We start from the raw sequence: 288,358 nt of genomic DNA on the forward strand, positions 1-288,358 counted from the left end.
TTTCTTTGGTTGTTCCCAGGTAAATTTATGTATATCTTTGTGCTGATAAAATCCATTCATTATTTTAAGCTGTAATGTTTCACAAAGATCAATGAGTCGCTCTCCGTTGTTGTTTATTTTGTCTTCACCATATCTTCCTACCACATTGTCTTGTAATTTTTTGCCCACCCGAGCATTGAAATCTCCTAATAGGCATATTTCTTTGGATCGGTTTACATGGGTCAACACGTCAAGCAATTTGTCATAGAATTCATCCTTAACTTTTGTATCAGAATCGTCACTAGGAGCATATACTCCTATTATAACTATCGTCTCCCCATGTTTCTCAAGATCCATCATAATGATCTGCTCGTCTATCTCTTCCCAACTCTTGATATTGTTTTTGAGTTTTGTATGCACGGCTATAGACACACCTCTTTTTGCTCTTAATGATTTTTCAACTCCACTGTATAAATGAATATAGTCGTTGTTGATTTCATTTCCCTTTCCTTTCTTTTTTGTTTCTGTAAGAACGCATATGTCTATTTGTTGTCGTTCTAATTCTTGAAAGACTTCAGTTTCCTTGGTTCTTAGACCTTGTACATTCCATGTGGCCAATCTCATAGTCCTTTTTCGTAGCAGTCGTCGTCTTTTGTTTCCGTCCTTATTCCGAGGCTCTTGATCGAAATTTTTAGCAAATAACTTTTTTCTAGAAGAAGGGGTGCTGGCCCATCGTTCAAACCCCCAGACTTGGAGGACCAGGATTTGTGAAGAGTATGTAGTAGGAGTAAATGTAGTGACCCGTCTGCCCTCGGAAACCTAATAGCCATTCGGGGTCGGAAAAAAAAACGAGAGTTAGCCAAGAGAGGCTGATAGGAAAGATTAAAGACATTTTACTCAAGACAAGTTGAAACAGAGTAAAATGTGAAGGCCCTTATGATCCGCCAGGTGCGTATCATAAGCGTATGAGTATTGATACAATTTGTGTTCCCGCCCACACCTCGGGGTGTTGACTACAGACTGTATGGCTCGTCCAGCATGCCATAGCATGGAGGATAGGGTACACGTCATTTATACAATGTAGATACCCCAGCTCCATGGCCTGACAGATTTAGGCACTTAAAGATTTCAAAAATAATATTTTTTACTTGTGGTTTTAAGCCTTAAAAATCGTGATTTCATGTTTTTTCAATTTAAATTATTTATTACTCAAAAACGGTCAATATTAGAAAAAACTTAAAACAGATCTTATTTGTTCATAATGATCTAAAAAACCTGAAAAAATCAACTTAATGAACCGCGCACTAATTATAAGAAAATAATAGAACAAGGTTTAAACTTAAATTTAGGTGGTTGTTGAATTTAAAAGTAATATTGTTTAGTTGAGTTTGTGAGCCTTGCAAAATCGTAAAAACGATTAAGTTTACAGAAAAATTACAACAGGCCTATCTTGTTCAGAATGATCCAAAAAATAAAAAATAAAAAATTGAGCAGACCAAAAAAATTCATTTTTACAATTTTTTAAAAAAAATTGTTAAAAAAAAAATTGGACAACTTTTCGCCTGGGCCTCTTAAATTTTATTTTGAAGTATCTCATGAAAGTGAACATGTAAAAAAATCTCATTGGAATATTTCTCCGAACGAATTCGAGCTACATAGATGACAGAAAGATTAACAAAACCATTAAAAAATATGTAAATTATCTGAAAGTAATAAAAACATAAAATGTTAAACAAACGATGAAAAAAAGTTGAATAACAGTAAAAATGATGGTCAAATAAGTTGGAATATCTCAAAAATGACATTAAGACAAAAAATATGCAGAAGTACAAAAAGAAATAAAAGGCGAAAAGAGATGTGGAAATTTGACGGATTACCTGAAGATGGAAAAAATAAAGAGACGATTGCGCATATAGGACTGTCTTATAAATGCTACAATTTAAATGCAAAATTCGATAAGATGCTACAAAACGAGATTAAAGTTAAAGAAGATGTCGATTTTATTTAAAAAAGTTGTTTTAGTATACCCCTTTAACTAAAAATGCCATCACTTTTAAAGAATTTTCGTGCCTCACCAAAATAATAAATAGACCATTAAATCCATTATCGTAAAATCTCATAGGAAGCGACGAAAACGATGAATCCTAATAATAATATTAGTGAGAAACGTAATTTTATAATAATAACACAATGGAAGTTCTGGTAGCAATTACGACTAACAAGGAAAGTGTTTTAAATACTTTTTACGTAATAGAGAAAGATTAATTAAGACTAAATAGCGATTGCCTGGTATTAAGTCGACTATGAAGCTCTTATGTCATAATAGTTTTATTGTAAGCGCATAAGCGAAGCTATAATCTTCTAAAACCTCTTAAAATGGTAAAGAAATTATGGTTTGTATAAAACGATGTTTTGTAAGCTAGGTATTGTATGTAGCTTTCATAATAAACTCGCCATCGTCAAATAAATATTAGATGATAATGTTAAATTGTAACATGATATGTATTAAATAGCCAAACGCTAAATAAATAAATAAATCGCAAGGTATGGCTTATGAAACCTATTGTTTTGTATTCAGTTGTTGTGTTTCTGGCATTATTCGTTTTTGAGAGAATACTAAATACTGAGTTAAATCATTTGTTGATTTGCTAAATACGTTAGCTGATTGAAGACCGCCCGGTATCAAAAAATTTTATAAATTTTGCGAGAATTTGGTCGGATCCTACTTTTAATCTTGTGAATTTTTAATAGTACTCGTATACTCGATTTCTTCCATTGTGATATTTAGGCCTTGATCGCTATTCGATTTATGCTTATTTTGTTCACGCTTATCTTCAAATACCATTTTTATTACCTAATTGTTTATTACCCACCTAATTGTTTAATAGGCTGCGCGGCAATTTACTATGTAATTTGTCTTAAGTCCAAGCCCAACAGCAGCTGATTTATGCCAACGACATTATAACCAGTAGCACCGGCAGTTTATATAATATAAAAAAAAAACAAGAAGACAATAAAAATCCACCTAAACAACGCATTTGTCACTAACGAAACAGTGACAAATGTGGCTCGATATTAATCAGCACCCCTCAGAAATAATTTTCGAAGAGTTATAAGGGGAAAACAACGCATGTACCAACAACCTGAGCCTAATCTGATTGTTACCATTACCGCTAAAGTACGAAAGGAAACAGATGGTGTCACAGTAACAATTATGTCGAAATTAAGCCCTCTTTTATGGGAGTCAAGCATGAGCGACTACCGCTTCAAGTTGTCTGAATTAAACCCCCACAGAACAGGGGCGTACGGCTACTCACGACAATACAAATAGAATATTAATGAAAGTATTTGAATTCGAGAGGGTGTTGGTCACTGGCCGGCTTGGGGCTTATTAATTTAATTACTAAAAATGAAAATTTCATTTCTATTCAATACGTGATTTTCCTGTTCGGTGAATTGGATTGTAACTTATGTTGTTTTGTAAGATTAGCATTATAAAAATTTATTCTCCGGTTTTGTATGTCTGTTCTGCCCTACCACATCTCTTAGATAATATTAGTACAGTGCCGTCAGAGTAGTAGAAGTGATTTAAAATAACATTCAATATCTATGTAAAGGAGATATTCCGAGAGAGATTTAAAACCAAACAAAAAGGATCAAAATAATGGCAACGTATATAAAATATATACGACATTATGCTGATGGAATTGTTATAACCGCAAATAATTTAAAGGATTTATAAAAAGTTCTGAATGATATTCCATCAAATCTACCACTTCTTTGTTATTTAAAATCTACACACGAGGAGTTCGACGGTAGGCGAACGCCTATAGAAAGAGAATAAAATCGACAGAGACCGAACACCGTATATGCTCGAATAAGCTGGATGTGGGCTAAAATCATGGTGTAGTTTTCTCATAGGAATCGAGAACTACTACCAATGAAACTATGTCCAGATCAGAGAAATGGATAGCATCAAAAATCATCATTGGATGGCACCAGTAAAACAACTAGCTTGTGATCATAAAAATCTAGATATTCCTTAACAAATAACGGAATGAGACTACTAGATTAAAAGACAATTCTAGACCTAGTCATGATCAAAAGAGTCGTAAGGAAAGAAGTTATCACAAATTGAAATCAGCTCAGACCAGAAGCCAGTCACTGGAACGATGACATCAAGAACAGACTTTCCACGAATAAAATCTGTTGAAAGATGGAAATGAAAAAAAGAAAACGTCAAGAATCAGAAAAAAACTAAATGGGATAAGAGGAAAAAATATCAAGAGATTTAGAATAAAAAGAAAAAGTAGAAAGCTGAGTTAAAGAAGTCGCCAAAAGGATACAATATGCGATGGAGAATAACATGCATAGGAAAAAAACCAACAACAGAGGTATTATTGTACTAGAAGAACTAAAAGAACTAATAAAAGAAGAGAGCAGAACAAGAAGAGCATACCAAAAAACTAGAAGAATGGATTACTAAAACGACGCAGATAGCACAACATCAGAAAAGCAGAATAAAACCATGGTCACATCTAGAGAATGATAAAAATCAAAAAAAGAACAAAAGAAAAACTGCCAACAATCACAGAAAACGAAGGAATATACCACGAAACCCAAGAGAGTGTATTTTACAAAATCAATACTTGTTATACAAACAAACTATCGAAATGGTGAAACAAAACCACAAAACTAAAAATTAATTTACATTAGAGGAAGAAAATGGCATAAACCTAGAAGAAGAAGCAAGAATATTAAGAAAACTCCAAGAAGCAAGTGCTCCAGGATTTCAAAACATTCAGAACATAGTACTAGAAAAGCGACCAAAGACTCTTTAAAAGATTACGAGATCAACGACAAAATACGATTAATACAAACTAAGACCTGCGATTTCTTTTTCTTTTTTATTTGTTATATATAAAATTCTCACTTTACTAAAAGTTGAAATATAATTTTTAACGGCTATTTATGTATAATAACCGTAAACCTTTTTACTTTAAAATGAATTTACTTTACTTATCAACTCCACTAACGATATGTTAAATTGTGGAAAATAATAGGTGGCTTAATAGACACAACACACTTGAAATTGGTATCATTATACACGATTTACGCCAGTGCTGTCACCATGAATATGTATCAGTAAATGAAAAATAAATAGAAAATTTAGTATCGCCACAAAAGTTCACATTACGATGTAAAACAATAAATAACCATATATATTTAAATTAGTATCTTTATAATTAGCTAGGAACCTTCTCATCGCCTGAGTACACTCACTAACACTAGCTCTGATAAACGCCTAAATGCTAATTAAAATTAAAAACTTTATTTTACTTTAATGCTTTGTGAGCACCTATATATTATTCCGATAACGTAGATAAAATATTTGTTACCACACATACAAAAATTGCGAAGTACGATTTTTTTTAAATGTTTACCGATGCCTCAAAATTCATACTGCTGCCTACTATTGTTATGAAGATTCTTATAGTATAACATAGTTAATGATTGTAGTAAACTCACAGGCGAGATCACAGCAATTTGAAAGCCTTAACTTCCTTCATAACGAGTACAATGAAGAGGTGCATTCTCACTACAGATTCGTTAAATGCTTTACCAGAATTATGGCCAATATATATTGAAAAACTTTATTTAACAATCAATAAAAAACAAAAACTAGAAATAATCCAATCATTAAAAAACGTAAACAATCTTCATTTGGATGCAATAGCATACTGAAAGCTGAAGTAATGACAAAGTACATCAACTGTCAAAATATAGGCCGAATAAACTCAAATCGTATAACAATAACTAGAACTGTAATAGTGAAATCCTTATACTGACCTTAAAAATTTGATTAAAATACATTACAAAACTTATAAGAAAATTACTGGGAACCATCAGGAACTAAAATAAACGCATTTTGCCCATAGGTAAATACTTTCTTGAATATCACTACCAATAGAAGACTAAGTCATTTGAGAATTGACCATACTGCTCTAAAACACATTTATTATTATTATTTAAAAAAGATACACGCTGACCTTAAAATCACACTGACGGAAAATATTCCACCAGTGATAAATTATTTAAAACATTATCATTAGGGCTCTACAGCTCTTCGTGGGTTTTGGCCTGCTGAGCTTTCATAAGGATAATGTTTTTACAGAAATAGGTTGTTAGCACATAACTACCTGTAATTTGGTGGACCATTTCTTCTGCTCTTGTCAGTCCTGACCGTGTTTCCCACTGGGATTGGTTACTGTGCCTTTCACAGGTTTGCTCAGGTTACTGGGGTTAATCGCGTGGAGGTGAGAGTCGGAATTGAGTAAGAGAGGTTAGTAACGCCAACAGGATACTGCGTCATATTTTGTGTATCACTAACTACTCCATTTGGACGCCATTGTAGGTACATGGGATTTAGTAGAATAACTATACTTTGTTTTACTGTGATATTTCTGTTTTAAAACGCATTGATGACGAGGCTGTTGATCTCACACGCAACCTATTGAGTTCAGCCCTACCTTGCTTACTAGCTTTTTCCATGCTTTTCAGTTTTTTAATCGTCTCATGTTATTTTCTTTTAGTCAAAATTTTCTATTGTTTCTTTTTAGAACCTGCTAGCAGCAGTGTATTATTTGTTTTAATATATTACTAATGCATCGATCTTTACATTATTTCCCAATTGCAATTTATATTTATTCTTCATTAATTATTTTAATTATTGGAAGCAACGGAAATACTCCAGACTCAGACAACGATTCAAAACCAAGCAAAAGGTTTAAAAAAACCGAACACATATAGAGAATATAAATTATTATGTTCATGACATTGAAGAAGTCTTACACGTAAGAGTGTGGAGTAAGTTACTGCGCTTACAAGAAAAAGAGTACAAATTGCCTGTATTCAACAGTCTAGGTGGAAAGGACAAAGGGCGAAATAACTAGGTGAAGGATACAAGTTGTGATATCTAAGGAAAAGTATCACTAGAAATGAAGTTGGTATAATTACTGATAGTGAAATGGAAGATAACGTAGTAAAAGTTGTAAGAACGAGTGATAGAATAATTTCAGTGAATATTGTACCTAATAAAGAAGTATTGAATGTTGTGTGTGTATACTTCTCAAACAGGGCTGGGCGATAATGAAAGAAAACCTTTCTATGATCAATTAGAAGGCATATTAAGTGATATTCTATTTGATCAGAAAATTATAATAGGAGAATATTTTACTGCATATGTGGGCCAATCCAAGATAGGATATGAATCAATACATAGAGGACTAGGATTTGGAACTTGAAATAAAGCTGGAGACGACATGCATTAGCAACAGCACTAGATACTAGCTGGCTATTGTTAACACATTCTTTGTGTTAAGAGAGAAACTCAACTTGTTACATACAAAAGTGAACAAAATCAACTCCAAATAGAATATTTTATAAAAAAGATGATATAGTGTGAGGATATGTGTAATAGAGACTGATAAATTTTATGTGAAGATAGGATTTCACCAAAACTTAGCGCTTATTTATTCTCATGTGTTCTAAATCAAATAACAGCGAAACTATAGGGTAATATTACATGATACTTAATGTATGCTGATGATGTAGTAATAATAGGAAATAGCAAAAGCGACAAAACTGGAACAGTGAAGACAAGCTCTTTAGGAAAAAAGTTTAAAACTTAGTATGGCAAAAACAGAAAAGCTAAAGAAAAAATTCTATTAAATAGCCATAAGATCAGCTATGATGTACTGAACTGAATGTTGGGCAGTTAAAAAGAAAAAGGAACAACGATTGCATATGGCGGAAATGAGAATGCTTAGATGGATCAGTAGAGAGGCAAAAAATAATAAAATTGGGAATAGAGACGTTAATCACCTAATATGAAGAATTGCTCATCTGCGGGTTACTGAAAGTAGTAGGGTTGGACAACAAAAAAGACCTGGGGGAGACGTTTAGACAGGACATATCAGTAAAGGGTATTATTATTGATATGACCCAAGATAGAAACTTATGGAGAAATATAACTACGGAAGCCGACCCCGCATATGGATAATGGCAAAGAGACTGATAATTGAAGGAAGTTAGGGGAATAACTTCTGAGTAATAGCGACACACCAGGAAAATTATTTTGTCTAAAAATTAATACATATTAATAAACCAAAGCTTATGATCATTAGCATAGAACAAGATAAGCAGTCGCAAATTACAAAAGCCAATATCCAATACTATCCAAAATAATATTGGATAGTAAAACCTGTTAAAACAGTTGAAAAGTTCAAATATCTTTGCACTTGTCATTTAACTTACTTTTCACAGTATTTTTCCTTTCAATTTATTCATTAGTTAATATCTTTGCACTTGTCATTTAACTTACTTTTCAGAGTATTTTTCCTTTCAATTTATTGATTTGTTCATGGGTGTGTATAAAACATGTGACAGTATAAAATTGTCGCTAATGATTGTTACCATTTTTATTGATCGTTTGTTAATGAACCAAATCTATTAATTCCGTTAACTTAAATCTATCTATCTATCTATACAGCCCTTTCTGTCCAATTTTGGACATAGACCTCCTCTTCCTTCTTCCACGTCTCTCTATTGTAGGCAGTTTGTATCCACCTCGAGCCTGCGTGTTTCTTCAAGTTATCTGACCATCTCATTTGTGGCCTTCCTCTTTTTTGTTTGTAAGTATATGGTCTCCAGTGTATAATCATCTTATTCCATCTGTCGTCTTTCTGTCTTATGGTATGTCCAGCGAACTTCTACTTAAGTTTTGCTATCTGCGTTAATACATCGGTCACTTTTGTTTTGTTGCTGATCCAAGTATTTCTTTTCTTGTCTGATAGCCTGATGTTCAGCATTTGTCTATCCATGGCTCTTTGAGTCTTTGCTATTTTTTTCCATGTTTTCCTTTGTAAACGTCCAAGTTTGAGAACCGTAGGTGAGAACAGGAAGTATACATTGGTTGAAGACCAATGTTTTTTCTTGTTTTTAAATATTGGGGGTATTTTCTATTTTTTAGTATATAGGAAAGTTTTCCGAAGGACACCCAAGCCAACCGTATCCTTCTCTTTATTTCTCCGGTCTGATTTTCTTTATTTAATTTAATTAGTTGTCCCAAGTATACATATTCTTTTACTCGTTCTATAGTTGTTTGTGCAATTGTAATTATTAATTCTTCTGTTTGTTGTTTTATCTGTTATTAATATAATGTGGTCTGCATACCTCATGTGATTCAAGTATTGTCCATTTATGTTAATACCCCGTTTTTCCCATTGTAATTTCCTCATAACTTAAATCTATTGTAGTTAAATCTTTGAGTTTAGGCAACTATTTCTAATCGGACATGTCATATGTGTTTTATACATTAATATAATTTGTGTGCGATATCCGGAACGAGTCTTCCTTGTGGTGAGAAACTTTTAGTTTGATATGCGCTACTTGGAGAAGTCGTCGCTAGTTGACGGGGAACAGGCTCATTTTGAAGGCTGTTAACAAAATTGTACGCTTATGACCTATTCAGGCTAGAGGAAGAATATTCTTTGGATCAAATCATTTTTTGGTGAAATTTTCTATTCCAGTTTGGAGTTGAAGTTTTGAGAATTGGTTGTGGTAATTTATTTTTTTGAGAATTGTTGTGGTGAATAGTTTTTATTGGATTGGAAAAACCGAATTGGTCGGATTCAAATACCAGAAAGCGTTTAGGTATTGAGTATTGCCTATTGTACGAGAAAAAATTGGGCTATGAAGGACAAAATAAAACCCTATGTGAGATGGGACACAGGGTTTTGGTAAAGGATGCCGTTTTGATACCAGGTGTTGTAGAACCATCTACACTTCTATGGACCCCTATCCAGGCTGCATGTAGATGATATGGACATCTGGGGAGGAAATGTGTTTTAAGTTGTATTTCTGGAATTCATGTTTTATTTGAACTATTTTGAAATTATTTAGAGGTTACATTGGAGGATGAACTGAGGGTCTATTAATTGTTTTTTTTAACAAATGTTAATTTATATTACTTTTTTTATTTAGTTTATTTAGTAATATTTGGGGTTAGTTTTAATTTTCTTTATTTTTAATTTTATGATGCTATGTTATATTTGATACAAAAATACACCACATTTAGAATTGTAATGGGGCAAAGGAAGAAATTTTTGCATCACTATACCATGTTTGAATATATTTAAATTTTTACATACTGTGTGTTCACATCTTGTACTTGCGTACGCTATGGGCCCATCGCTTACCGCCGCGTTACTAAGTTCGTATGTTTTTGTTATAGGAAGATCTTTCAGTCTTTGTTTACTAAGGTTAATTTTAACAATCTGCAAAAGTTGAAATACCTTTGTTAATTATTTGTATTGCTTTTAAAGTTTGTATTTAACATATGGGAGGAGAATATCAATTTTAACGTATCACTTTAAGATAATTTTGTTTAAGATATTTTAATTTTAGAAATTGATTAAAGTAATTTTATTATTTATTTGATATTTATGTTTCAATTATATTAAATTTAAATTATATTAAAATATTTCAATAAATTATTATGTTTGCTCCTAACGCTACCTGCTAACGTATTAAGGCCAATTCGCTGAGCTCGGAAATATTTTGAAATATTCATAGCTGGAACCTACAAACCAAAAATTCCTATCTGTCACTATTAACAGCTTAAATCTTAAACAAGGAAAGAGATGGAATTGACCGAAGCCTAAATTGGCACCAACCGGCACCAAAAAAGTTGCCAGGTCATATTTTATTTATTCAGTAAATTGAGAATAATGAATATATATCAATAAATAGATTTTTTTTTAATTTATAATTGAACACTGACATAATGATCACTTTTTGAACATGATTTTATCGTTACATAGTTTTTAGTAGATCCATATAGTGTTTCAGTAAATCAGTAAATTTAAGTTGAAATCGGTAGATCTACTGAAAAATCAGTAGAACTGGTAACCCGCGAGAGGTAATATTGGGCAACGTACAGTCACAAAACATGGCGGTCACATCGAAACTGGCTTCACGTTTCGAAGGTTTATTAAATGAACGTTACCAGTACTCTCTATTTCCTTATCTAAGGCTTAAATAAACTTCCATTGCAGACTTCTTTAATTGAAAAAAGAAAAATTATTAGAAATAGTGGGAGTGTATACTAAACCCATAAAAGTTTCCGAGTATCTATTAAAAAAATATGTTTGTTGTTATAATTTAACATATTGTAGTAAATATTTATATTATTCACGCTGTTTATTTTGTTTAGTGTAGTTCTATTAAAACATAAATAATTTATAATAACTTTAAACTTTTACATATGGAACTTTCCAACATTGTCGAATTTTAATAAGCAAAAATTACTACTGCACAAATATGCCTGGCATAACAGCGTCGATTGTTGGAAAATTACTACATATTACATATTTGCTTTCTACAATATATTGGTTAATGTTAAAGTAACGCCACCTGTTAACGTATAAACAAAGCATACGTTATTTACTTATGACAACCCTGCCAAATTCAGACGACATATAAATAAAAAGATATAAATAAATATTATTTGATAGTAAATTTAATTAATATATAGACTAAATAATATGTTTAAAAATAATAATTGTATTTATATGAAATGATTTTAAAACGAGAATTATTATAAAAATTTAAATTGATGATTCAATGTTGTTATTAATCGGATGACATTTATGACCTTTAAATTTTTACAATCGTTTCGAATCGACTCTTTTATTGACAGATTGTCTTTTAATTTTTTACTTCTTATTTATTAAAAACGGGCTCGCTACATGTTTTGCTTTTATATGAATACAAATGATAATTCCACTAATAGGTATCCAAAACCTGTTCCTTCCTCGGATATGATTGCCAAAGTCTAGAAAAACAGTAGCACAAGAACAGCAAGGTGTTAGGCCGGAAGATCATGCACCGACTATAATGAGGAAAGTGCTGGAGAAATCATTAAAATAAAACAAACCGCTACATGTATGTTTTGTGGACCTTAAGAATGCATTTGACAGGGTCAAATTAAAGGACGTTATTCACTGATTATACGCAAGAGAGATACCTATAGGAATAATCAAAATGATCGAAAATATCTACCAATATAACACAATAAAAGTAAAAATAGAGGAAGAACTAACTTATCCTATTGAAGCTGGGATATAGGATAAGGACCCAGGGAGATTTCCTGGGTTCTTTATTGTTCAACTTGATTATAAATGAAATAATAAAAAAAGTAAAAACTAAAAAAGGATAACAAATGGAAGAAAAACAACTTAAACAACAAATAACAGCAAATTTACTAAGATGTAAATTGGAAATGGAAGAGTGTAAATATATAGGCATCACATTATCTAGCTACCGAAAACTTATAACATAAGTGAAAGATCATGTAAATACAAACAGGGATTCCGAGTGTGTACTTGAACGAGGTAACATCGTATCAGTGTTTTGCTCCGAGTTTTAGTGTTTTTGTGAAACCAAACAACTACTTTTAAATACTAGTAAGACCAGACTTTACCGTATGTATCGATAAGGCTAATTGCATGTTTTTTTTGGAACGATTAGTTAATTAGCAAATTAGTAATTTCTTCAATAACTGGGTCAGCTACCAGTGGCGTAGGCCTACCTAATATGTATTTTTGGAAGAAAATACATAAAACCTAACTAAATTTAACATATAAATAAATTTCTCGTCTACCTTTGACTACAAGGGTACCGATAACAAATACAGTTCTCACATCAGATCCTTACAGTTCACAACTTGTCAAGATGTCACAAAATATTCAGCATAATTCTACTTCAACTTCCTCATATGCAACTGCAACCAAATCAACTACCAGATCAACTTTTCCAAAGAGGGATCAAGCCATAGTACTGCATGCCGATGAAAATCTAAAATTGTTCGATTACGTCAAGGCAGTAGGTGACGCTATTGGTCCCAAACAAATCCTATTCGCATCCAGAATATCTAATAACAGAATTTGTTTATATTTAACTAATTCAGAACTCGTCGACAAACTTCTAAAATCCCATCCGACTTTGACAGTAGGAAACTCTGTGATGAATGTTCGCAGGCTAGTCTCTCCCACAAAAAGAATAATAATATCCAATATATCTCCATGTATACCACACGACCTTGCAGAAAATGCTATAAAAGAACTTGGGCTCCAACTGGCCTCCCCCGTCTCATTTTTAAGAGCAGGTATCCCCGGCGATGAATATTCGCACATCATGAGCTTTAGAAGGCAAGTATATGTTTTTACCTCTGATGACAATTTCAATCTGCAAACTTCATTAGTTATCCCATTCGAAGGTAATGAAAACAAAATATTTTTGTCCACAGACAAAATGGAATGCTACATATGCAAGAAGTCAGGGCATATTACCTCAAATTGTCCCAATCCTCCACCTAATTATATAACATCCCAGCCTCAGCCGTTAATATCAACCCAGATAATAGATCCCTTACAACCACAGTCTTCTATACAACCCGCAACATCACCACATATGTCTGATTCAGAACCAAACAATTCCATAATGACTAAAACGCCCACACATAAACGTGGCCACTCTGAAATCGAGAGTACAAGTGAGCAGACTGATATTCCCGATAACATCTCGGTCGCAAATCCGTCCGAGGACAACATTATGCCTCCCCCTAGTAGAGACATTAAGAAACCAAAAAAGAAACCCAGAACAAGTTCACCATCAGAACGTTACCTTTCCGATTTAACAAAAGACGCTATCAAAGAATCCTTTAAGCAAACCTCAGAATCACTTGTTATTCCTCTAGAAAACTTGATAGCCTTTGTCGAAAACACTTTCGGCTGTAGTGACCCCTACGCTGAAGCTCTTAAGTTTACAGAAAATGTATCAGGGTTAATTTCTAACATTCAAGCATTATACCCAACTTGTCAGGAGAGGTCTATCAAAAACAGGCTAACCCGTCTAACTAAAAAACTGATAAAAGCCTTAGGCACTGATCCAGATGAACCCGAAAGTACGCCCAGTTCAAATCTTTCCATCGATTCTAACGAAGATAACTACAATTCTGACAGCTCACAACCATCCCAATCCTCTCAATTCAGCTCCTATTAATACTAACACTATGCTAAGTCTAATTCAATGGAACTGCGATGGCTTTTACCCCAGGCTAGAATATTTACAAAAACTTATATCGGACTGCTCGCCCAAGTTTATCTGTCTTCAAGAAACCAATTTCACCAAAGATCACAACCCCTACCTAAAAAATTACACTAGCTACAACTTCCTAAGACCCACACACCTACGAGCAAGTGGCGGTTCATCTATTTTTGTTTCCAACGATATCTTCCATCAAGAGTTTGACTTACACACAAGCCTAGAAGCGATTGCGATAACCGCATGGTGTCCCAACAAGATAGTTATTTGTTCTATATACATTCCTCCAAACTTCAACTTATTTAGATCAGAATTAAGCGACCTCATAAAACAACTGCCAAACCCTTTCATCTTAGTTGGGGACTTTAACGCTCACAGCACAACATGGGGTTCCTAGCGCACCTTTGGGAGAGGTAAACACATCGAAGATATCATAAGCAACTCTAACAGTAACCTCTTGAATACAGGGAGCCCCACATATTTCCACATCCAGTCTGGAACCTCTTCTTGCATAGATCTAAGTTTTTGCGATCCTGGAACCGCTCCTCTGCTTCAGTGGCAAACACTAGATAGCTTATATGATAGCAATCACTACCCCATTTTAATCTCAAGTCATATACCCGAAAATTCGGAAGTTATAAATAAATGGAAAATTGCCCAGGCAAATTGGAGGTTATTCAGTGACACTCTTGAAGACCTTTCAAACCAAATTATTTTTAAGGAAAACATCGACGCTGCCGTAGAGCAATTTACAAATTGCATTCTAACTGCGGCCAACCAATGTATAGGTAAATGCACCATAAATCCCTCAAGAAAGGCCGTCCCATGGTGGAACGACTCCTGTAAACTCGCAATAAAAGAATACAAAAAGGCCCTTAATAGATATCGCAAAACTCGTAGCATCGAAGATCTTATTCATTTTAAGAAAATGCGTGCAAAATCCAAACGAATTCTGAAGGAAAGCAAAAAAGAATCCTGGAAAAAATTCGTTAACAGCATAACTTCAGATACCCCTCCCGCTCAAGTGTGGACAAAAATTAAACAAATGAGAGGTTTAAAAACATATCGTAAAATATCCGCAATAACAGATGGAGATAATATCATTACAAATGATAACCAAATAACCGAAACGCTAGCCAAATACTTTCAAAACAAAACTAAGTCTGAACTCTCCATTTCGTACCCCACAAACCACTCACCACCTAACCCTATTCAAACCAATCCAATAAACCTCGCCTTCACAGAAGTAGAGTTAAAGTTGGCAATCTCATCAATAAAAAACTCATCTGCAGGTCCTGATGACATCCCGTCTATCTTTCTCAAACATCTACAGGCAGAAACCCTCTTGAAGCTACTTGCGCTCTACAATAAGATATGGTTCAGCCAAAGCTTTCCAAGTCTTTGGCGACAGTCGCTTATCATACCGATCAAGAAAAATGACTCATCTTCTAACTTTGCCAGTGCCTACAGGCCAATCTCACTAACATGCACAATGTGCAAACTACTAGAAAAGATGATAAATAAACGTTTGCTTTGGTTTCTTGAAGAAAATAATCTTATAGATGCAGCACAGTCGGGATTCAGACCCAATCGAAGTACGATGGATAACCTGGTACTTCTCCATACAGAAATAACCCAAGCTATAGCAAATAAGAATAAAGTCATCACAGTTGCCTTAGACTTAGAAAGCGCCTTTGACACAATAAACAGAGCTGTCATTATTAGAAAACTTGAGCAACTCAATTTAACGGGTAATATTATCACCTTTACAAACAATTTCCTACAAGAGAGATCTTTCAAAGTAGTTACAAACGGGAAAACATCTACATCACATATCTCACAAAATGGAGTACCCCAAGGCTCAGTTCTCAGCCCCACACTATTTCTTCTTAGCATTAACGATATAAACTCTCTTGTTCTCCCTCCAATAAAATACTCAATATATGCAGATGATCTTGTTCTCTATTGCCAAGGTAAAGTTACAAGGAGCACATGCTCTTTACTCCAAAACACTCTTAACAATCTTCATAACTGGTCTACTAAAATTGGAGTTAAATTTTCATCTGGAAAATCTAAAGTTATAAACTTCTCTAGAAGACATCACACTCACCCTCCTCTACTTCACCTAAATGGCTCTCCTCTTCAAGTTGTTGATAAACACAAATTCCTAGGAGTAATATTCGATAAAAGACTCACATGGAGAGATCAGATACAGAATACAAAAACAAACTGCCTAAATAGAATCAACATCTTAAAAACTCTAGCTCATCATCAATGGGGGGCAGAAGAGAAAGTCCTCTTAAGAATTTACAGAACATTGATCCGCTCTAGGTTGGATTACGGAAGCATTCTTTACATATCTGCTTCCGATACTCACCTTAAAAGTCTGAATACAGTTCACAACACTTCTTTACGCATTAGCCTCGGCGCCTTTAAATCAAGTCCTTCTGAAAGTCTTTATATCAAATCCTCAGAACCTCCACTTTTTATAAGACGGCAGCGTTTACTTCTGTCTTACTTCTCTAGAATTTCTGCTAATCCAAAAAACCCAGTAATTAAACTAATTAATACTCCCCACTCTGTCCCAGATAATAGTCACCCTCGAGCACATTCTCTATCACAAATTTTAAAAAGTTTGCTAAAAGACACAGATCTAAAACTCACAACTCCGTTTACTACGTCCAGAATTCCCTCGTGGACCAAAAAGCTACCTACTGTCCTTACCAGCTTGAACCGATACAAAAAAGAAGAAACGCCCAGAACTCTCTTGGTGCAAGCATTTAAGGAACTTATACAGACACAGCGTTATGACAAAATTCTCTACACAGATGCCTCCAAAGAAAAACAGGCCGTCGGTTGTGCTGTCAGTACCTCAAATACAACAGTAGCATCATATCGGCTTTCTCCCAGATGCAGTATACATACAGCCGAACTGTATGGAATACTCAAGGCATTAGACTCGCCCATTGCTAATGAGAAATCATTAGCAATATGCACCGATTCTCTCTCCGCCATTGACTCAATCAGAAATATATACTCCATACATCCCATTGTACAGTGCATCCACAGTATCTGCCAAGAGCAGTCAAAGAATAGTGTTTCAGTAACTATCATCTGGATACCATCCCATGTTGGTATCAATGGAAATGAGAACGCTGATCATGCAGCAAAACTGGCCTGCTCCTTAGAAAATATGGAAAACATACAACTTCACCAAGACCTAAAGGCCAGTATCAAGAACAACGTACTAAGCACTTGGCAAACACACTGGAATGTGCAAAATACTAAACTACGCACAATTCAACCAACTGTTACCTCCATCACCATGCCACAAATGAGCAGAAAAGACAATATTATTATCAGAAGGCTCAGAATAGGTCACACTCGTCTTACTCATGGATATCTGATGTCGTCTGAAAACCATCCTCGCTGTGAACATTGTAATGAGTCCTTAACCGTCCAGCACATATTACTAGAATGCGTCCACTACAAACCTCAAAGAGACTACTACAACTTTCAAAATAATTTAAGTGATCTACTTGGTTCTACAAACATGTACAGTGCCATAATTCGTTTCCTAAAAAACTGTCACCTTTACTACTTAGTGTAATAAAATTATATTAAGATGTTATTAATGTATGCTAACTTGTATATACAGGGTGGTCCTTAAGTAATTGTACAAACAGAAACCGTAGATTCTGCACTTTAAAATATTACGATTTAAGCCAACTTGCTTTAATAAAATGTTGATATTAAGAAAGATACAGGATGTTAAAGTGGAAATTTAAAATTTTGTTTTTCGCTATAACTTTTACGTTTGTAAATATTTTTGGACAAAAATTTACAGTTGGATGCTTTTGAGTAGGATTAATTATAATTTTATACTTACTTTAATGTAACTAATAGAGGGCGCCACATATGCCACATGTGTGGCATAATTTTGCGCTTAACTTTTTTGCTCTTTAAGTTAGCTCTATTTGTGTTAAAAAATATTAAAGATACATTATTTTTACAAAGAAAAGGTATACTTGTTAGTAACCTGAAAATTTAACCGTTTTCGAGATAAATGCATTTTATAAGTCAGCTGCACAATAATTCTTAGTTTGATATTTTTGCGGTAAAGCACTGAATACCTGTAGATAAGCATAATTCATAGTTTATTCTTATTAAAACAACTCAAAGATGATAATGTAATATCACAAAATGCTTTGTTATATGTGCTAAATGTCTTATTGAAGAAAATATATTTAATCTTCTTTAGGTGCCGTGTCCGTATTCAGACGTTGGCCGTCATCATTTTTACAATTTCCCTTTGCTATCGCTTTTTAAGTTTCTATAATGGCCTTGTATTACTTTTTCTCTATTGTAAAATGCTAAAAACCCAAAATATGTGGTTTATGCAAGATGGTACACAACCACATTCTAGAGGGAAGGCAGATAGAACATACTTAAATACATCTTTTCGTTGGATTGGTCGTGATAGTCATATTTCTTGGCAATGTGGTGAGATATTGATATAATTATTTAATTCATAAAAAATCCGAAAAGAATACTTATTATTAATTGGGTAAATTGTTTATCCATTTTTATTAGGACAAATAGAAACTAGAGCACAGGTATTATAGCACAGGTATAGAATAACACATATGTGTCCTGTTTCATAATACTTTTGCTATAAATCTAACCTGAAAGACTCAGCATTTTTACAAAAACATCATCGTTGTCCTAATAACCGATATTCTTATAAATATAGTAAACACACAGGCAATTTAGTTCAGCATACTATTAGTTTGTTAGTAAATCACAATAGTCCATTTGTTCGAGATGTAATTATAGTTACTCGTAAGCTGTAACGTAATCATATAAATAAGTAATATCATCGATATATTCATCCATTATACATTATAGCCACCACGTAGCCCCGAATTTAATCTGCTTGATTTTGGTGTATGGGGCGCATTAAAACAACGTGTCTATAATAATCCCATAAAAATTAGCTACCAACTATGGGAAGAAATAATTACTGCAGCAGTTTCTTTAGAACCAATGATGCTATTTAATATGAGACGATCTTTTATGGAACATATTGATAAATGAATTAAAGAAAATGGTGGATATATCGAACACTTACTTTGACAAAAAGTTGTGTTATTTAGTTTAACTATTTTTTAATTTGGTTTGTAAACAAAATGTTTTGATATTATTCTCTTATTTTGTCAAATCCTATTATTAATTATCCTGCTGATATATTTATTTTATTTAATATTTCGTTAACTATTTACTTTAGTTAAAGGTATTTTATACCAAAATTCAGAAGTATTAATGTTTTTGTCTATTTTTTCTTCGTTGCCTGGAGTAATTGCCTTAGATCAGAATTATGCAGCTGATTTTTAAAATGCGATTATCTCGAAAACTGTTGAGTTTCGAAGTTATTAACAAGTATACCTTTTTTTTGTTAAAATAATGTATCTTTAATATTTTTTATCCCAAATACAAGTAACCTAAAGAGCAAAAAAGTTAAGTGCAAATTTATACCACATATGTGGCATAAGTGGCGCCCTCTATCAGTTACATCAAAGTGTGCATCAAATTATAATTCCTCATATTTAAAAGTATCCAGTTGTAAATTTTCATACATAAATGTTTACAAACATAAAAGTTATAGCGAAAAATTAAATTTTAATTTTGAACTTTAACACGCTGTATTTTTCTTAATATCAACATTTTATTAAAGCAATTTGGCTTAAATCGTAATATTTTAAAGTGTAGAATCTACTGTTTCTTTTTGTACAATTACTTAAGGACCACCCTGTATAAACAGATTGTATATGTATGTAAACATAAACATATTGTAATAAACTTGTACCAGTGTCAATGGCCCATAGTTGCCGAGACACTTTAATTTAAAATAAAAATAAAAAAAAAAAAAAAAAAAAAAATTACAAACAGGGCTGTAGGTTGCCTGAATAAAACAATATGGAGAAATAAAAATTTTGGGAAAGAAATGCAATATTTACAAAACAGTCATCAGACCAACAATGACATACGCGGCAGGAACATTACCTGACACAGAGAGGACAAAAATAATGTTAAAAACAGCAGAGATGAAAACAGTTAGAAAAATTTATAGTAAAACAATTGATAGTAATTGATAACAAGGTGTAGAACATCGAGGACTGGATAAGAAATAGAAGAGTAGAATGGAATGATCATATAAGCCCAATAAAAACAATTAGAGCAGTAAAGGCAAGAGAGGGTTCCCCAATAGTAAGACGATCAGTAGAAAAACCACGAAAACGATGAAACAACTTACTGAAGGCACATTGAGAAACAGACAGAGTCCTGACAAAAACCTGAATGACAATGAAACATCTTCACAATAGAACCACTAAATCTTTGTATCGTCAAAAAAGACAAAAGATAAGGCCTAAAAAATCTAACACATAATTGTGGTAGATCTCAATAATTTAGCCCTAGAGTTAGCCTTAGCTTGTAGAGTATAAATCGGTGAAAGTGTTTTTCCATCAGAATAACGCACGTCCTCAAATATTTTACCTCTATGGTCTAAATCGATTAATTGTATTTGTAATTAGTAGCCAAATGGCCCTATTTAGTTCCCAGCGAAGATAATCTCTAAACCTGAAATATTGACTGGCAATAAAAGATTTTTTTCCTCATTTCGTGATAATTTTGAGTACTAGTGTTTGTTGACCTACAATGGATGCATTATTTAAAAAATAATATTTTTTATCGAAAGAAAAAACATCAGTAATTTTTTTTTTATATACGCCACTAGAAAACGCCGAAATAGTCTAAAATACGTTTTAAATAACAATTATATGAGACATATTTAAATTTAGAAGAGTTTAAACAAACATTTAACAAACATCACAATCGAAAAGTCTAATTTGTTGTATCAGTGCATATGCTAATTAAAATTAAAAGCTTTGTTTAGGTTTTATGGTGCTTGGACACGAATATTTTCGTTATCTGTGCAGGATATCCTAAATGGTCATTTTCCCAGTGGTTGCCGTTGAAGGTGAGAGAGAAAGTGGTGTCTTATCTTTAGTGCTTATCTCATTCTCCCCTATTTACTGGTTAAATTATTATGTTGGCAGCGCTGCGTTGTTCCCTCAAATGCGGCATTAGCCGGTGGTGCTGAGCCAGCCAAAAAGGTGCAAATGTATACATTGGCGTAGGTTAATTAATGATTGTAATTTTAGTTATTTGAATTACAAAAGAATAACAAAGAGCTACATTCTTTAACATAGTATGGTATACAATAAAATTAGTGAGACACTTTTCTGGAAGCTACATAAATGTATCAAAAAATATATTAAAGAAATTTTATTATACTATACACTCTGGGCCAAAATTAACCGGCCACCTTAAAAACGGGTAATTTTTGATTTCTTATATCTCCTAAACCTGTTGTCCGATTTAAGTGATTTTTTTAATATGTTATAGCCTTATTCCTTGACAATATCTCTATAATAATATTGTTGCTAAACAGGTAAATTTTCATTGTATACCGGCTGTACGAATCAAACTGTTTTTTTCTTAATGTTTGCATCACCCTGTGGAATATTCTAGCATTTGTAGAATACTTAAATTAAATCGTAACTATAGCCTCATGCTTTCTCAACATTTTGTTTTTGGATTGATTGGCTTATGTTGGATAATACAAAAGTTAGGTGCTTTAACAACTAGACATGTTTTTTATCAATTTTTATCTCCGCGGAAGAGAAAAAATAATCTTTTTGAAAAAAAGTTATTTGTTACAGTAAAAATCCAATGAATAAAATCTTCAAATAAAATTCAAATTAACAATATTTTGGAAATCAAAGTCGAATTGAAAAAAAAATTTGGGTATCAATAATGGGTGTTGCCGCCTCTAGCCCTTAGGACTTCTTGGAGCCAGTTTGGCAATCCATTTATGATATCCTGGATATCAGATTGGGGGATATTGTGCCACTCATCTACCGCAGCTGTCTTCAGCTCTTCAAAGGATGCAGGGGCTGGTACTCTTGCTCTTACCCGTCTTTTGAGGTTATCCCAGATAGCTCAATTGGGTTAAGATCGGGACTCTGTGCTGGCCATGGTAGAACTTGAATCCCGACCTCATTAAGGTACTCACGGGTAGATCTTGCTGTATGGCAACGTGAATTTGTCATGCATTAGTCTGAAGTTATCACCAATGAATGGTGCAAAAGGCATGACATGGTCTTGGAGAACTTCTTGCACGTATACTTGGGCATTCACGCTACCTCTACCGAACACAACAAGATCAGTATGCGCTTCGTAAGAAATACTTCTCCAAATCATTATTGACCCTCCTCGGTAAGTCACTGTTTCGGTTATAGCGCATGCAGCAAACCTTTCATTTTGACGCCTATAGACACGTTGGAGTCCATCTTGACCTTTTAGGGCTATTCTGCTCTCATCTGAGAACAGTATATTCTTCCATTCCGCCATAGTTCAGTTAGCATATTCTCGCGCAAAATGAAGTCTAGCCCTATGGTGTTGTGGGAGCAGTTGTGGTTAATCGTTTGTCTACTCACACTAACGTTTCTCACCTCAAGAAGAGACCTACGAGCTTCAGGAGCGGTGCAAAAGCAAATTCTCAATACTTTAGTGACAATGAAGCGGTTATCTCGAACTGCAGTGCATCGTTTTCGGCCTTGACCTGGCCTGCGGTTGTACGATCCTGTCTCCCGAAATCTTCTGATGGCATCTTGTACCGTAGTTCTTTGTACATCGAGTATACTAGCGATATGACGTTGACTGTAACTAGCATCAACTAAAGCCACTGTCCTAGCAAAATCAGTTGGAACGAGGGTAAAAAATACATACATACAACAATCAGTTTATAACGTTGTTCGCCGTTTTCTGATTTCCAGTTTTAATTGGTTTCGGTCATTCAGAAGGTATTCTTCTATGCCTCTCGCTTTTATATCCTTGTTGACTCCTTCACTTTAACTTAATCTCTCTTCTGAAGTCTGAACTTCTTTCATCTTCCCTGCGATGTGCAGTGAAATACTTTTTTGGGATTATAGTGTCATCCATTCTTTGTACTTGCCCGCACCAGCTTAGTTGGTTGATTCTGATGTCCTCTGTTTTTCTATGTTTAACGCTGATGATTTCTTGAATTCCCTCGTTTTTTACTCTTTGCACACACACAAACACACAAGCACACACACAAAATCAGAATATTTCTTAATATAAACATATTACCGTAAGTGTAATCAAGAGTAAAATCCATTTGTATTGTAAATGAAAACTGGGTTAATTGCTCCGAGGCGATTTTCACGCGTCGAGCGTTATTCAACTAAATTTACATATTTCCGCAAACTTTTTTCCCAAATTGCAGTAGTATCAGTGTTTAATGCTTCCTGCCTTGTTTCTAAAATAGCTGCATTACTTTTACCGTTACATCTAATACAGTTATCGTAGTAAGTTTTGCATATTCCTCAAATATGTTCAATGGGATTATCATAACCAATGTTAAGGGGGCAGTCTTAACAAAGTATGTCCAAAACTATGTAATCTCGTCTATTATAAATATTTTTGGTTTTTCATTCATTTTGGTCAACTCCATCTGCTACAATCTGAAGAAATGAAATATTTTCATTCGTTAAACATTCTTGTATTTCATGTACTGTCCTGAAAATTGTTAATTGCTTATTTAAAATTTTCAAATAGTATGAGGCATTACCCAAAACTATAACAGATGGTTCGGGTAAACTTGGAAGCAGTTTTTCTTTTAACCATTCCACAAGCACCTCCGTATTTATGTTATAGTGATAATCAGCCGATTTTTATTTTGACGAAAACACAAGATCCGCTCTATAAATAAAATCATGTTTTCCACCCTCATTCAATATAATATGTCTCTTTTCCATTAGTATCGGTATATTTTACGGATTTTATACTCTCGTCCTGCCAAATCGGTTTTATTCCACCTTTAGTAAAAATCCAAGTTTCGTCTAAATAAACAAATTAAGCGTGTTCTTTTTAAAAATTATTATAATTTCCTAAAAACTTGATTTTTTTTTATTTTTTTATAAACGACTCTGGCTTTCTCACATAGGACTTTTCTATTGTCTTCAATTTTGAACCAAAATCCAATCGGTTTTAAAACTTTCCAGAGATTTACCTTGGAAATTTTAAATGTATTTCTGTCTTTAAACTTTTTTAATACCGGCTCTATAGGAACAGGTTGTTTCTTTTCACGCGTTTTATATATAATATCTCGAATTTTAGGAATTTACGAATTTACCTCAGGAAGATTGTAGTCGTATGATGTGGTCTAGGTTTATATTGTGCGACCTCTACATCACTATTTTTACATTTTCCGTTTTTCAGATCTGACATGAGTTTTGCCTTACTAATACACAATACATCACACACACGTTTATATACAAATTTAACTAGTCGCAAAGGACCTCCACTGGCTTTTTCAGAAGTAAAATAAGCGTTCAAATAAAGTGCTTGATTTATATCTAAAACACGTCTCTCCATTTTCGCTGTCAATACACAAACAAACTCTTTCCAATCACAAGTACTACTATGACAAACTTATTAGGGTAACATTAATTTGCAACCAGTTTGGCAGTATCGCTTAAGTAAGGTAGCAGTTTCTCCAAATAGTCAAAAACCCAAGTATAGGCTGTGAGAGATTCAATAAATATCTAAACTCTAAAACTAAACTGCTCGACAAACATTTCCGCGTAAAATGTGCAATGCCCATGAATTATATCAAAAGGATTTACTGTTAACAACTTCTTAATACTACTGTAAAAAAAGTTTATACAGGGATTTTTTTAATTCAATTTAGAAATTACTTGTTTAATATTTTCATTAATAGTTAACTACTAATAGTTAAAAAATATGTTTAATAAAATCATAAGATTGGGACAAATATTTGAAGAATTGAGAACGAGTATTTTGATCCCACTGTTTAAGAAATGTGAAATGACAACTTCAGTAATTATGAGAAATAAATCTCTAATTAGGAAAATAATTGTGAAATCCATATAGTATACCAGCCTGCATGTGCTTCGTAAATTTAGAAAAGGCATTTGACAATATGTAACTATCAGATATTAAAGATGTACTACTTAGTGAAGTATAATATTCAATTTCATATTGGATATTATGAAAAATAAGTAAAAATAAAAAATAAATTGCAAATTAAGCAGTCCTAATAGGGGAGCGTGACAACGACTTTCAGAGGATACTTCATAATTTACATAAGTTCAACATGGAGGCTAAGGAGGCTTAGACGTAACTATTAAGAAAACGAAATAATATAAAAAATGGATTTAAAATATATTTGATAGCTTGATGTTTTCTTTATCAAAATAATTAATAAAACAATGAAAAATGTGTTTTTATCCACCAAAAAAAAAAAATATTTTCACTAAAATACAAAAAAATTTAATTTCGGCCTATGTTGAAAAATTAGTGGTAAATCCGGCCTAATGGTGATTTACTGGTGTAATTTGATTAATGGTGTTCTTCTGCTACTCCTAGAAAATGTTTCTTCTCGCAAACTACAATGACGTAGTCACCTAGTTCGTAGTCGCCCACCCTTTAAATCCATAGAATAATTAGCTTTCAGTTTTCTAGTTCTTTCACCTGTTTTTCTCCCAGAACGAACATTTTTGTTTAAAACTTTGTTTTTTTTTATTTGCTCTATCTATTTCTCCTCTTTGTTTTTCTTCATTTTCTATGTTAAGGTTTAATTTCATAGCTTATGAAAATTTTAATTTTTTCTGTTCTCTTGCCATTAGATTCTGCATTTTTCTTCGTGATGTTAGATGCTTTTTTTCTTTTTCTTTAAGTTTTTGTTTCTTCCTTGCTTTCTTTTCATTTTTTTTTCAGCTTTTACTCTTCTCTGGTACTTGCAAAATAAAATGCATTTTAAATGGCGTTGGAAAATTTGGAGGAGTGACAAAATAGTATTCAGCAGAATTTATGGTAGATTGATTTTCAAAATAAGTTCAGAAATCATGATTTATTTTGCTGCATGTAGCTGTGATAGATCGGAATATAGCAACATCAAGCGGCTGCATGATATGTATGGAATTTCTAACCAGTGCTACCAAAACAATTCCATTTTCGGTCAACCATTTATTAAAATAGTTTGCGAAATACTCATAAAACGTTTCTGTATTCATCCATCTACTTTCATTGTATCCGATACCCCAACCTATTGGCATAGTTGGAACTAAATGTTTTGGTAGCCTTGTATAGGGAATCAAAAACCATTGGTGGTGGGATATCTCCACTAGCGGATATGGTTGCTAATACGGTCAGACATTCTCTTTCGACGTTAGCAGTTCTATTATATACAGTTTTAGACCCTTTTTTAACTAAAACTTGTTTGTAATGTGAAGCCATGAAAAAGGTTGTCTCGTTGCAGTCAAATATATATTCGGCTTGGATCTTTAAACACATATGTCATGCCATTTTGACTAAAATAAACATATACTTTCTTGAACAAATTTCTTATCCTTCCTCTGTAACGAAGGAACGGCTAGCTGTCAGATTTTGCGATACACGAGTTCTTACTTCCGGATGCTGGATTAGAAAATGTTAGTTCCATCTATATCCAGAAATTTCATTCTTAAATGGATTGGCTCACTTTAGATTTTTATTTAGCACTGCTACGGTGTTAATAAGCTGATCGCGTGTCACACGAAAACTCGCGACAGCCAAAAACAATATCTATTTTACGATTAGTTTTTTCTCATCACTAGTTAAAACTGATTGTCAATATTTTCGGACACTTACTTTTGCATTCTTTTATCTTTTAATGTACTTTTTGGTATACAATATATCTTGGATGCTATATAGGCAGACATGCTAGTTTTCATGTCATTTAGGGTCCGATCCAGCAGATCTTGTAAATATTTTTTTCTTTGCATTGGCTTAGGATTTTTAGTTCTGGCCATGATTCTAGAAAAAAAATTAAATGTGAATAATTGAGTGTTTCTTTGTAGATACCATATCAGGCTTAATTTGGGTTAGGCCGAAATTAGAGCACATGTGAAATATAATAAAATCTAATACCACATAGAATAAAATAAAATTATTTTAATGTTTTTATGTAATTAATTAATTGTCATATTATATATTTTAACTTGAGTAAGTTACAAAATTTTTTTTTTTTGGTATCAAATTCGAAATATTTTCAATTTTCTACTATTAGAAATAACCACATGACTTTCATAGTTGTAACTATGAAACTTCCTTTTTTGCTTTTATAGAAAAAAAGTATGGGACGGAATTTGATAGTACGTTTTTGTTAATATTTTTTTAAAAGAATATATTACTTTTATTTGATACTTTTTTATATTAAATACCAAAAAGTTGAATTGAAAAAAACCACAAACATTCGTTATTATGACCCATTGGACCGAAATTAGATAAGTTACTAAAACTGTGCCCTAATACCTACCGGTCTAATCTCTTTTTGTAAATTCTACCTTGTTTTGGCTTAAAAACTAAAGTGTTTTATAACAAATACAACTATTAACCATTTCTAATGAACAAACTGCTGCCTCTAGGTGAAAAATTTTGTGTAATAATTAGCAAGCAAATATTGTGACCAAAGAATTTCTCAATGCTTACCTAAAAAATTTAGGAGTGACGACCTCTCTGGAACTGATTTCGTTCCTTGATTAAATCAAACTGACTAAAACAAAAGCTAGAACATGTCACCCGAACCATTTATACATAAAAAATAGTCTAACAAATTTCTGGCTAGGATAAACACGCGCCGTAGTATTAAGTTTATAGAATTATATAGACCGTTAATAGATAGTTTTACTTTAATGCAAAGAAAAAGAAAAACTAGTAAAACATTGCAAAAAACGAAAATACCAAAAGATGAATTTACCTATTGAGTAACATCATGTAAAGATAAAAAGTTAATAAAATTAAAAACTAATTAATAAATCAATATGTAAACGATCTAACAGATAGCTAAACTTCTGAATATTTGCTATAAAAAAATAAACAGACCAGTACAACAGATCCCGCCAGTTCGACAACAGGTGATCAAAAATAATATTAAGTCTAAAAAGGCTCCTAGATTGGACTTAACAACAGAAAAAACACTACAGAAATTACCTATGTAAAGACCAACGTAAAGCTCGCAAACCTCATAAATGCAGCCATCAAGCTACAATGTGAAGCTTGATGGCTCGTATAGTACCAATAGAAAGGAAAACAGCTCACTAATTTAACCAGTATGATCTATAAATATAGAGCTGTAATAGTAAGAAAACCACTGCTTCCCTCCTAAGAGCCCAAAATCGAACATCAAACAATATAATCAACACTCCGTGATATATGTCTAACAAAACCGACATCGGGAACTCCAGATGAAAACAATTAAAGAAAAAATAAAGAAATTTACAAAGGATCACGAAGGTCGACTTCAAACCCATATACACCTTTCTAACTCATTTAATAAGTATCAGCTTATACTCAAACCCAGCTGCATCAGTGAATTAGCCAAATCCGGGTACAAGTAAAATCATTACCAATTAGCAAAAATGCACTCGTAGATAGCACATATTAATCACCACAATAAAACCAGAATTTTAAAATAGACCAGGTGAGATTTTCAAACTGATCACTGGCCTACTTGCACCCCGTGGCAGGTAAAGAAAGAATAACCCAAATCCAGATATATTAAAGGCAAAAGTTAGCTGGTATTTGGAAATTCCTCTAAATTCTATTGATACTTAATACCTATCTCCAAGTATATGAAAAGAAAAATTTCTCCTTATTTGCTCTTGTTTCTTCAACATGGATAGTGAACTGATCATTATGAAGGCTACAGTAAAACATCCTGCATCATGTTAGGGTTTAAATCTAAACACAAATGTATGACAATATTGTTCATTAAACTTAGTTTAGAAATGAATAGATCTACTTTTCTGTAGCATCTTTTTCGATAAAAATACAAATTGGTAGAACCAAACATTTTTTTTTCTAGGTCTAATAAGTGGATCAATTTTTTATAGTTAAATAAAGCAATTCTTCACTGCAACATACCTAGTGATCTAGATTAAAATGAATTAATCTTAGAACATCATCATCATCAACAGCCGTTTTGAGTCCACTGCTGGACATAGGCCTCCCGTAAATAATTCCAATGCATTCTATCTTGAGCACCCTGAATCCAGTCGTGCTGATTGCGCTTGATGTCATCTGACCACCTTGTTGGAGGACGTCCTCGATTACGATAAGCATCGTGTCTAATTCTCCATTCCAGAATTTTTTTCTTCCACCTTCCATTTTTTAATCTGGCAACATGCCCCGCCCAGTTCCATTTCAATGTTGTAATCCTTTGAACTGTGTCAGTAATTACAGTTTTTCTCCTAATTATTGTATTTGATACTCTGTCTCTGAGGGATATATTCAGAATTGACCTCTCCATCGCTCTCTGTGAGACTTGTATTTTACTGATTATTTTTCTGGTAAGAGTCAATGTTTCTGCTCCATACGTTAGAACTGGGAGTACACATTGATCAAGGACCTTCCTTTTTAAGCACATGGGAATATCTGATCTAAAGACTTCTCTCAGTTTTTCGTAAGCCGCCCATGCCAGTCCTATTCTCCTGTTCAGCTCCGTTGTTTGATTATCTCTTAGACCTTAGAAATATAAATCTTAGAACACCGGTACACAATAGGATCGAAGGAGCGTTGCTCAGACCGGATAGATTATAAGGGGAGTCGATTTTAGAGGTAAAAATGTTTGGAAGAAAATATATTAAACAACAAGAAAAAGAAATTAAGGAAGAAAACAGCTCTTCAAAAAAGAAAGTGCGCCACTGTTTTTAAATGTTTGAAGCACAAAAAAACAAAAATAAGATATACACAAATCAAAGGGAAACAATACAAATATCATTAAAATCAAAGGTAAAATTCACTATATACCTATGAACTTTATTCAAAAATACTAAAATCATAAATATCGCTAAATAGACATAGACATTCAGGTAAAATATTCAAAGAAAATAAATAAATATCGTATGAGACATATCAGATATTGATAAAGTTATTATCATAACACATGACAGATATCGTATTGATCTCCTTAGTGAACTACCTACTAAGTCCATTCTTTAATGGATTAACTGTGTTGAAAAAATAGAAAATAAAAACAATATTCTATTAAAGGACATATGGCTTGGACAGGCTATACCAACCGGATTTGTGGTACATTATGAAAAGGTAAAAATATGTAAAAAATTATTAAAATTTTAAATCTAAAGCAGAGTTTAGAAACCGTTTACAAAAGTATGTTTGTAAAAAAGTAAAGTAAAGTAGTAAAAAATAGAAAATAAAAACAATATTCTATTAAAGGACATATGGCTTGGACAGGCTATACCAACCGGATTTGTGGTACATTATGAAAAGGTAAAAATATGTAAAAAATTATTAAAATTTTAAATCTAAAGCAGAGTTTAGAAACCGTTTACAAAAGTATGTTTGTACACTTCTATAATTACTTTACCTACGAAAAATATACGTGGAACACAATCACGCAAACGACCTCCAAAAACTAAGCCGTCATGTCATCAGCAACTCCTGCAAGAGGAAGCTCAAGAGGACTTATCGGAGAATCCATCAAAAATTGTCAATAGGAGATTTCAATTTCTTTCAAAGAACACCAGACAACAACGGACATATTTTGCATTCGAAGAAATTAAGAATTAATCGTTTGCCTTTTATACCACCTGCACCGAAAGATATTGGGGAAGCGCACCAAGCAATCCGACAGATTACAGATAATTCTGAAGATGGACCGCGATGAATGTTTGGTGTTGCACAACGATTTCCAACAAAATATTATTATTTTTGGCAGTCTTAAGAATTTTGATATAGATTTTCAAGATTAAACTAAAATTTACGATTCCCAAGGATTATTAATTTTTCACTTTATGATGTAGCCATTAAATTTGTTATACTTTTGAAATAGTTCCAGTGACACATTGATGAAAAAATATTTGGTTTGTGTTAACCATACCTAATTAAATATTATATTCTTTTTTAACTATTTATAACGTTTAAACCTAATATTTCTTAATTCATCGCCACCACTGAAGTTAAATCGAATAAATACTGATCATTCAAGAGCCATATTGTTCTCACTTCCCTACTAATTTAGATGTTTATCTCATTTTTACTATTTTATAGAAAAGATTTTAATAATCTTTTATTTTTTTATCTAATTAATCTGTGTTGATATATTCATAATTTGTATATCAAAACAAAGTGCTAGGATTAAATAGGAAATAAATAGTATCATAATGAATTTATTAAAACAGGAAAACAGCGCTAACAGCATAACGCAAAACTAATAGAATAGAACAGCACAATAACACAGTTTATTTCTCTTCTCCTCCAGCTTCATTATGTAACCAATGAAAAGACCTTAAAGCATAAAACTGTTTTCCTAAATACTCAATCTAACAAAATCCCTTTCAAAGTCCTGCCCATAAAATAAATACACGAAGACGACATCTAACCGCCTCGCGCACTGATTGGTGGACCAATTAGGACTTCTCACCCTTCCATTGGCGTGGCGCCGGTGGAAGGGATGAAAGCGCAAGTGGGAGAGACAACATGGCTGATTTACTGTCGGCGTATTCACTGAATCAAACGCTTTAGGTTAGTTTAGCAGTTACAGTTCCTTTGGAGAGTGGATGTAGCGCTGTGCACGAACACCTGTTGTTAACATTCTTACTTTACTAACGTCATTATCAGTGATAGTGAATGCGCCGGTAAACGTCCGAACTTAAAATAAACGATTTTTTTCTTAAAGTAGTGCTTAAACTTTTTACGACGTATTTTATTCCTATCAAAGTGTTGGGTGTGGGAGAAAAAGTGCTTGGCATGACAGTACAGGACGATTCGAAGGTCATGCCTCAGACAGCAGCTACTAGATCTCGATTTATGATAACGGACATCTTGAGTGGACCTGCTGATGGGGCTGCGATTATCAGGGGCCGATCTCCGAGTCCCGGTCCTAGGGACCTCTCGCTACACTCGAATCCCATACACGATAGTGATACGGATAGCTCCGGACATCCTGATAACTCTAGTATTTGTTCAAACGGTAAGTCTATCTTTTATAAACACTGTATAGGCATAATTTTGAAATTATTTATAAAATAGAGCAAATTATAAAAAACTTTTGAAAAAGTTTAACCATGTTGAAACATTTGCTTAAATGAACAACGCATTATGGAAAGTGTGGGCATTTAATTTTTGAGCATTCTGTTGTTTCCTCTACTCTCATTTTGGTCTGTTTCAGTAGCCGAATTCATAGGATTCCTTCTTCCGCTCTTCTGGTCATTGTGCTTACATTTGATATGCCGCAACACTTATGTCTATGAACACTGTTTAGTATGAAATCTTTCACAGTCAGGAATCTAGTAGTTCTTTTGCATATTAGTTTTTTTAAGATCTTTCTATTTGTAACGTGGTTTACTCATCAAATTCTAAGCAACCTTTAAGCGAGCTACTCTCATTTCCGCACAGCAAGATGATTTGCTATCAGTAGCATTTTATGACTCAGATTTGAAGATTTAAGGCAACTTCACGCCGGAGGAGGTACTAATAATCAAATTGATTAGAGTTAATATAAGAATAGATTTTACAACATAATGTAAATGATCTATTCCATAATTTTGTTTTGTGACTTTGGCTTACGGTTTTGCATAGAATAAACCCGAAAATACAGGAGGAAATAAATTTTTTCATATAAAATTCTCACAGAAACTTTGAGAAAAACAAACAATGAGTTCTTATAATATACACACACATTTATTCAAGGTATATACAATTAGGGCACTTTTGATGCGAAATTAATAATAAATCAAAAGTATTTTACAAATTATTATTGAAATACCTATTTGATTGCTTTAAACAACTGCCCAATATGATTAACTTTATCGATGACAATCACGGTGAAAAAGTTTTCAAATAACATTGAAAATAATTTTACACAATAATAAAGATTAATGAATATACGTATGGAATTTATGGTATTGCATGAAAATGGAAAGTAGATTTTATACTGTCATTTTTAAACTTACTGTTGCAGTTGATGGATTGGATGTGCTTAATCTAAAATAGCCAGATACCTAATCAGAATATTGCTGTCTAGATTGCAATAGGAATAAAAACCTTTAAATTGTAAACTATTTATATTGGATATGTTAATACTATAAACAGATAACAATTTGTCATTGTTTATCATACAGCAATTTTCTTTTTTCTACAGGTATTATATTTATATGTAAACACAAATTAGACTACTTTAGTTTTATTTTTCTTTTTTAAAGCTTGTTATTCTCTGATTTTGCTTCAGTTTTTTTATATTTTTATTTTATAAGTTATTCTAGAACTCATTGTTAGTGACTTTTATGCTTCTGAGTTTTAATGACTTTTGAAACTCTGTGTGCTAACAGTTGTTTAAGATCTTGAAGTATCTACATAAAAAAGAGGTAAAAGCCATTATCAATTTTTATAAAACAGTTACTTAGGCATATGAACTTTCAAAATCGAAGAAATAAAAGCATATGAGATATTTATTAAATACTATTTACAAACTTATAATACAACTATACCTATGAACATATTAATGTGTGGTCAGTATCACTATCACTATCGTCTGCTAAATAATCAATTGCAATACTTTGAAAATGATCAAGATAGAAATTTTTAACTTTTTTTATAAGTTCAATTGCATTTTGCCAGATGCTACGATTAATATTTTTTATTTCTTCTTCTTGATGTGCCTATCCGTTACGAATATTGGCGATCATCATGGCAATCTTTATATTATCTACAGCAGTGCGGAAAAGCTGTACAGATCTTGTATTGAACCAGATTCTAAGGTTCTTTAACCAAGATGTTCGTCTTCTTCCTGGACTTTTTTATTTCACTATTCATACATTGAATTATAGAAGCGCTTTTTTATAGACTAGGATTTCAAATTTGCAATTTATCTTTTGCGTATATGATTCTTCAAAAGAAATATCATTATCGAACATCTAATTCTGAATAGTAACTTTAGTATGATTGGCAAAAGTGCCATTATATAATTGTCTATAAATACGCATTGTGCATACCAATTAAACTTTTTAGTGGTATATTTTTGGTATTAATTTATTTTTAAACCAGTTTTCAAATATCTCAGTGGTTGTGTCTTGGTGATAATCGACTCGAAATTCACTAGTCTTTTTGACAGATAAATACAAAGCGTTTGGAACCCATCCATCTACTTATCCGGCGTGGAATATCGTTACGCATTTTCCTTTATTGGAAGATGCTTTTGTTGCACAGTGTTCGATATTGTCAAATCAACCTTTTGATGGAGTGTCGAACCACGTCTCATTTATTAGTATAAATATTTAATTTGTTTTCTTTCCGGTCTGTTTGCGTTTAATATTTCATTCGTCAAATGCGTAGACGATGAGATTCCATAACTATCTTTTTTTTCTATGGATGAGATTCCATACTAAAATATTTCGGAAAGAAGGAATTTAAATGGGTATTACAACTTTTTGTTCGCGGGCAATTATATTCCTAGAGATTTTGAAAATTTATCTTACAATAACTACAGTATTTACAGCGGACACTGCCCACTGTAAAATAGCATTTGTATAAAATCGGTAATGTAGTAAGAGCAACAAGAAGATCCGTCAATAAGTCATATATTTTCTGATCTAATGTTCTGTTTTCGTAAAAAATATAGCACTGAAACAGATAATAGGTTTTTTTATGATTCAAGATGTTTTGAACTGTGACATAGATGTAGAAAGTACAGAGAAGATTCTTTGGATCGAAGCGTGGAAAAATCTATTATCTTTTTTATCTTTTTTCTTTATTATTATGCATTTTTTTCTTGGGTCTCCTGATACCTAAAATAATTGTTACCAATACAAGTGGAATTTTTTTAAAAACGGATTCTGAATTGAAAATAAAAATTATAATAATATTATTATTTTGTAAATTATTCAAATAATAAGATTAGCAGAGGACTGAAAGACGGAAATAATTTGTAGAGTTGCATCCAAGAATTTTACACAAATCATTATAAAAAATATAAATATTAACATAACATTTTAAATTTAACATAATCTGCTACTTTACTGTCCTAGTTATTCCCAATGGTTCACCTTCAAATCTAATAGTTATTGTTGCAGGTTTCACTGTTGTGGCCAGGTTCGCTACCCAAATTTAAACTGACATTTATATATTTATCACTATCACAGAAGTTCGAAAGGTTTGGTGAGTTTGAGCCTGCGGACTATAAGGTCTTGATTATCTAGCAGTTCTAACACTTCCCTGTTTGTATGGTTACGGAGTCGGTTTTTGTCACCCTTAACAATCTTCTTTATCTCTTCTTTAATAATTGTTACTATAAGGAGTTCATAATGTAGATTATATTGCGGATATACTACGGAGGGTTGACTATGTTCCATAGTGGTCGATTTTGGACGGGCTTACCATCTTTGAAGGCAAGCATAGTTACTCTCATTAGTACAGCCCTATATCTGTAGACCATTTGACCACTGGTTTAACCATTTGTTTGTAAACTAATACTTTGTTTTGGATTGTAACTTGTAAGCTTATACCTAATAGCCAATATAACTTCTTATAGTTCCAATCCAAATGTAGTTATAGGTATTTAACTGTTTTCTTGAACGGAACGATTTTATTATTTAGTCTAACTGGGTAATTAGTTATTTTTTTGTTTGTAAAATCGATATGGATAAATTTTCCTTCATTTATTTTTACGCGCCGTTTATTTTTCCAAGTGCTTATCTTGCTTACTGCATTTTGGAAATACCTTATAGATGTTTCTTCGAATGTTTTGCCGACTTTTAGTATTGCAGTGTCGTCTAAACATGTAGCCCGTATAACAGGGACGTCATAGGTATATAAATATATTATGGGCCCCAGAACACTACTCCGTGAAATTTCTGCTTTGATTGGTCGTAGTTCTGAATATTAGCCTCCTGTTTTGTTTTAAAAAATCTGTTTTTCAAATATGACTGTATTGGCTATACCTATATAGTAGATGGAAAAGATATCTTTTGAGTTTTAGTAACAAGTATTTGTGCCACAGTTTATCGAATACTTTTGATATGTCTAGAAAAATAGCTAAGCATATTTTTATTCTCTTTTATAGGTCTCTATAATATTTGGTATGCGATGTATTTGTTCTATTAGAGGTCACATTCAAAAGTGATGAATAAGATTTGAAGAAGAGATTTAATCAATATTTTAGATCAGTATTATTTCCCCGTTGTTTAATTTTTAAACAAAATCACTTAGATAACTGTATGTCTATTGGCGCTTTAGCTGATTTATAAGTAAAATATTTTATTCAAACAATTAAAAACATTACCGTAGATACAATATAGTGATTAACTTTTAATTTTAACAAACGCTTTTTTTATTACCTAGATGTATATTTTAAAGTGTACAATAATTTTGCAATTTGTTAAAAAAGTTTTTTAATCTATACGATTCTGTTGCATTTATCAAATATCTATTTTTACGTATTTGTATTTTTTAGTGTTCTTTTGTTTTCCATTTTTTCTCTAGAATGTAGTAACTACATTATATAGTTTTTTAGACTTTATAACTTTTGTTATATACTTTGTCGTCTAGGCTTAGTTGTTTTGGTTTTAGTTGATTTTCAATTCAATTTCGTTTCTAAATGAATTCTTTATTTCTTTAAATTAAGCCTGTCGATTGGTCGATTCTTTTATACGGATCCAAAACGAAGATATTGAAACGAGATAATATAAATAAGTTAACATGCATTTGTTGCTACAGAGGCGCATGTTAAGAATCAGCCAAACTAGTATAATGAATGCCGAAGTGCTAAGAAAAATTAACACCCTTAGGTTACTGGAAAAAGCAAATTAAAACAAGGAAAAAAGCTCACAACAAAATATGAATAGATAACTACATAAGATAGACAAGAAATGAAACTTGGGCAATCGTGGATAAGAAATTTAATGAACTTGACAAACACCAATGAAAACAACATCATACGTATACCCCAAAACAGAGAAGAAATTCCATTTTTTCTTTTCCTGGTTTATTCTCAGACTAATTTTAGCGGTTTTTGCGCCTGTTCACCTTCCTTGAAATTTTTTGCAGCTCTTTTTTCTGTTGTTATCATTGTTAAAGCGAACTCTATACACTTATGGTAATGTTTAAAAATTGTTTCTATTGTTTATATCTTGCATCCTCTAATTGTTAATTTTAGTGTTAGGTTAAACAGTTTTTTGTTGTTTCTAATGTTATATTTACTAATTAGATAAGATATATATCTGGCCTTGTATTGTACAGGTTGTGTATTATTTAATCGTTGCCGTGTTTATCAAATACCAGTGATCCTAGATGTTTATATTTTTAAGAGATCTTTACTACTGATCTATCTTCTATATTTTTAACTTCATAATGTTTTGTCAAACCAAGGTATATTATCTTGCTTTATCAAGAATATTTTTTGTTTTTAACTAATTTGTCCCAATTCTGCAAATATAATTTTGCTGGTGACAAAAAACTTTACATCGAAGCAAGAGTCTTATTATAAGCCTTTAAGCTGAACTCTTAATAGAGCATTTTAGCATTGTTTTTAAAACATACTTTATAGATGATGTTTGCATTAAATCATTGGTATCTACAATAAAGAATTATGTAATGTGCAGCAAGAAAATATAGTTAAAATACAACAAATTCATGGAAATATAAATGTTGAAAGATGCTTCAATTTAAGTAGGGAATGGAAATTGGCCGAGCCAAGATAGCGTCCATCTAGAAATAATGAAAAGCTATGGTATGATCCTAGCAGTAATATAGAAGAGGACTTAAAATAACAAATTTCATATGGAAATGATCAGAAATAAATACACATAAACCAGTATATGGAAAGACGAAAGAAAGAGGAGAGGTCCAAGTCCAAAGATTAATTTTCTGAAAAGATATAAAGTTTCGTTTAGAGTTATAGAGTTTTATTTGTTCAGTATATCAAGAAACAAATAATATAAATTTAAAACCGCAATAAAGCCAGGATTTGAACATGGACCTGGAACAATTTGCAAACTCATCACTGGCCTGCCTGCATCCTGTGGCAGGTAAATTCGGGACACTGTCCATCAGATTTTTGATGAATTCTGTCATAATAAATAAATTGGTAATTATCTCAAATGTAAAAATGACCGTCAATGATACCATGAACTGTAAAACATGTAGAAAATTGACTTTTTTCCAATTCTATGCAATGACTGTTTAACTTTGACTGTTTTTCAGATATTATCAGGTCTACAAAATTGCCATTGTTTCCTAAAAAAGTCAAGTAACAGCAAAACGATAAATCTTATACCGAATGTATGCTCAACACAGTACCCCTAGAATTCAATAAGAAATAGAAAAATACTATGAAAATCAAACACCGGAGTTGATATAAATAAATCAATTAGATTTTAAAGCAATATGCTTAAAATAATTTCTGAATTTAATAGACTACCACTTAAACAAGAAGTGTAACAGGTAACAGGCGATCTTCCGCATTAGAAACGAGCGCTTTAAGGCAAAAATGCTGGTGATGAGTTTGGCTATTTAAGATGATTAGTTTACAGGTCTGCAAAAGGTACCGGTGGGGGTATAAAGTGATTAGTTCGTACACGTTCGAATATTCTAGCCATCTAGATGGTGTACGTTGTAATTTAAATAGTTTTCTTTGATAAAATAGAAAAAAAATAGACATGTACATTAAAATTATTTACATTGATGATTTAATGTTAAACACTAATTAAAAAATTGCATTTATTCTTATTATATATAAAAATTAAATACACAGATAAGAGATAATGAAATATATTATAAAAGTTATGAAACAATTTTTTCATTTTTTTAAGTTTTAGTTTTTCTCTTTAGAATAAAAAGGTAATTAGATAAATGTAAAGGATAGGAAACCAAATATAAACAATAATGTAAAAGCAAATTATTGGTATACCTTATTTGATGATTATTAACAGTATAGGCATTATTACGACACAAATGATATCCCATTTTAATGTTATAAAGCACTACCATAAACAATACAACATTTAAACTTAAAGCTATTTGCCAACTACTACATGATCTATCAATAATTTTTAGTAAGTGTATATTCTAGCGATTTATTTACAGCTTGGCCGTTCTTGACACCCCTCATGCGATTATTTTTTATATTTTAGAAGTCTTCATTTAAACACTTGGACACTTTTTCTTTTGTCTTCTTTGTGGGACCTAATTAAAAATTGCGTTTGATATTCGTGTGGCATTCTCTTCATGTGGTCGTACCAGAACAGTTGTTTTGCTTGTATTCTGTTTAGTAATGTCGTTCCCATTCTATTCCGAATTTCTTCATGTCTGTTTAATAATACAACTTAATAACTTCTTCTTCTTCTAGTGCCGATTCCACTAATGACCATTAACCACTAATGACCAATACCCTTTGCAAATTCGTCTTTATCTTCTGCTATCTTAAATTTTCTTAAAAGTGTCTGTTTGTTTAATCCGGTCCAGTAGCGAATGTTTTTCAGTCAAGATATTTGTCGTCTAACTTAATAACATCTTCTGTAAAATCCTGTTTCAACTGAATTAATTTTTCTTTTATTCCCAGTATGTTACAGTACTTTCTACAAACGAACTGAACAACTTTTTCTTCATTTGATTTGACTAACTTTTATTCCATACTAAGAAATATAACTTTCTTGTTACAGCTTTATCCCTTTCTATTTTATTTTGTATATCCGCATTATTCTTTCTATTTTCATTTAACTGAAATACTAAGTATCGTAACATTGTGTTCTAATGTGTCCCTGTATCGGTTTTCATTTCCTTTGTTTCATGTTTTTCTATTGTGAGATAATAGATTTTTAAGCAATAATTTTCAGTTTAATTCTTCAAGTAGTTTCATTATTATGTAGTTTACATCGTCCTTATCTTCAGCAATGACAATCTGTTTGTCCGGAAATAAAAGAGTGTAGATTTGTCTGATCTTAATTAGAATTCGCATTGGATTGTATTTCATTGTCGATTATTTCAGTGCAGCATTGAAGTATATTTTGAAGAATTGGTGGCATGCAGCAACCTTGTCTTAGCACTTTGTTAACTGAAAACATTTCTGAGCATCCATTTCGTGTTTGTACATAGCTAAAGCTGCTTTAGTGTGACATTTTTCTGTTTCATGGCAAGCAATACCTTCAATATTCCAGCAACCAGCTGGTTGCTTTCGAAGCATTGCGATCGAGTTTTGGGCAATTTTAAAAATGTTTGTGAGTGTTAAGGAGCTAGCCCAGCGTACCAAGCTCCAACCTGAAGAGCTAGGTAATTTTTCGTCAAGGTTTTCTTCCTCTAGAAAGATTTTCTTTTCTGCAGCTTTAGAGTTATATCTACCCTTGATTTAATTTCAGAATTTTCTTTCTTCTCTACGACCAGAGAGCTTAATCTCCATTATTCTGCCTTACTCCTTTACTGTGCTTGAAAACATGACATGGAAATTGGCAAAGGATTATAAGACATGTCATAGAAGGGGAATTAAATTCTAGAAACTCAATATGATAATAGAAGAAACAATAGACCCAACTATAATTTCTTTAGAAAATAACGAATGTAGAGGAGAACGATATATAGATTTAGGTATGTAATAAATGTATATATGTATGTAAATTACTATTTCTTTATCTACAAGAATGAAAAATCCGAATAATTTTTTGACACTTGGCTGCTAATAAAATTGTGAATATGTGAATATACACTAAAAATGTACAATGTTATTTGCATGTTATTTTTTAAATAAACCCACATATCTACCTTCTTTAAATCTAAATCAAGGCTAAATTTATATTCAAATAAAAATAATATTGCCATTTATAACAAGCAACTAATTGGTAATTTGTTTTTGTATGAAGGATAAATAAATCATTTAAATACTTGTATATACTATTAATTTTTTGTTGTTTGTATTGTTAAAACTAGTGTGAGATTTACACCCGTTAAATATTTAAATAATTTGAAATATTTTGTGAGTTTTGTAACCATTTTTATTTCTTGACTTACAAAAACAATAAAAAAAGACATAAAATTGATAGAGAATATATCGTTCGACCATAAAGACAGAAGAATCGACTACCAATAGGGAATACATAATCGTTATTCTTCTACTATTAGGTCTAGATTTGGATGAATTTTCTCCATTATTTTCTATTCTTTACAGTGTATGTTGCTTCTTGTAAAGATTTAGCTTTATTTTGTAATATGTCTAATATATCGCTGCTCCACTCTTTTATTGGTCTGCCCCTTCCGTTTTTTTTTTTGTATATTGGTTTAGCTTCCTAAACTTTTTCCACTTGCCTGTTACCGTCTATCCATATTATATGACCGAACCATATTAATTTTTCTTTATTATTGTGTTAAGCAATGATTTATTTTCGAGTATGTATGTCTTTCTTGCTACTAACGATCTTCTAGGTTATTTCATATCTGCTGCTCGTATCGTACTCTGTCGTCTTCTGCGTAAAATCCAGTTTTCTGTTCCGTATGTCAACGTTGGCCTATATATTGTTTCGTATGTTATCATTAGCATTTTGGTTTTTCTTGATTTTTCTTTGTTGTTGATACATAAAGGTCGTATTTTTTTGCTTCTGAGTTCCATTTTTCTAGATTGTACTTCAGTTTTCCTGCTGTTTAGGTGAATAGTACTATGTCATGCAATTTTTTTTTATTTTCCATCAGTATTTTTAAAGATAATGTACACTTCTTTTTTTCTTTAGGGCTTTTTTATTACTTATTGCATGGTGAATAAATTTTTTGGGTGTTACGTCTCTATATTTCTGATGTTTTTTGTATTTTCCTTTTTGTACTTTGGTACAATAACTGCATTTAACTATTCTCTATTTTAGGCAATTTTTTTTCCAAATTAGATTTATGATGTATAAGAATCTTCTCTTTGCTTTTTCGTCTATATATTTCAGGACTAACTTCATTACTCCCAGGAGCTTTCCTAGTCTTTATCTTTCCTTCTTTCTTTATGGTTTCTGTTTTCTCAGTTTTTTCTTCTGATCTGCTAATTTCGTTATTTTCATTTTCCTTTGCTTTTTCTTCCTCTCCGTTTAACAGTTGTTCGAAATGTTCGCTCCATATTTTCAATATATCGTTGTCGTCGTTTAATATTATTTTATTTTTGGCCATTATTTGTCTCAGCTTTATTTCTTTGTTGCTTCGTAGATTTTTCAGTGTTCTATAAAACAATTTTACACATTCTTTACTGTTTTCTTTCAATTTTTCTCGGAATTTGTCCCAGCTTTTCTGTTTCTCATTTTTGACCATTATTTTAACTTTTATTCTCTGGATTTTTACTTCTTTATTCATCATGATATCCGTTCCTTTTTTTAATTATTTCTTGTGATTTCACATAGTTACTAGTTTTGCTGTATTTATCATAGCATTTCAAAATATTTCCCATTCTTCATAATATTTCTCTCATTTCTCCTTCTTTGTTTATTTTTTTCTCTAATTTCTTCTTGTATCTGATTTTCGTTGTTGCTTTAGTTTGTATGTTATTCTAGTCCACTGTACTTTTTATTTCTATTCTTTTGCTATCAAATGTAGTTTCTAGTAAGTAGTAGTCACTGCCCATTTCATAGCTTCTTCTCACCCTTACGTCTCTTATCCAGTTCCTCTCTGTTTTTTGAACTACAGTATAGAGAATAATTTTTTGTCGGTTTCTTGATATGACTTCCCTTGTGATCTTATGCATTTTATTGAAAATGTGTAAGCATGATCATCATGTTGCTGTCTAAATAGAATTCAAGTAATTCTAAACCAATATTAAAAAGGCGGTTTTATCTAGAACCAGTAAACTGGTGGCACTAAAAAGCTTTTGCTGTCAGTTTTTATACTTAAAATAACAATGGCCTTTTTTTTATTGTGTTTAATTCATTTTTAGGTTCTTTATAAATTACTTGGCCTTTTAAACAGCCAGATTTCTCTAACCCAAACTTTTTCGATAATATTAACGATATTATTAACAATAATATTGAAAAAAAGGTTAACTTAATCACGCGTGAATAGAAACACAAACACAACCGATAATGACCCTCATAAAAATTGTCCATTATATAAATAAACGCCAAATTTAACTTTCATTTGAGAAATTAATGAATTTAGAAAAAAAAATGTTTGAACATCCACTGAACGTTTCCTCTATTTATATAATGCTTGCGTGATTTGAACAAAGCAAAGGAAGTCCAGATTCTGCATTTTCAACGTATAAATTGTATAATACAATCAACATTTTATGGTCCGCGTGCGATCATTTCCACGTTTTATATATTCCAATTATATTTTTAATAGTCAAATTGGTTATAGTGAATACACTGATTTTAATTAACTACACTGTAAAAAGCGTACTTATGCGATTGATAAATGTAGGACAGTGTACATCAGATTGCTATGATTCCATATTCCGTCGCAAAGTTGTATTCTACAATAGGTATAATGCGCGTAAGAAACTTAAACCATAGGAAACAAATGCAAACTTTAACATTTTAACAATGAATAAATAAAGATCTATTTTAATTTGACAATTAACAAGATGGAACAAACGACTATGTTTAAAAATGCCGTGTGAATGTCAAAGGTTTTATTTTGATATAATGACATGAACATTAAATGTTAGATAGTTCATATAATAAAGATAAATTGCAATAAAGAGATTCCAGAAAATGATAGTTCACAAAATAGGTCAAATCACTGATAAAAATTCGTAATAAATTATAAAGAATCACCTGAAGGAAACCCAAAAAATGCGATATTGAAGCGCTTCTTTTGCTTCCATTGCTGTTTTTATTTGTCTGTTACACTGTAATTTAGGGCGTCCTTTTTTCCTCCTTCTATTTGGTTTTCGTTTTCAGCCGTCCCAGAGCAATTTTCGATTTTCTTGTTTTGTTTCTTGCTTTCTTCGTATGCTTCTAAAGCAGCAAACGAAAAGTGAATAAGCGAAATATGGGAAAGCTTTAAGGCAATAGCACTGATGATAAATGTTCACAAAAGAAATAAAATATTGGTAATTAGCATGATTGAAGCGAACTGTCATTTCGAGTTACTCACAAAGCGAGTTAGTGAAATGCGCTGGACAAATACTGGACACTGCACCATTAAAGATAATGAATTATACTAATCTGGATGTACGGATGAGCATCAAGGTGTAGGAATTATAATATAAAAAATTATATATACATAAATGAAACACTGATGTTAATTCGCTAAATACGCATTAGTTAACTTAATATTCCACTACGCACCTAGTGCAGATAAATCCGATGAAATAATTCAAGGATTCTATAAGCACCTGGATGATATAATTCATGAAACAAACAACCACAACTTGAACTTATTTATGAGTGATTTTAATGACAAAATTAAAGAATTTAATTAGAAGATACGACCTCAGAAAACTAAAGAAAATGGAAATAACTAAAGAAATTAAAAAAGCATTGCTGTACGAATAAGAAACATAAATATTACAGATTATATCAATGCAACAGTGTCCGAATTGACACAGAATCTAGAAAAAGTGAGTTTGCTATATCTGAAGAAAGAAGCAGCTATAAAAACAAGAAATGGATGACCAATGACATATTAGCCTTGATGGGCATGAAGAGCAATGTAGAGAAATTAAACCGCTGCTGGAGGAAAATTATGATACTTTTAACTTGCATCATCATCATCATCATTATGGCTTTACAACCTTGTTTGGGTCCTAGTCTTATTAAGAATTTCTCTCCAGTGGTCTCTATCCATCGCCTTCCTCCGCCAAGCGCACGTATTTCCATATTTATCATATCTTCATCGATGTTATCAAGGAACCTCTTCTTCTCTGAGCGATGGGTTTATCAAGAAGTTTTTTTTATCTAGGTCGTTTTGTTAATCCACATTACATGTCCTACCCACCTCAGACGTCTACGATATCTAGTTCCTGATATATTATATAAAGTTCGAAGTTATATCGTCTTCTTTATTGTTGTTCATCGCCCCATAGATTCGCCTTACTACGTTTCTTTCGAAATATGTTAGAATCAGATCTCTGAACCATATGTTAGAACTGGACGTAGAGTTTTACCTCTGTATTTCTCGATATAATTGAGGATTTAAGAAGACGATTGAGCCCAAAACAGCACCTGTTCGCCGTGCAAATTCTGCGGTTTAACCTCCATAAAAAGGTAATGCAGCTGTATTTTACACACATAGAACAGTTGGATGCTTAACTGATGACAACGGTAAAACAATTATAGATAAACACACAAAAATAAACTCCACAAGGAATCTACGTTCCTGTATTTGGCTGTATACCATATATTAAAAAATTAATTAAAATCCTTTGTAAAAGGTATATATTTAAAAACCCCACAGCCCGTTTGGGTTTTTAAAAATAAACATTTGAAACAAGACATACAGAATCTTTTTGTTGATTCTAAGAGTGAAGGCTGTTCTGATAACACCCGAGTCAATATTATTTAAAAGAGGGGATAACGTTTATAGTTACAAAAAAGCTTAAAGTTTGTAAGCTCAGGCCCCAATGAGATTTATGCAAAACTGCTAAAGCTGCTTGATGATGAAGGAATCAAACATATTACCCATATTTTCAAATATCTCTCAAGTTGGGCACAGGTCAACATTTATAACCTTGCCTAAAAATCCAAAGACAAAAAAAATGTGTGAAGACACACATTTTTTTTTGTATTCTATCATTTCTATTCTTTCTCTTCTATTTTTTGATATTATTTTTAATTATTCTAGTGATGTTTGTTTAACTTTTCCCGCCTCTACTACTTGCTGTATCAATTTTTTTTGGCCTGCCTTTTTTCCTTTATACGATATTCTTTGCTTTATGAACTTTACTTGTATTTCTGTTGGGTGGCATCCTCATCAGATGTCAATACCAGTTCATATGCCTTTTTGCTATTTTATTCGTTATTGGTTCTTGGTTGGCCATTCCCCTAATAGTCTCGTTGCTTAATCTCATTTCGTCTTTGCAACTAATTTTCTTTGGCATCAGTATTGAACAAGTAATGGAAATAAAATACCTGGGAATTACACTGTCCAGCTATGGAGACCTGCACAAAGAAGTGGGAGATCGAGTACAAAAAGCAAATAGACTGGCAGGATGCCTTAATAACACTATATGGCGAAACAGACACATTGACACTGAGGTGAAGTCAAGAATTTATAAAACCAGTGTAAGACCAATAATGACATACGCCTCAGAAATAAGACCCGTCACCACCACAACGCAAAGACTACTGGAAACGGCAGAGATGAGAGTACTCAGAAGAAACAGGAAATACGCTGTAGTGAAGTGAAGTGAAGACATTAAAAGAATATGTAACGAACAGTGTATAAATGAATGGACACAAAATAGAAAAAAGAATGGAATAACCACATAAGCAGAATGGAGGAAACCCGTGTCGTCAAAATAGCAAGAGATAAGTCACCAATGGGCAGAAGAAATATCGGACGACCGCGCAAAAGATGGAGTGACAACCTTTCATAGAGGTATTAATCCGCCAATGAACAAGCAGAATTGCTTATAAAGAGGAAAAAGAAGAAGAAGAAGAACCATCTTTCTTAGATGTGTCATCTCCATTACATTTATCCTGCCCTTATGTTATTCCAGAATTGTCCAGTTTTCACTTGTATAGAGCACAGTCGTTATCACGATTGTGTTATATATTTTTATACTTGTCTCTCGTGTAAGTTCCCTCTTTTTCCAGTAGTTTTTACATTTTATCTTTATTTCCTTCTCTGTCGCTAATTATCTTACTTTCTACTCTTCTTACATTTTACTCGTTAATTTCCATTTCTATTTCTTCTATTTGTTCTACCCATATATTCATTAGTTTCTATATTTGATTCTCGTAATCTGCTATTAATACTATGTCGTCCGTATACATTAAGGACTCCATTGTTACCGGTTATAATCTGTGGTATCCGATTATTGTCTGTAGTTGATTGGTTCTTACTCTAGTATTTCTTATCAATTCATTCATTACTATTACTATTATAAATAGTAAGAATCTCTTTGTTTAATCCCTCTCTTTCAATTAAATTCTTCCGATCTTGCCCCTGTTATTTGTACTCTTCCTTTTACCTCTTTATAAGTACTTTATATAATTTTTATTAATTTATTTGGTACATTTATTTTCCTTAAGCATTTCCCTATACTTTGTCTTTCTAGCGTATACAATGCTGCTATAAGGGCTATGAATGCTAATACTAGTTTTCTCCCCGTGTCTATGCTTCTTTCAATTTGGTTACTTATGATATATATGCCGTTTGTTCTTCTCCCAGTTCTATTTCAACTTCTTGTCTTCTTGTGTATATGTTAAATTATACCGATGACAGACATATTGCTCTATAATTGTCGCAGTTTACATGTTTGCCTTTTTTGTATATTAGCACGATGATATTGTTCTTTCAGTCTTTAGGGATTGTTTGTTTTTCCCACGCCTCTTTATATATTTTCCATAGCCCGGTTATTCCTTCTCCTCCCATTAATTTACCATGTCCGGTTCAATTTCATCATCTTCACCTACCTTTCCCATTTTAATGTTTGATAATACTATTACTTTTTCTCTACTTATTTACTATAGCCCTATGTTTTATTCGCCTTCATTTATTACACTGCCTTTCTTTATTACTTCAGTATCACATTTTTTCTCATAATGTTCTTTTCATACCCTAGCTATTTGTTCTGGATTTATTTAGATTTGCTTTGACGTATATCTTACTGCGTTTATTTACTTTAGTTTTCCACCCTTCATGTGTCGTATTGTCGCCCAAAAGTTTCTATTATCTGTACCATATCCTTCTTGTAGTTCTACTCCATGGTTTTGCTTTTGCTAGTGTAACTGTCTTTTTTTACCAATCGTCTCTGCCTATAGTATTTTTCTTTATCTTCTTCTAATCCCGTTTTGATGTATTTTTCTAAGCCATTTTCTTCTTTTTTATTTCTGCCTTTACTTCATTATTCCACCATCTTTTCAACTGTTTGTTACATTTTTTGATTCCACCCACTTCAGTTGCTGTTTTCTTTCACACTTCACTGTAAGTATTCCATCTTTCTTCCATTGTCCATGTTTCTTTTTGGTTAAAAATCATACACAGGAAACTACATAAACTAATAGAAACACAACTGAGTCGATCTCGCAATTTGGTTTAATGGAACCACCACGTGCAAGGGATACCCTATTCGCTATCCCAGTACTGTTCCAATGCTACAGAGATGTACATACAGACATACATAAATACTTCATATATTACAAAAAGGCGTTCGACAGCATTAAACATCAAAAATTAAAAGAATTTTTTAAAAGAGTAGGCGTACCAGTTCTGGAGCACCAAATCATTAAAAATCTATATTGGAATCAGTGGAAATAGATGTAGATGTTAAAGAGTGGAATTTTTAGAAACTATGGAGGTTCAACGCGAAGTACGACAAGGGTGTATTTTGTCACCATTACTATTTAATATACACTAAATTATTTGTTTTCTTATTCTTCTTTGTGATCTAAATATAGCCACAACCGCAGTATACTTAAATATCTTTGAATTGGCTCTATAATTTTTTAATTGTTATTATGTAGTTTATTATCGATATCCATTCTCGAGGGTTCTGTGTGTATTCATTTGTTCTTTGTTATTATTTGTTATTTATTTATTCCTACTACGTTTTCTAAAATTATATCTTATATAAATAAATCGTCGTTGATATATTTCCATCTTTTTGCAATTAATGACAAGACCCCCTGAAGCGTCCTGTTAAAATGTAGGCTACGATGATTCCATCACTTTGAAAGTCAAATGCCAAAAATTATCGCATTGTTATTAACGTCAGTAAATATACCATTAAATATTTAGTTTTTTAACTATAACGACTACATTTTAAATACCCGAAAAAATAACTAGCGATAATAAAAATGCTAAACAGCCAACGATAACACCTTATTCTAAAACACTTACTTCTATATTCAACTAAAGAGAACTAATAAATTCCTTAAAATAATGTCTCTAATGTATGCACAGACGTTTGTTATGTAAAATTCCACCTGATTATGATGATTTACGGCCCCGATTTATTCAATTAGAGTTGTATTATTTTATGGGCGTTAGTTACGAAATTGTTCTATTTAAAATAAATGGTAGAAATTCAAATTAGCAACCAAGCAACTGCTTAAAGTTACAGATAATGAGTACTGTGGAACTTTTTACATTGTACATATAATTAAAAATAGGAAATTTGTGTAAAGGAATTAAAACTGAAATAACTGTCATAACAAATTGTACACTATTGTTATTGGAGAATTAATCTAAGTATATCTAAATAATAACCTACAAGACAGGTCTCTTGCTCTTTTTTTTTTTCATATTCAGCGATTTTTTTGTAAAAATTAATAGGCATCTATCAGCTATTGTGAAAGAATTATTAAAAAACTGAAATCGATCAATAAAACCTTTTTGGTTGATAATATAGATTGCATAGAGCTCAAACACAACCCCAACGAATTCCATTTCAATTACTGTGAAATACCTCATACACCTGAAAAAGTTATGAATCCCATTTTCAAATCAGTTCCCACAAATAGGCATCTTTCCCGGTAATATCGCATGAAAAGTTTATTGTTTGCCTTTAAGGTTATGCTTTCGCGTGATATGACGTACCATTATAACTGTATTAAATATTTACTCGTCTAATGGTAGTCTTTTGGTCGTGTTGATCCAAATCATCGTGAACAACCTTAATCGAATCTTGAATAAATTATAACCTGTTTGATTTGTGTTTGTTTGCCAACTGTGTTTGCTTTGTTCATTCAATACTCTTTACTTGACGAATCAATAATTCAATAATACACCTTCAATCAAATCAACAAGGTGAAAACATTAATAACATCATCACTTAATAGGTGGAAAGTAAATAGCGACGCGACGATACGAGGTTCAATCGAACTTTTGCAGATAATATGAAATAATTAAACGATATCACATTTAAACGTGTTATTGGACAACTACTAAATAATGACATAATCAAACATTTTGTGGGAGATTTGTCAAAATGATCCGAATCCGAAGAGAACAACATATTTATCTAGGTATAGCTTGTTTCAAATGCAATGGAAATCAGTTTCACGAAATATTTTATCGTATTGACAACAGAAACAGCTATGCAGTGGCATTACAAGATTAAACAAAAGATATTTTATATTTAAAACGGTAAAATATTGTATTACTCACTTAAACAATAAATGAAATGTGATTTTTTTTTTATTTAAAGAAACAAAGTCGCATCCACCCAAAGATTATTAGCGACATTCCTGTAACATTTGTAATAATATTAAATTTAACATTTGTAACAATCAATCATTGTAACAATTAATTACAATTTGTGAACAATTGAACATTTGTAACAATTAATTAAGTTAAATTTTGTGTAACATATTTATACCTTTTAAGTAACCTAATAAATTGTTTGGAACTAAACTTTTGTTGAGGAGTGCTTTCAGGTTATTTGGCAAATTGTAAGACTGTCTTTGATTTACATATTTAGGACAGTCTATCAAGAAGTGCTTTATACTGTATACTGTATTGCATGTTTCGCATTTTGGAGGTTCACTATTTGAGAAGAGATGGGCAGGTGTATACTTGCAGTGTCCAAGTCGTAAACGTGTAATAATAGTTTGGCATCTTCTACTTCTGGCTGTGGACTTCTATGAAAAAATATCACTTTTGATGGTTCTGAGTTTTGAACTAGAGTCATTCCACTCCCGATTCCACGTACGTAACACCTCTGTTTCTGATGCGTCACTGGTGATAGCTTTACGCGCACTAGTATCTTCTTCTTCATTCCCTTCTATGCCTATATTAGATGGTATCCATAGGAAGTGGACTGTTCTAAAATTTTCTTGAGCTTTTATTAATTCGGCCCTGATAATTTTCTCAATGGGGTGTTTAGGGTATACATTTTGCATAGCTTTGACTGCGCTGAGAGAGTCAGAAAGGACTAGACAACGAAAACAGTCATATTGGTTGGAGTTATATTTTTTTAGGGGATTCAGATTAGTTTCCTGTAGGCATATTACATCAGGAGATTGTTCACCAATTAGATGATGGAGCAAAGCAAGGCGATGGAAAAAACCATCAACATTCCACTGAAGCAGAGACTTGAATTTAATGTTGGCTTAACTGAGATGTGTCACTTTCCGCTTCCGATGCCTCACTGTTAATATAAGTATGGATTTTTTTTCTTATGGACGTGAATTTACGTTTTATGGATCTTTCCTTTAAATGGGGATAAACTTGACTGCGCATATGGGACACAGCTGGTAGGTCTGTGGTATATTCTTGAATTGTGGTTATAGGATCTGTTGACCCCGTGATATTCATTAGGAGCATGTTAACTTGATCAACGTTTAGAGGGAAAGGTAGAGGGTGATTTTCTATAAAGTTTTTAGCAGGGTCAAGTAAGAGAGAAAATGAGCATTCAGAAGTGCTTGCTGAACTAATTTTAGCTTTTTTAGATTTTGCTTAGACTTTAGGTGGTGGAAAAATGTTACCTTGTTTTAAAGATGGATCTGCTTCAGGTGAGGAAGATAATATCTTCCATGCTCCAAAGGAGGACGACTTTGTTCAACACTTAGAACCAGCCGACTCTAAGCAATATTATTATACTTACAGTACATATGTTCCTTTTATGTGAAATCCTGTAACATCGACCTTGTGTCAATATATTTTTACAATTAACTGTATCCAAAAACGGACCAAACTGACTGGACTGGACCAAACAGTTTTGAAGATTTTTAATCCTTTTGAAAAAAATTTAAATATTTTTAATAAAATATACATCAGAAGTCTTTACTTCTCTGTAAGTATATGACTTTCTTCGATTACAATTTTATTATCTCTACATCATTCCAATATAATGATTTGTAAAAAATCTGTATAATATAATCTTATTATACTATAAAAATTAAGAGAAAATGTGTTCACACACCATTCCTTAGCATACCGAGCGTGATATATATCTAAATCGTTCAGGTTACGTCAGCTTGTGAGCAAAATGTGTCGTAAACAGTGCGGAAGCAGACCAATTTGGATCATTCCGTCTTGACACGGTATTTCGTGATTAAGGTCCCACAAAATTATTACAATTAACTACTGTGTTTTTATTTAAGTTTCGTGGTCCGTTTGGATATCATTAGTGGAGTGGTCGACATTATTTTCTTTGTTGAAAAGTTGAAATTGATTTAATAATATTGCCGTGAGGTGTTGTGGCAACTATAATTTTAAAAAAGTCACTTAGAGTTGCGACGTAAAGAAACTGTATTTGAGTATATAATGTTTATAATTAAAATGGGAATTTATTTCCTGAATGACTTCTTCTTTAAATGCCGTCTCCTAATCGGAGGTTGGATATCATTATCACTATTTTTATTCTATTTACTGCTGCTCTGAAGAATTCCATTGAACTGTATTCAAACCCTTCTTTAAATTTTTCAACCATAACACTCTCCTTCTTCCTTCTCTTGTCTTTCTCTGTATTGTCAATCTTAGCATTTTATATTGCTGTCTCCTAATTACATGTCCCAGATATTGCAACTTTCTTTTTTATTATGTTTATTATTCTTTATTCTTTGCTCATTTCTCGAAATACTCTGGTCTTTGTTTTCTTCTGTGTCCATGCTATTCTAAAAACCTTTTGCAACACCATATTTCAAGTAAGTGTAGGAGGTAACTTATTAATGTGCTCTTACTTCAGTGTCTAGCTTTTACGTCCATATTGTAGTATCTAAAGCACGTAACATCTTGGAGGTCTTACGTTCAGTTCTAATATTATAAGGTCGTTATTGCAGATAATTGTTTTCATTTTTACAAAAGTATTCCTTCCTATTTCTGTTTTGACTCATATTTCTGTTTGATCATTATTTTTAGAAATGCAGGTTCCTCGGTATTTGTATTTTTTAATCCTTTATATCGGTATATCTCCAAATCTCCCTTCTTTATTATTTTCATATATTTAGTATTTTTCATATTAATTTTTAGTCCTTATTGTTCACAGTACGGTTGGTATATTTAGTAGTAGTTGGAATTGTTCAGCAGACCTTGCCATAATCACGGTGTCATCTGCTTATCTTATGTTGTTAATAGTTCTTCCGTTAATTATTATTCTTTCATTTTCAGATAGTAATGCTGCTTCCAAAATGACTCACTCTATACATTCAATAGTATTGGAGACATAATACATCCCGGCCTAACTCTTCTCGTGATTTTATTTTTTGAAATATGTTATCTATTACAATTTGTGCTCTTTGATTCCAGTAAAGGTTTGTTATCATTCTTAAGCCTCTTTAGTTTAAATGACATTCACTGGTAATTTCAACGTGACATCACATGGTATTTAAATATTGCTGAGTAAGAAATACTAAACGGAAAAAGAACCATAAAGTCAGACTCGTAAAGAAATAGTTTAAATACAGAATATATTAATTTATCTAGAACATTAATTTAACAGTGTAGAGCTAGAGCAACACAGACGAAATTGAAGAAATGAGAAATTGTTTTGAGTCACAGAAAAATTGCAAACAAAACTGAAAGGTGTATAATATTGCTTGGAGGGAATATAGGGAAAACGACAAAAAGACTAGTATTTCTTTAGAGCAAGTTCTTATAGGTAAGCATGAGCAAGTGAAGTAGAGATTGAAATGTATTATATGTGAATTATATTTTCCGCTGTCTCTGTACTACTTTTCTATAAAATTTAGTGGTTATATCAACTCTTCACTACCACTTCTTCGCCCTCACTATCATTTCAAAGTTTAGGCAATTGTTTTCAGTTCTTCTCTCAATTATTTTTTTGTTATTTATGCTTCATTTATGTTGTTTCCGTTTTGTTCTGCAATTTTTTAGTTCCATGTTAATCTACTAGATATTCAGTTTTTGTTTTATGTCTTCATTTCTCTGTCTATGAGCCATTCTCTCTTTTAAGAGACCTCATTTTGGTAACTTTAATTCGAAAATAATCTACTTGTATGATGATGATAATCAAAGTTTTTCATTGTGTCGCTTCTTGTCCATACATGGTTTTTTTTGCTTATTTCCTTTCCCCTCTAACTCTTTCACACATTATGCCAGTTCATATTAAGACTTTTTTTTTAATCTATTTTATTTTTAACTTTTAATATTAGTAGTTTTCTTCGAAAACTCAATTTATAAAATTAATATCACTCAAAATAACAATTCACAATTAGTTATGAAAAGACTAATTGTGTTATTATTTTCAGCGTTCATCACCTACAATCAAAAGGAAGCTAATAATCTAACCATTACAAATGAAAAAAATTACAAATCGCTCCGGTCTGTCCTTTTCAAACAACACACACTATATTATTTTTAACGAGCTACCATTTTTAAATCGTAATTGTTCTAGATGTGAAATGGTACTCACTTCCTTGTGAAAAAGTACCAATGCGAACAATAAATTTTTTAAAATGAAATTAATTGGCGCTTGACACCAAGATAACCCGAAATTAGTCTATGTCACATTTAGACTCGAGCTAATTAGATACGGGAAGGTTAATAAAGGCATTAATGAGCGCATTGTGACAGAGGCGGTGCGGCGAAAAGGTGAAACTGGTAATTTTATATGAAAATATTAAACAACTGATTTAATAGTGTTTACTGATAGACTATAATATAGCGAGATTATTTAAAACGGAATGGTACTAGTATGTGTTATGTTATGAATATGCTATTATTATTAGCCCAATGGAGACTCTTAATATGGTTCTGCAAACATTCATATTTTGTCTTTTTGGCATTTCGATTTAAAAAGATACAGCCTACTTCTTTAAAAGATATCAGTGCATTTTAAAGAAGGCTAAAAGGTAATTCTAAAAATGAATCTCAGTAAATAGAAGAACATGATAAACATATATGAAAATCCCTCGACAGCAATCAGTCCAAATATAACAGAAAAAGGTAATCCTTGTGTGGAATAACTTACAAAACTAAAGAATGGAAGTAGAATGACAGAACTAAAATGCGAATGCTATTGACTTGGTCAATATTATACTGCCTATCGATAAAAGGTATTCACAATATCATAAAATGGAAAACCTTAATGTATTTATAGTTACTGTCCACACTTATGGTTCAAAACTCTTCACAAAATCAGTAGAAAGAGAAACGTAGCATATAATACTTTAAGAATGAAAAAATTAATAGATATTAGTGATCAAAATTAGTGAAGATGCAGATGAAAGGGGTAAAATTACCCAAAAATTCGTTCGTAAGTTACACTATTCGACAAATGGATATTAAATGCAATAAATAGATGTATATTATATTGATTAAATAGAAAAATTCCCATTTTAAGAAATAGGCTAGTACCAGAAATACTTAACAGTGGAACAGATGATGACTATATCCAAAAATGAATAGATCAAGTTTCAACAACAGGAAATGTATGTTGGTCATATATGAAATCAAGGTAATAACAAAATTAAAGTACGTTAAAATGTTTTAATGGAAACATTTTTAATGTGTTTTCCTTATTATGTAAAATGAATACTTATTTATTTATTCCTTTTTATATACACTGTGCTTATTTCTTATCAATATGGAAATACAAATGGTCATAGCTCGTTAAATACCTCATGAGACGTACAACCTCATATTGGAAGAATAGGTATTATGGAAAAAATCTAAAGATTAGAAAATATATTGAGTGACCTATTTAAACAATTTTATGTTTGCTTTATCACGTAGATATTAATCACCCTGTAGAATGCGGCAGATTTTCCAAGCTGTGGAGAATATTATTCCCTGCATTTTTTTAAATAACTTTTTTGGATATTCTGCACCATAATGGTCGCAATAAAAACTCACCCTGTATATATCGACCATATTTTTCACGATCTCTACTGAAACATTTCTAACGTGCTGGAAATAATGATACATCTTTTGCTTGAATTTATATCAAAATTATTATTTATTTATATGAATAGGCAATTTATACAATTTATTTTAATTTTATTATATTATTGATATATGTACTTATTTAAAATTGCAAAAATTGCATATAATGAGGATAAAAATTATGGTTATTTCATAACCTGTGGATTTACAAATGCATTTTTATATCATTCGCGTTAATTTATTTATTTTATTTATGAATATTAGTATATGAAAATGAGAAGAGAGAAAAAGTCAACAACGCAGTCATAATAATAGGATACTTGAGGGATGTTATATAGAGGTATAAATATATGAGCCAAGAAAGCAAAAACAAAAGCTGAAACGTCGCTTACAAAAAGATTGATAAGAACCAAAATTAAAGTATTAAGAACAATAAAATGAATTAGACTTTAGACATAAAATAAGGATTAGCGATAGTTAAGAGAAACTGGAGTCCGGGATGTGGTGAGATGGACACGAGCTGAGATAATATAATAAACCGGACCATGTCCTATAAGAAGAAGAAGACAAGAAGGTATATGAAGAAGAATATTAACATTGTGGTTCTTATATAAATAATTAAGATGAATTAAGTCAGCTCCTAAAAATTACAAAAGGGTTGCCAAAAAGAAAGAAGCTGAAGCAAAAGATTAAGCAAAAAATTCATGCCATTAACTTGATATATAGCAGTATAAGGACGATACGGAAACTAGTAAAACATAGAGCAAAAAAAGCACAAGATGATAAACTATTAGATTTATTCGAAAAATTTTATCGAAAAAAATATCAAAAAATGATGGATGGAATACTTTGACAGTTTATTCAACGACAGTAATTTCAATTGTAACAAAAATAACAAATAAGGAATTGGTTCTAGCAATAAAAAAGACAAAAAAGATGCAGTTGGCTGTGACCGACGGTAAGAAAATGGTTATAATATTTTTATTTCCAAAAAGTTTTGTATTTTCTGCAAGTATTGGCAAATACACATATGTGTAAAAGTTTGGAATATTGTAATATTTCATCTTTTTATTGATTTTTATATATAAAATCATCTGAATAGTTAAACATCATTTTGTTTCAATTATCAACAATACTGAATAAATCTCAAAACCAGATAAACGATATGCAAAAAAAATATTTATTTTCTTGGAGTGAAAAACTTACAATGTACAACTTACATTTAAAAATAAATTAGTATAGAAAAAAATAATTTTTAATAAAACTAATAATAAGTATTTCCTCCATTGGCCTGTATGCAAGCCTGTAGGCGATTTGGCATGCTGCCGATTAACTGGTTGAGCTGGGCTTGTGGAATTCTCTTCCATTCTTCACGAGCAGCATCTTTAAGTTCTCAAAGTGTAATAGGGGGATTGTTTCGCTTCTTGATGCGTGTTTTGAGAATGTCCCAAGCATGTTCAATAATGTTCATGTCGGGGGAATTCGAGGGCCACTGTAATGTAGATATTCCTTCTTCTTCAAGAAAATTTTGTACTGCTGATGTTCGATGAGGAGGTGCGTTGTCATGCATAAACACAAATTCATCACCTACTGCCCCTCGGAATAGACGTACGACAGTATTTAAAACTTCCTTGATGTATACAGCACCAGTGACTCTTCTCTCCAGAACCAGCAGTGACGTCCGTGTACCACTCATAATACCACCCACACCATAATACTGCCATCTTCAAATGGGACACGCGGTTTAGCTGTTTCTAGTGAGGCTTGTCATCCTGGGGCCCTCCAAACCAGTGTTCTTCGCGAATCAGATACCAAGTCAATTTTTGACTCATCAGAGAACATCACGTTATTCCAGTTAGGATCACGATGCGCCATTTCTCTAGCCCATTGCAACCTTCCTATTTTGTGTTGGTAGGTTAGTTAAAGAACACGTAGCGGTCTTCTACGATACAAATTTACCGCATTTAGTCTGCGTGTTATTGTTTGCCGTGAAATATTCAGTCCTTGAAGCCTAGAAATTTCTCTGGATATACCACTTGTAGATTCCAGACGATTTCTACGAGCTATAAATGTTATTTGCCGGTCTTGTGCTGCTGTTGTACATCGATTTCTACCACTTCTGAGACCATCCTTGACTTCATTTTTACCTTGGAGTTTTTTTTTAATTTTCGATACAGCACTCTGAGTAACATCAGCAATATTCACGATATGACTTTGACTAAAGTCCTGTTGTAACAAAGCAATTACTCTGAATCTGTCAAAATGAGATATCACGTTTCTAGACATTTTTAAACGGCTCAATTAAAATTTAAACAAAGACGCAAATAATGTGTAAATACGCTAATCAGTTGAATGTGACCAAAATCATACAAAACGATTCAAATTTTTTATTATTTTCATTTAAAAACCCTCTAGAATGAACCTCAACAACAGTTTTAAAACCACCGTAGGCGTAGATATATTATTTGTACGTATTCCAAACTTTTGGACATGTGTGTATTTCTATTTATACAAAATCACGTATTATAGTCAACAATATGGGCTCAATATAAACGTAACCTCATCCGCCTTTAACCGGATGGCTGCCTTCTTCAAGAGCCACAACCTCTCTCTTGGTATAAAAGTAAGAATACTGATCCCGTGGACTGATTTACAAATGAGGAGGTCCTCAGAAGAATGAAGAAGAACCGAGAAGTATTGAATACCTCCAAATCTCGAAAGTTACAATACTTCGGACACATTATATGAAATGAATCCAGATATGCCCCCTACAAACCATCCTGCTAGGAAAATATTTGAAGAGCTAGGTGCAGGAAGAAAAAGAACATCCTAGTTAAAAAACCTCAGAACCTGGTTCAACACAACATCTGTGCAGCTTTCCGCGCTGTTGCGGATAAGATAAAATTGTCATGATCATCGCCAACATTAGTCATGGATACGCACATCAAGAAGAATATTTGATATTCAGATACGATAAATATTAAAAAGTTTACTCTAAATCTTAGATCGGTCTCCTTCTAATAATCTTTATTATCTAAAGCATTTCCAAATGTATATATATATATATATATATATATATTAAATTAAATATTATAAAAATTACGAAATATTCATTTTCATAAGATACTTAAAAGCATATTATAGAGAATATAGTAGAGAAACTAGTTGTATATTTTACCGTAATTTACATAATCGCTGCAATTTGATAGTTTCATTTTACGAACTTGCAAAATTGTATGTTCTTTAAACAGCAGTAGATCTTTAATGTTTTATGTCATAAATTTTCACATAATTAAACATCCACTATAAGTTTTTGTAGTGCTTGTTTACGATTACAGTTCTGATTTGGTTCATTCATTTTCTAGTTACCCGCATTGTGATTTTTGAAGAAACTTCATAACTTATATCACGTTGTAACTCTAGCTTATTTTTTGCTTTCTTGACGTTTTTAGCTCAGTAAAAAGTGGTGTGCAATCTGAACAGATGTTTTTCTTTGTTAAGCCCTATTGCGGACCCGTTACATTTTTCTGTAGGTTGAGATTAAGTGAAGCAAACGTGATTTAACTAATTTTATTTTAATTCGAAAGATTTATTTAATTGCAAATATCACAAATTCTTATTAAATTAATAGATATCGCTTACAATTCACACTGATAACGCTTACAAAACAAATTGCTAATACTAATGCCCACAGGCGGCTTTAGCGGGCTTATAAATGAAAACAAATGTTCTAGAAATAGTTAGAGAATGTACATGTCCGCATTGATAGAAACGGTTTGTTCAATACTCCAGCGTTAAAGAGAGAATTTTGAACTTTGAAAAGGCAGGGCCGCAATTAGGGACCCAACAATATGATTCCTGATATTACTGTAGTATGGTTAAAGACTCGTCATGAATATTTTCGGTATATTCTGTCGGAAAATAACTAGGGATATGTCTCCTAAAGAGAGTTTTATAAGATCAAAAAAGCTTTCATAGTGTCCTAATATCGGCATTGATTTAACTACTTCTTCATCCAAATCTTACTTACTTACTTAGTCCTAAGCCTTTCTACCGTTAGGTGTAAGGCTGGTGGGGTTAAGATTTGCACTGTTGTCTCCATGCTATCCGGTCTTGTGTTAGATTTCGTGCACTTTCCCATGTCAATCCTTTCTTCTCAACTTCTTTTCTGATTTCGTCTACCCACCTAACTCTTGGTCTTCCTCGTTTGTTTTTCCCTTGCATTCTCGTTTCAAACACTCGTTTTGTTAATCTTTCATTCGACATTCTACACACGTGTCCGAACCATCTTAGTTGCCCCTCTACTATTTTTTCGTTTATTGGTTCTAGTTTTAGGTTTTGTCTGATTGTTTCGTTTCGTATTTTGTCTGTCCTCTTTCTGTTTGCTATTTTCCTCAGGAACCTCATTTCCATAGCATTGACTCGAGATTTTTGTCTCCCAGTCAATGTCCATGACTCGCTATTATACATGATTGTAGGTCTAACTACTGATTTAACGACTGCCGTTTTTACCTTCTTCGGTATTTCTTTTTTTCCCAAAAATGTTGTTTTCATAGTGTTAAATAAGCTTCCTGTTCGTCCCATTCTCTCATTTATTTCCATGTCTTGTTTACCGTTTGATTCAATTATTGCTCCTAGGTATTTAAAATGTTCCACTTGTTCTAGTTGTTTTCCGTTTAATTGTATTGCGTGTGTCTTTCTCTTATTTGAAATTATCATTGTTTTTGTTTTCTCTGTATTTATTTTCATATTTATGTTTGACAGTTCTTCTTCTAGGATTTCAAGGTTGTTCTGAAGGTCTTCTCTGTTTTCTGCTATCAAAACCATGTCGTCTGCGAATAGAAGCTCTGATAGTTGAGTCTGTTTCATTTGCCAGTATCCTAATATTAGTTTTCTCATTCTTCTCTTGGCTTTCTTTATTGCTGTATCCAGTACCACTGAGAACAGCAGTGGGCTCAACACGCATCCCTGTTTGAGGCCTTGACTTGTAGTAAATTCTTCGGATTCCTCGTTGTTGGTTCTCACCGTATTTGTATTATTATTGTACATATCCTTTATTATATCAATTGTTATCCTGTCAACTCCTCTTTCCTTTAATGTCCTCCATACGTCCTTTCTTTGTATTCTGTCAAACGCCTTTTCCAGATCAATAAAGCATATATGTATTTCTCTATTTTTATTGATTACTTTCTCACTTATTTGTCTTATTGTGAATATGTGGTCTTGCGTGCTTCTGTCCTTCCTGAATCCACATTGTGTATCTTCCATAGTTGGTTCTATTTGGGTTTTTATTCTTGTTTCTATTATTCTTGCGAATACCTTCCCAGGAATACTTGATATAGTAATACCTCGGTAATTATTACAGTTTCTCTTGTCGCCCTTTTTGTGTATTGGTAGTATAATGTCTTTCTTCCAGTCCTGTGGTATTTCTGCTCTTTTTATGATATCATTCATTAGTTCTTTCATGCTGTCCACTCCCTCTATTCCCATGAATTTTATCATTTCCGGGGTGATATCATCCTTGCCTGGTGCTTTGCCTAATTTAACTCTTTCAATTGCCTTTTCTAGTTCCTCTGTTGTTATGGGTTCTACTTTTTGTTCTTCATTAATTTCTTGTATCTCCACTATGTTGTCTACGTCTGTATGAGTTAGCTCTTTGAAATGTTCTCTCCATCTTTCCATTATTTGGTTTTCTTCTGTTATTACCTTTCCATTCTTGTCTTTTATATTCGGCATCATGTGTTCTTTCTTTTGTCTGAGCTGTTTTAATGCGCCATAGAAGAGTTTTTGGTTTTCTCTATAATTATTTGTCATTTTTAGTCCAAACTTTTCCCATGACCTTTCTTTTTCTGCTTTTACAGCTATTTTAACCTCTTTTCTTTTTTCTTTATATGCCTCATAATCTTCAGGGCGCTTTGTACTTAGATATCTCTTCCATTTTTCTTTTTTGTTCTTTACTTTCCTTCGTATTTCGTCCGTCCACCATTCAGTTCTCCTCATGCTATTATTTGCTATTTTTGTCTTCCCGCAAGTTTCCTCAGCAGCTATGATTAAGCTGGTCTTGAGATTTTCCCACTTTTCCTCTATACTAGCAGTTTTTGCCCTACCTTTCAAAATATTGTCTAATTTTTCTTGGAATATCTGCTTATATCTTTCTTCTTTTAATTTGTAGCTTTTTACTTTTTCATTTACTACCTTTCTCCTCTTTTCTTCATTTTCTTTTGCTGTTCTCATTCTCATTATTACTAGATGATGATCACTGCCAATCTCTGAGCCTCTTTTGACTTTCGTGTCTTGTACTCCTTTCCATTTGTTGCTACTTACCAAAAAGTAATCTATGATTGATTTTTCATTTCTACTTTCTTGTACTCTCGTGTATTTGTGTACTTTTTTATGTTTAAATTTTGTATTTGTTATAACAAGTTTATTCTCCATACATATTTCTATTATTCTTTCGCCATTTTTGTTTAGTATTTCTTCTCCTTCTTTTCCCATGCATTCCTCAATTCCATTGTTATTATTTCCGACTCTACCGTTTAGATCTCCCATTACAATTATATTTTCTTCCCCATTGTCAATTTGCATTTGGAGCTCCTCGAAAAATTTATCCTTCTCTTCCTTTTTTGCATCTTCATTTACTCCGTAGGCTGTTATTATTGTCCATATTTCCTCGTCTATCAGTTTCATTTTCAGCGATAATATTCTCTGGTTAACATATGTTTCTTCTATAACGTATTGTAGACTATTCGGTGCAATTATTATCCCTACGCCTTCTTTTGCTCTCTCCTTTGCATCAGCTCCTACCCAAAATAACCAATATCCTTTGTGTATCCTCTTAAAACCTCTTCCTTTCATTTTCGTTTCCGTTATTCCTAATATTTCTATTTTTTGTCTGATCATTTCTTCTACAAGTTCTACCTCTTTTCCATTGATGCTTCTTACGTTCCATGTTCCCATTTTTATCTCTCCTTTTTTCTGCGGTATATCTTTCATCTTCTTTCTATTCTCATCCTTGTTTACCTTTGCATCGTGCTTTTTCCTATCGTTATTCCTATTCGTCGCCCTGGTCGTCATTGTCAGATCCTTTCCGTTGCTTTGGTCGTTATCAATGTTCCTCGTGTGGGTGTAGTTTTCTAGTTTTTTGGATGTTTTTCAAGTTCCTTTTTTATTTTGTTCCATCTCCATTCTTCTTGGTTTACTAACACCTTGTTGTAACCAATTTTGACGTCTTTGCCTTTCTCTTTTTCGTTTTTTGCAAAATTTCTTAGGTGTTTCTGCTTTTCTTTCTCTTCTCTGGTCAAGTCATCATTGATGAATACTTTCTCTCCTACGACGTTTTTTAGTTTATATTTTTTTGCCATAATCTCGTGTTTTTCCTCTTCATTTCTTAGTTTTATTACGCATGTATTCTCGCCTATTTTTTTTACTGTTGTAGGTGTAATATCAATTTGAAGATGTTTATTAAAAAGTCCGTTTATTCTTTCTTTTAGGCTGCTTGGTTCATTTGTATCCATTTTTAGACCATTTATTACAATGTTGTTTTTTCTTCTATTTTTTTCGATTATTTCGACTGCTTTTTTCATTTCTTGTAACTCTCTCCTTATTTCTGAATTCTCTTTTCTTATATCCTGATTTTCTTTTTTTAATTGTTCGTTTTCTACTGTCAGTTTTAGTAGAGCTTCGTTTGTTTTGTTTTGTTGGTCTTTAATTTCTCTTATTTCAGTTTTTATTTCTTTCTGTTCTTGCTTCATATCTTTTTGAGTTGTGTTCATTTCTTTCATCATTATTAATAACTGGTCTAATTTCTCAGATTCAGTTGTTTGGCGTTTTGTAGGAGTTCTTGGTGTTTTTTTGCTGTTTACAAAAAAATCTATATTTTCTCCTTTTCTTTTTCTTCCTTCATCTGTAGAGTATTCGTCGCTGTCCATTCTTACAATATTTTCTTTGGCCTTTTCTTGTTATTTCACTGTTTATCTCCTTCCCTGTCCTACACCGCGAAAAGAGTCGTCGACCAGTCAACCCGTCGAATCTCCGACCCTTATCGGTGTTTATATGTGGGTCACTTCTACCGAGTTACTTTTCGTTGTAAGTCCCGTTTTCCGAGTTTTCTTACAGCCGAAAATTAAAACGATATTTATTCACCAACGCCACTTTGCCGTCGATTTTAGTGTGTGGACATCTTTGTTATAGCGAACCGTAATTACTGTTTGGCACAAAAAGTTACAATATAAAAAGTTAATATGTTACTTTAACTTTAAACAATAATTTAAGAATTTTAAACTTTTCTCTTAATTTAAATTATTTTCCCTATTATCCCTATTATTTAAATTTAAATTAATTGTTATTATAAATATTTACCTTAGGTTTGTTGTCTTAACTATTTTTTTATACTCAGCCTTGTTTCCAGTTTTTGTATAAGTACCAAACTCGTAGCCCATTACCGTAAACAAACTGACACCAGTTTTTATTAACTATATGCACAACTATTTATGGTTTTCGATTTACTTTTATCACAAGATACTTTAGTCACTATTTTTGTCCAGAATCTAATGTTTTCTCTAATTATATGTTTAATTAAACCACTTTAAATGCAATTTTTCCAAGAGCGATGTTCACATCGACCGTGCCTAGAATCACCTTCTCTCATCCAAATCTTTTGTGATATATTTTCCACTTTACCTTTTTAACGTTGAATTCTCTCTTAAAAAGGATCTCTTTTAGAACTTACTGCAGCTATCTTACAAATATTGGATCTATTTTCTGGGGAACGGGTCTTTAACGTTTATAATTATTATATTTTTGCGCTCGAAATATATTATCATGGTTTTAATCGTAATAGAACTAAAAAAATGTGTATTCAAATAAAGATATTTGACTGTGGTGAAATACAAAATCGTGAGGATTATCTTGGATCTAATTACAGCTCATAACAAGGGTAAGCTGCAAAATATTGGTAATATAATATTTGAAGAAAAATTCAATCTAGTGTACTTTCAGTAATTCAAGAAGCAAATCTAAAAATATGACAAACTATCTTAATAGTTAATTACAGTTTGAAATATTCTATAACTAGGTGGAAGTAACAATTCATAGAAAATTTCCTGTAAGCAATAAATCAAAGATGCATCTTTTATCTGAAGACTTACTTGAGTGTGCAGAACACGAGATGTATTATAAGTAGTAAAAATTTCATAGAAGAGTTAACTTTCTATCCTGAAAAGAGGAGGTGTACAAAGATTGAAAGGAAGAAGAACATATTGTAACCTAAAACGTTTAAATAAAGACCTTTTACATGACAGGCTACAAATTGCATATATTAAATAGCATATTATTCAATATACGCTGTTTAAAACACCTATGCCCTTATGTGTGTTTTTCTTTCTGATATTTTGATAGGTATTAATGCTATAAGAAAAATTTCATTCTTAAAAGATATGATTTTAAGCGTAAATAGATATTACCGAGTAAAATTAAAGATCCCCGCCCATGTTTATCGGCCGGCTCATTAATAAGGCTCTGATTCTTCACATCGCTCACAATATATACGATAATTACGACCAGGTTTAACACAATAGCCACAGTTTTATTGTTGGAGTTGACTTTTAATTAAACTAATTTTTAGTAGATTCACACACGGTCGCTTGATGAATTTGTTACCGTTTTTATATTCTAACGATATATTGTTTCTAATATACTTAATACGACCGACAGTTATTTACCTCAAATTGGCCCGATCTCCAATTAGTTTCTCTGACAAAAAAAAGGTATATGTGGTAAATTTGCTGGCATTAGTATCATCATATTTTAACAATGATTAACATTTTGCAATATGTCCGCTCGGGCAATATTTGTCACGGGTTCATAACAGCGTGAAGATTGCTTAATATGACCATTACTATAAAACAATGAAATTAGTGTAATAAAGAAGTTATAGCTGTTACTAAAGTACTCTGTATTTCAGTATGTTATTCAGTCCGGTTTTAAAAATTTTCTTTCCAAAATGCAATCAATATAATAAAAAATAGAAGATTTGCCCAATTAATATTTCTTTTAGCCTTGAGACATTGGTTATACGTAAACTCATCACCAATTAGCATATATGCACTCACAGATAGTACTATTGCATTTAAAAGAATAAGTCAAAATTCAAATATAATACCAAGGTTGGGGACTTGAGGACACTTTCCACTATAACCGGAAATATCACATGTTTAAAAATATTTTCATTAAAAAGTTCACTATCAAAAACCTATGCAGCTAAATTTTCAGATTTCAAATCTGTTTAGATTGGCCGGTACGACTAGTAATCTACTCACCGAGAGACACCCGATATAAATATATTAAATTTTAAAGAAATTTGCTTAAAATTATTTCTAAATTTAATAGATTAACACTTAGACAAGAAGTGCAATAGGTAACAGGCAATCTTCCGGACTAGAAACCAGCAACTAGTTTAAAAATTGGGAAATTAGGGGCAAAAATGCTGATGATGAGTTTACCTATCTGCGGTGATGACTTTATGGGTCTCCAAAGGATATAGGTGATCCGTTTGATATATTTCGGTGGGTCTAATAATTTTATGGGGGGCTATAAAGTGATGAGTTCGTACACGTTCGAGACATTCGATGTTAAGTATAAACATACTCCATTTTTCACTATCTCATATTGTGTGCATCCGTGTCTGTGCCTTGTAGATTACTTATACATTTCATCTGTGGTTTTAAGTGATATGTTTGTGTGATTACCTAACTTTTACATCTATATAACAGAGTAGATATGACAATTGTCCTATAAATTTTTTAAGATTGTCATTTATTGAAAAATTGACGTGAAGTGAAGTTTCTTATCAATTATGTTGTATTTATGTATAATAGATATTTGTTAAATTTATCTGTCCTTTGCTCTTGTTTGTGTTACCTCGTACATCGCAATAGGTTCATCAATAACGAAGATGCTGTGTAGTGTCCTTTTGGTAGTTGCCTTGTTTGTTTCTTTTATTTTAATATAATTGTTATCCCCTCCCCTTTTATTTAACAAACCAAACGCTCCAATCAGACTAATAACAACGGATATATAATGTAATGCCCTTTTGTCAATGCCAATGTGTATGTTTTTTCTATCTCAACATTTTTGGTATCCCCTCTTCTTTCCAAGGATGTATCGTATGTCACTATCTGACGAACTATTTTACCAAAAATGACCAGAATGAACCTGAGAAATTTTTTCAAATTTCCCGAGATCTTGGGAAAAGTTAAATTTCTCCCAAACTCTAATGTATTGGCTCCTACGAAAAGCGCTGTTGTCAATTTTTAAAAAATGTGCGTTTTTCAGAAGATCTGAAGAAAAAGTATTACTTTGAGGCCGTACTGTCCTAGTCCCTTTACTTGAGTTATTGTTTTTGACTTAAGCTGCATTTGTATTGGGTTGTGTTGACTCAACAAAAACCCCATTTTAGGGTATAATGGTTTAATTTTACTGATCTTTGCTCACCGATATCTAGATCTTTATTGACGAAAAAAATGTTTTGACCATAGCTTAGCTACCAGGTCTTATGACATGTGCTTCTGACTCACAGTAGCGTTCGCTATTTAATTACAACTATTAAAACAATAAATTTACGTGAGCTTTTGATGCTAAACAGTGACTATAATTTCGAAACCATGCAACAATTCCTCTCATTAATAAATATGACAAATACCACAAACATAATTAAAAAAAAACAAATAAACCAAAAAATAACGCTAATAACCAGAAATTTTTATAAACTAATCAAATACTTTAGAACCCACTGTCTTACAATAGAAGCAAACATATACGAAACTTTATTTTTTTTTAATTCCATTGTATAGATCTAATTTGAGCACAAATGAAAACACTTTTTACACTGATACTTTTAATATTCGGAAGAAAAGTCTTCAGAAAAATGTTATGACTAAATAAACGTGAACGACGTTGATATAACTTTTAACTATACAATAAGTGCCAAGAAATAGTTGAAATCAAAGATATAATGGCTGCAAAAAAATTTGACAATTTTCGTGGAGTCAACAAGACATCTAGTCAGACAAATAGAAGCCAACCTGCAACTGATTGGTAAACTTGAGCAAATTTGGGATAAAGAGATTGTTTACTAAAAGATTCCTTACAAGCTGTAAGAAATAGTACCACATGCAGAAATAAGCTTATAAAAAAGTCTAGGCTGAAGATATAAAATTTTTTTAAGTTTAATTCTGAATTTGTATTCATTGAGTCACCTTGCAGTCATTTCTTATCTTACTTGAGATAACTTACGTTTTCTTTGTTAGGGTATTTATAATAAGTATACAAATTACAGACGTACTCACGAGCTGCAAGTAAAAGTTAAACTTAAACACATTATAATTCTTAAATAAAGAATTGGAAAGTGTTATGACTTTATAATAGCAACCATTACAATCTTTTTAACATTCCTTCTTTCTCACAGCGCCAATTTACATAAACATCGTTTGATAAATTTGAATTATGTATGCTTAAAAATTATATATGTATGTGCACATTAAGTGAATGTGGATTTTTGTTTCGTAACAGTTAATTGTGTTTTGTTTTAAGGAAGTTTTGCATCTATTAACAATCGTTAACAGTTCTTCAGTTAAATAAAGTTATTTGAACTGCAAAGAAAGTGTATTTCATGAGTTAGAAAATAGTGAACATAGAATATAAGCAAATTAACAGCATTTTAAATAACAAAATCTGAGAATAAATAAATGACGATGACAGAAATGACGATACAGAAAATTTGACAGGGGATTAAACTAACATAGTTAAAGTGTATGATCATTTCCAACAATGCTGTAGTGAAAAATGGTATCAAAAAGAGCAAAAGATAACATTAGTAATATTTGTAGACTTTTTGTATTTGAAAGATAGGAACATGGAAGAAGACACTCAGAATCTACTTAGGGAAACGAGTCATTGATACTTGGAAATAAAAAAAAAGAAATACTAGCGTTGTATGAGAACCATTTAATAAAATTACAAATATAATTTTCAACAGGTTAAAAGTTAAATTGTTCGTAAGACCTTTAATTTAAATCGCTTTTAAAATTGTAGCAACCGTGTTTGATAATTCGGTTCAAATGGGGCGACAAACTGTCATCTACGTCTTAACGTCTTCCTGAGGTGTCCATTATCGTATTAAAACATCAAAAGTGTTCCACAATGAGAGCGAAATCGCTTTTTAAAAACCAGTAGTGATTTTTCTGGTCCGGAGAGTATCACAAAAGAGCTCTGTCAACTTTGATTGGATTAGAGAGTGAGAGCTACCTCTCTCTAAAAGTTAATCTGCTTATCTCAACGTATTTAGTTGTTGGTGACTTCAAAAGTCAATTTAACACCGGTGAGATAGGTCTAATTAAAATATTTTATAAATATATTCAGGAAATTTGCATTTCTTCGTTAATATCTTATATGGTTGTTTATAGGTCGCTTAGTATAAAGGCAAATACAGAAGGTAAACTAGATTTAAATGTTATATAAAGATACATGACCACATTGTTTATTAGAGATGATTGGCTATTGACATTTGGACAATGTTTGAAAGTTATTTTTTCTGTTGGTGGTCAATTCTTTCTTAACGATTTATCCATTATTCTGTATTTGGGTAATTATATCGAACATTTAGAAACAAGTAATGATACAATCCAAGAAATATTATTTAATCCAGTCGTTTATTTCTCTTATTACACCTTTCTTGCATATTGGTCTATTTTGTATAGCACTTGGTTTGTGTGTAAATTTTAGTTACAAATTATAATAAAGAATACACTATAACTCTTGTTATGGTGTATTTTATATGTTAAACTTCTTTATTGATGATTCGTATCGTTAGCGATAACTCTTGTCTTCCCTTGGTCTACATTCCAATAACCTCTTTGTCCATGACGTCCATTTCAATGACGTCAGTCACCTTGGTTCTTCCTGACCTCTTCATTTTTTATTTTGTCTCGCAGAGTTATCCCTAACATAGTTCCCTCTTCTCTGTGTGACTATCAGTTTGGTAGCCGAGGCTTTGGTTAAAGTAAGTGTTTCTGCTCCGTATGTCAACGCTGGGAGGACGCATTGATCAAACACTTTTCTCCTCAGGTACGTGGGTAGCTCACTTTTAAAAGTTTCTCTCAGTTTTCTATATGCTGCCACGCAAGACTGATTCTTCTCTTCAGTTCATGGGTCTGATTATCCCTAACAATCATTGTTTGATGTCCTAGGTATTTATTTATCTACGAGTTCTACTTCTTGCACACCATTAGTGATGTTCTGATTGTTTACCAAATTTGTCATTATTTTTATTTTCAAGATGTTTATATTTAAACCTACATTATCTGTAGCCACAACGAGTTTCCGTACCGTCTCCCTTGCCACTCCTTGATGCTCAGCTATTATGACTGTATCATCGGCGAAACGTAAGTTGTTTAAATAGTCTTCATCTATTTTTATTCCCTTTGTCAGTCAATCCAAATTCTCAAAAGCATGGTGCCAGCACAGTATTAAAAAATTTAGGTGACGTTGGGTCTCCTTGTCTAACCCCCCGCTCTATGTGATTACTATTAGAATATAATTTGACAGTGGTTATTGCCTCTTTGTCCATGACGTCCATTTCGATGACGGCAGTTACCTTGGTTCTTCTTCTGACCTCTACGTTTTTTATTTTGTCTCCCAGAGTTATTCCTAACATAGTTTCCTCTTCTCTGTGTGACTATCAGTTTGGTAGCCGAGGCTTTGGTTAAAGTAAGTGTTTCTGCTCCGTATGACAACACTGGGAGAACGCATCGATCAAATACTTTTCTCTTCAGGCACGTGGGTAGCTCACTTTTAAAAGTTTCTCTCAGTTTTCTATATGCTGCCCACGCAAGTCTGATTCATCTCTTCAGTTTATGGGTCTGATTATCCCTGCCAATCATAGTTTGATGTCCTAAGTATTTATTTATCTACGAGTTCTACTTCTTGCCTACCAATAGTGATGTTCTGGTTGGGTACCAAATTTGTCAATATTTTTATTTTCGTGATGTTTATATTTAAACCTACATTTTTTGTAGCCACAACGAGTTCCTGTACCGTCTCCTTTGCCACTCCTAGATCCTCAGCTTTTATGACTATATCGTCGCCGAAACGTAAGTTGTTTAGATATTCTTTATCTATTTTTATTCCCTTCGTCAGCCAATCCAAATTCTTAAAAGCATGTTTCAGCACAGTATTAAAAAGTTTAGGTATGCGATTACTATAAGTCTGTAATTTGACAGTGGTTGTAGTTGGTTGAAATATTGTATATTAATTTTATATACCTAAAATTTAGCCTGTATTCTTTAAGCGCCCATAGTATTTTGCTTAGCTCAACTTTGTCAAAGGCTTTGTGAAAATTTACAAATATTAGCATTCGAGATTTATTGTATTTCACTACTTTCTCTATTAAGGTATTATGATATTAGGGAAGAAAACATTAAAAATAAGAGAAACAAATACTAAACATATTCAAACCAAAGAAGTTATGCTTGTCAATTATGTAAACCACATAGACGATCTCTAATAGACCAAGAACTGGCATGTAACGATATAATTGAAACTTAAAATGATGGAATTATACAGAAGAGAACAAATGCAACTGTGGCAAAATACGAAACCACAAACACCTATGGTTTTCACGGACTTTAGCGGATACATATTGGCAGTGAAGAAGTGATCAGACAGAAAAAGTAAGTAAGTAATACTAAAATGGACTTTACGTATCGTTAAAATATCCTTCTTCTTCTTCTATACTCCTAGATTGCGGTATTTGGTTCCTATTTTAGTAGTTGGTTTGTTTTTATTGATTTCGTTTCATCTGACTTCATTTTAGTCGTAATATTTACAGTTGTGTGCATATTTTTGATTACTGTAATAAAAGTGGAATTGGGTAAGCTTTTTTTCATAATTTCAGATGGTGTGTGCCTCTTGATCCGGACATAGCTATAGTTAATAGTTTCTCAAATATGGCTTAACTTGTGAAAAATTTTGAAGTTATTTTATGGAATATATTCAATAGACCAACATCCCTATAATTTTCGTAGTTGCTCGCCGCAGGATTTTTTAAACAGTGATATAAACTTCTGCCGTTTGCCGTTCTGCCAAATGTAGCAAGATTATATAATAAAAATATATAATAAATATATAATAAAAATTTCATATTATAATTGGTATATTTTTGATATTGTGATGGCTTCTATAAGTTCTTGTACTGTTATATGATCAATTATATATGAAGATTGTTCTTCTAAGTCCTCCTCTATAGTATTTCTATCGTTATACTTATTCTATTCAAATGTTTTTCATTACGTAAAAAAATGTGCCTTCATTTTGTTTGCTTGTAAATTTTTAGATGATTACTGATGTATTTACTTTAAAATCGCTATTGCTTCGTTTCGACCTTCTCAGTGTATTAATTTGCCTTCCTTTATTTTATTGTGCTTAAGTTAAGCTCGTTTAAGTTTAAATTATTATCACTCAAATCTGATACATATGGTCTGGAAACTATTAACACAAATAATCCTGTTAATAAATAAAAAGGTATAATTTTGTTATACCTACAAAACGTAATCCATTATTTTCTAAACTTTTCACGTCTACTTGATTGTAGCCCTTCCTCTCTAACAAAAGAGATAATAGAACGGAAATATGTAGTCTTCTATTGCTTAAAAACTCCAATGAAAGAACTACTATTTGTGTTAATTACATACTCGTTACTGACCAATTTCCAATTCCTTCCAGAAAATAAGCTCCTTTATATTCGAGGCACATTATTAAGCCATTTACAAAAGGCTTTCCATTTTAAGGAAACTAAACTAATTTGAAGGTAAACTAAGGGGTGTGAACACACATTGTAGACTCGAGTAATTTTATTAGAAATCCCAAGATTAACGTCAAACTCTACAACAAAGGGGTTAAGCTTGGCTGCCTTCGCTCATAGATCGATTTCAGCTTGTATTGTTGAGACCTTTCAAAAGGATTTGCTGTAGTTGAATCGCTGAAAAGAAAACTAACAAATGCATTTTCGGCGATTTTTATAGGCGTCGGATACAACAAATACGTCGTTTAGCGGCGAGTTCAACGTTCCACTACGAACAAATGGATTTTAAAACATTGTTCTTAAAGCATTGTATATTTATATACATTTTTTATGTATACTGGATTTATTGTCAAGTTTTATATTCATTTATATTAAAACAATTACAGCGAAATATGATGAAAGAAAAATTAAGCTAAAAAAGATTGAAATAACAACTTCTGGAATACGAGCATTATAATCATAAATGGGAGAACAATAAGCAGAGTTATGTATAATAAAAGTTGCGAAACCAGATGTAAATAGTAACGTTTAGAATGTAACGAAAATTAGACATGAATGTAAAATTAACAAAAGAGAAAGTTTTTTCTTGGAATTTAAGTTAGACGAAGAATTCCAGGTTTACAGACACTCATCCACGACGGCTCTTAGGTGTCTTAGGTGTTTTGAAGGACACAGCGGCGAGCTTTTAGAAGTGAGTCTACATAAATATCTCTAAATGAGGGATACTAAGATCACAAAGAAAGTAAAAAAGTAAATCGTACAAACTGAAAGAAAACTAGATAAAAAATAGAATTAATAAACAGGAAAAAAAAGGTGTCACCTTATATTATTTATTTGCTGTCCATGAGAAGGTAAATTTAGTAGAGATAAAAACAATACAAAGTGGTCTACCTACTAGCTCTATTTAATACTGGCTAAATCATAAAATCTCATTTTAAGTGGACATATCAAATTTAATTTAATAATCGAAATGTCTATTACAAAATGATACCTTCAAACATTATATCTTTACAAAAATTTAAATCTGGTTTCTCAGATGACCTGGTGAAATATTTGGTTACAAAAGACTCTCAATATTACAAGTAACTTTAAAAATATTAAAAAAATGAAAATAAATAACAAAAATTTAGAAATAACCTAGTCATGTTCATGATTATATTTATAAAAATTTATAAGCATTTATTTTTACGTTACTAGACATACCAAAAAAAAAAATAAAAAAATAAAAAAGTACTTCAATTACACTGATATAAATATTTTTACCGCTGCACATTAAAAAAAAAACTTTACTTTTGCATTTATTTGATAATTTTCTCTAGCAGAGTTATCAAAAGAGTTTTGATAAAATGTTTGTTAGTCAATATTATTTCTTGAAAAAGGCATGGATATTCTACAGAAACGTCGAAAAAGTTAATAAGTTAATAATATCTTTGTATCATAGACAATTTTTTTATGAACCTAAGCTCAAAAAATTCTACTAAAAAATATTTATTAAGGTTAATTGTTTCTTAGCAAATATCAAGGAAAAAAACGTTTACCTGTTCTCGACTAACGACTTCTTGATAAACAAAATATAAAGAAGTAACGGTCTGTTTTGTCTGGTATCGGTGGCAAAGCTCTTGGGAAGTTTAGAATGTGAATTAGGCAGGGTATATTGTTAGATTTGTTTATCGAGAACAAAAATTGAAAATTTGACAGTCACTTTTTGAGAACTGGGTATTTTGTGTGATTTTGAAGGATTTGAACATGATTGGTTGAAAGGAGACTGGGGAAGGAGATTTTTAAATTGACTTAGACTTGGAAGACAAGAAGTTGCTTATCTGTTGTTGATATTTGAAAGAAGAACATCCTAACAACAGAACACCCTAAGAACATCTAACAAGTAAACTAGTGCCGGCAGTTTTAACGGTGTAAAAGTAATTTAGTTAGAAGGATGGTAGCAGTGTTTGCAGTATTTGAGTTTTGCAGTATTTGTAAGTACAAATAAGTTAATTAATCATCGGTAAAACAACAGACAAGAATATTTTCACAGCCAAAAGAGATAGGGATGATTATAAGAGATTTGACCTAGATTTTTAGATAAAGGAAGGATTTTCCCAATAAGAGAGTTTTGAGGATAAAACATTTATATATAGGATATATATATATATATATATATATATATATATATATATATATATATATATATATATATAATACGAATACGAATACGAATTAAATTAATTTAAATTTCAAATATATTTCAAAATAATACATACGTATATATATATATATATATATATATATATATATATATATATATATATATATATATATATATATATATCACAAACACAAAAATAAATAGTATATATATTATATTGTATCCACAAAACTTTAGTTGTTCACATATCCATTTTGATGTACCTATATAAAGTTTAGCGTAAGCAGTTTCCCTGACTTCCCTAGGGAACAACTAAAGGAAGAGAAAGCGGAGGGTCACAGAAAGGTCGCAGAGGTGGCTTCCCCCTTCTCCATAAGGTCGTCTAAATCTAACAAACTTACCCACTTTGCCAAAGCATGCTACTCACGTTTCCGTCGCAAGATGGATTCGCTATCAACTTTATTTTTCAGTTTCGGCGTTTTTTAGAACTTAACACTGGGCAGTTACCGAAAAAAACTTCGATGAAGTTGTATAGTTGGTAGTATATAGGATTTTTGTTGTTAAATTTGTTTGACGTGGACGAATAATATGTATAACGAAGAGAAAAAAAATATGGTTCAATTAAAACATTCATTAATATTTTATGATGATTTTAGTAGCTATTGGTCGTTTAAGATCTAGTAGTGACTTAAAAAAAATACTCTAAGATTACTAAAAACTGCTAATTCGTTGCTACCTTTATATTGTTTTTATTTTCTTTATTCACTTTGGAAAAAGAAATGCTTTGTTATCCTTTAAAATCTTTTGGTTCATTATTTCTAAGTGTTATAATCAAACCTTTATTTTGCCATGTTGGCAATAATTTTCACACAAGACAAATCTAAAACTTAGTTAATCATAACATCTAATGGTGTTAAGGGTAACAACTATCGAGATTCTAGTTTCGTTAAAGTAAGTAAGTAGGGAAATCTTATTAAGCATTCTTTTCCTAGCAAAGTTATGTTAATACTCACAAATCAAACATCTTTCAAATTTTTACTCGGTAATTACCCCCTTAACCCACAAATAAACCGTATTTTTTTAAGGACCTTTCATCGACGTAAATTGGTCTAAAAATCGGTTCAAAACAAGTTATATCGACATATATAATGGGTCTTATATAACATGAAGAGGTCATGGAATGATCAACATTTCGGGGTGAGTCATCCTCAAGAACGGCTATTCGGAATCGTTTAAGGTAAGCTGGCCGTCGTCGGCCGCCAGAGGGTATTTGGCATTTCGGTGCCAGTTAACACCAAGACACACTTATAATAAATTCCAACCGCTCAAATTTGTAGCTTAGAGCCGTTAACAGTTTGTTTGCGTGTCGACGACCATCATTTGAATATCGCTCGGAATCAAACATAAATAGAACGAGCGTTTTGTTACGTCGAGAGATCTTTGGAATTCAAAAAGTCCGATTTTATTAATACACAACTCAAATTAAGATGTTATCGTTTGAGCGTAGAGCACGGGTTTACGTGTACACACTCTCTTTTTCGATCTCGTTAATTTCGAATTTGTAATTTGGACACGCTGATTGCTAATCGATATTTTTATTGCTCTAATCTTTTGGCACACGAATTTAAGGAGTTGTTTTAATAAACAGTTACTAACAGATAATTTCAAAATAAAATTTTAAAGTTTAGACCTAAAGTATTCTATTCAATATATAATTTAGCTCTCAGAATTGATCTTGGTGTTTCTCGAATATTCCCAATAAATAAACTTAAAATAGAAAAAATCCATTCCCACAACATAAACTCATCTTCAACACATGCCATATTCCATATCTGTTGAATGAAATAAACTTTCTTTTTTTCTTGACAAACAACCTTTACCATTTTTTCTCTTGGATATTGAATGCAATTAATTTTCTGAGCCAGAAGTTTTTCACGGTGCCAACACTACCTTAATTAAAAACTCTCTAAATTAATTTAGATTTATAATGTACCATACATAGTGAATGAAATTACTAATAAGTAATATAGTAAACTTAGAATATTAATACACTATGTGAATCGAAGGCACTGATGCTCAGTCCTGGTAGATAAACAAAACAATAAAAAGAAGAGAGAGAATAATAATAAAACATTCCGATTTAAACATGTTTAAAATAGAGACTGCACGCAAATGTTATTTAAATAACATCAAATAATGATAATTATGGAATAGGTATTGTTTAAGTTTTAAAAAAGTTTTAAATATTAAACGCTATATTATAAATAAATCCAGTCTGATATATTAGTAATTAGATTTTTTAATACACCACTTAGTGGTGGAAATATAGGAATTGAGGAGTGCCTAGCCCCGTATTAGGAATTCCGGCCCAATGTTGAGATTGGAAACCTTGGTCCAAACTGAGATAAGGACATGATCCTGTATAAGGACGACCGTCTCTAACTAGGATGAACTATGATGAGAATGTTCTCCGTTCTAGTATGAACTAGAATGAAAGTGATCTCCGTCCTAAGATGAAGTAGGATGAAACTGGAACACTAATTTAATAAAAAAATTTAAAAATCAAATATGTAGAAGGTATAAAAACAAAGAAAAAATGGGTACAAAAATCTTCCCTTTTTAAATAGATCTGGAACAGACGTAGAATCGTCATTCATATCTTGATAGCAATACGAAAAATGAAAAGAATTGAAAAGGTATGGTAAAGGGTATTTTTATACTAAAGTACGTAAATGGATAAGGTACCTTTAACTATCGCTTTAAGGTGGTTGAAATAATTCGAACTCTCCTAACGGGATCAGTAGGTTTTTGTTTTTGGCGGTATTTTTGGCGGAACACTTCTAGGTGTTGAAAATATAACGGAAATTTTAGTAAAATGGCATAAAATAATTTCTTCAAAAATAGAATTTTAGAAAACATTAAAAAAATATTAAGTGTTTTATAACATTTAGTAGAATAAACGACAATTAAATGGATCCAAATTATTAGACGAACTATGCTCAGCACTGGTTATTTTTATTTTAAATTTAAATCTCATGATATTTATTTCCATCGGATACCACCACTCAATGTCTTGGATGATGTTTTAAGCGCTATCACAGAAATACTTCTATAATATCCCAAATATTCAATAGAAAAGATGATACAATGAGAACTTCTATATGTTTAATATATAGAGAAACAAATAAAATTGAAATTGGTTCCATCACATATTTGCGTTAACAAAACGTTACAAGTAGCAAGCTGTGTTGAAAGTGCCATGCAATATTATTTCGGGATTTAAGTCGAAAGTGACGTGTCGATCAGAATAACCGATCGCAATCGCAATTCAAATTTAGGACTAAGATAAGAACCCACAATCCTCATCTGTAAGTAGTGCTACTGCGTGTATGACACATCAAGCTAAAAGATTCGTATGTATTCTTAAATATGGAACCTAAAGTGAACTATAGACTATTGACTTAAACATCAGATATAGTCAACAGAGATGTTGCCAGTGTTCCCAGCAATCAATTTAGTTTGCTCCAGCTCGTTTGGATATTGTCTTCCATCTCTTCTGAGAACACGCCACCAGAACAGATAAAAAGTTCAGAACATAAAATTTCCTAAATCTGGTAAATATAATATACTGGTTAAAAAAATCAAAGTCGTTGGAAGAATAAAGAAAATCTAATACCACCCATACAAGAGGCAATCTGAATTTAAAAGATTTTTACCAAAGACACCTAAATTTATATCTGGAACAAAAATCTACGAAACTGTCTACGAAATCTGTCAATTGTGAGTTGTAATAAATTATATTAAAAGTAAACAAATACAAGATCTAACATACTAGATATAAAATAGTGAGATATATAATCTTAGCAGTAAGGTACAAGAAATTCGGCTCCTACGTACACTCCAGCTTACAATTTTTATATTAAATAAATATGAATGATAATGACGACTGACCAAATAATAAATAAAGAGATTAATTGACTTCTCCCGAAATTAATTGAAGTTGATCGTCGTACAATGCACAATAAAAATTCATTAAAGTATGTAGGTGGTCCTTAGCACCGAACATCCACTCGAGCCGTTCTCTTATCTAAGTGACGTCCATGTCGTAGCTCAAATCGATTTAAAATTAAATCGTTGTCAGAGATAAAGGACAGACCACGATTGTGTAGAGGTCTCCTATCTTAATGTTCCGTTATCAAAGTGTTTATTTCAATTAAGTATTTTGCGATGTCTCTACACCCACCAGGCCAACGGACAGTGTTGTTCTTCAGAATGTCGCTTGTCGAGAAGGTGCGTTTGTGGAAGAAGAGGGGTTTAGTACCCGATACAGCAATATTTTATTTATATTTTTGTTCGAAAACTTGATAAGTTATTTTATCAATACTAAGATTCTTTAAATAGTTAAAAAATAATTCTTTGTTATCACATCATATTTATTTTGTAAAATACAAACTAAAAACCACTTTTAGGAGTAAAAATATAATATTCTTTTAAAGGATATAACTATTATAGATATACTTAATGGTTGTATGATCCGTTGTGAGGTAAAATGGCACAAGCTTTCTAGATCATATTTTTTGGGTGAATCAGCCCTTTTTGCTTATTTTTGTCTAGTTTCTCAGTATCATCCTCTAATTCCTGTCCTGTATGGGTCTTCTTCAACCTCTTTTGACTATTTTAAACCCGATTAATTTTTTCCTTGGATTAGCTTAAATCATTGTCTATGTCACTGCTGTAGTGCTGTATATCTTGCTTGCCAGATATGATCTAGCTGTCTAATTTAATTTGATTTTAGTTTATTTTGGTCACAGTGTCTTCTTTTATTCTTAGGTCTTCGTCATATTTTTTAACCATTGTTATTGTCTCAGGTGCCTATAATAATATTGGTCTATGTATTGTATTGTTTAAATTTATTTTAGTTTTTTAGTCGTTTATTTAAAATTTTCTACTTCTTGGAACTCTATATTTCTTTTTTTAATTTGTACTTCTCTTGGTTTTTCCCTTACGTTATTATTTTATATTTTGTATTTTATTGATATAATTCAAGTCCCATTGTCCCTCCTTTATATAATTCTTCTTGCATTTATTAAAGTAATTTTTTGTTCTTTATGATTATAGTAATACCTTCTTTATAGGCAATTATTTAACTACCTCTCTTTTTCTTTATTTAGAAGCACCTCCTTGTTTTACCCTTTTATTTATTTTGAATTTATCATTGTCCCCTCGTTGCGTATTTATACTGACTTTAGTTGTTCTGACTGTCATTTTTAGTAATTTTTTTTAGTTTCTGTTAGATTTTAAATTTTTTTACTGTTATAATTAATTGTTTTCTTTTGATTAGGTCAAATACTTCTTGTTTTAAATCAATTATTAGATACTATCAATGTAATCGATTTCACTTTAATTGGTAAGTAAAAATAAAGATCTTAAGACAAGAGTGAAAAACGTTAATAATTTATAAAGAACAAATCTTTATTTTACCTTTTAAATTTTTCCGTTGAATTTAACACAAAAATTATTAAAACTATTAAAAATATGATTGTCCAACCTCCAACAACTTTAGTAAATCAAGCAGTATCTTGTAATACTTATCCTAAAATCCACAAGGAAACTGAATTCCTGTAGTTGGCTCATACAATGTATCACAACAAAAAATTATTAAAAAAATTCCTTTATAAAAGGTATATTAATATAAAAACCCGTATATAAATATCACTTTTATAAAGGAATTTTTGAAATAAAAATTTTTTACTTATCCTAAAGTTTTCAAAACTGCAAAGATAATACCTCTGGTTAAGAATAAAGGCTTTATTGATAATTACAACAATTATCGACCCATATCTTTGTTGCCTATCGTTTCAAAAGTTTAGGAACGAATTCTGCTAAGAAAACTTCCTTATTATAATTTTGGTAGTGATGGTATTCAATAATTGATTCGTACTTGTCACATTGTGACCAGCATGTTCAATTCAACCAGTTTGATTCTCAAAAACAATCTCTTGTGTATGGAGTCCCTAAAGGCTCGGTTTTGGGTCCGACATTATTTTGTGATTTATATTAATGACCTACTATACTCTCAAAATGAGGAAATTAACCCTGTGTTATTTGCTGGTGACATTACTTTCTATTTACTGAATCACCGTATCACCCTTCTGAAGTTGAAACTCTTGATTACCAAACGTCTGAAAAAAGTTATTCAAATGGTTCTAATCTTCTCTCTTCAAACAACTCTACAACATAAAGTGTTAGTTTCACTTTAAAAAAACTGACATTGGACAAATTGCCAATAGTATGCAACCGAGGCGAAATTTCTGCGGGTACACTTGGATGCATGATTTACCTAGGAACACATAGTAAGTAATTTATCAAAAAAGCTTTCCCGACAACTTTTCCGTTTCAAAAATCTTGTACAAATGACTTCCAGGGAAACTATTATAATAGCTTGTCATATCAATAAGTGTTTGGACAACAATGAATGTGTATTCGTATTATCTTTGGGCTCGGTTATAGAGCAGATTGAAGAAACTACTTTACAGCTTTTAAAATTTTAAATTTACCTTGTGTATGTATTATGCAGTATCAGTTGCACATTAAATAAAATCTTAGTAGATTAGTACAATCCTCATGTAAATTTTCACTATTATCTCACAAGAAACAACAGTAATATTGTACCAGAATTTGACAGCCTTGGAGAGATCCAAAAATAGTTTCAGTAGTATTTATTTAGCCATTAAGTTTTATAAAATAAAAGTTTTATTTTAAAATCCTTTATAAAAGGTATATAATTGAAAATACCTGTTCGGGCTACATCACAACAAAACGTTGTCGGTTTAAAAAGTCCATCATTAGTGCATTTACCAGGTGTACATGAGTCGAGCCACTAAATATTTGGATAAAAACCCTTAAAATGGTACAAAATTTGTTGTTTATTACATCTTTTTTAATAATTTAGTGTGATGTTAAAGTTTTTAATATATACCCCATATGGCAACGTAAGACTGCCAAATTTGGGAGTTGCTGACCCTATAACGATGTCTCTGTGTGGGCTCTGGACGGCAACTCTAGAACCTGTCTAGAGCTAGTTATAAAGGATTTTTAAATAAAACTTCCTTGTAGATTTTATAATATAGTGCCAGCTAGAAAAAAAGGTCTTACGTGTTATCAATTCAGAGCAAAAAATTAAAATATTTCTTATAATAAATGCATTTTTTTCATTTGAGGAGAATTTCTCTTCCAATTTTAATCTGTTTTGATAGTTATCTGTCTGTTATTTTTGTTAATACACTTAGTTTTGTTTTATATTTATATTTTTCGATACATATTTGACTGTTAACTACTTAATTTATATTTATATTTGACTTGTAAATGTACTTTTTTATTATTATTGCCAATAAACTATCTATTTTGTAAACAATGGCACACATATCTCGTGTAAATTTTGTAAAGTTCCTTCGATCCATAGTTAGCTAAATAAATTATTTTGGAAAATTTTGCATTTGGGACTACCTACAACAATAAAAAAAATAGTAAGTGACAATACTCTTTCAATCTGAACTTTTTGAATTGTCCTTTTCTTGGCCATCGAATTATAGTCTAGCAGTTTTCTTTTCTACTGCTTTTAGTGGCTTCTAAAGAAACTTTAAACTAAATTTTAAAGATTCCATTTGTCGAAGATCAGCTTTGTGTTTTACTTTTTGCGAAAGTCCTAACGTTGTTAAGTAGATATCAACTATAGGTGAATCAAAGCTAAACACAAGATATATACAGCTATATACTTTTCACTTTTGAGTTCTCGTCAATGGACTGATACTGTAATTCGTGGCTTGTGATTATGTTTTATTATTTCATTAATAAAATGTAGTACAATTTATGCATTGGAAGTTAAATGAAGTTTTGTATCAATAAAATGGACTGTGAAGAAGTGTATCTTATTTCGCTATCCAGAAGAAAACAGGCTTCCAAAAAAAAAACTGTTGAATGCAATAATGAAGGGGAAGAGACCTGTTGGAAGACGGAGAAAGCTATGGGAGGATTATGAGGATGAGGTCGCCAGAAATTTCCTTGGGAGTCGATGGTTTTCTTGGATGAGAACGGCTACACCGTAACAAATGAAGAGGTATGCTGAGGGAGGACAAGGCTCGAATTGGGCTGTAAAGTATTTACATATGATGTAAAACATCAAAATAATTGAATTTAAAAAAAATGTAGCAAAACTAAATATCTCATATTAATAGTTATAATCGTTTATCCATTGGTATTAAACGTGTTAGTACGACACTGCTAAAATGCACAACTAATTGAAAGTAAATTTATCTTTAATATCACAAGCCTTAAATTCGAGAGAATATAAAATGCAAATAACGTTCGATGCCATCATAAAAAATGAAATAAACGATGTTCTACAACGATTTCTTAAGTGGTTTGTGAGATACGGTAATTGAAAATAAAGTTATGACGTGTTATAAAACTAGTATAATTGCCGCATTACGATAATTGTACTTAAACGCAAAATCGTGTCCAGCTAATTGTTTTTGACATTTGTTATATCCCTTCGAAGAATTTCAGACTGCTAATTTAAAACAGTGTAAGGACGGTTAATAAAGATAACAATATTTGTTACTTATTTCGCAGTTGTGCTTCCTATAGATATTCGTATCGTTTGTAGGTCGTCAAAGTAACAAAGATGTTGAAAATTGTATTAGCACATTTTGTCTTATCTATTGCTGCTCTAAACAATTAGGTAAAAGTAGTTTTGGTCCATGATCATATATCCTTTAATCAGAGTATTTCTTCGTCTTCCCAGTACCTTCAACCTACTAAAGTTTCTTCAATAATGAGTTCTGTATCTGATTTCTTATATTATGAAAGCATTTGAGTACTCCAGTTTTCAAATATATATCTAGTTTACGACAGTATAACACCTTTGCTGATAACCATATCTGTAATTCATACCAGTATGCCATAGTAAGTATTATCTGATAGTTTCATAATATAAATGTACGTGTAGTGATTACGACAGAAGAAAATATACTAAAAACAAGCACAAATCTTACAAAACTGTTCAAAATACCTTGATATAATCTTTATTACAATTGTTTATTAAGTATAATAATAATAGGCACATCAAGACTGGTAGACTTTGGCTTCATTGACCATTCTCCACCATTCCTTCTTATCCATTACTTTTATCCTCCAATTTCTTACGTAGAGTCTTTTTAGATCATTCTCCAACTTGTTCTGGGTCGACCTTTTCTCTAACGTCATTTTTTTTGTACTTGATAAAAGTATTTTCGGTAATCTACCCACTGGCATCCTCTGTATCTGTTCGAGCCATCTTAGTCATTGGGTTCTTATTACTCCTAGTATTGCTTGGCTCTCCATATAACTCTCCCAGATCTTTGTTTGTCTTTCGGATTCAAATTCCATTCTCAATTTTTCCTCCAAATATTTTCCTTAGTCCTTGTCTTTTCCATTTTTGCACCATTACTTGTTTTTTATTTAGTAACCTATTTAATGCAAAAACACCCTTGTCGTTCGCTTTTATTGGTCTATTTTGGATTTCTTCTTCTAGATTTGGTTTTTGTGTTGGAATTACTCCTAGATATTCGAACCTCTCAATCTATCCTTAAATCTATATGTGTTATTAGTTGTTTATACTGTAAAATTCTTTCCTCTTACATATTCTTGGTCTGTAAATTTTACGTATTTCTTTTTATGTCAATAATATATAGTCTTTTTATATCTTTTTATAGCTTTTTTTCTTATTTTTTTAGTTTTCCCTATCACTTTCCTGTTTGCTTCTCGCTACTATTGCTATATCATTAGCAAACGCCAGCCAGTCATTGATGCTTTTTTATACTGTATAATAATTCCTTTTATATTTAAATTGACTTCCTGCAGCAAGTTTTCCAGGAGGAGACTAAAGAGAATAGATGAAAGTGAAATAGATTTTTAACTTCTTCTCTAGTGGGAGGATATTCTTCCTTAGTATCTTAGTTTACTTCCAGATTTTCTTGTCCATTTAGCAAATGCTCGAAATATTTCTTCCATCTGTTTAAAATGCCTTTTCCCTTCATTAGTCTTTTTCCTTTTTGATCACTTATAAGTAGAGGTTTAACATTCTTTCTTTATGTTTTTTGACTTTTGATACAGATGCCTTTAACCATTGCAAATTCGTCTCTATCTTCTACTTTTCTTAAGAGCGTCTGTGTGTTTAACCCGGTCCAGTCGCGAATGTTTTTCAGCCAGGATATTTGTCTTCTACCAGAACCCCTTTTTTCTTTGATTTTACCCTTCATAATCGGCTGCAACAACTCGTACTTATCATTTCTAAGTATGTGCCCCAAATATGCTGTTTTTCGCCTTTTAATGGTGGTCAAAAGTTTTCTGTCTCTTCCCATTCTGTCTAACACCATTTCGTTCGTAATATGATCGGTCCATGGTATCTTCAAAATTCTTCTAAAAAGCCATATCTCAAAAGCTTCTAGTTTTCTCATTAAGTCAACATTAACAGTACAGGCTTCGACGCCATAAAGAAGAATCGAGTGGATATAACATTTTACCATCCGATCTCGGATTTGCAGATTGAGTCTTTAGTTACTCAGAAATTTCCTCATCTTCAAAAGGCTGCTCTTGATTGCTCTATTCTTAAGCGAATTTCTGATTTCGGATTCAGATCTTCCGTAATCCAGACTCCTAAGTATTTCATTTTGTCCACTTGCTCTTACTGATAAGATGATTGTATCTTTACGATACAATCTTTATATTTGCCATTTTCCTGTATTTCTTACAAGAGTTTTTTATTATATCATCTTTTCTTTTTTCTTAATTGTTTTTTTTAGTTATTTCTTACTTTCACCATCTTTTGATCCTAATTTCGGCATTCTTAGTTTTAATTTACTTTGTTTTTCTAATTCTTTTCTACGTTCGTCCTCTCTTAATTCCTCCCACTTTTTTTCTGGATTTTTTTATTCTTTCGTTTTGTCCATTTACTCTTTAAATGCTTGTTTGCATTTTTTTTTATTTTCTATCATTAACCTTGCAGCGCTCTTAATTCTTCGTTTTTCTGTGTTTAAGTTCTTCAGAACTCGGATGATTTGTTTAACAATCAGATTATTTTCTTTTGCGAAGTCTATTAGCAAGTGGCCATTATTATTTGTTCTCTGGTGTAAACTGTCAACTTGTCGTAAGGTTTGCGTTTGCTTGCACTAATATCACTTTCACATTGTATTTAGGTATCTTACCATATGCTTTATCCAAATCACTGTAAATGTCCCATTTCATTTCTGCACTTTTTCTCTGATAGTGTGTGTATCTGAAAAGTGAGATCTTTTGAAATATACCTCTTATTACTAGAATACATAATCTTTCTAAAATTGCTTTAAAATCAACAATTAACTCCTTTAATTTTTTGTGTATTAGGAAGCCTCTTCCCAACATTCTATTTGTACCACAAAAATAACATAAAATATCGTTTACTATTTTAAGTGCAATTTGCCGTATTTTATCTGTTAGTTTTTTAACTATCTTTGCTTATTTTTTCCAGTCTGCCTTTTTCTCGATTTCATTTACATATTTTATTGTCGATAAACATCTTTTGAAATCCAATCTTAACATGCTGTCCTTTTGTTCCTTTGTCTTTTGCATAGTTAATACTATTTAAATGATGAAGAGGTTGTCAATGTGAGTCCACAATACTAGTGTATAGAAGAAAACGAAATCCTCACAATAAGTAAGTTTTTTATTGTTGTAGAATTTTAAGGCTACTGTCTCGAGGCTTACAATTTATTCCCTATGATCAGGCTACAAGTACACAGGTCTTTGTTTCAATAAAAACTAAAAACTAAAAACATTTAAAAAAGAGTTTCAAAATTGAATTAATCAAGAAAACAACTGTACCCCAATTAAGTAAGAGAGTTGGTATATATACTGCTAATTAAATGTAAAAATAATTTAGTGAGAAAATTGACATAATAATAATTATTATAATATTGATACAAGTATTTTAAAACATGTAAATGTCTTGATCACGACAGTAGAATAATTGCCCGGTGGAAAATAACAGTGCAACCAACACCTTGTCACTTTTGAACGGTTAAAGAAAAAATTGTAGTTTGTAAGCGTATCATCCGACAATTTTGTAATTTTGAGTGTAGTCTTAACATGAGGCATAGTGAAAATGAAAACATTTCGACTTCCTGGTTCGAACTGAAGACACGCTAATAACAGATACGGTTTCAGAATTACACAGTGAGTTGACAAAGAGTTAGGCACCAACCACTCACATAATATCAGAGTAAAGACGCAGGAATAACCGGCAGGCTAAGAGGATATCAGCGGCGTGTTAGGTGAAAATTGTATTTTTTATTAAAAAAAGTGAGAATATAGAATAATTGGAAAGAGAGAAATCTTTATACAGATAAAAACGACAAATAAAAATATTCACAAATAATCGACATTACGAATTACAGGACATATTAGCAGAAAAATAAGGAAATAAGGCAAGGACTGAGTATCAACCTGATATTCAGACAATAACAAAATAAAAGAAGACAAAAAAAGAAAATCGAAAAAACGCTTAAAAATATCATAAATGAACTATAAAATGAAAAACGAGCTTTATTAAATAAAAAATAAGGAGATAAAATAGAGATCGTAGTTTGAGTCATACTAAGTAATCATATTATTTGCGCCTACAGTGGCTTCATTTGGCAGGCCGTGTATTTAAGATCCGGAAGAAGAGGCTTAAAAATAGAGGTTAAAATTAAAAATGCATAGGAAGACACTTAATGGAAGACCAAGGAAACGATGGATAGATAATATGAATGAGAACACAAGAAATCTCCTTGACAGTCGATCGTGGAGTAGAATGGCTACAGACCGTGACGCATGGAGAGGTCTGCTGAGGAACGCCAGGGCTTGAATTGAGCTGTAGGATAGACGGAATATTTTCGAAATATCGGCATCATTTCCCTGTTCTAGAATTTAATCTACTAGCTAGGATATTATAGTCCTTTTGAATTGCTTGACATAGGAGTATTACTAATTAAGAAAAATTTTTGTGCCCAATTACTGTTGCAAATGTTTAAAAATATCAGTTTTGGGTTGCAATCGCTTTAGTAATGCTAAATTTGTTTTTTAGATAAATGTTAACATTATAATTACTTTAAATCAATTATTCCCATTCATATTCAATTGCTGACAAACTTAAAAATGTTATGGCCTATAAAATCATCTAACCATGAAATATGTAGAAATATGTAAACTCAAAAATACATAATCGTCAAACCATATTCACACAAAGATCTTGTTGGTACTATATTTGGTAATTTGCTTATAAGACGTAGGAAGATCACGTATGATTAAAGTAAAATAAAAATTATATTCATTACAGAACTCTAAAACAATATAACTGCTAGAACGTATTTAGTGGAGTGGTACTTTATGTTTTCGTAGACAATTCGTAGCCTTCAAAAGGTGTTTCTCGCCCAAAAAGTACCACCATTATATCCAAATGTTCTTTAACTGGCACATGTCCAGTAAGGAAGCTTGTTGTGACTTATTCTTGATTGTTTTCCTCAGTATTCCAGAGATATTAGCATATATTTGTATTATGTAATTCTCTAAATAGGAATTTATTTATTCGACCAAAAATTTTCTATCTTTTGTCCGTGTGAAAATCTTTCTCTTATATAGAAACTTGATTCGAATCAGCCATAAATTTGGATATACTTGCTTTACATTTAAGGCTTATTCTTCAGTTTGCTTATGCACATGAAAAATATTACAAGGAAGAACATCGCACTCAAAAACAAATACAAAAATATACTATCGAATAATCAACATAAATAGCATAACACCAACTAAAATATACTCTGAAGCAGATATTTTATTCAATTTTAATCCCATGCTCTCAAAAATAAGAGTGAAACTAAAAAACTAAAATAAAATGTCATACAAAAAATGGTTAATATAATTAAACTATGAAATACAGAAATAAACTGATGTAAACCAGAAAGCTATATTGCCATAGTTGCTATATACAACACATAATATCACCAAAAGTTTGATAGATTATAATGTCTAAATTATATTTACGCTTTTCCGAATTTTGTAAAGAACATAAAAAATAATGGATATCAAACAAATTATAAATTTTGATGAAAAAAAGAACAAGAAATAACAACAAAGAAAAACCAAACAACAAATAACTATAAAAGTAAATCCACCCGAAAAAATATGCAGCTAATGAAAAATGGGAAACATGTGATTAATTTGAACAGTCACAAAACATAGATGACACATTTAATCCTTACAAGGAGAAGAACTGTGTAATAGAAACAACACTTTGTAGATAGGACATATAAAGAGAAATATGAGAATAAAATTTAGAGAAATTATGTAGAACAACTGTTTAAACAATTAATGTGATGACTAAGTAATTAATATATGAATATTAAGATGGGACCAGAAATAACAAGTGAACAAGAGGAACAGACGATAAAGAAACCAAGCATAATATTTTAAGCATGAATAATCACAACATACGGTTCTGAAACACAATTACGAATTCATTTTTTAAAGTACTTGATTGTTATTATTATTTTGAGAGCATGATTAGCTTATAGTTCTATGGAACTGTTCCAAGTGACAGCCTCTATAATTACAATTTTCGTAAAAAAGCTAATGTTCGTATTGAAGATAACGCTTAAATAAAAATAGCGGTGGAGAGGGACAACATACTTCTTCTTCTTAAGGTGTCGTGCATTTCTGCGTAGGCGTCCACCGTACATCGTCTTGTCAGGTGAGATGTTAAATAGCCAGGATTAAATAATTCTTAGCATTTCGTAGCTGTGGATTCCTGTCCATTGTCGAATATTGCGCAGCCATGACATTTTTTTACGTCCCAGACCTCTCCTACCCTCTATCTCTCCCTTAAGTATGCAGTCTTCTTACTTTTTACATAACTAAAAAGTTCCCTATCCTGTAAGCCCGCTCTTCTGAGTACTTCCGCTTCTTCTGACCCTGTCCGTCCATGATATTCTAAGCGACGACATACGAGTCATGAAAAAGATATGTTTCAAATTTGGAATGGTGTTTACACGTCATATTAAAAGGATTAATTTATAATTCGATGACAGATCCTTTTATATAAAGGACTGTTAGCAATCTGCGAAATAGGTCGAATAACAGCGAAACTTCAGGATAACATTCCCAGATCCTCAACGTATACTGATAATGTAATAGGAAAGATTGAAAAGGAAATAACTTTGAAATTCTGAGAATTACTGAGCTGTCAGTTCCTGGAGCCAGTAGAAGACCAAAGAATACCTGGTGGGTAGGACGCTTAGAAAAGATACATCTGCGATTAATATTGATACAAACGAAGAAGGTAACTTACAGAGACATGTTATTAGAAAACCCCAAAAAAAAGAATCGATTTTTCCCCTAAATTTGCCTAGCCGGCAAATTGGGCAAGACGTCATCTAAAACTTTCTTGCACACCTATAAAACTTTCATTAGACCTATCATCGAGTACAAAGCATGCATCTACGCCTCTCTAGACCTACGAAATTAATGCCATCATGGCTACCGAAAAAAAAAAAATCCACATATTCTGCATGAGGTGGAGCAGGCTATACCCATCAACACACATACACACACTGGCAAACATAACACCTATTAAGGACAGAATCCTATCCCTCAGTAGGAGGTATGTTCTTCGAACCATCGCAGGCTCGAATAACCGAGCAAACCAAATATTAAAGACACCTTGCAATCGCCGAGGGCAAATACTCACCAGGCTTCCTCAAAAAAAGTTCCGTTTCCTCCAGCTAAACTTCTCCACAACACTGGAAATGAACTCCCTGATGAGTATTTTGAAATCTTAGAATCAACTCCCATCAAATATCGCAGCTAACTACTGCATGCCAAAAATGCCGATTAAGAGCCATTCCTGTTGTATGGCTGGTAACCCCTGAAAGTACCTTCTCCCATACCTCCATTACTGCGAAAAAAAAGGAGTACCTCTTCCTTGAAGAAGCAAAAAGCTTAAACAAGGTTAAAACTCTGGAACCAATGAAAAAAGTCTAGTCATGATTTTATTACTTGGTTTTCATTTTAATCATTTATCATTTCAAGATTTCTTTGTTTTTGCACATTCTGATTTTTCTTTAAAGAATACCAACTTTAAAAAGACCACATCATCTCCAACCTATATAGTTCGGTGTATAAGCCATACATTTAAACAAACAATGAAATAAAAGATCGAAGTTACTTGCTGATATACGCAAAGTAGGTATATTCTTTTATAAATAAAAAAACGAAAGATACGTCACTGTGGATAAATTATATATCTCGAGGCAATAGAATAGTCAGTTGGTAAACATTTATACGAATAGTTAACGATGCGAAAAATGTGCCGGGTTAATACCGCATTTTCATATGAAATTGCTTCGAAAATTACAGGATGGACGATTTAGATACTAAAGTCGTACTTATTTGCTATTACCTTTTGAAAAAAGCGTAATCTAAATGTCATTATCTGTTTATATGTGATACACGATTTTTTTGTTCGCCCGTATATACGGTGTAATTCATATTTAATGAATTAGGAAAAAATGCCAGCATGTGCTTCAAATTATATATGTAGCCATTCCGGGAATGATTCTGTATTAGTTTTCATTAACGACTCGACCGGTAATACAATAATACTAATAGGTGTATTAATGACATTATCCTGCATAGTCTTTTTTTCGCTTGTAGTGTATTTATATTGATACTTTTTACTTTTGTATTAAACAACATACACTTAGATACTGTCGATACTAACAAAAGCCATACATACGATAATTAAATATTAACCTTATTACCTTTAAGTATAAAATTAGGAACAAAATATAATTTAACAAAAAGCGATATTCCAACAAATATCCCAAAAAAATTTCCAGATAAACTAATAAAATCTGCTTAGCTTATGAGAGTCAAAAAAAGTCGTGAAAGAACGTCAACACTCATATTATTTCACATCTGCCAAGGTGTATAAAATAGAAGAAGCTTAGCAGTATTACTGATAAAAGCAATAAAATAAAATAAAAATAAAAACAACGAAAGTAAGTTGCAAAAGGGTAAACAGATTTTTAGGGAACAGGAATTACGAAAAAGAATAAAACTAATATCTCGTCAGATATAAAGCTTTCGATATGCATTCGCTTGACTGTCGAATGGTTTAGCAGACGATGGTTCAGGCCCTGGTCCTTGTCAGAAAAACAAAAAGGCTTACCTAGTACTTCAAATTTCTAAGTGAATCTGCTACTTAAATTCATAAGATAGTCAGATCAAGAGGCAAATTAGAAAATAATGGATGGATATATAAAATAATACATATAATGTGGTATTTTTATTTCGATTTCAACATCGGATTACAAAATTCTATTTGTTGGATTTTGAAGTATAAATCGGAAAAATAAATAAAATACGATATGTCTGTTAACAGATAACAAGAATATCATTGTAGAACCCGGATAGTGTCGTCAAGAATACAGACAGAATGTACTACAGCAAAAAATGTAAGTTTTGGCGGTTGCGTTATGCTATGGGATGTAATTAATTGAAGATAAGGTTGATCTAAGAATAACATGCTTGCAGACCATGCTTTATCTTCTTTTATCCTTTGGCTTTAGTGGGTATGATGATTTCGTACTAATGCATGATAATACTAGTGCACATGCCGCAAGAACAGTAGCCTAGTGTGTTGAGGCTGTTGATATTGAGATTAGGGTTTGGCAAGCAAAGACGAGAAAAAAAGACGAGAACGAAACTTATCTCCTAATTCGATTGCAGAATTACGGGTTGCTGCAAAGGAAAATGAGTTCGAATTCTGCAAATAACCATTTAAGAACTTCTGAGGAACATGCTTACAAGGGAATGGGGCTATTGTGACAATAAATCCACAGTTTACCTACTACAGCTTTTATTTTAAGGTCTTTTTTTCTGCGTAAAAAGTACAAAAGATAGTGATTTGCAAGGATCAACTGTAGATGTATTGCCGGAATAAAAAATTATTCCTTACATCGTCCAATAGCTTCCAGCAAGCTTGAATTTGCATTTAAGAGAAGTCTGCTAACTTCTTCTTGCTTCATAGACACACACACACATATATATATATATATATATATATATATATATATATATATATATATATATATATATATATTATATATATATTATTATATTATATTATTATATATATATATATATATATATATATATATATATATATACATTCTTTTTATTTCCACAATTTCAAATAGTTTATATCTAGCGATCTGACCACAGACTTTTTTTAAACTTTTTCCCTTTGCCATGTTTCTTGTATTTTGGATTCCAATTTAATCATTTATCACATGTAGCATTTTTAATATTGCGTAGTAGTAGCATAGTCAGAGAAAAGATCCATAGAAAGAAAGGAATAGAAAGAAAAATAATATTGGGGCTAAGAAACATCTGACAGGGCTAAATTTTGAACAACTAATGAGAACAGCTGAAAACAGAGAACCCCCATTTAGGAGAGGACACTTTAGGAAGAAGAATGATTCTGAAATAATGATTTTTTATTCTTTAATATTGTGATGGGCACCATATGTTCGATTTATTGTTTAAACTAATAGAAACATTGTTAAATACTTTAATATTTGAACGTGAATCTAAAATATTTCTAATTTCCCACAAGAGTAACGACTGATAACCACATCACTTTACTTAATTTTTATTACAAAACAATTTGGTTTAATCTGGATGTATTACCCATAAAATTTCAATAGATTGGAATTGGTGATAGTAGATTTATTTAAAGGTGTTGAAGTAATTTATTGAATAGCTCTCACAGTAAACACCTGTTTCTTTATTAAGCCAGAGGCGTGTGGGTATTTAATTTTAATATGAAACAGTCAACGACAGAGTTAAAATTATCGATGTATTAATTAGAATGATAGTTAATACTTTGTATAATAAAATTGAGCAACTTTAGAAATTAGGTTCTAAACTGAACGAATAATTTATTTACAATACATAAAAACGACTACATCTAAACTATGAAATGTTTGAAGTTGTAAAACTAAGTTAATCTTCCTGTAATAAAAGATTGGTTATCAGATAGTTCTGATTAACAAATCAAAATTTAACAGTTAAAAGAAAAATACACCTCTAAACCGTTTTATACATTTTTAATCGTTTGGCATTTTCTTAGTTTAACACGATATTTGGAATCATATACCCCTTTTATAAACCTTGGGTGGATAGAGTTCGAAACGATGACGTCCGTAAGAGAGCCGGCGTGGAAAGAGAACTCTTTAAATTAATTAAAAAACGCAAGATTGGTTACCTTGAGCACATATTGAGAGGAGCAAAATATGAAATATCACAGTTAATCCTACAAGGGAAGATCGAAGGTAGGAGAGGAGCTGGCCGCAAACAATTATCCTGGTTAAGAAATATTAATGAATTATGCATGTTAAGAAGAAGAAGAACCCCTTTTATATGTAGTCTCAAGTCTGTAAAATGATTAATAATAATACAATTAACGAGAATTTAAAAGGCTAATTTGTAAGCAGTTTTTTCAGTTTGCCATATTATATATTTATACTATACTAACTCTCAAAAAAGAAACTAATTTGGTATACATAGTTTAGTAGATACCTGTGCTTGCCCTACAGTGACAATATTTTAGCTTTGGAGAGCTAAAATGTTTTCCAACTGCTATTTTTAGATTAATTGACGAGATAAGTAAACAGGTCATAGATGTACATCAAGGAATTATATTATTTTATAGTGATTTAGTTATTATAATCATTACTATTTTAAGGGGAATAAGCCACATTTAAAGGTTAAAGTAAGTTAATTGAATTTTCAATTTCCACTTCGGAAATCGTTCTCAAAATACAACTTTTTTTTTTTGAAAATTGAAACGTTAATAAACTTACTTAAACCTTCAATTGTGGTTTATTAAAAATAGTAAATACTTTAAAATGCCACAAGAAAATAGCTTCAGAACAATATTGTAATCATTCTTTCAATATTTCTAATACCGTTGACAGTATGGATGAAACGTCACAACGGGATATAAAAAATCAACTGTTTATACAGTATTAAAAGAAAAAAATCGGTTGGTATAACGACCCAAACCAAGGCCAAGAAGACCAAAATTATTAAAAGTCAAGCTGGATGATTGTTTTAAAATGCTATTCGTAGGATAGTACATTCGTTTTTTTTTAACAAACAAATACAATATAAGTATATACCGATCAGGAGAACCAAACTTTGGAAACTTTTACATGAATTACACTTCAAGTACGAAAATTTGGTAGTCAGTTAATGCCTATCAAATCCGAAGAAATTGTGTGTTGAAGGTGAAAGTACCTACAAAAAAGCATTAAAGAAGGGCATTCTGTAGGAAGAGTTTGGAAACATAAAATCATAAAAGTAGCTCAAAAAGCATGTCTGCAGGGACATTCAGCTGCTTGAAAAGAACCAACTGGTAAGGGTCAACGGCTCATTGTTACCCATATTGGTAGTGTAAATAGATTTCTCACGAAGGATTACTTCTTTTGAGTTGAAGGAAGCTTGTAATTATCAGGAAGAGATAAACAGACATGTGCTTAAAGAATATTTCAAACAAATGATTACATGTATACGTAAACATTCAGTTATGAAAATAAATATATATCTAAAACCCAGATAATAAATCTTGTAGTCAGAGAAGATGTATCATAGGAAAAAGATCCATACACCCGGTAATGGCCTATAAATACCTAGGTGACGAGATTCGCGTTATCGGTTATCTTTTCACGATGAAAAGATAACTAAACCTTTGAGCTTCTCTCTAGTATAAGACTGGTTTGGGCAGCATAAACCACATTTTCAAATTGTCCAACATACCAATATGTCTTAAGAAAAACCTTTAATCAGTGTGTTTTGCCAGTATTAACTTACGAAGCGGAAAAGTTGACTATGAAAAAAGAACAGTGGAAACGATCCGTGTGGCTCAAAGGGCGATGGAGCGTGTTATGTTAGGCGTTTCAATACGAGAAAAGATCCCAAACCACCAGCTAAGTCGAAGATCAGAAGTGGCTAATGCTGTAGAGAGAATACCAACACTGCAGTGGAACTGGGTAGGTCACGTGGCTCGAATGCAGATGGACAAAGCGGATACTGGTATGGAGACCAAGACATGATGCCTACCGAAACATAGGTCGACAATCGTTGGACTGACGATCTAAAACGTTGCCACAGCAATTAGATAGAAGAAGCACAAGATCAAAACAGATCGAAAATTATAAGGGAGATTTATGTCCAGCAGTGGACAAGCGAAGATTAAATGATGATAATGATTCATTTATTGTGATGGACAATACAAGTTAGCAGTCCAGATTGGATAAATGAATGAAAATGAAATGAAATGAAATTTCAACGTATTTTATATGTTATTAGCTCAAAATCTATATTATTGTAACACTTAAGAAAACTATCAGAATTTTTATTTATCATCATCATAAGTCATCAGTGTTAACAGTATTTATAAATTTTGAGACAATTGTTAATCGCAGAATCTAAGTGACCTTTATTTTAATGTGGATGGTTAAATACAGATCACCTTCACTTTTAGTTCCGGTATAGACTTCGTTCTTCAACACAGTTCTAAATTATTAGTATTACCAGTTGTTTAAAATCACAAATTTATGTCAGTTCTATATTGCTAACTTGGTAGTAATACAGAAATCAATATTAAAGGCGGTACTAATAGTATCATCCCACAATGAGTACTTTACTATTATTCGTTAATGTAAAGACGGCATTGGTTTGTTACTAATTGATTTTTAAGTAGGTACTTCCGTTTTAGTTTTACATTTGATTTGAAACACTGTAAAAAAGGTATAACCTTATGATTCACCAATAATTTATTGGACGTGAGTATTTTGAAGGTTTGGTCTGTACATTTTTAATTTTTCATAGTAGTTGAATTTATAAAATAATAAATTTTTAGAAAGGTGTAACGCAGTATTTTTAATTTACTATTACTATTACTAATACTACTATTTGTAATACTTGGTTTTAATTTGCGAAGTAAAGACAAGATTAAGTGATAGAGTGCATATACGCAAAATAATAGCTATGAACAAAACTTAGGATTACATATGACATTTATCGATTTTAAACGGGCATAAGACTCAATAAACCAGAGGATGCTATATGAGAATATTAGAAATGCAAGACAAGGTTATAAGGCTATTGAAAATGACGCTTAGCAACACGAGAAATAGAGAAAAATGGAAGAAAGCTTTTCAAGGCAGTTCACATTGAATAGAGGTTTAAAACGAAGGTATCCGCTATCCACGAATTTTTTCAACCTGGTACTAGAACAGATCGTAACAAGATCAAATATGAGCACATTGACCATATTCACTGACAAAGAACTGTTCACAGCGTATGTGGATAGTGTAGTGAAACTAGCGACAACGATAAAACATCTAGACAAAGTTTTCCAGAAATTTAAAGATACAGACTAACAATAAACCGAACAAACACGCAATATATGGAAATGAGAGAAGACATAATTAATCACAGCAAATATATTAAAATGAAAGTATAGGGGGCGGTCTATAATTTTGAAAAAGTAACAGAATTTGAATATTTACGAATACTTAACCATAACGAACACGGGAAAAGAAGGAAGAGATAGGCAAAAGATTAATGAAGTAAAACAGAGCGGTAGGGTCACTAAATTCAATATTGAAAGCAAAAAATTCGCCAAGAACGAGTCTGACATTATAGACAGTAATAAATGGCCCACTGTCATGTATGCCAGTAAAACGTTGATCATGAACCAGCTGGAAGAAAACAAATAATCTGTGAAATAAATATGCTCAGAAAAATTTTGGGACTAATACAGGCTGCAGAGAATATTTGGAGAAGACAAATAAATAAAGAAATACTAAGGATGTATGGAAAACTAACAATTACAACAAAAATACGGGACCAAAGAGTTTAATGGAGTGGCCGTATTAAACAAATGCCAGAGAATCGAAATGTTAAAAGAATACTGAAGGAGAGAGAAATGGGGAAAAAGAAGAAAATGCCCACGGAAGCAGTAAAGCAAGACTTAATAGAAATAGGCATGAAAGTTTAGAGAGAAAAAGCAAGAGACCTTAACAAGTGGAGTGATAATAAAGCGCAAATAGGGACTAAAGAATACGCATATTTTTTTAAAGAATCAACTAAAAAATGATAAACGACAATACAATTACGACTAAGATATCGTGACAAGGTAATTTCTCTTTTATTATGATTTCCTTGTAAGTTGAGGCAAAAATAAAAGCTTTTTCGTCCGAGATATTGTTCTTTAATCACACAAAACCTTCCGTTTTGGGGCGCTTATGTGACGGACTAACTAGACGACATTTTTGGCATACGAATGGCCTATTAAACAGCGTTGGAATGACGGGTTGACCTCATCAAAACTAAATTACAAATAGTACATTATTGACTATCTAGCTATAAAATTTAACAGCCATGATGTTCGATATAAGTGCTGTTTATTGACACGACGATATTTTATTGCGGCTTTTTACAAAATTTTATTGCCTAATGCTTATGGATGTCTTTATAAACCGTAAAATGATAGTTTTTAATGGATTCGTAATCGTAGAAACGAATTAAATATAGAAATTATCTGTTTGTGTGTGTGTAATACTTTTGCCGATCTGGGCATTCAAAATTTTGGACCGGTAAAGATTACTAATTTGACACGAACACAGTTGGTCACTGTATTATCAATATAAAATGCTCACTTCGAACAAAATTTTAACAAACAATAATAATGACAAAACTTTTCCAAACATAACAAGAGACAAATTGTTGAAAATTTTACAGGAATTAGACATCGTTTGGGAGAAGAAAGTTCGTGTATTTAGAGAAATGGGAAATTTGTTGGGAGAGACGATATTTAAGATGAATTCGAAAACTGGGAAGAGAAAGGCACCAATATTTTATATCTAGATGAAACATGCATTACTGAAGGTAATTTTGTAAGTAAAGTGTATCAAGCAAGATAAATAGGTTACAAATGCTCGTCAGAAGTTTACTGAAAATTTGCTTACTGGATTAAAAAAATTTCCAGCTTTGTTTAAAGTAAATAGTCCTATAAAAAGATCGTTATAATTTTCTATTATGCAAACTGGTCTATCATGCATTTCCAAATATAATATAAATAACAAGAGGTTTGAAACTTAGTTACAACCTGTTTGGTGACACATTAAAGAAAAATTGCTGGTTCATCAAATTGACTAGTTACAATAAATGTCCTTTTAAAAATAAATTTGTTTGAAAAGTTCTTTTATAAAGGGTATACCCTTAATATTAAAACCCTATCAGGCTACATCCAAAGAAGTTTTCGGAATAACTATTCCATCATCAGTGCTAAAGTGGTAATACTTATTTCAGGATAGCCCTGATGATGGAATAGTTATTCCGAACACCTTTTGTGTTGTAGCCCGATAGGGTTTTTATATAAATATACCTTTTATAAATGAATTTTTTAAATAAAAAATTTTTTTGATACGTAGTATTCAGCCAACTACAGGAATTTAGTTTCCTTGTGGACATTTTTTACTTAATTAGATGGCTTTGGTAAAGACCAATTAGCCAGACAATTTAACTATAATAATTTAATTTACCTTTAATTGAAAACTTATCCTTTTTTACACTTACAATGGTTAAAGTATTAGTAGTGTAAAAATTGATGTGTGAGCAATTTTTCTTTTGTTTTTTTTCTTGTTTAATTTTTAATTATATTTTAATATGTATAATTTAGTTTTTTATTTCTATTTTTTTGTTCTTTTTTGTTGTTTTTGTTTTTTATTTTTTTTTTAATTTTTTTTATGTTTTGGTGATGTTTCGGTCCTTACATTACTGTTTAAATCAAAATTGTAACCTATACTCACTCAATTGAAAGTATTTAGCTAGTCTTAATTACTAACTTCTATTACAATCATTCGTTAAGTGTCAATAAAACGTTTTATTTTCTGCCAAAGCTTTTTTATCGTAAATGAATACGTAATTTGCTAATTACACTCACGGCAGTAAAATTCCAATTAGATATAGTTGATGAACTGACACACATAAATTTTATGTTAGATAAAAAAAGTGATTAATTTGGAATTCACTTATATCGTTTCACGTTTAACTAGGCAACTGTGATTCTATAAATGAAAAGATTTCTTGGAAATTGAAAAGAATAGATCATAAAAATGTGGGTCCTTCCGCATGTTCTTGCTTATGTTAAAGTTGAGCAGGTAAATCACTTAACAGAATAACCCAATTCGAAGCAGTATACGATAGATTAAAATTCAAATCAGTAAGTAAAAAAATCCAAATTAAAAGAAGTTATTTCTTAAGAAAGATACCTCTTAAACTTATGTGGCAGGTACTAATAAACCTTATTCAACATCAGGTATTCTTCCATGTAGTTTGACACACACGAAGAGGTTTATTTCAGAAATTTGTTCCAAACTGTCAAAATTACTACTACGTTGAGTAACACTGGACAAAAAGTTTAAACCCTTAAAAGGATTTTTTTTGTCTTTTTTTTTTTTGACGCACATTTCTTTAAAACCGGCCATCTACCGAATAAAAGTTTTCGCCCTTTAAAAATGTTTTATATAGTTAATTTAGACTATATTTGGTAAACAACCAACGCCTCATAAGCCTCATTCGCATCGTAAAATGCCTCTGGGAGATCATAAGTAAATCTGGGCGCAATGTTACAGCTGACAATTGTTTTAGCAATGTTTCCCTACTGCAATACTTAGCTGCGACTCATGGTCTGTCGTATATTGGAACTTAAAAAGAAAAGAACTTTTAAAGAAAAATAAGTAGCGAATCCCTCAGGAACTAAAAATCGTTAAAAATATGTAAATTTGTTCTAGTCTTTTTGTCTATAGAAAAGAATTAACACTTGTTTGGTATGTTCCTAAAAACAAAAGTGACAAAAATAATATTTTACTGATATTCAGCAACATTTGGTTAGTTGAAAATTGTTAATTTTTATAATCAGTCCAACATTGAGGTTGATGTGGTGGATAAAATGTATACACAGAGTTGCTAGAAATGCCAGAAGATAGCTCATGATTCTATTTTTTTCTATGCATAATGTTGCAAGCAAAAATTCACAGGTCATTTATTTTACTAACGCAAAGGAAGCTGTTTCACGACGCAAGTTTCTAAAGCATCTCGGTATAGAGTTGATTCGTAAACATCTCTAACGAAGATCAAAAATCAGCTTACCACTTTTAATATCAAATCGAATAAAAGAAGTTCTATTAAAATTTTATCACACCGTCGAACCAGAAAATGATACAGTAATGCTAAAAAGAATAATACAAGGAAATGGTGCAGATCTTGCTTATTCGTTAAGGTACGCTATTCACGATATAACATGATATTCCAGTTGTCCATTTGCTCACAACATTCAGGGTATAGACATTCCGAAAAATAAGAACAGTCTCTGTCGGATAGCAATGATGAGTTGTGAAATAGGAAAAACTAAAATAGGAATCTAGAGTAATATTAAAATTAGCCGATAACTTTAACAAAACTCTTCTTAAATGTTGAATATGTTCAATGTGAGTCAATTTTAATTTAGGTAAAGACGAATTATTAAAAAAGATTTACAATTAATTTATTCTGCCACGGACGACCGTTTACGCATACTACAATTTATTATTCATCCTCAGGTCTCAGGTACAGCAAAATTAAATCATCATCATGCAACCTCTTCTGTCCACTGCTGGACATAGGTCTCTCCCATTTTTCGCCACTCTTCGCGGTTCTGTGCTTCTTGTTGCCATTTCTTGGATATTCGTCCAATGTCGTCCATCCAGCGTGTTGGTGGTCGTCCTCTACTGCGTTTGTCTTCTCTTGGACGCCAGTCAATTAAAATTAAATGCTGAAATTAAAATAACCAGTATTAGGGTGCTGTCTGGTACAAAATATATGACAATTTTATTAATATTATATTTGTACAGTTTTAATGGTGTATCTTTTTAATTCAATAAGTTTTACTTACATGCCAATACAAGGAATGTTCTTAAATGTATCTGAAACTATACTTAAACCTCTGTTATGAAAAGCAGTTCAGATCTTTACAAATTAAATTACGACTGAGAGATACGACGCGAGCACCTTTGTGTGAAACAATAACGCGGATGTAATAATAAATGAGATGTCAGTATCTTATACTAATATGATGACGTGCTGTATTATCCAAATTTTCTACGGACTGGAAATATACGTTAAATAAGATTCAAATCTATCAATTTTAAGGCACATTTAGTTTATTTAAATTACGTTATTTAAATATTTCGGGACTTAAATATTTAAATAGAAGCAGACTTCGGAAGGTCCAATAAATGACAAAAATTCTTAAAGAAAAAAACTGGACATGTAAAAAACAAAGTAGAAGAAATCGAGATTGTTATATCATCCTATTTGAGGCAAATAAGATCTAGAACGTTACAATGATATTCAAAGTTCTAACTCGAGTTCTAACTTACTTACTTACGGACAAAAATCGATATCAAAACAAAACAAGTAGTTTATATAGAAGAAAAAAAACGTTTTAAAAACACAATTTAATTATATAACTCTTAAATCAGTTCCAGAAATAACTCAAAAATATAATAACCATAAATCAACAACTTCATAAATCGTTGAACGAGATAATATCGAATGTTTACCAATAACAATTTCCCAATTGAATGTACGATCCCTGTCACCAGCTACAAAGGATTTATTTTCCATTATCAACGGCAACCGGCTAAAGTATTTTCTGGAACTATTCAAAAGCTCAACTTATTCCATTACCAACAACTAAGTGCGCCTTTATTCGAGCTTTTACTGTTGAAAGGCTCTCATTAACAAATTTATAATTGAAAATGTTTCCCATTGAAGCTTTCCAACGGCGAACAACACCATTCGAATACTGATTAATAGCCCTTTTATCGATCAGAATGACTGAACCTTCATGGAAAATTGACGATATTTGAAGAAGTAAACACAATTTAGTTTGGTTATGTTGAGTAATAGAATTTGTCTCGCCTTTCCATTATTATTGATATGTTTCGTTTCAATGAGTTAATGACGGTGTTTACACTTATTATTATTTTTACAGATTTTCTTTGTCTTCTTTTCGATTGTGACACGTGAAAGCTACATAAATCAAATCAATATTAAATTATAATAGAAAATACGAGGTTCAAAATAAAAAACGCTAAATTAATTTAAAATGAAATGAAACAATCACAGAACGCATTAAACGAAAAGGCTAACCTGACGCAGGAAAATATCACAGAAAAAATGTTATAATAGGTGAAACGTATAAAAAACCAAAGACTAAAACCAAATAAATATTGACAGCATCATAAAGTGTGAAATAAAGCAATACAATGATGAATGCAAATCAATCAATATACACAAATAACAATATTTTTGCAAATAATCAGCTGATAATCCAAAGTAAGAAGTATTCACTTCAATAGCAATAGTTACGGGCAGTGCCAGTTCTTATTCAAAATGAAAGAAACCATTACCTAATAATAACTAGAAAAAGAAAGATCTCTTAGAGTACCTGACAGTAACTTTTTTTTTGGCCTAGGCGTTAGCCACTCAACCAGTCTCAACAATTTCATTAAAGAAAAAAAATACAAAAAAGAGTGCTATGGCATTAAAAATTAAAATAAATATCATTACAGGTAGGATATAGACGTGGTCATGCACTTCTTGTCTAGAGACCCATCAATACATTACATTTAGACAAACTATAAGATAGATATACTTATAGATGAACAGACTAGGCTACGGTTAGGAGGTAAAAACAATTAGGATAAAACGGACGAGAGTATTTCAATTAGGATTAAAGTTTAATTTTACTTTCACTGATAAATTTTCCACTCAAGTACTTCTACATCAAGAAAAATTCTACATCTTTAAACAGTGCCTTGAAAAACTGTTTCATTAAGCCTAACTTGATGTCTAGAGATAGAAGGAGAATCTTTTTTGGATCTACCAAAGTTTTGTACTAAATGTTCTTCTCGCCAGCTGTTAATACATTTCTTATGGGCCATTGTTTTGTGGACCAGTGTTCATCTTTTGCTCTACTGTAAATTTGTAAATCTCTTTTTTAAAGAGTCTATAAATAGCCTCCAATCATCCTTATTATACTTAATAACAAACTCATTCATTAGACCACCAATATCATTACAGTAGGCCAAATCCCCTTTTTGCCTAAGAAACTGAGCAAAATGTTGAACTTTATACCTGTACTTGTAAATAGATGTACCAGGCGACAACAAATTCTTTTCTTTTAATCTTGAGTCAAGCAATTATGATTTTTCCTTTGTTAAACCCAAATCTACCACTAAGTCATCTAACTTAGCTTGTGTAAACAACTGTGGTTGTAAATTTTCTGCAGGACACTGAAATTTACCATCACTTTCTAGACCACTTTCATCAGATTCTGATTCACTAGTATTTTTGTTACACTAGTATACACTAGTACTTTGTTAAACCCAAATCTACCACTAAGTCATCTAACTTAGCTTGTGTAAACAACTGTGGTTGTAAATTTTCTGCAGGACACTGAAATTTACCATCACTTCCTAGACCACTTTCATCAGATTCTGATTCACTAGTATTTCAAATGTCATAAATACGTAGGAAAGGCTCACGGACTGGCAGTTTAGGTCCATGATCTACCAGACGGATAGCAGAGGGTAGGTTAAGATAAACAATCACTTTCTTATTTTTGAAGTTATAACAATCATTCGAATGATGTTTTTGCTCTCACCATTCCATAGGCACTGCAAATCTGAAAGCTTTTTTTCTTTCTTCGACCACTTTCCATAAATTCTCAACACAAACATAAACATTGTGAGGAGCCCAACCTTTATTTTGATCACCAATTTTCACACAAAAATATGCAAAATACACCTTTTTACAAAGTCAGTAATGTTTCTCTAATATTTTTTAATAACAAAATTACCACATATGTAACAAAATGTATTTGGACAGTTTTTACAACCGCGGCTAGACATATTTAAAAGCGTATGAGTCAAACACTGAAAAGTGAGGTAATGTTTGTTAGAATAAAGGAACGATACAGCTGTTAATGAAGAGGAAGAAGAACAAAGAGTGTTGTACAATTCATTAACAGTACTACCACCCAAGTAACATTAGATTTCTCTGCTCTTTGAAAATACTAAAATGTAATTATGCAATTTTAGATGTTAAATTGTGAAAGAATGGTGAATGATATAGCATTTTTAATATCATTTTCGGACAGCACACTAAAATACATGAGATAGAGGTAATTTTATTAAAAAAGTTTTTTCATCGTTCACCTTCGTTATAGATGTGTAAAACGTATTTTGCGCACTCAAAGAAACTGTGATATGTCTCCTACTTTCTAATTTTTATAATTTTTGCTAGATGTAAAGGGAAACATGCGGATCCAAACTTCATTCTGAATAAAGTTCTTCAAGATGCATACTATATAATTGTTAAACCAATATATATTTGAAACGTTAACTGTTGCAGTTGATGAATACTGGAAATTTGGATTGTTTGCAGATTGCCATGGTTAACTCCATTGATTTTTAACAATGTGTTTAATGGTATTAACTAAATCAAATATACAAAACTTATGGTCATTTCAAATACCATATTCAATGACTTTTTTAGCCAAACCATCAACATATTCAGTATGTGTTACTCATATGTGAGCCTTAACCAATAAAAAAGTTACTCTTCTTTAATTTTTATGAATTTCAAAAAAGATTTTTTATGTAGGATATAATTTTTTTGAATTGTTATTAGGAAAATTCATAATTTGAGTAGCAAGAAAAACAGAAAGTGAGTCTGAAATAATTATTGGAGATCTATCTTCAGATTTTTTAAAATATTGTAGTGCCTTATAAATTTCTATAGCTTCTGCACTGAAAATAGTAACTCAAGTTGAGTTTAGTGAGGAAATAGGGGAGAAATAAGTAATATAATTAACTAGAAAGGAGTTTATATACTTAAAAATTCTCTTAAAAATATTGATTTTGTTACGATTCAAAGTAGAAACATATAGAAATAGCTAATTAACAATGCAGAGCTCGAATAAAGATACAAAACGCAATGAACTACATTTTTTGACGCAATCAACATATCATAGTTGTCTTTCTAAAGACATAATAACTTAGTCTTGTTATTTTATACTGAATCTAAAACTCTTAAATTGTTTTACAGTTAAATGAAGCTGTAACATATGTACTTTATGCGCAAAACTTGCTAATTTGGTATATCAACCTCGCATTTCATACGAAACAAACATCTCGTTCATACGCAAAAATCTTTCGTATATGTATATAAATATATCGAGAGTAGGTGGTGGACGGTTGTCCTGTCGGTTGTTGAATATAAGTGTAACGATAATATACAGTTATTAGTTACTTAAAGTGAAGCCAAAGTAATTGTTTCGCTGTAATTTATGGTAAGCTCTAAACTGGTATCCAGGCGTTTTTCTAGTGCTATTAGCATTTATGTTCTAATTAATGGGATTATCGCGTTAAATGAAAAATTATAAACGTTTATTTTATGTAAAAGGTAAAATGATAATTAATTGGTCTTGCCAGTATAAAGTACTAAAGTGGTTAGATATACGATCTTTATTTATTCGGAAATCAATAAAAGCCATGATAGTTTAAAGTCCATAAAATATCAATGAGATAAACGTACGAGATCAACGATAGAACAAGTAGCTGGATTTAATTTCTTTATTAATCACAGCTACCTACAGAAAAGTCTGATAAAGTTTCTATGTTTCTTGGTGCAAACGACAAACTAAAAAATTAAATCAAACATATATTATAGTCAGTTTCGTTTTTACTTGATGGTATTTCAAATTAAACGTTAAATACACAATTTTCAGGTTTTTATTATTTCTGACGAAAATACACAAATTAGAATTTTCATAATGTAACGTGATATGACATTTTTGTTCAAATAAATTCACGATTAAGCGCAACTTTTTATCTGTCGACGCCATCGTCGAGGCGTAAAGCGCGTCCTCATTACGACCGCTACGCCAGGGCGCGCCGCTGCAACAGAGCGTCGCGTTCTCTCCTGCTGTTCTCCCTTCCACCATCCGATTGGTCCGCAGCTTCCGGCGTCCGTTTTTCATCCCCTAACGCTCCCCATTAACCGGCGTCGACGTCCAGACGACTAAAACAATGGCCGGGGTAATCAATTTACTCCCACGAATTGCGATTAGCCGTACCGTCAGAACTATTTATAGATTAAGCTTTTAAAAGGGATTAGAAACCTAAAAGGCTTGTTACTTTTTATAAATTGTTGAAATTATAAAAATTGCTTACTGAAATGATTGACGTGCTATGCCCAAAAAGAAAATTTTGAGAACAATAACTATGGGAGTGAGGATGAGGAATTGTTTATTGAAAAACAGACAGCGATATTATCCTACTTTATTTATTATTATTTATTTATTTAACTACTTTAAACAAAAAAAACATCGTTCGTCATACGTGTCAGTTTTTATAAGGAAAAAACAAGTTAGATATACTATAACAGACTTAAGAAAGAAACAAAGGGTCACCATATAACACTGAGATAGAAAAAAGAAAAGTACTGGGACGAATACTAGCTCCTATAAATGAGAACAACAGGAGATGAATCAGATACAATAAAATTATGAAATATATACTTAATATATATATAAAGAACCAACTTTATGTTGGTATGTCCGCTTACAGCCTTTTAATGGACAGGCCATGTCTTTAGAATGGAAGAAAACAGACTTAAGAAAAAATCTGTTGAATGTACAAATAAAGAGGAAGGCCGAGAAAGACATGGGAGAATAATGTGATTAAGAACGCAAGAAATCTCCTTAGCAAGATTTTCTGAGGGAGGCCAGGCCTCGAATTGGTCTCTAGAATCATAGGATGGATACGTGGGAGATAACATAAAAAACAATAGCAAACAAACGAAATTGTACATCTCATGGAGGAAAGGCGAAAAAATAAAACCAACAAGACAAAATACAAAGAAGTGAACCGTGAAATTAAGAGAAAAATTAGAGAAGCCAAAGAGAACTGGGTTCTAAACAGCTGCAAGAAAATAGAAGAATATAATAGAAAGTACGATAGCTTTAACATGCATAAAAAGATCAAGGAAATAACAGGTAAAAAAGTGAAACAAGCATCCATAGTAAAGGACAAAAAAGGTAAAATAATTACAGATTTAAATGAAAAACTGGCAAGATGGACAGAATACATTGAACTTTTTGCAGACGAAAGACCAGAAATAGCAGCGGCAGAACCTACAGACGAGACAACAGGGCCTGAAATCCTAAAAAGCGAGGTAGAATATGCTATAAGGAACACAAAAGGGGTAAAGCTGCAGGACCAGATAAAATTCCTGTAGAATTGTTGAAACTAATAGACGACGACGCACTTGAAATAATGGTGAACCTCTTTAACACAATTTATAGAACAGGCATCATACCAAAGAACTGGCTCTCCTCTACTTTTGTCACAATCCCGAAGACGGATAACGCCAGAGAGTGTTCAGACCACAGAACTATAGCATTAATGAGCCACACACTAAAAGTATTTTTAAAAATAATTCACAAAAGAATATTTAATAAATTAGAAGAGGACATAAGCGCCACACAGTTTGGATTCAGAGGTGGACTAAGAACACAGGAAGCATTGTTTGGTCTGAGTGTGTTAATGCAAAGATGTTTGGATATAAACCAAGACCTCTACGTAGGTTTCATAGATTTTGAGAAGGCCTTCGATAAAGTCAGACACCAAAAGCTGTATGAAATCCTAAGAAGCAAAAACATCGACAGTCGCGACATTAACATCATATCCAGGTTGTACTGGGGACAAACAGCAAAAATTAAAGTTGATAATGAGTTAACCGAAGAAATTGAGATTCGTCGAGGTGTGCGTCAGGGTTGTGTGCTTTCTCTATTCAAGCATTGCATTTAAGAAGAATTTTGTTATTTTCTCAAATATAAACTTTCAAAAAAAATTATGATCAGGGGTATTATGTCGTCAGGGAAAACTTAGTGGTAGGGAAGACTAAGTGCATCAATTATACTCTCGAATTCTATATTGCAACAAGAAATATCTTCTTCTTTTTATTTTATATAAGCAATTTAGCTTGTTCATTGGCGGATTATTGCTGCTTGGTAATGATTCTCTTAATAACTTCTTTTACCACTTCTACTGTTTCCAGTATTTTTTTTGGCAGTGGCAGGTCTTGTTTCTGATACGTACATTATTATTAGGCTTATACTGACCTTATAAATTCTTGATTCCATTTCATAGTTAATGTGTCGGTTGCGCCATATAGTATTATTAAAGCATGCTGCTTATCTATTTGGTCTTTGTACTTGATTTCATCGACTTCCAGTTTGCATCGCATTTGTTCTTTACTAATTACTATTGTTTTAGTTTTCTGAATTAAAATCATGATGATAAATTCTTTTGCTAGTGTATTTAATCTGTGAATTAGTCTTTGAAAGTTATCTTTATTTTGGCCTATCAATATCGCTTCGTTTAAGTAACAAAGAATTTTAATTTCATTATTCCCCATTCTTTTATTGACGCTCTTTATGATTTCATCCATGATTAGATTGAACAGCAGAGCTGAATACCCTTGTCTTATTTCATTGCCTGAATCTATAGGTTCTGTAAGTTGTCCATCTATTCCGGTTTTCATCTTAATGTTTTGATAGACGTTTTCAATTATTTTTATAATATCTAGCGGGATCTCTTTATTATACAAGAGATGCATTAAATCTTTAGGTCTTTCTTTGTCAAATACCTTCTTCAAGTCAATTAAACATAGTAATGTGGGTCTATTGTATTCTAATGCTTTCTCTGCTATCTGTTTTATGACCAATATTGCATCTGTAAATAACTGCTTTAGATAGTCAATTCATGCAGCATCCTTTTGGGTGTGTTTTGAGTCTATTAATTTCTTTACCTTCGCTCTTACCCATCTTATCTTCTTTTCTTCTTATGTCGCTACAGCCCAAGTCGGGTCCTAGCCTCTCCCAGCATCCGCCTCCAAGCGTCCCTTTCCTTGGCTGCTCTGCTTTAATATATCCCTTTGATCTCTCATAAAGCGCCATATTTTTTTTGTAAATCATAAAAATCATGCACCAGTTCTTCTGAGAAGCTTATTAAATCACTACCTTTCCTTTCTTTTGGAATAATCATATTTTTTGTCTATATGATTTTTATCTATATAATTTTACTATTTTGATAGCGTCTATTTTTTATTTCCAAGAATATGTTACTTGTTTATTGTCTTAAATTGACATTCATTTCTCCTTGATAGACCCATTGGCCAGAGAAGAAGCGGAAAACTCGGAACAATGTTCCTTGATAACATTGATGAATACATAAATATGGACCCACACAGGGTTGTAAAGCCAGATTCAGATTAATGATGATGAATGACATATATTCTCACTAATAAATCTATTTTCGCTAGCTCAGATTTTAGACATACCTCTTGGCGTAATAACTCAAATTTCTGATCCTGAAATGAAGAGGACCAATAGTGATATAAGCTATGGAAAATAGAACAAATACAACAGAAATAGAACGAGTATTTGGAACTTTAGAAAATTGCTCGTAGAGAATAATGTCTCAGAAAACATTAAGGGATAGAATATCAATTGTCCAAAGAAAGCATCCCTGTAAAATACTGGCGATATAAACCTGTTTAAATAGTATAACTGATAGCAAATGAATAGCAGTGCTAAATTCTTTTCTGAAACCAACTCTAGAATATTTTAAGAAGCTTTGTTGGATAATATTTTTTCAGATCCAATCTATAACATCTTGTAATGTAGAAACATGCTTTTTATCATTTTTGTAGAAGTATAAACTTAGATTCCCCTTGTATATGAACTCTTTTTGTTATACAAACTACTCAATAAAGTCCTTAAAAACATCACCAACAAAACACCTCTACATCACTGACACATAAAACCAATTTCTAGAAAACGTTTACTTAATAATACTCAAGCTTATTAGAACGTTTTCTTGAAATACAAAAAAGAGGAAATGTGTATTGCAGATGTCCGTAACGAATTGCTGTTTTAAAGTACAATAAAATAATTGACCACTAGTTTCACCATTATTAGCCATTTCTAACTAATGGATCTCCAAAGTGCTGAAATTAAAATGGTTGGTTTAACAAGAATAACGCGGCCATCTGTTCTTTCGCTGAGCAAGCAATTTATATCAATGTTTTGGAAAATAAGGGGCTTATTAATAGAATTAATATAATAGATTTGATAGAATTTTAAATACTCTAATATACAGTAAACCTAATAAATAAATAATCAACAATCACACTGGCTAAATTGGAGGGATATTTTGAAAAATCCTCAAATGAAAATACGGCAGAAAAAATCTATACTAAAAACTAGATAAACATTTGCCAAATTTTCTTAAACGTAAAAACTATGATGAATTACTTTTGTTTGTAATGTTATGTTTACTATGTTTTTATTGTTCCAGGTCAAAACGGCGACGATTCCTTATCTTCAAAAAACGGTGCAATAAGTAAAAAGCAAAGAAAAGCGCGTACGGCTTTCACGGATCTTCAATTACAAACGTTAGAAAAAAGTTTCGAACGACAGAAATACCTCAGTGTGCAAGATAGGATGGAATTAGCGGCAAAACTTAGTTTAACAGATACGCAAGTGAAAACGTGGTACCAAAATCGACGGTAAGCTAAGTTTTTTTTATACTAAATTAGGTGATGAAAACCGGCAATTTTAACATTCTTATATTTGTTAAATGATATTAATAACTTGTGCAATGTAATTGAATTAGTTGCTAGTTTAAAAGTGTTGTGGCAAATTAGAGTTAAACGATAATTTTGTAAGGTAGGCTTTCGTATTTACGTAGTTATTTATATTCTTTCAATTATAGTATTTGCGATTGTACTAGCCTAAGTCGTCCCTGCATAGAACTAAATTGTGTATAGTACAAACGCACCCAGGCCTGCAAGCATTTCGCAAGCAACCTAACTAGCTAATATCTTTAGAAGCATTTGAATTACCCGAAGGGTGTAATTGCGAATAGGAAATTATATATTTATTAAATTGTAGTTATTTTATAATTTGCCGCATTGTGAATTTATAAATACACGTTTTTAATATGCGAGGAAGCACAATACAACGACGGGCTATTAAGTTGTTAACGTAATTTATAGATATAGTAAACAGATTATTTTAAATATAGTCTGGTTTGGCTAATACGTTTAGAGATAAATACAGTCCATTCCAGGCAAAACAGCCTTCTAGAGTAGGTCAGGAATTGTATAAAATCGCGCAATAGGTACTTTAACTTTGACTTTATGAAGTGTCAATTAACCTCTGCTCACACTAATTCTACTGTCGCAAATTTTTATATGGGTATGACAGATTTAAAAGTCTTACGATTACGTATACACCTCTATTAAGTACGATGTTTTAACACTTAAAACGATCCTCAATTTAGGAAAAACTATATTATATATTATTATGTAGAAGCTTTTATTAGGTTCCTTAGTTTTAAATTCGTGAAGAATCTTGACACCGAACAATATCACTCCTTAACTCTTGAAACAAATATTGAAGCAAAACTACGAATTAAGTACATTCATTTGGGTTTAGAAATAAGCACTAAAATCAAGCTCACAGTTAATGTTGCGGTTACGCCATAAGTGTTATTGAGGCAACCTGTTAATAAATTTGCTATTTGTACTTGATTTTTTACTTCTTTTTCAACGTCTTCATAGCTGGACAATTTAATCCTTGTGTACTTTATTTCTGTTACTTGTTTAATACTAAGTCCATCGACTTTCAGTTTATATCTTATTGCTTCTTTACTAATTACTATTGTTCTAGTTTTATGAGCTGAAATCGCTATGTTAAATTCTTTTGCTCTAATATAAAATCTATGAACTAGTCTTTGAAGGTTATTTTCATTTTGGGCTATCAATATTGCATCGTATTCGTAACAGAGAATTTTAATTTCATTGTTCCCACTCTGCATCCTCTTCCTTTCCTCTTCCTTATTCCAGTATCTCTATCTATAGGTTCTGTAAGTTGTCCATCTAATCCGACTTCCATCTTTCGGTTTTGACGGTTGTTTTAAATTGTTTTTATAAAATTCAGCTAGTTCTCTTTATTATACAAGAAATGTATTACATTTTTAAGTCTTTATCTGCCAAATCTCTTCTTTAAGTGGATAAAGCATAGAAAACTCGCCTATTGTATTCTAACGCATTCTCTGTTCTCTGTTTTATGACGTATTTTTAAGTATATTTAAGTTTCAGAGTAGTATTTGAGAAACCTAGAACAAAACATGCAAAACATCTTAACGGAAAAGAAGCCGGAACTGTCCACACAATACAGGATGGTCATTGCAAAACTGGATAATGAAAAATAGAGGAGGTGGAAAGAAACGAATACAAGACAGTAAAGGTAAACAAACTCAAGATAAAAAAAGCGAGAACTTTACTAAAATGAAACTAACCAAAGATTGATACGAGTAGAGAGCCAAAAATAAACATGGACTATGCAAGAAAGATAGAATAAAAATCCACAAGGAAACTAGGAAACACTAATGTTTGTATTTTGGGAAGGATTTCCGAAGTGGAAATTGAAACGTCAATAAAAGTACTTTAACCTTTAATTGTGGCTTATTCCCATTTAAATAGTAATTACTTAGAACAATATTAAAAAAAAAAGAATTTAAAAAAAAATGTTGTCCATTTCAAAGGAGGTTAATTATCAGACCACCTAGTAATCAATACATATCTGCTTATAGAGAAGAAACTAGACATGACATTAAAAGAGCGTTTAAAAAAACACGCTTGACTCATTATCTTTACTACTTTAGTAGCAGTTCCATGACTTTTTTGTACTTTACGCTTATTTTTTAGTAAATCTAATTTCGTTATAACATTAGTTTGGCGAATCGATATATTTTCCTTTATTTTTTGCTACCAGTAAATAAAGGATAATGAACGTTAATATCGAAGATAGAAACCTATTAGTAATAAGTACTTCAGATATGTTAGTCGAATTGAACACGCCAATGTACGGACATGATTTAAGATCAGCCGGCATTGATGAATGAGAAACGTAGACAAAAAACGTTTTCTTCGCCGACCTGGCCAACTCTAATTATTTTGATCCGATTTAAATACATTGAGACTGTCTAAGTTAATTATTTCTAATTGCGTCGATCAATTTAACTTGCAAATTAGGTTTAACGTTGCCTTCTTAACACGAATTACGGTTTTGTGTTAGAGATGCGTTGCAATTTAGAAGACTGTTATTTTGTAACTACTACACCTAGTAAACCTCTGTAACGAGGTGGATTTTTTTAGTAATTGCTATTGTGACGGAATAGAAAAATAAAGACACGAGAAGATAAATATAAAATAATAATTTATGCAAAATAATACTGTTAACTGCTATAAAGTATAGTTTTATCTGGGGTCTAACACGTGACGAAATCGTTGAAATGGTAACAGAAACCGAACACTGACAGATATATACTGGGTGGTCCAATAAGCCAATCTCTCAGCTATATATCCGAAACTATTCATGTTATAACTTTAGAAGAAAAAATTCCTTAGTAAAAGTGGCCAAGAGGAATGGCTGGAAATAACTTTCAAGTTTCTGGGTTAACCGCTAGGGGGCGTAACCTGTCAAGAAAACTTTGAAAACCAGTTTTTTGGCAAATATGGCCAAGTGTTAAATAAATAAACTAGAAAGAAGCCTAAATTCTGCACAAAGTTTATTAAGTACCATTTTTGGTAGTGCCACTTTTGCTAAGGAATTTTTTATCCTAAAGTTATAACATGAATAGTTTCTGATATATAGCCGAGAGATCGGCTTATTGGACCACCCGGTACATGTGCCCGGTCTACCCCTACTGATACATTAGCAAAAGGATCAGAAACCAATGAGCATATTAACAATCAGACGACTAAAATTATACCATATATAAGTGCCTTTGTAATCGACGATATTAGCAGATTTGAATTAAATTTTTCTAAATATTCTAAATACACAAATCAATTTGGTTAATTTTTTCTTCAATCGAACTAAAACTTACTCAACCAGTGAATTATTCATCCCTTGTAGCTTGTTTAATTAGGAACGTATATGATCTAGTGGCCAGTTTCGTAGTAAAATCAAAATGCGAAATATGATGTTAATTTAATTGTTTTTTTCTGATGAGTATTAAACATACGTACATACACAACAGTTATTGGAACAAAATTATGGAATAAAAAATTTTAGAAATGTGGAAAGTGTAAGGAATAGAAATGAATGGTGGAATAAAGAAAGAGAATATCTCTTAAGGAAGAAAACAGATATGTATATTAAATGGTTAACAATAAAGGGCGTTTAGTATTTGCTACAGTACAATAGCTTAAATATTAAAGTAAAAAAACGTTAAAAAAAGTCAATAATGATACGTGAAATACAGCGATGGCAACGTAAAATTTTTTTTAGGTAAAGCAAGAAGTTAAGATGCCTGAAATATAATTAGAGTTAGTAGAACAGCGAATAAAGAAGGCAATAGGTTGAATTTAATTCGCAGGAAATTTGGGTAGAATATTATGGAAAACGCTGACAGATAATCCGGTAGAATTTTAAGATATTTACTACCATAAATGCCTTGTTTGCCACCTCGAAAAAACTGAATAAGTACCAGAAGCAATTAAAAAACACGCCAATGGTATGAAAAATGGGAAGACTCCAGGACCGGAAGAATACCCATAAAACTGATTGAATATGGTCCTAACAAACTATTTCAGCTATTGGTTTAAACTTTTAAATTATTTTTAAGAGGCGAAAAGTTACCTCCAGAATGAAAAACTGCATGCCTATATCAGCAATCTATACAAACAAAAGGCGCAGAAAGAATTGTAGGAAGTACGGATGTCTTAGTGTAACCAACTTAATCTGTAGGATATATGTACAAGAATATAAATCAAAGCCGAACTAAAGATTGTGAAGAAGACGGTCAAGATTTGAGTTCTTTGGTACAATACTCTGGTAAATGTATTGGGATGTGTTTAAATCGTATGACAATTTTAACATTATTTATTTAGAAGTTCTCTACAAATAGAATCTCATGACGTTTGATATAAAATAATTACGGAATCAGGAATTTAACAGTTTAGAATTTCTTATTGACTTCCCTATGGCCAGTTTGACTATTTATCACTCGATACAAGAGTATATAATATTTGTTTGCTATTTCGATCAATATAATTTTATAATTAGAATTCCTTCCAGAGCAAAATCAAAGTTCGTCCATCTCTATTTTCTGTGTAGTTTTTCATTAATTAACAAGACTGAGTCTCAAGAAGTTCTTGATGGAAGGTTTTTGCAACTAACATAAACACCTACTCTTCAGCATAACGGGACCATCTTACAAAGTGTTTGTATGTTTGGATTGATAAAAAACCGTGAAATGGAATGTTAGTAATTATATCCGTTTTATATTTTATTAATTAGTAATAAAATGATAATTTGTCGATTACATTCAGAACTAAGTCGAATGTATATTGAAAATAAACCAGAAATAAATAAGATAAAATAAACGAGGAATATTTCTTAATTGAGGCAGTCTACGTGAGAAGGGCACATAGGACAACAGTAGATTTTGAGAAAAACTACTTTGAAATTATTACTACGCATTAAAACTATTTATCTAGAAAGCCATATTCTAAGTATGACATCGATAAAAATAAAGCTTACGATTAAAAATAAGGAAATACAAAAAGCTGTTATGTGCCCTTTTTAGATAGATCAGGGGAATTTTGATTGAAATTAATTTGCATGTAAAGAAAAAGAAGCATTATAAAATTCAACATTTCATATTTAATAAAGTTTACATCTTCTTCATTTAGGAATCTGAAAATGCTTGTAAAATCTTCAACTTTCTTCTGGTTCACCTCTGGTCTGGGACATTTAGTTGTATTGATAGTGTGAAACTGTTGTACTCCTTGTTTTCAAATAAATTCTGTACAGTTCAAAATTTTCTGTATAACTTCGGGAAGTTGAAATGCCGCCGCTACAATCATATTTTATAATAACGTACTTCATAATTTTGAAGGGAACTTTGTTTCTGGACACAGGTTTAGGCAAGAAAAAAGGTTTAAGGAAAGAATCCCAATCTTGAAGAAGGTTACTGTTCATTTTTACTTCAAATGGCGCAGGATTTTTCCTGCATGTCACCATAGCAGTAAGGTATGGCTTAGGACTTCCTATTACTTCAGCTTTGTTAATAGTCTTGTTGATCAAACCAAAATTTCTGTCACATTGGGAAAAGCTGTGGCCTCTAACCGGCAACAGTTGTATGCAGTTACTTGGAATACTCTTGCAAACCACGATAAAAATTTTGAAACAGTTAAATTTCGGTTTTGTCCTCCTGCGGCATCAGATAACAACACAATAGTTTTAATGGTAGAAAATTTACTTATCTGTATTTTAATACAATCAAATAAACAAGATACCACAGAATTAGGATCCTTCTTTCCATCAAACTCAGTAAATGTATAGCAATAACTAGAGTCGTCGTTAAAAACATGAATGTTAAAACAGTACAACCAAAACATTCTTTTGTAAAATTGGGTATTGACATTTAGCTTTGGTATTGGGAAATTTTGACAATAGTCGAACTCCAAAACCAGATGCGAGGAGTTTTCTTCTTTGGATTTAGCAATACACATATCACGCAGTTTTTTTCTATTATTTGCTTTCCTTTTGTGGATTTCAAAAAAAGGCATACATGGGTCTTTATCATTGACATTTAGCTTGATCTTACATTCTTGGCAATAATCGCATACATCTGTTTTAGGTTTGCGAACAGAATAGGAAAACTTAGTTTTAAAGTACTGATAATATGTTTTATAAGACATCTTGAGAGTTTCCTTTTTACTTTCTTTGAAAAAGACATGGAACAACCCATACAATGATTTTATATTTAACAAAGTGTTGTCAAAATATTGCAAATTACTCTTGTTTCTACAGTAATGACTTTCATCATGGGGTATACTAGCCAAGTAATCCCCCATTAACACAACAACGTCATCTAAAATGTTTCTGGGCCTATTCAAATGTTTTCCTCTTTTTTCTTCAAATGAATCTCCCAACAAGATCTTTTTTTGAATAATCCGTATGCGTTTTATTGAAATTTAAAACGAGTCCAAAATAAACTTGCGACACACTAAACCAGTGTTTCCTCTTATAGACATACGATAGGCTCAGGTGTGATCTCTTGGTTTTTTTGGGTTAAGAGATTTCCTTTTACTTTTGGAATCTTTAGCCAGGTCCATACAGCTAGATAACTGGATATCTTGGAGACTTTTGTTCTGGCAGTTGTAAAAGCAATCAAAAAGCTCTACTTGAAAATCAAGAGGCAGATTTTTGTGGCATTTGTTATGGCAGCAGTCAGTAACTAAATTGAATGACTTGGAACTAACCTTCTTTCCTGACACAGATACGTATTCTTTGCCTTGAACACGCCTTAATTTATTGGTTTTGTTTCTTTTTGTTTTATTGTTTCTTATTTTTCTGTTTATGGATCACTTTCCCCTTCCTCTTCCCATCAGAACTATTAACTAATTTAACGTCACTATAATATATTAATATTATATGACACATGACAAGTGATCGAAACAAATGAGAAGCGATAAATATCCCTCCTATACAAAACACCTGCAGAAATCGTTTATTAACAATCACATATATCTGAAAAAACATCCAACCTCATTTTTAAAGATAAATAAATGAAAATTATATCATTGTAAAGGGGAAAACATGGCGGACCTAAATAGCCATTCTGCGTAAAAAGGGCACATAAGCCTATGTGCCCTTCTCACGTCGACCGCCTCAATATTTGTATTTCTGTTTTTTTTTTATACAGAAAGTTATAAAAAATATATATTTTTTGGCAATTTAAAATCAAATTGTTAACTCTTTCTTCTGCCTTAATATGTTTTTTTAAAACGTGCATGCTCATACTCCTAGATACATCGTTCAATACCTAAACTACTACTCCTACCCTATTTCCCTTAATTATCACCTTTAACGACCATTTTAATGCTTTAAAATACTAGACGATAATAACAGATTAAAAGTACAAAATTTATTATTTCTCTATTACCCTAATGCATCAAGATAGCGTGATTTGAGGCATTTCAAGACGGTGCAGCGTTAGCCGCAACGTGGCGCAATTGAAAGCCACCGTCGGAAGTGTTTAAAGTCCCTTATCTCGACTTAGTAATGTATGTTAAACTGCCCCTAAGTGCTGGCAAATTGTTCTTAAAATTCTGAACAACCTGGAGGTTCATTTAGGCGAGGTCATGCGATTCGTAATTTATTCAAATCGTTAAAACAACGTCGTGTTTTACGATGATAACAAGGAAAGCTGTTAAACAATATTATAGTTGCACCAAAAACTATGTTTAATATAATAGAAACTTTTTCAATACAACATTTACTGTCATGCGTCAAGAAAATTGTGTCATCTGTCATCTGTCATGTTTTGATCACTATCACATAATTTGTGTTATAAAACAGTTACTGTATCTTAATGTCTATTTTTTGCTTTATTATAAAAATAGCTTATAAAAATATTCACTGCAAACATTTTGGTTATTAGTTATTGTTATAAAAGGGTAGTTAAACTGAATTATCTATTCTCTTCTCTTGGGAATAAGCCACAATTTTACTTTAAAATAAGTTTATTTTAACGTTTTGATTTCCACTTTGGAAATCTTTCTTAAAATACAAAACGTTTTGTATTTTGAGAACGATTTCCGAAGTAAAAAATTAAAACATGAAAATAAACTTATTTTAAAGTAAAATTGTGGCTTACTCCCAATAAAAATAGTAAATTGTAATAAAATACCAGAATAAAATAGCTTCAGATCAATATACCTACAAAACATACATCTCGTTATACATGCATACCTCATCAATGAAAAAAAAACCGATGCAGAACAAAATGGAAATAAGATTTAAAAAAAAATGAATGAAAATTGAGACACTGATCAAATAATAAATTGAACAGCAGGACGTCCATTGTAAAAGTCATTTGAAAAGATAAATTAAAAACCAAGAAACTCCTGGATACTCCTGCAATTTGGGAAAAAAGTGTAAAGAAATGTAAAAAGGTAATAGAAGAATATTAACCCAGTCGTCATTTACAATCCAAATGAAGATACCGATGATAATGATTATGAGTATGAATCTAATTCTTAAATATATACACTTTACGGCAATATGTTTTTATTTTCTCATTAAGAAAAATTTGGAAAGTTATTATTATTCTATCAGTAAATACTTATCACTACAATTTAGAAACAATAGAATTTATAATTTTCTTCTGCTTTTGCACTAATAATTATTATATATTTCACTAAATGAATGTAAACGTAGAAATCACAATCATAGAATTCTACAAACGTAGAATTCAAGTATGAACTACCAAATGAATTTTCAATCTTTTCAGCGGAATCAATAAATTATACTTGAAGCTCTAAAATATGTTAGAAACACCTGCAATAGACATATTTTGATTCTGTCAGATTGCCTTTCAGTTTTGCAGAGCATAAAAAACATTGAATTGCCCTTAACATTTAGCAACCCCTACATATTTGAAATAAAAGATCGATTGTATCATTTATCATCGACTGGAGTCAACATAAAATTTATTTGGGTCAAAGAACATATTGGTCTCAAACATAATGAATATGTAGATCATTTAACTAAAATGAGTGTAACAACTGACTCTACGTTGAAATGTATGCTTAATACATCAGATGTTACTACGATTTTCAAAAAAAAATCAGCAACTTAGATGGAAAGAGCAATGGAAACATTACTGTTCTACAAACCATAAAACGTATACCTCTTTACAACCAATTATACCTCAAACAACCTGGTTTCAGAATTTCAAAGCTCCTCGTAAACATATTACTACTATAAACCGAATACGCTTTGGACATGCATGCTACCCATGCCATTTATTTAAAATAAAAGTCATCGATGATGATAGTTGCAAACATTGCGGTAAGCTAGGTGACCTCGATCACATCTTCTTTAAATGTCCTAAGTTTATTCAGCATTCAAACTCCCTGTATACAAAATTAACTAAATGCAATACATACGCTCCATATAATATACAGTCCTTATTAGCCATAGGTTCTGTTTTCTGTAACAATATATAATTTAATTATAGAATTTTTGTCAGACACATGCATAGCTTTATAAATCTGGTACTCGTTCATGAAAACTTTTATGAGCGTGTATAGGGTTAGACTTGTACCCTTTGTTTATCCTATATGTAACAATACCTTATCCGTGGTCCAGTATTGTTTGTCTGTTAAAATAAATGTCTTGACGGACCTCTAGACGAGAAGCGAGTGTCCTTGTATTTTCCTTCGACGTGTTCTTCTATTAATTATTCGTCTATTTCGTTTTAGGAATATCGCTGTGCATTTGTCTGAGAGAAATAATCTGTACTTATGTGTATATACTTTCTCAAGGAATATATTATAACTTTTCAAGACTGGCTGAATGACGAAAGTCTATGCCACAAAAAAAATGAATGTAAAATATATTATCAGTTAAAACCGTGTTTTTGTTTTTCTTCGACAGTGCTCCTAATACTGACAGAAGTTGTTATTAATTTTCTCACCATGGCGGACCGCTTAAGTCAAAGCAGTCTTCTATTTACAATCGTCATATCACCAACATTTAAAAATGTTTTAGTTTTTCTTTATCTTTGCAAATTTGGTCGATCTATGTTGATATTTATTATGAAAGAAATTTATTAGATGCATTCCAATAATAATTTTCCACATTTTCCATTTACAGTTTATAACGGGAATGACTCGGCCAAGAAAAAATATTCCGATCATAAAACGCACTTTATGACTGTTATTGTTAAAAACATGATTGATGACATTCACCGAGAACACGATCCTCAATCCTGTCCTGATTTCAAGTACGTTAATACGTTAAATATCATTAAAGACCACTTTAGATATTAGAATCGGTTCAAGAGGAGGTAGTCCGTTCAACCGCAACACAATTCTCATAATAAATCTTTTTCAATTGACAAATAACTAAACCAAATTACTTGCACTACAAGATGTAGTCGAGTGTGATAAATACGGTGGTGAACCCCATAGAATAATAACAAAGCCGTAATATCTGTCGCATTAGAGGTAATTTTACATGACATTGCCACACGCATTTATTAATACATATATAAGTATAATCACATTAAACTATTTTATCTGTCCCTGTCTGGCTTGTTCTCAAGATCCAACTGTATTTGTCGGCAATGGCCTATTAAGCTAATTAAAATGATAAATCTACGTAAGAGAAGAATCATTAAATAAAGTATAGCATTAAATTCTTCAGTTTCTAAATGTATAAATACTAAATAAAGAAAAGTCATTTTACGGATCAGTGGAAGGTTTCTGAAAATAATTTAAATGCAATATAAATAAACATAAACAAGTGTAGTAAAAATCTACCAAATACCAAAAAGTCAGTAAGACAAAATTGTAGTCTGCTACGAATTTCACAATCCTAATATTAAGCTTTTATACTTCGAATCGATTGTTGTTCATTTCCAAATACAATCAGCATAAATCTCCATTTCGTATGAGAACTTTTCCATTCGAGAAATTACCCAGTATTTACAATTCCATTTTGAAAATTTACATCGCTTATGCAAGCCGCCTCTAACTACAAATTTCAGTAAACGAAGAAATGCGGATAAGATCTCCATATTTCGTGATTCAAACTTTATTGTAGTCAGTGCAGTAACCAAATACATAAGTGTTTTATTTTATTGATCCAGAGTTTGTGTATAGAGCCATTAATATGAGTATTTTTCGGTATATTAATAGAAACCCATAATAAAACAGTGTTTCCAAAAGTAAACTGGTATTTTCACTATGTATTATGCCTTTTGTGGACAGAATCTGCTATTGATTATATTACAATATTACATCCATTTGTTCGTAATCGCTAAGTGCTATTAATATTAATTCGGATCTGTAAGCTGGAATTGAAAATATGAAAATTCTATGAACAGTCAGGGCTTGATATGGCTGCGACCATAGATATATAATACAAATAGACTAACTGCGGCAATATAGTCGTGTTTCCCCAGTGCGACAGAGAAAACTGACGTAAAGCAGTCCTTGCATCTCTGTTTTATTGGCCAGATTTATCGACCACATGACCTTCTTTTTGGTCATTTAGGTCACGTAGTCGATAAACCTGACAACTTAGAAAGAGATGCAAGGAATGCTTTGCGTCGGTTTTCTCTGTCGAAGTAGGGAAACGTGACTGTATTGCAGCGATCATTTTATTTGTAGTGCATATATGTCTATGGCTGCGACATATTCGGAAGTTAGAAAACAAAAAGAAATTAGGAAAAAGGTTATATAAAAACCAATAGAAACAAAAAACTACCAAACAGATAAAAGCTATTACGTATTCAGAGGCCAAACTCTAAGAGTATTTATTACCTACATTAATTTTTCTATAATGATTCTCATTTCAACGTAGATGTGATCTAGCCAAGATTGCTCTTGGGAAGATGACCAAAATATGGAAAGACCTCAATATTTCAAAAACCCTAAAAATTAGAAGGGGCAACTACTTAATATTTCCAGTACTAACGTATAGATGCGAATATTGGACGGTACCGTAGGCTCTACTGAAATTTTCTGCTGGAGAAGAATGTTAAGACTTTCCTGGACCTACCAAGGAACAAATCATTCTATTCTAAGATAACTAAAGGTCAGTAAGAGACTCTTCGGCAACGTCCAACTGCAGCAATTAAAATATCTTGGACATGTCATGAGGTCAAACATAGACAATATAGAGAAACTTATGATTCAGCGGAAGGTAGAAGGCTAAAGACCACGTGGAAGATCTACAACAAGATAGATAAAATGATCAGAGACAGAAATCGGTGGAAAAGGATCGTACACGATATGAAGACGACAACTACACTCCCATCAGGAGGTCAAGACTAAAGAAAGACGTAACTTTTGTCCCATATTTTTGATTTTGCGATCTATACCTAATGTCATTAGCTTAATTTTGTTTTTCTTGGTCATTAAATTCATATTATGCGTCGCACACTGCAAAACGCATCTTGAATTTGGGGGTTTTGCATTAAAGAAATTAAATCACCTATGTATATCTATATTGGAGTTAATTTAATAACTATTGTGGCTAGGTTATTTAAATCTGAATCTATTAAAGTTTTCTATATGGTTCTATATATATTTTCTATATTCTTATTGTATTTAAAGCCTCACAGTATTTATTTTGACATTGTTACCTCTACCAATATCTTCAATTTGACAGGAGTTCCAAATTGCTCGATTGCTTTTAGGACTAACTAAAAATAACAAATTACTTATTTAGTTATAAGTATTTAGAGAAATATTGACAACTAATTCCACAAGATTAAACACACAATTCTCTCCGCAGAGATTTTTATATGATTAAAATAATAATTTGATGTGTGATCCACTATTCAAGCATTATTTGAAACCAAGTGACTTACTTTACAGCCTCTTAAATATACAAAGAAAGCTACAAACGGAGTTTACAACACGTAAAATTTGATAAAATGAAACTACTAGTCACAGAGAAGCATATAGGGTAAAGGTGGCACGAACATTTCAAAGTAGTGCTAAATGCAGACACATGTATTAAAGATCAAAAGCAAACCAATCTCGAGACTACTACATATATTAAAAAAGGTTCAAGAGATCAAACAACACTAGAAGACGTCATTAGTGTAGATAAGCAGATTAAAGAAGGAGGAAGCAGCAGGCTCAGATAATATTACATCGTAAATGATGAAATGCATGCCAGAAGCCGAAGTAACACTACTGCATAAAATTATAAATTTAGCCTGGAAAGCCGTATTCTTAAAGACTAGACATTTGCGGATATTTTACCAATATACAAGAAAAACGATATAAAGAAATGCTCGAATTACAGAGGCTTATCTATTCTGAGCAGAGTATACAAAGTATATAAGATAATTCTAAAATAATAGATAATCAATGCGGCTTCAGACTAAGAAGAGGTACAACATATTTTATGTTCACAGTACGACAGCTAGCAGAAAAAGCACTACGTAAGATTAATAAACTAGACATTGGTTTTGTAGATCTTGAAAAAACCTTTGACTCAGTATCATGTCAGATACTAAGAGCTATACAGAAGAGAGGGCGATTGATAACAAGCACTCCTAGCTTTCAAAAGTATATTTCTGCACAGGAAATGTGACCAGAATGAACAACCAAAAATCGAAAGAATTTGTTACAAAAATGGGTGTTAGACAAGAAAGCGTACTAACTACTCTCTTATTTGTTACATTAATAAATCAAATAGCCAAAGACACACAAAATATTTATATCTGAATTAATCAACGCTGATGATTTAGGTATTGTGGCAAATAGCCTAAAAATACCTACAAAAAAGTTTGAAATTTTGGAATAAAAGTTTTAATAAATACAAAATTACAATCAACCTGAAGACTGAAGAAAGTGATGTTAGATCAAAAACAGATTAAACAAGCTGAAAATTTCAAAAATTTGGGCTCGATTGTGAATGCGAAGGCAAAAATGGAACCAGAAATCAACAACAGAATAACGAATGCGACTTAAGTTTACTACGCATTACACAAGGCGTTTATTCAAAGACAGGAGATCAGTATCTGCAATAAAATAAAAAAAAAATAACATTGTATACGTGCCCGTGCTATTATACGGCTCGGAAACTTGGACTTTAAGTGACATAGACAAAAGTAAGATACAAGCGTGTGAAATTCAGTACCTAAGAGCAGTTTTGAGAGTGACGAGAAGCGATAGATTAAGAAACGATTTTATACGGGGACAATGTAATGTTATATAGGTCTTAGACAAAGTTGAATAAAGACAACTTGCATGGTTCGGTCATATGGTCCATGTGTATAATAATAGAAAAGTGAAGAAAGTATGGCAAGAGGCGAGGAAGCGGTTGAAGCGGAGTCGGTGGCAAAGAACCACGACATCTGGAGAGGCTTCTACTCAAAAACCTCGAATGGCTTGCATCCGTAAAGGTAAACAGGGCTTAAGGATTAAGTACGTAAAATTTTATGGAGGTCATAATAATATCACAATTTCTACTTAGTCTTATACATTTATGAGTAGATCAAGTGATATAAGCTTTTTGGCAGCTTTTTGTAACCCATTAAGAAACACAAATATAGTGGCAGAGACTAATAGGTTTTATGGAAGCCGTTTTTATGGATTCTTGGAATCCTTCTTTAATATTTGGTATGTTGCTAGTGATTTTTCTTCTAGCTCTAGCGTGACTTTCTTGTGTCAACATTCTAACCTGGTTGAATTATAAATTTATGTGTAGCAATTATTTTACCGTGAACTCTAGACCAAAAACTATTTAACTGTATTTAATATTATATACTAATATGTGTTTAATTTAAAATACCTTAAATGGCAAATGTACGCCACTGACACATAATTACAAATTTCAGTAAACGAAGAAACAAAGATAAAATCTCCATATTTCGTGATCAAAATCTTATTGCGTTCCTACCCCTTGTTAAAACAAATGTATGATTTATCACGACGTTTAACCCGTATTTGCCTTTATGGTAAGGTAGATTTTCACTTGGAAGTGGAATTTCATGCGATGTCTAACAATTACGACTAATTTCCACTGTTACGTCTCTAAAATATACGTTTATCCGTCATGTTCGAGGTGTACTAGGTCATGCCTTTCCCAGCACGAAAAGCATGTTAAAAAAATGAAAAGAAAAGATTGGAATGAATCGGTGAGTGCGGGCGAATGGAGATACCCAATGGTGATAGCGTTCGACCATCTTATTGTGCTTTTTGATAATTTATGCCTCCATTTTGAACGCTTATGCATATTGCCCACATATTATTTTAATCTCGATGCAATTTTCATAAACCAAATTGAAATAAAAAAAATAGAGATAGTTGGTTTTTGATACTAGTGGAAAATTTCTCATATTTATTATTTTGTTTACAAAAGTAGTTTGCCAAATTCAAGACTATTAACACTCTTAAAACACTAATATATAAAAACAGCGCATCTCCTCCCCTTAATCAAAAGGTACTCAGTAGCCGACATCCGTACATCAAAATGATCTTTTTTTTCCCGAAGGCGCAGCCATTGTTTAAAATCATTTAGTCACCTAATCGTGATTCGAAAAGTGCTGACGCATTTCTGGGGCGCCGTCAAACAATTAACGCGCCAACTACTGAGCCGCCCCTGTCTGTTAGTATTATGCCGATCTCGTAGGGAATTATCGAGAAAATTACCTCCCTGATCATAATTATTGTCTCGTGTTAATCGTCGACGATTGCCGACAGATTAAAGATGCCGATAGATCAATTGTCTGTTGTTTGATGTGGAGCTAGGAGAGAGTAAAACACTTGTTTGATTTTGAAAGATATACGGCACATACACTGGACGCAAACTCATCGCCTATGAAGAAATATTTTTTTATAGAGTGACCCTAAATTCAAACAAGTTTTTTTTATAAAAAATCAGTTATCTCGTTATCAATATTTTGTTTATGTTACTCACACCCATAATCAAGTTATTTTTAAGCTTAGGCTGCCTGTATTTTGTTGTTTGTAAGAGGTTCAAAAAGTGTTGTTTATTAGAGTATTTTTGTAATAATTTTTTGTAAGCGCGAAATTTATCTTCTATGTATTTCCTTCTTCATATTGTCTGTTATCATGCCAATTCTGCACTAGAACCTGTTACTCAGAACAGTTGAATAGAACTGCAAACGAACCATTCCCTAAGGTTTCTTAACTAAGAATTCTCTTTCTTATTCTGCGTTTTTATCTCCAAGATTTCCCTGAATAATCACTTGTAATAATTGATATTTGCTTCCGCTTGTAACATGTCTCAGCTATTGTAATTTTCTCAGTTTAATGATCAATACGATCTCTTTTTATTTGTTCATCCTGTCCAGTACTGCTTAGGTATCTAGGAAACTAAAACATATTCCGTTAAAATAATCTTTGAAATCAGAAGTTATTTCTTTTTTTCATCCAGCAGACAAAGTTCCTGTAAACTTATCAAACTTTTCTTACAAACTGTCCTTCATTAATAAACGCCATGTTTCTTCCAGATAAAAAATATTCGTGTCTCCACTTCTTTTCGTTCCTCGAAGGTTCTTTAATAGACCAGGCGGTATCTTTTTTGGGGTAGGTAAATCGTATGTTCCTATTTTTTACTTTAATCACATCAAAATATTATAAGAAATGATAATTTCACTACGCTTAATTTTTTATTAAACAATTTGTGAAAAAAATTAGAAAAAGTCATTTTTTTTTGTTTTTTATGTTGCTATATCTCGGCAGCTGTGCATTTTAGTAAATTTTTTTAAAGGCAAAAAAGTTTTGCAAATAAATTTCCTATAAGATAGAATTTATTACAAAGTGAATAAATAATTGTTATTATTGCCAAATTAGCAAAAGCTTATAAAGCCACATAGAACCTTCAGAAACTCTTTTTAATCTCTTTAAAAAAACAATACACAAAATTTCAGCAATATCGATCAAGTAGTTTTCGTAAAATAATTTTGCAATCTAAATTTTAGAAAAAAAGATATTAATTTTCCGAATTTCAAATTTTTTTTAAGTACTTGAATGTTTATTGACGTATAAAAAATCATTTAAACTTTCAAATGCAATTCGAATAATTCAAGTTTGGTAAATAGGAGAGCCTAGGGAATTTTTTAAACAACTACAATTTTTAAGCTAACAAACAAATAGAATACCAATTTCAATTAAGATTTCTTTTCAAACTTATTAGCAGAGTGGTTTATTTTTATTTTAGAAAGATGATGAAGCTCAAAAAAAAAGAATCGCCTTAAGAAATATAACATAATAATAAAAGGTTTAGAATATTAGATTATAATAGATTTTACAATTGTGGCTTATAAAATTATTTAATTTTTATTTTTTTGTATATATTTATATTTAACACAAATAAATCTATATGAATATTACTTTTTTTGCATTTATAGAGTTTAAAAAATTACTTATTAAGTAATCGATTTGGGATTTATTAAATTAATTTTTTATTGAATATTTTTTTCTCAAATTTTATTTATAAAATTATTAACTAATTAAAATTAATATTTAGTGGTGAATATATTTAGATTAATTGATAAAAAATACTAAAGTTTACATTGATATTGTAACCTTAACGAACGAAGAAAAAATGAAAAAATGACGTAATTTTACAAGTAGGACCCCAGTTTAAAAAAAAATATTAAAATTTGCGGGTTAGGATAATTAAAATTTTTAAGAGCATCGCTATTTTAAACGCATGATTTCATTTTTGAGATGGCTGAACCTGCAATTCCCAGCACTGCCTCTCGTCGACTTTTCTGTATTTTTAAAGTTTTAAATCAACATTTTAACCAGGATGCAGGGAAAAAAAGTCGAAAATTTATATCTACCAAGTACTTGGCACAAGAAAGATATTTGTTGTGCACTAACTATGATTGTAAATGCCGATCAACATCAAATCATAACTTATGAACTATTTGACCAATCTTAATTTTTTTTTCAATACGCGTCCTTCGCTGAACTTTCGATATTAGTTTAGAAAATTTGTTAAATGTTGAAATGAAATGTTAATTGAAAATTGAAAACGTTGTTCTAAATTTTTATGAACTAAAAAATTGTAGAGTTGTTTAAAAAATTCCCTAGGCTCTTCTACTCAACGGATTACAATGATTCGAATTTTATTTGAAAGCTTGAATGCCCTTTTATATGTAAAAAATTTCAAGTATTTAAAATTTTTATTTTTTGGTTATGCCTACTTTTAAAAAATAATTTTTTTTCAAAAATGTAGATTTCAAAATTATTGTGCAAAACGGCTTGATCAATTTTACTGAAGTGCTGTTTTTTTTTATATTAAAAAGATATTTTGGGTAAATTTTGAAGGTTCTGTGTGACTTTTCCTCCTTCTAAGTACCTTCCCTGTTGATGTTGGCGATCAATATGGCAAATTTCTCTCTGTTCTGGGCTTGATGAATTAATTAATTTCCTTTTGTGTGGGTCCAATCTCTGATGTTTCGTAGCCAAGATTTTTGCTTGGCAAGTTTTGCTAATTTTGCAATATTAATAATTATTTTTTTAGTTGTAATTAATTCTAGATTGAAGGAAATTTAGTTGCAATGTTGCAAAATTTTTTTGATTTTACAACATTTTTGTAAAATTAGCTGCCAACATAAGAGCAACGAAAAGAAGAGAAAATAAATCGATTTATCTAGTTTTTTTCACAAATTGTTTAATAAAACATTTAGCCCACGTATTGAAATAATTGTTTATAATTATAATTCAAACCGATTAGCAAAAAATAGGATCATGCATATTATTTTCACAAAAAAGGGTGTTTTAGAACAGATACCGCCTGGGCTATAATGTTTATCTGACGATTTTTAATTTCATCGTATTATTTTTACGGTAGTTATTTATATAAAATGCTGACTTTTATACAAAATACCTAATACTTTCAACTCGAGTCTTCCTTTTTAAAGCGTTTGATTTGCTGCATATCTGTACCTATTATCCATTTATGTTCTTCACCTGACTGTAACTAATTCGACACAAAATCAACGAATAAACCAAAACAGCCCATTGTGTTGAGCACTTAGATGGACGTAGTAACCGTATACATCGCATTGCCCAGTGTTGTTTATTTTCATAAATTCATTTTAAATGAAAAGGCTAATGGTTAAAATCAGTGGTAGCGAAATAATAATTTTTGAAATTTTACTTAATAAAATATATTTTCCTGTCACAAGAATATTGATCTTGGTGTTTTACTACTCACGTAAACATATTTTTATCCATGCTAAACATTTAGTTATATTATAGTTGGCACACAATGGTCCAAACCGCAACAGCTAAACTGATTAAAATATGAAAAGACCGAATAATAACAAGGAATACTAAGCTCAGATTGGTCATTGCCCTCATTGCTATGGATACTCAAAAAAATCGATAGGAATAAGATCGAAGCCTTCGAAATGTAGGTCTATAGAAGAATTCTACGCATGTAGAATATACGAATAAACGAGTATACCCAATTTAATTCGGTAACATGGCTAGAAGAACGGGAACCATGGAACTATTGGTAGTAGAAGGAAAGGTGGAAGGCCTAAGACCAAGAGGAAGATCTTCAACACGATGGGCACCCTAATCAAAACTCTGGTGCGAAAATCCCTACATGAAGCCGTCCATATGGCACAGGATAGCAGCCAATAGAGGCAGCATCATCATCATCATCATCATCAATGGCGCTACAACTCTTCGTGAGTCTTTGCATGTTTTTCGGTCCTGTGCCAGTAATTCCCATTGTCTCACTCCCATTTTCTCTAGATCTTCTTTGACTTCATCGTTCCACCTTTTTCTAGGCCGCCCTACAGACCTTCTTCCTTAGCCGCTAAAGGCCGCCCTTATTGGCCTTTATATATCTGACTAGATTTTCTTTTCCGAATAGAGACTCTAGCTCGTTATTGTATCTGCCCCTCCATTCGTTTGTCACGCTGTCTCTGCAAGGGCCTTATATCATTCGAAGAATTTTACGTTCCCACACCAGCAATTTATTTATTTCTCTTTTTGTTAGCGTCCATGTTTCGCTTCCATACGCGACTGCTGGTCGTATTATGGTCTTATATATCCGGATTTTTGTATCTCGTGAAAGAAGTTTTGACTTCATTAGATGTTGCATTGCAAAGAAAGATCTGTTTCCTGCCATTATTCTCGTTTCAACTTCTCGCTCTAATTTGTTGTCATTTGTGATTGTTGCTCTTAGATATTTAAATTCTTTAACCACTTCGAAGTTGTGATCATTTATAGTAATGTTTTGCCTTAATCACCGTCGTTTTGGTTTTAAGACGACCATGTATTTTGTTTTGTCTTCATTTATTTTTAGACCGATGTTTAATGCAGCTTCTTCAAAGCTCGAGAAAATATCCATAATTTCTAATGTTGATTGTGCTACTGCGTCTACGTCATCGGCAAAGGCGAGTATGATTTTTGCTCCCCGAGCAGTTATGTCTGGTTTGATTTTTGGATATGATATAATGGAGGCAGCAAGCCAATAATATTCAGAGTCTTACCACGCCCTGACAAGGGCTCAAGGAATGAGAAGGATCATAGTTGATCTTTGTGACAGTTGTATAAAATTTTCCTTTCAATTTCATTTGGATTCTTCTCTTTGTAGTTTGCTGCGTTCAACTCCAGTCACATGGGAAGTATTGGCTGAAATAAACACAGTCATAAAATCGAAAACAACTCGATTTGTCGAAGGTTAATTGTCTGCAAATAATTTATGTATATATTGAGTCCATCTTTCTAATTTGTTTTAAGGTTTCTGATTATTTTTCCATCACTGTCTTCTCCTGGCTTTTATAAACTATTGTTTGACTATAAAAGTTTTTTTCTTTAAAGCAATGCCCATACTTATACCCTCGGGGAAAAAAGTTATGCGGCATAAAAAAATTGAGTGTGTTCCTGTTTCTTTGGCTTCGTTTTTTAAATATATTTTTTTCAAAAACAATTATTTTTAGCTTTAAAAGGTGACATTTCGATACGAAATTTTATTTTGAATAACTGTTTTGTAGATGTATATGGTTCAAAAAGTGCTTATAATTCACCCCAATGCACAAATTCACCTCTTTTTTAAAAACTCATCCCTTTAAATGGTAGCACTTCGCGTTTTTGGGGGTCCATATGAAACAATAAAATCCCTTTAACATTGTAGTTACTTTCTAATGTACATAATAATAGCCTAATGGTATAATTAACCCGTGTTCCTTGTCCCTAAGAGCAATTGAAAAATTAGATAAGAAAGCAAAGAGAATAGGGCTAAACCAGCACAAAACAAAATACATGACGATAGGGAAGGACGACACACTCAGAAATATTTAATAACGCAGAACCATAAATTTGAAACTGTATCCACCTCTAGCTACTTGGGAGTAACAATATGGAAAACCAGAAAAGAGAGAACAGAAGAAAGAATTCTGAAAGGCAAAAAATATAGAAACCTTCTGAGAAGCAAGACTCTAAGCAAGAAAACAAAGATGGAGGCTTTAATAAGACCTGTTGTTATATATGGGATAGAAACAACGACGTCTAACAGGAAAAAGGAAGGTCACCTTCTGAAAGAAAAATACTGAGAACGGTAGTGGGCCCCAATGTAACAAGAGAGGGAGAAAGAAGAATGAAAAGAAATGCTGAAATTGAAGAAGAATTAAACAGAGAATCGTTAGGACATATACAGAGACGCTCACACTCAGATATGCTGGGAAGTATAACTAACTGGACACCACTATGGCCCAGGTGACTCACAGCAAGCTATAAATGACATAGAGGAATAATCTACCTCACCCAAGAATAGAATTTTGAACGCCATGGTGTTAGCTATAATCCATAGGAATTGTAAAGCTTAATGAATGAAAGAATTTATAATATGTTTATTATTCGTTGACTGTTCGATATATTTATAGTTAAAAAGGTTCCGATACTTCGGTTCTCTTCTTTAAAAAAATATTTTGTTAATTTTAGTCGGTACGCTACTGTAAAATCTCGACCGGATATGATATTTTAGTTTTATAATAATTATCCCAAGTACTTCCTGCAGAGCAAATTATGAGAAGCGTTTTTACTGAAATAAATTGTTTGGTTAATAGTGAATCGCCTCGCTGGAACGTAACATCAGAAGGTGATGAGCTAATTAATCGTTTATACGTTAATTCTTGCACTTTGCTAGATAATCCCGTAGAATTATGCAAAAAAAACAAATTATGTGTAATTAAAAACAGTTTTAGTCCATAATAACGTAATTTTTGTTTAAATATTAAGTATTTTTAACATATTAATGTGTTCAGTTATTTATTCTACGAATATCTCTTGAGCCGAATGAGATTTTTTTTTAATATTTTTCGTAAATTATGTTTAAAACTCAACCGACAAGAAAAATATTTTCCACTCCAACAAGTTGAGTCGATTCGAGATTAATACACAGATTACACGATCATAAAAACGATTTCTTCATTGTTCGATGTCGAATCAATTTTTTGTGCGGTTGATCAACGGCACGGCAACTGATTAAAAGGCGTTTACATACCCACGTAACGCTTCGACTGTTTAATAATATTCCTTTAAGGTTTAAATACTTCGGCAAATGTTTATATTGTACCTTAAAAAGTTCACCGAGCCTAATGTGACCAATAGCTTTTAAGGAGCCATGAGAATTATCCTTTTGTTGTACGATACAATAGCTTGCTTCTCAGTGGTGTAGAATGTTTCGGTTAAAGTTATTGAGTTATTGATGAATTTTTCTCCATTTATTTTAACAATATATTCCTTCCAATGGAACAATAAGTCAACTGTATGTCTATTGTAGTAACATGTACTGCATAATGGCCATGTAGGGAGAACTTCCAATGAATTGAATGAAACAAGATAAATGCCATTAAAAATTGCTACGACAAAAAAGCTCAAAAGCAAGTAAAGCGGCGGAATCTCTTAATGACACAATCTGGAAGAAAAAACACCTAAGGCAAGACACAAAAACAAGACTCTATAAAGCAGCAATTAGACCTATATTAACATACACTGCGGAGACAAGACCTAACACATCTAAAACGTGAAGACTACTAAAAACAACAGAGATGAAAATACTTAGAGACGAATATCAGGAAAAAGTTTGTTGGATAGGGAGAGAAGCAAAAACATAAGAAGAGCAATGTAGAAGACATAAATGGATGGGTGACAAAACAGAAACAGGAATGGAACGAACACATTAGTAGAATGGAAGAGGATAGGATAGTACGAATAGCACGAGATAAGTCACCAAATGAACGAAGAAGTATTGACAGATCAAGAAAAAGATGGTGCGATAATTTAAACAATTTAGGAGGCTAATATTAAAGAAGAAACATGCTTTAAAGCCTACTTACAAGAAGGAAGAAGAAGAAGAATTAAAGATTGCTTAATATCTATAATAATCTAATCTTTAAATCTAGTTATTAAGCCTGCTTGTTTAGTGTTTATACCGCTTTAGTTTGCGCACATCACCACTAACATCGAACAGCCCGCTTGCTGGGATGGACACATAGTCTACTTGTATTTTCTGCTGAAGTTGGAAGTTTGTTCCCTGATAGTAGTAACTTTTAGGTTTCTTCCTATCATTTCATTGGGAACGCACCAGGAAGCATTCGATACCATTCATAGAAGTTTATATTGAAATCTATGAAGTTATAATTACTGGCTGTACCTAGTAAGTCCACACGGATTTTATTATAAATTTGTAGATAAGCATTTTGTTTTTTGTTGTTAGTTGCGATTTTCTGCCAATCGTCTAGTAGAGTTTACGTAGGTTGAGTCCACGTTGTTTCCTTTTGGTACAGACGTGTTTTTGCCAAATCAATGTTGTATCCAAATATATACTTAGATATTTTGTAGAGTCTGCTTGTATTAGTTGATAATCATTTACATGAACTTTAAATTTGTCGAAAGTCGAATTGTGAATGTCACATCACACGATTTCGCTTTATTTGCTTTGATTTGAATTTCTAGTCCAGAGTCCAAAGTTGTCTCTTGTCAGGTGTATTTGTTGTGGAGGCTGCTTGATTTTTCATGTTTCACGCCAAAGAGAATAAAACCTATTGCTTCTGTTGGTGTTACACTTCCCAGGTAGGTTTTTATAGTTTGGTTTTTTATCGCTTGTAAAAGTGATTTTTGTTCTGATATGGGTTTAATATAGTTTCTTTTATTTGTAAGAATTCTGGATTTTTGCCATTTTCTAAGAAATCTTTTTTTCTGCGATTTTTCTCTGAAATTGGGTTTTAATCCTTATATGTATTGTTATTCATAGATGGAGTTTGCATACTAAGCAGCTGTTTGGATTCTGAATGTAATGTTTTCTAATGTCACTTGTATATCATATTGTGATTGAACGGAAACATTTTGTGTTTTTGTTGAATAAATGTGGATCTTTCGATTTTTGCACTATCTCAGCGAAGTAGGTTAACAGAATTGAAGAATGATCTAATGAAATATCAAAGCTGGATTCTATTTTTAGATGTAATACCCTTTGTGATAAAAAGGTCAATAAATTTTTTTAGGATCTGAAGGCCAGTGAGCAGGTTCACCTGTTGCTATTGAGCTTAAGTTGTTGTTGGTGATAGTGAACAACAGTTCTCTACCTTTTATGATTGTCAATCGGGATTCCTATAGTGGATTTTTTAAAACCAAAAAATACACTACTTGTATAGTGTAGTGTAGCAATGATAAAAGAAAAATTGATACTATGGACTTAGCTAAACACTTGATATAAGCTTTTTGTACATCTACAGATAAAATCTGTGACGATAAAAACAGAAAAACATCTCTTCTCCCTTGCCCGTTGCGTATTTAAGTCTAAGTTATGTTCTCGCTGTGTTTTCACTTGTATATTCAGAGGTGAATTATCTTAGGACAAGTTAAAAGTGGCTCATCAAATAAATAGTAAAAATCACACTGTAATCGACAAATCTACCTAGCTGTATTTTTAATTGAGTAATATTTCAAACCCATTGCAAACTAGACGTCGTACGCCTGTGACGTCGGCGAGACTAGTGGAAGCCCGTAGCAAAAAGTCTATTTATTTTAAATATCAGTTATTCAAACTAAATGACACATCATTTTTCAAGTTTCACGGTAACTTTATTCACTATCAACAAAAACACACAGAACGTTCAACTACACAAATAGACTATGAAATGGATCTGATCGAACAATTTTTAATGTTAGTTACACTTTACAAAAACTTGAGTATTTTCTTAGAACCGGAGGAGCAGCCTCGATAGTTATTTTTGACATTGTATTGTACATAAATTGAGTAAAAGACATATAGATGTATATTCATGAATATATATCAGAAAATTGAAATCATTATCATTAATAAACGCAGCAGGATAAGGTAGAGTATTATTTGGTTAGCGGTAAAATCACGGCTCTAAAAAAACAGATCTAAAAGAGGGAAGATAAGAATTTATACAAGGTACCAAAGAGGGAAGCAAAGCGCGTTCTAGCTACTGCTAAGGATAGATCGTCAGCACAGCTTTATGAAGAGTTGGAAACAGCGGAAGAGATGAAAGGTTATACAGCATTGTTAAAGCAAGGGGCGATATCCAAGAACTTGGATCACGTGCAGCAGATTAAGAGTGCTAATGGAAGAGGTTGAGGACGGTATAACTACTTTAGAAAGTGGCTAAATGAAAAAAACCAGTGGAAAGACATATGATGAGGGACGCCATATTAGAATGTAATGCCAAGGATAACGTAAGATGAGGTTGTAAAGACTTTAAATAGGATCCAAAATATCTAAGCTGTAGAACTTGATGAAATACCTGTTGAGGTTTGGAAGGTTCTATAAGAGGAAGGGGTTGATGTGTTGTGGCAAATGCTTAGTAGAATATATGAGGAAGAAAGTATGCATAAAGAGAGACCGTGGCATTATCACTGTATAAAGATAAAACGGAGATTCAGGATTGTAAGAACTATAGAGGGGTAAAGTTAATGTAACGAAAGACGATGAACGAACGTTAAGAAGGAAGACATCGATAGGAGAAGAACAGTTTGGGTTTGTGCCAGGAAAAAGGACAACGGAAACCTTATTTGCTTTGAGACAGTTGATGCGGTAAGAAGAAAAGAGAGTTACATTTGGTAGTTCTAGAGTACTAATCTTAAGAAGGCACACGACCAGTGGCGGAACTAGACACTTCCAATGAAGTATCAACCAGAAGATATAAAAAAGATTAAACCCAAACTACATAAAAAATATAAATAATATTTTTATTCAAATAAAAGGCAGATATCGAACACAGTTTTTTATTAAATCTTGCCTAAGTACTTTCGATCCTAGAGCATCTTCAGGGGCATCTGAAATAAGCCAAGAAACATTTTTTAATGTTTTAATGTTTATGACATTTAGCAAATTGTTGCATAGCCTATAATTTTGACGAAGTAAGTCTAAAACCTTATACTCAAATTTTTTTTAACAACCATCAACTTCGAGTTTGTTTGAAGTTAATTTATTTTCCTTCAGTTAAAAAAACGTTTCTTGGCTTATTTTAGATCTAGCGAAAGTACTTGGGCAAGATTTAATAAAAAAAACTGTGATCGATATATCCCTTTTATTTGATTAAAGTTTATTTATTCGAGCATTCAACCATATATCACTATATAGATAATAGGTTTTTATTTTTTTACCATATTGGGGGGGTGCGAATTCCCTTTTTTCCTCAGAGTATATACTTCTGCATACGAGACAGTTTCTAGATATATACTCAGAGACCCATAGTTCTCGTTAGACCTAAGGCTCGTAAAAGATATATATAAGGGAGCCTGCACCAAAAAAAGAATTGTATCGGATTGACCGAAAGTTTACCAGTGACGGTTGGTTTGCATCAAGACCGTTCACTGAGTACCTAGATTTGTAATCTTGTTATGGATGTACTGAGAGAGGTAAGGAAGGGGAATTCTTAGTTAATACTCTTGGCGGATGATATCGTGATAATGGAGAAAAGTAAAAAAATGTTGAAGGAGAAGTTGGAGGGTTGGAGAAGGGCTATTGAAGTGGGAGGACTTAAGGTTAGCAGGTCGAGAACGGAATATATGTGTTTGGGAGGAAGAGGAATGGTTGGAAACAAGTAGAAGACAGGAAGACAAGTAGAAGAATTTAAATACATTCGCTCCTACATAATAGAAAATGGAACACCAGATTGAGAAATTGCCCACAGCATAAAAGCTGGTTGGTTTTACTGAAAGCAAATGAGCGGAGTACTCTGTGATCTAAAAATCGGGAGAGGCCTGTAAGGAATGATATACAAAAGTGTGGTGTAGCCTGCGTTGGTGTACGGCAGTAAAGTATTGTCCGTAAAGAGAGAAAAGAAGATGAAAGGAGCTGCACTGAAGGTGGATTTTGAAAAAGGCTAGAAGGAACAAGATCAAGAATGACGTGGTTAGAAAAAGAGCTGAGGTAACTGCAGTCTCAAAAAAAGGTTAAGAACAAATAGCTCAATGTATTGTTCACATTAGACAAAGAAATGAGAACTCTGTGGGAAGATGGATAGAGCTTGTAGAAATTGGGGGAAAGGGAGGTAGAAAAAAAACTGAAAAGATGAAAGGACTGTATTACAGAGGACTTAAGGAAGAGAGAGGTTTCAAGGAAGAAGATGCGATAGACAAGCGTTTCCAGATGATTTGTAAACTGGATTAAAATTTCCATCTGAGAAAGTCATCGATTGATTTTCATTTATATTGGATAAGACTACCATGAAGAAATAACTTCTAACATTATTTTGCCAAAAATTTACATCTAAATCTAAAACTGCCAGTTATATTTTAGGTTGTACTGCACCTATTAGAAATTTTTCATATTATTTTTATATATCTTCGTGCAAAACTGGGCAACAAGATATCGATATTTATTTTTTTTTTGCTTTAACCAGTCGTAAAGACCGTTTTAATCTCGAGTCTAGTAATCTTTGTAAGTTGCTAAGACTTTCTTTGATGATAAGTTATTCGACAATATCCGAAGAAATGGTTTATTTCCTCTAAAACGTCAAAATTTAAAAATTTACGCGAATACAATAGATCAATAATCGATAATCAACGTCTTCACGGTTATACAACCATGACGAATGCGTATGGCTACAAGGCAAAAGACTACCGGTGAAATTTGCATTCTGAATAGGAGCTAAAAAATCATTAGAATTTTGATTTACGACGTACATTCAGAAGAATAATTTATATTTCTAGTGGGGGGCTGAAAGGGTGCACAATAGGGGTGCAAACAACGGTTTGCCGCAAAGTGCCCGCTAATGCTTTTGTATATTTGTTACAGTGGCGTATTTTCATATATTATTAACCTTTGAAAAATAGAAATCACGTCTAAAGGTAGTCTTCTAGTATTTAAATGAATAGATAAGTACAATTGACAAAATATTTTTGGAATGTTGTAAATGCAAAACAACTCAGGTAACAATGAATAATATAATACCTTATTTTAACAAATCCCAAGCCAATTTACTCCTCTTACTAGTTGAGATTACCTAAGGATGAAAAACTGTACCATCCGATAAGATATTTAATGCATATGGTGTATCATGTTGCAGTATACGGGACTCAGACATGTATCAGAAACAACTTCAATATAATAAAGTTCCAGAGAAGTACAAGTGCCTGGGAATTAATACTACTTCTTCTTATTGTGCATATTCATTTAGATGTTTGTGATCAATATGACTCTCTTAGCAGCTTTTCAGAATTGTTTGGTTGTAAAACGTATTAGAACGAATTGAACCATTTTCTCAGCTTCTGGAGCCAAACAATTCTTCTTTTTCTTGCACGCTTATCTGAACAAGGTATATATCTGTTCAATGAATTTCCACCTTTTTATCTACCACTTGATGACATATATTTTCTACTGATTCATGCTGTTTCTTACATTCAGTTGCATAAAATGCCTGGACAGCCAAAGGTAAGATGTTGGACATATACACCTTATTATTAGCATTTTCTATTCCTTTAGTTATGTAATAATTATAAATCCTCTCCAAAAAATAAATTCTAGCCATATACTCCAGGTCTTCCTTGTGTTGGGCAATAACTACCTGGTCATCTGCATAGTGCAACGTGTAAAACGTTTCAACCCCAATAGACAGCCCCATCCCTTTACACTTCTTTTCCAGTGCCAGAGTGCTTCGTCGATATATATATATATATATATATATATATATATATATATATATATTATTGTGATATTTAAAGTCTTGGTGCGCCAAGCAATAATTAGCTAATTAATTTTTTTGATTAATTAAAATTATTTAAATGATATGATTATGACTCTATCACAATTTTTAATTCTTTTATCTCAGGGTTAAATTCGTGCTTCAATATCTATGCTATTACATGTGAAAGGTAAGGTCCAGAGAATACCGGAATAATAAAAAACACATATGATCTAACACTATATATTGAAATAAAAATAATGAAATAATTCACACTCAAAAGTTTTCAATAAACAAATCTCATATAAGGATTCTCAAAATTTTGTTCTCCGTACGTGAACAATCAAAATTTATGGTACAAACAATATTAATTGAAATCTCAAAATTCCGAACTATTCTAACTCTTCTAATCAAAATATTTATATCCTTTCTAAATTAAGTGTAAAAATTGTGTTATCAATAAAAGAACAAACTGCAGAAAACAAACTATCTCTCTCTAATGATGAGTGGTCCAAATCCTTGTTCCTTGTAGACTATATTATCTCCTCTCAACCGCCCCCTATGTAATCAGCAATCTTACACAGATTGTTGCAAGTATATCGTCCTTAATGATCTCCTTCAAAAGCACAAATCATTCAAATTATGATAGCCTTTCTCCTCTCGATAAACTAAATCTCTCGTTGGCCCGAGTGAAAAATGACTCTTGGAATATCTTCTCTTTACGATAAACTGAATCTCTCGTTGGCCTGAACAGTGACTCTTGGAATATAAGTAGAGAAATATGACTTACAATATTTTGCTTCTTCAGCTTCTGCCAGATACACTAACTCCACAAAAACTCACTAACATTCAACACTACTGCTTGCTACATTTCAGGAACCGCCAGAGAACAATCACTGTTCCTCTCACAGACTTGGAAACCAACTGATTATATCTTTTCTCTCTCCCCAATCTCGCTAAACTCGCTCCTACATACTTATCCCACCTTTTTCAATCTCCGCCAATCAAAACTCGTCACAATTCCCCCATTTTTTCATTTCGATAACAAACAAATTTTTACCTATAATTATAAATTTCCTAACTTATTTACAAATAATATTTTTCTATAAATCTTAAAAACTAACAAAAACCTCTTTCTATAATCCCTTCTATTGTCTTTAATCACTGCATTAATGGATTTTGAAAAACCCCGTTCAATTCTTTGGCTTTCACTTAAACTTATGCGGGTCACTCAAGTATAACAAAGAAATGATTGATGTAAAGCTTACATTGTGTTTAGTACAGGTAATTCAAGAAATTAATAACTCTCCTTCTTCGAAATGTTTGTTGGATATTATCCTACTTATCTGAATTATTTTAATGTTATTGAATTTTGAAATATTTTAAACAAACCAATATTTTTCTCGATTTTACATATCATAACAATATATATATATATATATATATATATATATATATATATATATATATATATATATATATATATATATATTGAATAGTATGGGAGATAAACAACAACCTTGCTTCAGTCCTTTTGTTACCTGAAAACCATTAGAAACCTTATTTCCTATTTTAACTTTTGATATTTTGTTGATAGCAGAAACAACTTCAATATAATAAAGTTCCAGAGAAGTACAAGTGCCTGGGAATTAATACTACTTCTCCTTATTGTGCATATTCATTTAGATGTTTGTGATCAATATGACTCTCTTAGCAGCTTTTCAGAATTGTTTGGTTGTAAAACGTATTAGAACGAATTGAACCATTTTCTCAGCTTCTGGAGCCAAACAATTCTTCTTTTTCTGGCACGCTTATCTGAACAAGGTATATATCTGTTCAATGAATTTCCACCTTTTTATCTACCACTTGATGACATATATTTTCTACTGATTCATGCTGTTTCTTACATTCAGTTGCATAAAATGCCTGGACAGCCAAAGGTAAGATGTTGGACATATACACCTTATTATTAGCATTTTCTATTCCTTTAGTTATGTAATAATTATAAATCCTCTCCAAAAAATAAATTCCTCTTGACTTTACTATTTACTTAGGCAAAAATTTTCGTTGTTTTTGTAGACTCTACTATATTAATATAACACTTATAACATCATCACCAAAAAGTCCTTTATAATTTGTCAAATATAACCAACTGACCGTAACATTCGTCATCAAATCACAGCCACACGCGTTTTTGACATTAAGAATGTGCCGGTCGCCTTCGCCTTTCGCGTCGTTAAAAACAATTTAACATTTTTTTGTGTTGTTTTGCATTTAGTACATTTCTCTATGAATATTTTAACACAGAACCCACTTTCAACATTAATTATTTTAATGTAGTTTCATTACGTTTAACGCGTCTAGGTTTCGCTCAGTATATTAATTAATAATTGTTGATGATGGCGACAAATTACGTCGACACAAAACATAATTATTTTATTAAGTGATGCAATTTTAAATAATTGACTTATTATAGATTATTAATGGAACTTATATTAAAAAAATAATAAAGAGAGAATTAGAATAAATTGCCATCTTCAATATTTGTTTTGTTATTACTCCAGTCGTAGAGACGAAAATACCACTGAACCTCTAAAAATCGTACAAACAAGCTGAATTTGCATGAGAATGTCAATTTTGGGACCCCAAAAAAGATACAAAAAGTTTACCACTCCTACTCACGGACTTTCCCCAAAAAAACCTCTTTTAGGGGGGAGGAATGAAAAAAATCGATTTATTAATAATGTGTACCCCGCACATTAGAAAAAAGTAGAAAATAATGTTTAAAATAAAAAATGTAGCATGCAAGAATTAAAACTGGATCATGCAAGAATTAAAACTATTGGAGGAAAAATGGAAGTTGATAATACGATACTAGACAACATACCTAAAAAAGCAGTTGTGTGACTGAGGGAAGGATGTCGTTAAAGGTTTGAAAATGGACACCAACACAAATTAAAAAAACGAAGAAGACCGCGAAAAAAAAATTCAATTTAAACATTTGCACTGAAATGAAAAGTTGAAGTCTTTACGAGGAAGACTGGAATGACAGAAAACGATGGCGTCTGGAATGCGAGAAGAACAAGTCAAAATATCCAATTCGCGCGTAAATAAGTTTGTACGAGTAGTTATCAGTATCTACTAACTTCCAGAAGAAAAATATCCATAAAAACGTAAGAAATACGTCCTAATCTTAAAAAAATGGGCAACAGATCACTAATGCCAGAAAGTATCCGGGGAGAACTCTGACTCAGATCATTATATTGTGGGAGCAAAACTGCCGCAGAAAATCTCGACAGTGGCAAAAGGCACAAATAATTGACTTAAAAATCGAATGTTGAAGTATTCAACAATCCAATAAAGAAACAAGAAGGGAACAAATAATTGTCTTAAAAAATGAAATGTTCAATAACTGTTGATTCAAGAATCCAACAAATCAACAATAATACCATATTTATATATATATATATATATATATATATATATATATACATATATATATATATACATATATATATATATATATATATATATATATATATATATATATATATATATATATATATATATATATATATATCTATACATATATATATAGTATATATATATACAAAGTAATTGTAGAGCCCATTCTTACATATGGAGCAGAATGTTGGCAAATGACAGTAAAAGGAAAGAAAAAAGTTGACACGGTTGAAATGGACTACCTAAGAAGAGCTTGCCGTATATCAAGAGTAGAACGTATACCTAATTCTGAAATTAGAAGAAAAACAGATAGAGTACATACAACTTCTGAAAGAATAGAAACTAGACAGTTAATATGGTATGGACACGTACAGAGGATGGACGACAACAGATGGCCAAAAAGAGCTATGAAATACAATCCAAGTAATAGAAGGAAACGAGGAAGACCAGCCAAGTCTTGGATACAAGGTGTTATGGAAACCATGAAAGACAGAGCCATTGATGAAGACACCTGGAGAGATAGAAAAAGATGGCGATCGAAATGCGGGAAGTGGCAGAAGCTGTAGGATCCCCGCTTATATATATATATATATATATATATATATATATATATATATATATATATATATATATATTGTTATGATATGTAAAATCAAGAAAAATATTGGTTTGTTTAAAAATATTTCAAAATTCAAAAACATTAAAATAATTCAGATAAGTAGGATAATATCCAACAAACATTTCGGAGAAGGAAAGTTATTAAATCCTTGAATTACCTGTACCAAACAAAATGTAAGCTTTACATCAATCATTTCTTTGTTATACTTAAGTGACCCGCATAAGTTTAAGGGAAAGCCAAAGAATAGAACGGGGTTTTTCAAAATCCATTAATGCAGTGATTAAAGACAATAGAAGGGATTATAGAAAGAGGTTTTTGTTAGTTTTTAAGATTTATAGAAAAATATTATTTGTAAATAAGTTTTAGGAAATTTATAATTATAGGTAAAAATTTGTTTGTTATCGAAATGAAGAAATGGGGGAATTGTGACGAGTTGTGATTGGCGGAGATTGAAAAAGGTGGGATAAGTGTGTGGGAGAAAGTTTAGCGAGATTGAGGAGAGAGAAAAGATAGTTCAGTTGGTTTCCAAGTCTTCAAGAAAGAACAGTGTTTGTTCTCTGTCGGTTCCCGAAATGTAGCAAGCAGTAGTGTTGAATGTTAGTGAGTTTTTGTGGAGTTAGTGTATCTGACAGAAGCTGAAACAACAAAATATTGTAAGTCATATTTCTCTACTTATATTCCAAGAGTCACTGTTCAGGCCAACGAGAGATTCAGTTTATCGTAAAGAGAAGATATTCCAAGAGTCATTTTTTCACTCGGGCCAACGAGAGATTCAGTTTATCGAGAGGAGAAAAGGCTATCATAATTTGAATGATTTGTGCTTTTGAAGGAGATCATTAAGGACGATATACTTGCAACAATCGGTGTAAGATTGCTGATTACATAGGGAGCGGTTGAGAGGAGATAATACAGTCTATAAGGAACAAGGATTTGGACCACTCATCATCAGAGAGAGATATTTTGTTTTCTGCAGTTTTTTCTTTTATTGATAACACAATTTTTACACTTAATTTAGAAAGGATATAAATATTTTGATTAGGAGAGTTAGAATAGTTCGGAATTTTGAGATTTCAATTAATATTGTTTGTACCATTTAATTTGATTATTCTCGTATGTAGAACAAAATTTTTGAGAATCATTATATGAGATTTGTTTATTGAAAACTTTTGAGTGTGAGTTAGTTCATTATTTTTATTTCAATATATAGTGTTAGATCATATGTGTTTTTTATTATTCCGGTATTCTCTGGACCTTACCTTTCACATGTAATAGCATAGATATTGAAGCACGAATTTAACCCTGAGATAAAAGAATTAAAAATTGTGATAGAGTCATAATCATATCATTTAAATAATTTTAATTAATCAAAAAAATTAATTAGCTAATTATTGCTTGGCGCACCAAGACTTTAAATATCACAATAACTGGCTTCCAAAACGTGGGGCTTGAAAATATCGCAGCTTTACATTTGAAGGAAGGGAAAGAGATCTGGAATAAGTACAGGTGATCCAGAGATAAAAACATATAACATTGAGGGAATTTGAATTTGAAAGTATTTTGACAATTTTTTCCAGGGAATAGAAATTTGATTTATTGATTGATCGTAGTTAGTGGATATTTATTGCTATTGAATTATTTAATTTATTTTCTTTACCAATCGTACATTTGATATTTATTTTGAATTATTTGAATTTTACTGATTGCATATTTGATATTTGTCGTGAAAATTTAATACATTTGGGGAGAAATATTGTCGTGTTCTGAAACATATAGAGTGTTGTAAAATTTCACATTTGGCGGGGACAAAAACAATAACAAAAAGTAACAACATGTCTGTCACAAGGAGGCAAAGTAAAATGCAGGAAAGGAAGGAGGATAACAGAGAAGATGAAACAATTTTGGAAGAAGTATCGGATAATGAAGGAAATGTGACAATAGTTGAGGAGAAAAAAGAACTATCAGGAATAGATAAAATATTACAACTAATGCAACTCCAGTCACAAAAAATGGATAGAAATCAACAAGAAACATCACTAAAAATGGAGGAAACAAAACAAACAATGGATAGAAATCAACAAGAAACATCACTAAAAATGGAGGAAACAAAACAAACAATAGAAGAAAACCAACGGGAAACAAAACAAACAATGAGCAATATAGAGCAGCGTCTGGAAAACTATGAACAGGAAATTAGAGGATGTGTTGAGGGGATAAAGAAAGAACTGATACAACAAATAGAAGAGATTAATGAAATTAAAAATGATATGAAAGAAAAAGAAATGAGAAATAGAAGACAACATGACCAATATAATGGACCGGAAAGAAGGTATTCATCAAATTATGACCAGAGAAACCGACATCCCAGATCAACAAACGAATATAGGCCGAGAAATTACAATAATTACAATAGACAACAAAATTACGATAACAGGAATGACACACAACAGAGAACATATGAAAATCACAACAGGAATAGAGATGCACAAAATCCTTCGAATAGGAATACTAACGAACAAAGGGACGATAGAAATAACCAGAGCTTCCAACAACAAAATAGAAGGGAGATGAATCATGTAGCAATAGGAAACGACAGACAAATTTCTAATTCTAATCTAATATTTTTAGATGCATTTATAAAACATAAAGCGATTAAAATTGTGATTGATTCGGGATCGGAGATATCGCTAATCAATAAAAAACTAGTAAAAGAATTAAATTTGGACAGATTTGTGTATAAGATTCCTAGGGTTGATTTAGTGGGTGCAAACAATAAAAATTTGACGACAGTAAACGAAGGCTTGGGAGTACAGATAAGAGTGGGAAACAAATTCCATATTATGAAATGTGTGGTGATTGAAGATTTAAATCATGATATGATAGCGGGAATTGATGAATTGAGGAAAAAAGATATCACCATAAATTTTGCGGAAAATAAAATGGAAATCAGAGCAGAACCAGACAACACAGGAGAAGAAAAGCAAACAGATAGGAAAACAAATTCTGGAAGGATCAATGCACAGGAAAAACACAAAGAAATCGATATGACTGTAGAGAATAAACCGAAAGTACAAGAACAAGATCTAACAGAAGAGAAAAAGAGAAGGAAGAAAAAGAAGAAGAGTTCGAAAAGAAAGCAGGAAAATAAGATGGAGACCAGAGAAAAACAGGAAATAGAAGGTACAGAAGAATTGTCGGCAACCGACGATAAAACAGAATGGAAGCAGGAAGAAAAAGAAAGTATCATCAGAGAAATGAAAGGAATAGAAACATGGTGCTCGGAATACCAAAGGGAATTAGAGGATAAAAGGAAAACAGAAGAAAAAATGGCACTAATGGACGAGAATCCAGAATTGTGTGAAGAAGTATTATGGACAGTGAACACATATGAACAAAAGGAGGATGAAAGAAAAATAAATTGTGGAGAAAACATAGAGAAGATTTTAAGAAACCATGGAGATCTTGTTAATAAAGTAAACCGAGTGGCTAAAAATTATGAACTTTCTTTGAAGGGAAAATACTTGGAAAAATTTAAAACGAAAATATATCCAATCCCGTATAAAGACAGGCAATATACGGGGTATTTTAACATTCACGACATTTATCAGTATCATGAATAGATTTAATAACATAGTGAAATGATTTGATCCTGAAAAACTTTTGTCATTTTAAAATTTAACAAAGAGTTTTCGGCAGATCAAATGGCGGGGATTTGTTATGATATGTAAAATCAAGAAAAATATTGGTTTGTTTAAAAATATTTCAAAATTCAAAAACATTAAAATAATTCAGATAAGTAGGATAATATCCAACAAACATTTCGGAGAAGGAAAGTTATTAAATCCTTGAATTACCTGTACCAAACAAAATGTAAGCTTTACATCAATCATTTCTTTGTTATACTTAAGTGACCCGCATAAGTTTAAGGGAAAGCCAAAGAATAGAACGGGGTTTTTCAAAATCCATTAATGCAGTGATTAAAGACAATAGAAGGGATTATAGAAAGAGGTTTTTGTTAGTTTTTAAGATTTATAGAAAAATATTATTTGTAAATAAGTTTTAGGAAATTTATAATTATAGGTAAAAATTTGTTTGTTATCGAAATGAAGAAATGGGGGAATTGTGACGAGTTGTGATTGGCGGAGATTGAAAAAGGTGGGATAAGTGTGTGGGAGAAAGTTTAGCGAGATTGGGGAGAGAGAAAAGATAGTTCAGTTGGTTTCCAAGTCTTCAAGAAAGAACAGTGTTTGTTCTCTGTCGGTTCCCGAAATGTAGCAAGCAGTAGTGTTGAATGTTAGTGAGTTTTTGTGGAGTTAGTGTATCTGACAGAAGCTGAAACAACAAAATATTGTAAGTCATATTTCTCTACTTATATTCCAAGAGTCACTGTTCAGGCCAACGAGAGATTCAGTTTATCGTAAAGAGAAGATATTCCAAGAGTCATTTTTTCACTCGGGCCAACGAGAGATTCAGTTTATCGAGAGGAGAAAAGGCTATCATAATTTGAATGATTTGTGCTTTTGAAGGAGATCATTAAGGACGATATACTTGCAACAATCGGTGTAAGATTGCTGATTACATAGGGAGCGGTTGAGAGGAGATAATACAGTCTATAAGGAACAAGGATTTGGACCACTCATCATCAGAGAGAGATATTTTGTTTTCTGCAGTTTTTTCTTTTATTGATAACACAATTTTTACACTTAATTTAGAAAGGATATAAATATTTTGATTAGGAGAGTTAGAATAGTTCGGAATTTTGAGATTTCAATTAATATTGTTTGTACCATTTAATTTGATTATTCTCGTATGTAGAACTAAATTTTTGAGAATCATTATATGAGATTTGTTTATTGAAAACTTTTGAGTGTGAGTTAGTTCATTATTTTTATTTCAATATATAGTGTTAGATCATATGTGTTTTTTATTATTCCGGTATTCTCTGGACCTTACCTTTCACATGTAATAGCATAGATATTGAAGCACGAATTTAACCCTGAGATAAAAGAATTAAAAATTGTGATAGAGTCATAATCATATCATTTAAATAATTTTAATTAATCAAAAAAATTAATTAGCTAATTATTGCTTGGCGCACCAAGACTTTAAATATCACAATAATATATATATATATATATATATATATATATCCCGTTCATAGCGTAATCTGACTTTGGGTTCCCGTTCGCCAAGCCTGTCTATTCTGCCAGTCTTCTTCAGATAGATTTCTTGCTGACATTGCTTTTGAAATTCCTTGCATCCATGTTGTTGGTGGTCGTCCTCGTTTTCTTTTCTCTGGTGGTATCCATTCTAATATTTTTTTTTGGTAGTCTTTCTTCCCCCATACGTTTAACATGTTTGTACCATGTTAATTATTGTTTTTTGATGGGTTCTAAAATTGATCTTTGTACATTCATTTGATTCCTTATGTCCTCATTTCTCATATGTTCTAATCTAGACTTTCCCGTTGCTCTCCTCCAAAAATCCATTTCAACTGCCAATAGGTTACCTTTAAGTTTTTGTGATAACTGCCATACTTCTGAGCCATAGACGATTACTGGTTTCAATATGGTATTATATATTCTTTTTTTCGTTCCCGGTCTTATATTTTTCTGCCATAGTACTGAATTCAATGCACCTATAACTCGTTGACCTTTGGTTATTCTGCCTTTTATGGCTTCATCAGTTCTTCCTGTCTTTGTTAGTTTTACCCCCAAATATATACATTGATCGCATTTCTTAATTTTCTCGTCTTCTAAGTCGAGGTCATCTGCAGTATTTTCTCCTCCTATGCAAAGATATTACGTTTTTTGTAAATTTACTTCGAGTCCCCATTTTTAGTACTCTTGCATTAGTTTTCTAGCAATATACTCCAGGTCCTCCTTGTCTTGGGCAATAACTACCTGGTAGTCTGCATAGTGCAACGTGTATAACGTTTCATCCCCAATAGACAGACCCTTTCCTTTACACTTCTTTTTCCAGTGCTTCGTCGATATATATATTGAATAGTAGAAACAACCTTGCTTCAGTCCTTTTGTTACCTGAAAACCATTAGAAACCTTATTTCCTATTTTAACTTTTGATATTGTGTTGTTATATAGATCTTTAATAGCGTCGATTAGTGGAACGCTGATACTGGTTTTCTGGAATACTTCCCACAATTTCGCAACAGGCACGGTGTCATATGCTTTTGTTAAATCTACTAAAAGTAAATGCACTTCTCGAGATCTCAGTGTTCTTTTCTCGAGTATTTGGGATAAGCAGAAAATACTATCTATTGTGGATTGTCCTGCTCCGATAGTTATTGCAGTCTTCCTTATTTCCTTTTTTATGGATAGATGTAATCCATCCTTCTTTCCACCTTTGTGGCACTGGTTCTCCGTGCAAGTGCCTATTGAAAACTTCTGTTAGTATCTCTAATACACTCGCGATCATAAAATCCGGGTCACCTTGAAACTCACCTATATTTCATTTTTAACGAGCTTTATCGTAAATAATAATAACACAAATACAAACTAATGCATGTTTCTGAGAATTGTTGAGGTTTCCTTTGTAACAAAGAATTCCAATAGTGCCAATTTCGCGGTAAAGTGCACACTTCCCAAAATGAACGCTACCTGTAACTCCGCTTGTTTTAAATGTCTCGTTTGTACTTCGACTTTCTGTTCAAATGCAACGGACAAACGTTTATTATTGCCACCATTAGTGTTTATTAGTGCCATTATTAGTGTTTATTTTTTGACAAAAATGCCTTTGACTGTTGTTGAAACGGCACAAATTGTTGCACTTGTGGAAGACGGTCACACTCAACGGCAAGTCGCAAGAACTGTTGGCGTAAGCCTTTCTATGGTTTAACGAGTGATTCAACGCTTTCAGAAGGCAAGTTCGCTAACCAGGCGACCTGGCTCTGAACGAAGAAGAACGCCCAAGGCACTAGATGACCGTTTCCTTGTGTTTCAGGCTTTACGAAACCGGATCTCAACTGCGGTTATGCATCAAAATCGTCTAGAGGAAGTACGAAATCGCAATTTTAGTGTTGCAGTCAGAAGAAGACTTCGTTCTTCTTGACTATCTTCTCGGGTAATGGCTAGAGGACCGCCACTTCGCCGGGTGCCTCGAGTTGCACGACTAGCTTTTCCTCGACAATACGCGCATTGGAGAATTAACGATTGTAGCAAAGTGTTATTCTCAGATGAATCCCGTTTCTGCCTAACTGGATCCGATGGACGTGTAAGAGTTTGGAGGAGAACCGGTGAACGATTTTCACAAGCTTGCATTGCTCCAAGAATGCCATTTGGTGGAGGCTCGGTCATGGCTTGAGGAGGTATATCTTCCGACTTCCACACAGAGTTACCCTTCATCGAAAATGGGTCCCTAACTGCACGAAGGTACATTACGGAGATTCCGGAAGAACATGTTATGCCTAACATGGCAGGGCTTGGAGAAAACGCCGTTTTTATGCAAGACAACGTGCGACCGCACGTTGCCAGGATCAGTATGTAATACTTGGACGAAGTTGGAATTACCAGCCAGCTAGGTCTCCGGACCTGAATCCCATCGAACATCTCTGGGACGATTTGAGAAAACGTATTAAAACCCATACACCTCCTCCTAACAACGGACAGGAGCTTAAGGATCTGTTAGTGAGAGAGTGGAATAACATACCACAACATGTCATCCGGAGAAAAATTGAGAGTATGCCCCGTCGTCTGCAAGAAGTTATTATAGCAAGGGGAGGCAATACACGATATTGGTCATTGAAATTTCACTGATTTTTTACCACGTTCTGTATTTTCCATTTTTTTTTGTATGTCTGTTTTATCAACAATTTGATTTGTTTTCTGTTTTTTTCAATAAAAACAATAAAAAACCATTTTTTTTTCTTTCAAAACAAACATTGATGACAAATAAAAAATACATTAGCCAAAAAAAAGGTTATTACTGCACCAGAGGCAAAAGTATTTAAGAAACTTTAAATTTTCAAGATGACCCGGATTTTATGATCGCGAGTGTAGTTTGTTGGTTCCATTTTTTATTAACTCTGCATATATCCCCTCTGGATCCGGAGCACGTCCATTTTTCAACAATGATACAGCTTTTTTAGTTTCTTCGATGTTAATAATTGTTGGTGGCTCTCCTTGAAGCAGAACTTCATGTTGTTCTATGTTTTTGTATTCCGCTCTTTCTTCTCTATGGAGTGTATGGCTATTTGTTCTGTTTTGTTGGATCTGATGTTTTTTATAAACCTCCAGGATTCTCTTGATTTGCGGCCGCCAATGTACGGATCTAATTCCTGACATTTTCTCTCCCAGCTTAGATTTTTTGACTCTATTATCGTGGATTTAAATTTATTTACCATTTCTCTATATTCTCTTTTGTGTTCTTGATCCTTTGTTCCCAGCCATCTGTGATATACTTTTTGCTTTTGTTCTTTCATTTCCTGTAGTTCATCATTCCACCAATTCCACAATAATGCCAACATGTTCTTTAAATAAAAATTAAGAACTACAGAAATAGTTTTCAATTAAATATGATTTTAATCACACACAGCCAAGGGTCCACTTGACTTGACTGTACAGTATAAGAAGTGCGAAAGTAAATTGCTCTAGTACTGAAAATATAAAACAAGTAATTTCTAAATTGAATTAAAAAAATCATTTTGGGTATGATCTTTTTTTACAGCATTAATAAGAAGTTAAATCCTTTCGATATTGTTCATGCGCGCTGCACATTTTACGCGGAAATGCTTATTTGCCTAGCAGTTTTACCTTTTTTTACCCAACAAAGAGAGTTCCATACTAATAAGATTATGAAAAGACTTTTGAAACATATTTTGATTATATATTTATCCGCAAAATATTTGTTACAACCAGATTACTTATTTCTTAGAAATTAATGTGGTTCTAATCAATGACCTCTAAAAGATTAACAAAATTGCAGATATTTATTGAATACATAATCTGTACTTACTTAGGGTTTTGACCATTCGGAGAAAATGATAGCAATAATCCCAAACCAGTTGTAAATTATTGCAATTAATGCAATTAGTCCCACCATTGGTCTACCATTTTACCACCATTTCAGTTTGAACTTCCACAAGTGTTTTTGATAAGAGTTGATATAACTCGAAACACGTATGGAACAATGGTGAAAATCGAATTGAAATGAAATGCAATATTTTACTTTAATTTTAACGTATTTTCTCTACGTAATGAGTGAAAAGATAGTTTTTTCAAAGGTAAACTGTAGATGCATGTAGGAATAAAAGGTTATTCCTATTATTGTTCAATAGCCTCTAGTAAAAGGCTTTGAATTTGCCGTTCACCTAATTCGCTTTCGAAGAGAGGTCTCCCGACTTCTTGTTGCTTCGTATAGATGTCGTTATTAGCGTACCGGAAATGTTATTTTTATTATAGCGGCCATATACTAGACTGCAATTTATTTAAATTTGAACTTCCACAAGTGTTACTGATAAGAGTTGTTATAACTCAAAACACGTGTAGAACAATGGTGAAATTCGAACTGAAGTGAAATGCAATCGCTTTACTTTCATCATATATATATATATATATATATATATATATATATATATATATATATATATATATATATATATATATATATATATATACGCTTCCCAAATATTGATTGGCAAAAAAGGTTTTTCTTGTGTATGTATTTAACATGATACAACTGAAAATTGTTATCTCAACATTTTTTCGAATTTTTAAAACAAATAACAAATACTAAATTACAAACAGAAAAGGAGAAGAAATAAAAATATTGAGTGAAATTTTAATACCGAAATCAGCAAAAAGTTGTATTGACACGTTCAATTATATAGTGTTTTTAAAACTTTAAATAGATTATTTTTACCTCTCAGTCTTTTAACAAAAGGAACGTTTTCGGTAATTATAAGTTGCTCACCACCCTCCCCATACATAGCACTCGAAATCCCCAATTAACCTAACGACCACCTTCTTTTCGGCGGATATTCAAAAAACAAAGTGTTCCCCAAATCGGTCACAAGACACTTTAAGACGATGATCCGGCACTTTTAGTAAAACCCATACTTTTTTTCGTATTATTGATTTAGGTAAATTAAAAACCACTTTTACAAAATAACCGTTTTGGATACTAATACTTGATAGTGCTTAGTCATTATTCAAACTCGAAATTAGTTTAGAAAATTGGGTTTTGGCGTCTAAAAGTAAATGCCGTCTAGAAAAAAATTTCACAGTTGTCGATATGGTTTGTTAGTTGGATAAACGAGATGTTCATGCTTTAAGAAAGAGCTTTAATCTGTTTAGATTCCATTGTTTTTGTTCGTAAAAAGTATTTAGTCTATAGATTGATTTAGATGGAATGATTTTACCGTTTGAAATGGTTTGATAGTCAATAGAATATCGAGTATTGAGGAACAGTGTAACCACAATAGAAGTTTAACAATTTTAATAACTTCAAAGACCGTATAATAATTTCTCCTGATGAACGGATTTTGTTTCATGTTAATCTATAAAGGTGATACTAAAAAAAATATTAAGTGCGAATCAAAAGGAATAAATAGATACATAACTTTCGCAAGATAAGACTTCATAGCAAATTCAATAAGAATTAAAGAAATACTTTAAAACGTAAAAAAAGTTGAAAAGAAATACAAACTAAGAAAAGAAGGCAAACAGTTAGTGAGCAGACGTGTACGAACTCATCACTTTATAGCCCCCCATAAAATTATTTCCTCCGAGATATAGTAAACTGATCATCTGTATCCTTTAAAGATCCCTAAACTAATCACCAGCATTTTTGCCACAAGGCGCTGGTTTCTAATGCGGAAGATTGCCTGTTACCTGTTACACTTCTTGTTCACATGATAATCTATTACATTATTTAGAAATTATTTCAAGCTGGGTGCTTTAAAGTTTAAGTGATATATTTATATCGGGTGTCTCACCACGAGTGGTCTACTAGACGTATCTGCCAGTCTTATCTATATTCAGCTGCATAGGTTTTTGATAGTAAACTCTTTAATGAAAATATTTTTGAGCATATACTATTTCCGGTTATATCCTCAATATCGTTATTTTACTTGCATTTGGACTTGGGTTATCCTTTAAAATTATTAAACCTTAGATTTCTGTCAGCATTTTATGGTTTATGTGCCTACCAAGGGATACAGGTAGGCAAGTGATCAGTTTGCAAATCTCTCCAGGTCTACTTAAAAATCGGTGGTTTTATGGCAGTGATGAGTGCATTTATGCTAACTGATGATGAGTTGTGTATCTTTTAATAAATAAGGTAAACAAAAGATGCAGAGGCTTCTTAATACAAATATTCGACAGATTATAAATCACAAAAGTTGATGCTGCTGCAAATAAATTATGATTAGTATGCTATATTTAAAAATAAATGTCAATTGATAACTCCATCGAGTACAGCGCGCCAAGATGATGCAAATACTAAAAGAAGCAGGAATTAACAACCAAGATCTGAAAATAATTAGAAATCTTTACTGGAATTAGACAGCAAATCTCAGAGTTGAAGGTGAACTATGTGAAAATCATGCATGGTGTAAGGCAAGGCTGTATTTTGTCTCCTCTAATCTTCAATCTGTACTCTGAAAAAATATTCACACTCTGCAGAAAACTGGAAGCATTTGAGATGTGACTATATCGGAGAATACTTAAGATCCCGTGGACTGACCAAATCACAAATGAGGAGCTCCTCAGAAGAATGAATAAGAACTGAGAGGTACTGACCACCATCAAATCTCGAAAGTTACAATTTTTCGGACATATTATGCGAAATGAATCCAGATATGCTTTCTTTCAAGCCATCCTGCAAGGAAAAATATTTGGAAAACGAGGTCCAGGAAGAAAAAGAACATCTTGGTTAAAGAACCTCAGAATCTGGTTCAATACGACATTTGTGCAGCTTTTCCGCGTTACTGCAGATAAGATAAAGATTGCCATGATGATCGCAAACATTCGTAACGGATAGGCACATCAAAAAGACAGAATAACGCCATGATTGATAGGCTAGATAACGATAGATTAGAAAAATGTTGACAGCAGAATGGCATTGTTTTAGTTGTAGTGTTTGGCTTCATCTTTTTTTAAATACATCTTTTGGAGTTTTAAAAACAATTACAAGATACATATTTGTGACCACTTTTTGACTGGCAACCTATTATCAACATATTCTCCTAATTTTAAATGTATCTAAAAAATGTAAGTTGTTATGAACGTAGTGATCCTGCAGTGGGATCTTTTATTATAGTAATAATATCATAAACATGCAATAGTAATATCATAACAGTGTTTGTATTTTACAATTTGCAATTTACTTCAGTAGAATAATCTAATAGCAACATCGTTTTTTGTTACAGGACGAAATGGAAACGACAAACAGCGGTTGGTCTAGAACTTTTAGCAGAAGCCGGCAATTATGCAGCTTTCCAAAGACTGTACGGTGCTCCCGCATACGGCTGCTGGTACCCTCCACAAACAGCCGGTCCCACCGCCGCTCCCAGCGCGGCGGACCTCTACTACAGACAAGCAGCAGCTGCCGCTGCTGCCACCTTACAAAAACCACTACCATACAGGCTCTATCCACCCACCATGGGACTAGGAATACCTGGACCAAGCGCACACATAGGTAAATGATTCATCTATATGTATACTATAAGTATAATCAAGGGACGTAATTAGGGGATAAAATGTGATGAATTAGTGATTCATTAGGAAAACAAACAACACCTAATGTTCTGTATTGCAAAGCTGCATGAAAAAAAAAATAAGGAAGATAAACACCTACATAGACAAAAACAATAAGAAGTCACATGAACCAAAGGAAAAAGATAAAAAGAAACAGAAGAGAATGAAACAATTTGCTTTACTGCGATTCTGCATATGTTTTATGATGATAGGATGACTCAGCATATCTAATACTTCTAAACTTGTCAATCAGCGCATACATTTAGTACATATATACCTAAATCAATATGCCATTCTCTTCGGATTAGACTGAACCTCTGCTATGACCGGTCCTATAACTTTTTGCCCATTGTTAGATGAAATTTTGGATATGGAGTTACGACATTATCCCTTTATTCAAACCCAAATAAGTTCAAATTTTTAAATTTTCTGTAACTGGTTTTTAACATTATGTCGAACATTAGCAGCTGTATCAAAAAAATGTCTTATCAATAATTTTCAAACGTATTACACTCTACTGCATTTGTGTTTTTTTTGTATAAAATTCAAACCTCTTAGCTTAAAAAAGTCCGTTTTGTTTCAGGTTCTTTAGCAGCTAGCAGCTCGTTAAGTACACTTAGCAGTTACTATTCGAGCCCGACGCCGGAAGGACCTTCACCGAGATCTCCCAGTCCAGACACGCCGCTGGACCCTGGTTCTCCGGGTACGGTAGGCCGGAGGTCACCTTCGGAAGATGAAGATACGATTCATGTCTGAAGATGATCGCGCAAAATTTAAATTGTGATATAACGTGTACTATAATAGCTGAACTCTTGTTAATTTATTTTTGGCGCTTTTCAGTGTTGTGTGGCTTCGCGATTGTAATATCTCTTACTGAGAATAAAAAAAAATGGATCCTTTAAGGAAATTTAACAAAAAAGATCAAAAAAAGTCTATATGTGACGTTTACTGATCAGTGATAGGATCTTTTTTAATTATTAATAATACATTAATGAATTCGGGTTGAAGTTATACCTACTAATAAATAGATAAATGTTGCATCAAAAAACTCAGGATACGATTGCTATCACATAGTATTAATACTAGATTAATACATTACTACATAAATATAAATAGTATTACCTGCAACAGTTATTTAAGTTTATTAATTTTTTCTTAGATAAAAGTGATCTTAAGTTCATCAATCGTTATAGTATTTACTCAGTTATTCCGAATTTTAATGAAGGTGAGGCGTGAATATGTTAAGATGAACTTTGATAATTAAAAAAAACTTTGACTACTGATCACTAATATCACAAATTAATCTTTATTGACAGTTTTAGCAAAATTGTTGTCGTGTAAAGTTGCAGTACGAGGTGTTAATTTCGCGGAGCTGTGTTGTGTAGAATCCTAAGCAGATTCTGAATGGACGAAATTTTGTAATTATTAGAGAAAATGTCGTCGTCTATTGTATAAAATGTTTTAATCAGTGGCCAGTGTAAATGAAGGAGAATGTTCAATATTACTCAGCATTGACTAATTAATTAAAATTTTCAATCCTATTTTTATTAAGCGGTGATTTTAATAACCGTAGAAACATTTAATAAACTAATTACCATAAACGATTAATTTTAATGAAAAACTAGGTTTATTAATACAGCTCATTAATTTGATAAATGTTTCAAAGTACTTCCTTGGGAGCGTTCATGTTAATGAGTAATATATTACAAGTTTTTGTTTAATAGATAATAATGAATAACAATATTAACGTTTTAAAATTATTTTCCTTTGTGCAACTATTTTTTTTACTATATTTTTGTGTATAGAACTTTTTGTCTACAGAGAAATGTGGGACGTAGGAAGATTTCCTGGTTGCGAAATTTAAGGGAGTGGTATGGCAATAAATAAAGTAAAGATAGCCGTGATGATCGCCAACATCCGGAACGGATAGGCACTTTAAGAAGAAGAAGGTATGGGTGCAGTTCAATACAGTTGTTCAGACCTACAGCCAACAAAGTAAAGATTGTTGTGATGGTAGCCAACCTCCGATAGGAGACGGTACTGCAAGAAGAAGAAAAATAACATTTTGTTTCTTCTTTACAAGGGTTATGCATTTGTTGCGTTTTCTGATATCAAAATTTGACAAGCGTCCATTATCAACCATCATCAGCAACCATTTCTTCAACAAGCGTTCTACACTTCTTTAATTCTTCTTTTTAACGTCTGTCTTCTTTCGAAGGCTGGCAATCAATCATGATTATCTGAACTCTGTTCACTGCTGCTCTTAAAACCTGGTTAGAGGACCAACTAAACCAATGCTTTCCTAAAATCTTTCCAGCACGATATTCTGCAGAAGCCGGTATTTTGTTTCTTTCATTACCTAGCCAAAGTATTGTAGATTTCGTATCTTATTTCATTATTTACTTTTATTTCTTTTGAAAGTCTTCGCAAGACTTCTGTATTCGTGACTCTTGTCTACGTAAGATATTCTTAGGATTTTTCTGTAAAGCCACATCTCGAAAATATCTACTTTTCTTATCATCACTTTAGTCAGAGTGGCTGCAAGCTTTATTGCAAAAAATTGTTTCATTTTCATAAATGAGTTACGGGTTATTTCAATTCTCATTTATTAAAGTAACAAGATATTTATAAACACGTCCGATATTTTTGCCATCATTAATATAATGGGCATTATTAGTTGGTTTCTTGGTAACGATGTAAAATTTGGTTTTATTCAGGTTTATACTTAAGCCATAATATAAGCTTGCCGTATAAACTTTTTGGACTATTCTCTGCAAATCTTCAATGTTCTTTGCTATTAACACGGTATCATCTGCATACCTAACAATATGTTAAAACCTTCAAATTTTATAAAGCATTTTGAAACAGATAGTTTGCAAAAACTGACCCATTTACACAGTATACAGTGTGCCCTTAAAGTATGGGATTATTTTCTAATAAATAAATATATTTAAAAAATACTATAACACATCAATTTTTACAATTTACAACAGAAGATTGTACATGATGATACACACTAATGTACACTCCCGTCATCTAAATGTTTTTAAATAGATCTGGTGGAATTTTTAAATTATTTTTAAAAAGCCGATTCCCACAAAGCTGATAGACATAATTTGCAATATACCCTCCTAGAAAATAAATTGTTTGTTATTTTTTTTAATTCTTCAATATTTTCTGGTTTAGTTTTGTAAACAATATTTTTTACATGTCATCACAAAAAATATTCGATGAGGTCTGACGACCTGACTGGCCATTTAATGTATCCAACTGTTGAAACCATAAACTTTCATCAACGTTCAAGATGACTTATACTGGGGAATATATGTATTAAAGTTGGTACCAAATGCTTCCTTATATAAACTGACCCGTATACGTTGCCTTAAAAAAAAATAAGGTCCAATAATTTTATTTCTTATAATTTCAGCCTATAGGCTACCCTTTTGATAATGATGATGTTCACGCATCCATTGGGGATTTTCTTTTGCCCAGTACGACCAATTCTGACGGTTGACTTCGCCATGCAAAGCAAATAATATATGCTGTGAACTTTGGTAGCAGTTATTTAATATTGTTGCATAAAATTCTATTTGTCTATTTTAATTGTCATTGTTTAATTCTTGTACAAGTTTAATTTTAAGGGGATGCTATTTCTGCCATTCTGCCATTTTTATCTGGTAAGACCAAGATCACGACTCGTTTCAAAAGGAGGTAAAATATTTATCTTATTTGTATCAGTTGCAGAGGAACGCCTTGGTTGTATTTTTGTACCTCGAAATTTATTTTCAATCTTACTTACAGTTGATTACGTTATGGGTCTTTTTGGATATTTATTATTAAATAAATTACGTATTTTAATTTGAGTACGCACTCTGTCACCATAACTAATCATCTAAGTATTTCAGTTTTCTACTTTACTCTTAAACTTTTACTGAACTTTAATAACAATGACAAACAACTATCCAATTAATTTTTTTGCAGTAAATAAGAAATATTATTTTGTTGACCCATAACTTGCAAATTCTGTATTACACCTTATGTAAGGTACTTTCTGTGAATCAGCTCGTTAAGAATAAACCAAAACAAAGTAAAAAAGGAACTCCCAGTTTTCCCACTAAAAAAATTATATCAAATACAGGGTATTGCATTTAAAAATAATGACGCTGATGACATCACATCAGTACGTATGACTCTGCGTAAAGTTTTATTTTAAAACTGCAGAGAATTTAAATTAAAAATTAACATGTTTTAGGATTTTCTTGAAAATATATTTTATTTTATTTTAAATAAATTTGTGTTTTAAAAAATAATAAATTTATTTTATACGTACCCACACAGTGTATACTGTAATTTATAGTAGTAGATTTTATTAAACAAATAATATAGAACCTATAAATTCATCGTTTATTAAAATATCATGATATAAAACTAGAAATGATTGAAAATTTTGTCACGGTTCATGCTGTGTAGTAAAAGAACGTCCGATATGTATGTGTAGCCACAACTGTGTATTATAAAACCCGTACGGAGTACGCGTACTAATTTGTAAATGGTTTTAAAATGATTGCACTTTTGTTGTAATCGGTACTTCTTTTCCTTTTTGTTTCTTTCGGCTCAATGAGTATGTTTATTCATGTTAAAATTAGAAAATAGAAAATAAAGGATTTTAAGTTTTTATTACCACTTCATGTTTTATTGCAATTTCCTTCTCCATTTAATACTGACTTTAACAAAAAAGTTGACAAAAGCTTTTTGTGGAGGCTGGGTGAAATAGAACTTAAGACCGAACAAGAATCTATCAAGTCAAAGGTACCAGGCAGGGAATGGAATCTACAAATTAATAGATAGAATTCAAACGATGGAAAATGAGAAAGAAAATTTACGGAGTGACTACAATAAGAAGAGGAAGAAAGAGAGTAATATATATATATATATATATATATATATATATATATATATATATATATATATATATATATTATACTAATATAATAATTTTGGCAAAAATATTTTACACAACTCTACATAACATGACGAAGATATAAATACAATATTAAATGACAGCGGAAAATTTATTCAAGTGATTTATTTCGTAGAATTGGAAGAAACAATAATTAAAAGGAAGATACAGAAAACAAGCAGAAACGATTATATTGATCCAAATATGATAAAATAATATTTAAGAAGAAGAGAAAAAATGCAAGATTATAGAGCTGTCTGCCTGTCATCTGATGTATTTAATTTAGATAACATAATATGATAGAACAAAGATTTAATATAAGATAGAAAATACAGAAAAAAAAAAATAAAAATAGGAGAGGAAATATATTTGTGAAACATTTGTATGTACGAGAGCAGCGTTTGATTCCATAAAAATAGACTGACAGATAAATTGCGATCAATAGAGACAAACAGAGAACTTCTAAGAAAAGAAACTAATTTGGTATGCATATTTTAGTGCCTGTGCTTACCCCACAATGGCAATATTGCAGCTTTAGCTTCCATCTTGTCATCCATTTAGGTAAAAAATTGTGGTCATCACCCGTATATCCTAAAATGTTTTCTAAATGAACGTTTTAGTTAAGTTTAAGTTTAGCTTTAGAATAATGAACGAAGAGGTAAGTAAACAGATCATAGATGTACATCAAGGAATTACATTAATTTGTTGGGTTTCGTTTATTACGATCAGAATAATTTTTTGTTTTTATATAAAACAAAAAGTCGCATCCTCCCGAAGGATATTAGAGACATTACGAATACAGTATATTTAAATGAGATTAACAGTACTTAATATTATAATAATAGTCTCCCGTTTTATACCGCTTCGCGGCTTTGGGAGTATAGCAGGGTAGTCTGCTATAACTAGGGCCTACGGTATACAAGGAAGGTAACATGGCCAGTGCTACGCTCAACTGCCTATTATTACCCCTGGTTTTACCCAAGGTACTCATTTTATTCAGGCTGAGTCGACAGTACTTAATAATGAATATGATTAAATTTTATTCAACATATTTATACTAGATAGATACCCTATTAGTTTTCTGTAGTCAGAATTATTTCCAAGTACCGTTTGAAAAATATTCAGGATACCATATACACGTATTTTAATTGCATATTTAGGACAGTCAATTACGAAATAGTCTATACTGTCTACGTCACACGTCATTGAACACTTTGGAGATTCGCTGTTTGAGAATCGGTGTGCGTGTGTATACCTACTATGGCCCAGTCTGAGACATGTTAGGATTACTTGAGATCTTCTGCTTGTTGCTGTTGATTGCCACGGTGAAATGCTACTCTTAATCTGTTTTAGTTTAGAAACCGAATTTTGCTCCTCCCATTTCCAAGCACTTAACACTTTATTTTAAAAAAAAAAGACTTTTAAATCACTTGTCATACTCTGATATTCGACCTCTGATTCATCGTTACCGATAACATCACGAATACTTACATCCGTTTTTGATGCATAGGTAAATATTTGAAACCAACCTTTATACTGCTGGTTAAAGATAAGGTTCAGTTCTTCTTTAAAGATTGCTTGATTTATTTGATCCTTAATATTTAAGCTTAATGATACATTGAGTTTCGGTTCCCCAATAGTCCATGGAGGCCAGTTGTCAGAGTTTACAGGAAAACCTTTTGGAAATTGAATATTTATTTCAGAACAGTACAATCGAATTCTTTTATAGTAAGGTTTTGGGATGTGAGACCTATTATTAAAGTAGTTCAAGTACTTATCGTCGAAGGTATTGTCATACAAAGGTTTGCTTGAATCTGAGGCAATCGATAGTGTTAAATACATTCTTCGGTAGAGCAGGGGTGGTTCACTGGCTTCACTAAGTAAGCTTTTGATAGGAGTTGTCCGGAATGCTTCAAGAGCAATTCTACAGTGTCAAGCTTTTTAAGTGTTGTTGTTGAGGCTGAGGCATAAGCAATTGGGCCGTAATCTATTTTAGACCGTATTAACGTTCGATATACTCTCAATAGATGAGCTTGATTTGATCCCAAATTTCTGTTAGCCAGTGTTTTTAATAAATTTAGTCTTTTATGACATTCGGATACAGTCTATTTTATATACTCTTGCCACGACAGTTTTTGATGAAACCACGTGCCCAGAAATTTTGCGGATGGTTTAACTACCACTGTGAAGTTATACAACTTCAATGTTGGATATACTTGTGGAGGTTTTTTGGTGAAGGATACTGCTTGGTACCAAAAATTCGAAACCAGTACTGGCTGACCATTCTTCTAACTGGATAAGCATTGATTGCAATGTATCTGTTATTAATTTGATGTTTTTACCTTTGATGCACACAAGAAGATTGTCTGTGAATAATTCAACTTTCAGGAGTTTCGGTAGATTATGAATGCTATTATTTATTGCTACTAGCAACAAGTGGAATTCCATTTTCTTCAGCATGTTCCTGAAAGTGGGAATTATTTATCCTTACTCGAAATGATTTACTGGGTAACAAATTTTTAATAAAATTAAGGCATTTTCCGCGTATATTCCATAAATGTAATTTTTTGATGATATCAAATTTTCAACACGTGTTAAATGCTCGTTTTAAATCAAAAAGTATTGCAGTGCAAGATTGTTTTGTGGCTAGCGCTTCGTGGATGTCACTTTCCCAGTCCAAGATATTATCAATTTCAGAGTGATTGGGTCTAACTCCGTTTTGTTATGATAATAAGTGATTAGATGTGTTTATCATCCACATGAGTCTATGGTTTACCATTTTCTCCATTAACTTGCTTGTAAAACATGTTAGGCTAATTGGCCTATAAGAGTCAGATTCTAGACTTGATTTTTGTGATCTTAAAAAGTGATCAGAATAATTTTGTGCAGTAAATTTTAAGCGAATAAAGATATTTAACAATATAATAGTGTGATTTTTGTAATAGTTAATAGTGAGTGATTTTATCTACTAATGAATCTGCTTGTGATTATAGACAAATCAAAAAATGAAAGTTTGACCATTTATCATATAACCAAAAGACTGTTATTATACTAAATGTCTACAATTATTTTCGGCAACAAAGTCTTTCCCATTCCCATACCGTTGACAATCTACTTGAAATGTCGTCTACACAAGGGGATATGGAAATCAACTGTTTATAAAGTGTTAAAACAAGAAAAATCGGATGGTGTAACTTCACTTAAGGCGAGACCAGGAAGACCAAAATTATTAAAAGTCGAGCTGGATAATTTTTAAAAAATGTCATTCGTACTAACTTTAAATAAAATTTTACCGATGATCCTGATTTTCCCACAATAAGTAGAACCAAACTGTGGAAATTTTACATGAATTACACTTCAAATTCAAAAATTTGGTAGACAGGCAATGCTTATCGAATCCGAAGAAATTGTATGTTATAGACGAGAGCACCTATAAAAAATAAGAAAACATAGGACAGACAACAAGAGTATTAACTATTTAGATGAAACTTGGATTAATAAAAGGCTTTCTGTAGGAAGAATTTGGAAAGATAAACTCATAAAAATAGCTCAAGAGGCATTTCGACAAGGACATTCAACTAGTCTAAAGAAACCAACCGGTAAGAATCAACGACTCGTAGTTACTCATATTGGTAGTTTAAATGAATTTCTCGCGTATTGTTTACTATTGTTCAAATGAAGAAAATCTGTTACTATCACGACAAGATTAACGCAGATGTCTTTAATGAATATTTTTCCAAATGATTGCATTTATACCTAAACATTCAGTTATTGTGATGGACAATCCAAGTTACCACTCCAGATTAGATAAACGTTTACCAACTATGCAATGGAAGAAAAATGAAATTGCAACGTGTTTCATATTGTAATGTATTTAAATAAATAATACGAGTGGTTCTAATTTATGTAAATCTATTTATTTTTAAGCTCACAGTACGATAATATCTTATCAGCCCACTCCTAATAAGAGCGCTCCCATATAAATACTAAAAGTATTATTCCAGAATCATCTGGAGCAGTCTACCTCTATTTCTGCCTGCGTGAACGTCTCGCTCAGTACCATGGTCGCTACTCTGATGTATGTGTTATCATTCGAAGTGATGCAACCGTTATATGGGGTTTGTTATTTCGTTACAAATTTGTGCCACTCAAAAAACTGTCAGCTCTTTGATCTGTTTCCGTCTCATAACTGTCACTACCATGGCTTATCAGTTTTATAAATTTTCAAAAATTTGTTGACCAAAGAACGTTTTCGTATAAGTGGCCTTTATTTTGATGTGAATGTTTTTATAAATCGTCTTCACTTGTAGTTTCGTTATAGTCCTCGTCCGCTAATGGCGCTAATACAGTGCCGGATTATTGGTGTGATTACCAGTTGTTTTAAATCATAAATGCATGCCTCTTTTATAGTGCTAACTTGGTAGTAATAGATGGAATCAATAATAAAGGCGGTACTTATAGTATCATGCCACCAGGAGTGTTGTACTATTATTTTAATTCTTTAGAGTAAAGACAGTGGAATTGGTTTGTTTGTTTGTTACTAATTAATTTTTAAGTACTTTATTTTTATGTTTAGATTTGATTGGACACACTTCTTCTAGGTAGGACCTTATGATTCATCAAGAATTTATTGGACGTGTGCATTTTGAAGGTTTGGTCAGTACATTTTTTTGTTTTTTTTTTGTAGTAAATGAACTTATAAAGTAATAAATTCTTAGATAGGAGTAGAGATAGGAGATTTAATTTGAGAAATATGGATTAGAATAAGGGGTAAAATACAGGACATATACAAATACATTATTATATTAAGACACTCATAATCAGACTTTTTAAGTCTACTTCTAATAATTTTTTAAACGCCATTGCGACACATCTTTACACCTCTTCACGGATCAAGGAAACACCACTTGACTATAGCAACATGTGCAATATTAGTTGGCATGCTTCTTGAATTAAGATGTGTAAATTGAAATAACGTTAATTTATTCCTATTGGTCAAATTTTCTTCCGATAACTGACATTCTTGGCATGGGAACAAATTGCAAGTCGTGAGAACTTTATCAAATTATATTATGGATCATATTATTGATAGTAGAATAGAGTCTATTGTAATTTCTTTTACATCGGAAGATAAATCATCTGAAATAGAATATGAGCAAGTATAACTATAACCTGTAGCTCAGAATTAGATTTCCCCTTAGGAAATTTTTTGAAGTTATACTTCTATACGCGCGTTCGACGTTGGAAATTTGTACGGGAGTGAATCGGCAAAATTATTACATAGGTAAGATATAGGTAAGAAACAGACAGAAGATATATTTTCTCCCTCTTTCTCTCTTGAGAAAAAGATGTTCCTTTTGTAAATATATTTAATATTTATTAATATTATTATTATTATAATATTAATATTTTTATCATGGTAAATTAAACATATGAGTAAGTAAGTTATGTATATTGTCATTTTTAAATACTTATGAACATTGCATTTTAATTTGTATTGTATTATTATATTGGATTATGTTGCAGTGTATTGTATTGTATTGTATTGTATTTTTATACTGATAACAAAATAAACAATGAACTTTACTGCGGAGTATGTGTAAACATTTTTTTGCATTCAACTCCTTTCATACATATATGAAAATAAAAATATTTAATCTGACATCAAAAGAAAAGGAAATACAGAAAGAAATAGATAACAGTAAAGAAATAAAGTAAAGAAAAATAGACCGAAAGGCTATAGGCTATAAGAAGTTGATTCTGAACGAGAAGAAATGGATATAGGATAAAGAAAATAGTAAAACTGACAAAAAACTAGTAGAAGAAAAGCAACTGAGAATGTATCATACCGAAACGGCAGGGAAAAGGTATACGACTATGGAAAACGAAAAATAAGCACAAAAGAAAGAAAACAATCCATAGAAATAATAAAAATTGGAACATGGAATGTAAGAAGTGCTTATGAATAGGGAGCTTAAAGAAACTTAAATCAAATAATGAAAAAATATACAACAGATATCCTTGTCCTGCAAGAAACGAAACAACTAGGAAATAAAATAATAAAAATAGAAAAGAGTTTAAGAATGGGTGAAAAATAGATAGTTTGGTGTGAGTTTCATTGTATCCAAAAAAGTACACAAAGCTGTTTTCAAGCAATATCAGATCCAATATGTTACCTGAGAGTAAGAGGAAAGTTCAGAAAGATAAGTGTCATTGACGTTCATGCGCCCTCTAAAGATAAAGATTAAAAAATCAAAACAGTATGCTACTGAAAAGCTAGGCACGCTAATAGAGAATATACAGAAATACTATTTGCAAATAATCATTGGAGACATAAATGCAAAAGTTGGAAAAGAGGAAATAAATGGAAAAATAACGGGGGGACGAAATTTGCATAAAGAATTAAATGAAAATTGAAAAAATTTAATCGAAATTGCTATAGAAAACAAAACGAAAATAGCTAGTATAAGTTTTGATCTTAAAGACATTTATAAGGTAACATGGACTTCCCCCAATGGAAAAATAAAAGATCAGATAGATCATGTCGTAATAGAAACATGATAAAGCAATAGTCAGGAGGTAGATATTAACAGTGACCATACACTAGTAATAGCAAAATTAAAACAAGAATTACCAATAATTTCAAAAACTGTTAAAGATAAATTAAATTATTAACCAGAGCACATTTAAGAGTGATAAGTAGTAAACACACTAATGGAAGAAATAAATCAAAATATAGAGACTCCAGTCAAGCAAAAAATAGAAGAAGAATCCTCCTCCTCCTAAGTGCCTTCTCTGTTGAGGTTGGCAATCAATATGGCAAATTTCTTTCTGTTCTGAGCTTAATGAATTAATTAATTTTCTCTTGTGTGGGTCCATTCTCTGATGTTTCACAGCGAAGATGTTTTCCTTCTACTATTTTCTATTTTCTATTTCTATGCCCCTTTTACCTTCAATCTTGCCTTCTAATATTACCTGGAGCTGCTCAAATTCCCTATGGCGCATTATGTGTCCTAGATATGACGTCTTTCCAATTTTGATAGTATTGACCAGATGAGGGCGTGTGTTCATTGCTCTCAGTACTTCTTCATTCGTAGTTCTGCTGATGCAGCTTATTCTTAGCATTCGGCGGTACATCCACATTTCAAATGAATTTAATTTGTTAACGTCATACTGTTTTAATGTCCAGGTCTCACAGTCATATAGTAATGGAGACCACACATAATACTTTAGTGTTCTCTTTAGTGTTCTAGAAGAAGAATGGCAGACCATAAAAACATTCATGTCGGAGGTAGCAAAAAAGTATATAGAAAGAGTACATATAAAGAGACGTCAAGATTGGTTTATATGGTCAAGACGAACAAATAAAGAAATGATAAGGATATATAGAAAATGAATAATTATGTCAAAAATACGAACCCAGCGAGCTAAATAAGCTTATGACCAAGCTACAGGCCTTATAGGTTCTGGCTTCCAAAAACTTGGGTATTTTCTTCCACTTTTTCCGGTTTCTTCCTTTTTCTTTCCATTCTCTAACCCTTATTTCTGACTAGTCGTCTTGCTTGACTGCTTACAACCATTTTTTTATCTAGACATCCTCTTCTTTTTCCCCATTTTTCCCTCCTTCAGTTTTGTTTTAACGTTTCGGTTATTATTAGTTTTTAATACATCCTTATTATTTATTTTTTTGTTGGTCTTCTTCAAATATTTTCTGTCGTCTGTATTTCTCTGAAGATTTTTTTGAGCACCTGTCTTTCCTAGATTTCTACTTTGGTTTAATTCTGCTGATTCATAACATACATCACCGTGAGCATGATTACTATCTCGTAGACTCGCAGATTAGCTATTTTTGACATATTTTTTCCTTTCCTTTCAATCTTTTGTCTATTTTTCCTTCTTTTACCCTCCTGTTCTTTATAGTTACTTCTAAGTATTCAAATTCTGTCACTTTTCCAAAACCATAGACAGGTTCCTTAAATTTTAATATATTTACTATCATTTGTTACGTTTTTGTTTGATATATTGTTATTTCCTATCTTTTCGTTTGTTCTTCAAGTTTCTGAAAAACTTTTCCTAGTTGATTTTTCGTTCTCGTTACCACATCATCCGCGTACTATGCTATGCACTGTTTCTTGCTATTGAAAATAGTCCTGGTTTGTGCACATTTTTAATCCTTTTACGATTTGTTTTAATAGTGGGTTGAATCAATTAGTTGATAGCAGATCTCCTTGTTTTAAATCCCTATTCACTGTGAACTGCCTTGAAAAGCTTTTTCTGCCACTGTCACCCTATTTCTCGTATTCCTAAGCGTCATTCTCACAAGCCTTATAAGCTTTTCTGGTGTTTCTAATCTTCCTGTACCTTTATATAGCATCCTTCTCTTTATGGAGTCGTATGCCTGTTTAAAATCAATAAATATCATATTTTATGTTATTCTAAGTTTTGTTCATAGCTATTATTTTGTCTAAAACCTCCTTAGTGTTCACCGATACCTTTGTTTTCATATTTCATTGGGAACCATGTTGCATACAAAGGCTTTGGCAAGCTTTATTGGTCCTCCCGTAAAATGCAAGGGACGCAATACACTCAAACTTTGCTGTAACTAGTTTGTGTAGGATACTATGGACAGATTCTGCACTCATACAAAATGCTCTGATTGAAAGTCGACTATTTCTTTAATGCAGCCTTCCACATGTGCTACGTCTTGTGGAAGGCTGGATGCAGTATTGATGCAGTACTGAATGTATCCGGTCGTGGTTTATCATTTACTCTCTTAGCTTATCTTCGGCATTATCTTTTCCACTCTTAAATTTTCAACACCATTCCTTGACATCTGGATACGAAAAACTTACTGTTTCAATAAACTGCTTGCATTCGCATATAAATTTGTATTGGGTTCAGACCTTCAGCATACAAAAATTGAATGACCGCACGCTGCGCTGAATATATTTGGACGGATTTTTAGCAATAAATGCCTTTTTTAAGTCACAATAGGTACCTACTTAAAATTGCAGTCAAATATAAATTATGATCAGTGTGACGTTTACAAACATTAGAAACGTCATTTGATTGATTACAATTAATGCTTCCAAGGCTAACCTGACTTATATCATTGCTTAGAGGTAATGGATTTTGACAAGAGCTGTGAGTCATGCCGATGCAGTATACATAGTATACAAGTTTACCTGTTATTTACAAGGTCATATGGTCATATTTACAATGGAAGAATTTGGGTCTGGTAGTATCATTACAGACTTTGATGTGCTGTCAATAAAAATATATACAAATAATATAGATACATCAGTAGACTACATTCAAAATTCATTTAAATCTCTCTTTTTTAATAATTTTTTTAAGCACCCCATTTGATAAACACTGTTCTAGTATTTAGGTAAAATTTTTAGATCCGTTTTATTATTAAACTTAAATAGATTTAAAAGAAAAGAAAAACTAGTGCAGGTAGAAAATGAACCACGTTGTCTTGTCCCTGATTAAATCTTCCACACCTTTTACTTAAGTTTGGTAACAATTGCCTTTTAAAAGACGATAAAAGTACTACCACAAGGCCAATACTCTAGTACGAATAAAATAAACTACCTACTTTTAATTACTAGTTTATAGGATATAAAATTTCGATTTATTTTCTGAATATTTACTTTTACGACCGCGATCACAGTTCGTTAAATAAATTGACGATAAAAAATCCATTTAAAGAATAAAATAAAATGTCAAATGTCGATAAAAGCGATAAACTCGGGCATATATAAATAGGTAATCTTTTAAGTGTGAAAGAGGTTGATGAAATAATTTGTCAATCGATACATTGTATATTCAAAATTAAATGTTTTATTGCGGGATTTAAGCTTTGATTGATTTAAATTGGCGTGTCCATTGACAAAAAATTTCCAAATAGCGGACGACGTTGTAAATTATAATCGAAACGTGTTAGTACTATTATGTAAAATACACTTTTTTATCTGATAGAATGTTGGTTTAGATAGTTTTGTATGAGAAATTCTAAGATGATTGTTTTATTTTTTTTAAATAAAGAAAAAATATCATACAAAGGTTCCAAATCAAGTATTAGATTCATAAAGCAACTTCAGTTGTAAGGATTTGCATTAAAACGTTAAAGAAATAGTTGAAGAGGTATTGAGAATGATGTGAGCATATTAATTTTTTCCCGAATATTGGTTTCTAAACATTTCTAATCCTTCTAATAATAATAATAATAATTTAATTTGTTGTAGTTATATACAAAGCTAGAAGTTTGAAAGGTAAAGATACCAAACACACAACAAATTGAAAATGACAAACACTTTCTTTAGTCCCAAAGACATTTTTATAAATACACTTGAAGTACTCGAAGATAAATTTCGAGGATGGATTAAATTTGCTTCGACTGTATCAAACCATACATTTACGGTACAGATCACTTCATCATTAGTTGAAATTTTTCCCCTAAAGTCTTCTTTGAGTAATGGGAATAGCCTGTAATCACTAGGGACCAAATCTGTAGAATATGGAGGGAGCTCCACGATCTGGAAAACTGAATGGCAGCCGTTACAACCAACTATTAGCGTGCTGGTGCGTTTTCCTGATGAATGTTCTGTAGTAGCTCCTTTTCTTAAATTGTCAATCAAGAATATACTTTGCGTATTATATAATACTATAACCATAACCTGATTGGCTGACACGACAGCTCTTAACTCGGGAGGTGGGGCTTCCAATTGCTTTCTATGCTTTCACAACCTGCTCTAAAGTTTTGTTTCTTGATCATAATGGTGTATTCATGTTTCGTCCATTGTCACGTAACGACCAATAAAGTTCTCCCTATTTCTTTAAAACATGTACAAACGCCGTTAACAAGTGTCATTGTCAATACATCCTATCAATATTTTCTTCATAGTTAAAATATTGGATGTAGTATTTCAAACTACATAAAATGAAAAGCTTGTTTCCTCGACGATTTTACGCAAAGCAATTCTTAGATAATATCAAGGAATTTTCAGCCATATTCTACGATTGTGACGGTTATTGAGGGATCTTCTCTATGTTTATATTCACAGATATCTCTTCCACACTTAAACCAGCGACATCACCTTTTCACTTCGTACGACACAGACTCAAAACATCGGTGTTAAATCGATATGGATTTCTTTTGGGGATGATGACTGTTTTTCAGCAAAAATTTAATCACACTTTTGCTCTTTTTCATTCGTTTTAACACTGAGGCACACTTAGACTAATATACTTGAGCGCTGTAATATTATTGATGCGTCGCGTCACCTAGGGTGAATTATAGGGGTCATTCGTATAGTTTATTTTTATGAACGAGAGAGTAATTAGCATAATTTTAACTGGTAGCTCCGACCACTCCATGGGCGTGCTCAAGATTAATTGAAAAATTACTTTGAATAATTGTAAAAAATAAATGAATTATTTCAGTGTTATAAAGTGTTATTTGTATGTAAACAAAAGTGACCTCTTTTATCACACAGTATATTAGAACTGACTGGCCTACATTAAAAAGGGTTTTAAAAAATTCACATTTTTTTTAATTTTTAAAAATTACAAAAGAGAAAAAGAGTTTTTAAAACCGTCTAAGGTATGTTAAATAGATGAATAAAAATATTAATATAAAACTTACAGCTACTTGTTACAAATCCAAATCAGATTCAGAAGATGAACTTTCAGAACCAAGATTTATAATAACTGGCTCGATCATTTTATCAGTAATATTGTCCAGCTTCCACATTTTTTCCTCTTCTTTAATAGTGTGATTTACTGCCTTTTCCCAGTTTTCAGGTTTTACATTATTTACGGCCTCCAAAAACAACTGTTTAACATCATGAATTTTAAAAGTGGTATTTTTTCTTGAAACTTCACTCTTTATCTGTGCCCATACCAGTTCAATCGGGTTTAATTCACAATGATATGGTGGGGATCTAAGTACTGTCATTCCACGATTTTTGGCAATTTCATCAATGTCGTATTTTTTAAATTTTTCTTTATGAAGGGCACACAACGAATAAAGTTTCTTTCTTATAGATCCGGGATGGTAAGTAATATTTTTTGAACTCAGCCAATTCTGCAAGTCTTTTTTTAACCACTTGGTTGTGGGCAGTCCTTCTATAAGTCTGGAGTGACAACTTGGATTATCCATTACTATTACACAGTTCTTAGGAAGAAGATCTATCATTTGTTCGAACCATTCTTGAAAGACATCAGCGTTCATGTCTTCATGGTAGTCACCGGTACGAGTTGATTTAAAAGTTAATAAACCACCTTCAACAAAACCGTCTGAACTGCCAATGTGTACTATTATCAGCCTGCGTCCCTTTCCTGATGGTGGGTTTAAACCAGTAGATAAGTTATTTACAAAAGCGTGCCTTTGACTTGTAACAGTTTCATCCTGCCAAAATTTATTTGGTGTATGACCCTCGTTGATCCATGATTCATCAAGATAAAATATTTTTCTTTTTTGGTTTCTCATTTCCTTTATGGTTCTTAGAAAATGTCTTCTCCATATGACAATATCGCTTCTTTCTAATAAAATAGACTTTCTGGGATTCTTTTTCCAGCGGAAGCCTATTTCTTTTAAAAGTTTCCATAACGTACTTCGACTAATTTCTGGGTAATCCTTATCATCTCGAACTGAGACAAGAACTTTATCCAATGTTGGAAATTCTTGTCTAAAGAAGAATTCATGCACTTTCCGTCGAAGTCCTTCTTGAAAATGATATTCTATTTGAAATTTTGGTTTCCCTGGAGCATTACGTGGAATTTGGAAACTACCACATTTCTCTTCTTTAATAACTCTGTAAATCGTAGATTTTACAACACCAAGTGTACTGCTAACTAACTCAACGGTCTCATCAACACTTTCACATAAACGTTTGTCTGTAAATGATTTAAAACAATTAAATATTAATGTTTTTTCATTAACTGTTAGAGGACCAATTTTTCGGCGTTTACACGGCACTTCCAAATTTTCCATAACACTAGTATACACAATAAACTGCACCTTGCAACTGAAGTACCTACTTTTAGTGAACTGTTAAGAATTTTGAATACGCCACTTGGACCTTCCTACAAAATGGAAAAACCCACTATCACATTTTCTGTGGAATAAGTTTAGAAGGTAATTATCTAGTCAATTACTGTCGTAGATTCCCGGAATTAAAGAATTAAATGTTTGATTGTTGAAACCCTTACTTCGTGGAATGCACTCATTTCAGATAAAATAAAACGTTTTATTTTATCTAAAGAATTAAACTTTATTTTGCAAATAGGTAGGTACTTATTAAACTTTAATTGGTTATATATATATATATCCAATAAAATAAACATCTTACATTTCTTGCAAATTCATTAGTACCTGTTAACCTCCATCACTCCGACACTGGCAACCTTATTTAGGGATTAGTAACCCTCACAACTATTGTATTCTATTCTGCTCCAACCTTTATACCTGGTGGTCATACTCAATTTAAAATTGTTTTCCTATATACTTCTGTAAACTTGTTGACAAATATCTGTTTTTTATTGAGTCACCCGTATCAACAGTTTAGGGATTTGCATACATAATTTATTGTTTTATTACTCTCTCATACATAAAAATACACTATAGTAATAGTAAATAAACAAATAAAAAATTACATATCCAAGTAAAATATACTCTAGTATACCATGGAAATGACATGAAATGACATGACATTTCGACCAATATCTATTCAAATATAGAATCGATGGAACAAGACTAAAAATTTAATATTACTCAGAGAGTAAAATGTTTATTAATATTCATCAAGTATATTTTTACAGACCATCATCTTGTAAACGCACAAACCTCTTTCTCATTAGCAACACATTCTGAGAATCTAGTAGATCTGTATTACCGAGAAATTTGTGAGAAAAGGTACAATATAAATAATAGTTTAAAAGATGAGTCGAATCAAGCGGCTATAGAAGACTTAGAAGGGAGAACTAATACTAGATGGAAGGAATACAAAAGAATATTGGAGTAAAAATATTAGAGTAAAGATAGCAGAGAAGAAACAAGCACATAACATATGTCTAATTACAAAAGACACAAAAATCGGAAATACCACACAAGATGCTCTAAAGAGTATAAAAAGCAGTTTAAGGCAAAATATAAGTGGCCATAAGTGGACAAGGTAAGCAGGTGATCAAAAAACTAAATTTCATGCTGTGCAACACACAAATTAGATACGATACAAAAATCGGAATCTACAAGACCATAGTCGAAAGCATTACAACTTGCTTGCAACAGAAACTAAGGTCTAGCAAATGGCAGAATGTTTAAAAAAAAAGAAGCTACTGCCAATGGAAATGGGGTTTTGGAGACGTCCTTTTAGGCCAACGCTTTACGACAAAGACATGAATGACAGGCGGTCAAAAAAAAATAGAGTGGAAAACAATACAGAGCAGAAGAAGAGGATGCCCGAGAAAGACATGGAAAGGGGACATCAGACAAGCTATGAGCGAATGGCATTTGCAGAATGTGTCTGTCGAGATAGAATAAATTTGAAATACATATATACCATTTGATACTAGAAGTTTTTCTCTTCACTGTAAGTTTATGTTTTCAATTTTCAGTGTATACTAGTTTCATTTTGAGTGTATACTAGTTCGCTCCCGCGGTCAGATTTTAATACCCCACAGAAAAGGGGCATAGGTAAATTCGCTCCGGCCATATATTTCTAAGAAAAGATATTTGAATAATGGCTTCTCAAACTTTGTATTTACCTATTAATACAACACTACCATCATTGTTTAAAAGAGAATGTGTCTTTTTTAAACAATGCTACTATATAACACTACTTCTTAATTAAAAAAATATTCAAATTATAATGATAATATCACTTAAGTATTATGATGTTAGAGCTCATATTCCTTTGTTCAATATTTGATTGGGTTTTTCCGTATCAGAAGTTGCAATTGATATATTTCTTTGAGAAGATTGGTAGGTATAACTGTATCCAGAAATTTAGTGTCTCATTATAAGAGTTATTTTAATAACAGCTGTAAAACTGAATAATCCCTTGTAAATACCCTATTGTTGTATAATTATCACAGCTACCAAAGCTGCCAGGACCGGCATAATAGCCAAGCATAGCACGACTATATATAGGTATATATAATCAGATCAAATATTATCATTCAAGCATAATGTCAAAGAACTCTTTTTATAAACATACAAATTTCCCATAATTATTGTTATTAATCATTATTTTAAGTCTCAACGAAGAAAATGTTTTGTGTGTGTTTTGTGTTTTATTGGCACTAGTTTTCACACTGACCAGTCAATTTCATAATGATTTTTTTAGACTATAACTTATCACTAACTCAGGGGAGTACTGTGTAGTGTCTGTGTTAAGTAAATGTCTTGTTACTTTAGTAAAGTCGACTTCATTCTCAAAAGAGACGCTAATTGTATCTGAACGTCTGAGGTCCCTTCGGTGAGTACCGATTTACTCGTTTTAAAAGGTTCATATTTATTCATGTTGACTTGTTATGTTTGTTTTTCGTTTCATGTCTGAAAAAGTTGGCAAAAAATGGGAAATATTCTTTATTAATAATTTTACGAAAAAAAATTATTCTTCATTAAAGGTTATGCATCACATAGAAATCATTAACAGATAATCTTATAAAATGTTAAGTGGTCGATAGGAAAAATCAAAATTATTAATTAATACTGAAGAGGAAAGTGATTTTAAATTTAGATATGCAAGAAAATGTAATTTTAAAATGTTTGTAGCTATTAAAAATTATGTCCAAGTTTAGATTCATGGCTTTCTAATAATTAAATAATACATTTAAAGTAAAAAGTAAATAAAAAAATACTTTTGCATTTGTTGATTTTGTATATTGAATAAGGTAAAGTAGAAATAAAATTAAAAATTAATGCATCTAGGTACTGATACATCATTAAAAAGGCCATGAATATAAATTTAAAAATAATTTTTAAATCCTACAACCAAATTAAAATAACATTTTATGCTGCACCTAAATTTAAAAGCACTTCACTTTTAAGCATAAATCAATATTTTTGATTTTCGGTGTATACCACTTAAACTTTTATAAATTTGATTATTGATTATTGATTTCTATGAAATGCAGAAATGTTTATGAAGAATAGTTTTTTTCATGAAATTAATAATAAAGAAATTTCCCATTTGTTGCCAACTTTTTCAGACATACTTTATACCTTACTAACAATTAAAACACTTCTTTCCTTACATGAAGTATAAAATATAATCATATTTAGCTATATGTATATATCTACATTAATTCATTTTAATTTTCACTTCACCATTTTATTATTTCACTTGCAATTTTTTTAACAAAACAAAAATTGTTTATGACTTTCAAAATTTGGATATATTTAATAAATAATCGAGACAGAAAATATAATAATTAATTAATTCTAATACTCCATCAGTTTATGTATTTTTTCCCTTAATTATCTAGATATTTATTTAAATTAAATATGTAATGTAAATGACAAATAAAATATAAAATTCGTTAAGCCGGCTCTTTTTACTATTTACCTGAAGAGGCAAATCCCTTTATGGCTTCGACTTTATCAGCGGGATACTTTTAAATTCTGCATAAGTCAGTTCTTATAATTGTGAATGAAGTATAATTAGTAGTCTACCTGAAATTTTATGATAAGAAATAGGGGTGGTACGAATCTTAACATTATTACTTTAGTTTCAGGTTGAATGTCGTTATACCTAGTTCATGATGGAGAAATCTGAAATAAGTGAAATGTTAAGTGATAAGGGCAAGTCAATGTTAGTTAATAACAAATACAAGTATAAATTCCATAAAATGCTATGGCTAATGAATAATATCAAACGTTGGCAGTGTGTAGAAAGAAGTTGCAAAGCATTTGTTAAAACTTTAAATATTTGTACAATAACAGTGTAATCGAATGTAGTCATAACCATACCCATGAAAGTTTATCAAAAACAGTGTTAAACCGGCAAAAATTAAGTAATAGTGTTAAGCGAAAGGCAATGGATGATTTGTGTGAAAAACCATTGAAGTTGATACACATCGAAATTAAACAAACAGGCACTAAAAGTCTTACTGTAAAAGATGTAAATTTGATTAGAAAAAAATATTTATACTTATTGGCAGAAAACAAGTTATTCCCAAAATTCCGAAGTGCGCGCAGGAAGTACATGACTCGTTAAAACTTATATTTGTTTAATTTTGTGATTGTAGAGAATATCCCATATTATGTTAGTTTTTACACTTGTATTGCTTTCTTATAATACCTATATTTTGGAATAGGCACAAAAATTATTTCAGTAATTTTTAAAAACAATTCAAAATTTCTAATATAACTTCTAAATCAATCACTAACATTTTTCAAAATACATAACAGTAATGAGCGCGCTAATAACCGACAAAATAACGCAAAAGATGGAAAACATATTAAGTTGTGAGATAAATAGAAATGAAACTAGTGGAAATGGGAAATTTAGCGATAGAACCTATAATTTACGTTTCATTTATTGTTTCCCACCTTTAGACGTAAGAGTTTGGAAACTACCGCTGTGACAGTGACAGTTTTAGTTGACATCCTCATACGTCTAAAGGTGGGAAACAGTGAATAGAATATAAATTTATAGGTTTCTATCGCTAAATTTCTCATCTCTACTAGTTTTATCTCTTTTATTTTACAACTTCATATGTTTTCCATCGTTTGCGTTATTGTGCCGGTTATTAGCGCGCTTATCACCGTATTTATATAAATATGTAACTACCAATATTTGATGTAATTTCTAATATAAAATACAAAAATCGCAGTACCTATTTTCTTGGTGTTAATTTTCCTAGAACTTAATAGATAAATACTTAATTTGCTTGACCACGAGAGCGAACTAGGTTATGGTTTTCGGAGCGAACTAGTATGTAATTAAGAGGGTTTTTTGACCTTGGGAGCGAACTAGTGTGCTCCGTTTATTTTTTGTTTTTTTTTATTATTAGGCCATTCACAAAAGCAAAACAAAGGACTTTGTTATGTATTTCTTATTTTAAGTAGTCTATTGGTTATTCCTAGTGGTGTACTAAACTGTACGAACACACTACTGGAACAGTGAAAGTGCTTAACATACTCTCAAACGAATTCCATCCATAACAAGGTATCAGACAATGATGTATACTGTCTCCACAATTATTTAATATATATATATATATATATATATATATATATATATATATATATATATATATATATATATATATATATATATATTGGAAGCATATTATGAGAACAGCGCTTAAGGGATGGGAAAAGGGCATCTCAATAAATGGCCGAAAAATAAACAACCTACGTTTTGCAGACGACACAGCTCTTCTTGCAAACAGTCAAGAAGAGCTCTACTAATGAGTTTGATTAACTGCTTAATATTCCCAATACTGACATACGAATGTTAACCTTGGACCCTACGACAAGCCGAAAGAAGAAAGATAGACGCCACTGAAATGTTCTGTTAGAGAAGAATGTTAGGAATTCCGTGGACCGACCACAGGACAAATATTTTAATTTTAAATAACCTAAAAGTCAGCAAATGGCTATCCAGAAAAGTCCATCCCCAACAATTGAAATAGTTTGGACAAATTATGAGAGCAGACAAAAAAACATGGAAATACTTTTTATCAAGGGAAAGGTAGAAAGCCGAAAATCACGAGAAAGATCTCCAACAAGATGGATCGATCAAGTTACAGGAATGTGCAAAAGACCCATTCATGAGATAAAAGGAATGACCAGAGACAGAGATCTTTGAAGAAGGAGAATACACATCACGATGACCACTACACTCCGTCCGGGGGCCAAGATTGAAGAGAGAGATAATAAAGAGTGATATTCTGAATCCTTTTGTCTTAGTTTTTGACATATTTCAAATTCATTAGACTAAATGTTTTCCATTCGATTTTCCTTTTTATTTTTTCTGAAGTTAGCCTTACTAATAACTCAGACGAAAAAAAAACATTAATGCGTTTTAATCAATACCTGAACATTATTCTACAAAACCAGATATGAGCTCGGTTCTTATTTTTTGCAGGAAAAATTTTAGTTTGATTAACATAGAGAATTTGAAATTTCGTAAAGTACTCTGAAATAACTCAATGTATAGTATTTATCTAATGTTTAACCTTATGAAAATTCAATACATCAACCATCACTTTACAAAAAATGTTTTAATAACTCAATAAATAAATAACTACAAACAACATAAAGCTTCAAATAAAAAACCAGTTAATAACTACAAATATTATTAATCGGTTTTTATCTGGATCTAAATGTCGATGTAATTAGCAACATTCTTCCGCTAAATGCATATTTTCTATCCTATATAGGCAGGTCTGTTTTCTTTTTTCTGTCCTTATTCGGTCTTAATGTCCGAGGAGTAACAGTCAATTAAGTTGACGCGACAAAATAAATTAACGACATACCATCGAACGTCCACAATATTAAATATTTCTCGATATCTGCAATTAAATGCAAATTTTGTTTTAATTAAACTACGAGGGTTGATTTTTACCAGAAAAAGGTTTAATAAGGGAAATATAGTGGAAAATAAAATAAGCTGGAACATGAAAGGGAGTCCTAATACAATTTTGAGAAAATATGGCCAGTTTTATTTGAGATACTGCTAGTGAAATACTTGGAGGAAACACCTCAGGAAATAAATTTGGGGCTAAGGAGACAAGAACAGTGGCAAGAAAATAGGCCAGATATAGATCTTCAAAACTATACGGTCGCCAAAATGGACGCGTATACAAAAAATATATACGATCAACTGGATACCAGGGATGAGTGAAATGAGGGATGAGATATAAACACCCAAACCTAAAGCAAAGATGACTAAAGATTTTATATCCGGAATATATCCGAGACAAAAATAATATAATATTAATTTATGGGAAGGATGTCAAAAAGCAATAAAAAGAGTACTTTGACAGTTTATTTAACAAAGAAATTTACAGAAAACCTCTTGAACTAACGTAGAAAAAATAGCAATGGTAAACAAAATAACAAACAGCGAAAATTGGCCAGAAACTCTAAAAAATAAAGAAATATAAAGTATTTGTACCAAATTATAGCCCTGGGGAATAAAACGAGGCATTTATTTCGCTAGAAATCTAAATGAAATACATTTGACAAAATCAAATCTACTAATTTTATTTTGCTTTAATTCGGCTATTTTGTGATCAACAAATTTTTGACGGTCTTTTCGGTACACTTTTTTTGGTTTCACAGAACTTCGTATTTTTATAAGTTTCAATTTGAATATATTTTAAAACTTCTAAAAATTGAAATATATTAGGGTGCGGATTGTAAAATAACTAATTAAATTTAGAATGGAAACTTTCACAGGCATTGGTTGTACGCTCAAGTGATGAACTGTTTTCCGCCAACATCTCAGGAGGGAAGTCTGCCTCTTCAGAAATATAGTTGTCCACCAAGTAGTCAGCAAATTGTTGTACGGCTTGGTGTTGTGCTGGTAATATTTCACTATTCACCAAAGTCTAAAGAAAAACACCCACCTACTTCTAATGGATCTAAGAAAGGTAGACCAAACATATATATATATATATATATATATATATATATATATATATATATATATATATGTAAAAGATAAATTCTTTTAGCGAAAGCCGCTATCGCTTTATTAAATTAAATGGCCAAATATATGGATTAGGAGGACAAATTCGTTAAACTTCCCGTGCTCGAATCGGTATCAATAAAGTGTTATGATCATTTCGGCATATCCCAGCCTCATCAGACACTTGGGCTGATACAAATTCAAACTCGGAACGTCCAACGAATGTCTCCCAAAATTTCACTACAACAGTAGTTAGCTTACAAAGGCGCCACCTGCTTTGGCGGCCGTGAACGAAAACGATATGATAATATCGTTTTCTGTATCCTTTGCGCTATGCGAAATGTGTAAAAGATAAAATTTTTTAGCGAAAGCCGCTATCGCTTTATTAAATTAAATGGCCAAATATATGGCCTAGGAGGAACCAAATGCCAACGGCACATAGTGTTCATTTTCTAGTCCGTGAACTTTAAGTAGTTGAATAAAAAATTTAGTGCTGTATTTAAAAGTTCCATCAACATAAATTGTTTTTAATTTACTTAAAAATGTTAAGTTAGATACACAAGAAAAAGCAACAAATTTTTTTACCGGATCATTTTTCAATAAAAATTGTTCTTTTTGGTTGGTTGTCACTTCCACGGAGTTTAACGCGTCATGTACTTCCTGCGCGCACTTCGGAATTTTGGGAATAACTTGCCATTATAAATATTTTTTCTAATCAAATGTACATCTTTGTTTAATTTCGCTGTGTATGAACTTCAATGGTTTTTCACACAAATCATCCATTGCCTTCCACTTAACACTATTACTTAATTTTTGGCGGTTTAACACTGTTTTTGATAAACTTTCATGGGTATGGTTATGACTACATTCGACTACACTGTTACAAATATCTAAAGTTTTAACAAATGCTTTGCAATTTCTTTCTACACACTGCCAACGTTTGATATTATTAGCAAGCATTTTATGGAAGTTATACTTGTAATTGTCAATAACTAACATTGACTTGCCCTTTTCACTTAATATTTCACTTATTTAAGATTTCTCCATCATGAACTAGGTATAACGACATTCAAACTGAAACTGAAGTAATAATGTTAAGATTCGCACCACCCCTATTTCTTTATATATATATATATATATATATATATATATATATATATATATATATATATATATATATATATATATATATATATATATATATATATATATATATATATATATATATATATATATATATATATATATATATATATATATTATAAAATTTCAGGTAGACTACTAATTAGAATCTACCTACCAATCTTTTCAAGAAGTATATATATTGCAACTTCTGATACGGAAAAACCCAATCAAATATTGAACAAGGGAATATGAGCTCTAACATCATAATACTTTAGTGATATTATCGTTATAATTTTAATATTTTTTTAAGTAAGAAGTAGTGTTATATAGTAGCATTGTTTAAAGAAGACTCATTATTTTTTAAACAATGATGGTAGTGTTGTATTAATAGGTAAATACAAAGTTTGAGAAGACATTATTCAAATATCTTTTCTAAGAAATATATGGCCGGAGCGAATTTACCTATGCCCCTTTTCTGTGGGGTATTAACATCTGACCGCGGGAGCGAACTAGTATACACCCAAAGATTCAGCTTATTTGTATGACTGAGGTCAAATCTCTGATGGCTGGAGAGACTTAGGAACTTTGCAATTCTCTTTATAATTTAACTTAGTGTCCCTCGTATCTTCTTATAAAAAAATGAGCTTGTAGGGAAACGTTTATATTAATATTAAGCCGGACATCACAAATTAACAATCCCAATTCATGTACACTGACGAAATAATTAATATAAAAATTCATAAATACATAATATTTACGTGCCAGCTATATTGCAATAATTGCGCAACGGCGACTGCAATGTTATAATCACTAATTAATAAGATAGTTCCGGATTCCGATATTACCCCAAAACACGATCACGGTCCACAGCTGCCCGTCATTTACATTAAAATCGATAGCAATCAACAAACAGATCGGTTCGAATCTAGGTTTAAGTTAAAAGCGTCTCCTTACGTGTACGTAATGAGAGCAGCCGAATCAATTATGGGATTAAACACGGAACAATTTTTAAAAGTAGAGAAGTGGGATCCTTAAAAAACAAAGCCGATCTTACATATATTGCAGTTAAATGACAATGACAAATTATGTGCAATCTTGTTTCTTTTTTCTCGAGAGCCGACAGGTAAATACCAAAATTAGTTTATGGCCCCACGGAAATATTTTTGTTATCAGGTTGTCTTCCTCTGTGACGTTAGACGTCTAAAAAATATTTCCCCCACCGTATCCTAAGTATAAAAAAAAAATAATACCACTTAACAGGTGGTAGCAGAATGGACTAAAGACTATGACTTCCGGTTCTAGAAAAAACTGGCATGTGACAGAAAAAGTGGTGATCCAAGACAAAATCGAAGAGTAATAAACTAATTTGAGCCACATACATCACCGGGTCCGGACAGGATTTATCTATTGATTCTACAGAAAGGAAACGATTTTCTGAACAAAAAATAATGTGTAATAGTACAGGCTAGCTAAGCACTAGGACTATGTCAAAAGCATAAGGTGACCATGAGGTTTCCAGATATAGGCCTTAAGTACCTTCTGAGATAATTAATTGACCACCAGAGAGTGATAAGAAAAAATAAACTCTCAACACCGCCCGCAGTGTTATAACTGGATCACAGACGGTCTCAAACTTCAGAAGGGTTGGGTATATAAATATTAATTAATGGTAAAATTAAAAAAAATACTATTCCACATAAAGAATTTTGTATTGTAGGCAGAGATTTGTTTTTGAAGTTTGTGTTGTAGGCAGAGATGTTTGCAATTTTGCAGTATGTATGAAAAACTAACATGGGGGATTTCAAAAAATACTAAGATACCAAGCACATAATATAGCCAAGAAGCCATGGGTACTTTTATAAGCCCTAAGGTAAATTCTAATAGGCGACTACCAAAGCGGATTCAGACCGGGAAGGTCGACCATAGACCAGATATTCGTCCTAAGCCAAGTGTTGGAAAAAAACTGGGAATTCAACCGCGATGTACACCAAATCTTCGTGGACTTTAAACAAGCTTATGATTCTGTTCGAGAAGTAGAGAAGCTTTTTGGGAGACCATGATAGAAATGGGAGTACCTGGAAAGCTGGTACGATTAGCACTCATTGACACCGGGCTTAGACAAGGAGATCCTCTCGCCCCCCTGCTATTTAATTTTGCACTGGAACATGCGGTAAGGAAAGCTCAACCACAACTAACAAACGGTTTTGCCGTTTTAGAGCAAAGGATAAAAAATACTATTAGCGTTTTGCGGATGACGTGGACACAATTGCACAATCCTCCAGAGATGCAAAAGAAGTTTTCACCCTATTCAAAAACGGAGCCAAGGAAATTGGTCTGAAGGACAACGAGGACAAAACCAAGTACATGGTGGTCACGGAGAACCCAAGACCAAGAGTTAGACAAAACGTAGCAATCAATGAATACAACTTTGAAGTCGTCAAAGAATTCAAGTACCTGGGAGCGATCATAACATCTGAAAATAAATATGAAAAGGACGTGGCAGCCAGGATCATTGCAGGAAGTAGAGCATATTACTCGTTAATGACCGTACTTAAATCAAAAATACTCTCAATACCAGCAAAAATAAGAGTGTACAAGACAATAATTCGTCCCACAATAACGTATGAAAGCGAGACATGGACTCTGAACCAGCGGGAAACGACAAAATTACTGGTACTGGAAAGAAAGATACTGCGGACTATCTATGGGCCTTGCAGAGAAGAGACAATAGGAGAATGGGGAAGAAGACACAATAATGAACTCCAGACAGTATATGGAGATGAAAACATAGTACGGTACATTAGAGCAAACCGAATAAGATGGGCGGGTCACGTACTAAGATCGAGTGACGAAAGACTCCTGAACGCCACATTCTGGGAAAGGCCCGATGGCAGAAGGTCAGTTGGTCGCCCAAGAAAAAGATGGAAGGACGCAGTAGCCAGTGATCTACGCAAAATGGCAATACAGCAATTATAAATGGCTGCATCTCGACCAACAGAGAGGAACTCGATAGACAAGCGATACATAACAGTACCACACTAGTATGAGTTTCAAGTTATCAAGAATACACAGCAATGAATGAGCTGATGCATTTTCCAAAAAAACTATCAGCTAAAAAATATTTCGGTCCACAGCCGTCCACTTAAGTGCCAAAAAGCATTGTCTGCGAATGAAAGCCTAGATCCAAAGGTAACATAGTTGTCACTGGGAAAATAATCCGGTAAAACACATGGCGAAGTTTATATTATACGGACATGTCCTAATAGGGCTAAAATATTGAGGAACACAAGCAGAAATCAGCTCAGAATCATAACGGTTTACCTTACTGGACATGCGTTAGCTAAAGACACCAGCATACAATAGGACTGTTTCATGGAAACTTAAGCTGCAGACTCTGTAGCAAAGAACCTAAAACAATCAACCATATCTTGCATGACTACGAGGCATTAGATCGCAGGCAGAAAACACTTTTTGGAGACTACAAAGTGACTCCAAAAATATAAAATGGTACCCACTCACTAGATCTGTTCAATTTGATACAAAATTCCAGAATACTGGAATGGGTATCATAAAGGAATGGAATATATGGAAGAAGCCAAGTGACGGAAGTGCGACTGATTTAAAACAGACGGCCTACATCAAAAAAATTTATTGGAAAATTAAAAAATAGCAATGAAGTTGTCTAATAATTCTACAGAGTAAAAAAATTTAAGGTAAAACATTGGTTTCTACCTGGCTAACATCCAATTTTTTTTGCAATAGTTTTAAATATAAAGGTACTTTACTACGTATTGCATATATTAAAATATATAAAATTTATTTGCCCATAAAAGAAACTGCTGCAAATCCATAGGATAATGTGGAATTTACAACGAATGGTACTTGATTGCTACAAGTAAAACCAGGTCCATTTTCATTCCAGCATGTGGACTGTGCATTGTTCTCTTTTGTACTGTAGGTTTTACTGTTCTTTTTACATGATCGAACAGGTATGCCATTTTTAGTGTGTACAATACCATCCCAGCTGCAGGAAACTCCGCAACAATTCCAGTAACGGGTGGTTACCGCATCTCCAGAGAGGCCTCCTGATACCGAAATAATTTCTGGAGAGGGTTTCTTTGAGGAAGCTCCAGCTTAAAAAATTATAAATTTATTAAAAATTCAATGGTAAATAATTTTTGGTACAGTGTTATGTTTATTAAATAAAAACTACACTGGTATTTGGACAGGCAATGACGAATAGGCAGGCACCTAGCCTGACAAATTCTTATCCATCTTCACTTTAAATATTAGGCACTTATTCGTTTTTCCAGCAGCAAACTTCTTTTTTTATTTTTAACACTTCTTCTTCGTTTCTGTTTATAATATTTTTTTGTCGCAATTAGTACAAAACTAATAATTCTGAATATTAGGATTAAAGGTCAAGACAGACAGAAATCTAAATCTTAACTGAAATAATTGATCATGGAAGACGTTGGCGCTTCTTAGTGATAATATTTTATATAAATTATCAGATTGTTTAGGTATCTTCATTATTAGTTGATCAAATTACTGTAACATTTGAGATCAGAAAACTTTTAAATAATTTTTAAATTCTTCCTCATTGGTATATGTCATAAAATCCGTTCTGCAAATATTAAAACATTTTAAATAATTAATAAAAAAACTTATTTCGCAACAAAACTCTATAAAGAATAAAATTATACAAGAACTTGGCTGCGTAATTTAATGAATAACATAAGAAAATAAACCACAAGGTGTAAAATTCGTCCGGCCAGAAAACAGCAACAGCCTTATTGACTGTAACCACATTTGTTCCAAAACTATCGATTACGACCACACGAATGCTATGAACGTTTTCTAATTAGAACTCCCATTTTTACATTGTAAACCATATCACGCACGATCTAGCAGACATCAAACATATGTTGCTACCAGTCATCTTCGTGTGACCGACTCGGTAGTTACTATAACTGGTAGCAGCATGAATAAACAAAATTGCTCGGCTTCGATTGCGCCTTCAGTGGCTTCGACACAGAAAAAATAACCGACGAATTAGCGTTCTATCATGCAATCTAATAGATCAACTAAAAGCTTTGTATTTATCGGCGGTTCAGAGGATGCACTCTTACCACGAATCACTGGAACGGTTGATAAAATCTTTAAATAAACACAATGTAAAAAAGATTTTTTTGGAAGAAACTTGATTTGTAGGAAAAGTCAATATGTGTTGATTGACAAATTAATAAATATGCTCAATTTTTTGCTCAAAAATGTAATTTAATATGACATAAAAAATCAAAAGTGAATTTGCCTTTTTAGAATTGTGCAAATGAATTTCGAATAAAAGTTATTGGAGATATTCTGTTAGTAACTCTGAAATAAAACTCGAATTGTTTTGTCTAATTTTCACAACGAATAAGTCGAAATCCCATGGTCATCAATAAAAGTCCAGTTCACGCTAGAATTGAAGGATAATAATCAACTACCATGTTGGACGTGTTAATAACCAAGCATCAAGATACTTCGATGTACCATTTATCACAACTTACGACTAACTTCTTCTTCAAGTGCCATCTCCGCGGCGGAGGTCGGCAATCATCATAGCTATTCGGACTTTTGAGACGGCTGCTCTAAAAAGTTCATTTGATGTACATCCGTACCAAGCTCGCAGGTTGCGCATCCATGACATTCTACGCCTTCCTATGCTTCTTTTTCTTTGGATCTTTCCCTGCATAATCAGTTGGAGCAATTTGTATTTCTCTCCACGTGTAATGTGTCAGAAATATTCCAATTTTCTTATTTTAATTGTACTTAAAATTTCTATTTCTTTATTCATCCTTCTCAAAACTTCTTTGTTTGTGACGTGTTCTGTCCACGATATTTTCAGAATTCTTCTATACACTCACAACTCGAATGATTCCAGTTTTTTCATTGATGTCGCATTCAAGGTCCAAGATTCCATTCCATAAAACAACGTCGAAAAAACATAGCATCTCGCCAACCTAACTCTTAGTTCCAATTTTTCTCATTTTGTTGAATTTTGCTCTAGCCTTTTCTATTTTGATTTTGATCTCATGAATATAATCAATTGTGGAGTTAATCATTGTTCCCAGATATGCATATTTGTCCACTTTTTCGACGTTGGTTCCGTTTATTATTAGTATTATCCATTATTAGTATGAATTAAATAAATAAAATATTAATCAAACGTTTGTCCATATTAATCTCTAAATTATAAAGACACTTCGCCACTTTAGCATGGTAAGAACATTTGGGGTCAAACGTAAAAATAAAAGTGAAGTCTGCTGGATAAATGCCCACACATCTAATTCTTCTTCTTATAGTACCGTGCACCTATAGTGCGTTGGCGAATTATCTTAAGGCCAGACGTGTGTCTTTTGCGGCATGCAAAAGATCGCCAGTGTTATTTATGCCTGTCCAGTTTGGCCTACTCCTTGGCTTCTCTTGGCTTCAATCTTTCCCTGGATGATTAGTTGAGGAATTGCGTATTTTTTTCCTCTCAGAATATGGCAGAGGCATCCAATTTTTCGTACCTTGATCAAATTGAGTAGTTCTCTCTCAGTATTTGCCTTTCTTAAGACTTTCTCGTTTCCCACCCTATCTGTCCATGTTATGCGGAACATACTTTTCGAATCCATCTAATATGCATTTCGAGGCCATCTAATATGCAAATAAAAAAATTGTCCAAATTATATTATAGATATAATTATAGATATTTTTAATTATTACTACCAATTGTATGTCCTTATTTGTTACCGGGGGGGGGGGCTATCACTTGTTAAGTAGATGCCGTTGTACAGAATACCTGAAAAGAATTGGTTGGAAATATTTGGTAAAAGTACGCCTCTTTATACGAGGCAATTTAATATAATGAATTAATCTGCAGCCCTGTTTTTTTTTGATTTTGTTATATAATTCTTCAAGCAGCACTTCTAACTATGTTTGAAGGTACTTTAGAGATAGAGATTGCTTATTTTAGGGTCTTATTTCTCTTATTTCAGTTTCTTGACAACATTCTCAAAAAACTGATTGAACAGTTCTTATATAATGGTTTGCATATCTTAAGTTTCGTTTAAATGTAAAAACAAAGGGCCTACGGAAATATGATAAATAATTGTAGCAAAGAAAATACTCATATATTCGATACATAAACGACAAACTGGTACAGCGAGATCCAACTGAATCCATAGAAAAAACTGGAGAAAGTTAACTTAACTTATTATCAATACCTAGTTGTTAAGCATATTAGGTATCAATTAAGATCGACTAAATAACCTTAAGTCAATTCTCTTTACGATTTTATATACGGTTTATTTATCCATATGTTTTCTTTTGTTTTGGCGCCAAATCACTGCATGCGATGTACGTTTATCTTAAAAAATTTGATACAGACTCACCTCCCTTGTTGCACACATTCATAAATTGCGCATTTCGACTTTCCCGCCCTAAAGTTCCGTCCACTTGAGCAGTTTTCTCACGAGGAACGAAGCGATCCGATTGAGGTGTAATATTACCACAAAATAATATGAGTAGAGTAGACAAACAAGTGGACACGAAACACCTGAGATATGAGCATGAAAACGGTCACCAGGGAGGTCCTGTCGATCACTCTCATTCTGCTCGTGTGCAAAATTTAATCGTGCTGTGTTTGACTACGATTATGCTCCTGTCATCGTATCTTATCCAATGCTTTCGCTACACGGTTCAAGTAACAAATTAATTAGTATTATATTTAGTATTATAGGTATCGTTTGACAAAAGCTTTTAGGATTTCAAATTTGCATTGTTCTAATTATGCAGTTAGATGGATTATCACTTACTCTTATGACAGAAATTTAGTTTGTATTATTGATATTTTTACTGCATAGCACACATTCACTTTAATTTAAATAGATCACTTTGGTTTTCAAAGGAACAAAGTTATACGTAAAAATAAAATCGCTATAATTAATATCCAAAAAATTTAAATGATAAAATTTGCGAACTTTTTTTTAAGCATAAAGTTAATTGTATTTCTTATTTTCCATATTTTAATTACTATCATTTAACGTGTTACGTAATTTTTCCTTTTAATACAATAAGGATAAAATTACAGTGAACTTTTTTCTGAATTCCATTTTGATGATTTTATTTACAGCATTAATTATTGCTCCCTTTAGATCCTTAAAACTATGGTTTAAATTTGATTCGTTAAGTGTTTTAAGGTAGCCCCATAAAAAAATTGTTAAATCGGGTGATGAAGGTGGAAAAAATATGGGTCCATACCGTACTATTCGTCATTTAGAAAAATACCCAACCATCCATCTTTTTATCGGCAAAATCGAATGTTACTAATGTTAGTTATTCGATCTGGTTAAACAGCACAACAAGCATTTATCTTTTTAGCAAACTGACTATTACGTTGAATTATCTAATAAGGAGTTTAACTAGTCCACTATTAACGGGTTTGAATAAAATAGTTCCATTTATCGTGAACGTTGCTTCATCAGAAAATAAAACATTGCGTAAATTTTTCATCAATAATTGCACAAAAATAAAGCCTCGGATCAAGCCTAATAATTTTCGATTTGGATGGTGAACTTTGTTTTTCCAGAATATTTTCTGTAAATAGTTCTTGCAAAAACCAACTTCCCCTGCTTTCAAAACAAGAAAGGATCATACAAGTATATGTTACTGAAATATACACACCGAAAAAGACCACGGAAAAGCTGGAGCGAAGGCGTTGATAAAGAAATAAAAGAGAATGACCTGGAAGATGACATATAAAAAACGGAGAGGAATGGGGATTAGGAATCACACGATGTAATCGTTTTAATGCCTAATTTAAAGCCGGAAAATGCTGAAGAAATCAGTCTGTCGATAACTACTTTACAACTTCCGCTGTTATTTATCGTCCCCATTTCTTAAAAATGTTTTGAAATTACGTGACCTAATTTAATGTAAATTGTAAAAATTAAACCATACCTTTTTAATTTAGAAACACAAAGCTCTTATATAAAAAGAAAACATAGCATTAGGTCATTAAAATTAGCGAATTGAATTCTTACGTGTCTACTGAATGATTTAATTAAAGTACTTGCAAGGATTTTATTGAATCTATTCAAATAGATTGGGAGACATTTCAGCTAATGGCACAGCTCAGTGTAGATAAACGACAAAATGCAATGGCGTACACAAAATTAATAGAAAAAATATCAAGATTTATGGAGATCTAATGAAATTTTTACGTTCATTGATGAAAATTGCATCCTACACTTCTTCTATTTAATATTCGTTTGGTTAGTCGTTTTCATTTATTCTGGTTTTATGCTCTGTTTTCATTTTTCTGTCTATTAATTTTTTTCATTACCCTAAGAAATGTGGTTTCGCAAGCTTTGATTTTAAGTTTATCTCTTTGCTTCATTACCCAGTTTCCACATTCATATTACTGAATAGGAACGACTAATATCTTATATAGTTTTATGACTATATTGTGTTTTGTCTTATTCTTCTCTTCGATTATCATCATCATTATTTTTTCCTTTACTCCCATGCTGCCTGTGTTTTTCTAATCATATATTTCCTAAGTTTTAACATTTTATGAATATAAGCCAAGACCAAACTCTCTTTGGGAAAGATTGACTAAATAAGGATAGTGGGTAGTGACATATTTACTAAAAATGAATAAGTATATCTTGTTTTCTAACTTATCCCAGTCCTTTCCGTGCATCTCGAAAACTACCAATTATTCTTTTATGTTATGTTGTATCATAATCAGGTATTTTAAGTTATATCAGGTGGATCTGGGCTGTGATTTCTCAGAGGCAGATAGCTCCGTACCGAAACGGTTGTTGCGTTCAGATTCAGATGTCTGCATATCGTGATTGCCCCCAGGAAGGAGTTTTGCCTTCCATGCTGTGGTGCTTGGTGGTTGATGGTTCAGCGACTGTACGAACAAGGTATATATGCGCCAGCCTACGAAGATGATTTAGTTGTACTAGTTACGGGGCTCTTTCCGAGAACGGTACACGAGGTCACTCAGGTGAACTTCGGGCTCGTTGAAGAATGGTGCCAGGAGCCATCACTCAGGTTTAATCCTGAGAAGACTGCTGTGAGTCTGTGCACTCGGAGAAGGGTCATCGAACATACCAGAGAGCTTACTTTCTATGGTAAAGCTTTATCGGTTTCCAAGTCAGTGAAGTTCCTAGGAGTAATCCTGAATTCTAAATTTCCCTGGAAGGAACATCTCGACGCCAAGGTAGCTGCAGCTTTCTAGGCGTGGAAAAGAGTTTTCGGGGCCAAATAAGGTACGCATCCAAGAATTCTACATTGGCTGTACCAAGCCTTTACTGGCGTATGCGGTCATTGTGTGGAGGCCCAGCGGTTGGCAGACTGGTTACAGTTAAGGCCCAGCGGTTGGCATGTATTGGCAACTGAGAAGCCATGACGACCACTCCCATAGAGGCCTTTAGGGCTCTGCTGGATTTATCTTCTCTACATCTGATTGTAGAGGATGAAGCCATGATCGCAGCTTATCATCTTAACTGCTCTAATTACTGGTTGGGAATGAATGGGCAAATGTGTTATTGTGACATTTGGGGATAGGCTCTCGATTGTTGTCCTAAGCTCTCTATGATACAGGATAGCATGACGCCCCAATTTGAATTCTCATATTTCTTTTTTGTTCAATTTCCCGATCGAGATCAGTGAATGAAAAAAGAACCTGCACAAATTCGTCTAAGGAGCTCACCTGGTTTACGAATGAGCCCAAAATGGACAAGCGCGGAGGTGATGGAATCGGATGGAATGGTAGCAGAATCGGATTTGAATCTGGCTAGGTTCTCGAGTCCCATGCATCAGTCTTTCAGGCCGAGATCTTTGCGATCTTGGTATGTGCTTATGAGATAATAGGGCTTGCTCAGGCACGACCATCTCTATCTGTTTTGACAGTCAAGTACCGCTTAAAGACTTTGTAAACTTCCAAAGTGATCTTTAAGCTGGTTCTTAAATGTAAAGGAGCACTTGCTGTGATAATATTGACACATGTCTAATCTTCGTAAAGAGTCTTACTTTCGACCATACTTGCATAATAATAACATGGATAACAAAACCATTACAAATTATCATTACAAATATATCAATTCTTAGACCAAAACAATTTTACCACAAATCAGTCGACACAATTTGGAGCTATTTCGTAAATTGTTAAAATAAATATTTATTTAGAATATAGTTATAAAAACTTTGATAATAATGATCTGTTTCTCGTTTCCAGTTTGTTTCGTTTCAGTTACCATTTTTTGATTCTAAGGTTCACGTTACGTGACAAGTCTATCACTATATATAGAAATAAATACATAGGAAACATATGTGGCAAAAACGTCATGAATAGGTAAACAATGAGATTGATTTTAAGAAGAGGCTGTGATATAAGGGCAATAGATATTATTGATGACACATAACAGGTAAACTCAACGAGTTTACAAAGAGCAAAAGCCAATAATAACTATCCTAATCTTCAACCAATTTCTCTGTTTTCCTTCATCTTATTTTGAAAGTACTTTTATTAGGCTCCTTTTTTTGGGCTGTATTTTACTGGTTGTTTCCATTGTTCTAATTATTATTTTATGCATCTTCTGTCTTTTTCTTGCCTATTGTTGTTGTTACTTGTCCTTTGCCTTGGTTTTTTAGCGATGTATTTTAAATGCTGATTATTTTTTAGTGCTTATGTTATGTACAAAAATAAGCCGTGGTTTTAAGACTAAGAGGCAACTTATCAAATTAAATTCTGAAAAGTACTAATATACGTACAAATGTGAGTTACTGCAACATTTCTAAATATACCAGTAGCCTAGAAAAATATCGCTTTAACAAAATAAATATCCAATGTGTGCTTTTTTGCTTGTATTATTCTATTCTTGTCTTTTGCAGGTCCATTTCCAAAATTATCTTTACATCGTTTAGTCTGTCTGACCAACTGTAAGTTTCTGTCAGTTTATTACGTAGTACTAATAAAATTCTTTTTTAATCCAATTTCATTTTGTATATCTTATGTATCTCATTATTCTGTTTTCTGTGTGTTATCTTTATTTATCAATAATTAGTGACCTTGTGTTTATCTTCAAACACATAGTTAAATTTGTTTATTGAATTTGAACTAACAGTTCGGATTATTTTCGTTTTCTGCTGGAATAACTATTAAAACCTTCCGACAAAAAGAGAGCTATAGAGTCCAATAGAAATTTGTCAAAATTTATTTTAAATAACGTGAGAAAAAGGCAATATTCCTGGTCTAAGGTTCCAATAGTAATCTTTATTAGATAATAAAGAAAATGCAATATCTCTGGTCTAAGCTTTTAATAGTAATTTCTATTAAATAATAACTCTCTTGCAATATTTCCTTTAAATTTTACGTTTTCACAGTGCATTTAAGTTGATTTTCTGAATAAATTGCATAGTTTCGTTTATTAGTTTCCCCGCCTATGTTCTTAGAAGGTAATTAACTGAGAAAGGTGACATTAATTAATGAACGCGCGTCATTTCTAAAGCGTCGTCCGCCATATTCCCTACAGAGGGCGGCCAGATCCCCGGCTTTAATTTATAATACACCCACTTAATACTCTATAATTTACCAAAACCTGGCAAATAATTAATAAAGCTTAGCATGCCTTTATAGAAGGGGTGACATGTTTTAATAAATTGATTTTTATTGTGTTTTGTCAATAAATTCATTAAGGACTTAATGCGCCAAGTCACGGTAAGTTTTAGTATAAAAGCGCTTTTATGGGGCTCGTCTTTTGGAATTTGGAATTGATACGGGGTTGGGTAACATGGGGGTAATTATCTACGGTATTTTTTAATTTGTGACAATCATCCAAGAACATGAAAGTATTGCAAAACATGTGCGTTTACATGCACCAGAACTATTTCTAATAAGAGTAAAGTCATGTATGTACACTACATAGGTAGTATTTTCTTAGTTAGATGTGTATGGTTTATAAGATTTGCCATTTTTAATATAATCTTGTATTTCTATTCAATAAGTTTAACATATATATATATATATATATATATATATATATATATATATATATACAGTGTGACCCATTTAGATTGGAAACATCTCTGTAAAATTTGAAGTTGTTAACCGATTTTAACCAAATTTTTTTTTAGTGTCATGTAATAAAAGGTCTATTGCGGGAAAAAATATGAAATATTTAGTTAAATTTTAAGGGCAGTCTACGATACTTTTTCTTCGTCGAAAATGGAGAATTTGTATTAGCGATTTTTTTATTAAAAAAATTTCTACGCCACTGGATTTAGAGTGGCTTCAAATAGCTATGACAAAAATTTCATTAAAATATATTTATTAATAACGAAGTTATAACAACTTAAAATTTTAAAACTCACTAAGCTACGAGTCAAAAAAGGACACCCTCTATCAACAGATAACCATAAAACTAATTATTTTTCAAATAATTTTAATAATAAACCACTACTAGACAAAAGAATGTTTAAAATAGCATAAAAATTTAATGCAAGTAACGCACTTACATTAATATTAACTTTACATGCTACAACTTTAATCTCAGTTGCCATGACAACGATATTACTGTTTGACATTATTTGTGCCATACAACTTTCAGTGCTAGCATAAATTTATGCATAATATCTGCAACAATATTTACTTCAAATTATTTTAATAATATTTTGTGTCATGGCTGCAAGATTAAGTTTGAGAGAAAAAATTGAAATTATACGTCTTTTGGGAGATAATGATAGAAGTGCCAGGGAAGTTTGTACAATATTTAATGGCAGACATGTGGATCGTCCTAATATTAGCTGCGGTACGGTAAACAAAATAAATAGAATACTTAATAAATATGGTGTAGTATCAAAACTAATTTTAAAAAATAACCCGTTACAAAGAAGAAGAGGAAATGATCAAATCATTTTAGATCATTTCAGAAATAACCCTAATGCCAATTTAAGCAATGCCAGTTTATATTTGAATGTGCCTCGAGAGAATATTCGGCGATGTCTTAAGGTAAATAATATTAAACCTTTCAAACCAAAATTCTTACACACATTACAAGAAGGCGACGAAGCAAAACGTTTAGAATATTGTTTATGAGCCCAAGGGAAATATTTAAACAATATAAATTTTCTAAAAAACGTGTTGTTTACCGACGAAGCCACTTTCACTACAAATGGAGTAGTATCATCACAGAATTGTCGCTATCGGAGAGCAGATAATCCCCATTGGGTAGTAAACTGTAAAAGCCAGTATTCTCAAAAAATCAATGTCTGGTGTGGTATACTGAACGAGCGAGTTATTGGTCCTTTCTGTTTTGAAGAAAACTTGAACTCACAGAACTTTTTAGAATTTTTAAACACCGACTTGTGGGATGCTATTCATGAGCTCCCAATTAATGAACGATTAAATTTGTATATCCAGTTAGATGGGTGTACTGTTCATTACGCCAGAACCGTGAAGCAATGGCTAAATGAAAATTTTCCGAACCGTTGGATAGGCCGGGATAGTCTGTTGATAGATTGGCCACCCAGATCTCCAGATCTCACAATTTTAGACTTCTTTCTCTGGAGAGTTTTCAAACAAAAAGTTTACCAAACCCGTGCAAGAGACGTAAACGAACTTCGTGCAAGAATTCGACAGGCATGTGCAGAAATTACTCCCCAACAACTGAGAAATGTAATTAGAAATATTCATAAACGCTACGACAAATGTATCCAATTAGATGGTGGATTGGTAGAAGCAACTAAGATTTAACCTAAAATTATGTTTCTATGTTTCTGTTAATACAGAGTGTTTTTTTAACGTTAATACAGAGTGTTTTTTTCTTAGTGAGTTTTAAAATTTTAAGTTGTCATAAGTTTGTTATTAATAAATATATCTTAATGAAATTTTTGTCATAGCTATTTGAAGCCACTCTCAATCCAGTGGCGTAGAAATTTTTTTAATAAAAAAATCGCTAATACAAATTCTTTATTTTCGACGAAGAAAAAGTATCGTAGAATGCCCTGAAAATTTAACTAAAAATTTCATATTTTGTCCCGCAATAGACCTTTTATTACATGACATTAAAAAAAAAATTTGGTTAAAATCGGTTAACAACTTCAAATTTTATAGAGGTGTTTCCAATCTAAATGGGTCACACTGTATATATATATATATATATATATATATATATATATATATATATATATATATATATATATATATATAGTACTCGTACTCGTATAAGTGCACTCGTAAGTAAATGGGATGTTTTCGGTCAATTTGGAGATTAAAAAGACAAGAGTTGTGCTACTTTATCTATTTAATAAAGACGTTTCGCCCACTGTTTAATGAGCATTATCAGTTCATCTAAAAGAGTGTTATTAGCGATACATCTAATATGAGAAACAATTAAGTAAATGACCTTACCTTTAAAAGATCTGTAGCGTTAAAATGGTACTAATGTGAAGACACATCAAAAAGACAAACATAAAAATTAATCTAATAAATACATCAGCAAAAAAAACACAGAAACACAGAACGCCGGAAGATGCCCAATTTACGTAATTTTATATTAATTTTTTTAATTTAACTTTTGACAACATTGATTTATTATAAAATCTATCAAAAAATGTATTTGTCAATTTTGAAATGTTATATTAACAACGGCACGGCTAGGGTTCTTGACTGTTATAACCATATCATGCAAAATGAAGTATTTGAAAGCTCGAATGTCAGAACTGAGAATCAGCTGGTGAGATTGAAGGAAAAGTTTTGTAGATGCCAACATAAAGATTATGATATAATAAAAGAAACTGAAGAAGAAACCAATAATTAAAGTAGAATACGGAAGAATCAATTTTGTAGTATTAGTGCATGGTAAATTTGGCTTAAGTTGCTGATATCAGTTCTATTATTGAATGCATTAGGTTGTTTCAAAATATGACACATCTCCATAAACTGTCTCTTATTAAGGTTACTTAATATTAATAATTTCTCATATTTATGACATTTATGGAGATGTGTCATATTATAAATATGACACATCTCCATAAACTGTCTCTTATTAAGGTTACTTTAGATTAATAATTTCTCATATTTAGGACATTTATGGGATGTGTCATATTATAAATATGACACATCTCCATAAACTGTCTCTTATTAAGGTTACTTAATATTAATAATTTCTCATACTTATGACATTTATGGAGATGTGTCATATTATAAATATGACACACAAAAATACCAAACTTGAGCCAGTTGCCAAAATCATTTACCTTGGATAGCAATTAAATTGTAACGCAGAAAGCCACGGCAAAATTAGATCCAGAATAGAGCAGGCTAGAGCGGCTTTTAGAAGGATGTCCAATTTGTTATGTAACAGAGACCTAAAATTGGCATTGAGGATCCACCTACTTCGCTGCTACGTGTTTTTGGTCTTACTTTATGGTGTCGAGTCCTGGACTGTGAATAAAATCGATCTAAATCGCCTTGAGGCTTTCGAAATGTGGTGCTGTAGAAGAATTTTAAAAGTTTCCTGGGTGGAAAAGATTCGAAACTCCACAATACTAGAACCTCTTAGCAAGACTACTGAGATCATAAAAACCATCAAGCAAAGAAAGCTGGAGTATTTCTTACATGTAATGAGAGATCCCAGATATAGGTTGCAACAAAATATCATGCAGGGAAAAATAGCAGGCAAACGCAGTCCAGGACGAAGAACCTCATGGTTGCAGAACTTGCGATATTGGCATGGTGTTGATACAAGCATGGTGGCAGTGAATAAAATTAAGATAGCTATGATGGTAACCAACGTTCTGAAAGGACATGGTACCTGAAGAAGAAGAAGTTTAGAAACATCATAAAGACAACAAAGACACAATACTTCGGCCATATAATTACCATTTACTTCGTTTTATAATACAAGAAAAAGTGGAAGGAAAGAAATGGATTGGTTAAAAGAAACTTTCATGACTGCGTAATATTAGACAATTGTGTGGTACCACAGTAGAAGAATTATTTCTCAGGAAATTGTAAACATGATGATGGCCAATGTCTGAATACGGACACAGCACCTAAAGAAGAAGACGAAATCTTTTTTCCCTATCGAAAAGAATTTTAGAATGATTTTCACCACACACATTTATTTCTAATAATTGGCTTTCGCCTTTTATCAGCCAGTCCTGTACTAACGTTCCTCCCAAGTAATACACCGCTTCCTCGGTTTTAATTCGAAAACAATTATCGGGTTCAACGAGTGTGGAAGTAACAATTACGAAAATTAATTTTCATTTAAAAGTGCCTTAATGTATTATATGAGAAAAAAAGGCGATACCGAACGAAGATAAGCCGACAATTAATATAATATTTCGAGATGGACCGATAACAATCTCAATTAATTCCATTGTATCATAGTTGTATGGGCAATTATTTAAACGTTACTTTTTAAAATATGCACAGATAAAGTGGTAGCATAATTGTGCGCTTCTTCATTTAAATAATTGCAGATAAGGAATACTCACTTTTCATTATAAAAGAACGCAGCGGCTGCTACCTCCTCTACGTTTACGGTTTACTGTACCGTTTACGGATTCACACTGAATTGTTCGACGTAATATACCGTTACTGTTATTTGAACTTTGTACAAAAACTATCGAAAGGGGCGATTAAAAATTTATAAAGCTGTCTCTTCTTACTCCTATTGATTCCAGAAAATGGGAGATTTTAAACAACGCACTCGCACATGTGAGAATTTTTAAGAATAAGCAAACGGTAGAGAAAAAGATATGATGGATGATCAATGAAATTCTTGAACTCATGAAAAAAGGTACAAACGCACAAAAAAAAAATACCTAAAATATATTTCACAAATTTGCGACTGTTTTGGATTATCGCAAAAACACTCGACAGCAAATGGGCCACTCTACTGTACAGCAGAAGAAGTAGGAAAGTAAATTGCTCTAGTAATAAAAATATGAAGCAAGTAATTTCTAAATTAAATTAAAAAAATTTTTCAATAACCTTTTGTACAGTATTACACTCTTTTGATATAATTCATGTGTACTGCACATTTTACGAGGAAATATTTGTTTGCCTAGCAGTTTTACCTTTTTTAACTTTAGGTTAGATATTACCTTATTACCCAGAATTTAATGTGGTTCTAATCAGTGAACTCTGAAAGATTAACATAAGCGTAGTTATTTATTTAACCCTTATAGCCTTTACGTGTATTTTTGACCATTCTGAGAAACTGATAACGTACTTTTGCGATACTCCCAAACCGGTTGCACATTAATGGTACCCTAATAGGTTTGGCATAGTAGTAAGTGTGATTGAAAAGAGTTTGTTTATGTTAGCAGCGAAAATGACGAGAAGTATTTTAGATATAAATCAAATAATATTTAATTTACTCCTTTACTAGGATCGACTCTAATTAGATCCTAAGTGTGGATCTAATTCTTGTTTACACTATAAGGTATATGTTTTCATTTTCTCATTAAGAAAAATTTTAAGTGTTGTCATTATTTTATCAGTAAATACTAACCAATAAAATTAAGAAACAATAAAATTTGTAATTTTTGCACTAATAATTGTATATTTCTTTAAATGATTTTAAAATATGTTATCGATTAAAACCGTATTTTTGCTTCTCTTCGACAGTGCTTTAAGTATTGAGAGAATTTGCTATTAACTTTCTCAGTATAGCGGACCGTTTAAGTCAAAGTTGTCATTCCTAATCTAAAATAGTCCCAAATTCGTGAAATATATAATATTTAGTATAAAACTATATAAGTTTTATAAAACATTTAGTATAAAAATTGACTATGGTTTTTTATCTAGTTATAATATAATAAAATATTTAATTTTTATAACATTAATCACTGTCTTCAGCCATGTCTTCACCCAAAACTAAAGAAGGGTAATTTTTACATTATCGCCAGAACATGAGAGACTGAAAAAAAAACTACCTTTTCAGCAACCGCAAGTTGCGTCATATCCTTTTTTGCAATTACAAAATATCATTCAAAGAAGTTTATATGGTGCAGGATTTCTTTGCATTTTTTTATTTTTTTTTTTGGTTGCAATGTGATTGCGATGTTTTTTATTAACTGTTCCTGCTATCTCTCATTTATTTCCAATTGGTTGGATGAAAATTTTTATCACCGAGTCAAATATGAATTTGTAAATAAACTCTTTTGAGGTGTTTATTTAAAATAATAATATTATTTTGCTGTAGCTTGAATGAATGACTTATAACGTATCTACCCAAGATATACTTAAAAGTCTTTAATTTGATTATTTTATTTAAGAATATCTCTTCTCTGCAGGCCCACAAAGTATTGCTATCGTGTAGTATCTGCTGGATTCTAAAACATTCTCTACTCCTAAGCTACTGTTTGTGTAATCTACTTCAAAGCCTTATGATGAGTAAATAACAGAGTGAACATGAACATTTTTATTTATTGTCTACTGAATGGTTAATTGCGCTAGTAAATCGTTAGCTTCTTCTCTATAGCATTTAATATACTGTTTTTAAATTCTTCCATAAGATATTTTATAAATCTTTTTTTATTTTCATAATTTGATTAAGAAATTTCTGGGCCAACAAAGACTGGCATTCCTTTCGTAAATTCATATTGTTTATAACATACTGGGATACGAGTGTATATGTATATTATTAAGATACTTACTTAAATATATTCACAAATGCTTTAAAATACACAAAGATTATCGATAGAGTTCTGGATAAAGAGATCGAAGTTTCGACGTTAAAAATAGAGACTGCACATATATTGAAGGTCTTTGATCCATAGAAAAATACCGAAATAATCTGGGTAGATTGAGTTACGGGGTTCAAAGGAGTAGTGAGGCGCAATATAAGATGTTGCTTCCAGATAACATCTCTAGCCTCTCCTACTCAATTCCTATCCTCACCTCCAAGAAGTGTGATCTTGATCACACGGGTGAACCCCGGTAAACCTGAGCAACCCTATTGGAGATTGGGTAGCCAACCCCAATGGAAGGTAGGGTCAGCGCGGACGAGGAAGGGAGAAAGCATAGCTTGTTCAGAAGCTATAGCCAGCAGCCCTGGCACTGGACTCGGGTGCAATAGGCCGATAACCTGTTCACCTTAAACTCAGATATCACGAATTCTACGAACAATGAACTAACCGGACGGACCAACGGACAACGACCAAAGCTACGGAATAAGGACTTAATGATGGATTTGCGACTGGGAACCTGGAATGTCCAAACCATGCTGCAGGCAGGCAAAATGCAAAGTATTGCACAGGAACTATTGAAGTACGAAGTAGACATAGCAGCTCTCCAAGAAATCAGATTTAAAGGGCATGGTTGCATAAATAAAAAAGAATACAGTATGTACTACTGTGGAGCAGAAAGACAAGGAGACTTTGGAGTGGGTTTTATGGTAAACCATAAATGCCGCAGGTCAGTATTGGGTTTTACTCCAGTTAATGAAAGAATATGCAAAATACGTCTAAGGGGAAAATTTCATAATGTTACAATTATTAATATCCATGCCCCAACAGAAGCAGCAGATGAACTAGTAACCGACCAATTCTATGACCAACTACAAGTAGAATGTGAAAACGCACAGAAGAGAGATGCAGTTATAGTTCTGGGTGATATGAACGCGAAGCTGGGAAAAGAGAAAATATATGCAGAATCCTTTGGTAAGCATAGTTTACATGATATTACCAGCAACAACGGTATGAGAGTGGCACAGTTGGCAATGGCAAACAAACTAAGAGTTGTTAGTACGTGTTTTCCTCATAAAAATATTCATAAAGGAACCTGGATGATACCTGGTACTAACAAATTTAATCAAATTGATCACATATTAATATCTAAGCGGTGGGCAACCTCCGTAACAGATGTTAGAACATATAGAGGCGCAAATTGCGATTCGGACCATTTCTTGGTTATATCGAAGATAAAACAAAGAATATCAATGGTAAGGAAAGAGAAAGGCGCCAAACAAAGAAAATGGAATACATATATGTTTAAAAATCCTAAAAAGAAGAATGATTACCAGCAGAAAATAAAAGTAATATTAAATGAAAGAGGAGAACAAAACAACATTGAAGAAGAATGGAATATCATCAAAACGACAATTACAAATATGGCAAAGGAAACATTAGGTGAAACTTCAAGCCAAAGAAACGAGGAATGGTTTGACCAAGATTGCCAACAAGTAATAAATAGCAAAAATATAGCTAGACAGAAATGTCTACAAAGGGATTCTCGATCGAATAGAAAGGCATATGAAGAACTCAGAAAAGATGCAAAGAAAATATGCAGAAGGAAAAAGAGAGAAATGTTGAATAGAAAAATACAACAAATTACAGATTATAATAACAGAAGAGAGGCTAGAAAATTTTACAAGGAAATCAAGCAATGCCCCCAATGATACATAACAAGATCAACAGTCTACAAGGACAAAAATGGGGCAATTATCAGCGAGAAAGAGGAAATAATAAAAAGGTGGAAGGAGCATTTTCAAGAGCTGTTAAACCCAGAAAAAGAACAAAACGAAGATGAAGAGATAATTCATCACACAGCAGAACAACTAGTTGAGCAACCAACATTGGAAAAAACGATAAACGTCATAAAACTTCTAAAAAATAACAAAGCACCTGGCACAGATGGAATAACTGCAGAACTGATAAAGAATTGTGGACATGCGCTATGGAGGCGTATCCATAAACTAATCGACCGCATATGGACACTAGAAGTCATCCCAGAAGATTGGAAAGTGGGAATCATACTTCCTATGTACAAAGGGGGAGACAAACGACTCTGCAAAAATTATAGGGGCATAACAGTTTTAAATGTCATCTACAAGATATTATCAGGAATTATATATAGCCGCCTGGAATCGTTTTCGGAGGAGATTATTGGTGAATACCAATGTGGCTTCAGACCAAAGAGGTCAACTATAAACCAAATACATATGTTAAGAGGTATACATGAAAAATGTGTTGAATATAACATACCTATTTACAACTTGTATATCGATTTCAAACAGGCGTTTGATGGAGTAGATCGACAAAAGATGTTAAAGCAACTATCTATGTTAGGGATACCCAATAAGTTGGTTAAACTTATACGAATGACTCTGGAGGGTTCCAAACCTATGGTGAGAATAGATGGAGATATGACGCAGGCCTTTGATATTGAAAATGGAGTTAGACAAGGTGATGCCTTATCAACAACACTTTTTAATCTAACTTTAGAAGCTGCTGTTAGAAAACTGGATATAAACGGCTGTATTAATACCAGATCAATGCAAATATGCGCATATGCGGATGATGTTGCCATAATAAGCCGCAACAAAAGGGTATTAAGCGAAAAAGTTATAGAACTGAAACGAGAAGCTGCTACGTTTGGTCTATATATAAATGAAAGCAAAACAAAATATATGGAGTGCACAAAATCGAATGAACATGAGAATCTGAAGGTAGACAACCATACCTACAAATATGCCTCCACTTTTCCCTACCTAGGCTCAATAATAAATGACAACAACAACATCAGTCAAGAAATACAAGCACGGATTCTTAGCGGTAATAAGTGCTTTTATGCATACAAAGACTTAATGAAAAGTAAGTTACTGAATCGTAAGTCTAAGCTGAGAATCTACAAAACAGTAATTAGACCAGTGGTCACATATGGATGTGAAACGTGGACCCTCTCAACCACTGATGAAAATCAACTGAGAATATTTGAGCGCAAAATACTAAGGAAGATATTTGGACCAACCCAATGCAGCGATAGTTCGTGGAGAATTAAAATGAACCACGAGCTGGATGAACTAATGCAGAGCGCAGATATTGTCAGATTTGTAAAATCACAAAGACTAAACTGGCTTGGTCACCTAGAAAGAATGCCAGATAATCGAGCTGTAAAAGTAGTCCAGAGATGGAAGCCCCAAGGAAACAGAAGAAGAGGAAGGCCCCGTAAAAGATGGATAGACGACGTAGAGAGGGATCTTAAAACCATGAACATCAGGCAGTGGCGAAGGAAAGTATCCGACAGGGCAGAATGGAAGAACATTGTTAAGCAGGCCAAGACTCACAAAGGGTTGTAGCGCCATTAGAAGAAGAAGAAGAAGATTGAGTTACGAAAATCAAGGTGTTGAGGAAGAATGCAAAGAAAAAACCTTGGAGATGACATATCAAGAAGAAAAAGAAAACTACCTAAACAAACATCTTTGAAGAACAAGTATCATCAACACAATTTCATTTTATGAAAGAGGTGATAGACTCTCTGCACTATAGTATAAAATAAATTTACAAGGACGAAATAAGATTTCGAATAGTTTATTTTAATAAAAATGATAAAAATTAAATTGATATTAACTTGCAATATAGTTACTTACCTAAAAAAGTATGATATCATCACACAAAATTCATCATACAAATTTGACATATCTGAAAGTTTATTGTTCAAATCTTAGCGAACTTTTAAGGTTTCTAATCCACCCATTCCCGCTATTAGTATACCCGATAAGTAATTTGTGTAACCAACTATAATATTGTACCTTGTCAAAGATATAAGGTAACGTTAAAAAAAAGAGGAATAAAAAAGAAATACCGGAAACCCGACATCAACCAGATTGATATAATAGAATTTACTCATAAGTTAGCAGTAATTCAATCCCGGATTATTTAACGAGCTAGTTAACAAACGACAAACAATGGTGAGGAAACTTTTCAACGTCAACCGCAAAATATCGAACAGGCAAAAGGGCTTCAAACCACATCCTAAGCCTAACATGCAGAGACACACTTGGGCGTAGAGGTGAGGCACAACAGTTATAGAAGGGAGTTATATTTATTTCTTCCATGCACCTAGTATTCGCATTATTCCATTATGTAATATACTGTAACTATAACTTCAAAGTTAAGTCAATAAAGAAAACAAAAGAAAAACTGTCCTAGCTAATGACTATTTTTATGTTTATTATCATTAGCGACGGCTTTAACGGTGCTTGTAAAGATAAAACTCATCATAGATTAAATAAAAACACCGATATGCTTAAAAACTTTTAGTTCTCGGTTAGTTTTTTTAACTTTTTTTGTTCACTTCAACTGTTATTTCCATTCGTTTTGTTCCCACTCGACTAAATCTACCTGTTTTTATTTTTTATCATCCTCTTCTTTATTTATTTTCTTTGACATCTGTAACAATTATTCGAAACATCTTACTTTCTACGCCCCAATTTTTTGTGTTATTTGAAATCGCTTATCATTCGTTATCCTTATTTATCAACTCGTGATTAAATTTGCATTTAACATTTCGCAATTATTTTCATCACTTGTTTTATATTGCAAAAAATCTTAACAGTAGTCCAACGGATTGAACAAAAAATAAAAGCGAATTAAAATACATTCCCTAATGCTTAAAGTGATGTGGTATTAATAGATAATGCTGAAATAAAATTAGGGCATAAACTGGAAAATAGGAGACAGACCCTTAAAAAAAACTTTAATAGAAAAAAACATAGTCATTTAAAGATGAAATTCCTACTACAAACAAAATTGATAAATGGACTTGGTAATAACTATTTGGGATCTATATTACAGAGTATTGGTGAAATCGATGAATTTGTATCCAATATAATTAGACAGAGGTCAACAAGTCAATAGAGGGTTTTGTCCCAATCTCAGAAAGAGTGATGCTACTACAAATAAGGACATTACACACAAAACACAAAACAAAATTTGATCCGATTATATGCGCCAACGATGGATGCAACAGAAGATGAAGTAGAAACATTCTACCAGCAAATTGAAGATCTGCAAGAGAAGAGCTGGAACAATAATGGGAGATCAAGGACTAGGGAAACGTAATAATAGAGAAGATCGTCTAATACTATTCTGCCAAGAACTAGGTCTAATAATCACAAACACGTCCTTTAAATTACCTATGAGACGGTTATATACATGGCACTCATCAGCAGATAAACCGGAAAAAGTGGTAAGAAACCAAATCGATTATATTATAATGATTAAAGAGAGATATCGTAACATCATCAAATCAGTTAAAACATATCCAGGAGCAGATGTCACATCAGATCATAACCCACTAATTGCTAATATCACGCTTAAGCTTAAACGTATTAGAAAAGCCCAAAGAACTTCAAAATTAGATGTTAGAAAACTAAAAGAAGCTGATATAAAAAACAAACTCCAACAGAATATATACGAAAACTTTGATAAATTAGATACTAACACCTACGAGATAAACCAACAATGGGAAACATTCAAAACTGCTTCCTTATTCCATGCAAAGGGATATTAAAAGAACCGATAAGAAAGAGAGATAACTGAACGACCGAAGAAATACTCGTCAGGATGGATCAAAGAAGACAAGCCAAGAACAAAGACAGTCACAATTACAAAATCATTAACAATGAAATCAGAAAAATGGTAAGAGAGGCAAAACAAACTTACTATGAGGAAAAATGTAAAGAGATATAAGATATTCAGAACAAATACGACCTATTCAACCTACATAAAAAGGTAAAAGAAATGACAGGGCTGCAAAAAGGAAACCAGATAAAATGGAAATACTATGATAACGACTGACATAAAGCTAAAACGATGGAAAGAATATATGGAAAAGCTCCTCGGCGACAAAAGAGGAAACCCACAAGACATATCTTTCGAGGACAGAGAAACAAGTAGAGAAATTACAAAGGAAGAAATATTGTATGCACTTAAGAACACCAGACCCGCAAAGAGCCCGGGGCCAGATCAACTGCCTATTGATGTCCTTAAACTAATAGAAAATGAGTACATAGATATCCTCTTAAAGCTCTTGGAAAATGAAAGCTTAATAAAATTTATCAGTCGGGTGACATACCCAATGAATGGTTTACCTCAACATTTATTTGTCTCCCAAAAAAAAATGCTAGAGAATGCACCGACCACCGCACCATAAGCCTAATGTCTCACACACTTAAAATGTTTTAAAAGATCATCCATAAACGCATTTACCAATTGATACGTAGGTACCCGTGAAGCTCTCTTTGCATTCAACGTACTCATTCAGAGATGCTTGGATATTAACCAAGATATGTACGTCTATTTCATAGATTACAACAAGGCTTTCGATAAAGTTTGCCACAAAGAGATAATGGACGTCCTCAAAGCAAAACGATTACAATACAATGAGCTTCGAATTATAACAAATCTTTATTATAAACAGCAGGCACACATACGCATTAATGAATACACATCAGAAGAGTTCGAAGTTAAAAGAGGAGTGCGACAGGGGTGTGTATTGTCACCACTACTGTACAATGCATACTCTGAAGAGATTATGAAAAAAGCTCTTGAGGGAGAAACAGCAGGAATAAAGGTCAATGGAATACCAATTAAAAACAATAGATATGGGGACGATACTATCATAATAGCAAACAATCTCCAAGACCAATAATGAAAGCCTGACAATTAAACTTTAGAACAAGTTGAAAACTACAATTATCTTGGTACAATAATTAATCACACAAACGATTACTCTAAAGAAATCAAAGTTCGAATAGAGAAAGCACGAACAAACTTTAATAAAATGAGAAAGAGAACTTTGTGCAAGAGAACTGAAATTAACTTGAGAGTTATGCTGGCAAGATGTTATATTTTCTTGACTCTGCTTTACGGAATAAAAGCATGGACACTTAACGCATCGACTACTAAAAAGTTGGAAGCATTTGAACTGTGGATGTATAGAAGAATCCTGAAGATATCACGGACCGAGCATGTAACAAACAACGAAGTCATGAGAAGAGTCAAGAAAAAATTGAAAATATTGGAAACCATCAAGACACAAAAGCTGCAATATCTGTGGCATGTTATGCGTAATGAAACAACATACTTCAGTTAATTATACAAGGGAAAATCCAGGGCAAGAGAAGTGTAGGAAGGAGAAGAATCTCATGGTTGCGTAACTTGAGTGAATGGTACGGATGCACATTAATCGAACTATTCAGAGCGGAAGCATCTAAGATCAAAATAGCCATGATGATTGCCAACCTCCGTCGCGGCACGTAAAGAAGAAGATATTTAGAAAGCGATGTATGAAGTGAAAAAGGGTAGTGGTGTATTAAATTTAAAAACTTTACTAAGACTAGAACAATGAAAGAAACAACAAATGCATATGGCTAAAAGAAAAATACTTTGATGTAGGGTGAGTGGAGTGACAATAAAGAATAAAATTAAAAATGTATATATTAGGGGCTGCCAAGGAGTGGCACCAATTGATGCGTATATAAGAGAGCAGAAGTCCAGATGGTTGGATTTAGATGTCAAAATGATATAATCATTCAAACCGTAAAAATGGCTGTGTTATACGTTATTGGGAGGAGTAGGAGAGAAAATAGTAGGGAAGAAAACTAAAAGAAAACGTGGTATAAGCTTGCAAAGTACATTTATGTGAAAGTGATAGATATTGGTATGATCTAAGATACAAAATTGAATGAAGAAATGTAATTAGTGAATCCAACCCCGCATGAGAATAAAGGCAAAGAGAATTATGGTTTGTTTTCTGCTTGTTATTTGTAAAACTCTAGACACTCAGGTCACATTTTTACTACTTTTTTAGACTTTGATATCTTCCTTATTTAAAACCATAGTGCTAAACATTTTCTGTAAATATTGTTAGTTTTCCCTTATTAAATTTGTTACCAAATTAATTCTAAAATAGTTAAAGAGCAACCAGTTGTTCGTAACCAGATTTACTAAAATTGCGTCAATATTAAACAGTTAACAATTATTTTAAAATATGTATTTGCCCGTAACAATTCAACGTCGACAATCATAGTAGCCGCGTGTCGGCGTTCAACTGTTCAATTAATAAAGTGGCGACCGGCGGCGTCCACCGTGGTCCAAAACTAAAGTCGACTTTGGCAGGTGCGTTCCGTTTACGGCTCGTCGAACACATTGTTACTATTGTAGTCACTCGTTACTCGTTGGTTGTTATTATTAATTTGCATTGTGGATACTAATTACATGGAAAAAGCGAGTGGCTGTTCCGTTCCGTTCGTATAGTGATAAAATAGAGGTGTGTATTTTCCATATGTTAATTTGGCGGTATCACTGGTAACAGGTACTGCGATTTGTAATGTACAATTACAATAAAAGCGCTACTGAACGAATATTGTTTATTTTAAAACATTTAAGTAGTTTTAAGAGTATATGAGATCATTACTATCATTAGCTGGTGGACGACTATTTCTGGGCCTTGTTCCATGGTGCTGTCCATGTCTTTGCTTTTTTTTCAATTGGTAATTTTTAAGAATTTTAGGTAATATACTAATTGTTCCACATATTTACGAAGAAAAGATAGTGGCAAAGAGTTACATGAAAGGTACATTGCAATGCTTTGTGCCCTCCAAATTTAAAATCTGGCAGGACCCTGGACTACCTAGCCTTTCGGCATACGTCCATTAACGAAACCTCTGCCCCTAAGAGTCCGACACCAAAGTGAAGGTGCCATGCCACGTATGCTAAAAACGTTTCGTGGGGCTCCACCTTCCCCGTAGTACCTGTGTTGCGAGTACCTCACCTACCCGTTATCCCACCCCCGGGCGGATAGGTTTGGCAGGCGGAGGAATTTCCACCTCGCACGTAGACAGGTCGCCGCCGAGGATATCTCCTCTACCACTCTTGGATCTCCCGGTGGGTACGTGCCGGGGCACCCACACCACGCCTGACATAAGGCCAGGAGAGGTATGTACGGGCCCAGCTCGTTCAACCTCACTAGGCTCTTTTGGAATGGGAGTAGAGTGGTCCCACGAGAGTCTCGACTCGGATACTAGGATTGTAGACCGGTGACCGTGTCGCCAAAGCGACCGTGTGCGTTTCTACAAACCCGACACCTCAAGAGACGGCTCTCCACCTTCCGATTCCTACCCATTAGTCGCCTCTTACGACAGGCAGGGCTTTCCGCTATCCGGCCGTATTCTTATCTCCGCGAGACCGGACGGAGACATGAAAGGTACAGTCTCGAAGTTATTTGACTTTTTAAAAAGGGTCAGGCTGGGGGACCACAATAGATCTGTGAAAATCGCAGTGGAATACACTAAAAGCCACATCATTAAATATCTTTATATCTCTGAATTTGTGCTTTTCCTTTAAAATTTTTTCACCAGTTCCTGTCTTATTATTTTTTTATTATGATTGCATTTATGACAATCATGACATCTTTTAAGACATTTATATAAAAAATATCCATCAATGTAGACTAGTCTATTCATCTCTATTAAGTTTAAATTATGGTACTCATTCTACAACATTTTATATCCATTGTATATTATAATAATTATTTAGCAAAAGTCACTGTAGGAAAGATGACCAAAATATGAAAGGACCCTCCGAAAAGCGAAAAGAAGAAGGATAGCGCCACTGAAATGTTCTGCTGGAGAAAAATGTTACGAATTCCATGGACCGAACACAGGACAAATGATTCAATTTGAAATGAGCTGAAAGTCAGCAAACGGCTATCCTGCAAAGTCCATCTCAAACAATTAAAATACTTTGGACATGTTATGAGAGCAGACACAGAAAACATGGAATGGAATATACAGTATCCTCAGTATCACTCGACACTGAGGAGTAGGCAGATTGAGACCTCAGTGCCGAGAGACAGTTCTTGCAATATAGAAATACTGGTACGTCTCGAGTGAGGGGAGTAGGCAGATTGAGACCCCGAACTCGAACCGAACCGTATCACTCTTGATAATGGTTCCAAAATGGGTGCCGAAACGTCGAGTTTTAAATTCTCAACGTGGTTCTTCCCGAGAACTCAGTAATTTATATATATATATATATATATATATATATATATATATATATATATATATATATATATATATATTTCTCCCTGTTTTAACTCGTTTTATCTCGCTTTCTTTGAGGGATTATATAGGATTTAGATCGTATTATAGCGCCCTATCAGTAATTTTTATAAAAAGGTTCATTAAATCTAATGGTTGTTTTATACAGAGGATCCACAATACAATCATTAACACCGAATATCTGGGTAAAGATTAATCTGGGAAATAATACTATGACGGGGATTTTACTGAAAAAAATGATGCTTTTGTAAGAAAGAATTTAAAATTATATACTAAGTGTTTTTTTAAGTTGAAGATAAACGAAGATTACACAACATATACTAATCGTTATTTTGGCACATTCCAAATTCTAATATTATTTCTTGATGTTTTTGTAATATTTGCCATTTCTAGGTGTAGTTTTTCATCGTTTGATATAATTGTACTCAGATACTTGGTAAACTATCACCAGCTCTATGCCCTTTCTGTCCTTTACAGGACACTCGGATTTTGTATCATATCTTTTGCTACTTATGTCCTATTGTTGTCTTGCATTTGCTAATGTTTACTTCTAACTTCATTTTATCCATTTCTTTTGTCCATACATCAGTTAGTCGTTACATCTGCAACATACTGTCTCCTATAGATACCACGTCGCCCACATACAGTAATTTTGCTATCTTTACTGGTGTTGTCTAGAAGTTGTTTATTTTTGTTTTAATATTTTTAAATAGTTTATCAATAATTATTTTTCCAATTGTATGCCCCAGTTCATCCGCCCTTTCTGTCCTTTACAGGACACTCGTATTTTGTATCATATCTTTTGCTACTTATGTCCTATTTTCGTTTTCTTGCATTTGCTAATGTTTATTTCTAACTTTATTTTGTCTATTTCTCCTGTCCATACATCAGTTAGTCGTTACATCTGCAACATACTGTCTCCTATAAATACCACGTCGCCCACATACAGTAATTTTGCTATCTTAACTGGTATTGTCTTGAAGTTGTTAATTTATGTTTTAATATTTTTAAATAGTTTATTAATAATTATTCTTCCCATTTTATGCCCAAATTCATCCTAAATTCTCGTGATTTGCTGTCCCTCATTTGTACTTTCCCCAATACTCTTTTATTTATGCTTCTAATTTCCTGTTATAATTTTCTCCGTACTCCTAGCTTCTGCATATTGTTTCTCATTATTTTTCAATCTTCTAAATTGAACGCAACGTTAAGGTCTATAAAGGTAATAATATTATGTATGTTGTTTCCCCGATCATTATATTTTTTTCTGTTATATTTCGTAGTATGTTATCAACAACTGTTTCTCTTTTCACTCTAAACACTGTTTGCCTTCTTGTTTTTCTTCTCCCTTTGTTCTTAGACTTCTTTTTATGATTTTTGTGTAAATCTTGAACATGAACACTACTGATGACAGGCATAAATTGTAGCATTTGCTTTTTCCTTGATATATATTTTAAAATCCCCTCGTATAAATTGAAATCCCCTCATATATGTATTAAAATGACGAAGAATGTTTTCCATGTTTTTCTGTTCCTATCGTACGAGTTAAAACCCAAATAGTATTTCGTTCTTTTTACGTCGCCGAAGTTAATGTAAACCATTTTAAAGTTTTTTTATATCACGGACGCAAATTCCTTGGTATTTTCTTTGATCGAACCGCTTTTAGGATATTCTGCATTTCAAATAAATATTTCAGTTTATATGTTTTATTTATGCTAAGTTAAGCGAATGAATTTAAAAGATTATTAGAACACTCTCGCTACGGCGGCTGTCGGTTAGAGTCGCTTATAGTGTTAGTCAATATGTTTCTTCGAATTTGACAGTTTTCTGTTTTGTTCCTTTTCATGGAAAATGTGTAGCAGTTTATTCAGTTTAATCGTTCAGTAGCAGTTTAAGTGAGGTTTGGAATAATCGTTATTTCCATCCTCGTTTTGTTTCTCCCTGGTTGTCATCTCAGGCTTTTTGCATTTTGGAGATGAATTTGTTCATGTTCAGAGATTTCCCATCCAGTTCTACCCCCAGAAAATTTAAGAGATTCAGTTCCCGACCCCAGACATTATGCAGACTGAAATTTAGTGAAATTTAAGGTAATTTTTTGTGTTAAATTTAAAAGTCAAGATAGACATTTTTTTTAATAATAATTGCTTTTATACAATTTAAATTTTGATAATTAATATTGTAGATCTTATGACAGCTAGTTTTATCATTTTTGACATTAGCTTGTTTTGTTTTTAAAAAAGGATAATCTTTATGAATAGTTTTATTTAAAAAAATAATTCTTTACTTGTAATAATTTTTTATGTGCCACAGTTTATAGCCAGTAACATTTTTAAGTTTTTGTAGCATCTCTCGAGTTTATAAAAGGATAATGACATGTAAGTTTTCTTTGTTTTTTTGGTATCTTTATTTTTGTAACTGTTTTTGGTGAGACACAATAAATGTTTAATTTATTTCTCTGAACCATTTTGTATTTCTAATAATTATTTCAATAGTTACAACTAGTTGTTGTAATCGTTATAATTTGGCACCTCGAAGCGGCGTACATTTTAAATTGCTAGAGGTCCTTCCTGTTTATTTTATTTGTCCATTTGTCCCAGGAGATTTATGCCAGTACCCTTTTGTTTCATTTTTGTAGTTGCCCCAATCCAACCCCATTGCCATTCAACTTATCCACGACCCAGCTCTCCAAACAAACCCTGAGTACCGTTCGCACAGTTTCGTTTATTTTGCTTGCCTTATCTCCAGCCCCAGTAGTTTCTGTCCCAGTTTTCACACCCCCTATAATTATACCCTATGTGGTAGGCAAAATATTACGTTAGAACATTTCTATAGTTTCCGCACATGGCTACTTCTCCTTTCTTGTGTATTGGGATTAGTAAGTTGTTACTATTATTTTATAAAGTTTTATTGACAAAATTGTGTTAACATTATATTTAATTTAGCTACACAAGAACATGAAAAGCTATGTAAGTACATAATATGTACCCTTCAAAGAAATTTTTATAAAGCAATCGACGAAGTTGAAGAAACATTGTTGCTCACACCTAAAAAAAAAGTGATCTTGATTAAAGACCACAAATTCACACGATCATCAAACAAAAGTACCCGATCAACCGGTAATACCCGTTAGTCGCGTCGAGCCAACAAATCCTTGCTCATAATCGCCGCACGGCTACAGTCTGGCCGTAAATGGCACAAATCAGACATGATCGACAGGATAACTGATATTGATATTAAAACAGAGATGGATTATTGTTTTTAAAAAGATTATAGCCTTTAGACAATGAAATGCCTAGTCTGATGAATTTTTATAATTGTGTGTAAAAATGTAGTTGGCACATGAAATAGATAAAATTTTTAAATGCAATTTTTTCTTGTTCTATTCTGTACTACTTAATACATATGGATGTTACTACTTTGTAGAGTTCTTATGCTCTTTTTTCACTGGTTGTGCATCTTTCTCTATTCTAGGTAGCTGGTACTGCATTCACCTAATTTGTGTCTAGTATTGTCTCCAATATGTTAGTTCATCCGGTTGTTGATCCTCCTTTTTCTCTGCTTTTGGTTCTCCCTGGCATCTCCATATTGTCGGCACCGTTGATACGACCAGACAAGTTTAAGGGGACACCGTGAATTGTTAATCTTCTCAAGGAATCATATAATATTAATTTTTGTAGTATTTTGTTCTGAAATTATTTTTCTGCTTTCAATGTTATTGCTATTTTTAGTTATTGTAAGGATTATTTAATAAACAACGGAGAGACCAGTGGTGAATATAATTATTAATTTTCAAAGCTTCTTTAAATATTAAGTAGTAAATTTCAGTATACATGGGAAAAAATTTACAGAACACTGAAGAACAAGATAAAAAAACGACACAATGATAAATCTTCATAAAACAATATCCACATCTATCATGCATGTCGACTTCTTCAAGACCTTCAGAGCTCTTGTGCATGAGTTGGCCTTAAAATTAACTTTTCTAAAACACCAATGACCAACTTTGTACTGGCCACAAACATTTCAGCTAATGGCATGCAAATTGAACAAATGTACCTATAACTATCTGATCCTAAGCTGTTTACTGATGATGAGACCTAGACACGATGCTTGTTGCAATCGAGGACGTCCTCCAACAAGATGGTTGGACGACATCAAGCGCATCCAGTGCAAATTGATTCAGGGTGCTCAAGATCGGATGCAATGGAATTATTTAGGAGAGGCCTATATTGAGCAGTGGATTTAAAATAGCTACTAATGGTGATGATCAACATCTATTATGTTATATGAATGTAAAAGCTAATAACTAAAATCGAAGCTAAAACATAATACTAAATTACAAAAATACAAATAATAAATCACAAACCGAAGGAAAGATCAAAAGATGAAGCAAAGGTTGATGTCGGAATATGCAAAAATGCCTTATATATTATATGCCTATATTGTAATGGTCAAAAATGAGGGGAAAATAAAGGTAAATAACCGGACTTTAAAAAATAAAGAATCTTTACTCATTTCGCATTGCAAACTCTTCAGTAGAATGTAATAGAATTAAAAAAAAACACTAAATTAGACAAATTTATTATCGAAAATTATATACAATTTAATGTCAATATTGAGAGAAACTTACCAGACCAAATAATAAAGTTATGTTGCTATATATGAATAATAATTATCATTGCAATTACTAATAAAATAAGAGTGTTAAGATGTCAAATATGAGCTATGTGTATTTAAAAAAAAAAAAATGCAGTATATCCTGCAACCGCGATTAATTAACTTTTTTCTTCTTATGATTCCATCTTCCGGCGGAGGTAAGCAATCACTACAGATTTTCTTAAAAAGTCAATAAAGGCAACGCCAAACCATTTACGAAAGTTTCTTAACCATAAGATTCTTTATCTTTCCCTGGATCTCTTTATTCTCTAATTTTTTTATTAAGTATCCTTTACTTTATCAAACGCGTTTTGTTAGTGAACAAAATACAATAATAACTATCGATATTCACGTCCATAATACTCTGTATTAGTACACTGATGAAAAGTAGTGCTTCTTTTGTCATCATGCTTTGTTTGGCTATTATATTTGCAAGTATCTGAGTCTGATTTGACCCAGAAAAAATTAGTAATTTTATTTTGATTTTGTAAATATTTTTCGATACTTAAAATATTATGATTGCATTTGAGTTGTATTTTAATTTTTTATAGACTGAAAATGAATTGGAAGAAAATTACATTCTGGTAATCTTCTCGTCGTACATATTTTAGTGCTTTTTAAATTCTTATTTTCTGAACTAAGAAGCTTGGACTCTGAAAGTCCAATCCGTAAAAAATGGATGCATTCGAAATGTGGCCATATAGGCGTATTTATAAAATTCCTTGGACTACAACAGTCTTAAACGAAGAAGTATTAAGACGAATTGAACATGAGAAAAAGTTTATGAACACAATTAAAATAAGAAAAACATCGTATCTGGGCCATATACTTCAAAATCATACATTCTCTCTTCTACACGTCATCATTCAATGAAGAGTAGAAGGAAGAAAAGACTTGGGAAGAAAGAAGAAATCTTGGCTGAGGAATATCATAGATTGGACTAACGTGTTGATTAGATATTTCACGTTGCAAAAGATAGGGAAGCTTTTGAAGAAGTGATCGTCAACCTTTGTTAGAAGACGGCACAATAAGAAGAAGAAGAACTGAGAAGGGAGATAGTGTTTATAAAGCTTACCAATATTTTTTTTGTATATCTTTATTTATTTCGAAGGCGCAACCTGTGCCATCAGTGATTTTTAAACGCATCGATATTATGATATTAAAGTATTACATGAAGTTAAATCAGAGTAATTATGGATATTATCTTTCTCTCTCCAATGCTCTCTCGCTACCGCCCAAATCGAGCCTTGACCTTCTTTAAACTATGCCTCCAATCTTGCCGGTCCCGCGCCGATTGTCTCCAGGTTCTCACGTCCAGTAAATTTTGCCATCCACCTTTTCCGTTGCCTTCCTTTTGGTCTTGCGCTCTGCATTTTACTATCTAGGGCTCTTTTTGGCAATCTTCCAGTCTTCATTCTCACTGCATGACCAGCCCATCGAAGTCTCTGAAGTTTTATGAATTCTGAGGTCGGTGCCTCTTTAAACAGTTGGTAAAGTTCATGGTTCTACCTCGATCTCCATACTCTGTTTTCATTGATAGGTCCAAATATCTTTCTTATAACTTTTCTTTTAAAGACTTCTAGCTTTCGTTTTGTGTCTTCTGTCATCACTCATGTCTCGCATCCATAACATACTATTGGTTGATAATAGTTTTGTAGACCCTGATTTTCGATCTCCAGTGTTTGTTTTTGGAGCAGAACACATGGGCAAGTGAAAAGTAAGCTTTGTTTTCTTTTATTATTTATCTTTGAATTTCCGGTTCCTCTATTCCATCCGTGTTTAATGTTACTCCCAGATATGTGAAACTTTCTACAGTTTCAATATCGTCCTCTAATTCAACTCTGCGTCTGTTTCCCCTAGCTCTTACCCATGTTAGTTTTTTTGTCTTTTAAATATTTATTTCTAGTCCAGTCTCTTTTGCTCCTGTTTTTAATTGTGAATATATTTCTGCCGCCTCTTCTGTTCTGCAAGACGTGATGCTAATATCATCGACATCATTCGGCGGCAATCTGTATTGATTTATTTGTTAGGAGATTACTTCTTCCTATATTCAGCTTTCTTATCACATATTCAATTGAATAGTGTCGGTGTCAGGTTGAACCGAGCTCATGACAGTTGCTGTTGACGAGTCCATTGTTACTTTTACTAGTCAGATGTATTTCTGGGGAATGTTAAAGCTATGCAATATTTGATATAATTTTTGTCTATTAATTGAGTTGTAGGCCTGTTGGAAATCTATAAATATGTTGTGGACGTCAATGTCGTATTCCCACGATTTGTTTAGAATTTGTTTCACTGTGAATAGCTGGTCAGTTGTAGATCTTCCTTCTCGGAAACCGGTTTGATATTCCCCCACAATATTTTCAGTTAGTTTTTGGAGTCGTTTATTTAGTATATAAGTAAAAACTTTGTACGCTGTGCACAAGAGAGTTATACCACGATAATTTTCGCATTTCAGGTTATTACCTTTTTTATAGATTGGGCATATAATTCCGGTTTTTTAGTCGCTAGGAATCTTTTCTCATTCCAAATCTTGTTCATAAGCATATGCATTTGTCTTAGTAGCCACCTATTATATATAGTTTATATAGCTCAGAAGGGACGTTGTCAATACCTGGAGCCTTGTTATTCTTCTGTGCTCGTATTGCTTGTTGTACCTCTTCCATCGTCGAGGGTTCTATATTTTCTGTGTCTCCCTCAATGTGATGCATGTCACTATACTCTTTATTTTCTTGCGTCTCTAAGAGAGATTGGAAATAGGTTTTTCAGACTAATTTTATTCCTTTTGAATCACTGGTTATTAGCCCTTCTTGATTTCTGCATAGATTTGTTCGGGGTTTGTATCCTTCTCTTAAATTGCATAGTTATCTATACCCTTCTCTTATATCTTGCTTTGGAGATTTTCTTCCATTTTCTGTATATTACTGTTCTCGTATTTTCTTTTCTCTGTCCGGCATATTTTATCGGCCCTCCGACTTGCATCTTCTTTACTTGCTCTTCTTCCTTTGGTTCTTCTTTCCATATATTTCTTGTGTTCTTCATTTCTTTTCTGTATGATCTTTTTACACTCGTCATTGAACCAATTAGGGATATTCACATCACAGAAAAAAATGAACAAAGCAATCGACGTCTACTTTTTATGAAAATTTTAGGCTCACGTTTTTGTACACCCTTACAGATAGGAAAAAAAGATTTTGCATCACGATTTCTATCCGTTAGTGGATTATACTAAAGAAGACTTCTAAGGTGTGGTTCATGAGACTGTTCCGTGCTTAAAACAGTTTTTGGTAGTTCTTTTTTGAGGGCAAATATACACTAAATTAAATTCTTCTTATGAGATAAATGTTGTGGTAGTTATAGCAATAAAAAAGTTGCTGATATCTAAATATTGCCAGTATCAGTTAATGCCAGAATTAATTAATTTTATAGGCTACTGCTTTCCGATATTTTCAATTTTTTAGTACAATGTTTATATATAGATATACAATTGCTGTCATTGTAATATCTGATCTTTATGTCCTTATATCTGGTCCTTATTCGGCTTATGTTTATCTCAATCTGCGTTCCATCTATCTATGTGTTTGCTCATCTTTAAATAAGTTATTTCTGGATTTCTCTCATTATTTAATTCTGTTCGGTACGCTCAATAAAAGTCCTTATCTTTTAACCCGTTGTCTTTTTCTGTCAATACCAGTAAACTCTTTGTTAACAAAAGAATCTCGTTTTTTCTTAATTTCTATTTATCGTATGTCGCTAGTACCATAGGTTTTCGGAAAATTTTGGGTTTAACGGTATTATTGGTAGGAAGCATTTGATCTAGTTGCCATCGGAAACCAAAGTTAGTAAACAATTTAAACGATATAAACAATGATAGTTTTGACAAACACGGTTCGTTAAGATGTCGAACAAACTTAATAATCATCAAAGTATTTATCGTTTAGTTGGACATGTACCAAAACGCGATATTGTAAGAATTTTTAATGCTCAAAATATTTCTGTGTCAACGATTTACCAGACAATTAAAGTGCGAAAATGGTATACCATACCTTAATTTGCCCAAAAGTGGAAGACCAAGAGTTTTAACTCCTGCTCGGGAACAGAGATTAATTCAGAGTATGGAGAACCAATTAGAAAAGTCTTTGCGAAACGTTGGCCGAAGGTATAATGTTTCACGAATGACTGTAAGTAGAACAATTTCTAGAAATAATTTAAAACGATATAAAAGAAAAAAAGCTCCTAAGTACACACCAGCCCAGTTAAAAAAAATCCTAGATGTTCCGTGCATTGAGGCGTATTCATTTTCCTGGTAAAATTCTCATTATTGATAATGAAAAGTATTTTACTTTATTCAATTCCGAAATTAAGGGCAACCACGGATTTTATACACGCAATGTACAAGATGCACCCGACGAAGTTAGGTTTAAGGGAAAAGTAAAATTTGCCGATAACATTTTGGTATGGTGTGCCATCTCAGAAGCTAATGTTTCACAGCCATTTGTTGGGCGTCTTTGCGGTGAAGCTCTCAATGCTGACAATTACGTTGACAGGTGTCTTACAAAGCTTGTTCAATTTATAAATACTCATCACCCGAATGATGAAATCATATTTTGCCCCGACCGAGCGTCATACCATTACGCCAGGAGAACGGCAGATTGGTTAACTGCTTACAATATAAATTTTGTTCCCAAACGCGATAACCCTTCACATGTGCTTCAGGCGAGGCCTATAGAAGAGTTTTGGGCTGTTTTTAGTCGAATGGTGTATAATAATGGCTGGGAAGCCCAAAATGAAGATCAGCTGAGACGAAGAATTTTGAAAAATTTCATGAGATGGACTTAGAAACAGTCCAAACGCTTATTTGCGCAAGCAAGACCAAATTTACGTATCATCGAAGATCATGGATCTCTTTCTGTTCTATAAAAATACATTATAAACCTTAAATATGTAGACTTATTGTCCTGTATTTAGTTAATAAAATAAACTTAATTTACAATTAGAAAATACATATTTATTTTTTCCGAAAACTTTAGGGACATTCGTTAGAATTGTTTAAGAACAATTTTTTTAGACATTCATTTATTTTATATTTTGTGAATTATTTTCAAAGATTTAATTCATATTTAAGGTAGTAAATACTATAAAATTGCTACTGAAAAATAGCTTGAGATGCCATAGGAAACCAATTTTAAGACATCACAAGTACTTAAAGTATCTTAGATGATCTTAGTATCTTAAATATTGTTTTGAAAAAATTATTATATATCATACTTTTTCAGATGTGAACAGTTCGTCTCTGTGAATACGAGCTAAATGATCGAGTGTGTCATAATAAATACGAATGCGATCAGTAGCGATCGTTCGGTCTCATAATGAGCCAATTAAGCCCATCAAACTCCATGACCATATTCGACTAAACGCACAGATCTGCAGCTTTAGCTTTATTTACATTATCTGATGAATATACCGATTTCAATTACGTTGACAGTTCCCACCCGATGATGAGACCGATGCCGACCAGATACGAGGGTAATTTGGCATATGACTGTCATTATCAATGTTCACAAATGTAATGGTATAATTATTTATGAAATAAAGAAAACTGTTTTAAAAAAGATTTAATTGGAAACTTTTTTGCGGACTCGTTATTTTTAACTAATGGAAAATATATAATGATCAAATTCCCGCACATTTAGTATAAAAATAACTTTAATTAATTATATGGGATAAATTCTATCACATAGCAAAAATATATACCAACAAACCAGTATAAAAGTTACACGTGTAACATAAAAATAACTTGTAAAATTGGATGTAACAGTAAAAGATAAACATCTAAGTAATTAAGATCAAACTGTTTACTACTTTTGAAAAAAAAATACTTGTAAATCAAAAATAGAAACTGAAAGGAACAAGAAGTGTTTTAAAAACACAAAGCAAATTTTATTGCAGACACCGGCAATTTAGAAAAATAAATAAAATGCGAACAATGAACTGTATGGGAAATTTAAATGATATGTACTAGTTTCCTACACTTTTTTGGCAGTTCAGGAGATACATGGAAGTCGAAGAACCACAGATATAAACATAATAAAAGTATTTAATCTATCCTTAACAAATACCTTATACCTAATCACTTAAAACTAATGATACTGGCGGTGATTCTTACATTTTGTCCTTGATTCGCACTCCACACACTTTAGCATGTTCGCTAGTCCTTGTCATTACAGAAATTTAATTATTAATAGAATTTTTTTAAATTTTAAAGAGTAAAATCCCCGTAGTTGGCTGTATAGCATAGTTTAAAAAAAAATTAAAGTAAAAAACTTCCTTTGTAAAATGGTATAAAATTTTTTATTAAAATTTTAAAATTATCAAAAATGGATTTATAAATTTTCAAAACGTTTTCGATCCTCATCATCAGATCATCATCGTGAAAAAGGTCTATAATGGAACTAACCACATAATGAGGTCAGATGATACTCAAATTACATAATTAGAGTAACGAACATTATAATTATAAGACACTAGGTCGATGATAATGGATCACTTGTCTTGAAGGTTTTGTCATTTCAAAAAAATGTTTACTTCTTTCCATCAACAGTTGGTTGTTGCCACTCAGGGTATAAGGTCTCTTTTTCGAGGTGGAAAATTAAACGTTCCCTTAACAATTGTATTCCCTTATCATCGACCTAGTGTCTTAATAAATATAATGTTCGTTACTCTAATTATGTAATTTAAAGCCCTATCTGATCTCGTTATGTGGTTAGTTCAAATTAATTTATAGACGTTTTTCACTAATGATAATCAGATTCAATGTATGTAAAACGTTCTGAAAATGTATAAATCTGTTTTGGATAAATTTAAAATCTTAATAAAATTTTCATACCATTTTACAAAGGAAGTTTTTACTTCATTCTAATTTTTGAAGTTATACTTCTATACGCGCGCTCCACGTTGGAAATTTGTATGGGAGTGAATCTGTGAAATCATTACATATGTAAGATAATGAGTAAGAAAGAGACAGAAGATATATTTTCTCTTTCTTCCTCTCTCGAATATAAAAATGTTCCTTTTGTATATATAATTTAATATTATATATATATATATATATATATATATATATATATATATATATATATATATATATATATATATATATATTATATAAAGATATATATACATATAATATTATATATATATATATATATACATATAATATTATATATATATAATAAAATATTTATTAATATTATTATTTATGTGATATGTTTTGTATTATTTATTAAATGTTCATAATTATATTAGTCTTTTGTATTTCAAAATAATAATCTCAATAAATCACTGTATGATCCAGAACTGTCAATTTTGAAATTCGTTTGTGTCATGTCCTCGGTAGTATAGTAGTCAGTAACCCCGCCAGTCACGCGGGAGACCGGGGTTGGATTCCCAGTCGGGGAGGACTTTTTTATTAATATTATTACATGGTAAATTAAACATATATGTGTAAGTAGAAAACTTATGTATATTATTGTCATTTTTAAATTACTTATGAATATTGCATTTTAATTTGTATTGTATTATTATATTAATAAAAAAATAAACAATGAATTTTACTGCAGAGTATGTGTAAAAAAATTTTTGCATTCAACTCCTTTCATACATATATGAAAATAAAAATATACATTTTCATCAAAATATTGATTCAATTACTCATTTACTATACTCCTATTACAGGTCAAAAGTTGTTTATTAATTGTTAGTAAGTTGTTATTAATTCTGTTTCTCTTTCTGCTATGTCTTACCTATAGCATTACATATGTAATGATTGTGCAGGTTGACTCCCAAATAAATTTGTAACGGCGAATGCGTGTATAGAAGTGTAACCTCCACCGGCAGTCCCACTGAACTGCCACACCCGTTTTTTTTATTACAGTGAAACTTCTCCATAACGGACACCAATGAGGAAAATAATTGTACAGTGTGTAGAGTTGTCTGTTATATAGAGTTATCGCTTAATAAATTAAAATAAAAAAGTTGTTTCAATTTGCTTGATTTTTATTATACATATTCGTACATACATATTTGCATAAACATAGACACAAATAAAATACTAATGAAAAAGAGGTAGGTATTAGTTCTTAAAATAATCATTTTGGTTTGTTTTCTGTTTTGAACATTATTTTTTCACAATTTCTGACTCAACATTTTAAATTACATCAGATTTTTTTTAAATTACTCTTGCTTTACATTTATATATAAAACATAATTCTAAATCTCTTAATTTTAGGTAAGCATCATTTATATTACTTACAGTTGTAGTAAGTTCATCGTCGATCTCAATGTCGGAAACATTTGACACCTGTTCGTTTCTTTTAAAATCACTAACACAACTAGCTAAGTTTACTTTAGGATTTTCCGTCAATAGGGGGCTGCATTAATCTCTAAGTAGTTCAAAAAATTTTCAACTCCATGAGTTTCGCAAAAGGTTGACAATGGAAAACCATCTTCCGGGTCTTGTAGGTTCAGATTTTTCACAATGTCTTCTCCATTACTATAGTTGTTTAAAAAACCGCGCCTAATGAAACACTATTCAATTGTTCTGGTTGAAACGTCTCTCCGTGCTGTCACAATCCAAATTAAGGCGTTATCAATCGTTATGGACTTCTTTAGTTCAGTTGTTTATAAAGAACATTTTATAAATGATTCATTTAAACATTCTTCTCATGAAAAACTTTCTATACAGGAATTTACCGTTTTGAATTATTCCTTGGTGTAATGGTTGACAATGTGCTATAGTATTAGGTGGCAAAAATATTATCGATATATTAGATAACTGAATATCCGGATGGGATGTTGCGTTGTCTAGAAGTAAGGGAATTTTTATTTTTTGACGTTGCATTTTTCTGTCAAATTTGTGCAACAAATCTGTCATGATATCTCTGATCTTTAGGATTTTTTGTTGTAGTACCAGTCGACTTGGAGTTTATCAACATGAAAAATTATTGAAACATCAAGGATTTTTCTTATACCAATCACCAAACCATTTTCTTTTTTCCCATTTAAATTTGCACAAAATAATACTGTCAGCCTTTTCTTAGCAGATTTACCCCAGTGCACTTTTCATTACGAAATGTAAAAGTTTTACTTGGTAAGAGTCGATAATACAGGCCAGTCTCGTCAGCGTTATAAATATCTTCAGGTAAATATTTACTTAATAAATTTGGCAGTTTTCTTTGCCCCCCTGAAACATCGTCAAGGTTAACATTTGCAGCTTCTCCAGAAATTGCTCTAAATTTATGTTATCTCGCGCAAAACTTGTCAACCCAACCATTGAAAGCTTTAAAATTAAAATTGAGTTCTTTCATCGCCTCTAAAGCTCTTTCTTTTATTATCGATCCAGATAATGGATCGTATAGTATCGATGGTAACACTTTCAGTTTTAATCCTCTTTTGTTGTTGAACATTTCCACTTTCACTATACCACTTTTTTAAATAGGCTTTTTATTTAAAATGTCAGTAACTTGAGTTTTTTCTATTTGAAATCTTTCGGCCAAAACTGGAACAATAAAAATATTTTTTTCAAATGCTTCTATCACCGATATATTTTCTTCCAAAACTTAAAAACCTTCTTTTAGTCGAAGACATTGTTACCCTTAGATCAAAATATCGCAAATAAATTAGAAATGTGTACAAAGGATGAATAAATGTTAAAATGGGTTTTTCCAAATCAATCTCGATGTACCTAAAGTAACTAGTTTTATAACCATAAGTACCTACTTATATATTTAGTTTTATCCCTATAATAAGCTCTGTAGGTACATATTTGGACTTCCAGAGCCCTAATTTTAATCTTTTACCCACATATGAAATGTTCGGTGACCTAAAAGCTGTTCGTTCAACAGACGATTCCATTGTGGAGAGGTGTTCGTTAACAGAAGTTTTACTGTAACAGAATGTTTAATATTCGCAATAAGTCATAGCAATATCAATCCCCTTTACCGACATGTCTGCCTAGGAGTCTTTCCTTAGGTCTTCGTTAGTCATCCTCTCCTACACCTCCCAGGAATTTACAGATCAGCAATTCTTCTTATTGGCTGATTACCGCCTCGACGTTTGATCATGTTCAAACCATCTTAACCTAGGCTTGTTAGGTCATTGTTCCTTTTTCTTTTTAACTGTTCTGCATTTAGTTTTATACATATAACTGGTCTTATGGCACTTTTATAGAATTTCGTTTCAGTTTCAAAGTCAATCTTTCTGTCACACAATACACTTTCTGTCTTTCGCTTCCTTCCACTTTATCCATTCCACCCTCATTCTACAGTTTGCAGCTCCATCTAGTTCCCCAATATCCTGTTATATAAGGATCCTAGGTGCTTAAAACATCATTTCAAAACGATCATTTCTACATGCAAAGTTATCATTTTATTTGTAGTAACTTTATCTTTAAATGATCATTTCAAATACTCGGTTTTTGTCCTACTAAGTTTTAAATCTTTTGTCAAAAGAACTATAACAGTGCAGTTACAGTTTTTGTTCTATTTTATATCTATAAATTAATTGATAAGTGGAAGAGTGGATAAATGTGTCATGTCACATTTATCTTTTATATCAATATCTTCAATTATATTTGTCGCTAATGATCCAGGTAGTTAATGCTACAAGTTTTTGCGAAATAAAAAAACTGACCTTTTAAACCTTTGTAAAAGAATTTTTTAATAAACGAAAAACATCAACTTAATATTGTTAAAAAATACCTATGGAAACACTATTTTGCACTATTTAAAAATAGAGAGAAAATACCCAAAAACCATTTAATACAACAACTAACAATGTTGGCCGATTCCAACGTATCTCACTAGCAAAAATTACAATTCAAAGAAGTTATTTTACTTAAAGAAACCATTTAGCAAATTTCTTTAGGGAGATATTTTTACTTTGAGAGAGGCCGTTTTCAAAAGTACCGCTAATGATAGGGTACCGGGGGGTCACCACTGGTCACTGTGCGAATCATTTATCAAAGGTGCTCACTGATTGAGCGTTTAATAGCTTCGAAATGTTGTGTCGGTCTTCTACAATTCTTAACGATTAGAAAAATGAAATTAAAAATGTAATTAAGAAGTGTTTTACGATGGGGATATAGATGAAGATTGTGATAATGAACCCACCTACAGAGTAACATATAGATGTTGTAACATATACCATAAAAATATTAAATATTTTAAGTTTATTCTAAAATATTTTTTGTAAAACAGAATAACATTCATAGGATTCCTTTGCAAATACCTAATTGTTTTCATTTTATTTTGTCGTGTTTAGCCAACTGTATAGAAAACTAAGAAGTATTATTAAAATGATCGAGCTCTACGCAATTTAACTTTGGAATACAGTCGAATACAAGCACCAGTTTATGATAGCACATCATAACTAATTTCTATATATCCCATTACCTCTCGAGCGAAACTAATTCCTCACACCCTCGACGTGTTAACACTTCATTAACCTCCACTAAAATTCCGACCAACAACGGTTCGTACGTAATTTAATTTAAATTTCGGTCAATTTTTGGAAACCATTATTGATTAATGATGGTTAGTTTCACACGGACCAATTACTCTATTGTGTAATGCTCAGACAGATGTTCATTAGGGCTTTACGGTACAATGAAGATTGCTGTTAGATCTCAGGAACCAACAGTTAAATACACTTAAGCTAAGGATGGTTAATAAACTGGATAGAAAAAGATCAAAAGTTGCGTAAAGTATAAATAGGATATACCACTGTGAGCAAAAATTAAAAGTACAAGATAAGACAACACAAATAAGAAAAATATTATGTTTATAAGGGATTAATCCACAATTGATTATAATTAAAATTATATTTTTAACTAATATTTCGATAGCCTAATGCTGACAGATCGTAACCCACAAAAAATTGAAAATTCATATTTTTGTGTCGAAGGCAACCGACCGTGCATCCCTATATGCTGTTAAATTCTCGTAACCTAAATAAAATAGTAAGGTGGCCATTCCCGCAATTTCTAACAAGTCCTAACCCGCTCGCCTTGTTTGTTTACTTCCAACTCATCTTATCCCACAGTGTAGCTTGAATGACAAAGCGTTTTGGTAGTAATTCGTTTGACGTTTTGGGATAAAAACAAGACAAAACAGTCAAGAATGTTAGGAAGGGAATATACTGGTTATAGAAGGCTACAAAACATTGTGAAACATGATATTCTACGCCCTGAACGTAAAATGAAGCCAGCCTGTGTCTCGAAGTTTTGCGCTACCGCGCCGACTCGCTTTTGCCATACAATATCAGAAAACTTAAGAAAAGAAATATTTTTAAAATTTTGGGAAATGTCATGGGAACAAAAAAGGATGTTCTTCGCTCATATGGTTACATACAAGGTTAAAAAAAGATGTTATGTAGATGGACCTTCCAGGCGAAGTGGTACCTACGAATACTTTCTGACAGTAAAAGGCGATAAATTACAAGTCTGCAAATTGATGTTTCTTAACACACTAGGAGGAGGAGAAAAGATGGTACAGAACTGGGTAAGTGCGGCACGAAAAGATGAATTTCTAGAAAGTTGTGACATGATGCAAACAAGGATCAAAGAAAAAAGAGAGTCTACACCAAAAGCAAAACAGGACATTTTGCGAGTACAGAATTTACGAGAGTTTCTGAACAGGCTGCCTAAAATAGAGAGCCACTATTGCCGCAAGTCTACTGGAAATTTATACCTGGAACATAATTTCAAATCGATAACTGAAGTATATAATCTTTATAAAGAACAATGTAAAGACAGGGAGGTACCATTATCAAATTGTAAATTCTCTACAGAATTTCACGAAATGAATTTAGCCTTGTTTAAACCACGCAAGGATCAATGTGATATATGTTCATCTTACAAGATGAAACAGGTTACAGATGAACAATACGCATCCCACATTAGAGCAAAAGACCTAGCACGCGTCGAAAAAGAAACCGATAAAACCAGAGCCATCCATAAAGAAATTTATTGTTTTGTCGTTGATGTGCAGGCAGTCAAATTGTGTCCAGTGTTACAGGCTAGTTCTTTGTACTATACAACAAAGCTACAAGTACATAACTTTACAGTATATAACTTGGAAAACCATCGCAGCATGAATTTCGTTTGGAATGAGACTGAGGCAGACCTTGATTCATCTGTATTCACTACGTGTTTAATAAAACATCTAGAACAATATTTGACCTTTGAAAAGAAAAATGTTATAATATTCTCGGATGGCTGTGGTTATCAGAATAGGAATGTCGTCCTTGCGAATGGTTTATCGGTTTTAGCTTCCAAGTATGAAGTCGAGATTGAGCAAAAATTTCTAGAAAGAGACCACACTTAGATGGAGTGTGACTCTACCACAGTCTAATTAAACGAAGACTAAAAAATCGGCAAATATTCCTACCCTCAGACTATATTTCGGTAATATCAGAAGCCAGGAAGAATTCTGCACCTTTGGAAGTATCCTATCTCACCCACACTTTTTTTCTAAACTACAATGACTTTAAAAACTTTCGCTACAGCTCAATTCGTCCAGGTAAATCAAAAGGAGATTTGAAGGTAACAGATCTTAGAGGCTTAACAAACACCTACCAAATGGGGATATATTATACAAAGTGGCCCATGATCAAAAATATGAACTCCTTCCTCAGAGAAAGAACACCGTCAATCACGATTTGGTTTACGATCAACTTTATTCGAATAGATTAAAAATAACCACAAATAAATGGAAGGACCGTCAAGATCTAAAGTCTGTATTACATGCAAATGTGCACTACTTCTATGATACGCTGCCTCACGAAGACTTAATCACCAAAGACAATAAGAAAAATCAAAAAAAGAAAGCCAAGATTTAAACTTATTATTTAGTTATTTTATTTTAATTATTCCTAAAAATGTTAACTGTAACGTTGTTTAAATGGTATTCGCTTAGTTTGCTACATTTTATTTAAAGTAAACACACATTTGTATCTGTTTTTATTTGAAATTAATAAAAATAAAAAAATAAGGATTATGATTTAAAATGACGTAAACCCACACTTTTATGAGAACACCTTGAGTTATAATAACTTACTAAATTTTCTAAGAGTTCGATATACTCGTAAGCCGCCATGACGTTGGTTACATTATGTCGTATCCCTTAGTACCCTGATCAAAATTAAACAAATTTATATTTTTACAATAAACTCACTTAGTAGCCATTACGTAATTATTTATTTAAGAAAACATTATACAAGCCATCTTTTATAATTATGCTATACAGTTTTTTGTGCCTCTTGTAAAATTTTCTAAAATTGGGTTACGACCTATCAGCATTAGGGTATCGATTTGAAGTTTCGATTTCCACTCCGAAAATCGTTTCAATCGTATAAGTATCCCATCAGCAATTACAGTATTTGGGTGCCACTATAACTTCTAAAAATGATTTAAGCTGAGAAAAAATTCGGGCTCAAATGCAAAAGGTTTTTTTATTAAAAAAAACCTAAGCGGTGCCTTGGTTATTTACATCTAGTCACAAGATATTGGACTAACGAGCAATTTTTTTCTATTAACAATCTTTAAACTAATATTTGTTTAGTTTTCCGAAATGGTATTTTTCAAATTTTTTTTTTTTTCGGTTTAAACTTAACATGCACACAATTTTTAGACATAAACTATTTTCATTCAAAAGGTTTTACTTTAGTGCTTACTTTTAACTCCACTAGTTAAATATCCTTTACGTTTGCATGGTTATGAAGTCGGTTATTATGCTTCTTTTCAAATACTTTAATCACATCTGCGACCATCTCCACTCTTTGGTCTCTATGAAGGTTGCTACCTCTTATGTAGCAGGGAGCATTTACAATGTCCCGCTAGGACTTTATTTTGAAAACTTTGTATCATTTTGATGTTACTCACACTGGCACATCCTAAGAGCTCTATGCCACATGTCCATACCGGCTTCAGCACTTGCTTATACACCGTGACCTTATTAAAAGCCTGGGTAACATCCAGAACAACTACAGAACATACTTTTTTTCCCCTAGAGCTTATTCTATTTGATTCTGTGGACCTAGATTCTAGTGTTACGTGATTATTTCTAGACCCAAATTGATGTATAAGGATATTACACGTTTGTCCTTTTAAAGGTTTTGATCCATTTAATAATAGTTTTTTTAACAATTGTGAAATCACTGGCAGCAACGATATTGGCCGATATGATGTTACCTCATTTGATGGTTGTTTACGCGGCTTAATAATAATAACACTATTATTATTTTTAATTAAAAAAGATATAAGTTTTATTGTTTTACACGTACAAGTGTAAAGTGTATAGAGATTGGTGACAAAAAGAAAACGTGTTGCCAACACAAAATAATTATAGCACTGAATTGTACAGCAACACCCCCTGCCAGTTCTACAAAAGTACAAATGAATTAGTTACAAACTGCAAACAAAATTACAATAAATTAATAAGCTGTAAAATTAAACATTAGTTTTAGAAACATTCTTAATAATTCAAATTAAGTAACAGGTAATGCCTTGGTCATAATATCGGCTAACTTTTTTTTGTAGGAACATACTCAATAACAAAATTTCCTTTATTTATCATTGTTTTTTACGGAATTATGTTTTCCACCAATATGTTTTGGGGGTTGTTTCTTATAAGTTTGAGCCATTTTTATGCAACCTTGGTTGTCCTCAAAAATTTTAATAAGTTTTTAAACATTTCTAAAACAATCGATATTTGGCTTCACTGCTATTAAGAGCAACTACCGCTTGCTTTTTAGAACACCAGTTTACAACTTTATTATTACAAAGAATAACATATCCAGAAACACTCTTTTTATCATTAGCATTGCTCGCAAAATCAGAATCAGCAGAAGCATGAACAGAAACTTCATCATTTTTAGTAAATTTATTGTATATTAAGCCCAACACGTTAGTATAGCTCAAATAACGAATTACATTTTTAAGATGCTTCCAGTGATTATTATTACAATTATTTTCAAAATCTTCAAAAAAATGAAAACGTTAAACAAAAATCTGACCTAGTGCCAAGCATCAAACACATCAAGCTACCAAGTACCTTCTTAAAATCAGTTTGAGCTTCAAATTCAATTTAGGTTCCATTGGAATTTTACTAATCTTGCAATTTACCATGTCAAAACGATTAACAATTTTAGTAACTAAATTTTTCTGGCTATCAACTAAAGTCTTATCTTTCCTTTCATTTTATTTATCTTAAATTTCATTTTAAAAATTTGACATCATCTTCAGAAATTGAAATAACAAAAATATCATCTACTCATATCAAAACATAAGTTTTTTCATTGAAATATAAGCAAGTATCAACTTAGATCTTCTAAATCCTAAATTACATAAATTCTTATTAATACTTGTATTCCAATATTTAGGGCTTTCTCGTTAACCATATAAAGCTTTTACCAACTTACATACTACATCAGGTTACTTAGGTCACTTTGGCCATCCGGTAGCTTTAAAAACACATCACTAAGGCACTAGTATCCACATTACAGTTTACAGCAGTGGCTAACAATAACCTCAGGGTGGTTAATCTAGCTACTGGTGCATACACGTCTTCGTTGTCTAATGCTGGCTGCTGATAGCCTCCGGTTATTAATCGAGATCTTTTCACTAACTGACCATCAACATTTTTCAGGCTTACAGCAACAATGGTTTCCCAGGTTTTGCTATCGTAGTTATTTCTGCTACATTCCAGCTTCTTGGGAAGTATTTAAGTCCAATCGACGCATTGAATAGATTTGATATCTTAACTATTACTTTTCTGGACAACTTTTTCAAGATTTCTCCTATTCTGAGGTCATACTCGGATGCCTTTTCTGAATAAATGTTTGTTAGTATCTCAATATTAATTTCTTAAGGTGTTACTAATAATTGCATTGTTGGGAAGTTGTCAATCGGAGATTGCATATCATGCGAATTAAAGTATTTTCCAAATAATCAGCACTGATTCCAATAATCAATAATGTTTATTTTTTTATACTTTTTAGTCCATGCACCATCAGATTTTCTAATAGGTGCATTTTGTCTGATTGGCCTTGTGAGGCTGCTAGTGGCTCTCCATAATGAGTAATCACTATCTTTTTCATAGGTAAGCCCCCTTAAGAATTTGTGTATTGATTCGGGTTTATTTTTTTTTTAATCATAATGCAAAAGGTAACAGGGTTTCTATACACTATCAGATATAATAAAATCAATAAAATTATCTAAAATATTTAAAATCTGCAATCTGAAATCTGAAATCTGAAATCTAGAGGTAGAGATATTGAGATAGATGTGTAGTTGATATTACAACTGGGCAATATCAAATTATAACAAATGAAGAATCGTAAAGCATATCGAGTACAGTCCAAGTAAAATCAACGAGATTAAAACTCGAGGCTTAGGTGAGCAGAGTAGAGAGATCAAGACGAACGGATCATCATCAAACGGATATGGGAGTGAAATCCAGTGAGCAAGAGATGCTTAGACAGACCGAGGAACAGACAGAAGGGATAACATCTCAATAAAATATTTAAATACCATGAGAATACAACATTGGAAAGAAGATATGATGGACCAAAATATATAGAGTCAAATCCTACTGACAGCGAGATCCACGAATAGTTCTGAAGCTACAGAGAGGGGTAGTTATTATCTCTTAATACTCAATTACGAACCGAAACTAAGTAGTGTAAGACGCACGTTGTAAAAATTAAGCGAGGATTAAACTGCCTTAACTCTTGTGTTAAGATGAGTTTTCATCTTACTGTGCTGTAGTCATTGCTTGTTTGCTTCTACTAAACTTTTGAGTCAGTCATCTAAATCCAAGTTTTCTTAATATTTACGTAATTAATTACAACAGTTTTCGCTATTTTCATTTCTACGTTTTTTGACTAGGTATGTAGTTTTCTATAGCATTCTAACTAGCTATTTCTTTTGTTTTGACAGTAATTTAAATATCTGAGCGATTTTACACAATTTACCATTTATAATTTAACGAATTTAATCTTTTATACACCGATCTGTCTCATATATAGTTTATATTTTATACTTTTTTTCCTAAAATGTATAGTTCTGTTATAAAAAATTTAATTTTTCAAGCTATTTAAAATTATTACAAAAGCTTACAGAATGTACAAGAATTTTTGATGCTGACTGTAGCACTCGATCAATATTTGTTCTGCGGTGAAGCAGCTAATCCACCATAGAATTGTGGAGATCTTAAATTGTCATTCAGATAAGTTAAATAAAAAAGCGTGACCATTGATCTTTTACACAGAAAATTGGTTGATTAAAATAAACAACATGCTAGGTAAGGTTTATGGTCGTAAAAAGTTATTGATTGGAATACAGAGAATGGAAAGTTTAATTGGAAGAAGTAAAAAAAAAGCGCTAAGGAAAATTTGGATAATGCAGTTCGTGATTAAATAATGGATAATTGCATCTAATAATAATATATAAAGAATTTATTTAAATATAATATTAAGTGGTTGTTATTATTTTAAAATATGCAGTTTTTTATTTTGATTTCATTACCTACTATTGTTGTAAAATATCAAAGAAATATAACTTCCAATGAACCACTAATCCAAAATACATAGATGTATAAAACAGTGTATATATACCATAAACATAAATCAACTCTAATAATCTTCTGCTAGATCAACAGATCAATCGTTCATGAATATCATATTAATAGTTAATAGATGTTTGACATTTCACCAACAAATCTCTTGAAATCGATACGAAATCAACTTTTTTTATACGATACAATCACCTTTTAAATACCCGCTCGTTTTGAAACTGTAACCCGTGAAATTGTATTAAGTACACGTATCACATTTCGAAAAAAAAGTTGGACCTCCAAAGTAGATGCAACGATTGACAACTCAGGTTAAAATAGAGTACTCGTACTTAGTCGGTATCATTGTCTTCGACTTGAACGATTTCATCGATGTAAACGTATACCCGTTTACGAAATTGATACAGAGATGGTTTTTAATGACGGGGGCTAAAGAAAGTAGAGGAAATTTCAATAATTTTTGTTTCTCTTTTATGTTTTTACTCTCTCTCTCTCTCCCTATATATATATATATATATATATATATATATATATATATATATATATATATATATATATATATATATATATATATATATATATATGGAGTTCTTCTCTACATAAAACGTTGTTAATTGGAGTTAAAAGAGACAGAGTAAATTAACTTTTTAAGTGCGACTTCAATGAAAATTCTCTATAAGACAGCTAATAAATAGATTATTTATATAATAATAAAATATAGAAAATAGAAAAGACAGTTAAGATTTAATTTCAATACAGAGGACCAACATTCGCATAATTCATCCTTATGGAATCATTAGAGCGAACTTGTGGTAAGCGCTATGAATAAAACTAAATATTTCTGTCATCTTCTTCTTCTTCTTCTTCAGCCTTCATTTATCCATTGTTGGACATAGGCCTCCTCCAATTGCTTCCACGCTTTTCTATCTTTTGCAATTCTCTTCCAGTGCTTTCCAGCTACATCTGTTATATTGTCTATCCATCTCTTTTTGGGTCTTCCCACGCTTCTTTTTATTTCTCGAGGTCTCCAGAATGTCACTTTATGAGACCATCTGTTGGTGTCTTGTCTTGCTACACGTGCTACCCATTGCCATCTCAATGTCGCTATTTTTTCCATGATGTCGGTTACTTTAGTTCTTTGACGTATTTCGGTGTTTTGTCTCTGAGGCTTATATTTAACATGGCCCTCTCCATGGCCCGTTGAGTTACTCTTAATTGTTCTGCCGTTTTTCTTGTTATTGACATATTTTCCAATCCATAAGTTGCAACTGGTAGTATAAGTGTCATAGGTTTTTCGTTTTAAGTGTATTGGGATTTTTCTGTTTTAAAATGAAGCTCAACTTACCAAAAGCAGCCCATGACAATTGTGTCCTTCTTTTAATTTCTAGGGTTTGATTTTTTTTTTCGTTTTTAATTACATGTCCTAGATATATCTATTGTTCTACCTTTTCTATATTGATGTTATCTATCGTGATGTTTTCTAGGCTGTTGCTTAATATCTTTGTTTTGTCGAGATTTATTTTTAATCCTATTTGATTCGATTTGAGATTTAAATCGTGTAGCATTGATTTTAGTTCATTGCTTTTTGTCATATTAGTAATTATTTATTATATAAAAATAATTATAAAAATAATTACACCCAGACGCTATAGCGACATCTATTGAAAACAATAGATATTCGGAGATTTCTTAAGTTTGAAATCAATTCAGGAAATTGTCCAAATCTGTACAAAGAAAACAAACTGGAGGGTGGTCGAAAAAATTAATATCGAAGACTCAATACTAAAATTAGATAATAAAATCCTAGAAAGGGTGGAACACTTTAGGTATCTGGGTAGTTGGATTGACTACAGGTTTGAAAGTGACGAAGAAATTTCGACCAAAATAGAACTTGCACGAAAAAGCTTTATTAACCGGCGGTCTGTATTGTGCAGTAGAAGTCTGTCAGTGACCACAGGTCTAAAAGTATTAAAGTGCTACGTCTGGTCCGCTTTGTTCTCTGGATGTGAGACCTGAATAACAAAAATAAAAAATCTTAGATATAAATTTAATAAATTAGAAGCGTTCGAGTTATGGTGTTACCATTGCATGGTCAGAAACCCGTGAACATCACACATATCTAACTAACGTGAGCTAGGGACCATGCACAAAGAGCGAGAATTTATCAACATTATCAAAATGAGGAAGGTCCAGTACTTTGGCCATATAATAAGAGGACCTAAATATCTCTTACTCTGGTTGATCATTCAGGGCAAAATCGAAGAAAAACGCTGTGTCGAAAGAAAACAACTGGCCTGGCTATACGAGGAACTGTTTCATCTAATTGCCGATCATCTACGGAATACCGAAAGAAATATGGAGAACGATTAGAGGACAAAAAAAAAAGAGATGAACGAACTAATAAAAACGAAACACTCTCAGAAGAAAACATGGGCAGACTACTTCTGATCCTTTTTGCTAAATGTGACGATAATAAACCACCAACATCAGAGGTGACGTCAAACGAAGAAATAAACATTGAGGCGGAAGAGGTAAAGAAAGTATTAAGGCAGGTTAAAATCAACAGCCAAAATACCGAACGAACTTCTAAAGTACGGAGGTCCAGATCTACTAAAACTTATCCAAAAAATAATAGAAAAAAACAGATTCCTCAACACTGGAGATCAAGCATCCTAATACCTCTCTTTAAAAAGAAGGACAAATCGGATTCGGAAAATTACAGAGGAATTAATTTATTAAACAAAACACTAAAATTAACAACCAAAGTGATCACAAATAAACTGAATAAAATTATAACACAAGCAGAAGAACAACATGGTTTTAGGTCTGGGAGATCATGCACCCACGCTTTATTTATAATGAGGTAAGTGCAACAGAAATCATTAAAATATAAAAAAAAAAACGGGCAAATCTGTTTTTCTTGGACCTTAAGAAGGCATTTGAGCTTGTTAAATTAAAGGACGTCATTACCTTATTATACGCAAGAGAGATACCTTTAGGAATAATCAAAAAGATCGAGAATATCTACCAAAACGATAAACAATAACACAATAAAACTAAAAGTAAAAGAACTAACTGACCCTATTAAAGCTTGCAGTGGGATAAGACTGGGAGATTCCCTGAGTCCTATATTGTTCAACCTGATTATCTTCTTCTTCATGTACCCTGTCCTTACAGAACGTTGGTTACCATCATAGCTAACTTAATTTTATTCACTGCCACCCTAAATAGCATGCTTGTATCAACACCATACCAATCTCGCAAGTTCTTCAACCATGAGGTTCTTCTTCGTCCTGGACTGCGTTTGCCTGCTATTTTTCTTTGCATGATATTTTGTAGCAACCTCTATTTGGGACCTCTCATTACATGTCCGAAATACTCCAGTTTTCTCTGCTTGATGCTTTTTATGATCTCAGTAGTCGAGACGTTCTAGTATTGTAGAGTTTCGAATCTTCTCCACCCAGGAAATTTTTAAAATTCTTCTATAGCACCACATTTCGAAAGCCTCAAGGCGATTTAGGTCGATTTTATTTACAGTCCAGGACTCGACACCATAAAGTAAGACCGAGAACACGTAGCAGCGTGCCAATTTTAGGTCTCTGTTACATAACACCTTGGAAATCCTTCTAAAAGCCGCTCTAGTCTGCTCTATCCTAGATCTAATTTCGCCGTGACTTTTGTTTGTTGGCTGTTGTCTTTTTAGGTAGAGCTATAAACAGTGAATTAGACCAACCATTAGGTAGTTGTCTGCTGGTATAAATGGTATTGAAAAACGAAGTTATAGCCTCTAAAACATTGCTATCATTTATAAGCTTGTATATTTCAGTTAGAATCTCATCAGAACCAGTCGCTCTGCCATCTTTTGATGATTGTATGGCTTTTATAACCTTAGAGTGTGTTATTAGGGGTCCCATTTTCCCATTCTTTAAGTTTGTCCTCTACTTCAAATATTACTTTACCATGTTCATCCTGTAGCAATGCAGTTTGTTTTTCATTGAAGATACCAGTCGCTTCTTTCACTTTTTTATACATGTTAAACGTGTCGTATCTGTTTTTAAGCTCTTCAGTGTCATGACACTGTTTGGCTAGAACCTGATTATGGATGAAATAATAAAAAATAAGAACTCAAAAAGGATACCAGATGGGAGAAAAACAATTTAAAATAAACTGATATGCAGATGACGCAATACTCTCTTAAAGTGAAGATGATTTACAACGTATGCTGCACGAATTCAATATTACCGCCAGAAAATTTAAGATGTTAATTTCCCAAAAAAAAAAACAAAAGGCATGATGTATGATTATAACAGCAAATTTACTAAAATGTGAATTGGAGCTGGATGGTCAGATAATAGAACAAGTGACAGAGTTTAAATATCTAGGCAACACATTATCTAGCTACGGAAAGCTCCAAACAGAAGTGGAAGATCAAGTGAATAGAGCAAACAAAGCCGCAAGTTGCCTGAATGAAACAATATGGAGAAATAAAAATATCGGCAAAGAAATGAAAGGTAGAATTTACAAAACAGTCATCAGGTCAATTATGACATACGCGGCAGAAACTAGGTCTTGTTTCTAGAAGAAACAAGACCTAACACATAGAGGACAAAAAGGATGGTAGAAACAGCAGAGATCAAAACACTTTTGATGTGTTTTGTGATGTGATGTGAAGAAAAATTTGTGGTAAAAGACTATGGGCAGAGCTAGAAGTACAGATATACGACGTAGATGCAAGGTGTAGGACATCAAGGACTGGGTAAGAATGCTCTAAAGACGGCGAGATACGATTCCCCAATAGGAAGACGATCAGTAGGAAGACCACGAAAACGATGTAAAGATAAGTTAAGCACAATGAAAACCGACAGATTCTTGTCTACATAAACAGAAAAAAAAGAAGAAGTAATTAAGATCATTGAGATATATGCATTGAAAAAAACTGAAAAATTCTATTGGATGTTTTGTCAATTTTATTGAACTTCGTAATATCAGTAACTGTATTTAAATTTATGAAGGCAGATTTTAAATTTTCAAATAACCGAAAATTGTGCCTGGTTTTTATTTATGGTAGGTACCCAGAGCCGTAAAAGAGCAGTTTTAAACTTAAACTTTCTATGAAGATCAGTGATAGAGAAATAATACCAGAAATGATGAAATATTCGCAAAATATGATACATAGTTGTTGGTAACATCTTGAGGAACAAGAAAATTATTCACATTAGTGAAGAATTTTTATAATAAGTTTTAGATAAAATAAAAAATTATACAAAAAAGTAATAAATACCGACTGCAGTTTACACACCAAAACAATACCAATAACAATTAAATTTATTAGTTAAAAAAGTTCTAAGGTATATGATTTTTTGAACTACGCAGTAAAATTGGTAGAATCCAACCAATACATAAAAATAATGTAACAAGACCTTATTTATTACTACAACAATGTAAAAGGTGCACTGATTGTAATTTATCTAATAGGTGTTAATTAAGCGACGCGTAAAGATTAATGCAGCACCATGACCACATCTCCAACTCTAAGACCTGTTGAGTTACACGATTACAAAATTGCAATTCGATATCGTGTTACGAAAATATTATTCTTGAATAAACACGGGATCGGATATCCCATGTTTGATTGAGCAACCAAATGATATGATATGGGAATTACTAACAAATTACGTCCCATAACAGGCACATATCTTGATAGGTTATTACTGGGAGTACGGGAATCGGTAGTCAATGTGTTTTAATCATATCGCTGGGTATTAGCTTCGGTCTTAAATTTCTAATAAGCATTTTATGGTCGTAATCACATTAGATTCGAGTGAGAGAACATAAGGAGTTTGTTCAAGTCGACAGTGTTACTCGATCTCTAGAGTTTATGCATTTGCAATGCAAAATGTGTATTTAAAATATATTTTAATATTAGATTACCATTTTTTGTGTATATTTATATATAAAAAATTATATTGTGGAAGCGTGAGAATTGAGTGGATGAGTTAAAAAGTGAAAAGTTGATAGTTCTTTTTTATCTTACTCATTTTATAGAACACCGTACTGTATACTCACTTATGCCCAGCTCTTACGATGTTAAAGAAGATTTTTGAATAATTTGAATGTTATTCCGATTTTAAGTGACCCAAATTTCTATAAACCAATTTCTTTTATATGTACGATGTGTAAAATCATGGAGAAAATAATTTATAAAAGACTCCTGCGATTCCTGGAAAAACAAAGAATAAATTCAGCACAATTAGATTTTGCGCGACATTGCAATAAGTAAGAAATAATGGCAAAATATCGAGCACTTTCAAACATACTTAAGGGTCAATTTGGAGCTCTACACTTGGCATTCTTACTTTAAACCATATCTGTAAGAAAATTGAACTTCCAGATATGTTCCAAATATTTTTCGTCGAGCAAAGTTACTTCCAAAATAATTCACAAAGCTACTGACCAATTACTTGAGTGATCATCAAGGAAAGGCTTGCTTTAACTTTTCTGTTAAGACAACACATTACCATAAATCCTAAAATAGCCATAATTACTTGGAAATGCCATCTAAAAGATGACAAAACTAAAAATTGTAGATATCGTATTCGTTTTAAAATAGACTACTGTAGTTTTTATTTATGTCTGCCAGCCAATCATATCGACCCATGCAACGAAAACTATTGTAACTCACTTTTGATTGAACTGAGATAATCGCGTTTGAAAATTTTTCGCAAAGATTTCGCTCTAAGAAATGGCGGTATTTTTGGAAGAAATACGTCTTACACACTTAAATTTCTGATATATTATTATATAAAGGGTTTTAAGCGATTTCACAAATTAAACATAACAAAAAAACTTGTTTTTCTGCTAAATTTTGAAGACTTACTATAGTTTTCATCGAAGCATTTAAGGAAAAAAAAACACTTACTCTAGATTTAGTAACAGATTAATTGAAAGAAAACATTACTGTTTAATAAATGTTAATAAAAAACATTCCTAGAACTAATCAGAATAACTGAAATTAGAATCTTGTTCATATTCTTCATTGTTGTCACTTTCTGCTTCCATATTCTCACTAGTTTTAATATTCTGTCCCTTTTGTATTCTCGTCTCATTCTCGGTTTACGGGAAAAATAAAATTCATGGTAAACCTCAGGAATGCTAGGAAGACTGTCTCCTCTGGGTTTACATAAATCAAGTAAACCATTCAATTTTTTCTCATATATTGGAAGCAAACTTGTATACAGTCGAGGTAATTCTTTAGAATTATTGTTTTTTATTCTATTTCTTTTAGTCTTTTTTAAAGTTAATATTTTCAGCTCATCGGCATAGTCATGTTTGAACTTCATTTTATGAGGCATATCTGATAAAAAGTGCACTTCTTTAATCTAGCTTATCTTTAGCTTTTCTCCATCATTATCTTTATCCCAATTTTCTAATTTCACCTTTTGTTTTAAACTAAAAAAGTCGCTTTGTGCCATTTCTTTTACAGTGTATGGCTTTCCAGACACTTTTGCCATGCGAATCAACATGATCCATTGATCAGGAGTGTATGTGAATATTGCTGATTGCCGCTTTTTGGCATTTTCAATAACAGCATGCATGCTGTCTCCTTCGTTCTGTGTATGCCCTGCTTCTAGAAATCGATGAACTATTTGAATATTGAGATTGATAGAAGGCATAGAAGCATAAGAAAACAGTAAGAAAATAAAACGGTTGCGGTTTTGTCCGCCACAGTTATCAGAGTAAAGAATAACCTTTTTTACTCCGGTTTCTTTTTGATGATTTAAAATATGCAAAATACAACTGCTTATTTCGTTTGGCCCTCTTTTCGCAAGAACCTCGTGCCACACATAACAATAACCTTTGTTATTTTCCATATCATAAATTGTAAAATTATATGTGGCGAGTTTACTCTTGTAATAAAAGTCCCTCACAGCAGATTGGGGCGTTACGAGGACTTTCTGTAAATCAAAACAAGCGGCACAAACTGACATCATTGATCGCCGCCTCCTTATCTGCATCCTTTAAAGCTCTGGCAGCTATTTTATTAGAAATGTGTTTATCAAACCTATCTTTTATTTTAAGTTTATCTTCTGGACTTGCTAGTGGATAGGCTGTACAGAGGCTGCATTAGTCTTTTTTTGGTTTAAAAAATGCAAGATTGAACTCGGCATTAATAATTTCCCTATATTGTCTTAAAGTACCTACTTCTACAACATTTCTCTCTTGCATGTATTCTAAGTACAATCGATGCATTATTTCAACGTTAAGACCCTCCTCCAAGTACATTTTTGTTGACTTTTGTCTGGTGTAGTGGGAAGGCACCACAGGAAAAAGTTGAATGTGATGTCGTATCGAGTTAAGATGCTTTCATCAATTTTATTTGGTCTTGTAGCGTGTTTCCCTCTTCTATCTGTCTCAAGGGATCCACTGTTTCCAATTTTACTAAAAGCGGTTGTTATCCACTGTTCGGATATTCCATAAGTATTGAGAAACATAGCTTTGCAAACCGGTATGTCGTTGTTGTTAAGAGCGGGCAAATATTTTCTAGAGAAATTTCATCTTGATTTGCCGTCTGTTTTTCTCACTTGCTTTTTATCCTCTTTCTTAACGCATCTTGCTATGTAATCCAATTGTCTAGTGTGATCACCAATTTTCCAAAATTCTTCAAACAATATCTTCCTATTTTCGTCACTTATCTCATGGATTCTTGATCTGTCTGGCAGGAATAAGTTGACCCTTACCGTTTTTGTGTTCGATGCCTACGTTTAGATTCTTCTCAGCCTTCACATCAAGCCACCCACTTGTATTTCCTACACGCTTTCTAGCTGTTTTTTCTTTAGGCATCATGTTACGCTTTCTACAGACGTTGACACCCTTAATTTGACTTTTAACTTCAGTATCTGGCATATTAGATGAGTCAGAATCTGATGTTTGTTCTGGTTCATAATTAGAATCGAGATCTGAACTATCTGACAAATTCCAAGTCAAGTTATTGGTGTTATCAACAGTTATATTAAGTAATAGTGATGTACCTGATTGTGCATTATGAGCACTGATTTGCTTGTCTGTAGAGTGGTTACTGAGAACTAAAGCTGTATCATACGATGAGGTTCCTGCATCTGATATAATGGGTATTTCCTAGTACAAGTAAATTCAGTGATTGGGGAGTCATCCAATTTTAAAAAAAGGACTAGTTAAAATAAATAAATAATAAAAGCAATGAACATACCTAAATTCACTGGTACATTATTGGCTAATTTTACAGGCATAAGTAAACTTAGTTGTCGTTTCATAGATTATAATGTACATGTGCTAGAAGGGCATACTGTTTTCGAATGTTCTTCTGGTTCTAAAATAATAATTCATGTTAGTAAAAAACAAGAAATAAAATTAATATAGATCAAACTTATTTGAATCTGATGATTGTTTTTCACATAAGTTTTTTGCATTGTGCAAAATTTTTTGTGTTCTTGATTTCATTTTAATTCGAAAAATGATTATTTTCACACAGCAGCTAATTTAAATCTTTATAGTAGTATGTAACAAACATAACCTACAAGTAAGCATGCGGTGAAACTCATAGTAAGTTAAACTTGCAATACCTTCCTCTGTTTCTTGCAACGAAGACTACAGTAACTCAACTTACTATAGTTTTCGCCAGCAGGAGTGAGGGTCAGTAAACTTACTCTATATATGCAAATGTTTTACTGGTTGCCTTAAAATTTATACCTGATTTACCATACTTCTCTAAAAAATAGAGCTTGAAAAGAATAATAATAATACCATAATAGTAAGTCAAATCAAGCGTTTTTTGAGTTACTATAGTCTTCGTTGCATGGGTCGATATTTAAAACTTTTTAATTTTGTTCAAAACATTTCACGAAGAATTTGTCTTAGAGCGTTAAGGTTGAGCCTTGCTGTGATAAGAGCTAGTTGCTTTATAAGAGGTCAAAGAACGTAGATGAGGGAATTAATAAACTCAAATCACATCGAAAATGATCCATGAATTGACTTATAAAATAGAAAAAAGAATAGAAAAATCACATCAGTAAAATTACGGACACAAGAGTTCTTAAATAGAAACAACCCGCCAATAAAGAAGCAAAATTGCTTAAATAAAGGAAGAAGAAGTGGAAGAATAGTTATTTTGAGCCGTCAGTGCGTGATAACTGTGTTGTGGTTACTGCCATCAACGTTTACACCAGTAAAGTGTAATGGTGATCGGAATATGTCACTTATACGGTAAAGCAGATATCTTTTATATGGTTTTGTAATTTTTTATTTACTATTAGTTAGTCGGTTAGCGATCTCAATCATTGAGGACTCCATGTATATTTATAAATATGTTTAGGTTTGAAGAACGCGTTCGAGATTTTTAGTTTTTTCTCCGTAGCAAAGTGTCGTGTGTAATATTGTAGACCAGTTTTAATTATAAAAAAACTGTAGTATACTGTATACTGTAGTAAGCTATGCTGGCAAATATTTTCATCAGTACATAAATAATGCCTAAAATGGAGCTGTTATGTTCGCAGTATAAAATATCCTATCAAATATGCTTTTTTTGTTATCTCGCCCATCTCTGCCGCCTCACCGAAGCAGGCGGCGGCGGTTATGTTGTCGCATTAGCCTTCCGAATTGCATTACAATCAGCGGCGCCAAAATCTCTGGGGAGGGAAGCCGGGAGCCGGCCAATCGTTATTTGATGTGATTACCGCCTCCATAAAAATATCAAATTGGAACAGAATGAAACGCACTCAGCGAGAGAATGTGACCGAATTGGAACCAACGAAGCGTTACATCTTTATGTTATAAATGAGAAAAGTCCTTTATTTTTTTGTGTACCATCGCGGTAATAAAATACGTGATGATTCGGTAAGGGGAGGATGACAAGATACAAAAAACGATAAAAATAACGTGATAAATGTGATTTGCGGATGAGAACTGTTTGTTTACGTGTGGAAAATCAATAGGCTTGGTGTTCATTTCTGGTAAAAGTTTCTAGACTGAATACACAACTATTTAAAATTAATACAAATATTTGTCGTCTTTTATAAATAGTTTGTTATTGTTACTTATATAGTTTTCGTTGTCGTCTTTGTCCATTTTGTTCACCGAATAATCAAATACTAAATTACAAACCAGAAGAAAGAAGAAGTATTGGACACTGCTTGAAAATATGTAGCGAAGTTTGATTCCTGAGTGCGACATTGGCAGAGCAAACTTTGAGCAAAACTCTCTTATTTTAATGCGTTGATAATGAGAAAAACCTTCTTTTCTTCTTAAAGAGCTTATCCCCTATGAATGTTAGCTATCACCAGACTTAGGCAAATACGCATATTCAAACGTAAAGTATATGCGCATAAATTCGCACAACTTTTATTAAGAATACGCAGAAAAATATGTAGTATGAAAATACTTATAGAACGAGAACGAGCAAATGAATTCTACATTCCTCTATATATAGCGTTCATAGATTTCGAAAAGGCTTTCGACAGTGTCGAACATTGGGCAGTGAAAAGTTCTTTGATTAACAGCAGAATTGACCACAGATATACGGAACTAATAGCCAATATATATAAGGAAGCCAAAACAACAATTAAAGTATATGAAGGAACAAAATCAATACAAATAAATAGAGGCGTGAGACAGGGTGACACAACATCACCGAAACTTTTCAATCAGGCTCTGGAAGATATTTTTAAAAGATTAGAATGGGAAGAAAAAGGTATAAAAATTTGTGGACAACGCTTGAACCATCTAAGGTACGCTGATGACATCGCATTGATAACCGATAAAAAAGAAGAATTATTTGAAATGATGAAAGAACTGGACGTAGAAGCTGGAAAGATAGGCCTTAATATGAATTACAGCAAGACCAAAATCATAACATATCAAAATAGAACAAGTTCAGGATTATATATATATATATATATATATATATATATATATATATATATATATATATATATATATATATCCACAGCATCTTATGACCAAAGTATACAATGAATGCGTACTCCCTGTTCTCACTTATGGTTCCCAAACGTGGATATTTACAAAAGCAAACATGGACAAAATCATAAAAACCCAAAGAGCAATAGAAAGACAAATGTTGCACATAAGATTAATGGATAAAAAGAGAAACGAGTGGATAAGAGAGAAAACAAAAGTGAGGGATGTTAGACAAGAAGTTGCAAAATTGAAATGGAGATTTGCAGGACACAATATAAGACAAAAAAAAGACCAATGGAACAAAATTCTTATAAGTTGGAGACCGTGGGAATATAAACGAAAAAGAGGAAAGCTCCAAATGAGATGGGCAGATGATATCAAGAAGCACGTGGGCTCTAGGTGGATGACTGTAGCGACAGACAGAGAAGAATGGAAAAGGATTGGGGAGGTCTATGTCCAAAGATGGACCGAAGAAGGCTAATTAGATAGATAGATAGACGCAGAAAAAATTTAAACTTAACATTCAAAAACACACGCACGGGGCGCCCCGCACTTTGTCACGCATTTTCTCCAGCGGGACAAGACGGGATGGAACGAAGACGTCCCACATGTCCCACAAAACTGCACTTTTATTATTATGGAATGATTTGGTAATTAAAGTTATACAAATATCTGCAATATGTTTGCAACGTAATAATATTTATAGGAATTACAAGGTTTTCTGTTTTAAAAATTAATACATTTAAAATAGCAGACAATTTTCGACAATTCTTTTTGATTTGTTGCGATGCACGCCTGGTCTGTAAAAAATTTGTATGGTGTAGGTCCTCCTACAAAACCGTCACCCAACTTTACCCATACCACCAGATGATGAATGATACCTTTGAATATAACCGTGAATGTAATAAATAAAAAAAACTTTCTTTGCCTTACTTTCTTCTGTGTCAGTAATTCAAAATTATTACTATTCAGAATACAAGGAGCAAAATGAGATCTACTAAATCCAATAGAAAGTTTAAAAAAAAATGCAAAAAAGTTGGAATTACTAGGAGGGAAACATTATGTCACGCTTTCCAGTGTGGTCATATACATAAAGTTATTACTCCACTACCTCAACAAGAAAATATTAGAAATCGATACTGATAAAAACAATGACGAGGAAATTAATTGAAAAAACTCCTTTATAGCAGCAAGAAATATAATCAAATACTACAATAAAACAAATTGGGTGTACTGTATTTTTCTAGTAATCGATCCCTGCCACAAATTGAAAACTTTCGGTTTATTGGAATGAAGTTGTTCGTTAAAGCAAGAAATATAGACAAAACCTGGGAGCAAAAAAAAAAGTTGGATCTTCTTCTAGGTCCTCTAGTGGCGAGGACGATCTTAAAATATTGTCACTGTACAAGTAAAGGCTACGCCTTGATAACGAACTGGATCTATATCTAGCAGAAGAACGAGAAAACAGAAACTTGGACGTTTTATATTGGTGGAAAGACAACTAGAATAAATTTCCTACCATGGCTCGTTTGGTCAGGGATATTGTACCGAACATTTCGACGTGGTCGATCTGTGTTCGAGAACCTTCCGATTGTATCGACCGTGATGGAATCGAAGCGCTAACGCAGGTGAATAGAGGTGGACTATTCCAGAATATTGTAGTACATATTAACTTGCATATATAAGTAGCGCTGATTTTAGCCAAGTTTAGTTGTTAAGATACTATCGTACTGTAAACTTATAAATAAATATATTTACATAAATTAGAACCACTCGTTCCATTTAAAAACGGTACAGTTGGTGTCAGGTGCAGAGTTCTCGAGATTAGTGATGACTGATGACCAGACCTGATGGTTACTGCCGAGAGGGAAGTTTAAAGATGGTCGAAGATGTGGACAATGCCGAGTTCCTAACGGCAAAAGCTTTGGTGAGAGTTCGAGATATCGTATTTGTAAGTTATGAATTTAAAGGAAACTGCTATTAAGTTGAATAAAAGAACTTTGATCGGACAGTGTGTTCCCGTGGCTTCGATTTGTTCTATAAATACTAATGAGAAATCATCGAAATCTAAGTATATAAAGGAGCTTGTTGAGATGATGATAAAACGTGCCAAGATCTTAATGATGAACGAATAAAGAAAAGGAAAGTCTATGCTGATAGAATTTGAAGATGCCAGCCAATCAGACAGCAACCTAGAGACGACTTCCATTTGCAAAAAGAGAGGAAGCCGAAAATATCATCAAAGATATGAACAAACAAACATAATTGAAGCATCAAACAGTCCATGGACATCACTCTTAGTTCCAGTCAAGAAGAAAGATAGTTGAACGCGTTTTTGTATTGACTACCGCCAGCTCAATGCGGTAACTAAGAAAGATAGTAGTTATCCTTTGCCCAGAATAGACGATACCTTGGATACTCTCTCTGGTTCTCGTTGGTTCTCCATACTTGATCTAAAAAGTGAATATTCGCAAGAAAACATGGAGCTAGCTTTGTCAGTGCATACCGGAATAAACATCGCTATATAGACAAATATTGTGAATTAATAGGAAAAAAATAAAAATAATAAATATGTTATCACTAATATAATTATTTAGTAATATTACTCCAAAATTACTCATAACATTCCAACATTCTATCTCTAATAGCCGCTTATAAAATAAAGGTTGAATTAACTTCTTATAAAAGCGCAAATTAATTATTAGCACAATCATTAAAAGATAAACAATACGATACATACATTCCAAAGTGTTTTACACACGTAAAAGGGATTTATAAGGCAAATAGATTTAGAATTATCGGATTTAGAATTATTTCCCGTAAAAATGACCAAAATGAAATTGTTCCAACAACTAGAATAATTATAGTTACATTTAGAGGTCAACTTTTACCCACTTAACATAAGTTAAAAAATAAAGGTTCATAATAAAGAAGTTAACATGTATGTTGATAAAATCCAAGGTGCATCAATTTCAAAACAATATTAAATATATTAAATTTTTTACTGCAATAAATACAATTTTAATAGTAGCGCTTTAATCCCAAATTCGACCCCTTATGCAGTTTCCTCTATTTACCATAACAACCCTTAAACTCCCATAGATACAGAATTTTATTAGCTACTAATATTTTAGGGTGGAACAATCAGATGGATGAACCCTCGCAATTGCGCTATTGATTTATTTCTCATTAGAATTTTATATATACATAAAATAACATAAAATCTAAATGTCATAATAATTTTTTTATAATAGATAGAACAGTGGGATCGTCTTAAGAATAATTAAATAAAAAGTGTCGAGTCGGAAGAATAATTAATTAATAAAATATTGAAGTGATAAGCTATGTGCTTACATGATAAAACTGTTACAAATATTTAGAAACAAATAAAAACCTATGAAGAATGTGAGGAAAGTTATTTAATATTAGAAACATTACCAAGCTTTTACATCCATATGAGGGAGTATTTGTAGCCATTGTCTTTATAACCTTTTATGATTGTATCGCTTCTTGTCTCTGCCATTGACGAGGAGTATTTTGATTCCATGTTTCTTTATAATATATATATATATATATATACATATATATATATATATATATATATATATATATATATATATATATATATATATATATATATATATGTATATATATATATATATATATATATATATATATATATATATATGTTTGCAGATTAGTTAAATAGTAAACTCTTAAATATTGGGGAAATCTGCAAGAAAGACTCTAATGTATATCAATTGTTTCGCCGAACGTTTTCGCCAAAGAGAATTAATTTGGCTTCTTCAGGGCTGAAAGAGAATAAATTATAATTAGCTACCATATATTATCTATTAAAACATTATTGATCTTACCGTAACTTAGAATTGTAGAGTTAGAATATTAAAAAACTTTGCTGGTAACATAGTGGTGTTTTTTGTTACTATGTGCAAAAAAAGTTTTTTATAAGGTTCGAAATGTATGGTAGCTTTGAACTTGACACGTAAAGGCTTACCCAAGGTTAATCGAAAAACCCAATGTAACTACATTTAAAAGGAGGTAATTCTTTGAATTGTCGGCAATAACTAAATTTTTGATTTTCAGACAGTTAAAAGTGAGGTTCTGTTTGAGCCAGAACGCAAGCGCCACAAGCGCCACAAGCCACATTAAGAGATCAGATGTAGATCAGCCCTAACAATTAATAATCTTTATTCTAAGATAAAAGATAAGACTCCCATAGATAGGCTTAGTAATATTGTCTACAACATTCCATGTCTCTCTTGCAACAATTCCTACATCGGTCAAACATCTCAATTATTGAAATCACGTATTACACTACACAAAAGTGATTCTCGACTTCACCCTGACCGTTGTGCATTAGCCAAACATGTCCATTCCACTGGTCATCTCATGGACTATACCAACACCACAATTCTCCACCGTGAGAACAATAAATCTAAAAGAGAGTTCATTGAAATGTCTTATATTTTCCTTAACGATTTCTCCATTAATGTTAAGAGTGACATCAAGAATCTAAGCGATATATACCACCTGTTACTTAAATCAGATACCAAGAACAATACTATATCACAGATAACTAACTTGACTGATATATCCATTATCAACCAACATACCTTTATAATTAATTTTCATTAACAAAAAATATATAACATTCCCTTGCTTTTCTTAGATACATCTCAATAAGATTCAATAGTACATGAACAATATAATATAATTAAATAAAGAAAATCAAAATAATATTTCCCTTTACTGGGATTTAAATTCATTCGTTTCTTACCAATGAACCTTAACGACATAAAGATTCATACGAACTAATGAAGTTGTCAGCGCTTGCGTTCTGGCTCAAACAGAACCTCACTTTTAACTGTCTGAAAATCAAAAATTTAGTTATTGCCGACAATTCAAAGAATTACCTCCTTTTAAATGTAGTTACATTGGGTTTTTCGATTAACCTTGGGTAAACCTTTACGTGTCAAGTTCAAAGCTACCATACATTTCGAACCTTATAAAAAACTTTTTTTGCACATAGTAACAAAAATGTTACTAGCAAAGTTTTTTAATATTCTAACTCTACAATTCTAAGTTACGGTAAGATCAATAATGTTTTAATAGATAATATATGGTAGCTAATTATAATTTATTCTCTTTCAGCCCTGAAGAAGCCAAATTAATTCTCTTTGGCGAAAACGTTCGGCGAAACAATTGATACACATTAGAGTCTTTCTTGCAGATTTCCCCAATATTTAAGAGTTTACTATATATATATATATATATATATATATATATATATATATATATATATATATATATATATATATGTATATATATATATATATATATAAATATATATATATATATATATATATATATATATATATATATATATAAATTTATAATTTTTCGATCTCTTATGTCTACAAAAAATGAATAATAACTGGTCTGTACTTGCAATAAATACTGCAAAAACTTAATCTGCAACTTCTCTCAATCAGCATTCATAGAACAGAATCGCTATTACTTTTTAACTCTTATTCACAAATCCCTTTTACATTGTTTAAACTTGTCGGCATTCGTTCACTTGTCAGGATTGGTTATTCTTCCTTCTAACATCAAAAACAGATAACCTCTCCTTCTCTGCTTTCAAAATCCATCATCATCCAAAATCTCTTTTGATCCTCTCTTTTTGCTCAATCATCTTTCGAATTTCAAAACAAACCAAAATTTTCAATTTCTCAAAATTGATTGTACTTTCCAATTTTATGTTCGAGAAAACAAAATAACAATGGACCTCATTAGCTTTCTTCAAATCACCAGAGGTTTTTAATAAACCCATGCAAAGGACAGTAGCCATCGGTATCGCTCATCTTTTGTTTATTCAAACTATTGATTTGACAAACACGGTGATTACGACGATGATGGTCTCCAAAGTATTGGTGCCCAGGGTGACCTTGTCTTGTGGAGTTTCATGTTAATAAAAATCTTAGACAATAAGTTAACAAAAAACTTCAGGAGACAAGTTCTACGCTGGCCACCAGATACCTTGGAGACAATCGCCGTCGTAATTCGTATTTAGAAACTCCAAAATCCCCCGAGGAATGACTTTTGACTAATTTCGAATAAAAATAACATAAAATGTCAGGAGACGAGGTCTACACTGGACTCCAAGTAGTTTTAAGATCATCGCTGTCATAACATTTGTGTTCATCGACATCGAAAACCTCCTCGTAATGACTTCTGGCTGATGGAGAATGAAACTAACATAAAACTTAAGAAGACGAGGTTTACGCTAGGCACCATGTAGCTCGATGATTTTCGCCGATAATATTTGTGTTTAGCGACCTCGAAAACTTCTTAAATAATGACTTTCAACTGATTTGAAATGAAAATAACATAAAACTCCAGGAAAATAGGTCCACCCTGGACATCAGGTAGCTCGAAGACCATCGCCATTATCCTAGTTGTATTCATTGACCTCGAAAACCCACAAGTTATGTCTGTCGACTAATTAAGAATGAAATTAACATACTCCAGGAGACGATGACCATGGACACTAGGTAGCACGAGAACCATTGTCGTTCTCATATTCATATTCGGCGATTTCGAAAACCCTCGACTAACAAAATTTAACTCATTCTCAGTTGCAAATTTTTCCTTTTCTGTGAACTTTGTAAATGCATTTTTCTTATGCACAGAATGCAATTTTTATTTTAACACCATGAATTTTGTTCATAAACTTTCCTGACACTTTCCCAAATCGAAAGCAAAAAATTTCACAGCGGTTTATCTTGCTGTGAAAAATTGGTAGGTGTACTGTTTAGTTTCCTCGCCTAGAAGGTGCCTTCATTAATAGTTCTTTGTTTATTTGGCCTACTGTTAATTTTTTTTATTTTTTCGTATTTTTTTAAGATAATTATTATAACAATAATATTAGTGATTTTTTGTTCTTTTTTTTATTTTAAGGTGTAACATTTTTTTTGTGTCTTTGCAACTACAAATAAACAAATATTAAAATATATCACCCAAAAAATCGTTTCTTTCGACCGTACACGTATCTGTATAAGACTATTAAGTCGATAGGTTCAAAAGAGTAAAAAACTCGAAAACCATTTCAATTACGATGGCCTCAGAAAAACAAATCGCCTGATTTAATACAAAATACAATCGCGTCAGATCTCACAACGAATTCTTAGCTAATGATGTCAATATCGACGTCTCTCTTTTTCGTTTCTTCAAATAAGTTATTACCGGTTTTGTGTTAGTATTATAAAAGACCAGGTCCGTTTTTGCAGAAAAAAACGACAGTTATTAAATCTGATATTTATGAGATTCTAATTTTGAATGATTCTGATCTTATCTAGCATGTAGGTAATTTGCTTTTTTTTTTTATTAGACGTGTTCCTTAATTATATTTTTTATAAGAAATTAAAAATTTCTCGTATAACAGACTGCTTTCAGAAAAAAAAAGGAAAAATTAAAAAAATCCCCAATCAATTTTTTAGTCTCTCAAAAAATGAATATAATTAACAAAAGTGAAAAGGTGGCATAAATACCAAGAAGTTGGCCGAAAAATATGAAGTGGGCAAGATTAAGTGACCATATTGCTACAAAATAAAGAAGAGGTCAGAAATTTGTTACAAAAAGGTGGTATCGCTGACCAAAAAAAAAATTTCTTAAAACCGAGGGATTTGCTGTGGATCAAGCTGTGTTCAATTGGCTTTATAAGGCTCTAAATATGAACTTGTCAGTATCTGGATCTATAATTCAAGTCTAAAATTGCGCAATACCTAGAACTAAGTAACTTCAAGACATCAAATCGTTGGTTAGAAAGATTTCGTCGTCGACACGATATTACTTTTAAGGCAATATGTTTCGAATCCGCTGAAGCCTAAACGTTGCTATTTTAAAGGATTATGCCCCAAAAGATGGGTATAATGCAGACGAGACGGGTCGTTATCGTGTGTTGGCAATAAGAACATAGGCATTGAAAAATAACAAGTGTTCTGGAAGAAAAACTACAAAACAACGACTTACAATTTTTTTCTTCAACTATGCAAGGTTAAATGGAGGAACCACTTATTAGAGGCAAAAGCAAAAACTGTTTTAAGGGGGCACACATCTATAAGTTGCTTTTTAAATGGGTCTTCAATAAAAAAGCATGGATGACGATAGACATTATGAGAACATGGCTCCAGAAATTTGACAAGAAGACGAAAAAGCATAATGGAAAGGTGATATTGCTACATAATGCTTTATTTCACTAGAATATTGCACTAGATAATGATAAACGTATGTATCTTCTACCCAATACTACCTCACATTGCCAATCCTTGGACCAAAGCATTATCCAGAATTTAAAAAAATTATCTATAAACGCTACTTTATTGAAAGGCTTTTAACTTATATAGACAGTGGTTGTTTTCTTTAAAACATAAAAAAAACTTTACCATAACCAACACCTTGATATAGATTACAGTGCTTAGCTACTTTGTCGCCCATAATAATAATTTATGTGTAATATAAATAAAAATTCGTCGCAAATACATCGAAGGCACATTAGTGGATTTAAAGAAATGCTCCTTGATTGATAGTGATATGGAAACAGAAAGTGGAGCAATGACCATCAACGACTGTATTGAATAAATACAAGTAATAAATAAAACTATTCCTAACTCTGAACCAGAGGAAGAAGAACCTAAAGTTTTTCCAGTATCGAATATATCAGCATATTTGCAGTACATAATAGAATAGAATAGAAATATGCTTTATTGTCACTGAAAATTTGTTTTATTGTCACTAAAATTGTACAATTATATGGACAAAGCTTACAAAAAGTGAGAAACAGTTTAAAATTTACTGAAATTACATAAATCGTCAATATCACAAAACAAAGGTAATAAAATCAATGCAAAATTTAAATAAATTGCAAATTGCAAAATAAAATCTTACGAACTAATCAGAACTAAGTTTTAGTTGCTGAATGTGATACCCAAATTTATATAAAGATACTTTAGTTACTTGTAGATAAAGGTACTGCAACTTCTTTCTACTGAATAATATGGTCTTTCGAATAGATAGCCTTTTGTTATTTTACGGAACTTAGGAAATACGTGTAGATTTAAGTTGCAAAGGGAGATGGTCGTATAATTTTTTTGCCGAAAATAATATAGATTTCTTTACTAACTCAGTGGACGGGATCGGTAAATACACATGAAATGTTGAATTTCTGGTGGAGTAGTCATTATTAGGTCTTGCTGGAAAAACATGTAAGTGTTTACGAATTAAGCAAACAGTTTCTAAAATATATAAAGAGCGAAAAGTTAAAATCCCGTGATTTTTGAAATAGCTTCTGCAATGTGTTATTCTACTGAGGCAAAAAGATATCATCTATAAATATGATATTACAATAAATGTTCAAAATTACCCCCATTTTCTTCATTGCACATTCGGTATCGTTTGAATAAGGAAAACCGAATGCGCAGAGAAATCATATTTTTCTGACGAAATTGATTTGCAGCTTCAATTATTCTAACCCTCAATTGTTGTTCGTCCTCTATTGTTACAGAATACATTTTTTCTTTCATAAACCCCCAAAAGCAAAAGTCCATCCATGGGGTAAGACCTGGACTTTTGGGTGGCCAAGAAATAGGTGCGTCACGACCCCTTCCAATCCACCGACCAGGATACTGCCTGCAAAGGTATTCCCGGACTTCATTACTGTAATGCAATATTCACTTCGTCCAAATACTCCTGTAAATCGTTTGCCAAGAACTTCAAATAATTATCACCATTTAAATTGTTGTTGGAAAGAAATACAGGGCCTATTAAATTGTTATCCACAATTCCTGCCCAAACATTAACTTTGAAAGTCCTTTGGTAATGAGTTGTTTTTTTGACGTGAGGATTTTCGTCGGCCCAAATGTGCTCGTTATGATGGTTTGTTATTCCATTTCTACTAAAGGTAGTCTCGTTGGTAAACAAAATATTTCTAATAAAATTAACATTTTGAGTGTTTTCCATTAACAACCAATCGCAAAATCCAATCCTTTTAGGATAATCTTCAACCAATAACTCTTGAACCGTCGTTAAGTGATAGGGTTTAAGCAGCTGATCCTTCAAACGCGTCCAAACCCTTACGTGAGGAACATTTAGTTGAGCAGCTATTACCCTTGTACTTGTTCCAGGGACTTCTTCAATGATTTCTAAAATGTCTTCATAAGTTGCATCCATTATTGGACGACCACTATTGCCAGCAACTTGCGGTTGGAATGTACCCGTTTCCCGTAAACGACGATCAATGGTCAGAAATAATCGTCTAGTCTATCGGGTGTATTTCGATTGGGTTATTTTACTGCATAACGCCTTGCGGCTGCTGCACTATTTCCTTGACATTCACCTGCGATATTCCCGATAGTTTATTGAAATCATAATTTAATCTGATCCAACTTACCCAAAGTTAAATGCATATCTGCCACTTCCTGAAATGTGTAGGCCATTGTAATATGAAAATTTTTAATTATTATTCACAAAATAAATAATAGCTTCAAATGATTGACTATTATTGATGAAACTATTTGTAATTATTGTATCCGTAAAAACTAATTGTAATTTTAGGGGCCAACTAGGAAAAGCTAGTTTTTGGAAAAAGTGATTTTTCGACAAGAGACAAAAAAGTTATAAAAATAATGTGTTAAACTAATGATGCCACAAAATTCATTTAATTTGAAAGTACTCAAAAGTATGGGGGGATTTAGAGCTGCACACCACCCTTAAAATTTTTCTGTGCGCTTAGATTTTGTTGTTTCTTTTGTATGAAAAATGCTTTCAGAACAAGAAAGTAACGTGATCATTTTTATTACAAAATGTCAAGTAGTTTAGGAGATAACGCAAAAAACAATTTTTATTTTGTAACTTCAAAGGGTTGTAACTTTTTTGTGTACTATTTTGTACTGAGGTAAGTTGGATTCAATCAATTAATTTTTATCCCCGGAATGCATGATTTAATTTATGACATACCTTTTTGTAACACCCTGTATATCATTGTACATTCGTTCAAATATTTCTTCATATCTTTAATTAAAGTAGGGATACACTTGTTACAGAACTTTTATAGTAATTCAACTATATATAAATATCCAATCAGCCGGTCCTGCTAGAGATTTCAAAATTATTTTCTCATACATATCTTCAGTCGATAATATCACTGGTAAACGTTTGTTCGCAGTTTTTGCCGTAGCCTACTTATGGCATTCCCGAGATCGAAATATGTATTTGAAAATATTTCTGTAATAGCTATGGTACGTTGGTGTCTTTACTGTAATCGTTTATGATATTACAGATTAATTTCTGAATGCCTGACAAATCGAACACACATTTCAATCTTTGGAAAAGATTATAGCGGAATGCCCGTACGTTGTACTAACAGTAAGCAACAATTAGTCAGAAATTTTTAAATTGTGCGATACTCAAAAAAAAAGAGACAATTGACAGACGAACTGGAGGTATTTAAGAATGTTTTTGTTTCTTAGACGTAGTCGCATGGGATAGAGACACGAAAACAATAATATCTAATTAATATGTCACAAAACAGTACAACAATTATGTACAGAGCTGAATAGTTCTGTACATAATTGTACAAAATTGTACAAATTGAATTTGAAACCAAAAACAAAAAAGGATTGTTTTTTTTTTGTTTTTGGTTTCAAATATCGTGTTCTCCTATCGGTCGCCTTATCTACTGCTTCTCTGAAAAGAAATCTGGATTATGAACTCCTTACTATTGATCCAAATTATTTTCTAATGATATTCTTCTACTTGCTTGGTCACCTATGTTAGCCTTAGACGTCTTGCAATTTTTGTTTTTTGGTTTTCCTTGCCCAAATGGATAGTGTAGAATAGATATATGTATTTACTGATTTTTTCAATGGGATGGTTATCTATGTCATTATCTTTACAGCTTAGTATTTTTGTTTTTCCATAATTCAGTTAAAGGCCTATATTTTCATATGTTTCGTTTAATTCTTTAATCATTTCAGACAGATCTTCTATATTTTATACTATCAGAACCATGTCGTCTGCGAACCTTAGTTGGTTCAAATATGAGTCAATATTTATTACTTTCGTGTATTACTCTAGTTTTCTGAAGACATATTCGAGTATTAATGTAAATAATTTAGGCTATATCGCATCTTCTTGTTTAACTCTCTGATTTACTGGTATTTTATTAGTTGTGGTATTTCATCCATTGTAAAACACATTGAGAAATTTTCGTATGTTTGTTATAAGCTGAATACATTCGAGCGACTAAAGTCGATTCTTGCGTTTTCTTGCGATCTTGTACATTTCTCGATTAGCATTGGTACAGTATAAATGTGATTGCTTGTACTAAATCCTTTCCTGAAAACAATATGTTCTATCCTAAGTCTAGTTCTTTGGTTATACTGTTTGAGATCACTTTCATAAATAGCTTATAGAGGTAAGATAAAAGGGTTATTGTTCTATAGTTTTCAATGTTTGTGGTGTTACCTTTTTTGAAGATCATAATTACTGCAGAGTTGCACTATGTTGGTGGTGTTGCTCCTTCGTACAAGTATTTGTTTGGATTTTTACTGGCAATTTGACAATTTTTTCTCAAAACATTATCGTTTCTATCGTAATTTGGTCTTCTCCTAGACACTTATTATTTTTCATCTGTCTGAGTGTTGTTTTTTTTGTTTTCGTCATCGGTGATTTAACGAATCTCTTCTGATCCAACGTTTAACGATACTTTGCATTTTAAGGTTGTTCTATACTAGACATATATAATGTATTAGACAAATTTTCTATGTATAGAAATATATATTTAAATGTATTCTTATGTATTTCTTAATTTCTTAGTTTATTTATTGTGTTTTCTTCTTGTTTTCTTTGAGCGATCAGATTAAGTGTAGGGGTTAAATTAATTTTATAATGTCAGTATTTTGGGAGTGCTATTCAGCATTATATTAAAACCAAAAAACACGCAAAAAAAAATAAAGATGACTCTAATATTTTACGGCAATTAACGATGAACAATTAAAATGGAGAAATTTTTGGATGTTCATATTGTACTGTACCTTAACAAAAATAACATAGGATGGTTTTAGATTGATTGTAGAATGGTTAAAGACATATTGGAAGTGTTTTGTTTTCAATATATCTCCAACGTTATAGAAATTTGAAGGTAAATAAATACCCCAAAAAACAAAAATACCAATTGAAGATAATATCAACCGTCTTTAAAAGGATAGCTAAAAGAGCCCAATATTATGGACTACAGATAAATGAAGAAATAGTAATGAACAAAATATTGGTCACACTGTAAAGATATAGAGACAGAAAAAAGAGTAAAACATTGATATTTTGAATAAATATACTACGTGCGATTAAAAAAATAGTCAGATGAATTTTTGGAGTGAAAATAAAACAAGAACCAATAACAAAATTTTAGACATTATTGGACAATGAACTCAGTAGCCACTGCTAAAGAACAGAGACTCTGGGTTATATCGCTAGGAGGAAAATCAATTTCTACGAAAGAAGAATATGAGGAAAGAGGAGACCACGTAACAATTGCTAGAGTTAGTAAAGAAAGACCTAAGACCAATACAAATGCAATAATGAAAAAGATGGAATAGAAAAAAACTAGCGGACCAACTCGACATCGAGTTTTGATGTAAGTTTTGCTGATATTTAAGAGGGGCGGAGTCTAACGATCCATCGTTTCCGTCGCCTGATGTAAATGTCCCAAAAATCCTAAAAATAAACTGTATCGACGCCAATTTTTTTAAATTGAAAATCGATACAGTAGTTTTTTAGGATTTTCGGGAAGATTTACATTAGGAAACGGAAACAATATGATTGTTAGACTCCGCCCCTCTTAAATAAAAAACGGAAGTAAAACCGGAAGTAACTTTTTTTGCATATTTTAGATTGTAAAATGCCACGTTTAAGAAAAAGAAGTCGGTTTGAGAGCTCTAACTAACTAACTAACTAAATTTATATTTAAATATTATTTAAATTTAAAAAATATAGAAAACAGTATGATGCTCCGCGCTAGTCTACACTACCGCCTACTGTTCCACTTTTTTGAGAATACGCCACAATTTTACTTTATAATAAGTTTATTTTTTATTTATTTATTTAAAATAAACCTAATTTAAAGTAAAATTGTGGCTTATTCCCAACAAAATTAATAATATATTTCTAACTAATAAATTAAAAACAAAGTAATGCTTACCTCATTATTTAATTCTTCAAGTATTAAACTCAAAACGTAGTCTAAATCTCTAAATATCAATCACAACACCTCACACACGCTGCACTTGTTGGAAACAGAATACTTTCTTAATATTGTTCTGAAGCTATTTTCTTGTGGCATTTTAAATTAATTAATATTTAAATGGGAATAAGCCACCATTAAAGGTTAAAATACATTTATTGACGTTTCAATTTCCACTTCGGAAATCGTTCTCAAAATACAAACATTAGTAAATTAAACAAAATTTGTTTTATTTACTAATGTTTGTATTTTGAGAACGATTTCCGAAGTGAAAATTGAAACGTCAATAAATGTATTTTAACCTTTAATTGTGGCTTATTCCCATTTAAATATTAATTAGAATACTTTCTAACTAAACATAAAAATAAAAAAAATACCAACTCATCAGATAGTGTAAAACAGACCCCATAAATTAAAATCGGAGTCAGGAGGATCCCGAATTTTGAGTGGTCATTATCGTTATTGCTTAAGTAGAAACACTTGTTGGTGCATTCCAGCATTCGAGAATTGACGCGTTGTTGCATTGTGTATAATATTGAATTCCTATACTTTACTATAGGAAAAATTTATTTTATGGCCGCCATTTTTAAACCGGTTCGAATTTTTTAAATTTTAAACCTTAGGGGGAATCTACTCAACAATCTGTTTAATTATTCGAAAAAAATATTCGAATAGATATAAAAACAGGAAGTATATATTTGTTCTTGTCTTGCTAACACGCGTCCAATAATATATCGCAAGTACTATTTCGGCGACTTTAAAATAGTAGTTTGGATTGCAACTCTGGTACCGGAAGTCCGAGGTCAAATTTCTCATCTTTAACATTATCTTTGGGTTATAAGCTCTCATTCGACTCCTCACTTGTCATTCTATATTTTCTAATAGGGGAGGAGTTGTGTTTACGGACAGACAGACAGACGGACAGACAGGCATAGATAATTTAGGTTTTCATGATTTTTTTTTAATGGAAAGAGGGGTGAAAACAACATCTAATCATGAAGTCAACCAATGACAAACACGACGAAAATCTAAAACAAAATTAAATGGAAAATAAATAAGAGTTAGATGTGTACGAGAAGATGATATGTCATATGAAAATACAGAAGAAGTAGAAGAACCATGGTAAACATTAATTAGTGTTACACGATGTTTAAAACAGCGATGAAGCAAGTAACGCAATTAAAACCTTTTTTAAGATGATGCTTTATCTTACCATAAATAGCATTCGGAAATTGAAAAGGTATTGAAACTAAATCAATCAATATAAATACTTGGATTAGGCCAGTTTGTGTGTGGTTGAGAAAAATGCACAGTATTTTTATTTGATTTTGAATTATTATTTCTAATATTTCTATCAGTTCCGTTGATTTTTTTGTGCTTGTCTTATTCAGGTTAAACTGGTATGTCTAGCTAAATTATCTGGCTATTTCCAGTCTTCGTTTATTTTTTTAACATTTACATGCTCTCTTTTAATATGTCAAGCATTCGTCATGTCTGATCTTTTATCGTTTTTAAATTATATTTTCTTCTCTTACTAAATGATTGCGTTGTTAATTATATCTATCTCTTTAATCATATATATCTCTAAAATTGATCGCACATTATTTATTATCGTAGGCGTTGGTAGAAACTTTTTATTTAAAACCAATTTAGTTATGTATTTTTAACGAAAAATTGCATATTTATATTTCGTGGACCATAAGAAGGCATTTGACAGAGTCATTTTAAATGACATTATCCACTTATTGTATGCAAGAGAGAAACCTCTAGAAACATTCTAAACGATTGAAAAAATCTACCAGAACAACACAATAAAAGTAAAAGTAGAAGAAGAACTAACTACCAATTAAAGCTGTCTGATCATGTATGAAATAATACAAAAAGTAAAAACAAAAAAACTCTCAGTTCATTTTTATTCTCCACGAACCATCGCTACAATGGTTTGGTCCAAATACACACATCAAAATAATCTAGGGGACACCTCTATTTTAATAGCTTTTTCCGTCGACCGTCCATTTATGATCAATTTTAACACCCTCAAAATCATTGATTAATGACCCCTATTAATGAATGATTTTCTATTAATGAACCGTTTCATTATAGGCAACACAATATACATTGCTTGCATAAATTAATTAAACGCTCTGTGATTGGTAGTGACCTGTGGTGTAGGCAACCAAACATATACCTATTTATATTCCCACTAAAAAATTTAAAATGAAGTAGCCGCTGTTAGTACTCTCTGTCATTGTATGTCAATATTTACTTATATAGCAACTGATGAGAGTTGCTTTCATCAGGTCCTCGTAGACATATCGTCTCAGGACCAGCAACTTCACGGGGAGTCATACGTCGCCATGTTACCAAATTCACTGGTAACTTTAACATAATAGAATTTATCACCATATAATGTAAACCAAATTTAAAAAAACAATTTTTAACGGGTTTTTACCCACATATTTAGTGGCTCAATATATGTATACCCACCTAGTGCACTGATGATGGAATATGGATTTCGAAAACGTTTTGTGATATAGCACGATTGGATTTTTTAAATTATATACCTTTTATAAGGGATTTTTAATAAAATTTTTGTTATACTCGTATATGGTATACAGCCAACTACAGGAACTTGGATTCCTTGTGGATTTTGATGTGTGTGTATTTCGTAATATTTTGCGCCCAAATATTCTCATTTGATTTTTATCAATCGTTGAAATGCTCCGCGTTTCATATTCATATGTGACTACTGGTCTAATTACTGTTCTGTAGATTCTAAGCCTTGACTTACGATTCAGTAACTTACTTTTCATTAAGTCTTTGTATGCACTTATTACCGCCAAGAATCTGTGCTTGTATTTCTTGACTGACGTTGTTGCTGTCATTTATTATTGAGCCTAGGTAGGGAAAGGTGGAGACATATTGGTAGGTATGGTTTTCAACCTTCAGATTCTCATGTCGATTCGACTTTGAACATTCCATATATTTTGTTTTCCTTTCATTTATATTTAGACCAAATGCAGCGGCTTCCTGTTCAAATCTACAGCGTTTCCGGTTAATACCCTTCTATTGCGGCCTATTATGGCAACATCGTCCACATATGCTCATACTTGAGTGGATGTTGGATTAATACAGCCGTTCATATAGTTTTCTGAGAATAGCTTCCAAAGTAAAATTAAAAAGTTTTGTTGATAACGCATCACCTTGCCTAACTCCGTTTTTAAAATCAAATACCTCTGTCATGTCTTCATCGATTCTCAACATGCCCTTGGAACCATCCAAAGTCATTTTTATATATTTAACTAACGTTTCGGTACTCCTAACATACATAGTTGTTTTCATATTTTTTATCTATCTACTCCATCAAACGCCTTTTTAAAATCAATATAAAAGTTGTAAATTGGTATGTTATATTCAGCACACTTTTCATGTAGGTATACTTCTTAGCATATGTATTTGGTCTATAGTTGACCTCTTTGGTATAAAGCCACATTGGTATTCTCCAATTATTTCTTTTGAAAATGATTTAAGATGGCTGTATATAATTCCTGATATCTTGTAGTCGAGATTTAACACTGTTGTGCCTATATAGTTTTCGCAGAATCGTTTATCCCCCCCTTGTACATAGAAAATATTATTCATACTTTCCAATACTTTAGCATGACTTTTAGTAGGTATTCATATGCGGCAGATTAGTTTATGGATATGCTTCCAGTGCACATGTCCACCATTATTTATCAGTTCTGCAGTTTTTCCATCTGTGCTTGGTTTTGCTCTTTTTCTGAGTTTAAGAACTCTTGAAAATGCTTCTTTCCGACAATTGTCCCGTTTTTGCTTTTACACATTCTTCTTGCCATGTGTCCTTGAGTGTATCGCTTGGGTTCCTTGTAAAATTTTCTAGTCTTTCTTCTCTTACTATAGTCTGTAATTTTTTGTATTTTTCTGTTTAACCTTTCTCTCTTTTTCCTTCTACATATTCTCTTTGCATCCCTTCTTAGTTCTTCAGATATCCTTCTATTCAATCAGGAATTACTTGGTAGACATTTTTGCCTAGCTGTATTTTTGCTATTTATTAGTTTTCGGCAATCTTGGTCAAACCATTACTCGTTTATTTTGCTCTAGGTTTCGCCTAATGTTTTCCTTGCTGTATTGGTAATTGTTGCTTGGATGATATTCCATTTGTCTACGATGTTATTTTCTTCTCCTCTTTCATGTAATATTAACTTTATTTTCTGCTGTTACTTATTATTCTTTTTATGATTTTTAAATATATATGTGGTTTATTTTCGTTATTTAGCCACTTTCTCTTTTCTTACCATTGATACTCTTCGATATGACCAGGAAACAATCCGAATCGCAATGCGCCTCTATAAGATCTAATATCGATTATGGAGGATCGCTTAGATAATAATGTATGATCAATTCGATTAAATTTATGAGTACCAGGTATCATCCAGGTTCCTTGATGAAAATTTTTGTGGGAGAATCACGTACTGAGTACTCTGATTTTATTTGCCATTGCCAACTGTATCACTCTTATGCCGTTGTTGCTAATAATATCATGTAAACTATGCTTACCAAAGGATTTTGAATATATTGGGTCTTTTCCCAACTTGGCCCTTATCACTTACGACTATAACTGCATCTACCTTTTGCACGTTTTCTTGTAGTTTGATAATATTTACGTTTAATATTATGAAATTTGTCCGTAAGGCGTATTTTACATATTCTTTAAATAACTGTAGTAAAACCCAATATGGAGCTGCGGCATTTATGGTTTACCAGATAATCTAAAAGTCTAAAAGTCTAAACTATAGTCTTTTTTATTTATGAATCCATGCCCTTTAAATCTGATCTCTTTTAGAGCGGCTATTTAGGAAGCTCCAATAATATTAAAATCTGAAGTCCAAGAAGCTATAAACAACTCAAAATCTGATAGAGCCCCTGGGCCAGATGAAGTTCATATCGAGCTGATTAAACTTATAAACGAAGACAATTTGAGTGCAATAACTATACTCTTCAACAACATATACAAAGCTGGTGAGATACCTACAGAATGGCTGGTATCGACCGTTGTTCCGCTACCAAAAACCAAGAACTCCAAACACTGTAATGACTATAGATTAATCAGCTTAATGTCACACTTATTAAAAACATTTTTAAAGATTATACATGCAAAAATATTTAGAAAGTGCGAAGCGGATATGAGTAATACACAGTTTGGTTTTCAAAACGGCTTCGGAACAGTGGAAGCTCTTTATAGCTCTCGTCCAAAAATGTCGAGACCAACAAAAAGATCTTATCGTTGCATTTATAGACTATGAGAAAACTTTCGACAAAGTTAAACATAACATTCTCATCTTATATACTAAAACGCTAAGCCCTTTTCTTGTCCACCACTTTACTCAAAAACCATATTAGATAATTAAAATATTTTTTCGGAATATTATTAGTATTACGTATGAGGTTTTGAGATGACCGGAAGTTAAAATTTACTTTAAGTTTTAGACCCCACAATGTATATATGGATCGAAAGGTCTCGTCGAGACGAATCTAAATATGTACTTCCGGTTGTGATCCGACACCGGAAGTGACCCGAAACGCGCATAAAACGTCAAGATAGAGCAAATCTGACACCGGATTCGTGATCAGCATGCAAAATTAACTGCTAAATGATAACATTGTAACAAAAAACATTGTTTTCGACGAAATATTTCGTGGATATTTAATACACTTTTTACTTGCATTATTATTGATGAATGTTATGTATATTCTTGCTTATATTGTTTGTATTGATCTCTTAATTTTTCTCGAAAAATAAAAATTTCATTTAAAAAACTCGATGTCGAGTTGGTCCGCTAGTGGAATGCCTAAAATGAAAAGGACTCGACAAAAATGACATTAACATAGTGAGAAATCTCTATTGAAACCAACAGGCTGTGGTAACATTAGATGGAAACAGGAGGGATGCGCAACATATAAGTAGAGGAGTGAGACAGGGCTGTGTACTTTCACCATTACTATTTAATATATATTCCAAAGAGTCATTTACGCAAGCACTTGAAAACTGTACAGAAGGGATGAAGATAAATGGTGAAAATATAAATAACATCCGTTATGCTGACAATACAGTCATTATCGCTGAAAGTGAGACAGACCTGCAGACGTTACTAAACACAATTTGTGATACTGGGGAACAGTTTGGTTTAACAATAAACATGGTTATCAGTAACAGGGGCAAAGTCATTACAAAGATCCAGATAAAAAATAAAGATATTGAGCAAGTGGACAAAATAAAATACTTCGGAGTCTGGATGACGGAAGATCGGAATCCGAAATAAGAAATTCGCTCAAGAATAGTGCAATCAAGAGCAGCCTTTGTGAAGATGAGGAAGTTTCTAAGTAACCAAAGACTCAATCTGCAAATCCGATAACGGATGGTAAAATGTTATATTCACTCTATTCTTCTTTATGGTGTAGAAGCCTGGACTGTTAATGTTGACTTAATGAGAAAACTGGAAGCTTTTAAGATGTGTCTTTTAAGGAGAATTTTAAATATACCATGGACCGATCATATTACGAACAAAATGGTGTTGCACAGAATGGGAAGAGACAGAGAACTTTTTGACCACCATTAAAAAGCGGAAGACAGCATATTTGGGGCACATACTTAGAAATGATAAGTACGAGTTATTGCAGATGAATATAAAGGGTAAAATAAAAAAAAAAGGGATCCTGGTAGACGACAAATATCCTGGCTGACAAACATTCGCGACTGGACCGGGTTAAACACACAGACGCTCTTAAGAAAAGCAGAAGATAGACACGAATTTGCAATGGTTATAGCCAACCTTTATAAGTGGAGACGGCACTAGAAGAAGAAGAAGCAGCTCTGTTAGCTCTACTCACTTGATATTCAACTTCTGTTTCGAGCTTTCCGTAGCTAGACAGTCTAATGCCTACATATTTAAACTCCATCACTTATTGTATTATCTAACTCTCCAGCTTCAATTTGCATCTTAGAAGATTAAAGATTAAAAATTAGCGGCAGAGATGAAAATCCTTAGAAAAATCGATGGTAAGACACTATGCGACAGAACTAGGAGTACAGATATATACCACGGAGATGCCAAGTGGAGAACATCGAGGACTGAGACTATTGGATATCGCTAAAAGTATTTCGAATTTTCGACAAATAGCGATCTTTGACTGGACTACAAGAAAAAATCAACCGGTTTAACAAACATGCGGCGTGATTAGCAGTGACACTCGTCGCTAAATTGGCAGATTTTACTAATTAGAGTGATAAACGAGCAAACGTCGAATACTGATAAGGCGCTTTAATAAAAGCGAAAAGTAATGAGCATTTTGTTGAAATCATTAATCTCCAGTTATGATAAAATTTTAAGTAATAAAAACCTGATCCCATATTTATTTATATTTTTATCGTTTTTGCACGATCGTAAAGGGACAGGACAGAAAAAATTTATTTATTCAATTCAAGTAGTAGGTATTGGTATTCGACTACTTTATTTATGAATTTAATCAATTTTGTCTTGTTTATTTAAAATTTTTTAAATTGTTAGAAAATGAGTAAGCCATAAATTTGCTTCGGAGGTTTTTCGAACGACCGATTCAATTATGAAGCATTAACCACAGGTATAATGTTCCCATACAGATTCCGTTACATGTATCCGATCAATCAATAAAAATTTCTGAAAACTAAGCACTCGCTTAATCAGTACCTTCAAGTTTGTTCCAATTACATATTTATACTAATTAGCCCATTGTCCTTGTGGTGTTATTTAATTACGCTCATTAAGAACTCGTACACAGAGTAGGCTTCAATTACTTTATATCAATGAATATAATATTCTCTTCGCTAATTAAAACTCTTAACTTTACAAGAAAAACCAAATTGTGTCCTTGATAATATCCTCGTTACAAAAAAAGAGGAATGCAAATAATTTAGTTCATATTTCTATAAATTTGCAAAATATACTACAAAAATCCCTATAGAAATCCGTAAATACCGTTTTAAATTAATTTTATCAAAAAAATATAGGTCTAATCTTATTTATTCGATGAAATCACAGGGGTTATTAGCGACATAAGGTATAATACAAGTAATGTTACAATAACTCATATAAACCAGTGTCCCTTACATAGCCTATTGTATTTTTAAAATTCATGTTTTCTCCCAAGACTTCCTTTATATTCATTGAGATGTTATTCTTCTTTCTTTTAGTTTCGTATAGTTTACACTGTATTAGTAGATATTTCACGGAAAGGGTTGTTTGAAAATTTTCTCACATTGGTGACAGTTCGCGTAAAACGGTGTTTATGGGTTACATTACTGCGTCTCAGCAGCAATCGCGTTAATCTCACTTGGTGTGATCTATTTGATGTTGGTTAAGGTACACATTTGGCAACTTGTAGCAATTTTATGTTGCAACAAGTTGCTAAATGTTTAATTCATTAAACTTTTGACATAAAACACACTGTCGCCACTAGTACAACAATGTTAATAAACGTTTGCACTTATCGAATCTCTAATTCACTTGAGTGCAACATTCTGTCCACACTGTTGTAGTTTTGTGACATGCGAAGGAACACTTATTAACCGCTTATTAACCGCTGCCGCGTGCTTTCTAATTTTGGATGGTAATTCACCGGTCCGTCCACGTTTGAAGAAAAGAAAAGAATATTGTGGAACGGAATTATTATCGGATTTAAAGAAAGATGACGTTTTATTAGAACTTCGAACCGATAGGTGCTTCAAAAAATTTTTGCACATGAGAAGTTAAGATATGGAATTATTGCTGCAAAAAATTGCACCAGTAATACGAAAAGCACATATTAACTGTAGAAAGGCTAACCCTCTACAATACCGATTAGCTGTAACCTTGCAGTTTCTGGCAACTGGAAATTCCTACAGTAGCTTGATGTATTTATTAAGGTTTTCAAACAAGCTGTCTTAAAGAGAATACCAGAAGTGTATGCTGCGCTAGTAAACGCAATTTGTAACGATTATTTTGCCTACCACATTGGGCTCATTATACGTTGAAAATTGGAGACAGAAATCACTGGGGTGGAGATAATGTAAGCAAAACAAATCGTAACGTTTGCGAACGGCTACTAAGGGTTTTTTTGGAGTGCTGGGTCGTAGAAAAGTGAATGACAAGGGGGCTGGAATGAGGTAACTACAAAAATGAAACAAAAAGGGGCACTTACATGGGTCTACTGGACAAACACAACACAAGAAGGTTCTTAAGCTATTTGAAATGGACGCCACTTACAAGAATCTTCCTGCTGGATGAAAGAAAGGCTCTTATTTCTTAAAAAAATACAATAGAAATTAGAAACTTTTCAAAAAGAAATAATAACTTAGTTTGGGGAGAAAAATTAAATATTTATTGTTATCTCACCATAAACAGTTACAAAAATAAATAGTAATAATAAAATACAAAATAACAAAAACAAACTTACAATGTTACTATCGGTTTACAAACTCTATAGAAATCTAGAGAAATAATTTAGAAATTGGAGATACTAGAAGAATTTACAATTGTAAATGGTCGATATTTTGTAGCAGAAATAAATTATTAAAAATAAAAAATATCTTTTAAATGGAACTATGCATAAAGGATAAACCTTTAAAAAACACAAATCAGAATCTAAATTTATGGTTAGGTATGTACCAATTGTAAAGAAAATAAAGCTAGCTGTCATATGCCAATATTAAATTTTAAAACTTAAAGAATAATTAAGATGACAGCTTAGCCACTCCCTAACATTTACAATTTTACTTATTACAATTTCTTAACTTGTTATGAAAGCAATTATTGATGGAAAATGTCTATATTTACTTTAAAAGTTCAACAAAAAAAAATTACCTGAATTTCACTAAATGATATTTTTTCTTTTAAAAGTTCGGGGGTTGGAACTGTACTCAAATTCACTGCACACAAACAAATGCACTGCGAAAATAGTTTAGAGTAACCTGGGACAAACAAAATGAGGGTGGAAGCTGGACACTGGGACGTAAACTTTTAAACTTGGATTCTTAAAAACTCAAGCTCAAACAACCATGTTTGTATCTTTTAAAGTTGTTGGAAACTCGGTTCTTCAAATGAGTAATCACTGTAAAACAGTGATTACTCTTGCAAAAATTGACACATTACGTTCGAGTATAATTCACTTTTCTACTAACAAATTTGCTGGTTTCTTCAGACGACATACGGCGCGTGTTCCCTCTTCAAAAACTCTTCCAAACCTCACTTCATTAACTGCACTCCCTGTCAACTGTCATCCCTTAAAAAGCGGTGGGCGTTGATTAAGTATGTCGTTGATAGCTACAAGAAAAAGTGTTGGAGAAAATTTGATATGAATTTTAATATAATAATATTATCTCTAATATTCCAATTATGTAATTTTAATATGATACTGAACAGTCATACAGTATGTATCATCATAAGCTTTATTAATATTAAAGTAGACTGCAATACAATAGTATTATCTTATTTTCATGACTACGTCTATTAAGTTATTTATAGTGATTCGATTTTGCCTAAATCTGCGATGTTGGAGTTAAGTTTTTGTTGTTCTAAATACGATCTCGGTCTTTTATTTACCATTTTCTCTAACACTTTATATATAATATTGGTTAACGATATTGGTCGATGTGATTGTGGGGATGTTCGGGATTTATCTGGTTTAAGATGAGGCAGTATTATTGCTTCAGACCAGGTTGACGGAAAGACCTGGTTGTTCTAGATAAAATTATAGGTCTAATAATAAATTTTTGGTCGTCTGGAAGATGTAGTAGAAATAGTAAAGTGATACTATGTGGTCTAGGGCTTGAATATTTCGAAGAGTTTAAAACTTCAGCAAGTTCTGTGAAGGAAAAGGGAACGTTAGGGCTGCGAATCTCGTGTTCACCGTTTTCCACATTATCTTCTACGTTGTGTTTATGTAATTTAAAGTTGTCTGTGTAATTTTCATCGCGTGAATTTAATTTGTATTAGTCGGCTAACATAAATATCTACAATTTCTTTTTATCACTAATATTGATATTGTTTTTTGTTAGAAAAGGGATCTGATATAGTTGACTGTTGCCAGAGATTTTCCTTGAGTTTTTTCAAATTTTATGGTTGTAGAAGTTGTTAGAGAAAAGTTGAATTTTTTGCCAGGATTTTTTTGTGTTCCTTTTCGTCTGTTTGTGATGCTTTGTCAATTGAAAGCCATTTCATATGCACTTATAAATTAACTGCACTCAGATATCCTCCACAGAAGACTTATGTTTAGAATTGTTGTTCTCTCTATATACTATATTGATATTATCAAGTCATATTATCATTATCTCATGCAATCAACATGATAGCAAATTTTTTTCGACCGCTCTTTATAAATTAGATCCTGTAATTTGTAGAAATAAACTGCTAAATGCAATACATAACCTTATTATTTTAATATAATATAAATAAACTTTTAACTAATAATGATTTGTTAAAAACGCGGTACTAATCCTGGTGCTACACATTTTATAGCAATATCTGTATAATAGGAATCAAATGCAGGTTGTAAAAAATTAAACCAGAGAAGAAAAATATATTCAAATCCTTTCGCAAATTACTACTAATAAACGTAAAATTCTGTTGTTATTGAATCGTATAAAGAAAGATCTAAGAAATTTATCAGTATATTTTATCAATTACTTTTTGGTAGCTTCCTGTATATATTCTACTCAAACAAATACTTTACGAGAATATCGACGCTTTTTTATGTACTTTACATAAAACGCTGAATTCAAGAAGCCTTATAAAAGCACGGCATATCGTTTTATGTACGAGTATAGGGTCAATAACGCATTATCTCACTTTGGTGCTGGATAAAAGCCGAGATTGAGAGGATATGTTCGAATAAATCCGCCGTTTGCGGCGGATTTAAGCCGCTTATTTTCGGTCTCTTCATTCTCTTTTTCTACACAGGGTAGCGGCGCATTAAAGAATTCGTCTGATTTGTGATATTTTGCTACTGAAGTTAATGTATAGATTAATTAATGAATTAATTATTCTAGATAGCGATTTCCGAGATACACCTCAAAATGACAACAAAACATTTCCAATCTAGTGGCGTCTTTCACTTCTTACTTACTTTTGGTTTGTAATTTAGTATTTTTTAGTTATAGGCTATTGATTATGTTAAAAAAGAGGGCTAAAATAAACTACAACGTCAAAGGTTTTATTGATTCATATGGTCAATGGACTCGCAGATATGAAAACCCGCAGATTGCTACCATTTAATCGGGTGCCTTTTTGAGCATAAATTTGTCCCTATACACTGAGGTGTATTTGAGTAATTTCTATGCAGTTTTCGTACATACATCTACAGAAAAGTTGTTTAAAATTAAATTTCCTATCAAAATGTCACTTTTTAAAGTCTTTTTATACGTAAGTTTTTTCGACAAAAATATATTCGAAAAACGAAGTAAAAAAACAGGAACACACGCAATTCTTCTTTTTTGCGCCATACCATTTTTACAGCTTTACAGAAAAAAAAATGTATCCTTCCTCTTTAAAATGAGGTTTGGTGAAAATAGTTAGGATTATAGAATATCCCATATCCGATTTTTCAAACTTTGTCACCCACACCATTTTTTTGGCCATTTTCCCTATTTTTTCGCAAACATTGTTCTGCAAATGTTTTCTATTCAGTTTTAAATATATGCATTGGTGCATTTAGTTAAAATAAAAATTAATTACCTTGAAAATAGTCTATAGTAGAAGGTTCTAGAACTAAGTTTCAGCAAGATACGGTTCTTCAAAGTTTTCTACTTATAACGATTGTTACTACTTTTACATAACTTTTTTCCTTGTATATGCATTATTAAATAAAAAATAAAGCTTATTTTCCGTACTTTAAAATAGTCTATTGTAAAATATTCTAGGACTAATGGTAGCCATTTGGTTTGTCAAATTGTGATGCTTGAAACGATTTGTATATACCTAAATGTTCAAGGAAAGAATACTCCGGTCGCAGTCGTCAGAGACGAAAATGCCACTTAACGTCTAAAAACAATACGAACAAGCTGAAAAGATAGAAAAAAGTTTATCACTCCTACCTCCGAGCTTCTCTCTAAAACTGCCCCTTGTAGGGGGCAGGGCGGACATCGATTTACCAAGAATCTGTAGGCTGTAGAAAAAAATGTTTCAAACAAGAAATGTAGCTGAGGTAATGTTGAATAAAAATATTTAAGAGAACTCTGTTTGTGGAATGAACCGTTCTTAAAAAAACAACTCTTGAAGCGACCAGCGATTTTAAATCAAGCGTTAAGCTTGCGAAACTCCTCAGGTCTTTCAGCCATGAGTTATGGAGTCTTCCTACTGATCTTTTGCTATTTTTTCATTACTACTCTTTCTACTAACACTTTCGTTAAAATTTTGTTTTACGCCTAATATTATTACAGAATCTTCGATTCTATAAGTCGTTCAGAACTATAGTCAACTTGGTACATCTATTATGAAACTTTGTAAATATCTTTGTTTATCTTTTTATTTTTTATTTATGTATATATCGAGTTTCATTCCAAACATTTTTAATATAATCATCCCCTTATCATTTCCATTAGTCTCTACTCAATATTGCCGAGAATTTTTTGATCCAATATATTGATTTAGATTATTCCATTTCATCTGTCTTCTCTACTTTCACGCTCGCCACTATATCATCTGATTTATCCGTATTTTACCATTTTGTCAAAGGATATGATCTATACGTTTTGGTTTAAGATTTTCCATTTACAACCAGTATTTGCTAATCCAGTCATATTTTTATTTCGATGTAAGTATTATTTGTCTGTTGCCAACTTGCCAAGTCGTCTACATACGAAAACCTTGCAAAGTAGCGACTGGAAATGTTAGAAGACTACATCAAGCTGGAAAGCAGTTAAAAAAATGAAAATATTGAATATAGATATATTAGGAATTAGCAACGTCCAATGGCCTGAAAAAAATTAACAATAAAACAATATATTATTCAGGACGTCAAGACGGTTCACACGGATATGGTGTCGGGATAATACCAAACAAAAACTTTGATGAAGCAGTAGTAAATTTTACCCCATACCCAAACAGAATTATACTCATACAGCAGATCAAGAAGCGAGAGTTGTGAGAAACCAAATAGACTATGTATTATTTAGACCAAGACACAGGAACGCAATTATATGTACAGTACTGTACTGTATCAGCAAAATCATATCCAAGTGCTGACATAGGATCAGATGACAATCAATTGGTTACCAAAAGTATTCTCAAATTGAAAATCATAAAACGAAGAACAACAGATGCACAAATCGATATAAGTAAATTAAGGAGACTCATAAGAGAACGTCTGACCAATGAAATCAATAATCGAATAATTAATGTTAAAGAACAAATTCTCCAAAATACTGTAACGGATAAGAAATGCCTAATATAAAGACTTACCTATAAAGACAGAAATAGATAAAAGTCAAAACGAAATTCTGACACCAAATTTTAGATACAATGCAAGGAAAACGTCAATACAAATTTAAGCAAGCAAAAGAAGAATGGTTAAAAGAACAATGCGCAGAAATAGAAGAATACTAAAAAAGCCATAACAGTTTTAACACACATAAAGAAAACTAAAGAACTAAGTTACAAAAACAAAAAAGAAAACCGGGAATACTGAAAGATACGAATAAGAAACTAATGTTGAATACTAAAAAAAATAATAAGATGGACAGAATACATCAATAAGTTGTTCAACGACAATAAAACAGAACAGATGGAAGTAGAAATAGACGATGGTATGTTAAAGTTATTAAGAGTTATTAAGAGGAAATTAAAATGGCATTAAAAAATAGCAAAAATTACAAAGCGGTAGGTCCAGACCGAATCCAAGTAGAAAACTTAAAATGCATAAACGATGAAACCTGAGACATTATAGAAGACTAGCTTAAAACACAATAATAAAAAAGGACATAATATACCGAAACAATGTTTACTCTCCACATTTTGCGCTATCCCTAAAAATGCAAACACTAAAGACTGCTGTAAATACAGAATAATATCATTAATATGTCATGTTCTTAAAAACTATTTTTGAAAATAATACATGGTCGTATAAATAAAAAACGGGATAGTCAGTTTGGGTTCAGAAATGAACTTGGAATCAGAGATACGTTATTTGCTTTTAATGTGCTTAAATGTAATGTGCTTAATGTGATAGCTAAAAGCTACATGGATATGAATGTGGATGTGCCTGTTTGTTACATTGATTTTGAAAAATTAATTGACAAAATAAGACAAAAAATTAGTCTAAATTCTACAGACAAAAAACATCAAAGAGCACAAATTGTAACAGATAACAAACTTAATTTAGAAATTAATATCAGGAGAGGAGTTAGACAGTTATGTATTATGTCTCCATTAATTTTCAATGTGTTTATTCAATGTAACCAATGTGTTTTACCGGATTTTACCGAAGATGTTGCACCATATTTAGTACAGAAACACTAACTCTGACAAAAAGAACAATTAATAAAATAAGAGTTACATAGCACGATACGGAAAGATCAGTGTTAGGTATCACCATCAGAGATAAAGTACCAAAACTAGAAATAAGAAGAAGAACAGGAGTCACAAATGCAATCGAAAGAATAGCCATGGCTAAATGTGCTTGGTCCATATATGTTACCAGATTGATGATAGATGAACCAGAAAGATTTTTTAAAGCCACCAAAACCACCGACTAGATGGACGGATGATATAAAGTGCATTACCACAAATTGGATGCAATAAGTTCAAGATAGAAATAGGTGGAAAATTTTACGGGAGGCCTAAGTTCAGTAGTGTACAAAAAAGGCTAATTGATGATGACTATTCAATGTATATACTGAATCCATTTTTGAAGAAGCATTACTATCTGAAAGTGAAGGAATAATAATTAACAAAACAACTATTAACAACATAAGATATGCAGATGACTCCGTATGTCAAGCTCTGCTAAACAAATCCAACTACTACTAAACAAAACAAGAAGTTTCTGTGAAAAATATGAACTAGAAATGATTATAAAAAAGACTAAATATTTATATGATAATAACAAAGAAAACAAATATACAAAAATACAATTAGGGGATAAGAGTTGAAAAATACAAATATCTGGTAACCCGGATCTCAGAAAATAATAATAAAGCAACAAAAATAAGGGCCAAGATAGAAACAACCAGAAATGCATTTGTAAAACTAAACACAAGCATCTTACAATAAAGATCTTAGATTAAAACTGGGAGTATGAGCTCTAAATTTTTACTTCTTTTTAATACTACAATATGGATTTGAAAGCTAGACGCTGAGCAAAAACACATAAGTCTCTCTCTTTAATTGTGACCCCGGAGGGAGTGTAGTGGCCATCGTAATGTTGTGTATTGTCCATCTCCAAAGATCTCTGGTCATTTCTTTTAACTTATGCATAGGTCTTTTGCATATGCCTTTAATTTGATCGATCCATCTTGTTAGAGATCTTCCTCGTCATCTTCGGTCTTCTACCTTTCCTTGGATAATAAGGGTTTCCATGTTTTCTGTGTCTGCTCTCATAACCTGTCCAAAGTGTTTTAATTGTTGGAGATGGACTTTGCTGGATAGACGTTTGCATTTAAAATTGAAATATTTGTCCTGTGGTCCAGTGGCGTCTATAATTCTTCTTTCCGCTTGTTGCAGGGTTCAAGATTCACATCCGTATGTCAGTATTGGGAATATTAACCGGTCAATCGTGGTTATGTGTAGATATTTGTTATGTAGTCTATCCACTATCATGATCTTTGTCTTAGATATGTTTAACTGCAGACCACAAATTTGACTTTTGTTTTCAACTAGTCATATGAGATCAATTAACTCTTCTTGATTATTTGCAAGAAAGGCTGTGTCGTCTGCAAAACGTAGGTTGTTTATTTTTCGGTCATTTATTGAGATGCCCTTTTCATATCCTACAAGCACTCTTCTTATAATATGTTCCCAATAAATATTAAATAATTGTGAAGACGGTATACATCCTTGTCTGATACCTTGTTCTAAATGGAATTCATTTGAGGGTGTGTTAAGCTCCTTAACTGTTCCAGTAGTTTGTTCGTATAGTTCAGTTATAAGCAAAATTAGGTGCTGTGATACGCCTATTTCTTTTAGTATCTGCCATAAGTGTTGCCATTTGACCCTGTCGAATGCTTTGCGATAATCTATACAACAGATGTATAGTGAGATATTGAATTCCTTCGATTTTTCTATTATTTTTCTTACGTTCCGAAGTTGTTCTCGAGTACCTCTACCCTTGGTAAATCCAATTTACTCTTGGAAATTTTTCTCTTTCTAGGCTATAAATAAGCTACCTTAATTTAAAATATGGTGTTACAAAAGGATGCTTAGAATATAATGTACACAGAAGAAAACGAACACAGAAGTATTGCGAGAAATCGGCACAGAGTACGAAATAATAAACACAATAAAAATAAAAAAAGTTACAATATCTGGGACATGTAATGAGAATATAGCGATATAACGTGTTAAGATTGCTAATGTAGGGAAAGATACCAGCTGGAAGGAGTGTGGAAAAAAGGAGAATGTTATGGTAGAAGAATTTTATTTAATTAAGGAACTGGTTTAAATGCAGTTCAATACAACTCTTCGGAGCAGCGGTAGGTAAAGTGAAGATAGTGATAGTGATTTCGAACCTCCGATTGGGAGATGTCACTTGAAAAAGAAGAACTTTTAACTTGCCTTTCACTTGATCCATCACAGTTCCATACAAATTCAGAGTATGGAGCTTGATTTACAACTGGGTTAGAACATGACGTGGTGTTGTTTCTGTTTACAATTTTTAGATATCCTCTTCGGGGTTTGTGGGTGCTGATTTTCTATATAGCACGTACAAGGGTCGCCCTAAGGGTTTTAAGTTGGCTCTTGTTTTTGGAGTGTAGCTAAAAGTTGTTTAAGATGGGTTTGTATCCGCGTTTGAATCAGAGGAGAAAGTAGCTGACTCTTTATCGGTTTGTGTATAAACGGATCTTTAATCTCGTGTTTGATATATTTTTCGGTGATGACTTCTTTCATTTCTCTTTGTCACTTTTAATTTTAATAATTAACAATATTTTCTCTTAAGCCGGGGAGACAAATGCCTGTAAAATGGGAAAGTAACTTGCAGATCAGTTGCTGGCTTATGCCAGCATCTGGCATGCACAAAACACATTTGCGAGTAATAAGCATGTCAGCAGTTTGCATGCGTGTACTGGCAGGCCAAAAAAGCAGGGGTAGATATTATACACACTAGTAATTAGATATCAGATTGGTTTCCATGAGAAAAGTTTTTGTTGAAGTAGTTTTTGAATTTCTTAAAACCAAAATGGAAAGTACTTGCAGTTATTTAAAAAACACATATTGCTCATGGCCACAGATATTGTTAGAAAAGTGAGAGATTAAATTAGTAGATGCGAAAGTTATGGAGTTATGGAGCAAGTGCTTGTTTGCTTAAAGAGATAAGTCTTGAAGATGTAGAAGGTTATAGAAACCATTTAAGAATGCTTTCTAAAAAATTTAATAAACTGCTTAGAAAAATTGAGAACAAAATACAAAAAAATAATCATGTCCGAGATCCGATCCCAGCCAGAACTAAATTGGAAATCCACAAGGAATCTACGTTCCTGTATTTGGCTGTATACCATATATTAAAAAAATTTATTAAAAATCCTTTGTAAAAGGTATATATTTTTAAAAACCCAAATGGGCTGTTATAGACAAAACGTTTTCGGAATCCATTATTCCATCATCAGTGTCTAGGTGCACATGAATGTAGCCACTAAATACATGGGTAAAAACCCGTTAACAAAAATTTAGTTACATTTGTTTTACATTATATTATATAAATTGCTAGGATGCTAAAGTTACCGTTGGATTAGGTAACATGGCGACATATGACTCCACGTTGAAGTTGCAAGTCCTGAGACGGTGTGTCTACGAGGACTTAATGGAAGCAACTGATTGAAATGACAATGTTGACAAGTCACTTGTCAACATTGTCATTTCAATCAGTTGCTTCCATTAAGTCCTCGTAGACACACCGTCTCAGGACTTGCAACTTCAACGTGGAGTCATATGTCGCCATGTTACCTAATCCAACGGTAACTTTAGCATCCTAGCAATTTATATAATATAATGTAAAACAAATGTAACTAAATTTTTGTTAACGGGTTTTTACCCATGTATTTAGTGGCTACATTCATGTGCACCTAGACACTGATGATGGAATAATGGATTCCGAAAACGTTTTGTCTATAACAGCCCATTTGGGTTTTTAAAAATATATACCTTTTACAAAGGATTTTTAATAAATTTTTTTAAATTGGAAATAACTCTTACATTTTTTTCTACTGGTGATTCATATACATTTCTGGAGGCATTGTATAGAGTAATAAATTCTACGATTTCTAGATTTGTACCAGACATCCATTTTGACAAGGTTTTTGAAATGAAACAGTACTTGCTGTACGTGATATAGGAAATGAATGTTGCTATTCTCTTAGTTCTGAAGATGGCTGTGTTTCACCAAATGACTGTTTCTATTCTGTTAGTTCTTAAAAGAGCTGTGTTTTAAAGTTTTTATTTTTGACATGTTAACATTGATTACAGTGGAAGAACTTCAGGTGGAGAATTATTCCAAATATCAAGTTCAAGGAAAGCTTTACAGAATAATGCTTTAGATATTTCTGACCGTTTTATATATTTTAGTATGATATTATGTCGCTTTTCCATTTAAAAATTATTTATTGAAACTTTTTACTACAATGCGAGTGCAAAGAGAAAAAGTATTTAATTATTGGTTATCAAGAGCCAGAAGTATCGTGAAAATCGTTTGGCATTCTTGTTTCAAGAATCGTGATTAGAATCTTTGAAACAAGTTGTCGCTTACACCAGAAAAAGTGTATATTGTATTATCGGCGTGTTCTTTACACAACTGGTTAAGAAAACCTTCTAAAGCATATATGTATAATACAAATATGTGTAGACTGTGAAGATATTCAGCTATGTGAAGATTTTAGGTTAGGTGATTCAAAGAACATGGCGTCAACAGCCAACTACATTTCAAAATACGCGTAACAATCATTCATCTAAAGAAGCTTTACTTGTTCGAAACATTTATGCTGGTGTTTTCATAACAACAGAAGCATTGACTTGGCACGACCGTATGATCAGTATTCTATATTATAGGTTTCAAGATATTAACATTTATTGTAATTAGTGTAAGTATTAGTATTGACAGTACTTAATTTTTAATTCAAATATCGGTATAGGCTTTGTAATACCTACTTATCGTAATTAATTTTGATAGTTATTTTTAAATAATTTTTTTTCGCTTATGTTAGTTTTATTCTCTTAACTATCAACACATTTGTAATTTTTTAGGAGAGAATAGGTACTACATATATGGAGGTTGAATCTCTGTATTCATATGTGTCATTCAAAAATGCCATTTCTTCAAAACAAATTAAAATTTATTTACATACATCTTTCGTTCCGGTTCTTTAGATTTTTTTTTGTCTTGAACTAATCCTGATGGTAAATAAATCTTAATTTTTTTTATTTTGTTTTATATCTCCTTTATATTAAATTCACCCATTTTGTCTTGAATTTTGAGGTGTGCATTATCACGAGTAATTTTGATTTTTGTGCAGCATTGATTGGGAGGAATTTCATACGCATTCTGTCTACACTAACATTGCATCACATACGCATATGCAAAAATAAAATTGCTTGCAATTAGCTAGAATGCCAGAAATTGGCATGCCAGTAAATGTTGACACTTGCCAGTTTGGTTGTTGGATACAAACAGTAATTACTGGTATGCCATTATGCTAGTAACAGGCATGTGTAATAACAGGTTTTACCGAAACGCTTAAACAACGCTGAGAAATGTTTAAGTTAAGTTATCTTAATCATAATCTCTAAGTCGACAGCTTTCTAAAATGAGCAATTGTAGCTTCGAAGCCTTTCTAGTTCTATTTTAAATTTCGAGATTTCAGGTCGACCATTCAACGCTAAAAATCATTGGTTATTATAAATACACAATAATTTAATTATTACTTCCAGTAAGTATATTATTTTTAAAACAATAAATGATTTCACATATTTTGTCTTATTAAAATGCATAAAAACATCTGTGCGGTACGTCGGACAATAACGCCACGACGATTAGTAGCCCTTTTTATGGTCATATGACATAAGCTGCTTATGTAGTGATGTGTATGCGAAGAACTGTTCGATATAAGGCGTAGATTTTTATCTTAAATATCTAAACGCTGTTATTACACCCATGCGATGGTCGAATTTCACCAACCATTTGTTACCTAATAACTTTTTTGATTGAGATAGCGTTAATATAGAGATTCGTATTTCACTTTATCCCTAGAACCAGCAACATGTACATTTATTTTTATAATATAAAGTATGGTGGTAATAACGTCAGTGAAAGTTTTAAATCACAAGATATATCAAAAATTAACAAAATTACAAATTGAAAAAAAGAAGCGTAGGCGCCGGAATAGGCAATGCCTAGATCTTAGAATGAAGGTTTTAAAATTGTTTTTTTACTAAACTATAAAAAAAATTAACTTTCCACATAGAAAGTTAATAGAACCACAAAAACAAAAATAGTTGTATTAGAAGAAATGAAAGCAAGACCTTTATTTTGTGTCCTTTATTATTTAGTTTGCAATACAATACATTGGCTTACAGGGCAGCCCTTACAATAGGGATCCTAGCCTCCACAGAAAAATATAAGTGGGTGTGGAGTAATTCTGCACTTTTGTTGGATTGGTGGTGTGTTGGCTACATCGTGCCAACAGGACATTATGCTGAAAAAAAAAGGCATTCAGGCATTAAACGTCCAAGAAAATATTTTCAGGCCATAATAGTGGAAAGCTTTCTCCAATATAATAAAAATTATACTGGACTATTTCAGGGGGAAATAATTACAGGTTAGAAAATTAGGATAAAAAGTAAGATAAAGATAAAAGTGTGGAGTTAGTAGATCCGCTTAAAAGAAGGGGAGGGCAAATTGCTTGCATTCAATAGACTAGGTGAAAAGGATAAAAGTAGAAAGAACTAGGTAAATGATACAAATTGTCGTATGCAGGGAAAATGACGGTAGTAATAGAGTTGCTATAATTGCTGATAACGAAATGAAAGATAATGAAGTAGAATTTGTAAGAACAAGTGATAGAATAATGTCAGTGAAATTTGTACTTTGTACAGAATTATTGAATGTGGTGGAGAGTCGGATATACGGGGGGAATGGCGACATTCCCTCCACAAAAAGAAAACCTATTATTTATGTTTTTATGTAGATTGGGTAGAGTATCTTTTTTTGTCATTTGGTTGATGATTTATTGGAAGTTCCCCTCCTAAGGCAAATATCTAGATCCGTCACTAATGTTGTGTGTATATATGCTCAACAAACAGAGCTGGGCGAGAATGAAGAAAAAGCAGTGTACTTCTCTTTTGCATTTTGGAATAATAAAACCACAAAAATAAGAATACTGCTACTGTATAAATTGAAAATTAAAGTCAATATATTTGTTTTTCTACAAAAACCTATCTATATATGTAAAAAAAGTCGAGTAAGGATTCTTGTTTGCATCTGCGAAACACTGATTTTATTACTGATCACTTTTTGCAGGGAATTGCGTGCATATTCTCGAGTTAAAACAACTTGTAATCTAATTGAACGGAAAACTATTTGTAACACTACAACAAATTCTGTCATTCTGTTGTCAATCATCGATCCAAAGATGGGCGTACAAAGACGGCATTATTTACCCACAACATTCTTTAGATTTATCAGAGAAATTCTATAAATCATGGGAACTAATTTACGGTATGAGCTTCAAGGTCTTCAGATATACAATTTTATCAGCGGTGTTTATCTTAACAAATGGAATGTAGGAGGGTGATTAGTAATTGATTATTGTTTTGTAGTATAAAATGTTTACACCAATTTTATGTTTATATTTATATATCTATAATATATATATATATATATATATATATATATATATATATATATATATATAATATATATATATATATATATATATATATATATATATATATATATATATATATATATATATATATATATATATATATATATATATATATATATATATATATATATAGTAAAACCTCCGTTAACCGAAATAATTGGGGGGGAGGCCGTTTCGGATAACAAGAATCTATTTTCTTTTGCGTTTTTGTTTGACAACAATGTTTTCCAGCTGTATCTCTCCATCGTTAATTTGCAGAACATCATGAGTTTGCCTCATTCGATTGTTCGACGAAACGTAAAGCAACCTGAAAAGGACAAAACTTTATGCAATGACAACAAAAATTAAGAACCTAGTCGTGTTCCTAGGCCTACTGTATAAAATTCTTACCTCTAAGGCATTGAAAATCATTGAAGGCAGCACGAGACCGCCGCCACCTGTTGTCCGTTGGGTCGTCATCTTCGTCGTCTGATACGCTCAGATTGTCTGGATGAAGAACCACATCAATGATGTCCTGGTCGATGAATTCACTTTCTGAGTCATCGGCAGGTAACCACTCACGTTCTCTTCTTGGTTAATTTCGTCACATCCCGACAAACTTTTTTATTATAAAGGTTTAACTTTTTCTGTCGTTTCTTTACCATTTTCTTCTTCAGGATCGTCAATGAAAATCACATCAAAAAGTTTGTTCCAGCATTTGAAGATTTGATCTTGGCTCATGACTCAGCATAACAATAAACAACATGTTTCATTGTTAAAGGTTTGAGAATCAACACTTTTGGGTTCATTTGTCTTCTGTAATAACAGATGCTTCTCTATAATGTCTGTTGAATGTCTCTATGACTTTGGTTTAACGGCTGAATTAAGCTCGTGACATTTGGTGGCAAAAATCTGACAATTGTCAGCAATTATGTAGATTTTAAGGGTGAGTTGGCGCATTGTCAATAATCAACAATGCTTTGATGGGAAGGT

At 32.2% G+C, this 288,358-nt stretch overlaps 2 protein-coding genes across 2 annotated transcripts; one reads left to right on the top strand and one right to left on the bottom strand.

Annotated features, from left to right (window-relative positions):
• Positions 1-31,814: 31,814 nt before the first annotated feature.
• On the top strand, positions 31,815-162,755 carry LOC140445162 (homeobox protein B-H1-like). The gene is made up of 4 exons (XM_072537021.1): positions 31,815-32,287; positions 111,875-112,085; positions 157,747-158,015; positions 158,658-162,755. The coding sequence occupies exons 1-4, from the start codon at positions 32,065-32,067 to the stop codon at positions 158,828-158,830; spliced, it is 876 nt and encodes a 291-aa protein (XP_072393122.1). The 5' UTR covers positions 31,815-32,064; the 3' UTR covers positions 158,831-162,755.
• A 25,874-nt stretch (positions 162,756-188,629) lies between these two features.
• LOC140446325 (endoglucanase-like) lies at positions 188,630-190,390 on the bottom strand. The gene is made up of 2 exons (XM_072538867.1): positions 190,366-190,390; positions 188,630-188,946 (listed from the first exon to the last, which is right to left on the bottom strand). Exons 1-2 carry the CDS (start codon positions 190,388-190,390, stop codon positions 188,630-188,632), a joined length of 342 nt encoding a protein of 113 aa, XP_072394968.1.
• Positions 190,391-288,358: the final 97,968 nt, after the last annotated feature.

The sequence above is a fragment of the Diabrotica undecimpunctata genome, chromosome 7 (genome assembly GCF_040954645.1).
Source record: "Diabrotica undecimpunctata isolate CICGRU chromosome 7, icDiaUnde3, whole genome shotgun sequence".
Classification (NCBI taxonomy): Eukaryota; Metazoa; Arthropoda; class Insecta; order Coleoptera; family Chrysomelidae; genus Diabrotica; species Diabrotica undecimpunctata.

Bases quoted from the DNA above. Each gene is read 5' to 3' on its own strand.
- LOC140445162 (XM_072537021.1), top strand. From the start codon at position 32,065: ATGACAGTACAGGACGATTCGAAGGTCATGCCTCAGACAGCAGCTACT. The intron at 112,086-157,746 runs GTAAGCTAAGTT...TTTTTGTTACAG, and splicing joins ACGTGGTACCAAAATCGACG to GACGAAATGGAAACGACAAA. The intron at 158,016-158,657 runs GTAAATGATTCA...GTTTTGTTTCAG, and splicing joins TGGACCAAGCGCACACATAG to GTTCTTTAGCAGCTAGCAGC.
- LOC140446325 (XM_072538867.1), bottom strand. From the start codon at position 190,390: ATGGCACTTGAAGAAGAAGTTAGTC. The intron at 188,947-190,365 runs GTAAGTTGTGAT...TAATTTTTTAAG, and splicing joins ACTTGAAGAAGAAGTTAGTC to CTGGAGCTTCCTCAAAGAAA.